The sequence below is a fragment of the Danio aesculapii genome, chromosome 10 (assembly GCF_903798145.1).
Source record: "Danio aesculapii chromosome 10, fDanAes4.1, whole genome shotgun sequence".
In the NCBI taxonomy this organism is placed as follows: Eukaryota; Metazoa; Chordata; class Actinopteri; order Cypriniformes; family Danionidae; genus Danio; species Danio aesculapii.
In genome coordinates this window covers 36440166-36706047 of record NC_079444.1, presented here as the reverse complement: position 1 = coordinate 36706047, position 265882 = coordinate 36440166, and the positions used below count along the sequence as shown (strand labels likewise).

General features: G+C 36.1%; 8 protein-coding genes and 1 long non-coding RNA gene across 11 annotated transcripts in view; 7 read left to right on the top strand and 2 right to left on the bottom strand.

Annotated features, from left to right (window-relative positions):
• Positions 1-11167, top strand: part of myo18aa (myosin XVIIIAa) — a 125379-nt gene extending 114212 nt beyond the window's left edge. Inside the window, 4 exon segments of the mRNA XM_056467204.1 lie at positions 1-78; positions 3162-3284; positions 6024-7450; positions 11080-11167. The exon segment at positions 1-78 is cut by the window's left edge and continues 62 nt beyond it. Of these exon segments, the coding sequence (XP_056323179.1) occupies positions 1-78; positions 3162-3284; positions 6024-7437 (1615 nt within the window). The 3' untranslated portion in view covers positions 7438-7450; positions 11080-11167.
• A 29071-nt stretch (positions 11168-40238) lies between these two features.
• Positions 40239-140841, top strand: sez6a (seizure related 6 homolog a). The gene is made up of 16 exons (XM_056467591.1): positions 40239-40348; positions 98231-98827; positions 100517-100644; positions 108079-108271; positions 117172-117357; positions 117589-117757; positions 121697-121863; positions 123876-124070; positions 124938-125076; positions 131206-131402; positions 134221-134415; positions 136099-136290; positions 138515-138709; positions 140358-140393; positions 140487-140595; positions 140679-140841. The coding sequence occupies exons 1-16, from the start codon at positions 40264-40266 to the stop codon at positions 140839-140841; spliced, it is 2946 nt and encodes a 981-aa protein (XP_056323566.1). The 5' UTR covers positions 40239-40263.
• LOC130236822 (uncharacterized) lies at positions 41692-43720 on the bottom strand. Its single transcript, XR_008838483.1, has 2 exons — positions 43512-43720; positions 41692-42095 (listed from the first exon to the last, which is right to left on the bottom strand). It is a non-coding gene; the product is annotated as an uncharacterized LOC130236822 (long non-coding RNA).
• Positions 140842-149604: 8763 nt separating the features above from the next.
• Positions 149605-163590, top strand: phf12a (PHD finger protein 12a). Its single transcript, XM_056467028.1, has 15 exons — positions 149605-150055; positions 150286-150467; positions 152550-152622; positions 155128-155551; positions 155632-155752; positions 157258-157390; positions 157513-157677; positions 159461-159604; positions 159688-160270; positions 160345-160461; positions 160544-160687; positions 160763-160855; positions 160935-161017; positions 161097-161235; positions 162726-163590. The coding sequence occupies exons 1-15, from the start codon at positions 149990-149992 to the stop codon at positions 163082-163084; spliced, it is 2826 nt and encodes a 941-aa protein (XP_056323003.1). The 5' UTR covers positions 149605-149989; the 3' UTR covers positions 163085-163590.
• A 3572-nt stretch (positions 163591-167162) lies between these two features.
• Positions 167163-179516, top strand: dhrs13a.1 (dehydrogenase/reductase (SDR family) member 13a, tandem duplicate 1). Its single transcript, XM_056466832.1, has 5 exons — positions 167163-167375; positions 167617-167735; positions 171065-171188; positions 172972-173298; positions 179129-179516. The coding sequence occupies exons 1-5, from the start codon at positions 167246-167248 to the stop codon at positions 179386-179388; spliced, it is 960 nt and encodes a 319-aa protein (XP_056322807.1). The 5' UTR covers positions 167163-167245; the 3' UTR covers positions 179389-179516.
• A 1601-nt stretch (positions 179517-181117) lies between these two features.
• On the top strand, positions 181118-188593 carry dhrs13a.2 (dehydrogenase/reductase (SDR family) member 13a, tandem duplicate 2). Its single transcript, XM_056466854.1, has 5 exons — positions 181118-181274; positions 181618-181736; positions 181809-181932; positions 184095-184421; positions 187904-188593. Exons 1-5 carry the CDS (start codon positions 181148-181150, stop codon positions 188161-188163), a joined length of 957 nt encoding a protein of 318 aa, XP_056322829.1. The 5' UTR covers positions 181118-181147; the 3' UTR covers positions 188164-188593.
• Positions 188594-195653: 7060 nt separating this feature from the next.
• On the bottom strand, positions 195654-234018 carry si:ch211-176g13.8 (F-BAR and double SH3 domains protein 2). 2 transcript variants are annotated; one of them, XM_056467337.1, is made up of 20 exons: positions 233826-234018; positions 231710-231807; positions 230899-230944; positions 227331-227407; positions 227099-227243; positions 223091-223224; positions 222863-222917; positions 220416-220544; positions 220065-220187; positions 214981-215076; positions 210064-210180; positions 207211-207309; positions 205044-205196; positions 204422-204544; positions 203992-204075; positions 202332-202524; positions 200405-200628; positions 200181-200325; positions 196137-196198; positions 195654-196051 (listed from the first exon to the last, which is right to left on the bottom strand). In XM_056467337.1, exons 1-20 carry the CDS (start codon positions 233844-233846, stop codon positions 195968-195970), a joined length of 2208 nt encoding a protein of 735 aa, XP_056323312.1. In that variant the 5' UTR covers positions 233847-234018; the 3' UTR covers positions 195654-195967. The 2 variants fall into 2 exon arrangements, with proteins under 2 accessions (XP_056323312.1, XP_056323313.1); XM_056467338.1 differs by having other exon boundaries at positions 200181-200322.
• Positions 234019-236964: 2946 nt separating this feature from the next.
• On the top strand, positions 236965-243808 carry plekhb1 (pleckstrin homology domain containing B1). Of its 2 annotated transcripts, none has more exons than XM_056467283.1 (6): positions 236965-237019; positions 240207-240359; positions 240436-240538; positions 240637-240676; positions 240762-240840; positions 243613-243808. In XM_056467283.1, the coding sequence occupies exons 1-6, from the start codon at positions 236980-236982 to the stop codon at positions 243747-243749; spliced, it is 552 nt and encodes a 183-aa protein (XP_056323258.1). In that variant the 5' UTR covers positions 236965-236979; the 3' UTR covers positions 243750-243808. The 2 variants fall into 2 exon arrangements, with proteins under 2 accessions (XP_056323258.1, XP_056323257.1); XM_056467282.1 differs by having other exon boundaries at positions 236980-237019; positions 240762-240855.
• A 6130-nt stretch (positions 243809-249938) lies between these two features.
• LOC130236846 (aurora kinase B) lies at positions 249939-256092 on the top strand. The gene is made up of 7 exons (XM_056467619.1): positions 249939-250074; positions 252748-252915; positions 252985-253704; positions 254576-254718; positions 254992-255370; positions 255697-255873; positions 255986-256092. Exons 1-7 carry the CDS (start codon positions 249939-249941, stop codon positions 256090-256092), a joined length of 1830 nt encoding a protein of 609 aa, XP_056323594.1.
• The last annotated feature ends 9790 nt before the right edge of the window (positions 256093-265882 follow it).

The following is a 265882-nucleotide window of genomic DNA, read 5'->3' as shown; positions in this document are numbered from 1 at the left end:
CTTTAAGAGGATTGGAGACCTTCAGGCCGCTATGGAAGACGAAATGGAGACGGATGATGATGATGACCTCATCAACAGGTATGAGGTTTAGCATCCTGTCACTGTTCCCATGGCAACAGCTCTCTGAAGTTGATCAAGATGAACACTGCATGCTACTATCGTTTACATAGGATTGTCTTAATTCTTTTGCTTTTCATTGCCACATTTCTGTTTTTTAATCAAATCCGCTGTTTACTCATTTTCTCTTTTCTCCTTTACTTTTGCATTTATTTTATTTTTGGCAGTTTACAAGACATGGTGACGAAGTATCAGAAAAGAAAGAACAAAACGTGAGAACACTGCACGTTGTTGTTGGTTTGAGTTTGTCATTTTGTTCATTGTAAGAGCACGTGAAAATGAACTTGATAATGCAGCAACATTTTTCTGTTGTCATCATAAGGATGTTTCACATCATCATTGTGTGTCGTTCACCTAATTTTCCATTAACACCAGCCATCTTTTCATTAGAAACATTTACACATCCAAAATCATGAAGAACATGAAATATCAGGATTTTTTGTACATATGCTTAATTCTAAAACATTCACTCAGTTAGAAATGACTCTCCGGTGGCTCAGTGGTTAGCACTGTTGCCTCACAGCAAAAAGGATGCTGGTTCGAGTCCCAGCTGGGCCTGTTGGCATTTCTGTGTAGAGTTTGCATGTTCTCCCTGTGTTGGAGTGGGTTTCCTCCGGGTGCTCTGGTAACAATTGGGTAAACAAAATTGCCCGTAGTGTGTGAGAGTGAGAATGTGTATGGATGTACTGGGCTGTGGCTGGAAGGGCGTCCACTGCGTAAAACAAATACCGGAATAGTTGGTGGTTCATTCTGCTGTGGAAACCCCTGATAAATAAGGGAGTAAGCCGAAGGAAAATGAATGAAGTTGATAATGAAAAAGTGTCAGAAAAGTCACTTGTATCCCCTCAAAACAGTTTGAGAATCTTGTGTTGGGAATCTTCTAATCTTGTAGATATATATTATCTAAGCTGTCATAAATACTTTAAAAACAAAAGTGGGAAATGGTGGCTTTCATATACTCTTGTGTCCGTGTAAACAAGGTGAAATGAGTGCATCGATGACCATTCTGGCCAATCACAGGCGTTTCTGTTGAGCGCTAAAACACCATATCCAGTTAAAAAATGATTTGCTTTGTCATCTGCTGTAGCTCGTCACTACATCTGACCCCATGTGAGGTCAAGTCGGCCGACTGATTCAGAATATTTTGCATGCTAGATATAGGATGTTCTTTGTGAGATGTGTTTTTCATAAGTACATAAGCAGAGTGCAAATTACAGGGGGTTTTGGTCCCCCCTAATTGACACTTGATCTCCCAGAAGGACAACAAAACAAGATGTATGGGGAGGGGGGCTCTTTTATTGTTAGGAAATAGTTTCCTCTGATCTGTATCTTAAATAATGTCAATAATTAAAATAATAGATAATTTAAATATACATTTGACCACCCCTATAATGGTTCATACCATTGTGAATGCATATTTGGACCAAAAATATTAATTCAGCAAATCTAGAGCACCAACAGACAGTGTAAGTGTTCACAAAACATGCTTCTTGTAAAAACCTGTGCTGTCTTTCATGGTCATCCATTAATAGGTGCAGGAATCAGAACTGTTTATTTAATATCACAAATGTCATCAAGAACCACTCAATATCCCTCAAAACACTGAAAACATAACAAGTTTGATTAATAAATTAGATGTAATTGAATTAAATATGGCTCAGTGGTTAGCACTGTTGCCTCACAGCAAGAAGGTCGCTGGTACGAGCCTCGGCTGGATCAGCTGGCATTTCTGTGTGGAGTTTGCATGTTCACCTTGTGTTGGCATGGTCCTCCGGTTTCCCCCACAGTCCAAAGACATGCACTATAGTTGAATTGAATAAACTAAATTTGACATAGTGTATGTGTGTGAATGTGTGTTTACAGTATGGATGCTTCCCAGATCTGGGTAGCAGCTGTAAGGCCATCTACTGTGTAAAAAGTATATGCTGCATAAGTTAGCGGTTCATTCCGCTGTGGCGACCCCTGATGAATAAAGGGACTAAGTCGAAGGAAAATTAATGAATTAAATTTATGAATTTGGTTCACTGAGGCAAATTGCTGAACATAATTGAAAAACTTGGTCCCCCCCTGATCGTCAATGTATAATTCGCACCCTGTTCATAAGTAACTTCCAAATCAGGCTCAAAATCTTGTATTGGCGTTAGAGTTCACACTGTCATTTAAAGATATAAAATTGCACAATGCTACAGTATGTGCTGAACACTCTCATTCTATGCGGTTTCAAGGGCTCATGGTGTGCACCAAGTTTCGGATGGCAGCGTTCATCCTTATTTAAATAAACCAGACAACAGTGTAATCACACCAATGTTTGTTTTAATCCAACCAAACCAGCCAACACACCGTGAATCCCATTGGGCGAATTAAATTGTTATTCTGTGTTTTGAAAATCTGAAGGAACAAACTTCCAGAGTGAGTTTTAGTTTTTCAGGCACTCTATGAATGCCTCGTGTGTTTTTCTGCTGTTTAGCACGTTGTTATTTGCTCATCTGTGTTGTTGTGCAAGTGTAAAGTCTTGGACTCAGTAAGGGGGAATTTGCCGCATTTGGTTGATTTGCTGTAATTGGGTGGAACTGCGATATGCAACCAATAGAAGCAGATTGTCACAGTCGATTAGCGTCTGAGTGTGAGCTGTGTGTGTGTGTGTGCTTAATCTTTAAATTGTGTGTTGATAAGTTTAAATTCTCCAGAAACAGCTGAAGCCTAAAACCACTGCACTGATTATGTGCTTGTCCAATTTTTGTAATTCATATTTATACTTGTGTGTATATGTATATACGCACATCTTTAAAGAGAGATAGCAGTAAGAGATGTGACATCAAAATACATGGAGGTTTTTTTTTTCTCTTTCTCTGCCAGTGTCAAAAATAGAGCTATTTGTTCTGGAAATGGAGTGAAATCATTTCAGATTTATTTTTATTGAAACCACTTGTTCTTGTGGCACTAACAACTGACTGAATCATCATAACTCTTGTTTGTCTTGACCGGTCAAAATAAATGACCTTAATGTACGCTGCCGTCTCTGATTGAGCTTCTCTTGTTGGCAGTGGAGATGAATCGGATATGGACTCTGAGGTGGAGGACCGGGTGGATGGGGTGAAGTCATTGCTTTCAAAGAGCAAAGGATCCACCAAGACGCTCTCGGATGAAGGTCCCCAGAAAACCACCAGGTCAGTGTGTAAGCTCATTAGTTTCATTTTAAAGATTTGGATTATTTTATAAGGCCTAGAGAACTACAGACTAGGCATGGGCCGGTATGAGATTCTGACGGTATGATAACCTTGGATAAGAATATCACTGTTTAACAGTATCGTGATTACTGCTCTAAAATATAATCTTTTTAAATGTCTGAGTAAAAAACAAAAGCTTTTTTCCCTTTTGAGAAAACAAAATATTTCATGTTGAAAAACATTCAATATATTTTGGAGCAGTAAACATGTCATGGTAAATAATTTAAATGAATCATTGACTTCTGCTGTCTTCATTTGTTTCAAAAACACAGATTTCTTTACAATTTAAAATGTCATCTTTGGATATCTTTTCTGCTGGAGATACTTTTGTCATAAAAAACAAAAAAAACAAATTAAAAAATCTTACATATACCACAGGAATGGTATAGCAGAACATTTTGGCGGTTTTAAAATCTTGACTTTTCCCAAACAACTTGAAAACGGTTATCGTCCCATGTCTACTACAGACTAGACCAGGGGTGGGCAAACTCGGTCCTGGAGGGCCGGTGTCCTGCACAGTTTAACTCCAACACTAATCAAACACACCTGAACAAGCTAATCAGTATCTGCAAGATCACTTGAAATCTATAAGCAGGTGTGTTTGATTAGAGTTGGAGCTAAACTGTGCAGGACACCGGCCCTCCAGGACCGAGTTTGCCCACCCCTGGACTAGACCATGAAGGATTTTTATTTTTAAAGGGTTAGTTAACCTAAAATGTTGTTTTAATCCCTTGAGACAAGAACACCAGAACACAAGATATTTTAGATGCAATCTGAGAGCTTCTTATCATCAACTGTCCTGAAACGTTCAAGAAAAGTCCAGAAAAAGAACCAAAAACTTTGTTCGCCATTGTTTTCTCTTCTTTGTGAGGTGATCAGGGTGGGTGTTTACTATAGGTCATACGATGTGTTGCCATTAGAGTTAAGAGCGCGTCATGAAAGTGTCGCATCCCGCTTAGTAAACGCATACTCTGATCTGATGTGAAAAACATTACCAAACAATGCAAAAAGGTTAGATAGAGACGTGTAGATACGTGTTTTTGAATCTTTGTAGGATTAGTTGAACTAGGGCTGGGCGATAAAATCGGTATCTATATTTATTGACCGAACAACATTGTTAATAACGATTAAAAAAATTGTTCTGTATGAAGGCTATAGTTTTATTAAAATGTCATTTCCAATGGAGGAGTGCGATGTGCATGACGCTCACATGGTGTGCAAGCGGCGCACATGTGACGCACGCACATTTTCCAGGTACATCTGGTTAAAAAATATCTGAACATTTCTGAATGCTGCAAACGCACCACGATTTATGTAAGTAGAATTTACCAATCTGCGAGATTGATGTGAACCAATACAAGAGATGTCAGAAAATGGTGAAGGAAAGCATGCGCTCACGCTTGTCACTTCAGGTCAGAATAACAACACATGAGAAAATGAATGCCGTATAGCTGCAGTGAGGGGATTGTAAATACAAAAGGATGCAAGGATGTCACCAGAGTGGCTTTTTGGTTTCTTTTCTTGTGCATCTCAGCCACTAGCTCCCCATTTTTTTAGCATAGGGGTTAATGTAGTCATCCAACTTCCCAATTTGTAATGTTCAGCATGTGTTTAAATAAAGATAGTTATTTCCTTTACTTGAAAGCTCAGATTTCATCTAAATATATTAATTTGTGTTTCAAAGGTGAACAAAGGGCACCACGGTGGCTCAGTGGTTAGCACTGACGCCTCACAGGAGTTTGCATGTTCTCCTTATGTTGGTGTAGGTTTCCTCCGGGTGCTTCCCCCCACAGTCCAAAGATATGCACTATAGGTGAACTGAATAAACTAAAATGGCCGTAGTGTATGAGTGTGTGTGTGTGAATGAGTGTGTATGGATGTTTCCCAGTGATGGGTTGCAGCTGAAAGGGCATCCGCTGTGTAAAACTTGTGCTGGATAAGTTGGCGGTTCATTCCGCTGTGGCGAACACTGATAAAGGAACTAAGCCGAGGGAAAATTAATAAATGAATGAAGATGAATGAAGGTCTTATGAGATTGGAACAGCATGTGGGTAAACTAACCTTTAATTTTGTACTTTTTTTAACTTGATCGTTGCATTTTCAGAACATCATGTTATACATGAGATGCAGAAGACAACGGGAAATTAATGCAGAGGGAAAATGAACTGTTCTGTGTGAATTAACATAGAACGTTTTATAAAAAAACTAATTAGCAAACCTTGAGGATTATATATTTTCGTGACAAGAATGATCATACCTTCCTTTGCTGAGATGACTGAAGATGTAGGTTTTGTAGATAAATTTACAGGATTAAAATATTTAGGCACTATTGATGTGGTTTACCAGAGTACCCGCCAAGACTTACATCTCCATGTGGGAGAGCTAATAAGAAGCTGAAGACAGCGTTTGATGACTTTAGATTCACGACTCTCGCACTAAGAGCTGCTGCTACTGTTCTGATCCTCAGTAGTATTAGTATGGAGCTGTTACGTAACTGCCATTAGGGGTTTAATCCCTTTACGTTTATTCCTGGGGTTGGTGTAAAATATGCTCCTAAATTACCTCTCAAATCTCTTGGTTCTTTCAATTCATGTTTATCTCTGTCATGGGTATCATCCTATTTCATTCACAGATCATTTGCAGTTCTGCTGTTTTTAACGTGTTTTCTGTCCATCTTAGACACCCCAATGCTGCTAATGCAGATGTGAAAGATGTAAAAGAAGGGAAGGAGGGAAAGGAGGGGAAAGAGGATATTAAAAAAGACTCAGATGAGAGCCGTTCGGTGTCTGTGATGAGTTCACTTAGCTACAGGAAACGCGCACATCAGAAGGACTGGAACGGAGGTGCAAAAGATGAAACCTCACTCTTCAGTGCCCTACGGGAGCAGCCGGACATGCCTGACCGATTGTCACTGCGCAAAGCTAAAACCAAATCCACCGACAGGCCTGGAGATGATCTGGATGACAGAGGTTCGGTGATCTCCCTGGCTTACTCAGAGGCTGCTATTAGGGCAAGGAAGGGCCTTGATCGTCGGTGGACCAAGAGCAGTCCGGACTTTGACAAGGAGTCCTTGGTGTCCTCTGTGGCCCCTAGCCGAGCGTCTACTCGGCGTGGGATTGACGAAGATGAAGATGCTCGCTCTGGGGTGAGCGGCTTCAGCTTGCGACGTAGTACTTCTTGGATTGATGACAGCCGTAGTGATTATGGGTCAGTGAGCACCAGCCATAGGCAACGCTCTAGAAGCCGCAGTCCCGGAAGCACTAGCGTAGGCTCTCGAATCTCGCTGGCACGCAGCACTAGGCTTAGTGAATTTGGAGTCCGTTTGAATAATGATGATGTTGACGAGGATGATGATGTTGACTCTGTGAGTGTGGCTGCATACAGTCCACGTTCACAAGGACGGAGTCTGTCTACTCCTGCCCAGATACGCTCCTCTGAGAGCCCAATGGATGCCTCTGATATTAAACCTGTAAGTCACCGGAACTATCTGGACCCCGATCTGGAAAAGGCTATCAATGAAGTCCTGAGCTTCAAACCAATTAAATTCAAACGTCGCAGCTTGGAAGACTCAGATGAAGAATTGGAGGGAGGTGGGGGTGCAGAAGAGGATGAAGATAGAAAGGGCACTAAGAGTTTGCTGCAAGATAAGGATGATAAAGATCTGGGCCTTACACGTTCTGCTTTAGATTCTGGACGTTCTGGAAGTTCTATGAGTTCCTTCAGCTCCAAGAGCAGCAGGAGGAAGAACAAGAAGAAGAGCAGGCGCTCTGAATCTGACAGCTCCTCCAATGAAGGTCATTCTAGGAGGCATTCAAAACGGAAAGATAAGAGAGGGTCCAGAAACTCCAGGAAGAAAGAATCCGGATCGTCCAAGTCAGAATCTGAATCCGAATCATCATCTTCAAGCTCTGCATCAACTGTTTCATACCGCAGCTCAAACAGTGTGAAGAGGACACCAAATAAGAAAGCCTCCGATGGGGATCCAGAGAGTCCTGTTGAAGAGCGACCCCCCAGCAAAAAAGAAGTGAAGAAACAGAAGAAGAAGGTGGACAGCTTGGTCATGAAGTATCTCTATAAGCCTGACAGTGATTAAGGATCATTAACAGGTGACCCTTGGATGAGCGAGCCTGAGGAATGATGCTCCCAATAAGCTTCTCTCTAAATGCATGAGGTGTTCTGCTTTGTTAAACCTTAAGTGCACAACAACCTCAGGTGAAATCGAATCGTGTTGTTTAATAGAAAAGCATGTCTTGATATTGTCACCTGAGCATGGTTTGGATTTTAAAACAATGACAATGACAGATTTAAAGTGTGATATACTAAAACCCAAATGCTTATTTTGATTCTCCAAGTAAGACATGTTTCTTGTTGGTTCTAAAACAACATGCAATCATTTAGATGTTTGAAGGGTGTTGTGCTTACACACTCAGCTGCAGCAGCCAAGCAGTCAGTGGGACAGTAGCCATTCAAAAGGTACACTTTTGTTTTCAAAGGGTACATGTTAGTAGCTAAAGGATCCATATTGGGAGCTTAAAGTTATACATTAGGCGACCCTGTATAGTTGCATTATACTCCAGACAGTGAATGTTCCTATTGGAATGACTGGATTTTGGCTGCAAAAGTTCACAGAGCAACGTTACCTGTTACTGAGCTTGAAGGACAGTGTAACCCTATCATTATAAACCATTTAATTTTACTTTTATGCTGTAGGTTGTCATTAGGAACAGACAGCTAAAGGGACTGGGTAATTTTGCTTGTATGATAGGATAGTTAAAGATGAAGGGAAAACGCAGTAAGCCAAAATTACTGTACATACGTAGAGCTTTAGGGATATTTCATGGATATTAAGACATTGAGTTTAACCGGGGAGCAGTTGTGACCTGATCGTTAGGGAGTTTGTAATCATAGGTTGCAGGTTCGATTTCTAGTACCAACAGGAATTGAAGATGGGAGCAATGAATGAACCGCACTCTCTCTAATCTTCGACACCCAGCTGAGGTGCCCTTGCTCTTGTGTGCTCACAGGGTGTGTGTTTGTGTGTGTGCTCTCACTGCTCACTCAAAATGTGTGTGCACGCATTTGGTTGGTTCAAAAGCAGCGGACCAATTTCTTCATTTTAAATAAATAATTCAGCAGGATATGATCACAAACAGTAGCTATGATTCCATACAAAGATGCGTAAAACTGGAATATCTTTAAAAATGTTTGTAAATAAAGCATTGTTTCCATTCAGTTAGTCACAGGGAACTAAATAATCACTTCCTGAAAGAGTGGTGCCACATATCAAAAAGAAAATTGGAATTTGCTGCGGTGGGGTATTTTTTCATTTATAATAAATTACTTGCACCTCAGAAGACGAAGACAAATGCAATGAAACTCTTTGAAAGCACAGATACTCAAGACACTTCTAAGAGGTAATAATATTGAACCACTTTGATGACAGACTTTGGCTAAGGGATTATAGTATGACCAAAACAACATTTTAATTGATACTGTATGCAATGTGGCAGTGTTGGGCAGTAGCGTTGCTACAAATAGTGATGCTACTAGCTTAAGTGCATTTCTCAGTAGCATGGCGGTAGCATCGCTACTTTATAAATCTAATAGCTTTTCAGTAGTAAAGCTATTATTTTGAGCAAGTTGTACAGTAGCGTCCACAGAAGGTACATTTACCGATCGCGGATCATTAAGTGACGGCATGGAGTTGAGCTGTGAAGCCAGTGTCTGGCTGATGAAAGTAAATCCATATGATGGCGAGAATGATGATTTCTTCTTCCTGTTTTTTGGTAGTCGAGAACAAACTTTTTGTTGAGTTACTGCCACCTCACCTCACCAATCAATCACTGGGCTGACACGAGAAACTTGCTTGATGGAAAGATGACTGTGGAGGAATTATTTCTCGACCATACCTCAAGTACTCAAGTTTAATTGGCTTTAAATTTATTCACTGTTTGTTCTGCAAGTGCACTTTCATGAAAAAAAATATAGTAGTTTAATGTAAATACAGTATTTTAAATATTTACATACTATAGTGTTTTTGAACAATAGGAAAGCCATTGAATTAATTTGCTGAAGTACTTTTATAGTTGCAATACAACTATATATATATATATATATATATATATATATATATATATATATATATATATATATATATAAATATATATATACACATACATACAGTTGAAGTCAGAATTATTAGCCCCCCTGTTTATTTTTTTCCCAATTTCTGTTTAACAGAGAGATAATTTGTTCAATACATTTCTAAACAGAATAGTTTTAATGACTCATTTCTAATAATGGATTTATTTGATCTTTGCCATGATGACAGTAAATATTATTTGACTAGATATTTTGCAAGACACTTCTATACAGCCTAAAGTGACATTTAAAGGCTTAACTAGGTTAATTAGGCTGACTAGGTAGGGTAGGGTAATAAAGTAAGTTATTGTATAATGATGGTTTGTTCTGTTGACTATCGAAAAAATATAGCTTAAAGGGGCTAATATTATTGACCTTAAAATTGGTTTAAAAAACTAATAACCGCTTTTATTAATACAAGTAAGACTTTCTCCAGAAGAAAAAATATTAGCAGACATACTGTGAAAATTTCCTTGCTCTGTTAAACACTTGGTAAATAAAAAAAAAATAAAAAAATTCAAAGAGGGGCTAATAATTCTGACTTCAACTGTATATGTGTATATATTCATTGACTGTTTTATTGATCACTACGATAGAACTGACTTGGATTGAAATTGCTTCGATTTAAAAATGAAAAAAAAAAAAAAGCTTCGATGTAGCTAAGCTAATTTTGCCATGTAGCTTTTTAGCTTAGCTTGCTACATTTCTCAGGGGGTAGCTTTCAGTGTAGCTAAGCTACATTTTAAGTAGAGTAACTAATAGCTTAGCTCACTACATTTTCCAAGTAACTTGCCCAACACTGCAATGTGCATCGCGTCCATTTTTGTTTTCACACGATCAGTTAAAACAAAATCACATGACTTTTTTGATGCACAAATTGAAATCTGTCTGGTAAATGTGTTTTTATTGTAGTCTTTGCATTTTTTTCATAAAGAAACTCAGTTTGTTTGTGTGACTAAGTTTTGCGCATATGTTTTTAATGCGCATTTTCAAAATGTATGCGCATATTCCAAAATGGGCAGCGCGGTGGCGCAGTCGGTAGCGCTGTCGCCTAACAGCAAGAAGGTCACTGGTTCGTGCCTCGGCTGGGTCAGTTGGCATTTCTGTGTGGATCTTGCATGTTCTACCCATGCTGGTGTGGGTTTCTTCTGGGTGCTCCAGTTTCCCCCACAAATCCAAGACATGCACTATAGGTGAATTTTACAAAGCTAAATTGGCCGTAGTGTATGTGTGTGAACGAGAGTGTATGGGTGTTTCCCAGTGATGGGTTGAGGCTGGATGGGCATGCGCTACTTAAAAAAAACATAATGAATAAGTTGGTGGTTCATTCCACTGTGGTGACCCCAGATTAATAAAGGGACTAAGCTGAAAAGAAAATGAATGTTTGAAATGAATGATATTCCAAAATGCGCATTAACATAGCTTGATGGAAACATAGCTAGTGACATTTTTGAAACTACTACTTTGTGCATGCCATTTTGCACCTTTGACCCCTCACAATGGACAGGTCTGCGCTGAATGTGTGATTATATCATTCTCTATACCTTCTGCTCAATTGCTGATTCTAAAAAAACTCTTTTGTCTTTGTTTCCAGCCCTCCTCTCTACAGACCACACTCTGTGCAAAATGAAGATGACAACACTGGACCAGGTGAAGACACTACACAAACTGGAAGAACTGTCCTTAAAGGCAGCAATGGTGATAGCCAACCCTCGGAAAGCGCCGCGTAGATCTGATCTGCTGCTCATGTGCACTGAAAAGGGCCTCGGTTCACCTCTTATTTACTCTAGTACTGACTCACACTCACAGCAGACTCGTTCACAGTCTACAATGGTACTGAAGATCAATGTGTTGTGGAATATTTTCTCTGCAGCTTTGTGGAACATGTATTTATTTAGATCTCGATCCATCGACAACTCCTCCATGAAAATGAAGTGATACATTATGAAAGTGAATAAGAGTCTTTATATCTAACGTATGTTTATTTTGTTTGGTTAGACTATGAATCTGCTTTGATGACATATGATTTGCCTTGAATTTGCTTGAGTGAACTGTTTAGCAAAGCTTTACTGTAGTTTACATTGAATGAAATAGGGCGTTTATCTCTCTATTCTTTGTTTCTTAATGAGCTTCTGTTAACTAAATGGTTTTCTGAATGGCAGCATTTTTATCTTAAACACTTTAAGATTCAACAAAGTGTATTTTCAAGTGGGGTGCATTATGTTTGGGCCTTAATGATATTTATACCCCTTAAATTAATATAAATATTTAGCACTAGATAATCTAACTCTGCCAAAATTGATTATAGATGGGAGTCTAAAGCTGCGGTCACACCAGAGTTTGTGTGTGCAAAATTCTGTCGTGCGGCGCTGCGAAAAGGGGCGGGATTAAACAAGATGATTATCTTGATTAACAAGATGACATTTAAAAAAGCCAGGGATTGCTCCATGTTTTAAATTTCTGTCCAGAGAGGTCATGTTTTAATCCTCGATTGGTCTCACGCAGTCAAGTGATGCGATTACGCAGGTCAGAATTCATCAAGCTTGAACTTTGCACCGCAGCAAACTGCGAAACTTAACGCATGACCCTGCGTTTCCAGTCTGACGCATTTGCATGCGTATGAATGGAAGTCTATGGGAGGAAAATCCCAGTGTGACCGCAGCTTAATAATGTATGTGGTGTGTGTTTGGCGTGTGCATGTGTTTTGCGTGTGTCCTCCCTTTTTCTATGCATTAAATAAGACTTTTATTATGGAAAATACCTGCAAAAAGAGTCTGTGCAATGGCTTATGCAGTAAATGCAAATGATATATAAGAGCAATATATATGCAAGAAGGAGTTTTGCATTTGTGTTATTGTAAATAAAAGATGCTGGTGAATTTTCATGCCCGTACTTGATTTCTGACGAATCTATAAAGGGTCAGGTACAGTTTTAGCATTTACACATGAACTAGTATAGAGATTTAAGCTGGCATTTTTGTTGGTGTTGTGACAATTTTAAAATTCCATCTCTGAAAACGAGACACGCATGTCCAATTATATTTAAAGATGATTTTATTCTCTTGCGAGAGTGTCAGACAGTCATACTGAAACACAGTGATGGAATTTTAATATAGGGAATATGCAAAAGGACAGAAGGACTTTTAATTATTTTTAGTAACCTGGGTCAAACGCTTCTGGTGAACTGTTTTCTGTTTTCTTTAAAAATCAACGATCTTCACTGCCTGAGTGATGTACAATATAAAGTGGGTCTCAGAATGCATTAAATTCTGCGCAATGTCTTTAAAATATGAACATTTATTTTTACTCCAGTATTTTCAATGGAGTTTCTGCGCTCGCCTGCTGATCCTGACAGTGCGTGGGTGTAAACAGCTTTTCATCTCGTTTTACTCTTGAACAACTAAATGAATGCTGAAGTCTATTTAACTGATTATATTTTAATTACATTGCAACATCGATGCTGTAAAAGGAACCATATAAAATTGAAAATAGTCACATTAACCGTTCACCGGAAGTTGATCGATATGGGAAGAAACCCTACAGTAGCTGTGTATATAGCCCATGGCCACAACATCTGTCATATGCAACAGACGGTTAATGAATGGACTGTTTGTAGACAAAATAATATTAGGTTTTTTAAAACTGAAAAATAAAACATAAGAAAAGCTTTAGCGAGAGGATCATGCTGGTACTTCTGTACTTAACAACTGTTCTTCAGGTTTTTTTTTGTTATGTAAGTTAATGAAAAGCATAAAGTATCACAGCTTATTTTGTGGAACTTCTTGAAACATGAAAAATGAGATTAGCATCCTAGTTTAAATTGTCTGATTGGAAAGTGAATACAAAGCATACCTGTCAACCCTCCTGATTTTTCCAGGATTCACCCGTAATTCCCAAATTCTATCCCGTTATCATCCCGTAAAGGTATTTTCCCCTATTTCTACTGCATTTGAAATCTTTCTCTAAAGGGTGGTAATAAACATTAAAGAGCCGATCTTCCCTATACGCACCCCATACCGCCAAACCACCAGGGGATGCCCCTTGCTCTTAAATGTAAATCTGTTCTGTGCTTTCATTTCGGTTTGAAAACTCTTTGAAATAAATAGAAAAACGGCAGGATTTACTTCCTTTTCATTACAGATGCCATTGCCCCTCCTATACAATCCTAAAAACAGTCAGTTCATGTAGAGGTGTGTGACTGTCAAACGTGCTTATTATTGATAAATAGATGCTGTTTTCCAAACAGATTCTGTACATGCAATGGGTTTTGGCTGCGAGTTTGAATAGACATGTACACATAATAATAGTAATAATAATGATAATAACAACAACAATAATAATAATATAATAATAATAATAATATCTAAACATGTCGATTTTGCTATGATTTCTTTTAAACAAATTTAAATCCTAAACAAATTTATCTTAAATAAAAACAAATTTATCTTAAATGAGCATAAAAAGTTAGGAAAGCAATCGAATGCTTTCATTATAGATCTGTGTGTTTTTAAAGTGACACCTCTGTGAATGTAATCAGATGAAAAATCTAAATATGAGATTAATTGGGGTATCGCTTATTTTCACATCCCAATCTTGACAGATGTGATATAAAGTGACTTATTTATTTATAATTATGAGAAAAATGTTACATGTACGGTAATACAAGCCGAAAATTATTCATACCCTTGTCAAATTCTGACTTATGTTTGTTCAAATGTTCATGAAAGCTGAGAAAAATCGTCTTATTATCTTTGGGAGAAGCCTGTGTCATTTTCCAGTCAAAGGACAACTTTCTGGTTGAATAAATGTGACTTTAAAATATATAAGTTTGACACTCAGTGGTTGAACTAGGTATTTCACTCCTGGATCAAAACAAACGCAAGCGCAGGATGCCAGATTGACGACACCGACGGGAGTGTGGCTGACTATCGAGCCTAAAGGCTGATTTAAATCCTGTTCTATATAAAACAAAGGCACATGATAGAGAGAATATTTTGTCCTAACCAACACCTGAAATTTGTATTTTAGAAATGGCTTTTATTTCTTGCAGCTGAAAAACTATGACAATGATTACCTCAGGTACACCTCGTGTGCTTTATTCAGTGTTAAATGCTAATAATGCGAGTTTGAAGGCCATTTTACATGACACCTACTGCCATACTACTGAAAGCAGCAGCAGATAGATCACCTCAGGTCTTGAACATAAAAAAAACTGTTTGAAATTAAACTTTAAAACTAAACACATGAGTGATTCAGCATGTATATTTAATAATGTTAAAGAGGTTAAATATGTATTAATTAGATTATAAACCTTACCATTTCGCTAGAGTGCAGTAAGTGCACTATTCTGTGCTTCTAAATGGCTGTATTTAAATTGCTGTGGTGTTTCGTCTGGTGCAAACAGCTAAATTGTTTATCACTGCAAATCTTGTCACATAGCATGTTGTTAGGACGATGCTCACCTAATACTTAAGTTTGTAATATTTATATTATTTGCTAATTAATAACCTCATGTGGAACTCTAATTCTGCGTCTCATTTCGGAGTCTGCTACTGTCCACCGGAGGTCATTTCAGTCACAGATGCACACTTTGAGAGCATTCCTGACTGAATAAATGAAAATGGTTTTCCACCAAGGCAGCCCGGGGTGCTGAATTATAATTTTCAAAGCAGAATATTTGACTTCAGCATTGTTTTTCAGATAAACAAGAATGTTTACTTAGCATGTTTCCTAAATATCTGCAAACAAATTATGGTATTTTTATGCTTTAGAAGAGTCAAAAACGTACATACAGCACCTTTAAGTTAGAACTTGCCAGGGCTATGAATCATTTTAGGCTTCACTGTATGTGTAAAAATTTTATAGAATATTATGGTATAGACATATCTTCTTCCCCTGATGAAAAACAAAGTCAAATTTTTTGATATGCTATTTACTACCATGAAACTGTATTTTATTTTGCAAGGTTTTAAAAGAGCATCCCTCTAGCAGAGTAGATAGAAGGTGTGCAGTCTGCAAACACAAGAATAGCATTAATCCGAGGAGTCTCCAGAGAGCTCTTAGATAAACAGCATTGTGGGAAAGCACTGGAGAGGCATGCTGGGATGTCCCGCTGCTTTGCGTTTGGGCTGATCCACAGTTTCTGTCTCCTCCGTTCTGATGCTCTTGAGTGGGAAAAGCTAAAACAGCAGCAGTACACTATGATTTAAACTCTCCCCTGCTTTGTCTACTGATAAGTATTAAAGTAATTTTCAAGCCTGTTGAGGCTTGTGGTGCTTTGGTTCAATATTTCAGAGTTAGTGTTGGATGTAAATCATTCTAGAGGAGTGCTGATTTCAGTATAGGCCTACAGGACAGTAGCTGGGTTTCCATCGCCCTGTGCACTGAAAAAAGTGTTGCATGCAGAACTGTTGCAAACAATTTATTTGTGTTGAATTTAAACAAACTTAATTTGTTTGTTTAAATTCAGCCCAAATAAATTGTTTACAACCACTTAACGTAAAAAATTGAGTAAATCCAAGAAATCATCTTTGAATATTTTTTTTCAGTGTGTCAAAGGCAAAGTTCACCTCAAATATAAAATGTGCTCACTATTTACTCACCCTCCTCAAGTTTCTTTTTTCCACTGTACACAAAGTAAGATGTTTTGAAGAAAGCTGAAAATAGTCACCATTGACTTCCAAAGTAAAAAAAGGAATAGTACAATGATTACAGGTTTTCAGCATTCTTCAAAATATCTTCTTTTGTATTCAAACCAGGTTTGGAACAAGTGAAGTGTGAGTAAATGATAATGGAGTTTAAATGTTTTGGTAAACTAACCCTTTAATGCCCATTTTGAAGTATCACGTGTGAAACAAGTAGTAGATATTCAAAATTTCCAATAAATATAATTTAATTCGCAAAACATTTTACATTTTTACACTTGTTTAAGATGTTTTTGGACTTTATGAAAATTTATTGTGTATAATGGGACATTAAACCACATTTGAAGAATACATTCTAATGTAGTGAACATTGCACCTACATGACTCTATTTTGCTTGCCTTGTTTACTGTTGGTTACTAGGCTACCAATACTACAGTCGGCCACTCTAACAACTCGATGGAAACACCTTTTTTTTTCCTTTTTTTCCTTTTTTATGCAAACTTTGAAAAGATTCACTTTACATTAAGATGGACACCCAGCTAATGATGTGCTTTGCATGAGTTTTGTTATGACCTGTAGTCATACATGGTTCATTTTGGCTCTTAGAAATGTTGTAGAATAATGTGTAGTTTAAATTGTAATGCACAAAAGTAAAACACATCATCAACAACAACAATTTTTACTCGTTGTAAATTAAGACTATTCACTATTTTTCATGTATCATCCACTATTATATAGGAAAAGCCACCATATCTGCCGCATCTACATTAATCAATAAAGAATACAGAAGTCAACATTTGAAGTACAGTTGAAACCAGAAGTTTACACACACTGTATAAAAAGGCACATAACCATTAAAAAAAAGTCAGATGTTAATGTGACTAAACCTTTTCTCTTTCAGGTAAGTTAGGATTATCAAATTCGTTTCTGTTATGCTTAATAGCAGAATAATGAGAGATATTTAAAAAAAAATTGTTATAACTTTTCTTGAAAATCAAGTTTATTATGCCTCTGAAAAAACTTAGATGATGGTGTCAAGGTTTTGGAAGTTTCTGATTGGCTAAGTGACAACATTTGAGTTAATTGGAGGCACAACTGTAAAATAGCATTTAAGGAAAACCTCAAACACACTGCTTCCTTGTGTGACAACATGGGAATTCAACAAGCCAGAATCAACAAAAAAAGCAAGATTACAATTAGCTAAATTACACAGGGAAACAGACTAATTTTTGTAGACATGTCATGTGGTCTAAGACTGAACTGTTTGGCCATTATGACCAGTGTTACATTTGGAGGACAAAGGGGAAAGCTTACAAGCCTAGGAACACCATCCCAACCGTGAAGTATGGGGGCGGCAGCATCATGTTGTGGGGCTGTTTTGCTGTAGGAGGGACTGGTTCGCTTCACAGCATTGATGGCATCATGAAGAAAGAACATTATGTTGAAATACTGAAGCAACATCTCAAGACATCAGCCAGGAAATTAAAACTTGGCCACAAATGGGTCTTCCAAAGGAAGCATGACCCTAAGCATACTGCCAAATTAGTTAAAATGTGCTTAAGGACAACAGAGTGAATGTTTTGGAGTGGCCATCACAAAGCCCTGAACTCAATCCTATAGAAAATTTGTGGGCAGAGTTGAAAAAGCTTGTGCGAGCAAGACAGTCCACAAAGCTGACTCAGTTACACCAGTTCTGTCAGGAGGAATGGGCCAAAATTCCTGCAAACTATTGTGAGAAGTTTGTGGAAGGATACCAAAACATTTTACCAAAGTAATACAGTTTAAAAGCAAAGCTACAAAAAATACCAAGGAAATGTATGTAAACTTGTCTAGAAATTATTTTTAAAAATCTCATGAGAAAAAAATCTCTCATTATTCTGGCATTTAGCAAATGTAAATGATTTAGGTAATCCTAATGGACCTAAAACTGTAAACGTTTAGTATGATTTAACATCAGATATATATTTTTAAATGGTTATGTTCTTTTTTAGAGTGTATGTAAACTTCTGGTTTTAACTGTACATCAAAACAACAGTTTTTCAAAATTTTCCTAAAACAAAAATAACGGATGAAAGCTTGAAGCAAGTTTGTGATGAATTTAAAATATACTGCGAGATTTTAACTTGCAAGCAGAATTCTGAAAGTAAACGTATGAATTGTAAGATGTAAACTAACATTTGCAGTAAAATCTCAAAACATAAATTGACAGAGGAAGTATATGTTAACATTATATTAAGACATCTCTTTATATTATTCTAAACAACTAGCCGTTGTTAGAGCAGAAAAATATCAATCTGTAAACATTTTAAACACAAAATAAACATGCGTTATGGATGTGACAAAAAAAGTCTGCAAGTTTACAGTATACAACTATGTAGAAATTCTGTCAATTAAACTGCACAACCCAAAAGAAACGATGCTTTTCAGAAGGATAAGAGTCGGCTCACTATAGAACAAACATGATTGATTTGATTTTACATTTTTGCATTTATGAGGAAAAAGTGTCGTTATGGATGTGACATCTCTCTGTTATAGATGTGACGGATGTGAAATTGCCACTTGTGTGACTTTGGTACATCGAATATAATTGTGTGAAAACACAGAGAGAGACATTTTTGAGTATTTTTAAAGCACTGTGAAATACAAGGCTACACAAAAAAAACGCAGAAACACAGTTTTGCTATTTTGGCGAAAACTTTTTTCATGGCAAGGTTGACAACTGCATGGAATCGCTCACAAGCTATTTTAAAATCACCAAAAAAAAAAAAAAACTTGCAGTTTGTTCACATATTTTAGTTTTTTCTTTTCAAATGTTATCTAAAATTGAAACAAACAGAAGTTTTATGGATGTATTTACCTCAGATAGCTAACAACTACGAAAGTTGTTCAACCAATCAGATTAGAGAATGAGAACAAAATCATTGAAAGCCAATCATAATCCGTCTAACTTTAAATTTTGACAGAATGCAAGTGCAGTGGGAGACTAAAATAAATTGGAATTTCTTTTCGGTGTAGATAAATGATGTTACAGTTTTGGCTCATGTTGTGTACAAACCTTAACTGTTATATAATGAGTATTATGTTGTTCCAACAGATGCAGGATTGTTTCAGGGGTGTTAAAAAAAGTTTAATTCCCAAATCTCAGCGAGTTTAAACATCGACAGTGATTTAGCACCAGTCTGCTGCTCCCGAAGCTAATTAACATAGTCCTCTCTGGGTGGACGATGGATTTCTTCTGCTTTAGCTAATGGTCTTTTAATGTGTCCATTGTCAGACAAAAGTCAATATAAATTTGACTTTATTATTCCCCTAATAAATACGCTCTGATCGTCTTGCTGTGTGCTTCCCGTTTGGAGTGTTGGGATTGTGGGTTGTCTGTTGACTGATGTTCCCGTTGAGACGGACGTGGGAACATCAGGAATCATGATACAACGTGGCTAATCGTTTTTTAACAGCTTGCTTTGTTTATAACTGCAGGGATGGGAGACGTCAACTATTTGCAATATATGTGAAGGAATAATTCTTAAGTAAAAACTACTGCATTATATTATTCATGTTTTAATGGTCTCTACAGTGTTGAGATCCCCCCAAAGACGTATGCTTTATAAGTTGAAACTGCTTAAAAGCACAAATTAATTAGCCATTTAATTCCAGAGTTCATTAGCAGAGCAGATGGGATGAATTCTGTAGGGTATATATAGACAAATGATCCATTCATAGATTACCAGGCTGTTTCGGTCTACAGAAATCCTGCACTTGATGCAAACTTTGTTTTCAATGAGTCAGTGAGTTTTTGCTGTGTAAAATTCACAATGTCATTCTGTTTAGTCTGTTTATACTTCAGCAGGGTGCATTCTGATTGTCTATCAGTGTTTAAAAAAATAGACAGATAAATGCAATTCATTTCTTGATATCTGTTTTGTGAAGTCACAGAAAAGCTACTGTATAGTGGATTTCTTTCTTTTGCTATTTGAGCCAATGGAAATGCTAAAATGTAATTGTGAATGAAATATTTTATCTACATTTAGGGGTAAAGCAAAGTTTAAAGTATGCAAGCAGCGGTATATTGCTAGTCAACACCATTAGGAAAATACTGTAAACAGTTACAGATTACATAGGAGTAAAAAAAGCAGGTAAGAAAGTATCTGATGTTTGCAAGAGCTCTGCAAATTGACAAGTTATGTCACGTTTACTTATACAGCACCTCATACAGTAGATTGCTTTAAAGCCGGTTTTTATTTTTAATGTAATGTAATGTGTATTTATTTAGCACATTTATTGTGGATGGTCATACACCTAAAACGCTTCACAATCATGTCTCTCCACACCACCACCAGTGTGCAGCATCCACTTGGATGATGTGACGGCAGCCACAGGACAACAGCGCCAGTGTGCTCGCCACACACCAGCTAAAGGTGGAGTGGAGAGACAGTGATAGAGCCAATTCAGTGGATGGGGATGACCATGATGGGTAAGTGCCGATGAGAGAATTTGGCCAGGACACCGGGGTTACATCGCCCAACCCTTTACGAAAAGTGCCATGAGATTTTTAATGACCACAGAGTCAGAACCTTGGTTTAACATCTCATCTGTAAGACGGTGCTCACTGACAGTACTCTATATCATCCCCTTCAATATACTGGGGAATTAGGGCACACACAGACAGTAGGTTGAGCGCCCCCTGCTTGCCTCACTAACACCACTTCCAACATCCACCTTGTTTTACCATGTGGTCTCCCATCCAGGTACTGACCAAGGGACTGAAGCTAGCCCTGCTTAGCTTCAGTGAGGAGCCGGGTCTTGGGCTGCACGGTGACATGGCTGTGTTATAATTTTAATAACGAATACACTATAATTTCTACTGTAAAGCAGTCCTCCTGTGTTTATGCATGTATAAATCTGAGCCCCAGAACCCTGCCCACTTATTCCGTTACTCATTCTAGAATTGTATTTCAAGCATTTTTGTTAAACATGAATGTTAAACTGAATTCATTATTAATGTAAAATAATGCAAAAACAAAATGACAGGGAGAATTTGATTCTGTTGCTAATTGTTGTTTATGTTATTGTTAAACATTTTAAAATCAATTCCAGAGTTGACAGTAACAGAGTTGACCTTTCCCACCATTTTGTGCTTTAGCTCAACATGCTATCCTCAAAACACACCACATATACCACCTCATGTCTAAAACAAATAATTTCATTGTTTTTAAATAGTGAATGAAATATTCACTGAAATATCACAGTAACAGAGTTGGAAAAAATGAATCTACTATTGGTACTGTATATCCTAAACATTTTATACAATTTATTGAGAGAGGAATGATGACTTGATGCCTTTCAGACTTTCACGCCAGAATAAGTGATATCAGTTTGAGCAAGTCACATACTCTTTACTATCAGTGCTTTAAAGTTAATTGTTAAGCCTGTTTTCATAACCGATGTTGACCAGAACAGGAACAGACAAAATATACAATATGCATTTTTTTATAACTAAAATAACAAACAATACAGAAATGGATGTTTCATCCAAATATTTACCTTAGTAGAGTAAACACACACAAAAAAGATGCAACATGTACCAGCAATTCTAGAATCACTCATGTATTCATCTTTAGATCAATGGCAGTGTGAGGATTTTTACCAGCCAATGCCAGAACTCCTGAAACTAAGCCAAGACAAACATTATTTTGCAACCCAGGCTCATTAGAAATATGTGTTCTTGCAGTTTTTTGTTTTCACAAATCCACTAGAGGGCGCTGTGTACATTTTTGACAATCTGAAATACTTTACTGGGCCATGTTTTCTCATACAAGCCATTTCTCGTAAATCCACCACAGGTCGATGTGTACATTTCTGCCATCTCAACGTCCTTCTTGCATGCATCTATGAGAGAAGCCGGATGGCTTATCATGCATAATATATCAGCTTGATATCCTACACATCTACTCACATCTGCGGCTTCTCCACAATGGATGTCCAGCGTTCTCCAGCCTCTGGCGCCTAGAATGCAGCTCTGCACATGAAGTTTAGCCAGAGGAGAAATGGTCGTGCTCAACTGAGCCTGGTTTCTCTCGAGTTTTTTTTCGTTTCACTTTCATTGGTGAAGTTTGTTCCTCGCAATTGTCACCACTGGCTTGCTTAGTTTGGGACTGCAAACTCCTGCGATGGATCGATGGATTTGCTCCTCAGTGTTTGGACTTTCAGCAGTGAAAATTAAACCACACTGAACTAAACTTCAACTCTGAAAACTGGACTGACACTGTTTCAATTCACTAGAACTTCTATGTTAAGCTGCTTTGACACAATCTACATTGTAAAAGTGCTATAGAAATAAAACTGAATTGAACTGAACTGATATCAACTGACCCACACACCCTCTTCCCTAAACCCAACCAATAGTGTTTTCAAAAGCAAACTAGGAGAGAAAAGCTATGGACGCGGGTGGATGCTTCTACCATGATCTCACACTATTTACTTGGGTTTCATTTTATTTGGTTTCTGGAACTGTCCTTATACGGCCTCGAACCCTGGTCTGGTGTCATTGGTGGTGAGCTACCGAGCAAACCAGTCTCACCAGAGCTGTTCATATGGAAATACATAAGCATTTATAAGCAGCGGTACCGCCCCGTAGAATTTGTTTTACACACAAAATGTAGCCATATATTTCCAGCAAGCCCATATTTCTCAGATATCAGAAATGTAGCCCTGGGCACATTTTCCCAGTGAGCCTGTTGCAGTTATGTTTTGTTAGAAATAATAACATGCCAGTTTGTTCTTCAATTATGCTTAAGAACTGTATGTCAGGCTTTCATTTGAATAAGTTTGATGACTTCCACTTCCTAGGAAAATTAAAGTGTCCAACATCAGGTTGCATTTCAGTTAAGAAGCCTATGTAGGCAGTATCAAAAATGGGACAAAGCCCTTGAGACTGCAGCTGTTTGTGAATTTTTGTAAATGCATTTTTACAAACTAAACTCAACTATTAGAGCTTCGGAAGTGACACAAACTCAGCAACACTGATGCGGTCTTTGCTTAGGTCGCATTTATGTTATTGTAGATCTATGATGTGCAGAGACAATAGAGCTGGGCTCGCTGCAGATTATTCAAACTGCTGACGAAATGTTCCAGGCAGATATTCAGTCTAGCCCTGCAGGCAAGCTGCCAACCCTTTCCCATAAAGATCAGCTAATGAAAATGCAGTTAAGATGGTTCCTATAGACACATTCTGAAATAATAAAACCTGCAGCTTCTCTTCAATTAAACATTTCATAGTCGTTCCCAACAGAACCACCTGGCGATCCTGCAGTGTAATACAGTGGGTGTGTGAGATTTCTGATGGTGTGAAGGTCAGCAGTGGTTTAATAGAGCATAATTTCTCTTGGTAAGTGAATTATCAGTGCTGTGCCATAAATCACTGTAATAAATCAGCCAAGGTCCCTGGAGATTTATTTCACTAATGCATTTATACACTGGAGGACTTCTAACCTTTATAAGGCCTGGTGTTTGTATGATAACTTTATACTGTATCCTTCTAGACTTCCCACATTTTTCTGGTCGTGATTCAAATTTGTCTATAAGAGTGTCATGTAAAAACAATATCATGAAACTATTCTCTATCACTTCCGTCATTTGATACGATTGCATTCATACCAGAAGTGAACCGGACCAGAGTTCACGTGAACCATATCCCTGACCACCTCTTTCAGGCAGACTCATGTGCGGTTTGTGGGTGTGCACCCGAGTTCAGAAGACACGTTCACATTAGCTAAACGTACCATACTTTGACGTCAAACAAACCCGGGTACGGGCCAAAAGTGCTAGTGTGAAAGCACCCTTAAAAACAAAACTTATTTCCATTGGGGTCCTTGATGTAAAGTACAAAAGCGTATTTTGATGTACCGTATGAAAGATGAGGGATGGAAATGCCAAACTTCTAATAAAAATCCCTTCATTTTTGCTAGAGTATCTGAGGCACACGTTATTGAGGCCACATCCTTTTCTGGAAAGGGGGCGGGGAGAAGTAGCTGATTTGCATTTAAAGAATTAGACAAAACTAACATGTTTTCTCAGGTATTTCAACAGGTACTTAAGCATGGTCTTACAAGGAAACGTAACTATTTTACGTTTTGTCAGTTAAGTGGCTAATTCATACAAAAAAAAAAATCTGAAAGTAACAAAATACAAAGTCATTCCAACAGAAGTCATTGGCTGGGTTTCCATCACCCCCCATTATTGCACATTTCCTTTCGTTCTTTCTTGTTACTTAACAAAAAAGCAGTGAATACATTTATTTTGTCAAAAATATATATACAATAACATTTTAAAACAAAACATTTTCCCAATTTGGTTCTTAATGTAAACCCCTTGCTAAATGTGTGCTGTAATCGAGGCACAAGCTGTAAAGGCCACACCCTTTTCTGGGGAGAAGTAGCTGATTTGCATTTATAGAAACACACAAAACTAACACGTTTTTCAGGTATTTCAACAGGTATTTCAGCCGAATCTCCCAAGGAAACGTAGCTATTTTACATTTTGTCAGTTTAGTGGCTAATTCATACAAATTCATAAAATAGCATACAAAAAGATCTGAAAAGTAACAAAATACAATGCCACTTCAAAGTTTTATTAACTGGGTTTCCATCACCCTGTATTAATGTGCATTTTCTTTCTTTCTTTCTCTCTTTCTTTCTTTTCACTTAACTGTAAGGCAGTTAATACACTAAATTTGTCAAGGATATACACAATAAAGTTTTAAAAACAAAACATATTTCCATTGTGGTCCTTAATGTAAAGTACAGAAATGTAGTGTGACGTATCGCATGAAAGACAAGGATGGAAATAGCACATTTCCAATAAAAATCTCTTGCTAAATTTTTGCAGTAATCGAAGCACAAGTTGTAAAGGCCACACCCTTTTCTGGAAAGGGGGCGGGGAGAAGTAGCTGATTTGTATTTAAAGAAACTAACATGTTTTTCAAGTATTTCAACAGGTATTTCAGCCTGATCTCAAGAGGAAACCTAACTATTTTACGTTTTGTCAGTTTAGTGGCTAATTCGTACCAATTTATACCAGTTCAGTCGTATGAAATTTTTAAAAGAAGGCATGGCAACAAAACCCCACCCCTAAACCCAACTGTCATTGGGGGATTAAAAAAAAATTCTACTAAAATTGATTGATATGATTGAGATCACACATATTAATACAAAAGTTCCAAAACGGCGTGAGATGGCTTTCTAGACACATTCTGGAGACATTTCATCTTACTAACTGGAGACCAACTAAATTTACTCTATCAGACTGAGAAAATGAATGTGATGTTCATTTCTAAAGATCTCTAAAGTGCTGCTTAAAGTTTGATTTCAGGGAGTGACCGATTAGAAATGGTTTATCCTGTTGTGTTGTGGGGTTGATCAGATATCTGAACTCTCCACACATCTCTGTACAATAAGGATGACAACTGAGAATGAATAACGCTGGCTCAAACAGCTGAAGGCGATATAATCAGGGAGCTCAAGGATCTTTTGTTACCACTGTGATGTCTGCTGTTGTTTTGCTGTGCAATATTTCAGCAGCTTCCACACAACTGTCACAAAAGATGCTGGGAAATTCATTTTCGCACTCAGGAGTTGTGATGCGAGCTGATGTTGTGGGGATTTATGTGACTTTTTTTCTCTCTCTAACTTGATTTACAGAAATATTGTTTCATTTTTTCCTTTTTAAAATACATTACTGTTTTAACAAATAACATGTTACACTCACCGGCCACTTTATTAGGTACACCTGTCCAACTGCTCGTTAATGCAAATTAGCGTGGGGTATGGGGAAGAAAGGTGATTTGTTGGTGTCAGACAGGCTGGTCTGAGTATTTCAGAAACTGCTGATCTACTGGGATTTTCATGCACAACCATTTCTAGGGTTTACAGAGAATGGTCCGAAAAAGAGAAAATATCCAGTGAGCGGCAGTTCTGTGGGTGCAAACGCCTTGTTGATGCCAGAGGTCAGAGGAGAATGGCCAGACTGGTTCCAGCTTATAGAAAGGCAGCAATAACTAAAATAACCCCTCGTGGTAACACTTTATAATAACTACACACTATGAATAATTTACTAAGCATTAGCATCTAGTGAATTCATTATTTGTTAAGCATTAACTCAACATTAATAAACGTTAATAAGCAGTTTATAACTGCAGCTACAAATGCTGTATTCTTGACTTATAAGCACCTATATAATGTGCTTAATACTTGTATTTTCATACTTAGTTAATGATTTTTTTTTTCATAACTAAATTAAGTATTGCATTATTTACAAACCAGTTGTATTTAAGAGTAGTTGAGGGTTTTAGGATAATTCATAATGAGTTAGTAAATGATTAATAAACTATTGAAATCAACATTTATATATCTTATTATTCAGGAATATACTAATAGTTAACTAATATTTTAATAAATGCTTTATTAACTCAACTTCATGCAATTTTGTGACCTAATCTAAAGTGAGGACTATTTATGCTTTATAAATCCCTTATAAATGACAATTAAAGGCTCAGAATCAAATAAACAATAATCTTTGCAATCTTTTCTAAAAAATAAAATTACTGTAAAGTTTAAACATTGCCAAATAACAGGAGTGTCAAAATACGACATAAAATGGGATAAAACAACAACAACAATATAATAATTTAACAATATAATAAGATGCAATGTTGTACAGTTATTTTATTTTAGATGAGGTTACAGAGATTTATTTTTCATTTGAAGTACAGTTTTATTTGTGTATCTTTAAATGAAAAGGAATGAATAATGTCATTTTTCCTGTTTAGAATTTAACTGAGCCTTTATTTGTCATTTATAAGGGATTTATAAAGCATAAATAGTCCTCACTTTAGATTAGGTCACAAAACTAGATGAAGTTGAGTTAATAAAGCATTTATTAACATACATAGTAACCCTTAATATATGCCTGAATAATAAGACATATAAACGTTGATTTCAATAGCTTATTAATCATTTACTAACTCATTCTGAATGATCCTAAAAACCCTCAACTACGTTTAAATACAACTGGTTTGTAAATAATGCAATACTGAATTTAGTCATGAAAAATAAATCATTAACTAAGTATGAAAATACAATTATTAAGCACATTATAAATATGCTTGTAAGTCAAGAACAGAGCATTTGTAGCTGCAGTTATAAACTGCTTACTAACGCTTATTAATGTAGAGTTAATGCTTAACAGATAATGAATTAACTATTTGCTAATGCTTAATAAATGATTTATAGTGTGTAGTTATTATAAAGTGTTACCCTACTCTTTACAACCGAGGTATGCAGAAGAGCATCTCTAAACGCACAACACGTCCAACCTTGAGGCAGATGGGCTACAGCAGCAGAAGACCACACCGGGTGCCACTTCTGTCAGCTAAGAACAGGAAACTGAGGCTACAATTCACACAGGCTCACCAAAATTGGGCAATAGATGATTGGAAAATGTTGCCTGGTCTGATGAGTCTCGATTGCTGCAGCAACATTCTAACGGTAGGGTCAGAATTTGGTGTCAACAACATGAAGGCATGGATACATCCTGCCCTGTATCAACAGTTCAGGCTGGTGGTGGTGGTGTAATGGCCCATTAGTAACAGTTGAGCATCGTTTCAACACCACAGCCTACCTGAGTACTGTTGCTGACCATGTCCATGCTGACCATGTTGCTGACCATAGTGTAGCCATCTTCTGATGGCTACTTCCAGCAGGATAACACACCATATCATAAAGTGTGAATCATCTCAAACTGGTTTCTTGAACATGACAATGAGCTCACTGCACTTAAAATGGCCTCAACATTCACCAGATCTCAATCCAATAGAGCACCTTTGGGATGTGGTGGAATGGGAGATTCACATCATGGATGTGCAGCTGACAAATCTGCAGGAATTGCGTGATGCTATCATGTCAATATGGACCAAAATCTCTGAGGAATATTTCCAGTACCTTGTTGAATCTATGCCACGAAGGATTAACGCAGTTCTGAAGGTAAAAGTGGATCCAACCCTATACTGTATATATATATATATATATATATATAATATTCAACTCTTGAATCTTTGATTTAAAAAATTTTTTAAAAACCTTTATAAATAATTTATTATGCTTGTGCAAGGCTACATAATTCAAAAATAGTGAAAATCTTTAAAATATTGATATTTATTATTCCAATTATGCTATATTTGCTATATTTTAACAATGTATTCCTGTGATAACATCATTACTCTAGTCTTCAGCAGCACAATACAAATAGAAATCTTTTCTAACATTATAAATGTTTTGACTGTCACTTTAGATCCATTTTATACATCCTTGCTTAATAAAATATGCACTTTCCTATAAACAAATAGCTGACCCCAAATATTATAATGCAGATGCTCTTAAAAACTGCATTTAGAACAGTATATACAACCATGCTTGAAATGTCATGTCAGCCACCTATTTTTCTGCTAAAATGACTTATTAGCAGTCTGAGCTTTAGTCCAGCCTCATGAATATTAATATTAGCACCCGACATGCAAACAGAGTAATGTTTGTTCTTGCCCGATGAATAATTTACTTGCTCTTAAAGTGGTCACAGGTGTGAGCGAATGTTCTTAAATGTAAAAACTTTTTTCAATCAGGATTTAAACCTGAGGGTCAGGCTGTACACGGTTCTCCTGAGCTGATATCTTTTGTGTAAAAGCATAAAACTCTGTTATATAACCTCATGCTGATACAATCTCAGCAGCTGCTCTATAAAAGCAGCCCACCTCTGAACATGATGTATAATGGCAGGAAAGTATAGAAAGTGAGGTCAAGTATGCTTAATCTCAAACGTAGTTGCTTTGGGTTCACATGAGTTATTTTTTATACTCTGAAAGGAATTGAATGAGACTGCGTGGTTTGTGTGGGTCAGGTTTCATATTGTTGAAGGAATGTGGAAGGAGTTTAGCTTTTTGATACTGCACACGGTCAGTAAACACTAGCCCTGATTTGAATTTGAGTAAATATGCGTAAACACAGTAAAAAATATCTGTTAAGTGTTTTCCGTTTATTTAGGGTTGTGAATTGCATTATGAGACCTTGATCTCAGCTCTGTTGAGTTTTGATGATGAAAATGTAACACTACAGTACTACACTACAACAAAGTGACTTTTATTGACATTTTATTGCATAATATAATGTATAAGAAATAATATATAGAGAAAAAAGTCTGTAAAATAACTGAACATGTACTGACAAGGATTTGTATACTTTGTATTCAGATGGATGGTGCAACCATTACTGCATCCAAAATGGTAAAAAGCCTTGGAGTAACGATTGATGACCAACTAAACTTTTGACCACATTTCTAGAACTGCTCGATCTTGCAGATTCGCACTCTATAACATCAGAAAGGTCCGACCCTTCCTATCTGAACATACAGCTCATTGTTCAAGCTCTTGTTCTCTCCAAACTGGATTATTGCAACTCTCTACTAGCCGGGCTTCCAGCTAATTCTATCAAACCTCTTCAGCTGCTTCAGAACGCAGCAGCACGAGTGGTCTTTGATGAACCCAAAAGAGCACATGTCACTCCGCTACTCACCCGTTTTTCCCTTGCTCTTAGTTGCTGCTCGCATCAAATTCAAAGCTCTGATGTTTGCTTACAAAGCGACCTCTGGCTTTCCTCCTCCTTATCTGCTCTCACTTCTGCAGATTTATGTGCCCTCCAGAAACTTGCGTTCTGTGAATGAACGTCGCCTCGTGGTTCCATCCCTAAGATGAAAGAAATCACTTTCCCGAACTCTCGTATTCAATCTGCCCAGTTGGTGGAATGAACTCCCTAACTGCATCAGAACGTCAGAGTCACTTGCTGTCTTCAAGAAACGACTAAAAACTCAACTGTTTAGTCTCCACTTTCCCTCCTAATCTGTAACTCTCTCTCTCTCAAAAAAAAAACAAAAAAAAAATTCTAATGCTTTGCTTCTTAGACTTTACACACCTGAAACTTGCCTACAGCACTTATTCACTGTTGCTCTTATAGTTGTGTAAATTGCTTCCTTGTCCTCATTTGTAAGTCGCTTTGGATAAAAGCGTCTGCTAAATGACTAAAATGTAAATGTACAGTAATATACAAAACCAAGACAATATATCACTTTAAACTATTACAAATGTCAATAAAAGTCCATTTTTCAAACTTTTCAAGGTTAAAAGTTGTTGGAAGATCAAGGTCCCATAATAATGCAAATCAAAAGCAAATATAAACAAAATAACAACAAATAAAATAAATAAATAAAAATATCAGCTTAGTTAAGAATCAGTTCAAGAAAATATAGCAATGCATTTTTTTTAGAATTTTAGTCGATGCAAATTGGTTTCTCAGCTTATTATTATAAAGAATCTCTATTTTAAAAAATATTTCAACTGAATTCTTCGCTTGAATTATTGTTAAACGACTCACTTAAAAGATGTCCCCTGTTTCATTACCGGATGAATCAGCATTTTTGAACACTTCACTTGAAATAATGTTAAATGATTCACTCAAAAACACTACAATAATTTCATTACTAGATGAATCAGCGTTTTTGAACACGTCACTTGAATTAATGTATAAATGTCTCACTAAAAAAGACTTTGTTTCATTAGATGATTTTGCAGTTTTGAACACTTCACTTGAATTAATGTTTAAACGACTCACTCAAAAAAACTTCAATTGTTTCATTACTACAATCAGAATGGATTAACATTTAAATGACTAAATGACTTCAATTGATTCATGACTGGATGAATCAGCATTTTTGAACAAATCTCTTTAATGAATTATTCAACTACAAACACATTTTTTTTAAGTCAAGTATTGCCACTTCCATATGTAATAATGTAAATGACACATTCTTAAAGTGTCGCCCTCCATCCAAACATTAATTTACTCTATAAATATCTGTTTTTATATTCTAACCATAAACATTTATAGAGTTTAGATGCAAAAACCTCTAAATGCCGTCTGAAATTTTCCTCTAAAATGAGCATTTTTATCAGGCTCCTGTGTGTATGTTAAGTAACATCACTTTTATGGCAAAGAATAAGTCCTTTTCCTGGTCTTTAAAGTGAAATCACAACATAAACAAAGGAGGCTGAGAAAAATGTTTATTTTCGATGGAAATTTCAGACGGCACTTAGAGATGTTTACATCTGTACACTGTAAAAAATGGCCGTGATTTCAACGGTAAAAAAAACTGTAAAAATGCTACAGTAAAAATCCGTAACCTGGTTAACGGTATGTTTCCTTAATATATACGGCAAATAACTGTAAATTGACTTTTCCCAGAATTCCCTGCATGGCACATCACTTTTTATGCTTTTTGTTGACATTACTGTGGATCTTTTTAGTTGTTTCTCCATCAGTGATGTACATTAGAGATTTATGTTACATCTAATGTTGATAAACAATGTTTATTTCATGACTTTAATTATATATGTGTTACACTGGTGTTTAGTAGCTGTGTGAATGACACTGAGCACCTTCTATACACTGATAAACTTTTCATTATTGGTTCATTATGTAACTTGCTCATCACCACCTGCATATGGCTGTGTTAACGTGTCTAATTGTGTAACAAAACATGTGTAGATATTGGTGATTCAAAATACAGACATATTACCTTTATAAATTAATGAAATACGGTAGTTTACCGTAAAAATGAGAAATAACTTTTACGGTTTGTAGCGTATTTTTAACGGTAAAGTACTGGCAACCACAGCTGCCATTATTTTACCGTAAATTTTACGGTTTTATTTTTTACAGTGTACTCTTCAGTTATTCCCATACGTTTGTGGTAATCATACTTCTTGTAGTATAGAAAACCTGATGAACTCTGGATTAATCTACTAACAAGTAAGCTGGCTACTATATAAAAGTTCTGCATGAGTAATCATTTAGAAATATCACAATCTCCGTTCAAACACAACGTTTGATTTGAAACTTAACTTGTGACCACACCGTTCATGGAGCTTTTCAATAGTTACAAACAACTCTGGCCTGCAAAAGCAGCTATATTTAAAGCTTCCATTATATGCTCATATTTGTTCAAGGTTAAATTACATAGGGCCACATGCCATTTCCATGCATTATATTAAAAAAAACAAGACAGCATTTGAATGCACAAGCTAATGTCAATGATCGCAAGCAAAAGCTTGGCCTTGTTTTGACACAACTGTAAAATAAACAATGCAAAAATTGCATCATTCATCAAAACGATGCATTATATAACACATCCAGGACGAGGGAGGAATGTGTTCCTTGGCAGCCTTCACATAAACTCATTTTGCATCCTGAAGGGGGAGAAAGATTGCAGAAAGGAGGCCAGGAAAGTGTTCAAAACAGCCATTACTTTTACTCATTTGTCTCAACAGTAGGATCTTTGCTGTGTCATCTGCTTGTGTAAAATAAATGATAAATTCAATGTCAAATAAAATACACCAGAGTGATGTTTGGGAGCAGTAAGCAAACTAATGTTTTCTTTGGGTACTTATATTTATCAAATCAAATAAACTGTGCATATGATCAAAGTATAGCTTGCAATTCCACATCCACAGTGCCATATAATGTCTGTGTTTGTGTTTTAGAGCGAGCTATAGCTAATGTTAGCTGAATTAGATTGCCACTAGCAAAGTGAGTTAAATGTCAATTCATTTAATAGCCTTTGGTACATGAACAGTGTTGATCCTGGATGTTTTCATGTAGCTCTAAACACTCCATTCCTCTTCAATCTGGATCTCCGCCATATTTGTTTTAATGTCTTTAATACAGTGGTGGCCAAAATGATTAGAAATGATGAGATCTGAAAATATTGACCTTTTTGCCTCCATTTTATTTCTTAATGTTCATGAAACAACAAATATTAGATGAAGAGAGTAGTGCTGCTTTTATACACATTCAATTTTAATATTACACTGTTAAGGATTTTTGTCAATTACACAGTGTTTAACTGTAATATGAACTGTATTTTACTGTAGGACATATACTGTATGCAGCATGTTACCGTATTTTACGTTTACATTGTGAAAATTATTGAATATTTTACAGTAAAGATGTACAGTACTGTAGATGCTCTACATATACAGCAAAATAAATGGCGCTGTAAATGATTTACAGTAAGTTACTGGTGAACTGCTGCTGGTAAGTTACTGTAGATTCTACAGGAAATTGTTAAGTGTAGCTTATTTTTTTAATTATTTTTTATTTTTTAATAATAATGACCTAAATCTCCTTTATACTATGTTATTAAAGCATCATGATGACATTGTAAACATTTCATAATTATTTTATGGGTATTAGATGATTATTCAACAAAAAACAGTTGAAACCTCTCTTAAATATGTCACTGTATATCCTTCCATGATATATACACAAGTCGAACTAGAATGCTCCATGATGAGAGGAGGTCCAAAACGTACCAAAAGCAAATTTGGCATAGATTGCTGTCATTGTAAGACTGTTAGCAACTCTCTATGTATGTCAGCAGTTAGCAAGAGTAACTAAATGAGAAGGGGCGGGGCTTACATTTAGGTCAATTGTGTAGCTTCATTGCCATTTACCAATCCTTAGTACTTTTGACTCAACTGTTTTATGAATACCAAATATTTAGAAAGATATTTTTGCTAATATATTATTATATGTACATATTCACACTTTATTAGGTACACCTTACTTGTACCAGGTTGGGCCCAATTTTGCCTTTAGAACTGCCTTAATCTTTTGTGTCATAGATTCAACAAGGTGCTGTAATTATTCCTCATAGATTTTGGTCCATATATTGACATGAAAGCATCACATAGTTGCAGCAGATTTGTTAGCTGCACATCCATGATGCGAATCTCCCGTTGCACCACATCCCAAAAATGCTCTATTGGATTAGGATCTGGTGACTGTGGAGGTCATTTGTGAACTCACAGTGAACTCATTGTCATGTTCAAGAAACCAGTCTGAGGTGATTCGCGCTTTATGATACTTAACTTGCTGGAAGTAGCCATCAGTAGATGGGTAAACTGTGGTTATAAAGGGATGGACATGGTCAGCAACAATACTCAGGTAGGCTGTGGCGTTGACACGATGCTCAGTTGGTACCAATGGGCCCAAAGTGTGCCAAGAAAATATCCCCCACATCAAAGATCCATGCTTTCATGCTGTTGACACCAAATTCTGACCCTACCATCTGAATTTAGCAGCAGAAATCGAGACTCATCAGACCAGGCAACGTTTCTCCAATCTTCTATTGTCTAATTTTGGTGAGCCTGTGCGAATTGTAGCCTCAGTTTCCTGTTCTTAGCTGGCAAGAGAGGCACCCGGTGAGGTCTTATGCTGCTGTAGCCCATCCGCCTCAAGATTGGATGTGTTGTGTGTTCAGAGATGTTCTTCTGCATAACCTGGTTGTAATGTGTGGTTATTTGAGTTACTGTTGCCTATAAGCCCAAACCAGTCTGGCCATTCTCTTCTGGCATCAGCATGGACTGTTAAACTGCAACAGATCATCTTGACCATGTCTACATGCCTAAATACATTGAGTTGCTGCCATGTGATTGGCTGATTAGAAACTTGCGTTAACGAGCAGCTGGACAGTTGTACCTAATAAAGTGTCCGGTTAGTGTATTTTTCATCTTATTCATATTCAGAGACAAGATAGCTCTCAGTCATCATTAACATGTAGATTAGAAGACTAAATTATTAGTCCACGTGTTAATTTTTCTTTTGCTGTTTTTTTAACAGAGAAGATAGTTTTGTGCAGAATATTTGAGTAGATATTTGGCAAAATACAATTGTATTAACAAGTGCAATTTAAAGGCTTTAGTACGTTAATTAGGCAAGTTAGGTTCATTAGGCATGTAACTGCAGAACAATTGTTCAGAATTTTTTATTTTTATTTTATTTACTCGCTCAGATTTTTTGGCTCAGTGGTTAGCACTGTCGCCTCACAGCAAGAAGGTTGTGGGTTCGAGTCCCGGCTGGGTCAGTTGTCGTTTCTGTGTAGAGTTTGCATGTTCTCCTCGTGTTGTTTCTCCAGGTGATCCGGTTTCCCCCACAGTCCAAAGACATGCGCTATAGGTAAACTGGATCCACTTAATTGGCCGTAGTGTGTGTATGTGTGTGAATGAGTGTGTATGGATGTGTCCCAGTACTGGGTTGCAGCTGGAAGGGCATCCGCTGTGTAAAACATATGCTAGATAAGTTGGCGGTTCATTCTGCTGTGGGGACCTCTGTTGAATAAAGGGACTAAGCTGAAGCAAAATGAATGAATGAATTAATCCCTTTAAGGGACTAATAATATTGACCCTCAGCAGTTTTTTTTTTATTATTTTTGTAAATGTATATATTAATTTCAGCTAAACTAAAAGAAATTTAGATGAAATTCTTTCTCCAGAGGAAAAAATATAATAGGAAATACAGCATTTTTGCTGCTTGTTCAAACTACTTATTTAGAATGAGCTGAACGTCCTAAAATGTTTTTCTCATTTCTTCAAAACGTGAAAAACGTCTTTGCTCAGTTAAACATCACTTAGGAAATATTTGAAAAAGACTTAAAATTTGGCCTTCACCTGTATATATGAAGGTCACAGGAATCGTAGGACGTCTGTGAGTGAGTGGAGGAGCCCTGATGCATGTTATATTAGATAAACCTTGAATGGATGTCTATTTATTCTTTATGATCTCATTCCTGCTGTTCGTGCAGCTATTAGAAGAAGAAAGAAGCGGTTTGTGAAAGGTGAGCTGCTATTAAGACGAATGGCAGGTTTTATAGACGCAGATATGACAGACATGGTTTCTGCCGGTGTGGACAGAATGAGTTGATCTGTCCAGTCCTGAGAGGAAATGTTTGGAGGGAGAAAGGCTCATTTAGCAGAACAGAGGGAGGCCGTGACATCAGCAGACTGAGACTAAAATATCTGGCAGCTGTGAAAGGCTTGGTGCCTGAATCACACTTTCCACAGCGCTTTTCTAATCCTCCGGCAGAAACACACACACACACACACACGCGCGCACACACACACACACACACACACACACACACACACACACACACACACACACACACACAATCAAGCAGGTCTGCAATCAAGATGTCAATTTCATCTTTTATAATACAGATTCATTGATGGCAATACTTCAGCAATACACATTGAAGACATAATTCAGAAAATGCCTCAATATTTCATATTAATAATATTAAGAAAAGCTAAATAAATTATTTAATAATTAAAATTATTTTAAAAAGTATTTAAAAAATAATACAATTAAAGTTTAAAAAATGATATATGTATAATTTATAAATACAGGCCTATGTAACTTATTTATATAATAATAATAATAACAATAATATTAATAATAATAATAATAATAATAATGATATATTTGAAATGAGTATTTAATATTCAATTTATTTCTGTGTGTACAGTATTATTAAAATCAAATCATACAATTGTATTATCTAAGAGGAAATATTTATAATTTTCTCTATAGTTTCATAATTTAATGTATAAAAAACTTAGTTAGAATTAAATAAACTAAATCAATGTTTTTTGTTTTTTAATAATATATTTAAATGTATAAATAATATGTAATCTTTATTTAAATGTATATAAAGTAAAATGTAATTAATTTATAATATTTGAATTATTGTGTACAGTATTACTGAAGACAAATGTCATAAATAGGTCTTACAATTGTCTTGTTTTATGTAAATGATTTGATATACTAAAATAACTAAAATGGGCAGCGCGGTGGTGCATGTTCTCCCCGTGTTGGTGTGGGTTTCCTCCGGGTGCTCCGGTTTCCCCCACAAGTCCAAAGACATGCACTATAGCTGAACTGAGTTAGCTAAAATGTTCATAGTCTATGTGTGTGTGAATGGGAGTGTATGGGTGTTTGCCACTGATGGGTTGCAGCTGGAAGGGTAATGAGTTGAGTTGATGGATGAGTTGGCGGTTCATTCCGCTGTAGCGACCCCAGATTAATAAAGGGACTAAGCCGAAGGAAAATGAATGAAAAACATCTAAAATTAAATTAATAAAAATACTTTCTGTTTTTAAAAATATATTTATAATTTAAAAATAGAAGTCTATGCAATTTTATTTAATATTATATAGAATAATATATTTGTAATTAACATATAATATTTCATTTATTTCTGTGTTTACAGTATAACTGAAAACAAATTCCTAGTTTCTGGAAATATTTTGATATGCTAAAATAAGTCAAATTAAAAAAATACTGTCCTTTCAATATATGTTTAATTATTAAAATTCATTCAAATTAAGTTTCAATGAAAAATATAAATTACGAATGCATCTTGATTACAGCCAGACCTGATCTGATTGATACGGACACAGTAAATCTTTCTCCTGATATGGAAGCCCATAGATTAATTTCTCAGTAATAATATCTAATCGGCTGTTTAGTCAGCATCCCATCCGAAATGAATTTAGAGGCCGTGAAGATGATGATGATCGCTTCATTACCTTAGCACATTGGTCAGTCTATTTCACGGCCGTGATTTTCATTAGTGAAGCAGACACACTTTTTTTAACAGCAGCAATGCACAGCTGAAATCTCAGACTGAGGGTGTAAGCAAAGACAGACAAGCATTAAAACCCCTAACCGTCTGCCAGATATACAGTACAGTATGTTCTAGTGTTTTTATAGTACATTAGATGCCGTCCAGAACTCCCAGAACCCTTAAAAGCTCACTTCATTTGAAAGTTTTAATAATTTTCTCTATTTACTGTCTATAACTCTCTATATAGTTTATATTAATTTCATCTTATGGTTTTATGTTAGTTTATTCATATGAATGTAGTAAATGTTGGGTAAATCAAGTTAAGCAAATTGAAAATTATACGCAAATATCAATAATAAATCAAATCTATTTAGTGTAAATAGTTTTTTACTTTCATTTTATTTTGAATGATATTTTATACAGTACTGTGCAAAAGTCCTTATCACTATACCAGCTTTGTTGGCGTTTGCCCAATATCAGTGGTGTGAAGTAACAAATTACAAAAATGCACAATGACCCAGAGTGACCTTTTTATAGACTGCATGTCAGTGATGAGAAAATAAATTATGTCGACTGAATGATGACTGAAATCACTAAACAGCCTTGAACAATCACTATATGGAACAAATGAAGAATGGAAGGAAGGGCCAAATGAAGGAAGGACCAAACAAGGAATGGAAAAGGAAGAACTAAACGAAGGAAGAACCGAACCTATAAAGGAAGGATTCAAGGGAGTACTGAAAAAATGAATGAATGAATGAATGAATGAATGAATGAACAAAGGACCTAATCAAGGAAGGAACAAAAATATGAATGAACGAACAAACAAATGACTGAATGAATGAATGAGCGAACATATGAAAGGAGGAATGAAGGAAGGACAAAATAAATGAAGGAAGAATTCAAGGAAGAACTGAACAAACTAAGAAATGAAGGAATAAACGAATCAAGGAATGATTGAACAAAGGACCTAATGAAGGAACGATTATATGAATGAATGAACGAACGAACAAACGAATGACTAAATTAATGAATGAGCGAACATATGAAGGGAGGAATGAAGGAAAGATTCAAGGAAGAACTGAACAAACTAAGGAAGGAAGGAATGAACGAACAAACGAATGAATGAATGAATGAATGAATGAATGAAGGACCTAATGAATGAATGAATGAATGAATGAAGGACCTAATGAAGGAAGGAACAAAAATATGAAAGAACGAATGAACGAACAAAGGACCTAATGATGGAAGGAACAAAAATATGAATGAATGAACGAATGACTGACATTAACTGGATTCAAGGAAGAACTGAACAAACTAAGCAAGGAAGGAAGGAACGAACAAACGAATGAATGAATAAATGATTGAACTAAGGACCTAATGAAGGAACAAAAATATGAATGAACGAACGAACAACTGACTGAATGAATGAATGAATGAATGAATGAATGAGCAAACAAATGAATGAAGGAAGGATTCAAGGAAGAACTGAACAAACTAAGGAATGAATGAATAAACAAACAAACGAATTAATGAAGTAATGAATGAATGAACGAACAAACGAACAAATGAACGAACGAACAACCGAATGAATGAATTAATAAGCGAACAAATGAGGGGAGGAATGAAGGAAGGACCAAATGAATGAAGGAAGGAAGGATTCAAGGAAGAACTGGACAAACTAAGGAAGGAAGGAAGGAAGGAAGGAATGAACGAACAAACTAATGAATGAATGAATGAATGAATGAATGAATGAATGATAAAACACTGTCACACTTTACAACAAGGTTTCATTAGTTAATGATAGATAATGTACTTACACAAATTAAGTATTAGCAATACTTGTGCAGCATTTATTAATCATAGTACATTGAGGCTACTAGTGCATTATTAAAATCCAAAGTTGTGTTTGTTAACGTTAATGCACTGTGAGTTAACAAGAACTAACAATAAATGACTGTATTTTTTATAACATTGACAAAGATGAATAAACACTGTAATAAATGAATCGTTTTTTCTTGTTAATAAATACATTAACTAGCATTAATGGAACCTAAAGTGCTATCAAACACGCTTTAACCAATAATTAATTAAAAGAATCAGTATAATATTTCTTTAATATTAGGTTATGCTAAAACAAAAAAAGTTTCCTTCATAATAGCTCTGTTATTCGCCCGCTTAAATCCACTAGTACATTGTCCCTCCCCCCAACCATTTTAATGTCTCAATCCCTCAAGGTTTAGTGTGTATTAGAACTTGTTCTTGTTGCATTATAGCGCGATCTGTCCATCCTCGTGTTACATTTAACTCTCCTTTGCCTGTCGGTACACAAAACCAAAAATCCTCTGTAGTCTAAACACTGTCTGCTGCTGTCCGGAGTGTCTGTCGGAACTGTCCGCGGTGCTGAAGCTCCGCAATCCGCTTACAGCAGCCGTGAGTCGGGATAGCGGTTTCTCTGCGCCGAGAGTCGTTTACCAGACCTCACGGACATCTCATCTGACATCCAGTTGCTTTACTCCGGATATTTTAAACACAAGGACAATTTATAGTGTGTTGTGAGGAGTCGTTTCAGTATGTGCGTGAGGATCGATCTCCAAACGGACCGGCTCTTTCTGCTGCTCGTACTGAGTCTTTCAGTGATTTACACGAGCTGTCAAGGTGAGTATTTATGTTTAAGATGCTAAATCTGCTGTGATAGATGTGTAAGATATTCATTCTAGACTCATGATTAACTGGGATTGTAGGCTACATGTTGTCTGGGGCTTTACTGGCAGAGGATTTATTAGTAAGCGCCGCGTAAAGTTCAATTACGAAGAATTTTGGATCTATTTAGAGGTTGATGGATCACGTGTTATACTTTCACACAAATAGCATCGACTGCATGATGAAGGTGAATACATGTGAAATTTAAAGTCAGTTAAGCATACTGAGTTCACATTTAAACTAGTCTAGCTACTCGAAACGACGTTTTTAAAGCTAAAGCTAATGCGACACAACGGACACGGCGTCCGTTTGCGAACTTCAATGGATAATTCACCCAAAAATGATCAACTCACGATTTACTCATCCTCAAGTGGTGCCAAAAGTTTCAGTTTCTTGTTGAATACAATATATTTGGAAGAATGTTGGAAACTAGCCACTTTACGAAATGAAACTTCAATATTCAATCAGTTTTCAACATCCGTCAAAATTTTTGTTTTTCTTTTCCTTTAAAAAGAGAAAAGAAACTCAAACAGGTCTGGAAAAAGGTCAATACCCCAAGAAAGTTAAGGTTGTTCATTTTGTTTATTTATTTATTATTATTATTTATTTATTGAGTTTATTTATTATTTATTTTTAGAACCACAACTGCCGCTCATTAACTAACCATTAACCTTTAACCAAAAACTAGCCTATACTGTTCAGTTAGATTTAATAAACATTTATATCAACGCAATAAAATTCCATATATGAAATATTTCACGTAAATAATAATACATTAACAGTTATAAAATAGTTCATGTTAAAGTTTGTTTCATTTTTGATTTGTTTTTGACTGGGTGTGGTCTATGTTACACTGTAAAAAGTATGACTTAGATCTAACTTATAAAAAGTGAGGCAAGTGGCTGCATCGGACGTTTTAGATTGAATCAACTTCCAGCCTTTTTTAAGTATATTAAACACTAAAACTTTGCTTAAAACAAATGTAACAAAATTAAGTTGAGCCAACTAATATTTCTAAAATTACTCAAATCAGATAAACTTACTTTTTTTGTTAAACCTAACTTATTTATACATTGCTATATGTTGCCTGAACTTATTTTAATTAGGTATTAAGAACTTAATTATCTAAATAAAATTAACCATGCATATGTCATTTAAAATGAATTCAATTGACTTCTGGCTGTAACCTCAGAAAATAAATCTTCATTTTTATATTCTAAGCACACTATACAGTGATTAAGTAAAAACACATAAACAGACTTTATACGGTTAATAACAATTAAATAAGAATGGGAAGATGGATTAAAGACCATAGCATTTATTCAATGTCAACCAATGTCCCTAAAAGTGACTACAAAACAGGTCATTAATGTGGCTGCATATACACAATACATAAATAAAAACATTAATAATGCCAGATCCTATTGAGAAATCATCTAAGACAACTCAGTAAGGAGATCTGCATACTTTGATGAAGATTTAGGATGCATAATGTCCAGTCCCACAAAGAGTCTCTGATATATCTCAAATAATGTATACAGTTTTGATGGAAGTCGAGGACATCAGTAAGTCCAAACAGGAGCCATCATGCACATGACAGGTTTGGTAAACCTCTGACAGTCCTATGATTATCCAAACTGTGTTGGGCTGATGTCAAATTTTTCCCACGGGCAGCCGCATGCACCTCTGATTCCACACAACTCTATTGGTGGAGAGAAAAAAGAAACAGGAGTTCAGGTGTTTGATACTAAATAATATTAAATAGCTGAATACTAAATAGCAAATATCTTACATAAACTACAAGTCAAGTTACAAAAGTGCAGTGAGAATGATACATGGATGAAACACCTTAGTTTATCAGTTAAAATTTACCTTAGTTAAACTTCTGTATTAAAAAAAAGGCTATATAGTTTATTGTGTACTTACATTATTCCAGGTGTTTTTAAGAATCAAATTCTAAAGAAAACTGATTTTATTCAGTGTAACAGTGTATGGCATTTTGGTTGCCTGTCAATCAAGGAATTATTTAAATTTAGGTATTACATTTTCAGTTTATTTTTGCAACTTATAAAGCATAAAAATATGCATGTAACTTACATATTAAACAGTTTGAAAATGGCAAATATAAAATCTATGATTTAACTGTCATCTTCATTTTGCACCAAACTTTGCATAAGTCATAATACAAAATTAAATAAATACACTGCCATTTTACATATTACCTTGAGGTTAACATTACATTTTTGCTGAAGCTACTTTTAATTTACTTTTTTTCCAAATGTAATGTTACTGGCAAATGATAGTTCAGTGAATCAGTGTTTTCAGTTAGCTTTAGTGAAAGACTGACAGATAATAAGAAACTGCATTAGGATATTTTTTACTGTTTGTTCATTGCACACATACAAAAAATCTTCAGATATCAAATGTAATTCTATGGAGCCCACTATTGTTTGCAATTTTACCCGTGTTTTACTTACCTGCAAATAATTATAGCTGTAATCGTATCTAATGTTTTTCTTAACAAAATAATCAAAATCACTTTGGTATCTAAAGACCAAGAAAATGCATTTTAGAATGAGGTGCGTACATTTTAAATGGTTCTGTAAACATAAATGTAATTTAAGTTCAAATAAATTATAAATCTGTAATTTATTCACATTGCAGTATTAACAAAAAACGTATGGACTAAATCTCTTAAACACAAACCTTAAGCTACTTAATGTTACGCTAAACACAAACTACTGTTCCATACGTTTCTGCATTTAATATGCATCCTTAATGTGCTGGTAATAACTTAGGTTAGCTAGCCAAGTTAGCGCTAGCAAACTGCACCCACCCCCCGACCGCCCACCAGAGACCTAGTTAATCCGTTCTGTAACGTTAGTTATACCTACTAAGTGTTTTAAAACTACTTTAAAAAAAATTTTATCAGGGCTATTACTTTTAATCGTTAGCATGAACTAGCGTTGGTTAGCGTTAGCCAACTTAGCTTTCCATGTGAGAGCAGTCTGTTACCTGACGTTACAGTACAATTTACAAGCTAAAACCTCACCTGCCTAGTGAAGTCGGCAGTTTAGCATGACTTTACAATTATCATTCGGCTACATTTGCAACTTACCGTGTTAATCAGATCCGCTGCTGCGAGCAGTAAATGTCGCCCCTTGTAGATGCTGCGTGTGTCTGGAAAGTGGCGGGCAGTGAAAATGGGGTCACGCAGAATTATTAAAATCACGTTTGATGAACAGACCTGCACACATCGACAGCTGCTCTAATAAATTGTCTGTGTCAACTCACTTTTATAACATTTATTCTACACAATAACCACATACAAAAATCTACTCAAATAAATTGCATTAGTTTTATTTAAAATATACTGTTATTTAAAAACTGATCTACTTTAAGTAAACAATAAGCAAATTGATATTTTTTGGTATAAAACAAATATAATTAACTAGATTGCAATTATTTAAAGTATATAAAACCAACTTTGTGAGTGTAGCACTTTTTACAGTGTATCTGGGTCGAATTAAAATAAATTAACAGTAATTTATTAGACTCCACAAACAATATCATTATAAGGGCTGATGAATCCGGCATGGGCCAGCCTTCACAGTCACACTCCTGTCCACTGCAGTCTGCTTATTGAACCCTTTCAAAGGAAAACCCCTTATTTTAGGTTTTAGACACTGAAAAAAATACACATCGGTAAGCCTACTAGCAAAACAACTATTTACAGCTATGCAATGGCTGTAAAAATGGCAATAATAATCATATTAAACATAATCTGATGTCTTGCTTTATTCATATCATGCAGTATACACGTTGTGTACATAATCAGACACTTTACGTTTGTGTGGTTCTTTTTCTTTAAAAAGAGGAAAGAAACCCAAACAGGTCTGGAACAAGGGCTGAGTAAACAATGGCAGCGTTTAAATTTGTGAACTATCCCTTTCAGCACCACAAAGCTAATAGCTACACTGTAAAAATGTACTGATAGCACTTATATGTCTAAAGATGGTAATATTTACCCCCTTAACCACTTTAAAGAACCACTAAAGAACTATTAATGGCTTTTTACAGAACTAAAACTGGCTTTAGTTAAAAACAATAAGCGGTGCTAATTAGATAGCATATCATGCAAGAGGAACCGCTGAAGAACCAATTTGTGTGTGTGCGTAAGTCAAAAGTTGGAATAATCCTTCAAATAACATGTATCTTATCTTTACAACAATTTTAAGCATCAACAAATGTTGTTACACTACTTATTAATATTAGCAGACAGTTCCCGCCCAAACGCCTTCTTTATGGCAGTAAACAAACAGTAGGTATGCCACTTGAGCTTCAATCAAAACAGTATGGGACAAAATGTCAAACAAACCTAAGTATTTTAATGATCTCTTCATCATTTAAAACACACTAGAAACTTTTATTGTTTAGTTTAAAAACTCTTTTCGATGACTGACGCTCGTAGCTAAGTGTTTTGCGTTGCTCCACACATATTGCACCTCAAAATATGACCTATTATGTTGAACCATTTCCCTCAAGTCAGATATGGGCGCAGTGTTACAGCGGGACAGACTGATTGTGTTGTGGGTCCCTGCAGCAGAAGATAATGACACTAATCCCGAAGATCAGATTACCACCGTCCCGAACAGACCTGTTTATGAAAGCAGCAGACTTGTGCTGTTTTTACCAGTTTAATAACAGACTCTATCGCGGCTTATTCAGGTCATTTTAACAGTTACGCATAGGCTGCAGATGGCACGGAGGTTTTTATATTAAAGTAGCTTCATAAGTCAGGGTATTGTTGATGTTTATATTTCATTTAGTGACACAGCATGTTGGGCGGCCATATGTTGTGTTGTGATAATGAGATGCAGTCCTCCTGTACTATCCTGTGGGCTTCTGTTTGCTTTACAAGTACAAATTCTGCTGATTTTGGGGGATTTTTGCAATGAGACTGGTGGAATTGCACAAATGAACATTATAAACGAAGCAATTTTATAAATAATAATGATAATTTATGCAAGCTTTTAAAAAACTTGCTGAATGACAGGATGAAGGACAGTTATAATATTTCAAATTAAAGTGGTTGAAAGACAAAGGATGAAGGACAGTTGAATTTCAAGTATATTGCTGTTTGCACTTTAAAGTGCAGACATATTTACAAATTGCAAAATTAAATCAACAATTTTTTTCAATGGCCAAAAACATCAAGCATCTTTTGTGCATCTCTCTAACTCGCAGTTATGCACAATATACCATATTTTATTGTAAAATAATTATGATTTGTCTTATATGGATTTTCCTATTATATGATTGTTTGTTATCATTACAATGTAGAGAGTGCAGAGTGAACATCTTTATTTCTGGGAGAATTTAAAGGTGCAGTATGTAAGTTTGGCACCCAGTGGTTGAACTAGGTATTGCACACCTGGTTCAAAACACACGCAAGCTCAGGTTGCCAGATTGACAACCCCAACAGCAATGTGCCTGACTATCGAGTCTAAAGGCTGATTTAAAGTCGTGTTCTGAATAAAAGTAACGGCACGCGATAGAAGGAATATTTTCAGATTAAAAAAGTTTTTGTTCTTACCAACATCTGAAATTTACATTTTAGAAACAGCTTCAATTTCTTGCAGCTTAAAAACTATAACAGTGATCACTTCAGGTACACCTCAAGTGCTTTATTCAGTGTAAAATGCTAATAATATGAGTTTGAATGCCATTTTACATGTCATTTATTGCCATATACTGAAAGCAGCAGCAGATAGCTTACCCCAGATATTCAAAATAAAATAAACTGTTTGAAATTGAACTTTAGAACTGTGACTCAGTGCAAGCAAACACATATCAGAGATTTAGCATCTACATTTAATAATGTTAAAGAGGTTAAATTTGTATTAATTTGATTATAAACCTTACCATTTCGTTGAAGTGTAGTAAGTGCACTATTCGGTACTTCCGAATGGCTGTATTTAAATTTCTGTTGTGTTTTGCCAACCAAATTTCTTACCAGTGCAAATCACGACACGTGGCATGTTGTTAGGACACGGGGTTACAATGTAACCTGCTCACCTAATGTTTACATTTGTAATTTTTATATTATTTGCTAATTAATAGCCACCTCATGTGGAACTTTGAATCTGTGTCTTATTTCAGAGGCTGCTATGGTCCACCGAAGGTCATTTCAGTCACAGACGCACACGTTGGGGGCCTTCCTGACTGAATGAAATATTCCACCAAGTTTTCCACCAAGGCGCTGAAATATAATTGGCTAAACTGGCATTGAGTGGGTTAAAAAGAACCAAAACAAAGACAGCGTTCTGGCATGAAACGCACATTTTCAAAGCAAAATATCTGACTTCGACACTGTTATTCATATATACAAAGAAAACAAGAATTATAAAACTACTAGATTAAAGTTAACACTATATTTCATGTTTACAGCAAAATATGCACAAGTATTTTGAGAGTGTAGGGAAAGTGACTGATTATATCCTTCCTAGTGCTTTATGAGAGCAGTGGGTGGAGCTAAAAATCTATTTTAGTGTACTTTGCTTGATTGGTGCATTATTCTGTACTGCATCATGGGTAATGTAGTTTTCAGCACAAGTTCCACTTTTAGACATTGTTTTAAAAAGAAGCCGAATTAATACAAAAAAACAGGTTTAGCAAAAAAAAAAATAAATAAAAAAAAAAAACAATACACAATTAACACAACATTCTGAAAACGTAGCCCTATATACATTTCCGGACATCGCAAATTATGTAGCCAGAGGTACGTATGGCAGCATTTCGTCTTTAAAAGACAGGGTTCAAGTCTGGCAAAGAACAGTTCCAGAAAGCGGGTAAGACAAAAACAGAAGTCAAAAAATACAATAAACAAGTAAATACCAAGGTGAGAATGTGGAAAATCTGAAAATCGTAGTAAAAATCAGGCAAGGGCTTTACTTTTTCTGGATTGCTTTTCAAAACGCTGTCATTTGGGTTTAGGGAAGTAGGTGGGTGGGTCAATCAGTGCTTTTGAAAACACTATTGGTTGGGTTTAGGGAAAGAGGAGGGTGGGTCACTCAATTGGTCAGTCAGTCAGTCAGTCGACAGCAGCCTCTGGTGGATTTACACGAGAACAGCAGATGCAAATTGCACTTGTACAAGAAATTTGAGATCTCAAAAAGCATACACAGCGGCCTCTGCCGGATTTGCGAAAACAAAAACTGCAAAAAAACAGGAGGTCCTGGCATGTATTTGGTGCTCTCCAGAAATGTATATAGGTGTACATATCATCAGAATGAGCCTGGGTTGGATTAACATCCTAGGAGACATTAAAGATAAATTGTTTAAAATCAATATCTGTATGGAAAAATTTGTTATGTTTTCTAAAACTAAACTGTTGTGATGTTGAAAAATTGGGAGCTTTAACAAAATACTTTCATTGCATGGTTACCTACATTGTAGAGCACCTCTAAAGATTCCTCCATCAAGGGTTTTAGTTATTAAATGAAGAGGACGACATTTGAAAGTGCATCTTAAGTGAAGTTAAGAGCGTTAAGATCACTTTATATGATGACTTATTGAGTGTCGAATGAAAGTTTTGTTAGAAGCATTTGAAAGTGAATGACTCATTTATAGGCAGTCAGAGGGAAATGTCTTTCTATGCAGGCATAAGTATGGGAAGTAATTTTAAAGTGTGCTCTGTAGCTAGGTCTATTCGAAGGTCTATTTCTGAATTCATTTTGCCCCAGCTTTCTTATCGAACCCTTTCATGATTCTGCGCAAGATTCATCATCTCATATTCTGGCTATTGAAACAGAGGCATGGCGACAGTCATGAGGGCTTCAATCTCTGCCTTTCATACCACTGATTTCAGGGGAGGGCTTGAAAATGTTCAACACCTGTTTTTTGGATTGCTGGTGATTAGCTTGATCAAGGGCTATTCAGAAGCTGCTAGTTGACATAATTAGTCTGGCGCTTTGTCAGTTTATGGCTTGTAAATGAGACTCATTATGCTCTCTAATATCCTCATGCTGGCCGAGCAGAAATGCTAGCAGTCAGTTTGCCGTTTCTCACATAAAGTATTTCTGATTATCTGATGATGCTTTATGTACTTTGAGCCTTTATAATTTTCACAGAAAAGAGCAGAGATCTACACGCTAGAAATGCGGAAATGCTGTAACTCGTGGGCCAAATATGAACAAACCCAACAAAATTTTTGACTTAATAAAAAGTGGGGCCAAATTTTTTAACTTAAGCATCCATAACTACTACACTACCTGACAAAAGTCTTGTCGTCGATCCCAGTTGTAAAAGCAACAAATAATTACTTGACTTTCAGTTGATCATTTAGAAACGTGTCAGAAGGTCATTTTTCTGATGAATCATCTGTTTCTACGTCCCAATCATCACGAATACTGTAGAAGACCTATTGGAAAGCGCATGGACCCAAGATTCTCACAGAAATCAGTGAAGTTTGGTGAAGGAAAACTCATGGTTTGGGGTTACACTCAATGTTGGGGCGTGCAAGAGATCTGCAGAGTGGATGGCAACATCAACAGCTTGAGGTATCAAGACATTTGTGCTGCCCATTACATTACAAACCACAGGAGAGGGCAAATTCTTCAGCAGGATAGTGCTCCTCATACTTCAGCCTCCACATCAAGGTTCCTGAAAGCAACGAAGGTCAAAGTGCTTCAGGATTGGCCCGCCCAGTCACCAGACATGAACATTATTGAGCATGTCTGGGGTAAGATGAAAGAGGAGGCATTGAAGATGAATCCAAATAATCTTGATGAACTCTGGGAGTCCTGCAAGAACGCTTTCTTTGCCATTCCAGATGACTTTATTAATAAGTGATTTGAGTCATTGCAGAGATGTATGGATGCAGTCCTCCAAGCCCATGGGAGTCATACACAATATTCATTCTGTTTCCACTGCACCATGACTTTATATTCTATACTGGACATTATTTCTCTTAAGTGACAAGACTTTTGTCTAAGCAAAGTCAGACCTTACTGTCCTAATTATATAATTAAAAATCAAGTCATGATCATATTTTATTTTTGTAAAATAAGCGTAATCTAGAGGCCTTTTCTTTTCATATAAGCCACTTCTGACACAAAATGATCAACTAGAAGTCAAGTTATTGAAAACTTGGATAGGCGACAAGACTTTTGTCAGGTAGTGTAAGTACTTGCATCAAAAAACAAATACTATGTACATACTGTGTTTATAATGTATTGCAGAACACTTGTGGTGCTTTTGAGGTCGGATATGGGTATGGGGGTATGGGTTGGTTTAAGGGTGGGTTAAGGTGTAAGGGATGAACAACAGTGTAATTAAAAATGTAATTACAGAAATTAAGTACAGATGTAATTACATGCAGGTATTTAATTAATCTTAAGTACAATGTAAAACATGTATTTACACAATAGGTACACTGTGACATGATTAATTTCAGCTCAAGTTCATATTAGTTAAGTTCACTTAATATAAAGTGCGACCAAAAATGCTATTTAAATTACAATTTTTAACACAACCCTTGATTTGTTTCTCCTATTTGACCTAGTATAGGGTTAATACAACCCAGCATGTTTTAGAGTGTACTAGCAGAGGTTAACTTGATCATCAAAACTAGTCAAACCTTCACTCATATTGTGGTTGATATTACTTCCGGTTCATAAATCAAAAAGACATGAGAGCAGGGCTGGATATTGGCGAGACTGATATGTGCTGTGATATGGGTTATGTGCTGTGAGACATAGCAATACACTGCTAGATTGAAAGGAAGGATGATAGTGTATATTGCAGATTTGTCTATTTTAATTGTTTTTTGTTTGTTTGATTGATTTAGGATGACCAAACTGTAGGGAAAAAAACTGTTATAAAGAACAAATCATCATATGCATAACATACATGAAGTGCAGTAACTACACATTTAGTTAAAATTGAGTTAAAGCCTAGAACAGGCTTTGTGATATCTGTTCTGTATTCTCACAAAGTCTCATGGTTCGATTTTCAGAGAAAGTTCAGAGAAACAAGTGTGTCAAAATATCTGTCACAACGAAATCAAAGCTGGTGTAAAACGTTTAAAGTCATATTGTTCAGTTTCTGTGTCTGATATATATTGGATATAAACTGGTTTGCAGAGCTGGACCAAGGTGAATTTGAAGTCAAAAAGTATATAATAGGTCATTTTATTCTAGAAATGACTGACAGTTTTGCTAAAGAAGCATTATTTGTCAGCTGTGGTTTTGTGGATTTCTATAAAGCTGCCTAAATATTGATTTTGGACTATCAGAGACATCAGGGCCCTTGTAAACTGGTTGTATTGTACTATACACTGTAAAAATATGCATAAATCATCAGTTTTACATATTTTGTGATTGTTTTTATTATAAACTATAAAAGATATAGACGTAGTATCTGTCACGTGACCCATAGGTTTCAGAAAAATGCAAAAGAAGCTACGAGTAGGCGTAGCTAACTGTCGCCATTTTGTTCGTATGTCATCGCACCGACTGCGTGATACCAAACAAGGGCAAAGAGGCGGAGCGTGAGTGCTGCTACAGACACCTGCTAGCATTTTGCTTATACAGGCTTTTCTTTGTGAGAAACGCTTAATACTTTATTACCTGCGACTCATTTGTGTTCTGACAACATGTGCTTGGTTATGTACTATATCAATAAAGTGTTTAGTCTTTTAAAGACACTGTTGTAATACATTGAGCCACTAAGCATTGTTCTTATAGTGTTTTTCTACAGGAGGAAAATGCGAATTACTTCCAAATACTTCAAATACAGTCTGTGTAAGTAAATGCACAGCTATTTATGAAATCCAGCATAACACTGTATTACAATGATTCAGATGACTGTTTTATAGCCCACAGCTAATTAATCTGTCAGATTGCATTACAGTTCTGAAGAGAATTATACATTATAAATGATCTAAAACAAATACATTTATAGAGATGGTATACAAGTATATCATTTCACTCACCTGGGAAATGGAGGCCACGTTAATGCTTTGTGAACACAATTAAGTGCACACAGCATGCCATTTCATCTGATATTTGTAAAAGGCAACTGACTGTGTAAAGCCACATAAAACAAAACAAAAATACGATGTATATGCAGAGTTCAGCAGCTAATCAGCCGGAATAAGCTGAGGTGAAGTGATTGCGACCAACGAGACCACTCGTCACTCAAGTGGCCACGCCCTTAATTATGCAGACTTAATATGACTTAATATAAACTAAAAGGAGTTATTAAAAAAAATAAAATTCACCCCCTCACAGTTGTCATGAAGGGTAATATTAGCTATATGAACCAAAATCGTTCTTTGTACCAGGCAGTAAACACTTTTTTTTCTGCTGTAAAGTTGGTCATTTCAACAGTGAATCTAGAAATCTGCTCTATATGGAGCCAGGACTAGTGGAATTTCAATGATTTTCAGTTTCAGTTACTTCCGTATTTGCTTCATGAGGGAGAGCGGGAGGTTGCCGTTTGGTTTTTATTTTATTTTTTTATTCCCCCCCCAATTTATTTATGCTTTTGAATTGCAATATGGCACCATATCTTTCTTCCAAAAGTTTGTAAAAGTGACTTTTATTAACATTTTTATTAAAGTGATATATTGATTGGGTTGGTGTTGTATATTACGGTTCAAAAACTTTGTAATAAACCTCCAGCACATTTTCTGTTATTTTACAGACTTATTTCTCTACATATTATTTCTTACACATTATATTTTTTCCTACTACAAAATGTCAATAAGTCACTTTGTTAAACTGTAAACTGTAAAATTCTCAACATCAAATGTCAACCGAACAGAAATCAAGGTCCCATAACATAATTCACAACCAAAAATAAACAGAAAATATTTGTGAATCACAAAATACGGAAACTGTGAACAGATTTTTGGTGACGCAGTGGCGCAGTAGGTAGTGCTATCACCTCACAGCAAGAAGGTCGCTGGTTCGAGCATTAGCTGGGTCAGTTAGCATTTCTGTGTGGAGTTTGCATGTTCTCTCTGCATTCCAACTTCGGGTGGGTTTCCTCCGGGTGCTCCGGTTTCCCCCACAGTCCAAAGACATGCCGTACAGGTGAATTGGGTAGGCTAAATTGTCCGTAGTGTATGAGTGTGTATGGATGTTTCCCAGTGATTCCCAGTGATTGCGGGATTGCGGGTTGCGGCTGGAATGGCATCCGCTGCGTAAAACATATACTGGATAAGTTGGCGGTTCATTCCACTGTGGCGACCCTGGATAAATAAAGGGACTAAGCCGAAAAGAAAATGAATGAATGAATAAACTGATTTTTTTACAGTGTACAATCCCAAATCAGAAAAAGTTGGGACAGTATGGTACGCAGTATGGTACATCCATGCATATTTCAACAAGACAATGCAATACCACATTTTGCACACATTAAAAAGTCCTGGCTGCGGTCTAAGAGAATACAGGTACTTGACTGGCCTTCCAGCAGTCCCAACCTGTCTTCAAAAGAGAATGTGTGGCGCATTTTGAAGCACAAATTGTAACAATGAAGACCCAATACTTTTACCCACCTTAAGACTTGTTTGCAGGAACAATAGGACAAAATTACACCTGAAACACTTCATCACTTGATGTCTTCAGTCCCTAACCATCTTTTAAGTGTGGTGGAAAAGAATGGCAACATTACAAAGTGGTAAATGCCTTCCTGCTCCAACTTTTTTTGAAACGTGTTGCAAAAACCAAAATGGGAATACATGTTTATTTAGAAAATAAATAAATAAATAAATCACGAGGAACACATTAAATAATGTTTGTTGTATTGTCTGCAGTGAACTACAAGACAAAGTAAATTTAGAAATCCTTACCTTCTTTATTTGTGTTTTCCATACTGTCCCAACTTTTTGCAGTTTGGTATTGTAGTATATACCTGTATAGCTTTGACCAAAAGTAATGGTTGGCCTACTATACTGTCCTTCATTGCAATGATACAAAAGCAGCAGATTATAAAGGACAGACAGTATAATACAATCATTATTGTAGCATTTTCAGTGAGTGACCATGTAAAACTCTTAAAGTGAACCACCACACACACAAGAGTTCCTTTTGAGCCAAAATGTCATTTGAAACACTTTATTCAATCAGCAGGCTGTGATGGGTCATGTATTGATTCTGAGTGTTTTCATTTCAGCCTAAAGGGCGGCGACATCGACTTTCTAGGCATCAATACTTACTGATCCTATTTTGAAAGCGCAAGGCTGAGGCTCTTTACATGCCAGACACCTGCAGTCACACAAGCATAAAATTGGGATATTTAAGAGGAAGATTACAAGTTGACATTTTGACTTTTAAAATGCCACAAGTCCATTGGCCTCCTAATCCTCCTCTTGTTATGTGTGACATTTCATTATTTAGCATCCTGATGGTTTTTCTTGGCCTCGGAGTCAGAATGCAGAAGAGGGTCTTTGAAATACACTGACACTAAATAAGGATTTGTTTTTGTGAAGGCTACAAATTGTTCTGATTTCACTCTCTTCATGAAAGGAGTTCATTTTTAAACGCTTCGGTTTTTTATTTGAAGGAATTAGTCAGAATAATCTCTTTTGAGTTGCTCTTTAAATGGCATAAACAAATAACTCCAGCTTTTTAGCGATGAAAAGAAGCTGTCGTCATTGTGGCACATGTTGGCATATTTTCAGTCTGGGTAGTCTACGTTGGCATATAGAAATAATCATCAAATCTTTACATGTAAAACATCTCACCAGGTCTCACACTTTAATTTATAGTTAAAGCTACTAAACCTTTTAAAAGCTTTTTAACATTAACGCATAAATCACGAGCAGTGTTGCTTTTACTAAAAGGATTTTTGGAAAAAAAAGGTAAAGATCTTTTTATTTAAAGAATAAAGCATATTGCAAAAATTGCAAAGTACATTTTCTACTTTAAAGGAATAGTTCAACAAAAACATGAATTCTGTCATCATTTACTTACTCTTGAGTTGTTTCAAACCAGTTTGAGTTGTTTTTTTTTCCTACTATGGAAGTCAATGGTTAAAGGTTTCCAACATTCTTCAAAATATCTTTTTTTTGTTAAAAAAGTGAGTAACTGATGACAGAACTTGCTTTTTAAGTGAACAACCCCTTTAATATTTCAAATAATGATCAAAGTTGCTCTTACTAAAGGGATTTTTTGTAAAAAAAAAAAAATTTAATTAATTAATTAAAATTGTAAAGATCTGTTAACATGAGGATCAAAGATGAGATTTTTGTGTTATCAAAGGAAATTGTAACAATTACAAAAAAAAAACATTTTATATTTTGAAGGGATAGTTCACCCCAAAAAAAAAAACATTCTATCATTATTCACTCTTGACTTGTTCCAAAGCAGTTTAAGTTTTTTTCTTCACGCACGCACGCACGCAAGCACACACACTTAAAGATCTATATGAGAGTGAAAGATGAGGTTTTTGTGTCAAAGCAAACTGTAACAATTGAAAAAAAATCATTTTCTACTTTGAAGGGAAAGCTCACCCAAAAATGTAAATTCTGTCATTTTTTACTCTTGACTTGACTTTTTTTTCCTACTATGGATGTCAATAGTTGGGATTCCCAACATTTTAAAACATATCTTCTTTTTGAACAGATTTTATTAAAAAAAAAAAAAAAGAATTGTAAAAATCAATTTTTGTGTCATCAAACCAACTTGTAAAAAATTTAAAAGTATATTTTATACTTTGAAGGGATAGTTCACCCTTCACAAAACAATAATTCTGACATCATTTACTCACTCTTGACTTGTTTCAAACCAGTTTGAGTTGTTTTTCTTCTTACTATGGATGTCAATGGTAACAGGTTTCCAACATTCTTCAAAATTACTTTTTTTCTGTTCAACAGTGTAAAAAAGTGAGTAACTGATGACAGAAATGTCTGAATTGGATGAACAATCCATTTAATGTTTGAAATAATGAGCAATGCTGCTCTTACTAAAAAGATTTTTTTGAAAAAAAATAAAATGGTTGTCAATGGTTACAAGTTTCCAACATTCTTCAAAATATCTTCAAAATATGCAATTCATTGAAATCAAAACAGCACACTAAAATATGATAGTCATTATTTTTTGCTTAAGAATTTGAAATATAAGCAGTACACTTAAGAACTTAAAGCTCTATTAGAGCCATGCCATGCAAATGCCAAGCTTGCCATGAAAAAAAAAGTAGTTTTTACCAAAATAGTGAAATCCTTTAAGTTATTTGTGTAGGCTTGTATTTTACAGCACTGCAAAATACTCCAATTTCTCTCTCAACATTTTTAAACAATTATTGGATTTACCAAAGTCACACAAGTGCCAATTTCACATTTGTCACATTCATAACAAAGAGACGTCAGAACCTTTTTCCTTATAAATGCACAAATGTATGATAAAATAAAGACTTTTTATTCTCTAGAGAGCCAAATCTTATACTTTTGATTAGTATCATTTCTTTTGGGTTGTGCAGTTTAATTTACAGAATGTCTATGTTGTATACAGTAAACTTGCATACTTTTGTGTTTATATCCATAACGCATGTTTACTTCCCTCATTGAAAATATTAAACACATTCACAGACTGATACTTTTGTCATTCCTTAACTCTGTGGTTAGTTGTTTCGGAAAATATAAAAAGATATACTCAATAATTCAATATATATTATGCTGTTTGAAGTTTTTACAGTAAATGTCACATCCATAATGCTGCAATTGCTCATTACATTTGTATTGTTTGATGAAAGCCCCTGCTCATTTATAGTGACCTATAACCATACATTTTATTCTGTTCTCATTTTTCATTTATATGGTTTTGTTTTGATTCGTTTTATGCCTCAAGCTTTGGTGAATGTCTGATCAAGGGCACAAATCAGATTTGCAATTGATGAGAAATTCCAAGCATAATTTAAGAGATTTGAACATTAATAAGGACATGTCTCCAGAATTGCTGTAAGCATTTGAACATTTAATTGCATTTATGCGCATGTTAAAATTCAAAACGGATCGATATCCTGTAAATGAATTATCTCAGGTTTTCCCATCATATCAGATGACTGTGCAATGCCTTTAAATAAAATGACAGGGAAAGCAAAGGTGTTTGTAGATTCCCTGAGCTCATTTGTCAAATAAGAGGCTCTGTGTTTTGGCAGGATCAGAGCAGAGGACACTGGGCTTCTCAAGGGCTGCAGGACAAATTAAGGTTTCCACACTGGGTTTGAAACGCCTTTGCGATTAATGCCTACAAATCTGCATCTGAGATTATCATACATGCATCTGTCCCTATCATACATCCACCACAATATGATGCCGGGCATGATGCATGTGTTTATTTAGCTATTTTCATTTTGGTGCAAGTATCATTTTTATGTTCTGAGCCACACTGGTAAAATAAATTTCGCCTGTTTGTGCGCATATGAACGTGCTGGTCTAAAAGGAAGTCTATTAGGGTCCATTGTTGGTTTGTTGCTATTTTGAGGCAGCTAAAATAAACCACGGCATTGACCAACTAAAAGCTGGTCTGAAGCTCAGGTTTTGTTTTTGTTAATTAAAGACCGCGTTAGTGTATTGCATGGTAATTTAACTCAGTTTTTTTGACCAAACTTTGTTGTGTTCATTAATTTCTTTGCTGGAATTTAGAACTGAATTTAGAAGCTGTTTTGAAACAAATCTTTGCGCTTTTAAATAAAGAAAGCCACATTTGTTTATAAGAATGTTTAATATTTTTTTATTATATTATTGTTACATTTTAATATTGCATTGTAATATTTAATTATTTTAAATTAATAAAAATACATTTATTTATCAAAAATATCTCATAGTATATTTTATCACATTATTGATATATTTTAATATTGCATTAATATATGTAACTGATTATTTTACATAAATAAAAAACATATTTAAAAACATTTCATATTATATTTTATTATATAATTGTTATTTTTTAATGTTGTATTAATATATGTTTTGTATTAATATATAATAGATTTTAAATAAATAAAAATACATATTTATTTATTCAAAATATTTCATTTTATATTTGTATATTATTGTTATATTTTAATTAATTCATTCCTTCATTTTCTTTCCGACTTAGTCCCCAACTTATCCAGCATATGTGTTACGCAGCGCATGCCCTTCCAGCTGCAACCCATCAATGGAAAACATCCATACACACTCATTCACTCACATATACTACTGACAATTTTAGCTTACCCAATTCACCTGTACCACGTTTTTGGACGTGTGGGGGAAACCGGAGCACCCGAAAGAAACTCACACAAACACGGGGAGAACATGCAAACTCCACACAGAAATGCCAACTGACCCAGCCAAGGCTCGAACCAGCAACTTTCTTGCTATGAGACGAAAGCACTATCCACTGCGCCACCATGCTGCCCGTTATATTTAAATAGTATATTATTATCGATATTTTAAATAATGATATTGCTTTAAAATTGATTTAGATTCAGAAATCGTCCATATAAGCCAGCTGGACTGAAAAAAAAACAATGCACCCTTCTAAAGACTAATTAACCTAGCCAATCAATATGGAGAATATTGTTTGTAAAAATGTCTCTGTCTTCAAAAGTAATGACACTATATAAAATAAAAGAGCGTTATTTAACCAGTCTGAAATCTCATGGGATGTTTGAGACGTTAAGTAAATTCTGATTGGGAAAGTAATGGTGGCCATGTAATTCCAGTAATTAGCCCGGTTAATGAGGATGTTGGCTGGAGCGTCTGTGAGCTTGTTTATGTGTTGTGCTGTTTACCTTTGCGCTGATTTGACAGGGTGACAGAGCCGCGGCTGGACTTTAAAGCTCTCGCGTTGCTATGGGAGACGTGTGCTGTCAGAGCCCGTCCTCCCTCATTCCAAACGAAGAAGGAAAAATCTGCGCTTTAAAGGAGAACAAGGAGCTTAGCAGAAACACAGACACTATTTGTGCAGACACAGAAACATTTTTTTGCAACTGAATCAGTTCAATGTCTTATGATAAAACATCAAATAGAGAAGATAAAATCTGTTCAGTGTTGAGTTTTGGATATAATTTTAAAGTGACTCGGACCTGGGGGGAATTTTTGTGTGTTATTAGTGTTTTTATAGTGTTGGATATGAAATGAGAATTCAAATGAGAATTACTAAAATAAAATAAAATAAAATTTAAATAAAATAAAATAAAACATAAATAAATAATTAAATTAAATTAAAAAGTAAATTAAAATTAAATATAAAATATAAAAATCACAAATAAAAATAATAAATAAAATAACCAATAAAAAAATAAAAATAAAAAAGAACAAATAAAATTTTTTATTAACCTAAACTAAATTTAGGTGGTTCATTCCACGGTGGCAGCACCAGATTAATAAAGGGACTGAGCCGCAAAGAAAACGAATGAATAAATTAAATGTAAAAAATAAAATGAAATAAAACAAAAAATATAAAAACAACAAAAAAAATTTAATTCAATCAATTTCATTTATTCATTCATTTTCAGCTTAGTCCCTTTATTATTCAGGGCTCACCACAGCGAAATGAACCTCCAACCTATCCAGCACATGTTTTACACAGCGGATGCCCTTTCAGCTGCAATCCAGTACTGGGAAACATCCATACACACTCATTCACACACATATACTACTAATTCAATTCACCTACAGCGCATGTCTTTGGACTGTGGGGGAAACCGGAGCACCCGGAGGAAACCGACGCTAACACGAGGAGAACATACAGTATAAACTCTAAACAGCGATAATTAGAAAAACTTTGTAGTTATAACACATTACTTTGGGGAAAAGAATTCCCCATGAAGTGACAGAAGGGCCCAAAACCTTGTGAAATTGCCCAATGTTTAAAAGATATCCAAGTTATCACAATCTGCAACTGCTTGTCGCTGGAGAACAACAAATCTGTCATGGAACTGGACTTAAAATCCCACCATGTACCTCACACACACACCAGTTCCAGTTCTCTCTTTGATTACCCAGCTGGTAATTCATCATGGACGGATTATCTGGACTAAATATTCACCTCTCAAACTCACACACGTTGTTGAGTCTTGTTTGTTCACTGTTAGCATTACGAAGTGTTTTCTTGTGTCTAGTCTTTCTGTGTTCCTTGACCCTCGCCTTGTTTCCTGGTTTTCATTGTTTGCCTCCTGTATTGACCTTATTGCCTTTGACCTCAACTACATTTCTGGATTTCCCTGTTTCCCGTTTGCTAGTGGTGGGAAGAGCGAGGCTTCATGAAACACTGAAACAGTCGAAGCAAATGTGTCAAAGCTTCTAAACGTTTTGAAACCCGTCTCTACAGTGACACCTAGGGGTCATTTTTACTTATTGCTCAGGATCAGCTTCAGCAAAGAAACAGTTGAGCAAATTGAGGAATTATACCCCACGTTGTAGAGTCGAGGCTTCAAGTGATTTAGTGAAGGGGTGATAGTTCTAGACTAACATGCAGAGATAATGGGTTCGAAACCAGGGAGATGCAGCTATGGATGTTAGTTTTTAAATGCTCTGTTCTTGTAACGGGTTTTGTTTGGTCTGACATCTAAATGAACACCTTGTGAATAAATAGGTGTTGTTTTGGTCATGAAACGTAACATTATTAAAATACATCAAGTCATAATTGTTGTGTGTTTAATTGTTGTGTGTATAAGTCAGGATTTGAACTCAGGCCATTTGCTAAGCTACATGTGACAAAAAAATTCTGACCCTCACATTCAAACAGTCAGACAAACGTCAGTCACACGCAGATTTGTCAGGTCTCGAAACGCTTCTGTAATGACGATGCTTTGAATCGCTTTAGGCACATGACCTGGTATTTTGAAACACTTATCACATAACCTCAGTCTGATCTCACGAGAAAACGGAAGTATTTTACGTTTTGTCAGTTTAGTGGCTAATTCGTACGAATTTGTACGAGTTCGGTCATACGAAATTGTACTATTTTAAAAGGAGCCGTGGCACCTAACCCCACCCCTAAACCCAACCTTCTTGTACTAAATTGTACAAATCAGATTGTACGAATTCACACAAATTAGCCACTAAATCAAAAGTTACGAACTGCCGTGAGATTGTGTTGGTGACCTGGGTGTTTTGAATCACCTTAGTCATGTGACCTGGGTGTTTCGGATCATGCTTCAGTGTTTCGAAACACTTGCAATTCGGGACATGGTGTCGGAACGTCAGTTTCTCGTCAGCCATCCCTACCTGTGTTTGACGATTGCCTGCCTGAATCATTTAATAAACTGCGTTTGGACCCTCACCTCTGTTGTCCAGCATCTGGCAGTTACACAAGTGAGTAGATATCATTTCTTCAAGCCATAGTTTAGCATTTGTAAGATTAGCATTTTTATAGTTATTCTTAATATTTAACCTTTGAATAATTTGTGCTTTATTGGGAGAAACAGATTTTTATTATTTCATTATTATTTATAATTGCAATAAATACTGTGACGTTCATCTTTCCAGATTTGAAGGGATTTTTTTTCCTAATTATTATTATTATTTGGCTATATTCAGTTTCATTTATCTGTGAGCAGGCCTTAAAGTGACAGTTCACACCCCCCAAAAAAGTAAAATTGAAATAGAAATGGTGATATTAATTATATTTTGATATTTGAAGAATGCTGGAAATCAGTGGCCATCCCATAAATATAATGGCTACTGATTTCCAACATTCTTCGAAACATCATCTTTTTGTGTTTAACAGCAGAAAGGATATTAAATAGGTTTAGTTCTTAAGATATTTTTGGGGTGAACTGTCCCTTTAAACGCAGTAAATCCAGCAGAAATATGGTCAGCGGTGCAGATGACAGTTGTGCGTTGACACAATGCATTTATCCTGTATAAGCGCTGTGTAAAGTGTCACCCGGCCGGCTCGATCAGCAGGTGGATCGGTCATTAGAGGTGGACAGGCTCCTGCTTCTGTTCAGATTTCCTCTGCTCTGATGATTATACACACAAGAGAAGCTGATTAGAGAACAGATTCTGAGTCTGTGCTGACAATCACAGCTGGAGCTGCTCACGGTAGATCTGCTCAAACCTCGCTCTACTCTGTTTTACTGGTATTTTCCAACAGGTGATCTACTGTCATTGTGCAAAATAACAGTGGTTTATTATGTTTGTTTGTTTTTTCAACTTTTAGAATCATTAGTGAGATCTGCAAAGTTTACAAAGATTTACAAAGTTGAATGTCATTGCAGGATTTATTCTCTACATCAGTAAGCACTGTTATTTAATGTTTATATACTATAAAGAATTTAAAAATAATAATAATTGCAAACAGATATACAATTTACAGGTGACAAATAAAAAGTTTAACAAACATATAAGACAGCCAATACGAAAAAAATAAACAAATAGCAAAAAATTTGAATAAAATGTAATCTACAATAAATTATAAATCTAATAGATTATATAATAATAATCATATTAAAATTTCCTTGCTCTGTTACTCATAATTTGGGAAATATTAAAATAATAATAATAAATTCAAAGGAGGCTAATAATTTTGACTTTAACTGTATGTATGTATGTATGTATGTATGTATGTATGTATGTATGTATGTATGTATGTATGTATGTATGCATGTATGTATACACACTACACACATACATACATACATACATACATACATACATACATACATACATACATACATACATACAGTTAAAGTCAAAATTATTAGCCCCCTTTGAATTTATTATTATTATTTTAATATTTCCCAAATTATGAGTAACAGAGCAAGGAAATTTTCACAGTATATCTGATAATATTTTTTTCTCCTGGAGAAAGAGTTATTTCAGCTTGAAAAAAGCAGTTTTAAATTTTTTAAAAACCATTTTCATGTCAAATTTATTAGCCCCTTTAAGCTAGTTATTTTTTCGACAGTCTACAGAGCAAACCATACTTATACAATAACTTGCCTAATTACTCTAACCAGCCTAGTTAACCTAATTAACCTAGTTAAGCCTTTAAATGTTACTTTAAGCAGTATAGAAGTGTCTTGAAAAATATTTAGTAAAATATTATTTACTGTCATCATGGCAAAGATAAAATAAATCAGTTATTAGAAATGAGTTATTAAAACTATTATGATTAGAAATGTGTTGAAAAAAATCTTCTCTTCGTTAAACAGAAATTGGGGAAAAAATATACAGTAGGGCTAATAATTCAGGGGGGCTATTAATTCTGACAATTCTGATATATATATATATATATATATATAATTTTTTTAGACTTCTGTAACTGTGATACTGTAATATATTTTAGGTGCATGCATATGAATTTTATATTTATGAATTTCATATGAATAATCATATTTCAAAAGTTCAATCTAAATTAACCGAAACAGATTAAGGTAATTCATTTTAAATTAATTTATTAAAATATAAAATTATTAAATAATGCGAAAAAGTCAAAAAATGCCATTTAATTACGATTTATGAAAACAAGGATGTAAATTATGCCAAAGCAAGTCAAATATTTATTTAAATTATATATAATTTTATGATTTTATTTTTAAAAAATTATCCCAAAATAAAATAATAATCATTAAATATTCAGTCAGTTAATAAACAGATGCATAAAAAAATACTAATTAAAACTAAAACATAAAACCGCATCAAATATATATATTTTAAAGAATTGTATTTGTTTTTAAAACAGAATAATGTACTCACTGGCCACTTTATTCGGTACACCTCACTAGTACCGTGTTTGTTTGACCCCTTTTTGCCTTCAGAACTGCGTTAATCCTTCGTGGCATAGATTCAACAAGGTACTGGAATTATTCCTCAGAGATTTTGGTCCATATTGACATGATAGCATCACGCAGTTGCTACAAATTTGTGGACTGCACATCCATGATGCACATCTCCCATTCCACCACATCCCAAAGGTGCTCTATTGGATTTAAATCTGGTGACTGTGGAGGTCATTTGAGTACAGTGAGCTCATAGTCATGTTCAAGAAACCAGTCTGAGATGATTTGCACTTTATGACATGGCAAGTTATCCTGCTGGTAGTAGCCATCAGTAGATGGGTACACTGTGGTCATAAAGGGATGGACATGGTCAGCAACAATACTCAGGTAGGCTGTGGCTTTGATACAATGCTCATTTAGTACTAATGGGCCCAAAGTGTGCGAAGCAAATATCCCCCACACTATTACACCACCACCACCAGCCTGAACTGTTGATACAAGGCAGGATGCATCCATGCTTTCATGTTGTTGATGCCAAATTCTGACCCTACCATCCGAATGTCACAGCAGAAATCTAGACTCATCAGACCAGGCAACGTTTTTCCAATCCTCTATTATGCAATTTTGGTGAGCCTGTGCGAACTGTAGCCTCAGTTTCCAGTTCTTAGCTGACAGGAGTGGCACACGGTGTGGTCTTCTGCTGCTGTAGCCCATCTGCCTCAAGGTGGGACGTGTTTGCGTTCAGAGATGCTCTTCTGCAGACCTTGTTTGTAACGCGTGGTTATTCGAGTTACTGTTGCCTTTCTATTAGCTGGAACCAGTCTGGCCATTCTCCTCTGACCTCAACAAGGCATTTGCGCCCACAGAACTGCCACTCACTGGATATTTTCTCTTTTTCTGATCATTCTCTGTAAACCCTACAAATGGTTGTGCTCGAAAATCCCAGTAGATCAGCAGTTTCTGAAATAGATCAGCCTGTCTAACACGAACAACCATGCCACGTTCAAAGTCACTTAAATCCCCTTTCTTCCCCATTCTGATGCTTGGTTTGAACTGCAGCAGATCGTCTTGACCATGTCTACATGCCTAAATGCATTGAGTTGCTGCCATGTGATTGGCTGATAAGAAATTTGCATTAACGAGTAGTTGCACAGGTATACCAAATAAAGTGGGCAGTGAGTGTATAGGTTGATACAGTAAAGATTTCTTAGAAAACAGAATACCAACATGTTTCCAAAGTACTCAGCTTTCCAAAGTACTGTTTTGAAACTAAGCCACAGCAGTACATGATTTCCCATTTGTATCGGTATTTATTTAACAGAAAGCTAAATGTTTTTTCAGAGTAAATACAAGATCCAGATCATCCGAGGCAACAAGGCCAAATCAACTTGCTCACTTGAGTGTTTCTCATTTCCCAAAGCAACTCTATTTCACTCCGGTCCAGCAGACCTTGAAAGAAACAAAGTGTTCTCCATTCTCCAAGTTCAGGGATTGTTGTGAAATGCAGGTTAATTCCAGATATTCTCAGAGATGTTGAAAGGTCTATATTGGATGTTTGCCGTGTTAAGAAGTCAGTTTTATACAGCTCACGTCTGACTGTGTTTTTCCTGCCTCTCTCACCCTGTTACATATTCATACACTTAAGAAAAAAATCCTCTGTGTTGACCCAGACAGACAGACTAGGGGAAAAGGCTGTATATTCATTACTCATCATTCATTGCATAAATTGACAATATCCATAGGGACGTATCTAAAAGTTGTTTCCATGGTAATTTGCTGGAGAAGTGCCCAGCGGGAGCTTCGGATTAAATCCAGCAAAAACTTGAGAAGTTAACAAGACACAATGGGAATATAGTCAACACCATTAGCATCCCGCTTTTCTCTCTTTCTGCCTTTCTCTCTATCAGTCCTTGACTTCTGGCTTTAGATGCTTCTCGTAAATATTCCTTAAGATAAATAAATGAAATTGTTTGTGGATCGATGAAACAAACACGGCTCGCTCAAATTCAAAAAGCATTTTCAGATTTATTTTGATTGCGGACTTCTGAACGCATTTCTAGATCACTTCTGTAATTATTATGTGATTTCTGTGGGCTTTATTATTTATGAGAAAGCATGTTTTGATTGCATTGATTTCAAGGAGAAAGAGTTGATGCATATATTTAACACACACTACACGATATGACAACAACCACAGCCAATAAATGTTTAGGGCAGAGCACCACTATAGACCCTTTTCACATTTCCGTGTCTCTCAGTAGTGGATGCCGTCATAGTAGGGTAAACTTATGCCGAGTTCAGACTGCACGATTTTTAAAGTAGTCACGTCACAGATGTTTTCACACTGTATGACTGTATGTGGGGTAGCATTACATTGCTGCTTTGTTTACACTGCAAGATGGATCGTGACAGGGGGTTTCACACTGCTTCACTTTACAATAGGAGAATCCCAGACAACTTTGTCTTATTCCACAATCTACGTCTCACAACCAAACACACGCGAGAAATGACATGGAAACAACGTGAGATCACTTAGTATATATTTTATTTTTAACTACATAATGTGAAGGAAACCTTTAGTGGGGTAGAAATGTAGTTATTTTGCTCACATGGCCTTTAAAGGGAAATTTACACTAGTTTTTACTCCATTTCTTGGGTCCAAATAGACAGGAAAGAAGCCCTTTTAAATTCTCCCCCAACCTCCCGCTGGCCAGCAGATACCCATACTAGTGGATGCTGCTCTCTGATTGGCTGTAGGTAATCGCTGATGTTATTTTCAATCAGAACACAGTTCACACGGCATGATTTGAATGGCCAACAGGTCAAGATATTGAGCATGCTAAATATCTCACGGGTATCGGCGACTCATCTGCAATTCTCTCAGATCGCATCTTTGATCGCCTCATATGAAAGAGCATTTGTCTGTGACCAAAACAACAACAACAAAAAAAAAAAAAATTGACAATCCCATTTGCTGAAATAATAAAAGAAAAGCGACATGATAGTGTTAGCAAGACGTATAAATATTGTGTGAGACTGATAAAAGCAGCCAGAAGAGAGAACAACGTCAAATTCACTGTCCTGCCCCCAGACGCTGCATTAGAAACACCTTGCACAAGGAGTATCTTGTTTTTTTTTCGTAATTTGATGCAAAGATAATATAATACATACATCAATACATATAATTGTACATACATTTAAAAAAAAAAATCTAAATATTAAAAATTTTCTGATGACCGTTAAACGGGTCATAACAGTCTTCTAAAAAAGTGCCCATTGGCTGATGTGTGATGACATCACTGAAAAACATCATTTGAAATCTCTCTGAAATCTGTCTGTGAGCTCTTTAAATTGCAAACCAGGTTTAACGTCCTGTAGTGTGAACTAGGCATTAAGAACTAATGATATCCATGTCATCCTGTCTTTGTCACACTGCACCCATAGACTTCCATTAACAATTCCTTACATTAATATAGCACTCCTCTGGACAAAGCATTTTACATATTTTTTGGTGGGAATCTCCTCATCCACCACCAATGTGCAGCATCCACCTGATGATGCGATGGCAGCCATATTGTGCCAGGCCGCACAGCACACACCAGCTGATTGGTGGAGAGGAGACAGAGTATATGATATTGTGGGCAAATTTGACCAGGATGCCAGGGTTTTCGAAGTACATCCTGGGATTTTTAATGACCACAGAGAGTCAGGACCTAGGTTTTAATGTCTCATCTGAAAGACGGCGCTCACTGAGCAGTATAGAGTCCTCATCAAGATACTGGGGCGTTGGGACCCACACAGATAGCAAGTTGAGTGTCCCCTGTTGGTCTCACTAACCTAGCCTTCCCATGTGGTCTCCCTTTCAGTTAATGACTGAGCTTAGCTTCAGTGGGCGACCATGTGAGAGTTGCAGAGAGCTAGCTGCCATTCATACGCATGCAAATGTGGCAGACTGGAAATGTAAGCTTGTGCGACAAGTTGTTGAATTGCAAAGTTCAATCTTGGTGAACTTTGACCTGATATATCACATCATGTGATTGCTTGAGACCAATAGAAGATCAAAACATGACCTCTCAGCACAGAAATGTACTAAATGGAGCAATCGCTCACTTTTTTAATGTCTAACCATCTTGTTTAATGCCACTCCTTTTCACAGCACTGTACGACAGAATTTTGCATGCTCAAACTCTCGTGTGACCACAACTTTATTAATTCATTCATTCATTTTCCGTCAGCTTAGAATATTTCAGAGGTCACCACAACAGAATCAACCACCAACTATTCCAGCATATCTTTTACATAGCTTATGACCTTTCAGCTGCAACCCAGTATTGGGGAACCCCCAAACATTCACACACAAACACACACACACTATGGCCAATTTAGTTTATTCAACTCACTTATAGGGCATGTTTGGACTAGGAAACCCACGTCAACATGGGGAGAGCATGCCAACTGGTCCAGCCAGGACTCAAATCAGCAACCTTTTTGCTGTGAGGCGACAGTGCTAACCACTGAACCACTGTGGCGTCCATTGTGGCTTTAGTCAACCTCTATTGACTGGACACGCTCAAAACAGTGGAGATGATAGTGGACTTAGGGATAGGGGAGATAGGGAGAAACCCCCCTGCACTCCCCCCAGTCACCATCATGAACAGCACTGTGGCTGCAGTAGAGGCATTCAGGTTCCTGGACACCACCATCTCTCAGGATCTGAAGTGGGACATTCACATAGACTCTACTGTGAAGAAAGCCAAGCAGAGACTGTACTTCCTTCGTCAGCTGAGGAAGTTCAACCTGCCACAGGAGCTGCTAGTACAGTTTTACTCAGCTGTCATCCAATCCATCCTCTGCACTTCAATCACCGTCTGGTTCGGCTCAGCTGCCAAAACTGACCTTCGTAGACTACAGTGAATAGTCCGGACTGTTGAACGGATCACTGGCACTACCCTTCCTCCATTTCAAGAACTGTACTCTTCCAGTGTGAATAAAAGGGCTCGCAAAATCACTCTGGACACCTCACACCCAGCACACTACCTGTTCGAACTGTTACCGTCTGGTTGGCGCTTCAGAGCACCAAGCACAAAAACAGCCAGACACATGAAAAGTTTCTTTCCTCAGGCGATCTACCTTATGAACAGTTAAATATTCCCCTATTCTGCAATAAATATGTGCAATACTTTCTCATACGCACTTATACACAGTACCTTATATCATTATTGTCACGGTCACCAGCGATCATAACTCCCTAGATCGCTGGTTTGCACATAAGGACTACAAATCCGCCATTCAGGGACTACATATTCATACATGCACTCCGTTCACACACACACATGCTTCCTCATTTCCACTGACTAGACTCCCACAGCTGTTGCCGCTTCTAGACTGATTACAGACACTATTTATACAGCTCACACTCTCACTTCCATTGCAGAGTCTTGTTTTCTGTAAAGTGACATTACAACATGTTTCTCCTAGTCTTGTTTCTCTGTGTTTTGACCTTTGCCCTGTTTACTTAGTTCTCCCTGTCTGCCGCCTGCCTTCCGACCTCTCGCTTGATACATTTGACTACGATTCTGGACTGCCTTTATACATCTGTTTGCACCTGTGTTGACCATTGCCTCCCTGACTTTGAATAAACCTGCATGTGGATCCTAAACCTCAGTTGTCTCTGTCACTCCCCGTGTTACAATATGTATACATGTATACAATGCAATACCTTCTCCATTCGCTTTTGTACACAGCACCGTAAACCTGTATATTTATAACAAATCTGTACACACAATTCAACATGCAGATTTTTTGACTAACTGCATCTCTGTTTAATGTTTATCATCTTTTTTTGTTTATTTTTTCATATTTAATTATTTTGTGTTGTCACTTTATGTACACTGGAAGCTTCTGTAGCCAAAACAAATTCCTTGTGTGTGTGAAGCACATTTGGCAAAACTGATTCTGATTCTGATTCTTGATGACAGAATTAACAGTTCTGTTGACTCTAGCCATACACTTGCATTTATTGAATCACCAAGCACTATTGTTGAATAACGTTTCTTTGGTTTTTTTAAGATTTATTTTTGGCATTTTGCCTTTATTTGACAGGACAGGAAGTTGACAGGAAGTGGGAGAGAGAGGGGGAGTAAGATTGGGAAAGGTCTGAAAGCTGGGATTTGAACTCAGGATGCCCAGAGTGCTTCCACACCATATGTCAGTGAACTAACCATTTGGCTTTTGCATGGACCTGCTTTCATTTTTATATTTTCATTTATATTGTTATTAATTCATCTGAAAAAAATCTGACCCAGAATGTACCGATATGTACCGATATTTTTTAGAAAACTTACATAAACTTTCTGTAGACCTGATTTTATGTAAGGATACCCACCAAGCAACCTTGGGTTTAATAGACATCTAATGGTCATCTAAATTCAGACGGCTTGGCTAATCCAAGGCTAAATTTGGACTGTCAGTGAAAATTCAATAGATGTCTAACAATAGGCCAAAACAATATGCCCTCAAACAGACAGGAATGCACCTGTATTTAATCTTTGTATTTGATGGCTAGTCTATTTCTGGATTGTTACAACAGACGTCAATTGGATTTCTACTAACAGCCAAAATTTAGTCTTGTTTTAGCCAAGACATCTGTGTTTAGATGTCTATTAAACACACAAAAATATTTTCTGGGTTAATAACGAACATTTTTCTATTTTGATTTTGTGTTCTTGAGTTGATGGGAGATGGGCAGATACTGAGCAAGGGCTTGTGGAGTTTTTGGAGCTCATCACAGAGCATCTAATCAGCTGCTTTCTCTCTCTTTCTTAGTTTTTAGCAACCTTGACCTTTCCACTGCAATAACACCGTGCTGTCAATCACAGATGTCTATCAGGACTGTTGTCTCTAAAGAGAGAAGCAGACAGCATAAAACAGAGCAAAACACCAGGAGATCTTATTAAATTGTATTTTGTATCTCCAGAGTTTTCACATAAATTCATCTAGAGGTGAATGAAAATAGGATTGCATTTTATTTAGATTGTCATTTTGTCAGCTACAAACTGATAATACAAATCTCCCATTCCAGCACATCCTAGAGATGGTCTATTGATTGGATTGAGTTCTGGTCTTAAAGAGTTCTTCTTGACCTTATCTCTATGCAATTTATTGAACTTCAACGTATAGGCTCGCGCAAAAGTCAACACTAAATGCCACCTCTCTCTATCTTGCACACTTATCATTAAAACTTGTGGTCCAAAATCATATCTTGCCAGCACTGATGACATCCATGTTGTTCTTGGATGCCCTCTTTTTATGGTACCTTCTACTCTTTCATGCAATGCAATGTAGGCAATCCTGTTATTATCCAAACAAAGTGCATGACCAAGCCACTGGTGCTGTCTTTCACATTTTGCTTGATTGTTGCTGTCTGATTAAGAGCCTTTCTAATATCAAAATTTATCATCTTTATCATGATGCGAACTTCAAGTATTATCCTCAGTGCTGCCAGTTCAAATACAATTTCTTGTTTCTGTTTAGCAATCCTAACTGTCCATGCTTCACAACCATACAAGGCAATCGATACGAGTACTGTTAGACTGCACAGCCTCATTTTGGTCTTATTTCTGATTTGTTTTTCTAAATGTTCTTCAGATCACTTATGGTTTTCAAAACCATGGCTGTTCTTATTCTGATGTCTGTAGTGGAGTTACAGTTTGCAGTCAGTGCCATCTTAAGATACTTAAATCTATTCAAATGTTGCAATTGGCTAGATTTAAGCTTCTTGGGATGACGCTGACTGCAAACTGTAATTTAAAGTGTTAGTTAGGTCAGTTTTTTAGATCAAATTTGAGAGCTTCCTTATCCTCCAGAGACATCAACAATCTTGAGATGTTAACCCAAAGTCCAGAAAGTAAAAAAAAACTCCAATCATACATACTGTAGCTCCAAGGACACTTTTGTGCCAATGCAATGAAATGAAATGAAAATAGGTTTCTAGATTGACACCAACAGGAGCAAGTGTGCCAGACAATCAACCCTTACAATGTAAGCTGCTCAGCTAATGTTTGTAATATATTTGTATCCCTTGTGTATTATTTGCTAACTAAATACCACCTTTTGTGGATATTTATAACTCTGAATATGCATCTCATTTTGGAGGCTGCTACTGTCCTCTAAATACATTGATGGAGTCCTCATGACAAATGAAATATGTTGTTTTCAGCCAATGCAACTTGGAGTGCTTAATTATAATTGGGTAAACTGGCAGTGGGCTGGTTATAGAGAGAATCAGACATAGTATGCACATTTCCAAAGGAGAATAACCAACTTCAGTATTGTTTTTAGACAGACAAGTTCACTTATGGCATGTTTCCTAAATAACATAAATAAATAAGAGTCAAAAATGTACAACAGCACCTTTAAATCAAATTTCTACCCCATTCTGATGCTCCGCTTATACTTCAGCAGACTATAAAGGATTATTATTGAGAAGATATCACGATCAAAAAAGTGACAGCTCATAGACTGAAAGTTAATTTACTTCCAGATATAAAAAAACGATCTAAGCAGAAATAAAAAGTCATATGCGAGTGCACGGATGAACCAAAGTCTGTTTACTTTACCTCTGTTTGTTTGCTTTATGCCTCGTGTTGTTGTCTCTTCTCTTCTGCAGCTTTATTTTTTTTTCTGACAAGCTGTCATTTCCTCACAGGCCTTTGTTCTTTCAAATGGCATGAATTATGCTTTCTCTCCGTCTCTCCCTCGCTCTCTCCTGTCACTCTGATCAAGTGTTTTGAGGAGAGTTTGCTGCAGAATGAAAGTGTCTTACTGCGGCTGCCGCTGAGACTTCACAATCCTCAGAGTATTCGCACATGCGTCTCTGTTACAAAGATAAATAAAGATCTTCCGTGTACTTCTTTCATCTCATGGAAGGAAATCATTGATCAGAAGAAAACTCAGATTCGTTTTACATTTTAAAGTAGAATCTTGTCTTTATACGAGTAGCTATATATATTGCATCAATGGATTAGCTCCTCTGTGTTTGGGCTTTCAGCAGTGACATTTACATTACACTGAACTAAACTCAACTGAACCTTTCATCGCTGAAAACTGGACTGAAGCTGTTTCAATTTACTAGAACCATTTTAATCAGCTTTGACACAATCTAAATTGTAAAAGCGCTATAGAAATAAAGATGAATTGAATATACGAGCTGTTATGTATAGAGTGACTATGTTTTTGTATAGGAAAAGTCCCTTTAAAATAATAATTTTTACACTTACATCAACTGACCAAGTAAAAGTCATATTCTGTAGTGCCTTTTTTAAAAGCATAAGTTCTATATATAGCAAATAATAATAAATCCAAAAGTATTATCATATTGACATTTTACTACACAACATATTTATATTCTATTGGTCACATATGTTTAAAAATTGCATTTAGGACTTCACTAAAATACAAATTCAATTTCACTTGGTATACGGATGGATGGATGGATGGATGGATGGATGGATGAATGAAACTGAATGGGATTGGATGGAATGAGATTTAATTGGATGGATGGATGAAACTGAATGGGATTGGGTGGAATGAGATTGAATTGGATGGAATGGGATTGGATGGATGGATGGATGGATGGATGGATGAAAGAAAAAGGAAGAAAGAAAGAAAGTATGGATGGATGGATGGAAGAAAGGAATGCATGGATGAAATTGAAATGGAATGGGATTGGATGGATGGATGGACGGATGTTCATTTATATGTATACAGAAAGCAAGTGAAAGTAAATTTGTAAAATCTATATATACCAGAGCAGGTTGCCCGATTGACAACACTAACAGAAGCAAGCGTGCCAGACAATCAGCCCTTACAACGTAAACTGCTCGGCTAATGTTAACACTTGTTATATTTGTATACTTTTAATTATTTGCTAATTAAAAACCATCTCATGTGGATTGTTGATTTTTATAATATTATAAATATCACAAATAAAAATTTACACTATTAATAAAAACTACAACACTATTTTGATCACCTGCTTCGAATATTATTCCTCGATTATCAGTAGTTATCAGCTGAGAGATATGGGCCAGTAGGGGCCTTCTGTGCATACTAGTGGGCTGTTCTCATCCATTCACATGGTTAATCAGCTATACTAAAAGACTCCAGATCCAGATCTGTTTTTACATTACTGTGATGGTTGGGTTTGGGGTAGGGGTAGACGTTAATAAAATACAATTCAAGAGTTTACACTTAGCTGATGATTGATTATAAAGCTTGTTTGGCATGCTTAGCCCTGAGCTCATAAGATCCCTGAGCCCGGAAGTTTGAGCTCAGGTAGATCTCGAGATCTCCCCTGCTAGCTAATGAACAGAGATAACTACTTACTAGGTGCATGTCTATGGTGCCGGTTTGGATTAGTCAATTAACTTAAGTTGTGTGTTTTATATGGTGGGAGTTAACCGGGGAACTCGGGGGAAACCCACATGAGCACGTGGAGACATGTAAACTCCGCACAGAAGTGTCGGCTGGCTTGGTAAGGACTAGAACCATTGACGTTCTTGCTGTGAGGCAACAGTGCTAACCACTGGGCCACCGTGCCACCCATCTAGGAAAGGAAGAGGAGTAGGAGTGGAAGGGGGATTGTTCAAAATGAAGATGACTGTTATATGGAACTTAGGGTATTTATAGTGGCTTAGGAATCGTCTGATTGGTGAATTATAAATTGGATAATGCGGGACCAGCCGCAAGCAACCATAAGCTCGTGATCGTCCCAAAATTAGTTTATAAGTAAACTTCACTTAATGCAATATTTCATAAATAATATAAATAATTCTCGTTAACCTCCGGCCGCAGCCGTCAACAACTGATTAGCCATCTGGATAGATGATAACAGCCTTCTAAGCCTACGAGTAGGAGCAAAACGCCCGTACTGGCCCATATCTATCAGGTGATAACTCCTATTCAATCAAGTGATAACATTATTATTATTATTATTATTATTATTATTATTATGTACATTAAATTCATTATATTATAATCACAAATATATTTTATTATAAATGATGAATTAAATTAAATATTACATATCAAAATCCAGAGATGCATTTGTAATACATTAATGCAGTATCAACAACCATTAATGATTAAAAAAATGCATAAAAGTTATAAAACTACTATGTTCACCATTAGTCATTATCACCATAATTCTGCGACTGTCACGATCACCAGTAATCTAACCACCATAGATCACTGAAGAACATTCACACGAACTGCAATCCTGCCTCAAAATGAACTACAGATCCAGTCATGCAACACACACACCTGCTCCATGTCACCATTGATTACACTTCCACAGCTGATGCTGCTCAAACACTGATTAAACACACATATATACAGCTCACTTTGAGACTCTCATTGCTGAGTCTTGCAAACTGATTGTGAACATTACGACGGGTTTTCCCTTGCCTTGCTTTCCGTGTTTAGACCTTGCTTTATTTTGTTTGTTTACATTGTTTGCTGCCTGCTTTCTGACCTATTGCCTGTTATTTCGACTACGACTCTGTATAGCCCATACACTTCTGTTTGTTCCTGTATTGACCACTGCTTGCCTGACCATTCTGTTTAATAAAACCTGTAAAAAGGATCCTCACTCCGTTGTTCAGCGTCCAACTCACATTACAGTGACCATGTTTAATACTGTATATTAGAGCTGCACAATTAATAGAAAAAAGATCGCAATCTTGATTCAACCCCCTAGACGATCTTAATCCAGCATTTCTACGATTTTGCCAATCATATTTTCTAGTTCAGGAGAGAAGAAAAGGCGGCTGCACAAGTTCACATTGTTTTACATGCGTTGTTCAGCTACGTGGACACCAATGGTGTTGAAATGGTGTTGAAAGAGTCACATACTGTATTTATAAGGTATAATTCACCCAAAAAATGCCATTTCTGTCTTCATGTAATGATGTATTCGCAGCCGCGAAATCACATATGACGTGAGCTGCTGACCGTGAGCTGTTACCACAGAGAGGGCGGGCGCACGTCTGTGAAAGAAGTCTACTGTTGTGAACAGAACCTGCATAGGCTGTGAATAACAGGTAATAAAGTTGTAAATAACGTTCAGTTTGTGGAACAGAGTAATTGTTTGAGAGCCGCGCGGGAAGGATGAACCGCACTTAGCAGTGAAAATGAAACCGAAAGCGTGCACAACATTCAAATAATCATATGGCATAGAGTTATGATTAGACTACGACAAGCATTTGATTTGCTTTTTTCTTTCTTAGCGAACACAAAGTTTTGTGCATGAGAATAAACTGTAGACCTACATATCATATTAATGTAGTTTTTTACCATGTTTGAGAAATAACAATAATAATAGCCTACTCATATTAACCTTTATTTTACATCTACAGAATCAAGAGAAAATCGTTATCTTTATTTTAAGCAAAAAAATTTTTAAAAAATCGTGATTCTCATTTTAGTCAGAATCGTGCAGCTCTACTGTATATAATCTTTGCTATTATGTAAAAACATCACTATCATGATCCTTAATGTACACGGTTTTATCACCCACAACGCACTGCTGTGCACAGATTGCACTGTAAAGGAAGAAAACGAGGGCAAAAAGAGAGAAAAGGTAAACAGGGAGAGAGACACAGTAAAGCAGAGGTGAATAACAAATCAAAGCCTTATTTAGAGAGGGCAGACTATTTCTGATCTCCTAACGGTATTTCTCTGGATTCTGGCCGGCCTCAGGAGACGAATGACCAAATAAGATCATTATTATTTCCTCAGGCATGTTCTCTTGCTCATTCTGTGCAAACTGTTATGGTAAAGTCTGAAAAAAAAGCCTCGCTAAACCTACAGGAGTCTGAACACACATCTCTGAGAATTTTCTTTTGATAAGGAACATGCAGGGATGCTGTTTTAATCATAGAAGTGAATCTGAACGGATGCGACGCTTAAGTTCGATGAAATCCAGAGAGAGCAGCGGCGCCTCTGAACGCAGGAAAGGGTTTTGTTGTTTATCTCTTTGATGAAATAACGTGTTTGTCCTCAATAAGCCCCAGAAATTTGTTGTCTGTAGCTTCCCATTCTCAGGATCCCTGTGGAGTTTCACCTCTTGCCTACAGTTGTAGAAGTTCACTTCACATGACAGAATATATACAGGTTTTTTATCTTTTCTGTTTTCAATTTACATCTTAGTACTTATGTTGCATTTTTGTCTTTATTATCTATAAATCTTGTACAAGGTGACACAGTGGCTAAGTGGTTATCACTGTCGTCTAACAGCAATAAGATTGCTGGTTCAAGTCCAGGTCGGGTCAGTTGGCATTTCTGAGTGTAGTTTCTATGTTCTCCCCGTGTTCACATGGGTTTTCCTCCGGGTGCTCTGGTTTTCCCCACAGTCCTAAGACATGTGCTATAGGGGAATTGAATTAACTAAATTGGCAGTAGTGTACTGTATGTGTGTGAATGACTGTGTATGGGTGTTTCCCAGTACTGGGTTGCAGCTGGAAGAGGTCCGCGAGGGACAGATTTTTTTTTTAGTCCCGCTCCCGCCAGGTTTTATTCCACACCCGACCGCTCTCGCTGTATATTCAGTCTTTGTTCACCCGATGCCCGCTTAGAATAATTTTCTACCAGACCCAACCATTCCAGCTAAATTTAGATCTGGTTTCCAAAAACTTACATTTAAATTGAGTACTACCAAAAGAGAGAGAGATAACGGTTTTATTTGCCCCTTTGTGATGAGACATGAATGCCGCCTAAACCCGACGTTCCAGTTATCTCAGCGCCACGCTGCGGCACGCATTTGACAGTTGGAAGTAACATTCGCCTCGCATGTTATTTGAAATGAAACTATATTCAGATAGTGCTCTGTGGCGCGGCAGAAATATGAAGTGTCCTGAGTCGTAGATGGGTGCCATGGATGCCCCTTGACTGCTAAAGGGTAAAATTATCACATCGTGCAAAGGGTAATTTTTTCCCCCATTTGTGTCTATGAAAAGACTATGCAGATGATGCAGATTTTATGTGAATAAAATGCACATGCAGAAAGGACTGGTCAAGCATTCAGCATGTGTAACAGTCGTGAGCACTGGCTGTACCGGTGCTCAATAAGAATGAGGAAATCACAGATATGCCGTTCCGAAATAACATCGGAACTCAGGAGCGCTATATAGTTATATCGCCCGATCCCGATCCCGTTCAAATTACACTAGAGTTACCAATTGCTACCTCATTTTATTCTGAAATTTATCTCCCTTTTGAACTCTGCCCCTCACTGACTCTTTTGACCCCCAATGCACCCCCACTCTCCCCTAACTTATACTCTTCACAATCACTGCACTGTTTAACATTTGCACATATACATTGCATTACATTGCACTGATTCATTTATTTGAACTGTACATGCCCATTGCACATGGACATTTGTAATTATGTACACACCCACTGTATACATTTGTAATTGTTTATCCATCTGCACACTTCTGATTATTAATAGCATCCTGTACATATATGCATTTATTGTAAATCTCTGTTCATAGCTAATACAACCTGTATATAATGTTCATAGTACATCCATCTGTAAATATCACCATAGTTTTTCTATAACTGCACTTTATAACTTATACCTGTATCCTGCACTTGCTGCTATTGCACTGCTGGTTAGACCTAAACTGCATTTCGTTGCCTTGTACTTGTACGTGTACGTGTAATGACAATAGAGTTTAATCTAATCTCTAGCTGGAAGGGCATGCGCTGTGTAAAACTGTGTAAAAGCTGCATAAGTTGGTGGTTCATTCCACTGTGGCAACCCCTGATAATTAAAGGGACTAAGCCAAAGGAAAATTAACGAATGAATGAATTTTTATTTTAAAAAATATTTTAGATTTTTAGCTAAAATCAATGGAAATGAAAAATATTTTCTGGTCAAGTAGCTTAGATAAAACAAGTACAATTATAAACATTTCTGCTAATAAATAGTTGCTAATTATATGTTTAGTTGACTTGTTTTAATTTGGCTTTTCTTTATAAAAATGTCTGCATAAAATAAAATAAAAAATTATTTAACCTTCTATTTTAACTTAATTGTAAATAATTTTAGTTTTAATGTAAATTGAATTAAAATTATAAATATTTCATCTGCAAAAATGTCAAAATAAAATAAGTTAAATATAAATATATATATATACACACATATATATTTTATTTTATTTATTTATTTATTTTTATTTTTATTTTTTTTTACAAAAATAATTTACAGTTTTGTGTTATGGTTTTAGTTTGTTAAAATGTATGCTTGAATATAATATAAAAAATATAATGATAATTATTCATTCATTCATTTTCTTTTCAGCTTAGTCCCTTTATTAATCCGGGGGTAGCCACAGCGGAATGAACCGCCAACTTATCCAGCATATGTTTTACGCAGCGGATGCCCTTCCAGCTGCAACCCATCTCTGGGAAACATCCATAAACACTTACTCACACTCATACACTATAGACAATTTAGCCTTCCTAATTCACCTGTACCGCATGTCTTTGGACTGTGGGGGAAACCGGAGCACCCGGAAGAAACCCACCGAACGCAGGGAGAACATGCAAACTCCACACAGAAACGTCAAATGACCCAGCTGAGGCTTGAACCAGCGACCTTCTTGCTGTGAGGCGACAGCACTACCTACTGCGCCACTGCGTCGCCCTAAAATGATATTATATTATATTATATTATATTATATTATATTATATTATATTATATTATATTATATTATATTATAATAATTTACAGTAAGATTGTATTGGTTATTGTTACTTAATATATTTACTAACATGAACAAACAATGAACAATACATTATGATATTTATTCATCTTTGTTACCATTAGTTAATGAAAATAAAGTTTTTCATTATTAGTTCGTTCACTCACAGTACATTAATGTTAACAAGCATAAATTTGGATTTGGATAATAACACATTAGTAAGTTATTAATGAACTATGATTAATAAATGCTGTACAAGTGTTGTTCATGCTAACTAACATTAGATAATGAAACACTATTGTAAAATGTGGCATATTATATCACACTTTATATGTGTGTTTCTGGTCGGTGGTTTACATGAACAGAAACATAGTTTGATTAATTTCATATGCACAGTATGTGTTTTTTGCATGTAATGTGACTTTTCACCAACAGCTGTCATCTTATGACACGAACATTTTACAGATAGCAGTATTAGCGAGAGGATCCTATTATGCAGAGAAAATGGTGCATTTTTAACAGGTTTCATCAGCACAGAAATGCAGTGACCTCTCCACTATGTGGGTGGAAAGCTGTCTCAACGTCCACACTTTAATATATTCCACAAGCTGCCAACAATTAAATCATGAGCTTTCAGGTATAACGGCACTTTTTCTGCTCAGCTGAGCCGTGTGTCAGAGAAGAGCTGCTAATGTAAATGATACATGCTGTTCAGCAACACCTACACAAATGTGCTTTGCTTTGTTTGTCACTGAGCACAAGTCAATGTTTACTTTCTATCACTGATGGCCAAAAGGATTCATTATAGAATTTAAACTTCTAAAAGTTTTCCACCCAGTGTTATTCAGTTTAAAACACCGTTCTGATGCTCAAGTTGACATACATTTTTGCGATCTAATCATGACCAACTATATATCATTGGAAAGGTCTAAGACTTCTGAATACATAGTTTACCACAGTTTTTTAATAAAGTAGACCTAACATTTTAAAGTAGTATGGGAAGTTTGGTGGTATTTGATTTTAATTTACCCTTTAAAAACATTTTAAAACTGCTAAACATTTTTACATGTGGATTGCTGTAGCAAAGCAGTGTTTTTTACGACTCCGATAAATAAATATCTTGCTCAGTAAAATCTATCAGTCACCAGATATGAAAACTAGACATTTTAAGGTTTTAAATTATATATAGTTTGTCATGATTGCTTTGGGGTGACGCAGTGGTGCAGTGGTGTGGGGGTGCTCCGGTTTCCCCCACAGTCCAAAGACATGCGGTACAGGTGAATTGGGTAGGCTAAATTGTCCCTAGTGTATGAGTGTGAATGAGTGTTTCCTAGAGATGGGTTGCAGCTGGAAGGGAATCCGCCACATAAAACATGTGCTGGATAAGTTGGCGGTTCATTGCACTGTGGCGACCACGGATTAATAAAGAGAATAAGCCGAAAAGAAAATGAATGAATGAATGAATGAATGATTGATTGCTTTGTAGACTATGACATTATAGTTTAAATATGCAACCGTAAATCATCTCACAGGTTGTAGGGTGACAGTAAATGTGTTTTGATCTATTACTCTTCCTATGTAACAAAAAACAATGGTAAAATAGGTATTCAGAAGTCTTAGACCTTTCCAATGATATATAGTTTGTCATGATTAGATTATGATTTAAATATAGGTAAACTTAAGCGTCTCAATGGCGGGACGGTGACAGTTAAGGGGTTTTAAAGAGGTTGAATCTGTATTATATAACAATTTCATTGGGAGTCCAGTGCACTATTCTGATGGCTGGTATTTAAATGTTTTGGTCATGTCACGTCTGGTGTGGACAGATAAATCACTTGTCACTGGAATCTTATCACGTCGCATGTAGTTAGGACATGGTGTTAAATAAGCAACATCTCTTCAACTGCTTGTTAAAGAGTTAGTTCACCCAAAAGTGAAAATGGTTATTAATTACTCACCCACATGCTGTACCAATCCTCTGATACCTTCCTTCATCATCAGAATACAAATTAAGATATTTTAGATGAAATCCAAGAGCTCTCTCATCCTCCATAGAAAGCAATGATACAGAGTAAAGCCAAGAAAGGAACCAGAAATATTGTCCAAACACTCCATGTGACTACTGTGGTTCAGCTGTAATCGTACAAAGCTCCAAGAACACTTTTGTGCACCCAAAAAAAAACAACAACTTGGTTTTCCATGATTGCTCTGGGTGTGCGTTTACTACTAGCACTTTATATTGCCATTAGAGTCAGCAGCGCAACAGTTAAGCACCATATTGTCTATATTAAACACACATCATTATCTGACATGGGAAACATTGGCAAACAAAGTCATTTCAGCTGTTTTTTGGAGAACAAAATTTCTCATGGAGCTTCATATATATTTATTACATAAACATATTCATTACAGTTGAACCACTGAAGTCACATGGAATGTTTTTGGTTCCTTTTCTGGACTTTGAGCATCTGTGGACTGTTCCTGTCTATGGAGAATGAGGGAGCTGTCGGATTTCATCTAAAATATCTTCATTTCTGCTCTGAAGATGAACAGAAGCCTTGGGGGATTGGAACAACATGAGGGTAAGCAATTAATAAGGTTTTTAATTTTTAGGTGAACTAATCTTTTAATGTATCACATGGCAGCCACTCAATGCATTAAGTCATGTAGAAGACAATTTGCTAAAGTACAAACAGAGCATTAGAATTGGAAGGGGGAGGCATTTTCATTCACTTTGAATGTGGTACAGTTGTTGGTTTCAAACAGGCTGGTATTGCAAATACTGCTAATACTGGGATTTTCACTTAAAACCATCATACAGAAAATATTCAGTGGGTGAAAATGCCTTAATGCATGAGTTCAGAGATGAATGACTGGATTGGTTCAGCTGATAGAAAGTCAAAAGAGCTACTAAAAATAACCACTTGCTTCAACTGAGAAGTGACGTATAGTAGATAGGGCATGCACTTTCAGTAGTTTTCTTGATCAGCTAACACTCATTATCCAATCATTAACCCAATAAATATTGATCAATCTTTAGATTAAAAGATAAATTAATTAAATACTTTAATCCATTAAGGGTGTCACGTGGAGCAGTGGGTAGCACAATCGCCTCACAGCAAGAAGGTCGCTGGTTCACGCATCGGATGGGTTAATTGGCATTTCTGTGTGGAGTTTGCATGTTCTCCCTGTGTTCAAACTGGTTTCCTCCGGGTGCTCCGGTTTCCCCCACAAGTCCAAAGACATGCGCTATACTGTAGGTGAATTGGGTAAGCTAAAATGTCCATAGTGAGTATGTGAATGAGTCTGTATGGATGTTTCCCAGTGATGGAATGCAGCTGCAAGGGCATCCGCTGTGTGAAACATATGCTGGATAAGCATATACATTCTCTCTTTTCCTCGTAATAAAGACTCTTGTTAAATAAAAATAAAACATGAAAAGTTTTGATTGTCTTATACTTTTCTGTATGACCTTAAAAAAATTAACCTATTTTTAAATCATGATGAAATCGAAACGTTAATCAAGTCGTTACTATCAAACTTGCTATTTTCGACACTGAAAGCTAGCGCATGTGTCAGATGGGAGTTTCAGACATTGACTACGTCTAAATGGACATCAGTAATCAAAGTATTTGCCTTAATCTGAATAAGACAATAATATGATGGTGTTTAGATGAGTTGCTTTTTGAATGTTCCTTTCATGATTCAGTTTTACATGTTGTAGCACATAATTCGATTAACATCATTGCGTCACCACGCCATCCACATTTCATCTGGAGTTTCATGTAATTTCATTTTTAATTTGTTAAGGTGTCTGTGGTCCTTCACGGACTCGGTAGGTGCAGAGAATAGTGTCAAACAGCTGTGTGTATATAGACTATCCTGTTGCAAAATGCAGCGAAAATCCTACATGATGGCAATAGTTTGATTGCAATGTACTGCATATACTGCACTTCAATAATGCCACTAAAATAGTCATACTCCACGTGTCTTAATCCAATTTCTGTTTAGTTCAATTATGAATTTAGTCAGATTAAGGTCATTAAAAATTGCTGTTTACATGGTAGACTCTTAATCAGAGTATTGTCGTAATCGTATTATTGGTGTCCATGTAAACATACTCAATGTGAACTTTAACTGCTTGAAGAAAGGGACAATATGGACATTTTTAAAGGTGACATTGATCTTTTATTTGATCTTTCACTATCTTTTAGACAGTTTAAATGCTAAACAATTATAATAAAAAGAGTAAAACAAAAAAAGGCATGCTTTCATTGTATTCACATTCACAAATTGTTATGGCAGTAAATCCTTAACACAAAAAACTATAGTAGGCTTTTTTTAAATTACGTAATTCAAGATTGGAAAAAAGGTCGCCTAGTCTGATGACTTGGTATGGTCCAAATTTGGTATTAACAACATGAAAGCATGAATTAATCCTGCCATGCATCAGCAGTTTATGTTCCTGGTGGTTGAATAGTGTGGTGAATGTATTTCTTGGCAGACTTTGGGCCCTTAATCCCAACGGAGTATTGTTTAAAGGATTAGTTCACTTCCAGAGCAAAAATATCCCGACAATTTACTCACTCCCTTCATCCAAGATGTTCTGGAAGTGAACTAATCCTTTAAATACCACAGCCTACCTATGATGGCTACTTCCGACAGGATAACACAGCATGTCAAATATCCTCCACAGTCACCAGAACTCAATCCGGTAGAGTGCAGGTGACAAGTGTGCAGCAACTGTGTGATGCGTTCAAATTAATATGGACCAAAATTTTGGAGTAATCTAGAGATATACGAGTACCTTGTTACACCATCTTGCAATTCTTATTGTACTTCAAGCAGGTGAGTAGACTTGACAAGCCAGCCGTAGTTGACACTCTTTTACTCTCCAAATGCACCAGACACCTTCTTATAGCACTCCATACTTCTTGGGAAACATTGTGCAATTTTGAGTGTGCTCCATATGTGAGTGAGCTTGACAAACCACCTGAAGTTGACACACTCTTTTACTCTCTGTATGCACCAGACACATTTTCATAGCACTACATGCTTTTTGGGAAACATTGTGCAATTCTGAGTGTGCTCCACATGTGAGTGGGCTTGACAAACCACCTGTAGGACACATTCTCTGCTCCCTGTATGCTTAGAGGGGTAAAAAAAAAAAAAAAAACTTGTCATGAAATTTATACATTGACTCTCTGCTCATTTGTGCTTCTTTTATCTTCACTTGTCAGTTGCTTTCGATAAAGCATCTGCAAATGAGTAAACGTAAATGTAAATCGATGCCACAAGAAATTGGACAAGTTTAGATGGATAGCATTGTGGGATTTAGTCATTTGTATTCACCAGTGTCTGTAATTCTGCCCTTCTGAGTTTGAGTGATTGATCTGGTTTAGTCAGTTTAGTGATTTTGTTAACGGTCCACCAGAGAAATAATTACAGCCATTACACATGAGTAGCATTAACTGAGAAACCACTTTCTGTATTTTAGTTAAATGTGTGTTAAGGTTTGCAGATACGGTGGAGATAGGATAAACTGCATGATTTTTCATCTGTAAGGATCCATTTTCGAATCACTGGGTCACTGTCTTCATCCTGGGAGACCAAACATTCGCTATCTTTTTAGGAACCCCAAGCTTCATCCATCAGTGTCAGCTCTAATATTGTGTTTTCCGCTGATGTCCGCTGGGCAGGTAGGGCCTTTGTTTTGTCCGTTTATGTTTTTAGACATGTTGACTCGCAGCACGCTGCACTCTGACACCCGCCTGCCAAAGCAAATGAAAGCTGGACTCTTGCAGGTTGGGTAAAAAAAACAAACATGCTAAATACATTATAGCCTGGAATTTGGATAATGGGACTGACTGACATGCAAAATAATGTATCGTAATTAGATTTTTTAAATGTGGCAATTAGAGGCTGGTTTATCTGAAAACGACCTTGGTGCATATGTCAGCTTCATATACTCAAGTGACTTTTTTGCTTTTTAAATAGGTTTGAACTAACTTTCAAGCAGAATAATGCTAGTGAACAAATTGCTTTTGATAGCAGAACTTACACAGTAAAAAATGCAGGGTTCCACACAGTTCTTTTATATTGTCACAACACAAATCAGTTAAGTTAACTTGATCGTTGTTACAAATTTAAGTGGATTAAAAATAAAACCATTAGGTTTTCTCAAAAACATTTTTTGAATTGTGTCGTTTCCACTAATTTTAAGTAAGTATTTTGTAATAATTTTTTTGAGTAATATGTGCTGCACATTTTTTACCCCATAACACAACATAACAAAAAAAAGGACAGTAGTAGCTGCGTCAAAACCTTCTCCACCAATCATATTGGCACTTTTGTTCACATGCACGGAGCTGCTGAAGTTACAGTAAACAACACTTGGAGGCGCTCAAGCGCAACTATCAATGTGAGCGCACATTGAAGAAGATGCCCAGAGGCGATATGAACGTGACGCTGCTTATTGCACTGGTGAACAATAATCATTTCTTTATCGCTAGAGCTGCTACTTGAACCAGCCATGCTTGTTCGAATCGCCAGTAACTTTAACAACAAGCGTGTCAACCTTCTGTCTTCTATGTTACAAGCGGGGTGTCAGAAACTTAAAGTTGTGTAGCGCCATCTAACATCAAGGAGTGATTTTGCATACTCTTTTCTGCTCAACGGCAGTAAAAAAAAAAAAAAAAAAAAAAAAAAACGCTTGGGTTTGAATCCGGAAAACTCGAAAACTGAATCTCGAAAAACGCTGACGATAAACACAAACGAAAAGCGTCCCGGTGTGTACGAGCCTTAACAATATGAAACACGAAGAAACAATATCAGTGTCTCTTATTTAGAATTTCATCCTAGGCTAGTCAGAAATACATGCCTCAGCCTAAATTTTTGTGAAACGTGAAATATTATATCGGGTACGTTTTGTTGCACGTTTCAGATAACAGATCCACTAAAGGGTGCTGTTTACACTTTTGAGAATCTGAAATTGGCTTATTAGCATATGTTTTTTGAACATTGCAGATGCATGTCCTTCTTGTACACGTCCATGAGAAGGTGGGCTTGTCATACAAATCACATATCGAACCACTGATCTAAACCCTACCAATACTCATTCATTCATTTTCTTCTGCTTTTCCGGGACTGGGTAATGGGGGCAGCAGTCTCAGGAGAGAACCCCAGACTTCCCTCTCCTCAGACACTTCCTCCAGCTCCTCCTGGGGGATCTCGAGACGTTCCCAGGTCAGCAGAGAGACATAGTCCCTCTAGCTTTTTCCTGGGTCTTCCCCGAGGCCTCCTCCCGGTGGGACATGCCTGGACCTTCCTAGGTAGGCGTCCAGAAGGCATCCGAAACAGATGCCTGAGCCACCTCAGCTGACCTCTCTCGATGTGGAGGAGCGGCGTCTCTACTTCGAGTTCCTCCAGAGTGACAGAGCTCCTCACCCTACATATAGGGAGTGCGCCCTGCCACCCGAACTCATTTCCGCCGCTTGTATCCAAGATCTTGTCCTTTCGGTCATGATCCAAAGCTCATGACCATAGGTGAGAGTAGGAACGTAGATTGATTAGTAAATCAATAGCTTTGCCTTTCGGCTCAGCTCCTTCTTTATCACAAAGGACTGGTACATCGACTGCATTACTGCCTGTCAATCTCCTGTTTTATCTTTCCCTCACTCAAACAAAATCCCAAGATACTTGAACTCCACCTGGGGTAAGGACTTTCCTCCAACCTGGAGATGGCAAGCCACCTTTTTCTGGTGAAGCACCATGGCCTTGAAGGTGCTAATTCTCATCCCAGCTGCATCATACTAAGCAGCAAACCACCCCAGTGCATGCTGAAGGTCCATGTCTGATGAAGCCAACAGGACAACATCACCTGCGAATAACAGAGATGAAATCCTGTGGTCCTTGAACCAGACCCCCCTCCAGCCTATAAGGCTGTGCATAGGAATTCTGTCTATAACAACTACTGTCCAACCAATACTGTTTAGCCTAAGTAAAAGGCTGACTCTATATGGGTTGTATTGTGCCCTTTAGAAGTGAAATTTGTTTGCAGAAGTTGCACTGGGATTAGTCTTTCCATATCGCAATCTGTAAAAACCCAGCTGAGTTGCCTCCTTTAGAGATTAATGACTGTCTAGAGCATCTGGTTTTAATCTGACTAGAAGGTCTGACATTGTGTGTTTTTTTTCTGAGCCGCTGTTTATTGCCAATGGAATGATCAGATCACACTTTCATTACAGAAAGTGTCATCTTGATAAATGGGATTCACTCTGGAGTGACATGTGCTCTGTGAGTTCTTAATAGGAGAGAGATTGTGAGGTCAATGCTTGATTTACAGCTATTTAAAGCCTTCAGAGCTGTTTGTTATATCAAGGAAGAGATTTCAGGATCAGGATGAAAGGAAAGGATGCGCTTGTGAGTGGTTGGTCTCTAAAGAATCCAGTTTATGCACACAGATTTATTGTGTGATTAATGATCTTGGAGAAGCAAGAGTGTGTAGCATTTTAATTGCAGAGTCGGCAACGGAGGCGAGTTTCACTGGAATATTTGCTAGAGTTTGATTTACAGAAACAATAGTACAGCTTAAGCAAGCTCATTTTTTTATAGCATTTACATTTTCTTAATATTTAATGCCTTTCAATGCAGCAGACAGAGCTAAAGTTTTAAAAGGTATTTATTTCTGTATTATTTGTATACTATTATAGTTTTTGAAGTAGTGTTGTCACGATACTGGAATTCGATACCAATCGGTACTGAAACTTGTAAAACAGCACTGATTTGCCATTGTATTCACGTGCTCAACAGAAATGACTGTGATTGGCCATGAAGGTCATCAGTTCACTGAACTCACCGCTGTTTACTGAGTGAAACCATTCGGTACTGGAATTTATCAATTGGTACCATTTTCCAGTATCGTGACAACACTAATTTGAAGCTTAAATAATTTTTTTTTCATTTTCATAAACATTTTATTAGTTTTACGTACGTTTTAGTAACTTTTATACTTTTATCGATCGTTATGAAGTCCATAAACTTTTGATAATGTTTTTTTTTTATTAATAAATGGTCCCAGTTCAGTTTGGCTCAACTAGAAGTTCCATACTTCATCTTTAAATGTATGTTTTCCCAGGAGGATTTGGTATTTCCCCAGTTGACCCACTTCTGGCCATTGATAAGCAGGTCAAATGTATCACACAGCTTGTCTATAACACCCGTTGTAATATTAAACCTGATAACCTTGACTCAAGTGTAAATGGAAAGCTGATTTGGATAGTGTAAGTGACAATGATTCCTGGCTGGATCTATGTAGCAATCCTCTTGGTGTGTTCAAATTCTGCTTGGGAAAGACAATTAAAAATGTTTACATAGACTGTTTATTACACCTGAGGTTAGACATAAAATGAATCCAGGTCTGTCTGAGCTGTGTGTGAAATGTAAATCGGACAGTGGATCTTTCTATTATTGTATGTGGAGTTGTCTTCTTATACAGCATTTCTGGGACTTGATTAGACTGCAGCTCAACGCCATGTTTAAATGTACATTTCAATTGGGAGCAAAGATTTGCTGGCTCTCAATGATGACATACCTTAAAGAGACCTTCTACATTGGTTTACTTTCCCCGAAAATGTCTCTTTGTAAAGTGGATTAATGAAGAACCGCCCAGTTTAAATCAATGGCTGCTTACAGTCTGCAACATTACATCTCCACAGCTATGAAGAACAAACATTTTCTATTTTATTGGACTTGGGACCCTTTCTTTGATTATCTAGGAACCTCTAAGTCTCTAAAGCTTAGTTTACACTACAGGATTTTATACATCGGCAGATAGCTGTGCCGTTCACTCTACATGACTTAATTTTGTGTCTTTTAATCGCTGTTGTGTTCACACTATGTGGTACTACGTAAATGATCCAAAAGAGGGGGGGGGTGGTGTCACACACTACACAATCTGACAACAACTCGTTCCCCTATAGCTCACTCAAGCTACCAAACCACAGCCAACATCATTTTGAGGGAGAAACCATCAGAAAAAGCTGAACACTATTGGCTGCTTGTGTGCTGACATCACTGACAGTGTTTCAAGCTTTCAATGGAGCATTTAAAAACATCGTCAATCAGCTGATGCATCAGCGGATTAATCTCTCATCTGCAAGGTTCAAGTGGATAGATACATAAACATAACTTTCTGATAGCAAAAATTTTTATTTACTTCAGATATATCTTTCAAAACAGCATATTCTGTGCAGGGTAATAGCTCCTGTTTGAAAGTGAAAATGAAAGCGAGGCCCAGATCTTTGCGTGTTGTAGTATCTTAACTACACATTTATAGGCTGTATTACCAAAAAAAGCTGATATTTTTAGGGTAATGGTGTCATAAAATATAATGACAGACATTCAATGCTTAATTTTAATATCTCAATAGAACCTTTGAATGTAAATATGACGTGACAATATGAAGTCTTATATGAGAACAGTCAGAATGATCATTATGGTAATTCTAATAGTTACAGAATTCTAGTTTCACTGCCTACTCTCGTGTCCGTGTTAACGCAGCATGAAGCGAGTGAATCGATGCCCATTCTGGCCAATCACAGACGTTTCTGTTGAGCTACTGAGCACACAGGCATTCAGCTCATGGTGATATCGGCCGACTGCTCTGGAATATTCAGCATGCTAGATATTGGATTTCCATCTGAAAGGTGTCGGCGATGCTTCAGCGAGCCTCTTTGATGCATTGTACAATGTAATTTTCTAACATGTTTTTGCACTAAAAATGTTAAATAAAAATATATTCGAAAAAAAAAAAAAACAGTTGAAGTCAGAATTATTAGCCCCCCTGTTTATTTTTTCCTCCAATTTCTGTTTAACAGAGAGAAGATTTTTTCAGCACATTTCTAAACATAATAGTTTTAATAACTCATTTCTAATAACTGATTTATTTTATCTTTGCCATGACGACAGTATTATTTTACTAGATATACTTTAAGACACTTCTACACAGCTTTAAGTGACATTTAAAGGCTTAACTAGGTTAATTAGGTTAACTAGGCAGGTTAGGATAATTAGGCAAATTATTGTATAACAATGGTTTGTTCTGTAGACTATCGAAAAAAATATATTGCTTAAAGGGGCTAATAATATTGACTTTAAAATGGTTCATAAAAAATTAAAACTGCTTTTATTCTAGCCGAAATAAAACAAATGAGACTTTCTCCAGAAGAATAAAATATTATCAGACATGCTGTCAAAATGTCCTTGCTCAGTTAAATATCATTTGGGAAATATTTATAAAAAGAAAAGAAAAAGAAAAAAAGGGGGAGCTAATAATTCTGACTTAAACTATGTTTTCCATTCAGAGGCTTTTGTTTATCAGTATTAAAGCCACTAAAATAGACAGTTCACCCAAAAATGCTAATTCTGCCATCCTTAACTTGACTTGTTCTAAACCTTTTCAATTTCTCACTTTGTAAGTACACAAAGAAATATATACTGAACAATGTTTGGGGGAAAAAAATGAAATTTTTATGGTATTTATTGATGCCAATGGTTGAGAAAGAAATTCATATATGTTTAGAACCACTTGATTGTGAATAAATAGCTTTTGTGTGAACTATCCCTTTATATTGCGTATTCTTTCCCCCTTAGCGCTGCTTTAATTGACCATAGCAATTTGTGATGGCTGAATAAACACCAATAAGACATTGCAAGATTTCAATACGCCCAATGAATATTTCAGGTTCCTCACTTCTTTAGTACCCGACAACTTTTTTCCACCAACAAAACAATTACAATCCACAGCTGATTATCTTAATTCGTCCTTCCACCGGCACTCACTGGCACACCATGCAATACAAGCTGATGACATCCAATAATAAAGCAGAGCCGTAGCTCCCGCTGAGAGTTTGACTGTGCGCTGGTCTCCAAATCTCTGATCCCTTTAGGACTCATTCCTCGTTTCGGTGATGTTCTTTTTTATCTCTCACTGTCTTCATTGTGTTGCCAAACCACATCCTGTTAGAATACACTGTCATCTAGGTCCCTAATTAGGGAGTTAAAAAAAACACTCGAGATCTCATGCTGTTTTTGAATGCTCTTCTGGGGTTTACAATCTTTTTAGGACTTGTGTAGGATGTATCATGAACGTTAAAAACACGTGATTATAATCTTTGGTTGTCACAAAGCACTTTAAAGTAGTAGATTGCCTAAAATAAATAAATTGCTCACAGTCGTGGTCTTTCATATCATATGATTTTCATTTTGTGTGTGTAAAATTAATAGGATTTTGAGACTTGAGAGCTTGGGAACTAAATGTGGGTTATTAAATAATGACAGAAAGTTCCTTTTAAGTGAACTGTACCTTTAAAACTTGCAGTATTTAGAGAAAATACACAAACCAGGGTACTTTGTGTTTGCATTAGGGGTGTAAAAGGACAGTTTGATACTTCAGTTTGGTTTTTAGCATAGCTTTTTAGATTAGATTTTGTTTTTGTTTTTGTTAAACAGTAGTTTGCCTAAAAAAAATGTAGGTTTGAATGTAAATAAATTCAATTATATATTTTTCGCCTTAAGGGTATTACGGTTACTTCATAATAATATTTAAATAACACTAAAAATACTGAAAACTTTCTGAAAGATTGATAAATTAATAAAACATGCAAATTGTGAGTTTATTAACACCTTAATTTAATAAAATAATTGTTCTACTGCAATTTTTTGCTGAAATGTAATCATTTACATGCATGGCTTTCATAGCTTGTTTATATTACATATTTACACTCACTCGCCACTTTATTAGGTACAACTGTCCAACTGCTCGTTAGCGCAAATTTCTAATCAATGACATGGCTGCAACTCAATGCATTTAGGCATGTAAACATGGTCAAGACTTTGGGATGTGGTGGAATAGGAGATTCGCATCATGGATCTGCAGCAACTGTGTGATGCTATCATATCAATACGGACCAAAATCTCGGAGGAATATTTCCAGTACCTTGTTGAATCATGCCTCGAAGTATTAAGGCAGTTCTGAAGGCAAAAGGGGGTCCAACACAGTACTAGTAAGGTGTACCTAATAAAGTGACCGGTGAGTGTATTTCAACATTCATGTTAAATAGTTAAAACCAGGGGCGTTGCTAGACATAAAGCTCTACTGGGGCACAGCACCCCCTCCAAAATAAATAAATAAATAAATAAATAAATATATATATATATATATATATATATATATATATATATATATATATATATATATATATATATATATATATATATATATATATATATATATATATATATATATATATAATTATAAATAAATAGCAGTAATATTGTTGTTATCCAATTATTATTCTAAATACATAACAGAAATTAATCCTAAATGTAACTGGAAAAAATCTAAAGACACAACTGGAGTGATGCTAAGATAATTTAAGAAATCTTTTGCATGAATATTAATTTTATAAGAATGAAATTCTATAGACGATTCAATAAAATACGAAAAAAGATGTTTTATAGAATTATCTGTTGTGTGTTGTCTAAAGGCTGAGAATTAGGTTTATTAAGTCTAACCTCCCTGACTTCATCCCTCCTTTCTGCTTCATACCAAAAAAAAAAAAGGAGCCATGCAGTATAAATAAGATCACCATCATATTATTTAAACTTTGTTTCGTCGACTTGCAAAACTCACTGCATGCCTGTTTTACAACGCATGAGCAGCGCAGCTATTTTTTCGGCGTGCATGTTCACAACCGGACCGGGAGCAGAGCGGCGCGTCAGCGCCATGCAGAAGCGTGTGCATGATGCGCGCGGCGGCGCAGGTTTTTTTTCTGCACACATGCTCAGTTTGTTCTTTGATTAAACTGCATTGCTTTCATCAGAGTTAGTTTGGTTGCACATAGAGAATAACGTCTTTATTCTGGGATTACCACTCTTAATAAATGCACTTGCATATAAAGTAAGTCGTATCTCAAAGCATTTACTGGGGCACTGGCGATTTATACTGGGCCACGTGCCCCAGTAAATGGGGTCTAGCAACGCCCCTGGTTAAAACATTACTAACAGGCTGAGTAGAATTTAATATATAGGCTAATATTGTGCAAATATTAAGAGAATCATTTTCTTAGCAAGCGAATGAGTCGTGGACATGAATCAATTAATATTGATTTGTTAAAGATATAGTCATTTTAAAACCATATTTATGGTATAAGATAAAATATCCTAAACAAAAATATCTGTATGAATAAGTGTACTGTCACTCATAGTTTTTATTAACAAAATCCAGTCTGTGCTTCTGCAGTTGAATTTTTCCAAAGCCAGGCAGTGCTAAAGTCCCAGTGGAGATCTGCTGTATAATCCTGCAGGAATGATTATAAAAAGACGGATGATCTGACAGCAGTTCAATGCAGCGTTTCTCGCACACGTCTCAATAATGGAAGCACTTGCTGACAGAAAAAAAAAAAAACAGCTCCAGATGTTGTTGTCACAGAAGCAGTTCAGTTTTTTGATTGCTAAAGGGAAAACAAAAGGATTTCCTTCACACCTCAGTGAAACTTTACAAATATCTCAATACAGTAAGCAGGAGAGATGCCAACATCTGTACAAATGGTGGAAATATTAGTTAGATTTGATTTTTTTTTATTTTTAACATTCCTATGTATAAACTAACTATGGATATATGACAACTCTCCAATATACAGCTATGGTAAAAACTAAATGAACACTTTTATATGCTCAGTTTCTCTGCATTTATCATTTTAATTATGTGTTTGAGTAAAACGATGTTTGTATTTATTCTGTAAGATTTTAATGAACTTTCTTCTAATTTAAAAAAAAAGGTTGCAAAAATAACAAAAAAGTACCATGTTTTCAACCGTCAATATTTGGTGGAAGAATAATTTTTACAATTTGCTGGTCATTTTCTGTCATTTGCAGGTAATTTTCTAAAAAAAAAATTATTTAAAGAGCCCCTGTAATGGGTTTTTGAAAATGAGCCTCCATGCAGTGTGTAACACAGCTCTAAGTGAATGAAAACATCCAGCGGAGGTTTAAATCTGAAAGTGCACAGTGTTTAACACTAGTGGTTCTTTAAGGAAAGAGTCGACTCAGAGTCTGTGATCGCCAGCGGTGTGTTTCTGTTGGAGATTACCTCCTCATGAACTACAACTCCCAGAGCTCACTGTGCTCATCAACATCTATCAACTTCTAACAGCTGACTATAATCCAGACATTCACACACAGATACAGCTGCTGCTCATTTACACTGATTATTAGGATGATAAATACACCTCACTTTCACTCACGCATTACGAATCGTTTTCTGGGTTTGATTTTCCTGTGTTTTTGATCCTATAGCGTTCCTCGCTTTGATTGATTGCCTACTTGTCTGACCCCTCACCTGTATACTGACCACATGTTTTGGATTTCCCTTGTACCACTGTTTTGCTCCTGTTTATAACATTTGCCTGTATGACCTTGATTCTATTAAACTGCATTTGGATCTGCAAGTCTTTCGTCAGCATCCCCTTTCATAACAGAGTCGAATGAATGATTCATTGTGTTCGGACCAGTAAAATGTGAATGTGCCTTTCCCTTCAAACACTTGCGGAGCATAGGGAATCATGGGATTGCTTATGACGTGAAGATTACGATCGCCGAGAGATGGCCAGATTTGCGGCTATGAGAAATAAAGCGTCAAAGTTCATTTTCACAACAATACCACAGTATACCTTGTGCTGTGTTTGTTCCTGTCATCTTTCTGATGGTTAATATAATAAACTACGCTGCAACGTAGGATTCGGCGGACGTTTGTTATTAAAGGAAAGATCAGCAAAGACATATCGCGTCCAAATCCACATTGAAAACGTAATGCGTGCTTCTTCCTTTCATTTGAGTGCATGATTCCCTGCAGTTTGTAGTTGTTATGGCCACCATCAGCCGTTCCTACTTTCAAAACTTTTGCCCCTGTGTGGATTAATACTGAATGTGTGTCGTTGTTAAGAATAGAGCAATATGCTGGTGTTTAACTGCATTGGGCTCACACATATACTCTGAACTACTTCATAACCATGGTGGACGTTTCCATCAGTCTCAGTCTGAACGCAGTCGACCAATCACAACAGATTGGATCATGGGACCAATCAGGGCAGTTTAGAAAGCAAAGGGGGGGTTTGAAAACAATTGAGTCGCTGAACAAATCATATGGGAGTTGTTGGGATAAGTAAAAGTAAATGCATATTATTAGACAATAAAAGTGTTTTTGACCTTGCATGCATATCAGCCTGTTGGAGACCCCCAAAACCAAAATATGACCTTTTAAAATGGGTAATATGGGCGCTTTGAATAAAATTATTTAAAGTTTGCAAGCTATAATAAAAATCAAAGTATAATAAAACAAATATTAGCATTTTATTAAACCCAGTAAATCAAAGAAAATCTAGTAAATCCAGATAAGCTAAGAAATTTCTATTAGTCTCATAAATTCTTTGGTCACACTTTATTTTGATGGTTCATTTGCGTATTAGTAGACTGTCTGCTTAATTTCTGATCCTTCAACAAACATTTAACTGACTATAAGAAACTTTGCAGGTACATGTCAACTTACACTAACCCTAATCCCAACCCTAACCCCAACCTAACAGTCTACGTATAATCTAAAGAGAATTAGTTGCAATGCAACTTAAAATAAACAACGGACCATCAAAATAATGTGTGACCAAATAAAGGGTTACCAAGAAAACATTTGACATTTTGATAATGACAAACTTTCACATTCCACAGAGCAAAAGATCATTTGAGTTTTGAGCAGTCTCAATTTAGACTCTGTGATCTTCAGAAGCTTTCTGTTTTTGTTTTAGTTTATTCCCCAAATCATACAAACCAATCATCAATGATAAAAAATATTTTGTTTGAAAGTTCATTCAGAATCAAAAATATGAGGTAAGAGATGCAGTTTAAAAGGCATTATGCATTTGAAAAGCCAAAGAATGATCAATGGCATTTTCTGACATTCTCATAATGACTATTTTTGATCAGACAGACCTTCATGTTTTTATTAGACATGCTTTTAAGAATCTTTTTATCTGAATGAATCACTTCCTCTCAACTGTGAAAGTCTGTCTTTCTGATTACAGTTTGTTGATCATAAACATTTGTTAACACTCTCAAGGGCTTCTATCATAAAACATCTCTCTCTTTCTCTTTCTCTCTGAACTCTTTCGAGAGCTCTTCTGCCTAGCGAGGTGTGTTAATCTTCAGATGAAAGACGTTCTGTAATTGCCTCACACTTTCTTTTCCCTGAAAGATGCTGCTGTACTTCAGCACTGAAGATCATAGTAACATTGAACCTCTTGTGTCACTCTTAAACTATAAAATAATTACTTTGCAGGGACTCTGGCAGGCATTACCATAATACACTCTAGAACTGAATATTCAAATTGCTTTACAAAACTTTGTACAATGATTTATTAAGCGTTCTGTCATGCAAGAAATAATAAGTGTAAATCAGAAGCAATATAAAATGAAATCGTTTTTTCATGCGTAAAGCAGTAGGCACTGTATACAGTAGATATAAAGACATGAATGGATCAATGAACGGATTGAACAGGATGAATGATTGGATTGATGAATGGATTGATTGGGATGAATGAATGGGTGAATGAAATGATGAATGGAATGATGAATGAATAAATGAATAAATGGATTGATGGATTGATAAATGGATTGATTGGAATGAATGGATTGATGAATAGATTGATAAATGGATTAACTGGGATGAAGGGGTTGATCAACGGATTGATAAATGGATTGACTGGGATGAATGGATGGATGGATTGATTGGAATGGATGGATCGATCGATTGGAATGGATGGATGGATCGATTGGAATGGATGGATGGATCGATTAATTCGGATGGATGGATGGATCGATTAATTCGGATGGATGGTTGGATGGATGGATTGGTTGGGATAGATGGATTAATTGGGATGGATGGAATGATTGGGATGGATGGATAAATTGGGATGGATTGGTTGGGATTGATGGATTTATGGATAGACTGATTGGAATGGATGGATCAATTGGAATGGATGGATGAATGGATTGATTGGGATGAATGGATGGATTGATGGATGAATTAATTGATTAGGATGAATGGATGGATTGATGGATGAATGAATTGACTGGGATGAATGGATGGATGGATTTATGAATGGATTAATTTGGATGGATGGATGGATTGGTTGGGATGAATGGGTTGGGATGAATGGATTGATTGGGATTGATGAACTGATGAATGTATTAATAAATGGATTAACTTGGATGGATGGATAGATGGATGGAATGAAAGATTGATGGATGGATGATAGATTGGTTGGGATGGATGGATGAATGCATAGATTGATTGGGATGGATAAATGGATTGATGGATGAATGAATTGAATGAATGGATGGATGGATGAATGAATTGATTGGGATGAATGGATGGATGGATTTATGATGGATAAATTGGGATGGATGAATGGATTGGTTGGGATGAATGGATTGATAAATGGATTGATTGGGATCGATGAATTGACTAATGTATTTATAAATGGATTAACTAGGATGGATGGATGGATGGAAGGATGGATTGGGATTGATAGATGATAGATTGGTTGGGATGGATGGATGGATGAATGCATAGATTGATTGGGATGGATGGATGGATGGATGGATTGATGGATGAATGAATTGATTGGGATGAATGGATGGATGGATGAATGAATTGATTGGGATGATTGGATGGATGGATTTATGAATAGATAAATTGGGATGGATGAATGGATTGGTTGGGATGAATGGATTGATAAATGGATTGATTGGGATCGATGAATTGACTAATGTATTTATAAATGGGTTAACTAGGACGGATGGATGGATGGAAGGATGGATTGGGATTGATAGATGATAGATTGGTTGGGATGGATGGATGGATGGATTGAATTGGGATAAATTGATGATTGGATGGATGAATGGATTAATCGGGATGAATGGATTGATGGAATGAATGGATAGATAGATGGATTGGTATGGATGGATAGATGGATGGTTTGGGATGGATGGATTGGGATGAACTGATTGATTAGGATGAATAGGTTAATTAGAATGAATGGGTTGATGAATAGTTTGGTTGGGATAGATAGATTAATTCTTGATTAATAATTGATTGATGAATGGATTGATTGATTGATTGATATGAATGGATGGATGAATAGATAGTTAGTTGTCTTTCTTGGTGTAAACAGGCCTTTATATTGGTCATTTGCCTAATGCAAATTTGAAATATTTTGACTTTCAGAGAATGGAACTGTACAAACCTGGAGAGGAGGAGAATCAGAATTGGAGAGAGAGTATGACCATTTCACCAGCAAACAAGAGCCACCAACTGAAGTTCAGCAGCTTACGACAGATGCAGTACCAATCCTCCCTAACCTAAGATTGCTCAAACTCCACTCGGCTCTGCTGACCAAGAGCTTTGAGGGAGATCAGCATTTCTTTAAAGAGGTACCCCACACCATACCCACAGTCTCTACCTCCATATCCAACACTGAACATTCATATCTGGTGCCTCGGGAGGATGCAGCAGCTTACTCTGACCTTGCAACTACACTGACCATGACTGTGACAACGCCTGTGGAACAGAGACAGTCCGGCAAAAGCCAAAGTAGAGCATCGGAGAAGATGCTATTTACCTCTCAACCTCTCACAAACCCCACCATTCCAACCAGCACTCCCACAAGGACCAGTCAAAAGACAACTCTCACCACAATGACAAGGAGGGCCTATAGCAAAGAAACTACATTGCAACCATTGTTTCTGTCAACATCACCTAAGAAAGAACAACGAAGGCCAGAGGAGAAAACCACGCCAGGATACTTCTCTGAGATAACTCCAGGTACATTTACAGGGCTTGAAATTGCGACCATTTTGGTCGCATATATTGATGGATGATTATGAAGGGATGGATGGAAGGATATGCAGTGATGGATGAACCGATATGTAGGGATTGATGTAGGTATGGATGGATGAATGCATGGATGGATATGTATAGATATATAGGGATGGATGGATAAATGGATATGTAGGGAGAGATAGATGTATGGATATGGATGGATGGAGAGAGGATGAGGAATGGATCGATGGATATGTAGGGATGGATGGATGGATGAAGTGATGGATGATGGATGGATGGAAGGATACATGTATGGATGGAAGAATATTTAGGGATGGATGGATGTATGGATATGTAGGGATGGATGAATGTATGCAAGCATGTATGTATGGACATGTAGGGATGGATGGATGGATATGGATGAGTAGGGATAGATGGATGGATATGGATGGAGAGATATGGATGAGGGGTGGATGGATAGATGGATGTATGGATATGTAGGGATGGATGGATGAATGTATGGATATGTAGGGGTGCATGGGTGAATGTATGGATATGTAGGGATAGACGGATGAATGTGTAGGGGTGCATGGATGGATGTATAGATATGTAGGGATTAATGGATGGATATGGATGGAAGGATGGATGGATGGAGAGATATGGATGAGGGATGGATGGATGGAGGGAAGGATGTGTAGGTATGTGAATGGATAGATGTGATGTGGATGGGTGGATGTGTGGGAATGGATTAATGCATGATAAAGAGATGGATGGATGGATATGGATGGATGGAGAGATATGGATGAGGGGTGGATGGATGGATGTATGGACATGTAGGGATGGATGGATGAATGTATGGATATGTAGGGATAGACGGATGGATGTGTAGGGGTGCATGGATGGCTGTATAGATATGTAGGGATTAATGGATGGATATGGATCAGGGATAGATGGATGGAGGGAAGGATGTGTAGGTATGTGAATGGATGGATGTGATGTGGATGGGTGGATGTGTGGGAATGGATTAATGCATGATAGAGAAATATGGATGGATGGATGGATGGATGGATGGATGATAGAGAGATAAGGATGAATGGATGGCTGGGCATGTAAAGATGGATAGATATGTAGAGATAGATGGATGGAGAGGTGTGGAATGACGGATGCCTGGATGGAGAGATGTGGATGGATGGGTGGGTGGATGAATGAATGTACATGGATGGAGAGGGATGAATAGATGCCTTGATGGAGAGATATGGATGGATGGATGTGAATGGATGGATGGATGTACATCGATGGAGTGGGATGAATAGATGCCTAGAATGAGGGATATGGATAGATGTATAGATATGGATGAATGGATGGATGGATAGATGGATGTGTTGTGAGGGACAGATGGAAAGATGCTTGAATGGAGAGATATAATGATATAACTCGAATGTCAGGAAAACTATTGTTACATACACAATGATTTAAATTAATAGGTTCATATCTACATGAGATACAGCGATAGATATATATAAATGTGAATGAGTGGATACTGTAGACATGGGTAGAAAGCTGGTGAACTCTGACAGTGCACAGACCTCAGCTAATGGAGGGTTAATGCACAGCCACCAAACCTCAGACAGCAGTAAGAAGGGTGACTGTTAAAAATGCTGCCCTTTTTTCTCTGTGTCTTCCTTTTTCCAGCTCAGTGCGATATGAACTACACAGACGCTGAGGGTTATATTGAACTCCCTCCGGATGCCTCATTTGATTCCCACATGCATTGCACCTGCCTGGTTACTGTATATCTGGGTTATGGCATTGAGATTCAGGTCAGTACTTTCTCATCTAACACGTTTATCATATGCAGATAAAAAGAAGCATCCCTCTCGCACATCTTCGTCTCTCAAGGGCACCAAAGTGTCATTACCGTCTCCTCTACACTTAACATTGAAATTTCGTAAGTGTACTAAGAAATGTAAAAGTCTTGCCTGTCTCTTCAGGCTCATATAAACAAGATATTCTTATCTGTTCTTTCTGCATATTTACAGGGTCGTGAGTTAAATGCTCTGCTTTATGTGAATACTAAATTTATATGAACTTCTCAGGCTATTTTTGCTGAGAAAAAAAAGATATGATGTGTACTCATGAAATGAATGCTTATTCTGCACCGCAACAATCACGGTGTCATGCAAAGAAAAAGATTCATTTCAACAATAGTCTCACATAGTCAAATTCACATAGTCTTCTCAATATTTTTGGTAAATCAAACTACCATACCAGTGACATTTAAATTACTTCATATGTTGTTATAGTGCCAATAAATTCTTATCCAAACATATCCATATTGCTACGACCAGATGTTTCTTAATAGCTGCGTGGATGGCGTCTGGATGCTCATTATGGTGTTGCAATAGTGTTTTCAACTGCTTTTTACTTCTAATTACAGAACAAAAAAGAACTAAATTGGAGTATATCGAGGGATTTAATCACATTTGGTGTCTTGGATGCTTCGTGTGCAGTAGTAGGAGCACAAGCAATAAACTGCTGCTGAAGCTCACATAACCACCGCAGTGTTGCTAATAGCAAGGATTTCTGAATTCTGTATATACACATAGGGGATGTTTACATCTGGTCACTTCATATGTTTTTCAGATCATGATATGGCCAAGTGGTAATAAATGCCTTCAGAAATGCATTCGAGACCGATATAAATCCGAACACTCAGACAACTTTAGGAGGTGGTTTCCAGAGGAAAGCGGATAGGTCTAAATGCATCTAGTAGTTGAAGCCACAAATGTACAATTTACTCTTCACAAAAGAAAAAAAAGAAAAACAAACTTTGCATGTTTTGTACTACTTCTACCGCAACTACTACTACTACTACCACCAACACAACGACTACTACTACCACAGCTACTATTGCTGTTACTACAACGACCACAAACTACCACTGCTACTACAACGACTACTACTACCACAACTTCTACTATTACTTTTACTACAACTACCACTACCACAACTACTACTACTACTACTACTACAGCTACTCCCACAACAACAACTACTACTACCACCACAACTTCTACTACTACTACCACCTCAACTAATACTACTACTGTTACTACTACTACTGCTACCACAACAACTACTACTAATACCACAACTACTACTACTATTACTACTAACACAACTACTACTACTTGACTACTGTTACTACTACTACAACTACAACAACAACAACCACAAGAACTACTACTGTTACGGCTATCACTATCACAACAACAAAGACCACAACTACTACTACTGTTACTACAACAACTACTACTACCACACAGCTACTACTACTGCTACCACAACTACTACAGCTACTCCCACAACAACTACTACTACCACCACCACAACTACTACTACTACTACTACAACAACAACAACTACTACTACTACTACAAGCACAACTACTACTATTACTGTTACTATTACTACTATGGCTTAAACAACTACTACTACACTACCACAACTACTACTACTTGATTAGCATGACTACTGTTACTACTACTACAACAACAACAACAACAACAACAACAACTACCACAAGAACTACTACTAGTTTTACAGCAAAATTGTAATTATTAATTTACAGTGCACTAGTACATTTTACAGTATTCCTGGCTAAATTTACAAGCGCACTGTAAATTAGCAATTAGTAGTTTTACAGCCCAATTTTAATAGCAATTTTCAGTGAACTTGTACATTTTACAGTATTACTGGCAGCCAAAGTTGCCAATAATACTGTCAATTTTACAGCAATTTTCCACAGTGTAGATAAACCTCGTCTACTGATGGTGAATATTGCATGAACCTCACCGAAGCGCAGATATTTAGTCCACATCCTGATGAACCATCAACATCTGAAATGTCAGAAAAACCAAGTGTGCATCACATGTATGATTCAGCACAGAACAGAGTTGCCCTCCTTCTGTTCCAACACATCCAGTCTGCTGTAGGGAGTGAATTAGTTTAATTTGACGCAGCAGCTGCGTGGCAGTCAAACACGTTGAAATGCGTCTCTCCTCCTGAAACTCCATGAGGGAAACTTTAACAGCTTCAGACAGGAGGCCTTTACTAATGCCTGAGAGAGAGCAATAGTTGGCAGCATCTGTCTGCGTGCCTCAAAAAAGTTTTACGCGTTATGTTCTGTCTCCTCACAATCAGTTTTTAAATGCGGTTCTCTCTCTTTTGATCAATCCAAAATTAGAGGTCTCAGAAATTGCAGCGCAGTCGATCGAACCGTATCTAAGTTGGACGGCTGACAGGAACGATAACAAGTTCCACCTGATTGCATGAAACACAGAAGAGACTGTGTTTGCAGGCTTCATTTACTCAAAATGAACGCTTTGTTCCCTTTCGGCTTGAGTAATAAAGTAACACATTTTCTAAAATACTCTTTTTTTTTTTACTCTTTTAGAGTAGCACCAAGTTTTCTTGTTTAACCTCTTCCTAATCAAACACACATGAATCAACTCATCAAAACATTAGAAGAGACTCCAAAACCTGTAGTGATTAGGTCAGATAAGGACGACATCCAAAATATGTACTGTTGGTGTGCCTACATGAACAGAGTTGGGAAACACTGGTCTATAGACTGATTTCACGTGGCAAGCGAAATCGAGGCTGCAGTGGGAAGAAACCCAGAAGTATCGTTGGGAGTTACATAGGACATTGTGTAGCTGGCTTATCTTACCAGCGAAGAGAAAGTGACACAAATGTATAATTTCACCGCCTTCCGAGTGACCCCAAGGTTCGTTCTGAATGAATGGTTAAGATAAAAAGGGATATCAGAGCTCATTTTCAGCTAAGTTAAGGGAAATGGCACTAGTTAGCTAATGTTTTCTTTCCCAAACACAAGTTTTAGATGCTATTTATCAAACTTGAGTTAATGAACTGATTCTTTCACTAAATTAGACTTGTCACGATCCTGAATTAAAAGAAAAAAATGTCCATTTCCCGCTAACATTTAAGGCACTGTTGATGGCTTTCTTAAAACAGCGCTGATTTGCCATTGTGTTCACGTGCTCGATAGAAATGCTTGTGATTGGCCGAGAAGGTCATCAGTTTACTTTCCGCTGTTTACCGAGCACAAACACAGACGAGCGATCTGCTTGATGACTCGACTGCTCTTCACGGCTGCTTCGTGAAGAGCAGTAAACTGAGTGCAAACACAGATACACGGAGACTGGAGCGCGAAGCAGCCGTGAAGATCAGTCGAGTCATCCATGCTCAGCGGCGCTTCAATGTTAGCGGGAAATAGACGGTTTTAAAACTTCAGTAAAGGGACAACACTATTACAGACAACACGAGGGCGTGCTGCAGAGGACTGCAGTGTTTTATCGCTCACCAGGTTACCATTGAAGCAGGAAAGCATACCCACGGAGTTTACCTGCTGCCATGAACTGAAGCCTAGGAGGACACTTAAGCGTATTACTCTTACAGAGATTGTAATGTTGTTTGAAATTGCTTTTAATTGTTTAAAACTTACTGAATGATATTAAAGTGATGTTTACACCATTTCTGCATTTTGAAATCATGGCAACAGCTGGAGGTGTGTAGTCCACCGCATGTTACTGCAATGTTTACAGTGGTGGTCCTATAATTCCTGGTTTCTTTCCACCGCAGCCTCGCTTTGGTTCTTTAAAATGGCGGCCGCGTGAAATAAGCGTATAGTGTGTTGTTTGGGATCCAACTCTAGACTTTCACCTCCATTTGAAAAGCCTGTTTTAATGTGTTTTGTGATTCAGTATTTATGGATAATGATTGCTCCATCAATCCATATCTTTTACGAGACCACAGATCTAGCCATTTACTTTGTTAGGAGGACTTTGTGGAAACCGAAGTACATGTGTCATCTTCCCTCGAAATCCATCATTTATATTCATTCATAAAACATCAGTGTAGTTGTGAGCAGTTTGTGATCTAATCAATATTTTGTCTGCTGAGTGTTTAGTTGTGAAAGGTGTGAGTTTTAGCTGACTGTAATTAAAAGTACCTTGTATTCACACTGCTGTCTCTCCTGGGTCCTACTAGACCTTCATTAACGTTCCACAAACTGGTCTGCTGGAGTCCACAAAGGTCCTGTGAAAGGCCACAAATCATTAGGATTCTCAACACTATTTCATTTTAATTGCTTGTCGACCTGTTGACCGTACCGGCGCTCATATTATTCCATACAAACTTCCCCCGCTAACTCTGCCCAACCTCTGGGGTCAGAGAGCATCAACTGAACAATGGCAGACACACTTCCAGACCCGCTTTATGGAAATGAAGGTCTTTGTGCTCATTCGATTGCATTTTGAGTTGAAGAAGCTCACATTATGGCAGAACAAATTGGCTAATATTCACAGAAAGGTGTCGCCTGAACCTGAGGAGAGTTTCAAGGTCCTGATGCCACATCTAAAATGAGTTTTTTTTACTAGAGGTCTCAGTTGAGAGATTGCTGTCAGCTAATATTAATCTCACCTTGGCTTCAATAGGGTGTCATAAAAAAAATAGGCATATGTAAAGCAAAATAGTGTCATGGACGGTTACTCCTCTTGGCGTTTGAGTCCGTTACATCGCAAGGGAAAGGGAAAAGCAAATCCATTAGAAGTTGAAAGCTAAAATTATCATGCATTCAGATCTATGCAGATTTGCTCCAGGTCATTGGCTCCTTCAACCTCTGTCAGATGACTGACTCTTGTAGGTGCAGTTGTACACAAAACAGTATACAGCACTGATCTGAGAACTAAACTAAAGGAAATTAATTGTATCTTTACATTTATAGTTTTTTGTCATTATAGATTTTAGGGCAGTGGCAGCCAGAACATTATGACTTTGTCACTGGAATCAGTGTTACCTGCAATTCACCCTAAATGATAAAGGTTTTCAATTGTGCAATCCTCTGTCAGTATGCATTATTACAACAAAACTTCCAGAATGAAATCAATATGGCTTGCTATTGTACCAGTTTTCCGATGATTCACCAGTAAATCAAAACACCACCATTGCAGCATTTACGCCATGTATGCAGGTATTTTTATAAACTAGGTTTTCCCCGCTTTTGGTTTTTTAAAAAAACTCAATCCACATGAAAACCCAAAAACGTATGTTAAGGTTACGCCAAAGCACCAGCTGGCAATAATAACACTTATGCTGGGTTCACACCAAGCGTGGAATTAAGTATTTGCACGAGTAAATTGCATACAAATCAATGCAAACGTGAGAACAGAGGCGGGTTACCATCCTGCGGGCGAACGACATTGATTATGCAATGTGTTTGCAGCGAACGTTCAGAATTTGCCTCATTTGCATGTTTGGTGTGAACCCAGCCATGTTGGCCAATCAGAAAATTGAAAAAAAAAAGTGTGGAAAAAAAATGTGGTTTTGAAAATACCTGTGTTCGTGTGGACATGGCCTTAATTCAGTACCTGAAGGAATGATTCAAATGAGCCACTTAATTCAGTTAATCAAGGCAACCTGTATTTTATACTCCTAATAAACAATTGACATTAGGGCTGCACAAAAGATTTCAGCCTCGAAAGCGCAATGCGCACACCTGCAGTAGTCACATCGCAAGATATACAATGTTGAGACTGAATTATAGTTGAAAAAGAGCCACAGAATTGTATTTCAATTACTGTATTTATATGGAATTTATACAATTTATGCAAAAAAAAAATTCTAAGAATTTTTCTCTTGTTTCTAGTCCAAATATCTACATTTCAAAGCGAAAACTAGATTTTTTTTTTACTTACTCTACAGGCAGATAATTTTGAATGTTTTAAGGAAAAAAACTCTTAATTTTGATAATATAAAATTGTTTAACAAAACAATATGTTTACTTGATTAAGAATTTTCAGATATTTGTATGAGAAACGAGCCAAAGCAAAGTAAGAAAAGCACCTTTTGCATTGTGATTATTCAATTTCTGTACCTGTATACTATTAGACTCCCAGAAAACCGTAATAGAGCTATTTAAGCTTTCTTTTGAAACTGTATTCATATCGCAATATTTAATCGCAGAAAAATAAAATGACAATCAGATTTTTCCAATATCGTGCAGCCCTAATTAACAGTCTTGACATAAAACAAAAACCCAACAGTTTACTTTAACAAATTATTTAGATGAGATTTTTAGAAAGTAATAACACCGCATGTCAGAGTACTCCAATTGTCAAACAAACACATCTCTTATTGAATTGCGTAATTCTTTTGTGAATCAAATCCAGTGAAACTCGATAACAAAAAAGGTAACATTGTATTTTGATGGTCCAGTTGTTTATTAGTTGACTGTTGATACTGCTCCTTCAACAGACATTTAACTGACTACAACAAACTTTGCAACTACATGTCAACTTACACTAACCCCAACCTAACAGTCTACTTATAATCTTCTGAGAATTAGTTGGCATGTAGATGCAATGTAACAAATTTAACAAACGAACCATCAAAATAAAGCGTGACCCCAAAAAAAAAACTACCCTTATGAGTCAATTTTAAAGGGGATCAAAAACACAGAACGCACCAGCCAATTTGGTAATCTATTTTTTGTTCGTTTTGATAACTAACTACTTTTATTTTTTGTATTTATAATCTGTAAAAGTCTATAAAGGTCATTTGAGACTCTTTTAATATGAATCTGATGTCACTTATATACAGTTGAAGTCAGAATTATTAGCCCCCCTGTTTATTTTTTCCCCCAAATATCTGTTTAACGGAAAGAAGTTTCTTTTCAGCACATTTCTAAACATAATAGTTTTAATAACTCATTTCTAATAACTGCTGCCTTTGGTGAACTCACGAAAAATGCAAATAAACGGAGCTCCTGGGACGCATTTGGCGCTCTCCAGAAATGTATATAGCAGTACGTTTTCAGAATGAGCCTGGGTTGATCATGTCTGTAATGCTACAAGAAAAGTGTTTCACCTGTGCTGCTCTCAGTTTGTCAAGCTATATCAGTGTGTATCGGTATCAGCTCTGATATGACTGGACAGCTCAACACGTCACACCGGCACAGAGCAGCACACACCGCTGGTCAATATGCTTATCTCAGGAACACATGCAACAAAACCGATCAAAGGAACCTCCATCTACACTTTTATATTCCAAACCCACTGAAGTGCCTCTAAAACACGCTTTCAGTTGAGCATTTATCTACAGAGAACAGTCATGTAAATCTGAAATATCAAGGCATACCATTTTATTTATCTGATTCTTCCCTTGTGTTGCAGGTGCTGAACATTAGTTTGGATGATGGGATGGAGGCAGTTCTGGAGGATTTGGGTGGACCAGTGACCTCTATTCTGGCCAACAGCTCAGGGTTATCCAGGGGTCTGGTGCTGCGGAGCTCTAGTAACCAGATCTCAGTACAGTTTAGCAGTGAACGAGCCACTCAGCCCGGGTTATTACTTCTGCGGTACAGAGGTACAATCTAAACGTTGTGATATCATCTTTGTTTTTGTGTTTAGAGTGATAATATTAAAGTGCTAAATAAGCTAAATAACGATAGTGATTGGTTTATTATAGTAATATTTGATAGTAATGTTAATCCTCAGTGTTAAAGTGTTAAGGCTATTTTTTGCAGAGGTGAACGACAGCAGCTCTCTGTTTGGATGTTTGTTTGTGTGTGTGTGTGTGTGTGTGTGTACGTGTGTACGTACATGTGCAAATAAAAATTCTAAAACACACTAGACATTTATTTTGAGGCAGACGACTCTTCCAGAGAGATGGTATTTTTATATGGGCTCTCGTAAACATCACTGTCAGCAGGACATCTTCAATAGAAGCTTGTCACTTGTATTTTTAGATCCTATATGAACATAAAATAAATCTCTGTAAATAATAATTAATCGCTAGATTTGCGATTATGTGATTACAGCACAAACTCTGTAATGTAGAAAAAAATTCCTATGACAAATTCAAAATAATTTCTGTTAATTTCTATGCTGTCAAAGATTATTGATTAGCATCATCACTCCAGTCTTAAGTGTCACGTGATCTTTAAGAGATCATTCTTATTATCTTATAATCATTGTTAAAAATACACTCACCGGCCACTTTATTAGGTACACCTGTCCAACTGCTTTAATCAGCCAATCATATGGCAGCAACTCAATGCATTTAGGCATGTAGACATGGTCAATATCTGCTGCAGATCAAACTGAGCATCAGAATAGGGAAGAAAGGTGATTTAAGTGACTTTGAACGTGGCTTGGTTGTTGGTGCCAGACAGGCTGGTCTGAGTATTTCAGAAACTGCGGATCTACTGGGATTTTCACGCACAACCATCTCTATGGTTTACAGAGAATGGTCTGAAAAAGAGAAAACAATCAGTAAGCGCCAGTTCCTCTTCATAAGGGAACTTCTACGTGCGTCTGTAAGAAACAGACTTTGGGAGACAGTGATTGGTCGTCTAAAGCACTCCCAAAGTCTGTTTATTACAGACACACGTCTCTGTTCCTTATTCGGGGAACGTGGGTTACGTACGTAACCAGGACGTTCTGTGGGCGCTAATGCCTTGTTGAAGCCAGAGGTCAGAGAAGAATGGCCAGACTGGCTGAACTGATAAAGGCAAGGTGTGCAGAAGAGCATGTTTGAACGCATAACACGTCCAACCTTGAGGCGGATGGGCTATAGCAGTAGAAGACTACACTGGGTGCCCCTCCTGACAGCTAAAAACAGGAAACTGGAGCTACAATTTGCACAGGCTCACCAAAATTGGACAATTGAAGACTGGAAAAACGTTGCCTGGTCTGATGAGTCTCGATTTCTGCTGCAACATTCGGATGGCAGGGTCAGAATTTGGTGTCAAAAACATGAAAGCATGGATCCATCCTGCCTTGTGTCAACGGTTCAGGCTGGTTGTGGTGGTATTGTAATGGTGTGCGGGATATTTTTGCCACACTTTGGGCCCATTAGTACCAATTGAGCATCTTGTCAACGCCACAGCTTACCTGAGTATTGTTGCTGACCATGTCCATCCCTTTACGACCACAGTGTACCTATCTTCTGATGGCTACTTCCAGCAGGATAGCGAGCCATGTCAAAGCGCAAATTATCTCAGACTGGTTTCTTGATGAGTTGTACTCGCTGTACTCAAATGGCCTCACCAGATCTCAATCCAATAGAGCACCTTTGGGATGGGATGGAACGGGAGATTTGCATCATGGATGTGCAGCCAACAAATTTATGTCAATATGGACCAAAATCTCTGAGGAATATTTCCAGTACCTTGTTGGATCTATGCCACAAAAGATTAAGGCAGTCCTGAAGGCAAAAGTGGGTCCAACCCAGTACTAATAAGGTATACCTAATAAAGTGGCCGCTGAGTATAGTGCTACTATGTTTTGAAAAATATATTCATTATGAAGAAAATTACATACTGTGCATAATCAAAAAGATATATTTGTTGATTTTGGTCCAAATGGATTGAGTACATCTCTCCAATTCAACCTAATGTCTTTTTGCTATAGAACGGATTTATTTTTACTGTAAGTACTTTTGGTTTAGATTTAAGAGGGATATGTTGTTCTGTTACGGTCATGAAGAAATGTATATTTTCTCCTAATCCTGATTAGGGAATATGAACTGGAAGAGTAACAAATGTCTACTGATGTTGTGATGTAAAACTTCTGCTACATCACATTATTCAGTAGTTAAAAACAATATTTGAAATAATTAGAAATTAAATCATTTGTACCATAATGTATTTTCTGTCACTCTAGATCAATTTAAATACTGAGTAGAACTATTAATTTATTTAAAAAATAAATCATACTAACCCTAAACTTACCCTAGACCAAATAGTCATTTTGACCCCCAAATTAAAAAAAAAATCTCTGTGTTTGGCAGTCATCCACGAATGAAGTTACTGGCCAAAAGCCTGTTGAGTTTAAATGCATTTGAAGCGCACGTGAACTCCGCTCCTGCTGCTAAACAGAGATCAATAGCGTTTCTCCCAGATAAAGATTAAATGAGAGCGAGCTATAATGCATCGCTGTGCTCTATCAATATTTATGCGCCGAGGTTAAATGCGCCGTTCAAACGGTCAAGGGCTCAATGAATGCTATTAAAGGCAGCGAGATGCAGCTCAGAGGCCATAAAGAGCACCAATACACTGACAAAAGCAGTTAAATTAATGAACCATTCAGTATACGATGACCTCCTCGTGATATGATGCTCTTCAGCCAGTATTTTTACTCATAATATCTAGAAGATGAATGAAACAGTTAAGAAGTGGGAGTGAACTCACTGAACAGTAGCACCATTTCAGTGTGGGCTATCCAAGCACATAAACCTAATTAGTGTTGTGTTTATTTAAAACCACAAATCAGAAAAAGTTGAGAATTTTCCACTGCGTGATGGTCCATCCCAGATGCCTCTAAGGCCAGAGAAGTCAACGGTGCATCTGGACACTAATGCCGACTTCATACTGCATGATTTTAGCCCCGATTTTGACTCGCCGACAAATGGTCGTGCCCAACTGAGCCTGGTTTCTCTCTAGGTTTTTTAATTCTTCACTTTCACCAATTGGTGAAGTTTTTTTCTCACCACTGTCATCACTGGCTTGCATGGTTCAGAACCTGTAGAGTTGCGCATCGATGGATTTGCTCTCAGTGTTTAGATTCTCAGTAGTGAATATTAAACCACAATGAACTGAGGTAAACTGAACTGAACTTAAACTCTGAAAACTGAACTGACTCGGTTTCAATTTACTATAATCTTCTATGTGAAGCTGCTTTGACACAATCTACATTGTAAAAGCGCTATAGAAATAAAGGTGAATTGAATTGAATGCCTGAGCTCACAGGAAAATCGGTGCTCGTTAATGTGAGTAACAGTCGCACAGTGTGAACTATTAAAGAGGCGATCAGAGAGAATCGCTGACGAGTCGCAGACACCTGTGAGAGGCATGCTAAATATCTGGACCTGTCTGTGATTCAAATCATGTCGTGTGAAATGTGTTCTGATTGAAAATAACATCAGCGATTACCTACAGCCAATCAGAGAGCAGCATCCACTAGTATGGGTATCTGCAGGCCAGCGTGAGGTTGGGGGAGAAATTAAAAGGGCTTCTTTTTGGTCTGTTGGACCCAAGAAATTGAGAAAAAAACTAGTGTACATTTGGCAGGAGCACCTGTGTCTGTTTGTCATGTCATCTGAGCAATTTACAACCGGGTCAAAATAGAAAAAAAGTTTAAGAGAAATTCCCTTCAACACCCATGTAAGCAAAATAAGTACATTTTCTACCTCAATAAAGGCTTCTTTCTCATTATGTAGTTAATAATAAAATATATAGTACATGACCTTTTGTTTAATGTAATGTAGTTGTTTCCATGTCACTTCATGTGTGTGTTTGGTTGTGGAACGTAGTTTGAGAACCGAGACAAAGTCATCAACGATTCTTCCTGTTGTCATTTAGTGTAAAACCTCAACGTCTATCCATCTCTCAGTGTAAACAGCACTGACAGAATGCTATCCCAGATAGCCATGCCGTGTGAAAAGAGCTGTGACACGACTACTTTGAAATTCGTGCAGTCTGAACTCAACATAAATTAGCATCAAATTGCTCCTGTCCCAACTTTTTTGAAATGTGCTGCAAGAAGCAAAATTGGTATACGTGTTTATTTTGAAATATAAGTCAAAGTAAATTTAGAAATCACTACTTTCTCTATTTATTGGCGTTTTCCATACTGTCACAATTTTTTCTGATTTGGGGTTGTACTTATCTAGTACTACAGTTACTTGCATGATTTTGCGTCATGTATTTTTCAGGGATGCATTGAATATATGGCCACCGAAAATTTTCACAGAAAAAGATTTATCACCGAAACAGTGTGTTGTGATGACGCAAACAGAAACCGCTGCCTGCAAGTGCTTGTCTGAACGGTGCTTGGTGTCTATTCCATCTATACTAATCCTCTGCACTTCATCACAACTGTACTTGATCCATGATATAAAGATCATTACTTGGATGCAGAAATAAAGCAGTGTGCAACCAAAATGATTCAGACCGTGATGGTTACTGAAAACCCACGGAGAGAGGAAGTAGCGCACCGTGCAGGCAAAAGAGAGAGATCAGTGCCTGTTTGCATGAAAGTCCTTCAGTAATTTAACTAAAGGGTGGAAAAAATCCCCGAGGTAAGGGATTTCCTTAAGAGCGTTGCAACAAACTTCTTAACGGTCACTCTTACCTAACCCCTTACAAAAATTAACCATGTTATTACTATAGTAACCAGAGTTAAAATGTGTTTTTTGTAGTAAAACCATAATAACCACAAAATGAACTAAGACATTTTATTTTAAAACTTCAATATTACTTTATGCAATTGCAATGCCTTGATAATAGTAAGGTTATTACACAGTCATAGCCATAAATGGAATGGTGCTAATAATTAGCACCTCTTTTTCAGTTTTTCGGTTTCGGCCAAGAATTTTAATTTCGGTGCATCCCTCAGATTTTTACAGTCCAGACAATCTAGGCAAATGAAATGTGTACACGCGTATGTGTGTGTATGCTTAAGGTGACAGTTTTTCAAGCACATGTAAATTTAATATTTTGGGCTAAAATTTTTGTAAAGTGTTTTATTTTTGTTTAATGTAAAGAAAATCTTACTTTTGAGTGTTTCCTTTGCCGCACTTTATCAATTTTTGTCTGTAGTTTTCAACTGGTGGCTGTCTGTTTCAACTACATTAGATGTATGTTGAAGACTTTTAACCATGGACTTCATCCAGTGTTCACATTTTTGTTTTGTCTTAAAATAAGAAAAATGTATTTAGGATCTTTTTAGATTTCCTTTGCCTACACTTTTCTTTCAAGACAAATTCATATTTTTTCTAAAGTTGAAGTTAGAATTATTCCTCCTGAATTATTAGCCCTCCTGTATAGTTCTTTCCCCAGTTTCTGTTTAACAGGAAGATTTAACACATTTTAAAGCATAATAGTTTTGATATCTCATTTCTAAAACTGATTTATTTTATCTTTGCCATGATGACAGTAAATAATATTTTACTAGATATTTTCCAAGATGCTAGTATTCAGCTTAAAGTGACATTTAAAGACTTTACTAGGTTAATTAGGCAATTGTATAAAAGTGATTTGTTCTGTAGACTATCTATAATGGGGCTGATAAAATCGACCTTAAAATGTCTTTTAAAAACTGCTTTTATTCTAGCCTAAAGAAACCAAATAAGACTTTCTCCAGAAGAAAAAATATTATAGGAAATGCTGTGAAAAATGTCTTGCTCTGTTAAACATCATTTGGAAACTATTTGAAAAAGAAATTTCACAGGAGGGCTATAATTTTGACTTCAACTGTATACTTCTGTACTTATTTCAATTATGATCAATTAAGTTTCTATTTATAGACTCCATTAGACCCAAAGGCTTTTTCCGTGTTACTTTAACTTCCTTTATATTGTAAGAAAGTGTCTGTCAGAGGCTCTATTTGCGCTGATAGACAGATTAAATTAATGTTACATAAAGTTCTGGCATCTGTTGGTCATAACCTCTAAGCAGCGAATCTGCCCTGCTGTGCTTGAACCGAGTCATTATTAGTAATAACTAAACAACTGGGCATTATGGAACATTAATCGCCATGGAAACAGAGACAGCCAGACCGGTTATTCGCAGCTGGGGAAATCGGCTGGACGTTAAATGTTGCTCATGCACATTTACCCATGCAGCACCTCAACGATTTAGCCACAGATTAAGGATATCTGGGTCAGATTTAAGCATTGTCTTCTATCCGTTTGCTCAGCTCTACTGTATCAGTTGCATGTACAATATCAAGATCAAATGTTTAGTTCCTAGTGAGCTCACACAGAGCTGATCGCATGTCGGCCTGGATAAAAATATCATTACATTTAAACTGAAGTAGAAGTCAAAGGACACAGAATTGGTACTCATGACAGCCATGCTTTCCTGTACTTGCCTTTGTGTAAACATTTACAGACAATTACTGTAATTGCTGCTTTAAGGCACAGAATAAGTGTCTAATTTGTATGTCAACAGATTAATATATAATTAATATAAAAGTACCTTTATTTAAAATAAATTTAAATGAGAAATATTTCCATGCCAACAAGCCAAAAAGGTTTAATTTCTTTATGCATTTTATTTCAGTTAACATTTATTTGACCATAATCACCCTGTTATTACATGTTTATGGTTGTTTGCATGTTCGGTCAAGCCCAAAATTATACATACCCCTGCCAAATTCTGACTTAATGGGCTCTATTTTAATGATTAGACGCAAAGTATTAAGTGTGTGTCCGAGTCCACTTTTGCTAATTTAAGGACGGAAAATGCTCCCCGATGCATAGTCTTACAGGGTTGTGCTTATTCTCTTAATGAGTTATGGGTGTGTTTTGAGCATAACGTGCATTAAACCAATCAGAGTCTCATCTCCCATTCCCTTTAAAAGTCAGTTGCATCACGCCATGGTGCATTTGCTATTTACATGGCGGACTTTGTAAGTGGAAAAATGAAACGCTTCACAAGCAAGAAAACAGTTAAACACTTTCTGCAGCGCAAGGATAAAGAATGAGCCTCCTCCATTTGCCTCTTTACTTTCCACCTTTACCTTCGTGGATAAGGAAACGGTGTTGAACACACTCCACTGAAGGCATCCATTAGCCTACATATTTAATTTCGTTAGTTAAATGCCAAGATGTGTTTCAAAACTATTTCTAAATTTAGTTCCAATTTCCTGCAAGTTATAGAGTTATATCCAAACACACCTCCTATTCTTATGCCTCATATGATGATGCAAAAACCCGATCGGTGGACAAATCTAAAATTGTTAATAATAATAATAATAATAATTATTATTATTATTATTATTATTATTATTATTATTATTATTATTATTATAACATTATACAAATGCAAACTGTCAGGAAGTAACGGAAAAAATCCCCACCGACATGAAGACATGGAGACAGTGGTTTTTATATTTATGTAAAAAAATAATATTTATTTTGTAACGTTTTAATCCTTTAATTTTTCATATGTAAAGATATTTGTGCATTGCTGTACATCCTGTGTGTATTTAGCAATGTGTAAGCGTTTGTACCAGCATAGGCGTATAACTAACGCGCTCTGCAATTGGGCAGTCTATTTCAGTTTCTCAAAATAGCAACACGCCAACGATGTGCCTTAACACACCTCCTTTAAAGACCAGCACGCCCATGAGTCCACAAAGTGGTGCAAATGGATTTGTCATTTAAACAACGTGGCACAAAACGTGAAAATTACTGTTGCGCTGGTCTGAAAATAGCAAAAAAAAAAAAAAAAAACATGTCTTACGCCATATGGATGATAGGGCCCACAGTTTTAGTTTAAATGTAAATAAAGCTAAGAAATATTTTTTTTTCCACAATGACACTTCTTGTACAAAGTCTTCTTATCTTTTAGAAGAATCCGGTGTCATTTCAGGTAAAAAAAAAAAAACATTGCTGATTGAATAAAAGTAACCAAGTCAAAATTTGCCAGGGCTATTGTCACAATCACCAGCAATCTAACATTTGCAGAACTACAATTCTGCCACTGAACTACAACTCCCAGAAGTCATTGTTCCAATCACTCCTGCCACAGCTGGCACTCATCTGGACACTAACACACACACACAACTGAAGTTCATCATTGAATGATTAGTTGGACTATTTATACACACCTCACATTCTCACACACATTGCTGAGTCTTGTTCACCTGTCACATTACCAAGAGTTATTCCTGTCTAGCCTTGCTGTGCTTTTTGATCCTTGCCTTGTTTAATTGTTTTTGCTGTTTGCCGCCTGCCCCGACCTCTTTGCTTGTGACCATGACTACGCTTTTGAATTACCCCCATGATTCCGTTTGCTCCTGTTTTGACCATTACCTGATTGACAACTTGTAAAAACTACATTTGGACCCTCAACTCTGTTGTCACCCTGACCACTTGCTACAGATATGAATCATTTCAGGCTTGACTGCATTTATGCATGTATTCAATTCAAGTTTCTTTGCATAGCGTTTTTTTACCTTATTGTTTTAAGGGCAGCCTTACAAAAAGTGCACACTATTGCATTACAATCAGATTGTGAACAGTTAAGAATATTGATTACCATAACTTTATTAGTTACTAATAACTTTAACTAACTAATAGCTTTTAACAGTTAACGTAATAAAGTTGTGTGCATATTAGCATTTAGGATCTTTTCAGTCTCACATATCACATTATTCCTGACTTCTGTACTTATTTCAATCATGACCCATTAAGTTCCTTTTTTTATACTGAAATGGTCACCTGCCATTTACTACAGTCTATTTCTCTTTCTCTAGCCTTTGCCCTGACCTGTGCATCTCCAACTACCCCTGATAATGGTGAAGTGTCAGTCACTGGTCTTCATGTGGGGGGCGTGGCCTATTTCTCATGTCTGATTGGCTATCAGCTCCTGGGCCCTGCCTCCCTGACATGCCGAAATGCCACAACACCATACTGGAGTGGCAGAGAGCCCAGGTGCCAAGGTATGAGGGGACAAACAAATAAGGGGGCATTGCCTCAAAATTGCTCCAAATCAAAAATTACATTTGTGCTTTGGTTTCATTTAAATGCAGACGTTATCCCTTTTCATTAGTCTCATTAGTTGTTGGCAGCCTGTTGGAAATCTGTGTCATGCATAATGAAAATGACGGGTATAGCAAATTCACAGCGGTATCGCTCTTCATTTCTTTCTCTTTTTTGTCTTTCATGGCTAGTTGCTTGTGGGGGGATGATGAGAAATGCCACTCAGGGCCGTGTGATCTCTCCGGGCTTTCCTGGAAACTACAGCAACAATCTGACATGTCACTGGATACTGGAGGCTCCCGGAGGCCATCGGCTACACATTCACTTTGAGAAAGTGGCCCTGGCTGAGGATGATGACAGGCATGTTCTATATGAATTTGTGGATATTTACTAAATGTATTTTTATTAAAAATCTTTTGAGATTTCGGTTTATAAGATTGAGACTTCATGTCAGTTCAGCCAAAAATTAAAAATAAAATGTAGTTTCAAGGTGACAAGGTGGCTCAGTGGTTACCACCGTCTCCTCACAGCAAGAAGTTCGCTGGTTCGATCTTGGCTGGGTCAGATGGCATTTCTGTGTCGAGTTTGCATGTTCTCCTCGTGTTCACATGGGTTTCCTTCAGGTGCTCCGGTTTCCCCCACAGTCCAGAGACATGCGCTACAGGTGAACTGAATAAACTAAATTGGCCGTAGAGTATGAATGTGAATGTGAGAGTGTATGGGTGTTTCCCAGTACTGGGTTGCAGCAGGAAGGGTATCCGCTGTGTAAAACATATGCTGGATAAGTTGGTGGTTCATTTCGCTGTGGAGACCCCTGATAAATATATAAAATAAAGGGATTAAGCCAAAGGAAAATGAATGAAGGAAGTTTCAATTCTCTAAGATCATCTTATTTTAGATTCAATTCAAGTGCTCCTTTATCCTCTATAGACAGCAATGGTCTAGAGATGTTCGAAAACCAGACCCTCCATGTGATTTCAATGGTTCATAAAAGGAAGCTCCAAGAACACATTTGTGTGATAAAAAAGTGAAAATGACTTTGTTTTCCTTTCTCTTTTCTCCTGCGACAGGTCAGAGTGTGGGTTAACTATAGGCAATAAAACATTCCCATGAGTCAGCAGCTCAACACACAAGCATCGTATTGCCAGTAGTAAATGTGCCCCCTAATTTGATGTGAGAGATATAGGATAACAATATAGGTCGTTTGCAGGGTTTTTTGCCACATAAAACTGTTCTTGGAGCTTCATATGATTACAGTTGAACCTAAACATCTTTTTAGTTCCCTTTCTGAACTAGGGCTGCACAATTCCGGCTAAAACGAGAATCATGATTTTTCTTGCTTAAGATCACGATTTTCTCACGATTCTGTAGATGTAAAATGAAGGTTAATATGAGTAGGCTATCATTATTGTTATTTTCAAACATATGTTAAAACAACACTAATATTATTAGGCCTATGTGTAGGTCTACTATTGGTTAAAATGCTAAATTTTGTATAGACTTGGAACAGTGGACTTGAACAGACTTTAAATTTGTTCTGGTAATTAATGCACAGTAAAGTGATGACATCAAAATGCAACTATTCATAATTCTGAAGCTGAATTATTATGTTTGAGACATATGCTTGTAATCTGTCGCTGACACATTACTAGACCATTTTTATTCAGTTGTAAAATCTCCTGAACTTGAAAATATAGTTGGCTGAATTGTAGAGATGCTGGATTAAGCTTGTGTAGGGGGAGGTCGAATTGAAATCGGCATCTTTTATCGATTAATTGTGCAGCCCTACGTTGAACATCTCTAGACCATTTCTGTCTATGGAGGGTCAGAGAGCTAAAAGATTTCATCTAAAATTTCTTGATTTGTGTTCTGAAGATGAACAAATGTCTCAGGGCATCATTGGAATGATATAAGGGTGAGTAATTAATGACAATTTAAATTTTGGGTGAACTGTCCCTTTAATAAAGCATATTTATAGAATAAAACAAATTTACTGCATTGTACAAATGTGATGCATTTTATTTTATTGTAGTAAGCTGACCAACTTTTTATTTCAGGGGTGGCCAAACTTTTTTCTATAAAGGGCCAAAAAGCAAACTTGATTGAGGGTTGTGGGCCAAACATATATACCAAACCGTATATACAGTATTAAATTTGCCATGGGAAACTTCCTAATTTATTGGCTATTTTATAGGAATAACTAGAAAATGTTGCTTTAAATCATATTAACTATAGCAGTATTATGTGTAACACTTAATAATCAACTTCTTACAGTAAAAATATCAACAATCCTATTTATTATTACACAATGTTCAATGCAGAATAGTCAAGCTGCTCCAGCCTTTACCTTGATTTGGTCGCAGATAAGATATAAGACATACATTGTCTTCTATCTGACAGTATTTGCATTTTAAAAGTTTGATTCATTCACAACAATTAAATCATTTAATTTCAGTCTGCTTTTTTTGCAGCTTAGCAATAAAGCAAAAGGTTTCATTAAATTCAAAATGACGATTTGTCAAAGGCATTTGCCCCAACCACCTCCCCATCATTCCTCTCTTTTCAGATGGGATGGTGGGGGAAATCAAAGGTTACTTGGGCCAACTTTTTCGTTCTAGTTCTATATCTTCTCAAAATTTAAATCAAGTGCTCGATTACACTTGATTAGATCCTTTTAAAAGCTTGTTTATATTTTTGTTGAGTCATGATGCCAGTGATCACATAAATGACAAGAAAGCCTAAACAAGCCAGCTTCACTTGATCACATAGAAAGATCCATTTAGAATTATTGAACCGCAACATAAGCCCAATTCACACTGCACACAGACAGATGTCAACAAACAATCACCAGATAACAGCACAGCACTTCTGAGACAGTCTAAAACCCAACAAGTGCCTATTCAGAATGCTCAATTGGCGAAAACAAGCTTTGACTGATGGGGTAACAAAACCCAGCAAACAGTCTGAAGCCACCAGATTTAGTGGCTTTAAATGATCTGATCGTAAACAGAGAAGCAATACTGGGTTATGGGGTGATAATAATGAAAAATGCCTATTGGTACATTTAGGGCTGTGAGTGTGCAATATGACAATATGCAATATATATCTTATGCATGGACAAAATAAAAAGTCTATCATTTCATATGTTCTATCGTTTATTTTGTGGTGTCACAAAATACATTGGTTTATGGTAATTCTTTTTCATAATTTATGAGCACAATATAATATCAACCTGTAATATTTAGTTACAGTTAGCGTGGACCAGTCATCATTAGTGTTTTGATTGTACTAATATTTATTTTACATTTACTCTGAACAGAACAATAGGTAGACATAATGATATGGTAGATAGACAGACACAATGATAGATCAACAGACAGATAGATAGACATAACGATAGGCAGACAGAAAGACAGACAGACAGAACAATAGATAGACAACGATAGGCAGACAGAAAGACAGACAGACAGAACAATAGATAGACAACGATAGGCAGACAGAAAGACAGACAGACAGAACAATAGATAGACATAATGATAGGTAGTTAGACAGACAAACAGAACGGTAGAACAACTATAGACAGACAGATAGACAAAGACAGACAGACAGACAGACAGACAGACAGACAGACAGGCAGACAGAATAGATCAGCAGACAGAGAACGATAGATATAACGATAGGCAGACAGACAGAGACAGAACAATCGATATTCAGAACAATAGATAGACAAAATGATAGGTAGACGGACAGACACAATGATAGATCAACAGACAGATAGATAGATAGACAGACAGACAGACATAGACAGACAGACAGAGAGACAGAACAGAACAATAGAATAAAACTACAGACAGACAGACAGACACAATGATAGATCGACAGACCGATAGATAGACAGACAGATAGACAGAACAATAGATAGACAGAACACAACAGGTAGATAGACATAATAATAAATAATAATTATATTTATTTATTTGTCTAAGGATATAAGAGGACTTATATAGAGATATGAGATTTGTCATATCTCCCAGCCATAGATAAATTCCAAAACTCCCATCTCCAAAGCAGTGTGATTTACTTTAAATGAAAAAATGTTGCTTCAGTAATGTTTTTACATCATTTCAATTCAATTATTTGTATGCATTAACAATTCTGAATTAATCCCGTTAATAGACCTAATATCAAGATTAAAGGGAATAAATGTAACAATATCATCTCTTTGTTTGTCTTAGGATAGAAGAATATAGCATACAGTTTTTAGTGATGCTGATGTTTTGTTGTTGTTGTTGTTTTTAGGCTCCTCATAAAGGACGGCAGTAACATTGACTCTCCTCCACTATATGACTCGTACGCAGTGGAGTATCTGCCTGCTGAAGGAGTCACCAGCACCGGGCAGCATCTGTTTATTGAATTCACCAGTGATGAGATGGGCACGTGCACTGGCGCTGCCATCCGATATGAAGGTACAAGGACTCTTCTGGATTACTGAGCCCTATTCCAGTCATTTAGAACTCATTTAAAAATAATTTTTATAAGGGGTTTAAACACAATTGTGTGCCGACAGTGTGTGAATAAAGCCAGCCTCTAGTGGTAAACATTTATTAATTCTATTTTTTATAACCACAAAAACAGTCTGGAGAAATACTTTGATTGACGTTCTCCCCGCCCATTAGTGATGATCTCTTCCTCATTAGCATAAACAGCCCTAAGTGAGAAGCAGCCGTCTGCCATTAGAGTTTTCTGCCATTAGTAGTCTCCGACTGCATTCTTCTAAGACGCTTCTTTTGACATTTTCAGTTTTTACCGTGATAACGTTTGTCCATTTTTCAATCTGCCACTATGGTGATGCACTGACATTTTTAGCTCTGCCCTCTTTTAAATAGAGCACAATCTCATTTGAATTTAAAGCGACAGTCACCAATACGGCACAATTTGGATCAAAGCCTAAATAGGACAGTTTAAAAGAGTTAAAAATATTTGTGTGGTATTTTGAGCTGAATTCACACACACACACACACACACACACACACACACACACACACACACACACACACACACACACACACACACTAGGGACATCAGAGACTTTAAATCTTGTCTAAAGAGGCCAAATAGGTCCCCTTTAACAAGTTTTTTTCTTTAAAGGTGCAGTAGGTGATCTGCCACAATGCAGCCTGTGAGCATAAATCTCTGAAAATTGTCCCTCCCCTGCTGTCCAAAGCCACACCTCCTGAAAACACGAGCGTGCAGTTGAGCTAAAGCTAAAGCTTGGCCGGCAGTAATATACATTACCAAGCCATACCTCTTTGGCCATTCTTACATGCTATTTCTGACCGAATATTCAGAGTAGCATGGCAAACAATATAGGGAGCGCGTCACAGGTAGTCATTGTTCAAAAATGAACAAAATGAATGTAAATATAAAATCATCTTCTGCTCAGTAAAGCAGGCTAGGCGGAATAACGTTATTTACTGATGATTTGTTGTTAAACTAAATAAAAATGGACATTACTGATGCTGTAAAAGGACCCTTATGAAACTGAAAATAGTCACATTAATCTTTCACTGGAAGAATTCAGTGGCTGAACAACACTTCTGTGCATATAACCCATTCATAACAACCCAATCTACATCAGCTTTGCGTGACTAAAATAGTTTTAAAACAGAACATTACCTGTCTAAAAAAAACTTCAGCCATGGTGTCGTCCTTCCTCCAGCATGCAAAAGTAACTCCGATATCGATTGAAGATTTTAAAAAGTTTCGCTTCAGCATGTTTTTACCACTCGCTCTCTCACGCTCTCTCTCTCGTGAACACGCAGCACGTGTATGCACAAACGGCAGAGCTGCGTACAAACAGGTGCACAATAGCTCAAATCTGCATTTGCTGACAGACAGTTTGAGCTACTTATCAGAATTATAGGAGACGTCGGCCCGACACTATTTTAATTGAGTGAACATTTTTTAGTCTTGTGCCTTACCCAGAATATAAAAATACATAAAAATACATTTAGATCATTTACTTTAATCAGTACTATTGGAATGTGAAGAGACTTTCAACCAGAACAACAAAAAATGTTTGTGAAGACTATCACCTGATGCACCTTTATTTCTAGTTTCGATAAGACCTATAAAAACTGAAGGGCAGAATAGCACAGATATAGCAAACATTACCTAGAGACTACAGATTTCTGGGTATTTATAGTTACAGGTTTGCCATCACCAAGCAATGACATCCCACTGACTGAAATATCAATAAAAGCTCAAATGGTAAAGCATGGTGTGAGCAGTGCTAGGATCATGGATTCAATTCCCAATAAATGTGTTTCTAAATGTAAATTGCTTAGTAGAAACATGTATATATATGATGGCAAATATTTAAAAAGAAATGATGAAATAATCAGATAATATAAATACTATGTTGTAGTGTTGTGTTTTTATATTGTATAATAGTTTAGTATATGTTTGTGCATTACAGCATTTTCTCAGGGCAGCTGTTACGAGCCATTTGTGAAATATGGAAATTTCTCTACAACTGATCCTGCGTTTGGAGTTGGCTCTGTGGTGGAGTTCACCTGTGAGCCGGGATACACGTTGGAGCAGGGCGCTGTGATTTTAGAGTGCGTAAATGAAGAAAATCCACAATGGAATGAGACAGAACCAGCTTGCCGAGGTGACTTTGTGTGTGTGTGATGTTCGGTTTAATCTGTACTTTAGTTTTAATTGATTAATTTCTTGCGATGAAAGTCAGTGGGTTGACATGTTATTTATGTTATGTTAAGCGGACATAAAAAGGTCTTACAGGTTTGGAACAATGCAAGTATAAATGATAAAGGATTTTTGATTTTGGTGAAGTATTACATAGAGCTTTATTGCTTTCATTTTGGTGCATTCAAGACATGTCAGAAAGATTAAACACAAATTTTACCACAAACCTAATGATTATTACAGTTGGTAAATGCTAGCATTAATGTAATCAATTTATGAATTGAACAATCTGTTTGTCAATAAATTATTTTTATTTTTCATTAAAAATATATATAATAAAAATTGTCTGATGATCAAGAGCGAAATGTCCCAATTAAGGTGTCAGCACCAAAATGAGTTTTTTTAGCAGACTATCAAAATATCGCAATGTTAAATTTTTCCAATATCATGCAGCGCTAAATCCAACAAACCGTGAAGTCATTTTGTAGATTTTAAGTTCATAAAATCTTGTTGAATTCTGTGTAGAAAATGTGTATTGTCCTTATGCTAAATAATGACCACATCCTAACTAGTAGACACAAAGAAAAAATTATTATTCATTGGATTTAATAATTGTTTTAAGGTAACTGGTTACAAACAATTGAAATGGGCTGAATTTAAACAAATTTAATTTAGTTAAACTTAATTAGTTTGTTTAAATTCAGCCCATATCAATCATTTGCAACCAGTTACCTTAAAACAATTATTAAATCTAATTAATCCTTTTCTTTTTTTTTTTAAAGTGCATGAACTCACCAGTAGGACTTGTACACTTTATTTGTGTGTTTTACAGCGGTGTGCAGTGGAGAAATAACGGATTCGGCAGGTGTGGTTCTTTCTCCAAACTGGCCTGAAGCATATGACAAAGGTCAGGATTGTATCTGGGGTCTGCATGTGGAAGAGGACAAGAGATTCATGCTGGACGTCCAGGTGTGAGTATTTGAGCCTTTATGTATACGTGGGAAAGATTTGTGTAGTTAAGTATTTCTTCTGCTGCTTTTTTCTCCTCTAATGAGAATGCTTTCACTTCTCTATTAGCATTCGGTACAGTTCACCACCTTCCAATTACAGAGGAACAGTCTGTGTAATGACAGCTGATTAATTGATTTAGCACAGACATGGAGGCGACCCGCAGACTCATTAACACTGAGCGCTAATGGGACGATGCACAGGTGCCAGGCTGAACACCTGGACAGGTGGCTCACCTGCACATACACTTCAAGACAGAGGGGTTTCTTAATATCTTAATGACTGATTAGAGGACATGCAGTCTTTTGTATTGAGTTATGCTTGTGACATGACACTGGCAGATTTTGAGGGTGTTTGTCTTAGCATAGACAGAATGACGAAGCCAATTATGATATGGGAATGGTTAGGAGGGCAAGTTTGGCCAGGACGCCAGGAATACACTCCTACTCTTTTCAAAGGACATCCTAGGATTTTTTTAATGACCAGAGTCAAGACCATAGTTTAACATCTCAGACAGAGATCAGCTTACTGACAGTATAGCATCCCCATCACTATACTGGGGCATTAGGGCCCCATTTTAGTTTTAAAACATATCACTTTTGCTATGGTTACACCTTCTGTGTACACAGTACCCTGGGGTTTTTGACCTGTGAAAACCGAGACTTTTGAAAACGCTGAAGCTATTTCCTTTTGGATACACTGATGCTCTGTGTCAGTGTGTCATTTGAAAAATAGCTGTGGCTGGCGACATTTGCTCCCAGATTGGGTTTTTTGGGTCTTTGCATGTTCTTATTTGTCCAGCCCCTATAACCAGGGTGCGAATTACAGAGGGGTTTGGGGAGGGGAGACAGAAGGGATTTTCCCTTTAGCTTGGAAAAAAGCAAAGGTTATTCCTTTACAGAAAAATTCAGCCCTGAGTTTTAGTAGGGCTAATATCAGACCAATAAGTTTATTGCCAATTCTTAGTAAACTGTTTAAAATGATAGTGTGTCAAGTAAAGCACATACTTCTTATTTATACTTAAAAGTGCATGCCAAGATTGTGTGTATGGTCACACAACATATGTTTTCAGCAGTATAGTGTGGACAGAGATCATTTCAGATATGCTAGATAAAAACTCCATTGTGGATGCTCATGAGAAGGTTTTTTTTTTGTTTTAAAGCGCCATTTTGAAACTAAAATACATAATTGTAAATGGGGGCCTAGGAGCCACACAAACCACATGGTGAGCACCTCAGTAGCACCTTTTCCAGCAGCAACCTAGTTTCCCCATGCGGTCTCCCATCCAGGTATTAACCAGGCACAACCCTGCTTAGCTTCATTGGGCAACCATATATTGGTTTTAAGCGGTATAGGTAGATTTAGAGTGATATGGGTGGGGGGTTTTATTGTGGTATGACTTGGTTAAGATGGTGTGCCATGACTTTGATTGATGTGGTTGGATTTTGTGTTAAAAGAGGGGTTAAGGTGCTATTGATTTGTTTTGAGTGGTATAGGTATTTTTAAATGATATGGGTATAATTGGGGATCGGGTGTAATGAATTAATTTTGCATTTATAGTCATGTTTTGAGTTTTTTGCAGGATTGCTGGATGTTGTTGTGTATGAGTGGTAATTAAAGAGGTTTAAATTTGGGTATTATAGATAAAGTAGATTTAGAGGAACATGGTGGTATGAGCATGCTTAAAGGTGCCCTATAATGAAAATCTGGGTATATCAAGGCATAGTGGAATAATAAAAGATCAGTACATGGAAATGGGCATATTGTGAGCCTCAGACACCAGTTTCCTCGTTCTCATGTAAATTCCACAAGTGTAAAACCCCGGTGGACAATAGGACAATCAGAAGACAAAACAAACCTTGACGAGACTCACAAGCCATGCCCTCCGCATTTGCATGTATGCCTAATTTGGGTCGTTTATCTGGACCTGAGGAGCAGTCATGTCATCCAGCTCTAAGATTATTATTATGTACGCCTCATGCTGCATTTGATTTCTAGTGAGACAACAATGATAATTTTTCTCCCTTAGTTATTTTTAAACTTACATATTTCACTTACTATGCATGTGGGACTTTTATTTTGAAAACGTGAGCGCCTATTTTTTTTACTGTGCGTTACTGGGCAACGACAGCATGTTCAAACTGGCCTCAGGACGCAAAATGCTAGATTTACATATTATACATGTATTCATCTCCACTCTGAAGAGGGATAAGATATGTTTAGTTAGTAGTTAAGTTATTTACATAGTAGTTTAGTTATTGTGAAATTTGATGCATATAGTTCAACAAACACGTGTATACTGCTGAATCGTGTCAAATCACTCAGCTCGACTGTCATCTGTTCATGCAGAGGTTGATATTAATTCCTGGCTGTCTTTTCTTTGACCCTAGCTTCAAAATACAACGCGATACATCTCTATCAGTCTCTTTTGTCAAATTGATTATAATTTAGCCTTTATCCCCAACAGATCTGGTGAGCAAAACAGGTACTCTGATTGGGTTGACAAAATAATTACTATTAACAAAACTCTTAAATCATTACTCTGATTGGGTTGACATTTGTCAGTGTTCAGCATACATCACTTTGTTCATTAATATTCATGACACAAACCATATATGGTCAATCATGGACCTTCTGATTCTATGGGTATTTTATGGAGTAATAAATGAGCTTATAAAACCATTTCTGGAGATTTTTTTAACTTATTGAAGCTATAAACCTACTATGTAGATATCAGTGAACAATTTAACTAATTAAACCAATGCAGTATATGGCACCTTTAATACTGCATAAATTGGTTATGCAACGTAGGTTGGTTTGGAGAGATACAAGTAGGTTTTTTGGTAGTATGACCTCAGTTAAGCTGGTGTAAATCTTTTTTTACTATTTCTTTATTTTATTGCTATAACAAAAGTGATCAGGTGGGTTTTGTAGTGTTTTTGATGGGTTTTATGGTCGTACGACTGGAGACTGTTGTGGCATGAATTAGGATGACTTGTTATGTTATAGAACCTACTGAATTTTATTTATTATTTAAACAAACATATTTTTGCTCCGACATTATTTTTGTACATCCAAAAACACCAATGGTCCACCAGTCATCAAGTCTTTCTGTGGCTTAATGTGACATTATCTCAGCACCCAGAGACTCTTTGCCCAAACAATGTATCATTAGCTCAGCTTTACTGTCTTCTGCACAACAGTATCTGCCAAACTAACAGTCCAAACACAGAGCTGAGAGAATAGTCTGTATCAATTAAAAAAACAACAATCTAAGTCCATCTCATCTGATCATCAGCATATCATTCTTATTTAACTCTGTGGTACAATCGTCGTAGCCCTGTTTATTTGTCAGGCTGTGAATATTAACACAGCTCATCTGTGACCTTCCCAAACAACACAACCCGAAGGGCTGACAGCTGTGTGGAGGCCCTGAGGGTTCTGCCTCTCTGCTTTCCAACATTGCACTAAATAAATCTCAGTTCTTTGTGAAATGTCACTTTGCTGCTGAAGAGGTAAATGCAGCCTCCCGATAGATGAGGGAATCTAAACACTGGCCTTTATTGCCATTTAGCATGACAGAACGGAAAGCATGATTGATTCTCAGCGTGGATACTGTTATGTAGAAAATCTGCCTAGGCCATGTAATTTGTTTTTCCCTTGCATTACTCATGCTTATTCAGAAATGAAGATGAATTGCAAAATGACATCAGCAAACCATCTGGGAAAAAATGTGAGACAGTTTCTAAAGTTAGAATGGTAACATTCCTCTTAATTAAAGAGATAATTTGTCCTCCTTTGGCATTAAAGTGGACCTATTATGCAAAAATCACTTTTATAAGAGCTTGTGTGCCAGCAATATGTGAATATAGCCAGCCTCTAATGGTCAAAATGAATTAATTCTGTTTTTTATAAATCACACCGAATAAAACAGTCTAGAGAAACACTTTGATAGACATGCTGCATTTGTACATGTCAACAGTGTTTTAAAACCCCACCCATTGGTGACGATCTCTTTCTTATTAGCATGAACAGCCCTGAGTGAGAAGCAGCTGTCCTGTCACACCTGCTGCAGTGCCCTCATGTGGACCCTTGAGGGCACTAGCGGTAAAGTCTAGATCGGAGTGGTAAAGTCTAGATGTGGCCGGCCGGAAGTGCGATATGCACATTAATATAGCAGCATTTTTTTATGACACTGTGTAACAATAATGAATATTTTTACAGTACTGTGACGGTTGGTTTAGTGTTGGGGTGGGAGTAGGCGTTTAAAAAATACAACTTATTGGGTAATTTAACAGATAACATAAGTAATACTCTGTACAACTACTGTTTATGTTACTGTGACGGTTGGGTTTAGGGTTAGTGTGGGGGTAGACGTTAATAAAATACAATAAATGGGAAATTTAATAAATAATATAAATAATTCTCATAAACTTCCGGCTACAAAGGTATCTGATCTAGCAACAACCGGCACTAGCTCTTGTTTTGGTTTTTGTTTTCATCTCTTATATCTCTGCTCACATGATCACTTTTTTCCAGCTGCTCCTTGTTGTCTAATTAGTTCTGTCCTTATAAGACCTGTAATGTTGTGTTTAGTTTGCCTTTGGATTTTGCTCTGTCCTGTTTCGCTCTGTCCTGCATTATTTTGCACTCCAGTTCCTCTTGCTCGGTTGGTTTGTTTGTTTGTTCTCTTTGTTTAGTATAGATGTTTAGATTTAGTTTGATTCACCTTATGCTTACAGTTTTTTCACTTGTGTTTTTGTCAGTTTTTGTACCTTGCCTGTTGCCTTATGTTTTTTTGGATCTTCGTTGTTTGTTTATTAAACGATATTTTGGTGCATTTGGATCTATCCCTTGTTTTTGTGATACCCCATTGTGACACATCCACCTTTAGATTTGAATCTGCTACTATGTTGACACATAGACATTTGTAGCTCCGCCCTCTTTTGAAAAAAAAAAAAAAAAAGCACAATCATTTGAACGTAAAGTGAAAGTCCCCAAAATGACACAATTATAGAGTCATAGATATTTACGTTAGATGTCACCTACGATGTTGTTGTCTATTGGCAGGAATGTGTCAATAGAGCCGCCATTTTAGTACAGGCGCTCCTTTGAAATGAATGTGGTACCAAGGTGCAGTGGAGGACTGGGCATCTGGAGTGATAATATATCCACATATATAAATATATCTATCTATGATAGGGAGTTTTCCCGGTCAGAACGGATTTTTTTTAATATTCCAGAAATTATAATTTTACATCACTTTTCTACATCGAAGGATAAGTGACAGCACGGACATTGCCAACAAAGACCATGTGTTTGTGTGCATGGAAATGTATTATCCTCCCTTCCTGTTAAATTTATACTAATCCGGGTCCTGAAACACACCCCCTCTCCTGCTTTCACTTTTAATTCTAAAGGAGGGAGCAATTCGTTTGTGAATGAATGCCCGTTACGAACAACTCGTTCACTTAGCGGACAATAATACAAGTTTCTTGCACTGCAGTGTCTTGTTGTCATATTTCATTAACATTGTTTGCTGATTTTATTAAACAAAACTACCATAAGCCTAGAATTTAGTGTGAGTGGTGCTTCTTTGCCTTGTGGTTAGTGCAGTAAGAGACTGTATTATCATCAATACTTTGGCACAAAAGTGTGTAACATACAAAAACGAAATCTTACCTATGAAATGTTCCACCTTTATGCTTTGTTTTCTTTGTTTGCTCGTTGCTACACCCGTACGCAGCGCAAAAGTCCAGCATCTTCAGATAGAATGACTTTTGTCCTGGGAGCACTGTACAAATGTGGCGGCACTATTGACGCATGCTCAGGGTCCGTATGCGATATCTAGTGTATATATCTATGTTATAGTTATAAAACATTATTTGTGAGGTATTTTGAGCCGATACACTCTTTAGGTTAGATGCACTTTATTTACATATTGTAAAAAGGGAAAAATAGGTTTAAGCTTGCATTTTTTTTTTTTTTTGTGGAAAGCAAAACATTTTTAGCATATTAAGCATCTACCAATAAGATCTTCAAAGCAAGCAGACCTACATTAATGGTGTGCGTTTATGTGTGTTGTGTATTAGTCTTCATCTGGGGAAGAATGACCTGCTAACCTTTTATGATGGTGATGACCTAACAGCCAACATCCTAGGCCAGTACAGCGGTTTCCTCCCTCGGTTCAGACTCTACACCTCCACGGCTGATGTGACCATCCAGTTTCAGTCTGATCCAGCATCCAATGTCTACGGATACAACAACGGCTTTGTAGTTCATTTCTTTGGTAAGAATATTCTATCTGCTGATTATTTTACATTGTTTGTATTTTTAACAACTCATGTTCATGAAAAGTATTAAATACAAATGTTTGAATACCAATGGGTTAAAACATAGTAGCTTTGTGTTGATGTAAGAAAACATGCTAGCAATCTTACAACGCGTATTCATTGTGCTAAATTACACTAAAACAGGCTAACAGCACAAATAGTCTTAGAAACATGTTAGAAACCTGTTTAAATATATTAGTATCCTAATAAAATAATGCTGACAACTTGTTAAAACATGTTAGCAACCTGCTAAAACATGCTGGCTTTTATATGGCTTGGTGCTCTTTTGTCAAACCGTTCAAGAGACTCATGTACGCAGTTGTATTCCTACACCAGATGAGCTACCAAGCAAGTTTACAAGGCTGCAAAAGTCATTCATATGGAGACAGATATGGGATTTGAACATTAAAATATACTCATTTTCAAAACATGCAGTGTGTTGATGTAGGAAAACAGGCTAGCAATCTTACAAAGCACTTTCATTGTGCTAAAATTACGCTTAAACATGTCAACAGCACGAATAGTGTTAGAAATATGTTAACAGCTTGTTTAAAAATGTTAGCATCCTACTAAATAATGTTGATGAATTGTTAAAACATGTTAGCAACCTGCTAAAACATGCTGGCTTTTACATGACTTGGTGCGCTTTTGTCAAACCGTTCAAGAGACTCGTGTACTCAATTGTAATGCTACACCAGATGAGCTACCAAGCAAGTTGACTGCAAAGCCATTCATATGGAGACAGAAATAAGATTTGAACAATAAATTAATCTCATTTTTAAAACATGCAGTGTGTTGATGAGCGAAAGCATGCTAGCAATCTTACAACACGCTGCATTGTGCTAAATTACAACTAAAACATACTAACAGCACGAACAACATTAGAAACATGTTAGCAGCTTGTTTAAATATATTAGCATCCTACTAAAATAATGTTGATGAATTGTTAAAACATGTTAGCAACCTGTTAATACATGCTGGCTGTTACATGGCTTGGTGCTCTTTTGTCAAACCATTCAAGAGACTTGTGTACTCAATTGTAATGCTACACCAGATGAGCTACCAAGCAAGTTTACAAAACTGCAAAGGTCATTCATATGGAGACAGATATAGGATATGAACAATAAATTAATCTCATTTTCAAAACATGCAGTGTGTTGATTTAGGAAAACATGCTAGCAATCTTACAACGCACTTTCATTGTGCTAAATTACGCTAAAACATGCTAACAGCACGAATAGCATTAGAAACATGTTAGCAGATTGTTTAAATATATTAGCATCCTACAAAAATAATGTTGACGACTTCTTAAAACATGTTAGCAACCTGCTAAAACATGCTGGATTTTAAATGGCTTGGTGCTCTTTTGTCAAAACGTTCAGGAGACTCATGTAAGCAATTGTAATACTACACCAGATGAGCTACCAAACAAGTTGACTGCACAAGTCATTCATATGGAGACAGATATGGGATTTGAACAATAAATTATATAGAATTCTGTGTGAAAGCCTAATAGGATTTGATGATGTTGAACTGCATTGATAAATAAGTTGTTGGCTTTTACATGACTTGGTGCTCTTTTGTCAAACCATTCAAGAGACTCATGTACTCAATTGTAATACTACACCAGATGAGCTACCAAGCAAGTTTACAAAACTGCAAAGGTCATTCATATGAAGACAGATATGGGATTTGAACAATAAATTGTACTTTTCAAAACATGCAGTGTGTTGATGTAGGAAAAATGCTAGCAATCTTACAACGCACTTTCATTTTGTTAAATTACGCTAAAACATGCTAACAGCATAAATAGCATTAGAAACATGTTAGCAGCTTGTTTAAATATATTAGCATCCTACTAAATAATGTTGATAAATTGTTAAAACATGTTAGCAACCTGCTAAAACATGCTGGCTTTTATATGTCTTGGTGCTCTTTTGTCAAACCATTTAAGAGACTTGTGTATTCAAGTGTAATGCTAAACCAGATGAGCTACCAAGTAAGTTTACAAAACTGCAAAAGTCATTCATACGAAGACAGAAATGGGATTTGAACATTAAAACATACTCATTTTCAAAACATGCAGTGTTTTTATGTAGGAAAACATGCTAATAATCTTACAACGAACTTTCATTGTAATAAATTACACTAAACATGCTAACAGCACGAATAGCATTAGAAACATGTTAGCAGCTTGTTTAAATATATTAGCATCCTACTAAAATAATGGTGACAACTTCTTAAAACATGTTACCAACAAGCTACAACATGTTGGCTTTTAAATGGCTTGGTGCTCTTTTGTCAAAACGTTCAAGAGACTCATGTAAGCAATTGTAATACTACACCAGATGCTACCAAGAAAGTTGACTGCAAAAGTTATTCATATGGAGACAGATATGGGATTTGAACAATAAATTATATAGAATTCTGTGTGAAAGCCTAATAGGATTTGAGGATGTTGAACTGCATTGATAAATAAGTTGTTGGATTTTTACATAAAGTTGAAAGAGGCAGTTTTTTAATGGCATTTGAGCAAAATGAAACACTCATCAGTTATTGAAACGTCTGCGCTTGTATATTGCTAAATGAATCATCTTAGAAAAGCAACTGTCTGAACAAGCAATAGAGGTGCCATCCTGTTTGGCAGTGTCTGTGTCTGGCAGTATCTCAGATGGCCAACCGTTTCCTCAATGCAGCCTTATTTACAAGCAAAATGTATTAGTAAAAATAGGGAAAACACCAAATCCGTGTGCTTTTGTTTCCTCCAAACACTAGAAGTGGCACGTAACGACACTTGTGCGGAGCTGCCAGAAATCCTGAATGGCTGGAAGAGCACATCTCACCCTGACCTGACCCATGGCACAGTTATTACCTATCAGTGTTACCCAGGCTTCCGGCTGCAGGGTTCAGAGATCCTAATGTGTCAGTGGGATCTGACGTGGAGCGGAGACGTGCCCCTCTGTGAGAAGAGTAAGAGCTAACTGTAGACTTAAAGGTCACACCAGATCATTAAAAGAAAACTTTATTATTATACTCTTAATGAGTGCATATGTTTAGAGGTCAGCTGCCACCTACTGGTGAGTTTTGGTCAATATGTATTAAAAGCTCACTGTGATGATGCAGCATGTAAACTAAGGCAATATATAATTTAGCATTTGCATGTGTTATAAAGGATTTTCATGAGAGTTAAAAACATTTAGGAACAATAACATGCAACATTTGTAAGATTTAAGAAGAATACATTTACTGAATTATTAATACAATGAAGACTATACAGTGTTATTTTATCCTTCATTATTTCAATTTCTGTACCTGAATACTATTGGACTCTCCAGAAAAACCACAAAGCTTTATCTTTTGCTTTTAGTTTTTTTCTTCGCTCTGTAATTCTTCTGCTTAAAAATATGTTTAGAATTTTTATTATACATGATTCACACCCTTATAAAAATCAACGCAATCATTCTAAACTAATGAACCCCCCCCCCCCCCCCCTCAAATAGAGCGATTTAAGCCATCTGGTGAAATTGTATTCATATCGCAACATATATCGCTCAAAAACAAAATATCGCAATCTCAATTTTTTATCATGCAGCCCTAATGTAAACTGATTATCATAAACACTTTTTACAATTTTAAAATATCATTTAGACTTTTATAGTTTACTGCCAAAACATCTGCACATAATATTTAGCCGTTTATACAAATGAAAATAATATGTAGTATTTTATTATATTATTATTCACATTAAATTATTATAAAATTATTATAAACCACAAGTTTTGAAATATAATTTTAACAGTATATTAAAACATTGAATACTTATAAATATTATTTTACTCCTAGTTTTAATGCAGTGCCAAAAATATGTTATTTAATAATAATATTATTATTATTAATAATAATAATAATAATAATAATAATAATAATATTATTATTATTATAAAATACAACATAATTATTATAATTAATATTTGAAAACGTTACTGTTTTAACCACCCTGAAGGTTTTAACATAATTCTGCTTTTATATTATTATTATTATATTATATTATATTATATTATTATTTTTTATATTATTATTTTAATCTTAGTTATATTGTACTGCCAAAAATCTCTTATTTAATAATAATAATAATAATAATAATAATAATAATAATAATAATAAAATACAATTTATTATTATTATTATTATTATTATTATTATTATTATTGTTGTTGTTGTTATTATTATTATTATTAGAAAATGTATTGTTTTAACAACTCTGAAGATTTTGACATACCATTCAGTCTTTTAGATTACATTGTTAAATTAAATATTTATAAACAAATATTTAATAATAATAATAATATAAAAATACAATTTATTATTATTGTTATTATTACTGGAAAAAGTTATTGGTTTAACCACCCTGAAAGTTGACATCATTCTGCATTTTATATGACATTGTTATATTAATATCTTTAATTACGGTGTACTATTATAGGCTGGTGAAAACAACAAAATATTAATTCATTTTAAAATATTTTAAATCATTTTTCTGCTTTGGAAAACATTTCAGTTTCAATATAATGTTTTTTTCTCTCTCTCATCTCTTAGTTCTCCATTTTTCAGTGTCACGTACTTTTTAACAGTGTGCTTATATCCTTTGTCTAGTTATGTCATGTGAGGATCCAGGACTGGTGGAAAACAGCCGCAGAATGGTAACCGACTCTCGCTATGCTGTGGGATCGTCTATCGAGTACATCTGCAACAAAGGATATTCGCTTTCTGGCCCTGGAGTGCTAATCTGCTATGGCAGAGAGACTGCAGTCCCAAAGTGGAGTGAAAAACTGCCCAAATGTGTCCGTACGTTAAGTATATATATCAAGTTTTATATTAAACAAACATCTGTATTACATATCTGTGGAACATTACCATTAGCATTCAGCATAAGAAATACAAGTAACACTTTACAACATTATTTGTATTAGCTAATGCTAGCGAACGCATTTACTAGTAGCATGAACAATACATTTATTACAGTATTTGTTCATGTTAGTTAATAAAAATAAAGTCATTCATTGTTAGTTCATGTTAACTCACGGTGCATTAATGTTAATAAGCCTGATTTTGGATTTTAATAATGCATTAGTATATGTTGAACTAAGGGTTTCTGCTGGTCTCACAAAGTCAAATTTAACATTTTAAGACCTTTTTAAGACCACGAAGAATGAATTTTCAGACTTATATAGGGCTAAACGCTATTTTTTAATGTATATATATACATATATTTGTTGCAACATACCTATTAAACCTAATTAACAACATAAAAACTCTTTAAAAACTAAATGTAAAGTATGCACAACACTTCAGATGTATTTGTGGGTGATTGGATGTGTGTTGGATCAATCAGGTAGCTTTACATTCATTCATTTTCTTTTCGGCTTTGTCCCTTTATTAATCTGTGGCCGCCAAAGTGGAATGAACCACCAACTTATCCAGCACGTTTTACGCAGCGGATGCCCTTCCAGCCACAACCCATCTCTGGGAAACACTACGGACAATTTAGCCTACCCAATTCACCTGTACTGCATGTCTTTGGACTGTGGGGGAAACCGAAGCACCCGGAGGAAACCCACGCGAACGCAGGGAGAACATGCAAACTCCACACAAAAATGCCAACTGACCCAGCCGAGGCTCGAACCAGCGACCTTCTTGCTTTTTACATAAACAAAGAAAAATTAAGATCTGTTCTGAATTATTTTAGACCTACAAGACAAAAGTTTTAGCCATTTTTAAGACCCCACGGATACCCTGGAACTATGACTATGTACTGTGCATTATTAGTTCATGTTAGTAAATATATAAACTAACAATAACTAATGAAACATTTTTTAAAGTGTGACCGAAATGCAAACTAAACTCTGAAGCTATTCTGGCTTCAGTTGTTATGCTCTACTGCCATCTAGTGGATGTTCGGGTTAGCACATATAATAGACTAGAGCAGAGATTCCCAAAGTTGGCCAATTTTATCCCTTGAATTGGTCCACTATCTCATCTGAGGAGAAAGTGTGAAGGATGAAGAGGGTTTGGGCGAATGCCTTTAAAAGAGATCATCATTTCTAATTAGACGTAATTTTTTTTGTTTGTTTTATTGCTGAGCTACAAAAAAATGAAATGTTTTAATTAAATGTTGTAAGTAAATCTGATTTTTAGTCACTCATTCATATTCTTTCGACTTAGTCCCTTTATTAATCAGGAATGAATCAACTTATCCAGCATATGTTTTAAGCAGCAGATGCTCTTCCAGCTGCAACCCATCACTGAGAAACATCCATACACACACATACACAATTTAGTCTACCCAATTCACCTATACCACGTCTTTGGACTTGTCGGGGAAATAGGAGCAGTCAGAGGAAACCCACGCGAACACGGGAAAAACCTGATATTAAAAGAATGTTTTTAGCAGAATTATATATTTCTTTTCTGCGGTAACTAACTCAATAACTCTCTATCAAAATCAGGTGTTATATTGTATCAGTGTAGAACAACTCCAATACAACTTCAAAACTCCCAATCTGAAAAGAGAGTGAGAATGATGGGGATGGTTTAGAGATTGTCAACGTTTGTTTTGTTGTTAAAAGCTATCTGAAAATAAATTTTTCAATTAAATGGTGTAAATTAATAAGATTGTTAAAACGTACACACTGTCAGACAGATTCTGCTTGACTATTCAGCATTGAACGCCACTGTGTTATAAATGTGATTGTTGATTTTTTATTGCTATAAGTTATCATTCCATTCAAGTTATACTACATTAGATAATACAATTTATAGTCGTATTTTCTATTTATTTTGAAATATTATTCAATAAATTAGAAAATGACCAATTGCAACTAATGTGCAATACTGTAGTTTAATATTTAGTTTTTGGCTCTTGAAATGAAAAAGTTTGGGCACTGCTGCTATAGAATGTACTTTTCTAATGGTCCTGTAGTAAATTCAAACTCAAATGCAACGTTAGTACCTACTCAAGTAGTAGACAATTTCGGACGCAGCCTGAGACTTTGTTTGTTTTGTGTTTTAGCTGAGAGATATGAGCCATGCAGTAATCCTGGTGCTCCCTCTACGGCCATCCAGAGTTCAGAGAAAGCCTTCTTCCAGGCAGGAGAGACCCTGAGCTTCACCTGCAGGGCGGGTTATGTGCTTCAGGGTGAAGCTACTGTCCACTGCCTACCTGGTCATCCGTCTGAGTGGAGCGCTGCGCCCCCTATGTGCAGAGGTGGGAACTAAACACTTAAAGTTCTCAGCGAAAATTATTTGTTGTACTAATTCTTTTTATGTTACATGTATATTTTTAAAAAAATTATGTACTTATGATGAAAAAATGTAATACTTCTAGAAAATGTATTTAAAATTTTTTAATATATAAAATAATTACAAGTATTAAGTATATGCTATTACATATAATTATATTATGGATAATTAATTAATTAATTCTTTCATTCATTTTCCTTCGGCTTGGTCCCTTAATTATCAGGGGTCGCCACAGTGGAATGAACCGCCAACTATTCTGGCATATGTTTTCCAGCCATACACACCCGCATTCACACACACTCATGCACTACACCCAATTTTGTAGTTCATCCAATTCACCTATAGCACATGTGTTTGGAATGTGGGGGAAACCGGAGTACCTGGAGGAAACCCACGTGTACACAGAGAGAACATACAAACTCCACACAGAAATGCCAACTGACCCAGCTGGAACTCGAAACTGTTACCTACTTGCTGTAAGGGGACAGTGCTAACCACTGAGCTACTGTGCCACACTATTATTAATAACATTATCAACAATTATCAATAATATTATTGAAAGTCTTTAAATAATTTTTATTTGCTTTTATTTTTTATTGTATAACTTCTTTTTCTCCATAATTTAGATTCTATTGTTGTTATTATTATTTTGTTGTTATTGTTTTTATTTTAAGCTCATGAGTGGTTGTCTAAGCGTTTCACTGCATGTCATACTGTGTATGACTCCATATGTGACCAATAAAATGTGAATTTATTATTCATTTATTTTTATATATTTTTTCTTTTTGAAGTATTTTACCATTTTTAAATTTGTAAGAAAGGAAATTAATTCAATTAAAATCTATTTTCTGCAATTAAATAGAAATATTAATAACATCAATGATGTTTATTACTATTATTATTATTATTATTATTATTATTATTATTATTATTATTATTAAAATATTAAAGCACTATTTTCTTTAGTGTAAAAAAATATATACATGATTTCACATAAGATGATATTGTTTTTCAGCATCCTTAAGCATTAGTCATAATATTATAATATGTTAGTGGTTGTGATATTTATATTATCAGAAAATCCTTGGCATAAATTGTTCAAATCATTCTGTTTACATAAAGTCTTCGGTAAATAAAAGGTCTGAACTGGCAAGCATATTTTAAAATAATTATCTTTAAGTATTTTAAAATGAAATTAACAAATAATGTAGTTTATAATTTAACCTAACTTAAACCATTAGTTTTGAACGTTAATTGAAAGTTAGTTTGGCTGCTTTTAGAACAAACATTAAACAAAACACTTCTATTAAATAAGATTAACAGAGATATTTTTATTATTATACTTAGAGACTCTAATGATTACTCCTTTAGTACAGTATAATAATAATAACAACAACAATAACAAAAATAACAACAACAACAATAACAACAACAACAACAACAACAACAACAACAACAAATTATTGTATATTCCTAGTTTTATAATAATAACAATAGTCAATAATTGATAATAATATTAATATACCCCCTTTAGTGCAGGTGACATCTTGCATGATATTTGAAGAACTGTTTAATGAATCAAGTGTCTAACAGTTGTCATCTGTGCTTTTCAGCTTCCTCAAGAAACACTGAACAACACAGACTGAACGGTGAAACTATTTCTAGCATTATCAAGTCATTTATCACTGAAACTTTAACTTATTTCATCATTAAATGTTTTTTAATTGTCCTGTTTATTATAGCTGCTGATTCAGAGTTTGATGTGGAAGGCGTGAACATTGCCATCGCGGTTCTGATCCCTGTGGCAGTGGTGCTGATGCTGCTCTTGATGGTTTTTCTCTGTATCTCAATGTAAGTTGCAAGGGCAAATAAAAGTGCTTACTGTTTTAAATGTTTTTTGTTAATATAGTTATGGTTTGTGTGTGTCTCTACAGAGCTCAAAGTAAGAGTCTTCAGCTCCCCGGGTCATCTTCTCCACCGTACGACAACATGACTGAAGAATCTGCCTTTGATAACCCTGTGTATGAGACGGGAGTAAGTATGGATGCCATGAACCTGAGAGACGTGGCTTCAAACAACACCATCGTCCTGTCTTGATCAACCCATCCTGCCATTCCACTCATCATCTGTGACCCTAATCTACAGACTTGATACTAGAAACAGGAGATTAAACAGTTAGACAGCTAAACAACAAAGACAAAGGCCAGTAATAATAATGGTAGCATCAAAAGTATCGACTCCGGTACTGAAATTTCCCCGCCTGACATTTGACAGATATTAATGTGATTGGCTCAAATGGCCATAGCTTCCCCTCTCTGCACTACTCTTCTCAAACAGTGTTGGATAAAAAGTCATGCATTACATTGTAAGTACGGTTGCTGCTGCACAATTTATCTACCTAATAACACTACCTAATAAAAGTCCTGTTGTCAATCCCAGCTGTAGAAGCAACAAATAATAACTTGACTTCTAGTTGATCATTTGGAAAAGTGGCAGATTTTTCCAATAAAGCATCTGTTTCTACATCTCAATCATCACAAATACTGCAGAAGACCTATTGGAACCCGGACCCAAGATTTTCATAGAAATCAGTCAGGTTTGGTGAAGGAAAAATCATGGTTTGAGGTTACATTCAGTATGGGGGCGTGTGAGAGATCTGCAGAGTGAATGGCAACATCAACAGCCTGAGGTATCAAGACATTTGTGCTGCCCATTACATTACAAACCACTGGAGAGGACAAATTCTTCAGCAGGATAGCGCTCCTTCTCATACTTCAGCCTCCACATCAAAGTTCCGGAAAGCAAAGAAGGTCAAGGTGCTCCAGGATTGGCCAGTTCAGTCACTAGACATGAACATCATTGAGCATGTCTGGGGTAAGATGGAGGAGGCGGCATTGAAGCTGAATCCAAAGAATCTTGATGAACTCTGGGAGTCCTGCAAGAACGCTTTCTTTGCCATTCCAGATGACTTTTAATAAGACGATTAATAAGTTATTTGAGTCATTGCAGAGATGTATGGATGCAGTCCTCCAAGCTCATGGGAATCATACACAATCTTCATTCTTTTTCCACTGGACCATGACTTTATATTCTATACTGTACATCATTTCTGTTAAGTGACAAGACTTTTGTCTAAGCAAAGTCAGACCTTACTGTCCTAATTAAATAATTTAAAATCAAGGCATGACGAGATTTTATTTCGGTAAAATAAGCGTAATCTAGAGGCCTTTGCCTTTCATATAAGCCACTTCTGATACCAAATAATCAACTAAAAGTCCAGTTATTATTTGTTGTTCGTAAAACTAGGATAGGCAACAAGACTTTTGTCAGACAGTATATAAGCAATACACATATCGAAGACAAGTGATAAATAACATTTATTTATATGTTTGTCTAAAGTTGACCAATCAAATGGGGCCTTACTATTTTTAGCCCCGCCTTCACAGTAGTTGCTGTTCTGCTATTAGCTGAAGTGACCCAAAGGTGAGCCCAGAGCTCAAAATAAAAATGGCAGGAGTCAAGAGGAAAATGACCACAGCCAATCAGAGTCGGAATATCTGCCATGGTTTTCACTCATTCGTAGCGTTTCAAAGACTAAATGCTAGCACCTTGACACAGTTTTTTATGATTTTTTTAATTATCATTTTAAATGAATGATTTAAAAAAAAAGCTAATAAACATAGCATTTTTCTAGGGAAATGTTATATCGTAAGAAATATCGTTATTGCAATACTTAACAACAAATAATTTATATTGCATCTTTTTCCAGTATTTTAAGCCTACCTTAATAAAAAAAAATTATGCCAAAAAAAAAACACGTACTTTCACATTAAAAAGTAACTAAGTAACATATTTAGCTACTTTTTTTTTTTTAAGTTGCTTTAAATTGTAATATACTTTTCCCCCAATACTGTTCATAAAGCGCGAACACAAATACTTGGAGACTGGAGCATTTGAAAGCCGCGTCTATACATCAGCGTGAAACTAAAAGGAGGACCAGATATATAAATGCAATGAGCTTAAGATCATTAAATCTTAATATCATAAATTTTTATGATATTATTTCCAATTTTATGAATATTTATTTTAGTGTCTTTTTTGGTTTACATAGGGGCTATAATGTAAAAAAAAAAAAAGTACTAATTTTTATTGGCAACATATGAACAGCTGCTAAATGAAAACCTTCCCCAGGTTTATAGTTGGTCTATAGCCCTATTTAGATGGTAACATCAGGGATTTACAATATTTACAGGAAGTAGTTGGTGATTTTATTGCCGTCTGAATGTTGAATTTTGCTGGTTTTCTTTCATAACCTGCATAAAAATCCCTAACCAGTTACAGTACGTACAGTTTATTTGACAAATGACAAGTTCACATCTGAATCCATATTTCAGAGTTGCTTAAGTACATTGTCAACTTGTAAATCGTTTTTTCAACATTGAAACGCATTGTATGGTTGCACCTTGTGGTCACTTCCATCAGAAAAGCAGGCTCTTGTGCATTAATAATTATATTATCCAACGTGCTAGAACGTTTGCATCCGTATACAGACCGTTTATCATTGACTAGCCATCAAAAGCCATCTTTCTTGTATTGTTTTGCGTTCCAATATAACTGGCGGTTGTGACTAGGATGATCCCACCAGCGTGTTTGAATCTAGCTTGAGCTTGATCAGGATTAGCGCTAAACTCTGCAGGAAAGTGGATCTCATGAGCCACGTATGAGGATCCCACATATAAATACTAGCATCTGACTAAGCGCGTGAATGATCATGTGAGACACATATTTCTGGGTTTGAAGGATTACAAACTCTTGACATCCACAGCAAAATTATCTTCATCATGCATTTAATCATCGAGGAGATTCTGATTTTACAGACGTCCCGTTCTATAAACTTTTAATGCATTTTTATGTTCACAACAACAGCATTTTGGGGATCTGAAAATGCTAAATATTCTAAGCTAGTTTATAAACTGCACGTCTTTGCATTTTTTTGTTAAGTATAAAACTGCAAAAATGGTATTTCCTGACAATGGTGACAACATGAGCACTTGTATTACAGTATACATGAGGTCTGGACCATAAATCAATAGCAGACCACAGTACTGTCTAGGCATAAACACAGTGTTTCTTTATAGAGTGAGAACTACTGGCCTGTAAACCGAATACAGCACTTTAGTCAGGGATATTTTCACATGTAACCTCAATCTACATGTTCTCACGTTGGACATTCTTACTAATACTGGAGCACCTCATACTGTACAGGTATCTAGGCCTGTCACGATATCTATGTCTCTGTTGTACGATATATTGTACCAAAATATATTGCGATAAACAATATTAATGTAATTTTAAGACCATTTCATGCCACTTATTAAATAATGCCAGAATGACAATACAATATCATCACGATGCAAGTACACTCTTCCATAGAACACATAATATTTCATTTAATTATAGTGATTTTAATAATTAGGCATTGGAATCAGAATGCTAATGTAAATAATAATAAATGTTAACAAAAAGTGCAAGATAAAAAATAAAAGGCTGCGATATCTGCTACCAGATCAACTATACTATAGTATATAATATACTATAATATTATAAGTAGTCTACTATAATATTATAGTAGTATTTATTGTAAACACTATAGTGTTTAACTATACTGACACCTCCAATAGAGGTCGAGATGTTGTGCAATCAGCTAAAATTGGATTTTATGTGTGGGCGATATATATTGCATCACCAAAAAGGATTGAGGTCATGTCCATGTGTTGTTCGATAAGTCATATTGATTATTGTGACAGGCCTACAAGTATCATCTCATTATCATCCAGCATTAAGAATAATGTTCACATTTTTGTGTCGAGGTCTGTCCTAATCCCATATTATTTGTTTGTAATATTACTTTCTCAATATTAGTCTCGCAGGATTTCTTGCTGTTTTTAAGTTTGCATATCTTCCATCACTTTTGTCTTATCTGTTTTGTTCTATATTCTGATTCAAATAATCACAATATATAAATAAACATATCTGAGATTATCATAACTGCACTACTGTTCAAAAGTCAATGCATTTGGATTTATTTATAGGGACAGAAAGACACTGATGTATATTTTTCAGTTTTTAAATAGATGAACTGTCTATGCAAAGAATAAAACAAATGTATCATGATTTCCTCAATAACATGAAGCAAAATAGCTTTTGTTGACACTGATTATATGGCAAGTCCCACTGAAAACTTCATAAAATTCAGCTTTAACAGTAACAAATTATATTTCAAAATATATTATAATTATGGGTGTAATGGATCACGGTCTGCGATTTGTACGGATCACAACCCACGTGACCTGTGGATTAATACTTTTTGTTTTTCTTGTAGATAATGGGTCTCAAACTCGATTCCTGGAGGGCCGCAGCTCTGCACAGTCTTGCTCCAACCCTAAACAAACAAAGCTGATCCAACTAATTAAAGTGTTCAAGACTACTAGACTTTCAAGCAGGGGTGAGTTGGACGTGGTTGGAGCTAAAATCAGCAGAGCTGTGACCCTCCAGGAACTGAGTTTGAGACCACTGTTGTAGATTAATCCTAATTTTGTAACAACTGCAGAAAGATCGCCTCTCGCGTCATTCAAATCACATGTATGAAAGCATTTAGGCTTTCCTATAAAATATAATGATGATGGAAAAAGTTGTGGGGTGTTATTCGGGATGTGGTGGTGGGTTTTTTAGGTTATTAAAGGTGTTTTCTGTCACTACTTGTTTAGCCTGCATTAATGCATTCAGCTGTACAATTAATTATTAAAAGATCGGGATCTCAACACCGACACAACATAAAGTATAAATTATAGTGATTTGCATGTTTATTAATCCTTCGAATCGCTGCATTGAAAATCTGAAAACACAAAAATCAAGAAAGAGATTTAGTCTTTAGTCTTTTGAGTTCGTTATGAAGTTACAAACAGCCAAATAACATTTGGAATAAAATCACCGTAATATGCATTCAACAACGCTCAAAAATGAAAGTTGTAGGCAGCAATTACATTATTTAACCAATAGGTCGCGACAACCAGCCATCAAAAATGCCACTGAATAATTCCTCAAATTATCAAATCGCAATGAAACATTAAGGCCCAATCCCAATTCTAACCTTTAGCTCTTTCCCTTACCCATCGTTTTGCGCATTCACATCAAGGGGTAGAGGTGTCCCTATTCTCTTTAGCTTTAAGGCATGGGGCTAAGGGGTGAATTGCTCTTCGAATGAAGATTTTTCAGCACCACACTCGAAACCAATGGAACCAATGAAAATTTCCCAGAACAGAACCCGGATTTAAGGAGATCCACAAATTTGTATTTTTTGTCATTTTTACAACAAACAAGCACATGTTTTAATATATTCATAACCACGTTCGTGTTTTACCATCATGCTTTTAAAAAAAAAAAAAAAAAAAAAAAAAAAAAGTTACATTTCGCTATCTATAATCCATATTAATAATCCTGTATAGCAGTCCCACAACATTCTGACACTCGAAAACCCTGTCAGAAAAGTCTAGTGGCTGGGAATGAGCTTTTTACAGTGTCTGCTATAATGTTAGTGCTGTTTTCGTGTGTTTACAGAGATGAATATGGCCACTGTGTAAATGCACAGTAGTACGAAATTGCCACATTAGATCGTTATGATAACATAATATATGCCTTCAGTGATTTCCAGAAGATAAATACCAAAAAATAACACGACTGGAATAACTACAGCAGGCGCTATCGTCTGATCTCATATGAAGCATGAGATCGCGATGACATATCATGACGTGTGCAGGTGCTATACAGCTGTGCCAGTACTTAGGAGTAAATTTTAAAGCCCTTCCCCATGGCCCTTAAAACCGAGGGCTAAGGGGAAGGGCTTTAAAATTTACTCCTAAGAATGTTTTTTGGTATTTATCTTCTGGAAATCACTGAAGGCATATATTATGTTATCATAACGATCTAATGTGGCAATAATTTCGTAATACTGTGCATTTACACAGTGGCCATATTCATCTCTGTAAACACACGAAAACAGCACTAAAATAGAATTGGGATTGGGCCTAAGTTTTATGAGTGAATAACTGAATAATTTATTGAAAATGAGACTAAAAATAAATGTGTTTTACAAATTATAATGTTCGATTTCTACATTTAGCGTTATCAGCAACAGTAACAATGAATTTTTCACAGTACTGAATATTTTACAATTTATTTTTATTCAGCTCATCATTTCTTCATATTATTATGTTATTAAGTTATGTTTGTTAAAACCAAAAGTGTCTTACAGTATTGTTTTTGTAATAAATGGAAAACAAATTACGTTTGTCTCCTCTCGTTTATGGCTGATCCGCCAACGGTCCAATCTGTGATCCGAGCTGTGAGATTTGTGATCCGTTACACAACTAATTATAATGATTTGAAATTGTGATAAATTTTCACAGTATTGCAGTTTTAACCTTTTCAAAAACATTCAAACATTTTACTTTCCTCAAACTTTTGAATGGTAGTAGTAATTAAATGTGTGTTATGTTAGAGAGTATTGCTGCTAAAGCTTTGTATATTTCTTATCCACATGCTTTCTACATGTTTTACCATCAGCTGCATTTGACAGGGGTCTGAATAAATCTGAAATCATATTTGTTTATCTTTTCAGGATGCAAGGCAATACGAGGTGTGTATGTAGAATCCATCTGTATTTCTTTTGCCACCTCTCCTGTTTTTCTGCTGGGCTCCTGTAAATGTTTTTTTTTTTCTCTCTACGACCTCTGATAGCACGTTAAAGATGGTGGACAATGGGCTAGTATTTCTGTAGCACATAAAAGCCTGAGGTTTGTGGTTTCTCATTTTTCCCTTGATAAAACCCCAAGGCACACACCTTGAGTCTGGACTTAATCAGAATGCACTGGATTCACTGTTTCACATTGAGGAACAACAGAGGTGGAAGCTGTGTCCTCCCACATGCATCCAAAACATATGAGATTTTCAGTCTTGAGTTGCACTGGTGATGGTGACAAACCATGTATAACACTCTTGCTGTATAGAAGCTTATTTGCAGAAAACTTTGTAAATAAACCGTCTTAAAAAATATGCTGTTGTGTGTTTTTATTATTTAAAACAGTGTAGTTTAATGCAATAAGCCATTTATTGAACAACATTGCCTTTTAACCTTTCTAATATATTAAATGAAATATTTTCTATAAATATGAATATTATAATTAATAAAGTCATTATTGTCAGGGTGTGAATTATACATTGACGATGGGGGGATGGGAGGGTTTCAACTTTTCGGTAGTAGTTTGGTAATGCATGCTTCAGTGAATCAAATTTATGAATGTATTTAAGTTACATCTCATTTATTAACAAAATGCATACATTTAAGTTGTTTGAGAGATATTTAGTGACTATTTTAGAGTTTACTGGCAGTCAAAGTATACAAATTATGTCTAATCTTTCTTTTAAGGCTACAAGCAGATAAACACACCTATTTTACAAGAAGCGTGTTTTGTGAATACTTAAGATGTGCTTTCAGACTGTTGAATCATATTTTTCCAAGCACTGATTAGCACAATTATGCATTCCCAATGGCATGAACCATTATGTGGGGTCAAATGTATATTTATATTATACTTTTTAAATTATTAATATTTAAGATATAAATCAGAGAAAGCTATTTCTTACTATTAATGGGCTGACCACCCAATTCATCCCGGATATCTTTCAGAGGGGGATCAAGCATTACTTTTGGGCGTCTGACATTGGTATTAAATTGATACACGTGACTAATAATAAAATTGCACATCTATAAACAAACTAAACGAATAGGCCTAATAAATTCACCATCATTGTTCACTGCTCGTTGATGTTTTAACAATTCCACTCCACAACCATGTCATAAAAAAATTGCTTCATCGCTTCTCTTTCGCTCATTGGTTCATGTCACGTCGACGACAAAACGGACCAATCAGAGGCCAGAGGTTTCCCTCACAATACAAAGAAGCTTGAACACGTAAACAAACCGGATAATGGCATTTGCTTTCTAAGCATCGATGGCTGATGTATTAAATCAGCGCCTAATGCAGCATAAAGACACATTGGCGATTCCCACAATTACAACGTTGACAGAGAAGTTTTAAAAAGGAGGAAAAGAGCAAGATGGCTCCACTGTTGACGAAAAGCGATGCCTGACCGCGAATGAATCGCTATTTGAACCGGCTCTTTTTTGAAAATTCATTCGAACCGATTCAAACAGTGTTCGCAAATCATTCGGTTGTAAACAATGGACAGTTTAGCAAAAAGTAAACAAATGTCATCGTTTATTTACCATTGTGGTTATATATAACCTAAAATGTTTCTTCTAATGTAAGCAGAATTAAAGTTTGAGTCACAATTCACTTTTAATAAATAGCAAAAAAAGACAACAAATGAAAACTATGGCTGCCGATGCATTCTGTTGCTTTTTGGAGGGTGAATACGTTTCACATGTACTTTGTGTGTGCGTGCGTGCGTGCGTGCGTGTATGTGTGTTAACAGTCCCTTGCAAGATAATACTTCTGTTGTCTATTGGCGTCAAATTGTAAGGTGGTTGACTTGTTGGAACCATAAACAATACAAAACTCGTAAACAACAGTATTTCAAATGTGTATTATAGAAATATTTATTGTAACATTCAGTATTATTTAATTTTAAATATTTATTATTAAATACGTGTGTGATGGTGGCAAATCGGTGATTTGATTCTACTGAGCCGGTTTACTAAAAAGATCCGATTCTCTAAACGAATTGAACTCCCAGCTCTACTGACGGGGCGACGCATGCGCACACGGGTTTGTGCGTCAGTAAGCGCGAGCGTTCCTTCATCACAACAGAGACGCTCCGCCGTTAAGTCGCCTTTCACCGGGAGAAAAACGTTTGTTTACCGCCTCTGCCAGTTCCCTGCATGACCTGGTCTTCAGGGGGGCTTGATGTTAGACGTCTTCGCATCATGGATTTACTGGTAACGTCTGTGTGTTTATTCTTCCTTCTGTTACCGGGCCGGAGTCTCGCAGAGCACCGGGGATAGAGGCCTCCGCGCGCCTGCTCGATTAACGGAGAGCCCGCGCGGAGCCACAACACACAGGGGCGGGAAATCATTCGTGTTTTTGGCAGAGGTCAAAAGCTATTCATCTGACTGGGGTCGAGGTGCAGCGGCTGGCGAATTCGGAACCAGTCGGGACCGGTGTTGATGTGGGGTAAAATGGAGACCCCGACGATCATGTACGATCTGGATACCTCCGGCGGGCTGATGGAGGTAAAACACACTCTCATGCTCCCGTTTATTCCTCTCTCCACTACCCGGTTCCCAATCTCTATGTAGCCGCTAACAGCTCACGAATGTCATCCATAGTATAGGCTGCCTTCACATGGGCGCGCACGCGCGCTCACGGTTACGGCCCAACAATGGCTCGAGTTGCTGTGATGCAAGACGCGTAACGTTACAGATGTTTCACTAATGAGTTTCTGAATTTCCTCCCTCTGTAGAAAATCCAGACCCTGCTGGCTCCACCCAAGTCTGAGGATGGAGAGAAAAAGAACAGGAAGCCGGACAGGAGCACCAGGAGATCTGGAAGGGCCAACAACCATGACACCTGTGACAGCTGCAGGGAAGGAGGAGATCTGCTGTGCTGTGATCACTGTCCTGCTGCTTTCCATCTACAGTGCTGGTGTGTTCCTGAGCTGTTTGAGCAACGACTGTTGGTCAGGTTTAGTTGGGCACAACAGAAAGGTTTTGAGGTGACGGCTAGACATGCTTCAGATTTGGCTGATGTTGAGATGCAACATCATGTTTGCTGCCGGGGTTTATTTATATGCTTGATGATTCTTGAATGAGCTGGGAAAATCTATTGCAGGGAGCTGATACATAATCATGAGCCACAGACATCTGTGACTGCGACAGCACCTACATTATGGAGAGATAGGTTTACATGACAATGTTGTACTGAAAATGGACGTTTTTTTCCCCCTGTTTGTTCATTATGGGCAACATTGTTGACAAAAATTCTGGTTTACACAGAACAATCAAAATGACCAAAAACACTATATTATGCATGCTAGGCCAGAGCAGTTAGCCATGTCACTTTGTAAAGCAACATTACACTTATCCTGTAGTCTGCTATTGTTGTTTTTCTGATCAAGTATTCGTGTATGTGATAAGTAATGCACAGCACCATTTTCACAAATCTGCATTCTGCATTTTCACAACACACGCTAAAACTTGTTTAGGCTACCAAAATGGCACGGTTTTATAAAAGAACAAATATTTTAGTTTTCTAACATTTTGTAAAGGCATGTTTTGTTTGTTATGGATATAACACTTCCCCTGGGGATGGGTTTTTTTTCTCTTATGTTAAAACTGATTTTCAACAATTTAGTACAAACCGTCATGGTAAACTTCATAAGATCATGTTCGCTTTTAAGTACAGCATCTACATGTATCAAAATCCAGTTAACGACCAATATAAATATAAAACCAACCCTCCGTCCACCTTTTCTTTAACAGTAATCCATTATACTAAGATGTGTCACAATATGGCAGCGAACATTTGTTGCTACTTCAGTTTTCGTTGAGACTTTAGGCTGCTTTCACTCTGCCAGTTTAGTCTGAAACAATGTAGTTTGCCACAAAACTGCTCATGTAAATGCTGTTATGTGGACCTGGGCTAGCTAACCAGAACTACATTTAGGAGGTGGTCTAAATTTCATGCAATGTCACTGTGGCTTGATTCGCATGAATGGAAAGCAACTTGGACTTGGGTGTGCACTTGCTCAGGAAGTAAATTTACTTGTGCATGCATTTTAGCCAGTGACAATGTCATAAGTTCAATGCACATATAGGGGATTACCGTTTGATGATTTACCCTGAATATCAGTGAGAGAGCATGCTGACTGAGTGCCATCAGAACTGCATTTTAATGTCTGCAATCAGCCTTCTCCTCCACTACGATGTGTTGTGTTCTCTTTGCTGTTTATAATAACACGAAACTACTTGTGCATCCTCGTTCTGCAATGACGTAATGCACCAGTGTTCATTGAAATCAAAACCAGACCGACATATTCACACTGACTGTAGCAGACATGCCCAGTGCAAAATCCTTTGTGTTGCAGTTGATCAGTTGGAGTGTAGAAGGTTAGAATTCCTGTATTTTCTTGTTGTTTATACTTTGTTTTTGGGGAGCTGAACTGATTCCATGCGAGTTTGAGGAGAAACACATGCAGCTGGTGGCCCATGGGCCCTGAAAATCTGCCATGCTGCCCTTCATTAGTGCTGTAACTTCTAGAGTTTCTGGTATTCATTTCATGGGCTTCAAAAACCAGCAGTTATATATGAAGCTCTTAATGGCTTTTAAGCAGTTTTAGATCAGTCTTGAAGTTATTTAAATGTGGGAAATTATTAAGTTAACACTAAGTTTAGCTGCACCAGTTGATTTAGTACAGAATCGGACAGCCTGGTGCTTTCAAGCTTAATAACACAAAGAAAGTGTTTGGACATCGATATGTTAGCATTTGTGCAGTGAATTAGGTAACAGAGAGTTCTTTCTTATAAACAGAGGTATTAATTTACCTTCTTTTTTGCAGACTGAGTATATATATATAGATGGTTTTTATTCCAAGTCAACTCTTTTAAATGTGTGGCTGTTTTTTTTTATTGTAGTATTGAATTGCTGTTAGTAACAGAGCTGTGCAGGTTTGCGGAGTGTTAGATGAAGCCTGTAGTTTTACCCCGGACTTTGTTTACATTTCCTCAGTAACCCGCCATTGAGCAGAGAAATGCTGCCCCCTGGTGACTGGATGTGTCATCGCTGTACCGTTCGCAGAAAGGTAGGTGTAAAATTAAGGCAGACATGTATAATAGTAATAAACACTAATTATTAAAGGCCTTTTTATATTTCACAGTATTATTTCAATTGATATAATAAATTAATGTCTGATTATTACATATTTACTAAATCTTACACTTTTAAATTTACTTTTTTGTATGTGGTATGTTGTATAGGACCCAGTGAAGTCGTCATTTTTCTAGACTTATTTTATTACATTTTCAATAGTTTTTTTTTTTTTTTGTTAATTAAATCGAGAAAAAATATTATATACATAAAGTATTATTAACCATATTACATAAAGTATTATTACATTACCTATTATTATTATTATTATTATTATTATTGCTGTTGTCGTTACCCTGAGAAGTACATCGTACTATATGGTGTTGATATATTTCTGATAATTTCTTCAAGTTAATCCAAAGTTTTGATGTTGACATTACATAAATTAAATTGCTTTCATTGTCCGCATCACAGAAGTCACAGCAGGGTTTCTGCCAGTTTCACAAAGTTAAATTTTATATACGTTTCTTTATTTAACCAGATAAAAAAACACATTGAGATCAAGATCTCATTTACAAGGGTGACCTGGGCCAGAGGTTCGCAACACACGACTTATGAAAAAAATAATATGAATATTAATCAGGGATGTGATTCTTCATTATAAGTACGGATTTCTGTGTTTTCCGAGCTTAATGGGGAGACCCCTGTTTTTTTATTGGGGGGGTCATTTTATTTCTATAATGTGTGCGTATGATGAAGCTGCTGACAATATGCAAGATTATGAAATCGCTTTGAATGCGTGTACGACTGTGCATACTTTTTCTACTTCTGATATTTACACATCACGACCACGTTCGTGCTGTACATTATAAATAAAGGCAGATTTGTTTTAATCCTCTGTAAGTCATCAGTTCTTATGTCTTCATTCATTCAGTGCTACCTGAAATAGAATACCTGAAAGTTTCATAAGTTTAGATGATATTACAAATTTATAAAAATATATTTTATAATTAAAACTATTAAAAAGCAGGGACTATGCTGAAAGTGATAAACAATGTATAATATTTTGCAGGGTGGCATGTTAAAGTATATTAGGCTGCTCAATTCACCTGGACTAAATATTTTTACAGTTATTGTTAACAGACTAGTAGTTTATCACGTGGAATGAAGAGTCGACTAAATCACTAGAAAAAATATATTCTTTGGCCTAACAGAGTTAGTAGTGCCATCTAGCGGCGGTGTGGATCTTTTTTTTTTTTTTACAGGTACAATTATAAACTTATTAAACATTATTTAGGTGACAGTAAATTGCTAAGCATTTAAACTGATAAAACAAAAAATAAAACTTAAATTTTGTGGTCAATATCAAATATTTATATAAAGAATATTTATTATTTTTTAAATTATTTCTATTATTTATTTTAAAAACACACATTATTTATATATATTTAAATAAAAAAAAAATGAAAGGTTCGCCTCCACATTTCAGTTCGAACCTGGGGAACAGTCAAATGATAAGATTCACTTGAATGTAGGGAATACTGGCTTTTTGACTTATAAAGAAGGGAACTTGGGTAGAAAGGCACCAGAAGCAGAAGAGCCTTGAAGACCAGAGTCTTAAGACCGTTATGAAGGAAATTTTAGACCTATACTGGACAAATGCTAAGGATTTTTCTTGAATATCCTTGTTGGAAAAGATTTTCATGTGCCCTATCAAAAATTATTATTATAATACATTTATAAGATTATAAGATGCAAAACAATGTGTGTTTATGCTTCATTTTATATATATATATATATATATATATATATATATATATATATATATATATAATCAAAGTAAGATATGTACAGCTACTCAGCTAACATGAAAATGACTGTTATATTTTCTAGTTCCTCTAAAAAGCCCGCCCTCAAGAGGCTCTGCTTGGTCAGCTAACATAATGTGCTGTGATTCGCAGATTAGCTCCACATCACCCGCAAGCGTCTCTGTTATAACATTACAGCATCCCTGGCCACGCCCCGTCGCTGCACGGGTTGTACACGCGTAACCTGAAGGGTTTATGATCTCATTAACCCGGATGTTTTTGTAGGCTTTGCTAAGCTATCTCTGTAAAAGCCAATGTCTCCCTTTGCATTGAACTTTGAGCACGCTACATTCAGAGATGTTTATGTTCACACAGCTACATTACACATCAACTAAATTTTCAAATATGATATCGTAGTGGACCACCCCTTTAAGGGATTGTTGGTGATTGTATGGGCGTTATTGGCTAGAATGGGCAGCTATACATAAACAATGAAAAATTAAGACTTGTTAAAATCAGATTTAAGACCTACAACACAATATTTCTGTAGATTTAAAACTTTTTAAGGCCTATAATTTAGCTTTTGAGATTTAAAAGACATCAAGACCCCACAGATTCCCTGCACAGGTTCTTTTTTGTATAGAATTAAACAATGTGCATATAAAATTATTAATTTTGTTTTCTGGTAACAGAAAAGGGAACAGAAGAAAGAGCAAATTAACGGCCTTCTGGAGCGGCAGCTGGGGAAGCAGACTCCTCCTCCAGCTCCTGAGCAGGATTGCGGGACGTTACGGCTGAATCCCTCTGTGGGGACGGGTGGCACAGGGCTACGGACCGCCGTTGCACAGGTGCGACTCTTGGAGAGACGTCCCAGCAGCCGACCTGCGACCCCCAACTCCAACACTTCTTCAGCAGACACCCCCACACCATCCGAGCAGAACGACATGGAAGACCTCCTGGATGTGGAGGATGAGACTCAGGGTTCGGAGCCTGAACTCTCGAATACCACAACCACCCTCAAAAGACCATTTGACCTCCTAATAGCCGCCGCCATGCAGAGAAACCCCACGCAGTTCCAGCTTCCGAATGACCTCACCTGCACAACCGCACTTCCAGGTACAGGACATCTCAATCACACTGTTCAGAAAGTGTACAATTTAGAAACTCTGCTGATGCCGCTGTTCTTTTCTTCTCAGGCACCAGCAAAAGGAGAAGGAAAGACGAGTTATCCAGCAAGAGTGTTAAACGGCCACAACACGAGCTGGACAGTTGTGGACTGGTTCCACTGCCTGTTAAAATGTGCTACACATGCAGCAGGTATGAGGCTTTTTATTATTACACACATTTATAAAATCTACTGGTGGCACGGTGGTTCAGTGTTTAGCACTGTCGCCTCACAGCAAGAAGGTCCCAGCTGGGCCAGTTGGCATTTGTGTGTGGAGTTTGCATGTTTTCCCCAAGTACGTGTGCGTTTCCTCCAGGTGTTCCGGTTTCCCCCACAGTCCAAAGACATGTGGTACAGGTGAATCGGGTAAACAAAATTGGCCATACTGTATGAGTGTGTGTGAATGTGAGTGTATGGGTGTTTTCCAATACTGGGTTGCGGCTGGAAGGGCATCCGCTGTGTAAAACATGCTGGAATAGTTGTCGGTGGCGACCCATGATAAATAAGGAACTAAAACAGAAGGAAAATGAATAAATGAACGAATGAATATAAACTACTAGTCAACGTTTTTTTTTTTGTTTTGTTTATTTATTAAGTGTATTTTGGCCACCAAAATGGTTGTTTATGAAATGTCGGTTTAAAATGTCGGTTTTTAAAATGAGATTCATATTATCAGTATAATTACTCCTTTTATTCTTCTGATCCTTAAAAAAATCTTTATAATTAATATAAAAAAAAAGTTGTGCTGCTTCATTTTGTGGAAATTGTTATTTTGTGTTTTTTTGTAAAAAAAAAAAAAAAAAAAAAAACATTATGACACTGTTTTAAAAATCATTTTAACATTATAAAAGTCTGTAAAAGTTTTTGTAAAATGCATTTATCAATTTCTTAAAAAAATAAAGACTTTTGATAACTAGAGGTACTTTTGTTTTTGTTTTTTTTGTTTTTTTGGGGCGATTACCAATAACTTTAAGCAATATCAGCCAATACTGATCACAGGGTCTAATCGAAACCTTTTATAAGTCATGTTTTTAAAAATGTATATTACAAATAACTCATGTTTTCAAAACCGTTTTGGATGATATGTGTGAACGGCACAAATTACAATTATTAAAATACACTATCTTCCTGTTGAGTACCCCTGCTTTTGGATAGTATGATGCCATGGCAGCTGTTGTGCGAGCTCTTCAAATGGGGCAAATAAAGAATTCATATTTTCCACATATAATATCCACAGGTTACCGCTGAACATGGGGCAAGTCATATTACATTGCATAAGGACAGAGGGCACATTTCACCAAAGTCCCTTTAAGGAAAGTCATTTCACACGACGGCCATCTTTGAAATGCCTCTCGGGCACACACCCTGTTCTTGCACAATGTAAAACAATAAATTAATTTTAAAAAATTGTATCGCGAGTTTTGCATCATCTGATCGGCCTTCATGGAGACCACTGATCAAACTCCCCCAAGCGATTATCAGCTGATAGTGATCGATGACCGTTCAATCGGAGCACACTTATTAATAAAGTATAAATTCCAAATCATAACACTATTTTGGCTTTAGAGACATTAAGTTCAAGAAGTTTTGTTTGAGTTCATGTGTGTCTTCTTTCATTATTATTAATGATGTGGGGTTTATTTTCTCTCTCTCGCAGGAGCTGCCGATTGGCTCCACTGATCCAGTGTGACTTTTGCCCTCTCTTATTTCACATGGACTGTTTGGACCCGCCTCTCACTGCCTTCCCCACGGGCAGGTGGATGTGTCCCAACCACATCCAGAACCTTGTAGTAAGAAAGCTTACTTAAAAATGAATACTAAGACGTGTATATATAACATACATGGTATTTCCATATCCTAAACACCTGAACCAACATGCCAATAATTCATTCTTTTTTCCCTTTCCTCAAAGCTGAACCAGAGATCCTTAACCATCAGCAACCGTTGCCAGTTATTTGACCAGTTTCAGGACTGTATATCCCAGCATGCAGTCAAGCTGGACTTCCTCCAGCGGATACATCGACAACACCCCCCTATACAGCGATCAACTCATGCCCAAAGCAAAAAGACTTTAAAGGTGATCTGATGTCTTTTAAAGTCACTCAGCATTTACATGCATTAATAAAAAAATGTGGATGACAATGCAGACAAGTACGAATACCTTGCTTTTTCATAATACATCACAATATTGATCACATTTAGTCAGTAAGGGAAAAGGAGGTGAACTTGTGTCTGCTTAAACATATTCTACTGTATTATAAAAGGAGTCCAATCAAAATCTTTGTAAGTGGTCAAAAGAGGACAAGCTGAGAATAATTTAGACCCCATTTATACCTGTATTTAGCTGTGTACATCTAATCAGTTTTTTCTTTAACACAAAAGAAGATGTTTTTAAGAAAGCTGGAAATATGTAAGCATTGACTTCCATAGTATGTTTTTCCAATGGTTACAGGTTACCATTAGGGCTGGGCAATATGGCTTTTTAAAAAAAATAAATAAAAGATTTACGATTTAAATCAATTCCCCCTCTAAAAAAAATGCTTGAATTTGAAGGGTATTAACATATGAACACAAAAGTTCAGATGCAAAAACCTCTAAGTGCCATCTGAAATTTCTATTGAAAGTATTTTTCCTCAGCCTGCTTTGTTTATGTTGTGATATTTCACTTTAAAGACCAGGAAAAGAACTTATTATTTGCCATAAAAGGGATGTTACTGAACATACACACAGTAGCCAGATTAAAACGCTCATTTTAGAGGACAATTTAGATGGCATTTAGAGGTTTTTGCACCTGAACTCTTCATATATAATCTATATATATCCTTAGAATTATAATTAATTATAGGATATAAAAATGCTAAAGAAAAAAGCTGTCATTTAAAGATCAAATCTATTTACAAGCTTTATTTATAATTGCATACAAGTCTTTTATATTGTAATAGTAATAATAATAATAAATAATAATATGAAACAGTTTTATACAATTACAGTTAGAGTAAACCATTTAAGATTTATTTTATTAGGTTTTTTTTTTAATGAATGCAATCAGAAGTTTATTCATGTTTATTCTGTGTTATATGTTCATTTAAATACTTACATTAGGCTAGTAGATTGCATTTTATTGCTTTTATTTGCATTGGGTCGCTGCGTCTGGTAGATAAGTCTATAGCACTGAGCGAGTTGTCAGTGTTTATATTTACAGTAGGCTAATGAACGTCTTTGCGGCTGGCTCACGTCATTTATCCGGAAACAGCAGTGTTGGATTCCAATATAAGATTGCTTTCATTCCTTTCATATGCATGTCTGGTCCATTAATTGTCTTATCCATCACAACGTACCGTAAAAAAAATACAAGGTGTGGCATATGAATGTGTGACAAAGCCCTGAATTATGCTGTTTTTTTTTTTGTGGGTGTATTTGTGCACCAGTGCTTTTTTTTTTCCCTCAAAGAATGCAATATTGCAATAGTTCTTCCGTGCTCACTGATGCTGCCACATTGTTTGTGGGTTTCTATGGCTAATGCGGGAGGAACTACGGGAACCCAGAGAGTAGCGTCACGTGTTAGGGTGAAAACTGATTTTCATTCAAACAAATTGATGTAAACTTCCCACTCCAGTTAATCGATAAAAATCAATTTATCGCCCAGCCCCAGTCTCCATATTTCTTCAAATGATCTTCTTTTGTGTTTGACAGAATAAAGAAACTCATAATGGTTTAAAACCACATCAGTGAGAGTAAATTTTCCTTTTTGTGTGTACTATCCCTTTAATACTAGGTGCAAACATAAACCTGTATAACATTATTTATGGCCACTACTGAAGATGCGGAAACTCATTTGAGATAATATTGGGTTTTCACAGGTTCCAGATGCCATAAAGTCACAGTATCAGAATCCACCTACTCTGATGGCATCGGCAGGGGTCCGTGAGGGAGAACTGATCTGTACGGGCCTTCCAGAAGCTTCTGTCCCACAGCACTTAGCCAGTGAAGACGAACAGCGTCAGGTGTGTATGAGCTGCTCGCTGTTTATTTCTGATCTATTATTTACCTGAACCATTCATTTAATTTTGTTTGTGCTTTTGTATAGTGGCTCAAAGACATCATCTCACTGCAGTGCAGCATTATGAGGCATTTAAGGAACAGACAAACATCTCATTGGGATTCAGAGCGCACAGAAAAGACTGATCTGAAACTCAGAGACTCCTGCCAGAATGCAGCCTCGCAGGGCAGCCAGAACTCTTCGCCAAAAGTTCCCTGTAGCTCATGTACTGAGGGACTGTGTCCGAAATGTAAGACCACAAACGGCCCTGTAGACCAATCGGTTCGGTCCAATGGAACACAGGATCCTGTTAGAACCCAAAACAAGAGTGTTGACCGTGAAACGCCCTGTTTACCCACGCCCAGTCCACCCAATCATGCCAATTCTGGAGCCATGATCAAGGCAGAGGATGCCAGTTTAAAGTCTCGTGGTGGCACTGATGTCCCTCCTCCTGCTCGTGTCAAATCTGAGCCCCAAACTCCACAATGTGATCATGCTAAAACTCCACCGGCTTCAGATGCAGCTGTAAAAGTCTCGGACTCCACTGTGTGTACAGGAGCACATGCTGTTAAATCGCAAAAATTTACCTCAGACGCTGGGTCAAATGGACAGAGATCTCCATCTTCTTGTGGTAAATGCCTCTTTGTATAGCATGCATTTGATTAACACTGACCGAAATATTCATAGGCTGCTTTTTCTTCTCAGGTGGAAAGTCCAGCTTGGACTCAGTGATGACAGGAAGTGGGGACATCTCCTCTTGCACAGAACCCAACATGTCAGAGCTGTCCGGGCGGATAAAAGACATCATGCAGGGCAGTGGAGGTGGGTTTGTGTGCGTTTTTAATATAACCCATTTGGAACCCAGCATTAAATACAAAAAATTGTGTAACCGTTCGTTTTGCAGAAGTTGAGCTTAACTCATTGGATGAGAAATTCATCAAGCTTTTGGCCTGGCAGCGGATTCAGCAGCTTTTTGACTCAAAAACATCTCCTGTTCAGAGCAGTTCTCCTTTATCCGTTTCTCCGGCTCATAGGAAACACGGTGAAGGTATCAAACTTCTTTCATTACACTCTTACTGAAGTCTGTGTTTACATCCGTTTATGAATTCTTGTCTATTTACAGCCCAAAACAGGGAGGTGCAGGCGAGAGCTTCGTTCTGTTCAGTCTCAGGAAAGGCTGTCAACATGTGCTACAGGAGTCTGCACATCGGGACAGGTGATTATCATCCTGTGCCTGCAGGAAATGCATCATCCTTCAGTGTTCAGTGAAATGTAAATCTCATTTCTTATTCCAGGTGCTGATATGGACGTGTGCCTTACAAACTACGGGCATTGTAACTATGTTTCAGGGAAACATGCCTGTATATTTTATGATGAGGTATGCCATTTTAAACATTTAAGAGACAAAGATGGTTTAATCTCTTTTGAGTGATTCCAATCATTCTCTCCTCCTTCAGAATACCAAGCAGTATGAATTGCTGAACTACAGTGAACACGGGACAACCGTCGACAACATACTATATTCATGTGACTTTTCGGAGAAAATGAGCCAGAGTCAGTCCAGCAATCTTCTCACCAAAGTGCAGAACATCATCCGTGAGTTCATCTTTATTTACTTAGATTTTTTCTGTTTCAAATCATGAGGAAGCAGAAGCAACAATAGCTCATTTATTCTGTTTTGATATACATTAAAGCAAACTCTCAAATCAGAAGAAATGCATGGCATAGACGTGGGTTTTTTTAGTTGATCGTAGACTGGATGATATTATGATTGTTGACTGGATGATATATTGCTGTTTTAGTGATGTGGGAGCTGACATTGTCAAGAATGTCTCTCACTTTGCAAAAAGCAAGCAAAAATACGTTTCAAGAGTCCAAAAGCAATCACTGATCAATGAGGTTAGAATGACAAAATTATAAAAGCTACATTTATTTTCTTCTACAAATAAGACGACGAATCTTCATTTACAAATAAATCAGTCATTTTGAATGAGCGATTTAATGAATCACTCTTTAAGTCCCAATCCCAATTCTACCCCTTAGCCCTTTCCCCTCGTTACCCACGTGAAGGGGTCGGGGTGTCCCAATTCTCTTTAGCTCGAAGGCATAGGGCTAAGGGGAGGCGCTAGATACCCCTTGGAACGAAGATTTTTTAGGACCACACTCGAAACCGAGGTCGAACATTTCCCAGAATGCACCATCTACAACGGCGACATGGCTGCACACGGAAGGCAGGAGCAGAACAAACAAGCATATGTTTTAATACAGTCATAGCCACGTTTGTGTTTTATTGTCATGCTTTAAAAAATAAATAAATAAAAATCTAAAATTTCTTTATCTATAATCCATAATAATAACTCCTGTATAGCAGTGCCACAACATGCTGACACTGGAATACCCTGTCAGAAATGTCCTAGTGGCTGGGAATGAGCTTTTTACAGCATCTGCTATAATTTTAATGTTGTTGTCGTGTGTTTACATAAATGAATATGGCCAGGGTGTAAATGCACAGTACAGTTATGATCTTATTGCCACATTAGATCATTATGATAACATGATGTTGTTGCATTCAGTGATTTCCTGAAGATTATTACCAAAAATAACACAACTAGAATAACTACAGCAGTCGTGATCGTCTGATCTCAACGTCAAGTTTGCAACATCTAGCACAGGGATGGGCAAACTCGATCCTGGAGGGCCGGTGTCCCTGCATAGTTTTGCTCCAACCCTAATCAAACACACCTGCTTGTAGCTTTCTTGTGATCTTAAAGACACTAATTAGGGTGTTAAAGTGTGTTTGATTAGTGTTGGAGCAAAACTCTGCAGGGACACCGGCCCTCGAGGATCAAGTTTGCCCATGCCTGATCTAGCAGCATAATTAGCTGTGTTTTTATGGCTAAAAATCAACAGAAGTGAATGAGACCAAAAGTCTCAAGCCAATAAGTTTCCAATGGCTGCACTTGAATGTACGTGAAAGCGTCAGGTCAATATAATGAATTTAGAAAACTGATTGAATTTCCATTTCTTTATGACTTGGAAAAACAGACAGTAGCTAAGCAGCAGTATTAACTCAAATGTGTTTGCAGGACGCTGCAGGAAAAAGGAGCAAGAGGAGTCTCCCAATGGTGTTCCCTCAGCAAAAGAAGCCACGCATATGAGCTGCCAGTCCCAGGACGCTCCAGTCACTCCTTGTAACTGTAAAAACAGCGGCTCCCGTATGATCGGAGGCAGTGGTGCAGGATGGGAAGGCACTGCGCTCCTCCATCATGGAAGTCATGTCAAACTGGGCTGCTTGCAGTTTATTTTCAGCATCGCAGAGTTTGCCAACAAGCCACTTAAAGAGGAGCTCAGCGCCTGCAGCCTCGCTCCCACACCTGGCCAACAGGGGGAGCAGCTGAGCAAATCTACACCCAATCCTCCGCCACAACACAACCTTGCAACTTAACCCTGTACAGTTCATACGGTTTGCGAACTATTCTAATGTTCATACTCTTGCATGAGATGACGTTTTTCTAATTCCTTTGGACTTTTTTTTGGCAGATTGCACATTTTTTGTGTCTCAATGCAAGACTTGCATTTTTAAAGGGAAACTTTGGTCATCAGAACCGTTGAGCAGTTTTCACATGTAAAGATCCAAACATCTTCTATTTTGTGCCAGTAACAATAGTTTTTATATAAACAAGCGTCTTCTTTTTCCCTCTCCCATGAAAACGGATGCTTTTATTTATGTCCTCTGGAGCGAAAAGTGAGGAGACTTGTACATATGTTTATGTATATGTGTGAATAGACAAAACCACATGATTCAGCGCACAAAGTGCTCCAGTTTGTACCATTTCTGTCGTGCACCATTTGGTCCTTTATCTGTCTGTTTCATGTGTTCTGTACGTTTTCACAAGTTCTTGTCAAACGATGTAAATACAAACCATATTTTAAAATAACCTGCTTTAGAAATCCACAGCCTGTGTTTGTGTCATGCTTACAGAATGATTAACTTGTCTTCTCTAAGATTAGCTGTTGTTGTTCCTGCTACTACTACAACAACTAGGGATGCTCCGATCGATCCGCATCAGCCGATAATCACATTTCACGACTTGATCGGTACTCAGTGATCTGGCCGATCTCATAAACTGATCACAAGTGTTTGTCTAGGAGTTAATAACTCGGTTTATACATCCACAACGCTACAACACGTGAGCAATGATTATGAATTGCATGGTCAGTAATTTCTTACCATTTTTTTCTGTCTGTTTTATCTATTATTATTTTTGTAAAGCTGCTTCTGACCATTACATGTATGCAACATCATGGATTTATTCTCTTAGATAAGGTGAGATCTCGTACATATAGGGAAAGTGTGCTTATGCAAGGGCAAAGCTATTTAAAAGCTTGGAGCATCAGAATCAGTATTTGGTATTAGCTCATCATAATGACGAGGAATTTGTACTCTGCATCAGCTGCAAAAGTCCTGATCGAAGCATCCATAACAACAACTTCTAATACAAGAGGTTTGAAAAAAATATCCATTTTAAAGAGATAATGTGCCTAAATCGTTTGTGAGACAAATCATATCGTTAGTTTAGAAAAAGTGTTTAGGTTTTTACCTAAACCAGTGAAATTCTCGTCCAACGTATTATAAAACGAGTCAGGATTCTGGTCGATTTTAAATTGAAGGAGGGAACTATAAATATTTTAAGTGCTATGGTTACTCAAATATAGTTATTTTTGTCGGATCCATATACCAGAATTTTAAGAAGGCAGTAACTATATTTTGTAACGTATATAGAACGTGTAAAAGTTAAAAATATATATTCCACTTATTATAGTATTGATTCTATTTATTTGTATACATTTAATTCATTAGATGTTTCTAATCAATAAGTTTAATCATTCAGTTTTATATTGTAAATAACAAATAATAATATATATATATATAAATATTTTTTTATTTATACACAAAAAAAAAGATTACTGTTGTTTGTTCAAACTACCTGATTAGGGGATTTATAGTTTCCAGCATGCTTTTGCATGGGATTGAATTGAGAGGGAAACATTGACAATAAAAGTAATCTTGGGTGTTTAAAGTTAATAGAAAGACTTGTTAGAGTTTAATCTTCACTTTAATTTGAAGATTTAGAAGAGTTTCATGTAATGCTTTGAGTTGAGGTTACCACCTTGCAGAGGCACCCATGCTTTGGCAGCATAATTAGCAAAAATGCAGTTTGTTGCATTGCTCAGTGAGCAAAAACTGTCCTAAAATGAGTTCTGAGATCAGTCTCAATCAACTGTATATGTAACTCATGAAATATGCTTAAAAATGGCTCTTTCAGTTTGTTTACGGTAACTTTGAACCATGTGACGCATAATAGACATGCACGATATTATCAAACCTTTAAGTTTAAATTAAATAAAAATACAAATGCATTTAAAGTTTTATTTGATAAAATCATGTTGGACCAACTCAATTGCATTTAATTGTGCGAGTAGTTTTTTTTTAGTTGGTGCTAAACAAATTTATTGGATGGAAATCCTTCCCTCAATTAAATCATCCAATGAGTTGTGTGTGTGTGGGTGTGTGTGTGTGTGTGTGTGTGTGTGTGTGTGTGTGTGTGTGTGTGTAGTATTGTTTCTATTTATTCAAAAACATTATTTAGTTAATTAGAATTTTTATATTATGCATTTAATAAGTTTAATCATTTAGTTATGATTATTTCATCAAATGTTCACATTTCAAATGTTTGCAGATTACAATTAAACAATAAATTTACATTAGTTTTGTAATTTGTTTTATTACTATATTAAATAGGTATTCAAATCTTACTTTTACTTTTTCGTTTCAGTGTTTATATATTTTCCACAGATCCTCAGCATCTCTCTAAAGGTCCCTGGACATCGATATGAAAACTATGACTTCAATACCACAATATCTTGACACTTTAAAACGTGTTAATCCACGTTTCTCATATTATTGTCTGTTTTAATCATTCAAAACACAGCCCTCATTTAACACAATAAAAGTTGGTTGTTGCTAGATCAGATACGGTTGGGGCTGGAAGTTAATGAAAGTAATTTATATTATTTATGAAGTTTCCTATTAATTGTATTTTATTAGCATCTACTCCTACCCTAAACCCAACCATCACAGTAAAGTAAAAACTGTAGTTGTACCAAGTTTATTAAATTACCCAATAAATTGTATTTAACATCTACCCCTACCCTAACCCTAACCCAGGGGTGCCCAAACTTTTTTGTTTGAAGGGCCAAAAACCAAATATCATTGAGAGCTGTAGGCCGAATGTAAATACACCAAACCACATTACATTAAAGTTGCCATAGATAATCTCCAGCTTTTTTTTTCATAATATTTAAAAATAAATAGAAAATATTACTTTAAATCATATTACCTAATGCAGTTATATTGTTTACATTTACAACTCCTTACAATAACAACAAAACCAATCACATTTATAACAGTGGAATCAACGCTGAATACGCTATAGCAGAATCTGCCTTTGCTTTCACTTGCTCACTGATGTCTCTGCGTTGTCTTATATCAGTTTGTACATTTAAGAAAAAATCTGATTCATTTAAAACATTAAATTGAAACATTTAATTTCAGTTTTTTTGTAGCTTAGCAATAAAACAATCAAAATGCTAAATTAAATTAGAAATGACAGTCTTCTAACCATCCCCATCATTCTCCTTCTCATATGGGATGGTGGGCCAAATTAAAGGTTAACATGGGCCAACTTTGGCTCGCAGGTCCTAGTTTGGGCACATCTGCCCCAAACCCAACAGTCACAGTACTATAAAAATATTAATTATTGTTATTCAAAGTGATGCTATATTGATGTGCACATCTGCAGCTGTATTCTATCTAGGCATGGGCCGGCATAAGATTTTGACTGTATGAAAACCCTGTATCAAAGTATCATGATTGCTTTACACCTTGAAATAAGCATCTTTGGATATCTTTCTCTCTTTTTTTAATATAAAGAAAGCCGCTGTACTGTTCAGGTCAATAACATTTTCAGATGTTTCCTCAATCGTGGACTGACCAGTATATTTCAATGCGGAGGGTCTTTTCTGCTGGAGATACTGTTGCCCCCCCCCCCCCAAAAAAAAAAATATCCAAAAAATAATAATAAATATCACAATTTACATATACCCTAGGAAATTTTTGCAGTTTTAACCTTGACTTTTCCAAACCGCAGTATACCTTGAAACTGGTTATCATCCCATGCCTAATCCTATCTAGACTTTACCATAAAGGTTGGACATGACTTCAAAATCCTAGCAACAGAAGCCTCTCGGCAACTCCATGGCAATGCAGCCATGACATCTGCGCAAATCCTCACTTTTCCCCTCAAAAAACATCACATATCTTTAGATTTCTGCTGTAATTTCAGCCTGAACAGTAGCAACAGTACAGTGGTGTGAGAAATTGAATATAATTGAATATAATAGGAGTCTGTGCGCTGCTTTTATAACCTACTGTAAATGAACTGTGTCCAAGAGGGCGTTATCTTCCTGTTTCAGTCTGGAACAAACCGACCTATTTCACAACTAGACTCAACACTTACTGATCAGATCTGATCGTCTGAATACAATGTTTACCCTTCTCTCGTTAACATGCGGAGGACTGGTCGGGGTTTACCTGCTGCTACGGGTGACGGTGTTGAAAATGCCAAGATGTACAAGTACCGCAAAGCTGGACGGGAAAACGGTGATCGTGACTGGTCAGTGCTCCATTTATAATAGTGTTTGTTCATTCGATACAACCAGTAACTCGTGTCTTAATTTGTATCATCATTCGTAGTTTTTACAGTAAGCTTTTGCAGATTTTTACGATCGTGTTTAACACGCTCCAGGAGTGTTATGCAATGATGACAGCTCGTGCAGTAGCCGTAGCGTTGAATCTGAGGTAAGCAGATACACGGATATGACTGACTGACACTCGAGCTGGTTTATTAATTGCAGGAGCAAACACTGGAATCGGCAAAGCCACTGCGATGGACCTGGCGAGAAGGAGAGCTCGTGTGATTCTCGCCTGCAGGGATGAAGGCAGAGCTCAGGCTGCGGTCACTGACATCCAGCGGGTGGGTGAGACTTACGGATAATGAGCGAGCGCAATGAAATAAAAGTTCCAATAGGGGGCGCGTGTTCAGATGTGTTGCGTCATTATAGCTGTTTGTGGTCAAATATTACGATATTTTTATATATAAAATACTATTCTCTCACGTACATAATACACATACATAGTTAGAATACATAATACACATGGTGTGTATGTATGTATACATGTGTGAGTGTGTATATGTATATATATATATATATATATATATATATATATATATATATATATATATATATATATATATATATATATATATATATATATATATATATATATCTGCTATCGAATGCTCAACATACGAGTACAGCCCTCAAAAATCTCTCATTTAAAAGTAAAATTTTCTATAGGAAGCTTTACATTTTTATGTGTGCATATACATTAGTGTAGTCTAGTTTATCGAACAAATAACATATGATAACGGTCCACAATTAGCATACCCAAATTTATATGTTAGAAAAAAATATTCAAATAAAAAGTTAAATTTAAGACAAATATATAAATTATATTATACAAAATTTTACAATTTTGTTGAAATTTTGTAGTTTGTATTTAAATGTATTTTTTTTTTCTTTTCATAAAGATGTTTGGTGACTAAATTATTTTGACATTTTTATTAGTTTTCAGTTTGTGCACATTGAAATACAACACTTCGCATACTTTTTTTTTACAACAACAACCTTGCTGCATTTATAAATTATACAAAATAAAATAATATGTATGAGTGTGTGTGTGTGTGTGTACACACACATTTTTTTGTTAATGGTAATTATTCAAAAGTGACCATTATAATCATACTGAGTACAAGATACAGCAAATATATATATTGAAGAGTGTATCAATATAAAACTGCAAGACTGCTATAGAACTGCATTGTCCACACAAAATTTATCCATCAAATTCCACATCTTTGATAACTGATAAAAGGACTCCATATGTGTCCAAATACATGCCGTTTAGCTTTTATTATGCAAATTTAAAATATTTACAATAAAAAGGCCGTTTAAAAAAAATAAGTTTTGTTCAAATGCACCAAAAATATATTACATATTCACAGATAAATTTATAAAAACATTTATAGCAACAGCTAACGCTAACCACCCACAAAAATGTAAAAAAAATAAAATAATTTTACATAGATGTCTATCTATCTATCTATCTATCTATCTATCTATCTATATATATGTGTGTGTGTGTGTGTGTGTGTTTATATATATATATATATATATATATATATATATATATATATATATATATATATATATATATATATATATATATATATGTATGTGTGTGGGTGGGTATTTTATGTATATGTATGTGGGTGGGTGGGTATTTTTTTTTATTATTACCCTAAAAACCAATGTGAAATGATCATGTTTTTAAAGGGTGAAATATCTAAAGTCCCCTCTTTAACCAAAACTTCATCCACGCAAACCCTCATTAACGAAGCAATATAAAATGGTTTAACTTACATTTTGTGGAGTTAGCTTCTGTCAGATGACGTCTGGCTGCTTCAACGTTCAACAAACGTTTCTTTGCAAATTCTCCATAACAATGTGCCTCATTCACAAAACAAATCAGTCAAATATTATGAACAAACACCATGAACCATAATTGTCGCTGTCGCTTGAGGCCTTCTGAAGACTGCAGAGACACAAAAAAGCTGTTTATAAAAGCCGTGTCGACGCTAAACTTATTTGATGATGAAGTCTGTGAAGTATTCGGTGTGGTAGACAGTATTAACGATAATAAAAGGTTATAATTGCTTTAGACTCGATATTTGCTTCTGTTTGGACCAGGTTTGGACGCTAGACAGCATGTGTTTATGTGTCAGCCGTTAAAAGTGGGCGGGTCTTCATTACGATAATTGACAACTATATGTCTCTCTGTCGACATGTACAACACAATATCCATTGAAGTTCCTTTTAGATGTTATCATTATATAATAAAAAGACATATATTATATATATTTGTAAGAATAATAATTCATTTTTATAGGCTAATTCCTTTCCCAATAATTAATTTGACTTAATTTTCTTGCAGCAAGGAAACATATCAGAAGATATTTTGACCATTAAACTGATTAAGAACTGCAGTGGAGAGTCTGATTATATCTAGAAACATTTATTAAAATAATTTATAAACATTTAACTTTAGGTTAATTTCAATGTATACATATATAAATGGAATATAAATAGAAGATATAGAAATTAATAAAACAAATCTTAATATTTAAAAGGAGGAGTATGTTTTAATCTATGAAACTTTTAGATGTTTTAAGGATCGTATATATCCAAAGATTAAGAAATAAATTTAAAAAATGCAAATTTACAACTTGCTGAGCACTATAGACATATACTGTATATAATAAATAGAGAGAGAGAGAGAGAGAGAGAGAGATTACGACAGACTAGTTGCTTTTAGTAATGAAGTTGGTATCACGTGACGACATTGTTTTCTAGGTACAGTATATAATGACTAAAACTATTTTTAAGAGGCCTATAAACTATTTTTGTGACCAATCATTATTCACTAACGTTAGTGCCCATCCACTTTCTCAGCAACAGCTAACATTAACCTAAAACAAATATTTAGAACAGTAATTAAAAGGGGGATGATGTTTTAATCTATGAAACGTTTAGATGTATTAAGGATTGTATATATGCAAAGATTAATAAATAAATTAAATAATGCAAATTTACAGCTTCAACAAAAGGACATATCTAATAACATCTCATAGTAACCTCATAGGTTTATGTATCATCAATAAAATGAATATCCTATATCCTAAAGTGAAAAAAAGAATGGGTTTTTTAATATACATAATGAATCTAACCATTAAGATCTGTTTAAATGGGTTTAATAAACTTCAAAAAAAGTTTCTATATATATATATATATATATATATATATATATATATATATATATATATATATATATATATATATATATATATATATATATATATATATATATTTCTATATACATCTATAAAGGTGAAAAATCATGTTAATATATGCTTTATATCCTCCTTAAAATGCTCTACTCATAAACATATAGATGTTGTATCATTTGTAAATGTTATAAAAATGATCATTTATTAAGTAATGAGTCATATCAGAAAATATATTCTAATATGAAGTGACCTATTACTTATTAAATGATAATGAATCATAATAAATGCTCTTTTATTTATCAAATGTAATACTGTTTTATATGAATGAATATTTCATCACCATCATTTTCTGCTGTCTTTGTAGCACAATCATTAATAATTTGATTGAAAAACAGGAAACAGGAAACAAAGAGGTGTTGTACATGCACTTGGATCTGGCCAGTCTGAAGTCTGTAAGATCTTTTGCTGAAAACTTCCTCAAGAAAGAATCCAGATTGGACATTCTTATCAACAACGCAGGTATGCCAATAAAATATACACGCTTTTTAACATTAATTAAAAATTCTACCTCACAAGGTCAATTTTACTGGCGTTTCTATACCTGTGGGGACATTTGTCATCAGGGTCCAGTTTTTCAAAAGTCAGATTTTGGATCACAGTTTGAATCAAATTTTGGAAATGGGTTTTTCAAAAGTAACAGAGGGATTTTGAATTAAGATCAGACCGTGTAATCCAATCTTACATTTGATTTGGATCAAACCTGTCCTTTGGGTTATTCAAAACTTTGAACTCAGATTGGGATCTATTTGATTAAAAAATAAAAGGATTATCCAGATCCCATCAGAAGGGTGAATTCAGTTGTGATTTTTTTTAACCAAAAAAAAGTTTTATTGTTTTAAGTGAATTATTACAAACTTAATGGTTACTGATGATATATAAGTTCCTTCATATTTGAAGCCTGTATGAAGCATGTCACATCTAATGAGATACGGTAAACAACAACAACAAAACAATATCTAAGCAGTATTGTATTAGAACAAACTAAAAAATGTTAAATGTTTGTTGATTGCAGTGGTTCTGCTTCTACAATGGCTGTGGCCACTGGTATTTTCCCTACCTGTTGTCCTTTGCTTAGCCACTAGGCTGCACAGTTGGTTCCAGTTAAGGCTCTGGTAAACAGGATTTGGTAGTCCTGAAATTTGGTATTTGGATCACAGTGATCCTAAGATAGATCAATTAATCCAAATCCAAATAATATTTCCAAATCTGGACCAATTTGATCCAGATTTTTTTTTTTTAAACTGGGCCCTGAAAAGGTGTACACAAACAGACATACAAACATAAATTACACAATTTAAATTATTTTAAAATGTAATATAGTAAAATATTAAGCTCTTGTAGCAGAGATGGGAAAAAAAGCAGAACTAACAACACTTTAGGGTGGCACTGTGGCTCAGTGGTTAACACTGTCACCTCACAGCAAGAAGGTCACTGGTTCGAGTCCCGGCTGGGTCAGTTGGCATTTCTGTGTGGAGTTCGCATGTTCTCTCCGTGTTGGCATGGGTTCCCTCTGGGTGTTCCAGTTTCTCCCACAGTCACGTCACAAGACTGGAATAGACTCACTAAACTGGTCATAATGTATGGGTGTTTCCCAGTAATGGGTTGGCTGAAAGGGCACATGCTGCATAAAAACATATGCTGGAATAGTTGGCGGTTCATGCTGTGGCAACCCCTGATAAATAAGAGACTAAGGCGAAGGAAGATGAATGAATGAACACATCCCAACATAGGCTCATTCTGAAAACGTAGCCCTATATGTTTTTCTGGAGATCACGAATTATGTAGCCAGAAGTACGTATGGCTGCATTTCATCGTTAAAACGAACATCGGCCGGTTGGTCAGTCAGTAAGTCAGTCAGTCGACAGTGACCTCTGGTGGATTTATGCGAGAACAGCAAATGATGCTCGCCAGAGAAATTTGAGATCTGAAAAAGCGTACACAGCAGCCTCTGGTGGATTTGCGAAAACAAAAACTACAAAAAAACGCACTCCTGGGACGTACTTTGCTCTCTCCAGAAATGTATATAGGGGAACGTAATCAGAATGAGCCTGTGTTGACATATTACTTTCCTTAAAAAGTAACTAAGTAATACATTTAGTTCCTTAAAGAAATTAGCTCAAGATTGTAATATATTATTTTAAAAGTAGCTTTAATCCCCAATATATACACACTTTTTACATTAATGGAAAATTCTGCCCCAGATTTGAAAGCTTTACATTGTTTTTTCTGCATCTACATACAGGACTTGTGATTGGTGGCAAGACTGAGGATGGCTTTGGAAGGATGTTTGGTGTAAATCACCTCGGTCACTTCTTGTTGACGAACCTGCTGCTGAAACGGTTAAAGGAGTGTGGTCCCAGCAGAATCGTGACCGTCTCTTCGATGGCCCATGCGTGGGGAAAAATAGATTTCAACTGCATCAATGCTCAAAAAGATTTGGGCAAAGGAGATTCTGCTCTGGGCTTGCTGATGTTGTACAGTCACAGCAAACTCTGCAACGTCCTGTTCACACACGAGCTGGCCAAGAGACTCAAAGGCACAAATGTCACCTGCTACAGTCTGCATCCAGGTCAGTCTGAGAGACGTTATCTTGAAAACACTTGATCAATTAAGGAGCACGGAATTTTACACAGTATTTCCTGTAATATTTTTTCTTCTAGAGAAAGTCTTATTTGTTTTATTTTAGCTTGAATAAAAGCAGTTTTTAATATTTTTAAAACCATTTTAAGGTCAATATTATTGGCCCTCTTTAGCAATATTTCCTTTTCGATTGTCTACAGAACAAACCACTGTTATACAATGACTTGCCTAGTTACTACAACTTGCCAAATAATATAATTAACCCAGTTAAGCCTTTTTAATGTCACTTTAATATAAGTTATAAAACATAACAGTTATAAAATATATAGTATACATTTAAAAAAGGGTGGGAAGGGGGGGATATGTGAAATACAGGGTGTATAAATGGTTCCTACGGTTAATGAAATTTCTGAAATATTATGGGATTTTAAAAGGTGTATTCCAGACATTAATATTAAAGGTCAGAGAATTTCATATATATATAAGTGCAATGTAGGTAAACCTCACTACTATGACTGATCTGCCATGGTCTTTAGCCTCCTTGTTAGAGCAACCGACTCCCATGCAAAGAATCGCAGGTTTGATCCCAGCTCAGACCAGGTTGGATGCAGTAGGACCAGTGGGCTACATATATTTTAGTCCAGGTCATGGAATGTCACGGGGCTTTGTTATTAATGTAAAATTTTACTTTCCATTTATGAAAATGTAATTTTCTATTACTTTTTTATTGTGTTATAATGATTATTTTTTGTAGCCTATATTAGGTGGCATAAATGGTCACTAAGCGAATAAAAAATATATAGCTAATTAGGTTGCGAGCTAATTACTGTTAAGTTTTGAATTTTTTTTGTTTTTTACCATTGCAGCCGGTATTTAGTCACACATTTAAAGTCCTTAATTGTGTTAGAGAATCTTTCTTAAATCTATTAATCGGTGTTGTATGTTATAATCTAATTAGAAAACCCATTGAATTAAATAAAACCATTCAATCTAATTTCTAGTCCAGAGATGCCCAAAATAGGGCTCGCGGGGCAAAGTTGGCCCATTGATTTGGCTCGCCATCCTATCTGAGAAGGGAGGGAGAACAGTGGGGATGGTTTAGACACTGTCATTTCTAATTTAATGTAACCTTGTGTTTGATTGTTTGTTTTATTGCTACAAAATAGTAACTGAAATGAAATGTTTCAATCAAATGCATCTGATTTTTTTTATTTACATACTGTCACGCGACGGATAAAGGACAATGCAGAGACATTAGTGAGCAAATGAAGGCAAAGGCAAATTCTGCTTGACTAGTGTATTCAGCACTGAACTCCACTGTGATATAAACTGTTTATGTTTTTATTGTAATAAGTTATAATTACGTTTTTTATAGTGCATTAGTTAATACGACTTACAGTAATGTTTTCCATTTATTTTTAAATATTATGAAATAAATTAGGAAATTACCCATGACAACTTTAACTTTTAGCCCATGTCTCTCAATGATATTTGGTTTTTGACCTTTCATATGTAAAAGTTTGGGCAGCCCTGCTCTAGTCCATTTTTTTAAGTGTAGCCTTTATCAGGTGGCATAAATGAACTGAAAATATAGCTAGTTAAGTTGAAAGCTAATCACGGTTTAGTTCGAAATTTTCTTCCAACCGGTATATATTCATGCATATAAAGAGCCCCTATTATGCCTTAAAAATGTCATATTTTGGTTTTGGGCCCAACAACAGGCTAATATGTGTGCACAGTTGAAAAAAATGTTCATTGTTTCATAATATGCATTTATTTTTACTTAATTACCTAATTATCTTGATTTATTTGTTCCCAAACTTCTCCTTAGCGTGAAGCTAATCTGCACTGATTGAACCGATGACACAGTTTGTTATGATTGCTCGACTGCGTTCAGCGTGAGACACAGAGAAATGCCCACCACGGCTTATCAACAATTTTGAAGTAGTCAGAGGCAGAGTGTATGTGTGACCCCATTGCAGGAGTACATTAAAGCAATGCAGTTTAACACCCGCATATTGCTCTATTCTTAACCATGACACACATTCCAGTATGAGGCGCCGTGTAGGATTTAAATCAAACTTTGCTTATCAACACACACATAAACACGTGCATATACACCTATAAATTACTCGCATATACACCTATACTTTTAGATGTTCAAAACAACATATATGAAACTTGTCTATATACATATAAACTTGACACACGCATACACTCACACACACACGCACATACATATAAACTCCATTTATGCAAACACTACGACACACGCGCACATACATATATACTCCATCCATGCAAACACACCCACATTAACACACGCACATACATATATATATTCCATCCATGCATACACACCCACACTAACACACGCACATACATATAAACTCCATCTATGCAAACACACCCACACACACGCGCACATACATATAAACTGCATCTATGCAAACACACCCATATATATATAGTGACTTGTGTATATACATATATGCAAGTGATTTCATATGTGAGTGCGCATGAATTTTTCACTTTAAACGGAAGGTATTTCAGTATAACAGGAAGTTATCTCAGTTCATAAAAAAGAAGTCGTTTCAGTGTAAAAGTCACAGCCAAAACGAAATATATAATTATTTATAATTATAAGCCTGTATCGGGTCATTTCAATTAGCCGTGTTGTAGTGAAATCTATCCTATCTTCAAGCTTATGAAATATAAATAATGTGATTAATTGAGGTATTAGGTCTTTTGATTATTGAAAACATGACATGACTGCTCCAGCAAAATGTTTATTAAAAATCCTCAAATAAATGAAAGCAGTAGGTTTAATCAATACACGGTCACACATGAAGTATATAATATTATTTATTATTAGAATAAATATATTGTTGTCTAATATGATTTTCTGTATGGTATCGCAATCCTTAATGGGTTATTTTGGGTCCACACTTCAGTCCAGAAGGTGGCAGGAATGCACATTGTTGGTTTGCCAGCTGCCATTAATCAGAAAATAAGACGAAGTAAGCTATTTTGCCACGTTTCTCCATTTGAATGACCATGATGAACAGTGATAGCGTTACCTTACAGTCGCAATTAACATTTTGCGAAATGTTCTTGCTTCGCCGACTATAATAAGATCCATATCTAATTCAGTGGAGTCAAATGTGTCCCCTTCAGCTGAACTGCAAACAGAATCTGAATTGCGCAATTTGTTTCGCCATCAAGGCCCGCAGTTCAAGACTGCGGTCACGCCATCTGCGGTTCGGAGAGACGGTCACGCTATCTGTGCTTTAAATTGTAGTGCGCGTCTACTCTGTGTTTTGCGGTAGACTAAAGACGCGTGTTTAATGCGCTGCAGTTTTATAATCTTGTTTCACTTTTTCTCGCCTGACTATATCATCTTCATTGCAATTAGCACAAGTAAATAAAGCACCGACAAACGTCACGGCTATCAAGATCACTCTGAAATTCATGTTGATTTTCATGAGAAAAAAAATTACTTAATGCCTTCCGTTCACACTGAAAAGTTAACGCACATCCACATATAAATCACCTGCAAATATGCACAACTTTGTATACGTTGGTGTATCTTGTTTTGGATGTTTGCTCGACTGTTTAACGGGTGTTTATGCATGCTGGGAGTTGTATGTGTGTGTGGGTGTGTTTGCATGGATGGAGTATATATGGATGTGCGTGTGTTAATGTGGGTGTGTTTGCATGGATGGAGTATATATGTATGTGCGCGTGTTTCGTAGTGTTTGCATAGATGGAGTTTATATGTATGTGCGTGTGTTAGTGTGGGTGTGTATGCATGGATGGAATATATATATGTATGTGCGTGTGTTAATGTGGGTGTGTTTGCATGGATGGAGTATATATGTATGTGCGCGTGTGTCGTAGTGTTTGCATAAATGGAGTTTATATGTATGTGCGTGTGTGTGTGAGTGTATGCGTGTGTCAAGTTTATATGTATATACACAAGTTTCATATATGTTGTTTTGAACATCTAAAAGTATAGGTGTATATGCGAGTAATTTATAGGTGTATATGCACGTGTTTATGTGTGTGTTGATAAGCAAAGTTTGATTTAAATCCTACACGGCGCCTCATATTCCAGGGCTCGAAATTGCAACCGTTTTGGTCGCATATGCGCCAGAAATTTTATCTATGTGACCTCAAAATATATTTAGGAGCGTTTGTGCGATTACATAAAATTATTGTCAATGCTTGCTCCGCCTTCGCGCTCTTCTTATTGTTCCACTGCTCTAGAACTGAACGCAAATGGATTGGTTAAAATCAGCTGTCAATCACTCAGTCAACGCCTCCTGCCTTCAGATGACAGGAAGAGCTACAACCACGAAAATGTAACGCACTGAAGATGAGAATGAAAACAACACTGACAGATTTTGTTTTAGAAACCACCTAATATATATATATATATATATATATATATATATATATATATATATATATATATATATATATATATATATTGCTTGTTAGTTTTGATTAGTGTTGTTTTCAAATGCAATAAATCTGTTTATACAAAACTTGTCGTAATGGTGCTCATAATTGGTGGGTGCGACTATATTTTAGCTGGTGTGCCTAAATTTTTAAAGTTAGGAGCCCTGCATTCTGTATTAATCCACACAGCGGCAAAAGCTGAACTATTTTGAAACTTGACCACAGCACATGTGTAAGAACAGCTGATGATGGCCATAGCAACGAGAAACGGCAGTGGATCGCAAACTCACAAATGCATTTAAATCCGTAAACAAAGCGGCACGCGTCGCATTTTCAACGTGGTTTTAGACGCAATATGAGAATATAAAAAGTTAACCAGAATACAGTACAAGTGGTTACAAGTAACAAAACACAATTAAATACATCATTTGCAAGCTAGAGAAATCAAGGAGGCCTTTACTTACACTTGTGAAATGGAGGAAAAAACTGATCCATGAACTGTGTAAAATTCCTGTCAAGCTCTGACAAAGTCCCATACATCAGTAGTCTTTTCTGATCCTTCCTTTAACAAACGGCTGATGAATCCCCCATTTTAAGCAAAAATAAACTTCAACCATTGACTCATCACAGCCTCATCTTTGGGTAAGGAAATAACACTAACTTTCCCTCACACTTGAGAGCACAGCATCTACGTGACTTGATTCAACCGGGATCTGCTACAGTGCTTGTCTTCCTCTTTTTTTTTTTTTTACAGTGTTTGTGGGCGGGGTCAGGGGTTTCAACTTTCCCGGGTCTGCGCACCCACCAAATGGGCATCAAATGGGCTTGATTCTGTAATGACGTCATGCCAACACGACTAAAAACTCGTTACATCGGCGATTCATTTGAACCACTAAAAGTCGACTCTTATTGATGAATCAATAGTTTTAAACACTGTGCACTTTCAGATTTAAGCCTTAAGCTGGATATTTCACTTCACTTAGAGCTGTGTTACACACTACATGGAAGGTAATTTTCAAAAACCCATAATAATAGGGGCTCTTTAAAATATTTTTGTGATTTGTGTAAAAGAATCATTATTAAATGTATAAATAAATGTTGTATTATGTTATTATAATTAAAAATTATTTAAAAGCCCTTTAAGTCACTACTTTCAGTCTAAATTTGTGACAAAACGCAATGACAGATATACTGTATTATGCCTTTTTTCTGCTAAGCGCTCACAGATCATTAAAAAAAAATTTTTTTAGTCAAGGAAAGTCATGGAAAAATCAGGGAATTTCACATTTTGCTAAGAGCTGGAGTCCTAAAAGTATGACAAGTAATTAATACTGTTTTTTTTTTTTTGTTAATAGGGGCCATCAAAACTGAGCTCGGCCGTCACAGCAACTTTTGGTGGCGTTTAATTATGGCACCAATTTTTCTGCTCTTCTTCACGGACGTGGTCTCTGGAGCTCAGACGTCTCTGCACTGTGCACTTCAGGAGGGCATCGAACCTCTGAGCGGACGCTACTTCTCTGGTTGCGCAGTGCAGAATGTTTCTGCTAAAGCCAGAGATGATGCAGCAGCCAAAAAGCTCTGGGAAATCAGTGAGAGGTTTGTTGGTTTAGCGTGAGATCGTTGGTTTAAAGATACATTTGCAGTCTATTTAGTAAAACTTGTGCTGTGTCTGCATTTTATATATTAATAAAAGCCTGTGTCAAACATTGTGCAACAGTACAAATAAAATAGTTTTTAACATTTTCTGTGTGCAAATTTTTTGCATTGAATGAGCAAAGAATGTACCTCTCTGTTTCACTCAATACACTCTTCTGTGTATGTTTGTGATATTACTCATGTTGTTGTGTCATACAAGAGTAAAGACATAACTCGGTAGGTGTGCCCGCGTGGCTGAATCATTAAAATGTTGAATGCGTCACCTCTCCCATTTAGAGTATGCAAGAGTTTTAGTACAGAACAGCACACACAGATCTGTACACTGCATGTCAAAGAAAACTACGTCAAGAGATGCCTACAGTCATAGTGCTATCTATTTTAATATGACTTAAAATAGTTTGACACTAAATTCTGTGGTGATACAGTATATTCCTGTTTAGGAATCGTAAAGGTTGTATACAGTCTGTCTGTCTGTCTGTCTATCTATCTATCTATCTATCTATCTGTATGTCCATCCATCCATCATCCATACATCTATCTGTCATCTCTACATTGGTCTATGTCCGTCCGTCCATCCATCCACCTACCTGTCTGTCTGTCTGTCTGTCTATCTGTCTGTCTATCTTTCCATCCATCTACCCGTCTATATGTCTGTCTATTTATCTATCTATCTATCTATCTATCTGTCTGTCTGTCTGTCTGTCTGTCTGTCTGTCTGTCTGTCTGTCTATCTATCTATCTATCTATCTATCAACACACACAAACACAGACATGTACAACAATCTTTTTAGATGTCCCACAGATGTAATGGTTTTATGCTGTACAAACTGTATATTCTCTCCCGCTACCCCAACATTATCCCTAAACCCAACCCTCACAGGAAACAATCTGTACTTTTACATATTCAGAATACTTCATGTCTAATTTATGAGTGGGATTTCTGTGTGGAGCTTGCATGTTCTCCCCATGTTGCCGTGGGTTGCTCCGGTTTCCCCCAGACATGAATGAATTGAATTGAATAAGCTAAAAATTGGCCATAGTGTATGTGTGTGAATGAGTGTGTATGGGTGAACCCCCATTGACAGTTCATTCCACTGTGGCGGATGAATAAAGAGACTAAGCCGAAGGAAAACTAATGAATGATACAATCTTAAGCCCATGGCAGAGATGAAAATGCAAAAATAACAACACATTACCTAAAAAGTAACACATAACACATAGTTACTCAAAAAAATAACTCAAAATTGTAATATATTACTTTTAAAAATAGCTTTCCCCAATATATGCACATATCTACTATAATTATATTTTTATACTTCACTAATATTGTAGCAAATTATTCTCTTAACCATAACGTTCATATAGTCTAACATGTTCCTAAAACACAAAAAAAGAGCTTTAAACTGTATACAGAAACTTATCTTGCAAAATAAAATACAAAATGTATCACTTTAAATAAATAACGTGACCCAAACGTTACCTGTAGCCTACCACTAGATCATCATTGTTTATTTTTGTAGCTCATTCGTTAACAAAACATGCCAAGGTGTTAGATAAGACGCACGTTTTTGGCCTTGGTCTGTGCATTGTTCATACGAGCAAACCGGTCCGTTGAGGGCTTGGGTGATGGCGAGAAACCCCGGACCGGTTTATCAGGCTCTGGCCCGGGCGGCGTACATAAGAACCGCTCGGAGAACCAGTCCAGCAGAGGCTCAGTCATGATTTACCTGCTGATCACCGCTGCTTTCATCGCAGCTCTTTATGTTGTTTTGGTGGAGACGCTGTTTAAGAAATCCAAATGTAATGGATCGGCTGACATGACCGGGAAGACCGCCATTATTACAGGTAATGTTATAGATTGGGATAACCTTTAACGTTGTTTTTATATTCGCACAATCAGACTTTCACCATCTTAAAATAATTATAGAAAAGTATTGTTTGCAAATTCATAATGGGGAAATCATAATAGACTATCAACTTACTACAATGTTCACAATTAAATAATGCTAATGTTATTTTTGAAGTCACCAACTTTACCTCAATATGTTAAACTCACTGGAAAATGTATAGGGCGCGTACGAAAACGCCACACGTCGTCTTTACCTTGGCTTTTTCTTCAACATGTTGTCTGCAACGTTGTGGAAAGCTGGAGTGTGCTTTAGTTTTAGTGTTTGGTTGGTTGTTTCAGGCGGGAATACGGGTATTGGTAAGGCCACGGCTCTGGATCTTGCTGGCCGTGGAATGAGAGTGATTCTGGCCTGTAGAAACCAGAAGAAAGCCGAAGCAGCTATAAATGACATTAAAAAGGTGAGTATTGTTACTTAAGCTCGATAATTTGAGAGTTTTTGAGTGCTTGATTTACTTGTGTTTGTTGTTCAGGCCACAGGAAGTGATGATGTCTTGTTTATGGAACTGGATCTTGGAAGTCTCAAATCTGTGCGAGCTTTTGTTGAGACTTTCCTCAAATCTGAGTCCAGACTGGATCTGCTTATCAATAATGCAGGTATGTTTGTAACGAAAAATGTAAATATTGAAAAATTTGGAGCTTTCAAATAATCGATTTCTGCTAAACTTTAAATATCCCTTTTAGATTGTATATGTATAATGTTTAAAGGTATAGTTCACTCATAAATGAACTTTTCCACTTGGTTTCACCATTTATTTACTAAATTTAAGTAGAGTTTCTTCTGTCGAATACAAAACAAGATTTTCTGATATAACATTATAGGGGAATGTACTATGTAAGTCAATGGGTGTTTATTTTCCCCAGCATTCATCAGTATATAAATCCAAAATCAAGCGAAAAGTACTTCAAGGGTAGTTAATGTGTCTGTGCTATTTGGGTAAGAGATTCATAAAGATAAACAATGAAATCATAAGTCCAAAGCACATGAAAACTAAGTGAAAAAACTAAAAGGCCTTTCTAAATATGACTATTCCATAAAATAGCAGACTTTTCGAGTGCCTTGGTCTTGGACATTTGATTTCATTTATCAGTATATGTTCCTTGGTGTTCAACACAATAAAGAAACTCAAACAGGTTTGGAGCAGGATGAGTGGAGGATGAGTAAATGATGACAACTTCATTACCCATGCGGCTTTGCTTAAATTACACCAATTATATAGCAAATCTAGCTAAAATCTCTTTAAAAATAATGTAAACATTTTCGTATGCATTTATTTGCCTACTGTGCAATAAACTTGTTTCTGTAGATGCATCCAACAACTATAAATTAATAGTTGTGTGTTGCAAAAATGTCAGACAGTTACAACCGACCAACTCATTCATGTAGTAATGCAACAATAGTAATATAAACAAATTACTCACTGTAGTTTTTTACACATAAGGCATGTTACATTACACCACTAATGACTATAGTAAAATCCGAGGTATTAAAACATTTATGTTTATCGTATTCCAAGTGGGTCGTTGTAGGACTGGTTGGAATACGATAAACATAAATTTTCCTTCAGAGCGGAGATCGAACTGGCAATTCCTTCATGGGAGGTGAATGCTATAAGAAGGAGGCTATCGGAGTGAGGTCTCCATTACACAATATACTACAATATGCAGTGGCCTTCTTTAAAAATAGTTGTAAATAATACACTTTAGTTTGGTCCAAAATCTTTTACTATAAATTACTATTGTATTTTAGTTGAGTTACTGGTGCGTGGGAACAGTGCAGTGCTTTGAAATGTATGTAATCGACACATATACACTTCTCTCGCTATACACTTTACTAACCCACAACTGTGTTTAAACCTTCAAACCAAAATTTGAAGCAGTCGTGTGGGTATACAGTAGGTGAAAATGAAGCTTCGGACGTCACTGATGACGTGATGATTGCAAAACAAATCAAGCTCCGGTATACGGTTTCAATCTGAAATTTCGATGCATGCTTTGAAGCTTCGGTGCACATCACATCTCTATCAAAACCTATTTGACTTTCCTCTGTTGGTTGAAATTAAGCTATGTTGAAGAACACTATAGTTGGCACCAATTGATTCCATAGTAATTATGGAGGTCAATTAGTGCCAGCAACCGGCGTTCTTCAACATCTTTTAAGTGTTCATTAGAAACTCAATGGCTTAAAATTGCACAAGGGAGAATAAATAATAAGGGTTTTTATTATTTGAGTGAACTATTCCTTTAAAGCAACTGTTTAAAGTTGATTAATCTGGAAGTACTGTACTAAGAACCATCATCAGCTCTGATCAGCCATGCTAAACTGGACAATTTGACAGTGTGGAAAATCTATATATGTGACATCAAGGACATTTTGAACACTTCACCTCTCATCTGATACTACGAATGTCAAATTGAATGCAATGTATTTAATTGCTTGGTCTAAACCAGTGTTTCCCAACCCTCTTCCTGGAGGCACACCAACAGTACACATGTCTCCCTTATCTGACCTATTCATTTGAGGTTTTGGAGTCTGTTCTGATGAGTTGATTCAGGTGTGTTTGATTAGAGGCTGAAAATATGTACTGTTGGTGTGCCTTCGGGAACAGGGTTGGGAAACACTGGTCTAAACTAGTTATCCTGTGATTCCTGATGTGTACATAACGGGATGGGGGACATATGTACAGGGTAGTAGTTGTTTTGTGAAATGCTATCCAATATCAATTTTGTAAATAATAAAGTTGATTTGGTCTGTTTAGGTCTTGTGGCGGATGGTCGAACCGAGGATGGATTTGGCATCGAGTTTGGCGTCAACCATCTTGGCCATTTCTTGCTCACATGTCTTCTGCTGGATCGCCTAAAGGAGAGTCCCGCCTCTCGGGTCATCACTCTGTCCTCCATGGCTTATCGCTGGGGCAGGATTGATTTCGATTCTCTTATCACCACCAAAGACCTGGGCTCGGGGAGATACAGCTGGCAGTTTTTCCAGGCCTACTGCAACAGCAAACTCTGCAACGTCCTCTTCACTCACGAATTGGCTAAGAGACTGAAAGGCACAAGCGTCACCTGCTACAGCGTTCATCCAGGTAATGCAAGCCCAAGAGAATCGTTTATCCCGTCAGAGATCTGTCTCTTGTGTTGCTCAATACCTGCACGTCTTCTCGTTTGTTTGTGCATCCTTCAAATTCCAGTTTTATGTATGTGTAGGGTAAAAGTCCCTCAGGTTGGGAATGTCACAAGGTTGATGACGAAATTGTTGTCTCACTATTTATTCACCCTCAAGTATTTCTAAATCTGAGATCTTCTGTTATTTTGAATATTTTATATATTTTGAGGAAAGAAGAAAAGCTGTAATGAAAACTATGCATGTCAATGGTTAAAGGTTTTCAACTTTCAATCTTCAACAGAAGAAAGAACTTTTAGAAAGAAGATTTAGAACCACTTGAAGGTGATTAAGTAGTTAGACAATTAAAAAAGGTTTTTGTCATCAACCTTGTGACCTTGTTTCATTTTTGTTTAAACTATCTATTCAGTTTAGATAGTTTAGACTGTATGTTATGTTTTTGTAAGAACATACAATTCTTTATACTTCATTTGTTTGTTTACCAATTTTACTCGCAATTTCTGACAGAATAATTTTTTTTATTATTCACAAAATTTCCCTGTCACAAAGTCCATTGTATATCATCAATAGCCTAGCATAACTGCAGAAAAGATCACTTTAAATGTTTAGTTCACCCAAAAATTTAAATTCTGCCATTGTTTACTCATCCTCCACTTGACCAAACTCTTTACTCTGTTGAACCCAAGGGAAACTATTCTGAAGAATGGCTAGACAAAAGAGCCATTGACTTCTATAGTATTTTTTCTGTTCCTACTATGGAAGTCAATGGCTGTGTTTCCCAGCCATTCTTTGCAATATCTTTTTTATTATTATTATTATTTTGGGGGTTATCACCTTTATTTTGATAGGATGGTGAAGATTTTACAGACAGGAAAGTTGGGGGAGAAGAGATGAGGGGAAGGAACGGCAAAGGACTTCGAACTGGGAGTCAAACTCGGGTCGCCGTGAGCACCTTGGTGCTATGTCTTGACAAACTAACTTTGGTTAGTTTGGTTAGGTTATTGCTGCCGACATGTTTTATTTTTTGGTTCAACAGAAGGATTAAATTTATTGTTTAGAACAAGGGTGTCCAAACTCGGTCCTTCAACACATCTGCCAGGAAGTTTCTAGTATATCTAGTAAGAGCTTTGATTAGTTGGTTCAGGTGTGTTTGATTAAGATTGGAGCTAAGCTTTGCAGGACACTGACCCGCCAGGAGAGAGTTTGGACACCCCTGGTTTAGAACTACTTGAAGTTAAGGAAATGATGAGGAAATGTTCATTTTTGGGTGAAATATATCTTTAAAATCAAGCAGCTTTCTTTTGGTCAGTGTAGGGAATACGTGGAAAACGTGGTAAACTCTTGCAAAATTCCCACTCATCATAGAATCCTATTAAAGTGAGAGGGATTATCAATGAATATTCACCAAATAGCTGTTAATTCTAGAACACGCACAGAAAAAGTGCATTTGCATGTTGTCTAATTTTGGTTTGAAACCTACTTCACAACCATTGATGTGTATGTTCTGTATAGCATGAATGCAGTTAGTGTGTATCAATGTAGTATGTCACCCAGGCTGATTTATTATTTTTTTTTAATGACAAATGTTATCTGGATGCATTTGACATTGGAAAATCTGTGCCAACTACAGGTATGATTGCGCTCAAATAAGAACATGATCTATTTTAGGTTTCCAAATCCAAGTTGGTGTCATGCAATTCTTGAATAACTTGATAAACTTGCAATTGCGAGGTGAAAAAACAGAACTGGTAGATGAAATTGGCTGTTTATTTATTTCTTTATTCAGTAGAGGAAATGGGTTTCAATACACGTTTTGGATAACATCCAATTTCTAGACTGAAACGTAGAAAAAAGATGAATTTTTAAGCCCTAAATGTTGATGTGCGCATGAAGAACACAAATATTTTATACCTCTGTTCTGTCAATGGTGAACGGTGAACAGTCAATAGTTTTATCTTGAGCTGTTCTAAGAACAGAGGGTGTGGTTGTAAAAACGTCCTAATATGAACCTAGCATGGCTGTGTTATGCTAATTAGCTGCTAGTTTCGAGCCCAAACTTTCATTTTGCTATTCAGTTTGAAATTTTGCTTTATCGTGTGTGTCTGCAAATATGCAAGATACAAAGGGAAACGATCATCGAGTTTGATTCGTAGGTTTGTTGATGTGTGTAAATTTATCTCTAATGCTGATCTAGGCAATCATCTGGAATGTTCAGAGTCATTTCCTGTTTCAACCCTTGTGTATTCTTTACATTTACTACGCTTTTAGTGGCTGTTTTTGCCCCAATGACTTCCATGCCAGCATGTAATCATGCATTCTTAATTGTTGGTGGTTTTCCCTGTTGGGAAGAGGTCAAATTTATTATTTTTACTGTTGATCATCAGCTGGCAGCATTAATCCTTTAGATAAGCCTGTGCAACAAAGTTTCTGGCTTTTATATGGAGTTCTATGCAGTAAAACCAAGCAGATTATAGTGTGTGTGCATCAAATGGACTTGTTAACAAAGGCACACCCCTCTTTGTCTTCTTAACCAATCACCTACTCCCTAAACTTATTTAAGGCAGACCAGCCCTCTAGCACTGTTCTTCTCATTCTTTCGAATCCACCCTCTATTTCCTCCGCTTCCCATTAATAATCCTATAACCTTCTCTTCCCTTGAGGTTGAATCGGGGGGTCCAATCACTCTACCAAAATATTACAGAGACTGTACCCTCACTCTGAGTTTCTGGGCATCATTGTAGGATGCCCGACCAATCTATCTACCTGTTCACTGTTTATCCTCCAACTTCCCTTCCCCTTCTTCCCTCTGTTCCCCTACCATCCCTTCAATAAAGTCTAGCTCAAAGTGTGGCGGGGTCCATGCTGGTGAATACACTTACTATGTTTTTGTTTACTCCATTTATTTCGGAGAGCTGAGGTGCTTATTTTGATTTTCTCATAACAAGATAAGTATGCAAAGGTATCTCTCACACACTATACTCTATATAGAAGCCAGAAACTAAGCTTTTTTGCACTACAACTGATGATCAACAGTAAAGAAAATGCTAATTTGATCTCTTCCCAACAGGGAAAACCAGCAACAATCAAGAATGCGAGATTTATATGCTGGCATGGCTTTGCAATCAAAAAATGTCACTATAATGGCAGTCAATGGGGCAAAAACAGCCACCAACATAATGAAAGGGTAGTCCATTTGCCCATAATTTCAAAACACTTTTCCAAAATGTGTGTCAATATAAGGTTTGTGACCAAAAATCATTCCAATTGCTTAAACACAGAGAAAGTTGTGGTCAAATTAAGCCTCCAAATCACACGAGTGGATGAAAACATCCCCAACAGCACACAATGGTTAATCTTGAGAAAGCTCCATCTTAAATATTCTCAAGTGAAAGCATTGAATCAGCTGTTGGGTTAAACTAACACCTCATATTGTTTTTTTTTCAGGTGTCGTAAAGACCGAACTATCCCGCAATGTGAGTCTCTGGCAGAAAGTGTTCATCGAGCCCGTGGCCCGACTGCTGTTTCTTGACCCCAAAACCGGAGCCCAGACTACGCTACACTGCGCCGTTCAGGAAGGAATCGAGCATTTCAGTGGCCGCTATTTCTCATGCTGTGCTGTGGAGGAAGTCGGCGCCAAGGCCAAAGATGATGCTGTGGCCAGAAAGCTTTGGCAGATCAGCGAGCGACTGAGCGGCCTTTCCTAAAGCCAGAACAACTGATGCATTTCTGGTGTCTGTGAACTTATTTTACCTCTTGAGGAGAAAAAAAAAAACGCAAGGATGAAGTGATGAAACTGATTGTTGTGTGCTTTTTTTGTATATGGACACACAATGTTTACAATGTTGTTGTTTTGTTTTATTTGTATGTTTACATTAAATGCTGTTGTTTTTTTACTATATTAAAGTATGTAACGGAATCAGCAGTTTCTTTGTTTCTTTATGAAAAATGTCATTATATTTGATATGAAGTCAAACGTGAACAATCTGGTAATATTTATGCCAATCGTAAACAGGAGACTGTCACTTCAGTTCTGATTTTGTGCATTTTTTTGATCAGTATTTAATTACCTTCCATTGTTGAATGAAAATGTTCTTCATGGAATGACTGATACCAATAAAGAGCATTTCTTTTTAAGTGTCAACTTCTAATAAAAAATTTTTCCTCCTCTTTTTTTGTAGTCGCAATGGGGTGTACAGCTAGTGTTTCTTCCCATACCGATAAACTTCAGATGGACGGTTTGTGACTTTTCAGTTTTATATGGTTCCTTTTACACCATCGATGTTGTAATGTCATTAAAATATAAATTAAGCAGACTTATTCATTCATTTAAGTGTTTCATTCATTTAAGTTTAAACGCAGGATAAGCAGACTAGTGCAGAAATTCCATTGAAATTACTGGGCTAAAATAAATGTTAATATTTTCAAGACATGGCATGGAAGTTTTTTTATTTAATACAGTGCTTTTTGTACATTCTGAGACCCACTTTATCATATATCAATCAGGCAGTGGAGATCATTGATTTTTTTTTTAAAGGGAACAGACTGGAAACGAGTCAATTTTTGTAATGGCAGTCCATCGTTTGACCCAGGTTACTGAAAATTAAAAGTCCTTCAGCAAATACCATATTTGCATATCAGAAATATGCAAAAAGTCAGCAGATTTGACAAACAGACCTACAAATCTGTCTAATTTTGCTCCAGATCAAAAACTTTAAATTCTAAATAATTATCACTTACAAATAAAATTATTTTTAAAAAATGTAAAGTAAAAATTGTCATTAAAAAAATTGTAATCTAAAACTTTTTTTTTTAATGTGCAATCCCAATATATGCCATTTAAAAAAATTGTGATCAGAAATTGGCGGTTAAAAAATTGGGATTCAAAAAATGCCATTTAAAAAAATTTGGGATCCAAAATTGTCATTTAAAAAAAATTTGCAATCTTCAAAATTGTTATTCAAAATAAATTGCGATTCTAAAATTGGCGTTTAAAAGTTTGTAATCCAAAAATTGTCATTGAAAAAAAAAATTGGGATCCAAAAAATGCCATTTGAAAAAATTTATCAAAAATTGTCATTTAAAAAAATTTGTGATCCAATAAAATGCCATAAAAATTGTGATCAAAAATTGTCATTAAAAAAAGAATTGCATTTCCAAAACGCCATTTTAAAAAAATTGCGATTAAAAATTGTCATTAAAAAATTGGGATCCAAAAAATGCCGTTAAAAAAATTTGGGTTACAAAAATTGTAAAAAATAAAATAAAAATTACAATCCCAAAAATTCCATTTAAATAAATTGCGATTTAAAAAAACTGTCGTTTGAAAAAAGTTTGTAATCCAAAAATTGTTATTTAAAGAAAAATTGTGATCCAAAAAATGCCATTTAAAAAAAAATTGCAATCAAAAATTGTCATAAAAAAATAAAAATAAATCGCAATCCAAAAATGACATTAAAAAAATTGAAATACAAAAATTGTTCTATTTGAAGAAAGAAAAACAAATAATGAGGAAAGCTGAAATATTAAAAGTTTTGAATGTAATATTTCAGCTTCCCTCACTATTTACGTTTTCCTTTCTTCAAATAGAACCTATGAGACCTCTCTGGTTGAGCTAAAACAGAATGACATCTACACACCTCTTTAAGAAGACAGTAGGTCATTTACCTAAGATTACAGCCAAAATCAAAGACAGTGAAGGCAGCTGAAAGTGAACCGTGACTTGTTTGACATCAACTACCATGACTCGTATTTAATAATATTGAAACCAAGTGCAAAATCCTGGCATTGTCTTTGTTATACATCACATGCCAATCAGGTTTGTCTAGGTCTAGTGCGGCTATCTGTACATAACGTCTCCTCGAACAAAACCCACAGGCTGTTTGAACCGCGTTTACCTCAAGTAAAATGTGTCGAAAACGCACGTCCTGTTTGGCCAGGAATGAACAAATGATTTTCTATATGTCGTGAGGGGGGTTTTAGATAGTTTGTGGCTTTAGGCTAGAGGTGAAATATGCCTTTAAATTCTTCTCCCGCTTCACGAAACACACGCATACACAAGGCGTTTCAGAAAACTGTACACGGTGTTACGAAAACTGCGGTAATATTTGTCCAATTTTATTATGTGCGATAAGGTGTGTTGATTTAAAATGTTTCACTTTCTATTTTATTGGCAAGTGAGAGGAGGACAGACGGGAAAAGGGACGTGAATCTGAATATTCACTATAGAAAACCTCTGTCACACTACATAAACAGTATTGTACAAAATAAAAGTCCTGCTGGTTACCACTTCAGCATAAAATACTGAATAGCTACAATCAAGTTTAATACAGGCATGCTAAAGAATTTTGGATAAGAAGTGCAAAAGAATGTGTAAAAATGGCTGAAATTTTCCTTAGTCTTTGCAGGAAGAGAGATTTATTTGAATAAAAAAGGGTTTAGGCTATTAAATATTTGGTTCAGCTTTAATGTTTCTTAGCATCTTTGGAAAAACTTAAATTATAGTTATGGTTTTCTGTCTTTGTATTCTTCGATATTTATATTTAAGATGCACTACCTGACAAAAGTCTTGTCGTCGATCCCAGTTGTACAATTGAATCTACTGTTGAACTACATCCCAATCATCACAAATACTGCAGAAGACCTATTAGATCCTGCATCGACCCAAGATTTTCATAGAAATCAGTCAAGGTTAGTGAAGGAAAAATCATGGTTTGGGGTTACATTCAGTATGGGGGCGTGCGAGAGATCTGCAGAGTGGATGGCATCATAACAGCCTGAGGTATCAAGACATTTATGCTGCCCACTACATTACAAACCACAGGAGAGGGCAAATTCTTCAGCAGGATAGTGCTCCTCATACTTCAGCCTCCACATCAAAGTTCCTAAAAGCGAGGAAGGTTAAGGTGCTCCAAGATTGGCCAGCCCAGTGACTAGACATGAACATTATTGGGGTAAGATGGAGGAGGCATTGAAGATGAATCCAAAGAATCTTGATGAACTCTGGGAGTCCTGCAAGAACGCTTTCTTTGTCATTCCAGATGACTTTATTAATGAGTGATTTGAGTCAGTGCAGAGATGTATAGATGCAGTCCTCCAAGCTCATGGGAGTCATACACAATATTCATTCTGTTTCCACTGCACCATGACTTTATCTTCTATACTGGACATTATTTCTGTTAAGTGACAAGACTTTTGTCTAAGCAGTCAGACCTTACTGTCCTAATTAAATAATTAAAATCAAGGCATGATCATATTTAAGTTCATAATTAAGTTATTATTTGTTGTTCCTAAAATTTGGATAGGCGACAAGACTTTTGCATAAGGATGAATAAATTATGAAAACAAGTTCAATTTTTACTGTAAATTTTGATGCTTGGCAAGTTTTTGCCACCAATTTGCTAAACTATACAAAGGAATGACTGTATAATATAACCTTCAAAAATGTATTACCTATAAAAATTATTATTTATTTTTCCCTTTTTCCTTCTGACTCAATTGAAAATTGAGTAATGTGTAATACTTTTCAATACAATAATGTGTAACACTTTTCACTTTAAACATTTGTATGTTGCATTTAGCACTGTCGCCTCACAGCAAGAAGGTCGCTGCTTCAATTCCCGCCCGGGCCAGTTGGCATTTCTGTGTGGAGTTTGCATGTTCTCCCCAGGTGCTTCGGTTTCCCCCACAGTCAACACAAATGTGCTATGTGTGAATTGGATGAACTAATTTGGCCGTAGTGTTTGAGTGTGAATGTGAGAGTGTATGGATGTTTTGCGGTACTGGATTGCATCTGGAAGGGAATCCGCTGTGTAAAACATATGCTGAAAAACTTGCCGGTTCATTGCGCTGTGGTGACCCCTGATAAATAAAGGGACTAATCTGAAGGAAAATGAATGAATGAACAATAAAAATTTGATCACAAAAAATAAGTTCAATTTTAGAGTTTGATCTCTTTAAATTTGAATGTTCCTTAAACAAGCAAAATCTCACAGCATCTCTCTCATCTCCTTTACAATTATAACGACAGAGAGAAAGAAAATGACTTTCCAAAATACTGTAATGCATTATGAATGAAACCTAAAGTGCTTTAACCTGGAAATCTAAAAAAATATCTCAAATTTCAGTCATACAGTGTCTGTGACACTACAGCCAAGTACAATACTGACAATAAATGTAGCTAAAACTATAATATGCATCTAAAAATGTTCCTTAAAACGGATTAGGGTCAGAATACACAATCAAAGGTGCAAAGTCAAAACTGAAACTCACTTTTTCCTTTAAAGGGGTAGTTCACCCAAACCAGACGGTCTTCATTTACATCATCCATTTACATTCAGTTATAAAGCTTTCTTTTTTGGAAGAGGAAAGAAGATATTTTGAAAAATATTGAAAACCAGCAGACATTTGCAACCATAGTTCAAGACGACAAAGACGAAAATCAAAAATGTTTGAAACCTCATAAAGACCTTTCACACAGAAAAAGTATGGCTGCGTCCTAAATCGCCTACTACTCAAGTAGGTACTACATTTGAATTTGAATTTACTACACGATAGTTAGAAAAGTACACTCTACTGTATATAATATGAATGTGAGTTGCTTCACTTCCATTCATGAATTCTCTCGCGGTGTATCATGGGATAGCGTAGAGTCTATTAGATACGCACTTTAGAATCTCGCCAGAAGTAGTAGGTTATAGTAGATACTTCTCACATACTGTTTTCGAATACTATGAATGCAGACATACTACTATGTAGTGGTTAACACTGTCGCCTCACATCGAAAAGGTCACTGATTTGAGTCCCGGCTGAACCAGTTGTCTTTTCTCTGTGTGGAGTGCTCTGGTTTCCCCCACAGTCCAAAGACATGCGCTATAATTGAATTGGGTAAACAAAATTGTGTGTGTGTGTGTGAATGTGAGAGCGTATGGGTGTTTCTCAGTACTGGGTTGCAGCTGGAAGGGCATCCGCTGCGTAAAACACATGCTGGAATAGTTGGCGGTTCATTCCGCAGTGGCGATCCCTGATAAATAAGAGAATAAGCCGAAGGAAAATGAAATGAACATTAAATGTTGTGAGTTGCTGTTTTTAACTATATTAAAGTATTTACTGGAATCATTGGTTTCTTTATATTTGTATGAAATTTATATTCATGTTTTTTAATTGGAAGTACATCAACATACTGAAATAAACGTCTCAGCAACTTCCGGTTGACGTGGCCTCTGATTAAAATGGCGCTATAAAAGATGTAAGACGTGTGGTTTATTTACAAACTTATTTTGAGAAGATCACGTGCTCGTGATTGAACACAGCTGGTATTGCATCAGCTCCGTATATTGCACCAATCAGATGAATACTGACACAATATAAATAACCAGAGGTTTTCAATCCAGTCATCTTCGCCTTAAAGAAGACGGCGGCCCAGTGGTTAGCACTGTTGGCTCACAGCAAGAACGCCGCTGGTTTGGCCCCTCACCGAGCTGGTCAGTGTTTCTGAAATGAGTTTGCATGTTCTCCCAGTGTTCGCGTGGGTTTTCCCCGGGTTTCCCGATTTCCTCCCACCGTCCAAAGGCATACACCATAAGAAAATGAACTACTCCAAAATAGCATCTTAAGACAACTCGTAGCCAGATATATCTGAGCACGTTCACAAGTGGGGGAGTTCTCGATACCTACCAGAGCTCAAACTCTCCTCTCGCCCTTCAAACCGGAGGGAGCCCCGAACTCGAGGTTATATTGAGCTCAGGTAGGGCTGCTCGATTATGGGAAAAATCATAATCACGGTTATTTTGGTCATAATTGTAATCACGATTATTCAAAACGATTATCAGTTAAAGTCAAAATTATTCGCTCTTCTGTGAATTTTTTTTAAAAGTAAATATTTCCCAAATTATGTTCAACAGAGGAATTTTTCACAGTATTTCCTATAATATTTTTTCTTCTGGAGAAAGTCGTATTTCTTTTATTTCGGCTAGAATAAAAGCAGGTTTAAATATTTTGAGACCTATTTTAATAGCTCAATATTATATATTTTTGATTGTCTGCAGAAGACACTACTGTTATACAATGACTTGCCTAATTACCCTAATTAAGCCTTTGAATGTCACTTTAAGCTGAATACTAGTATCTTGAAAAATATCAAGTCAAATATTATTTACTGTCATCATAGCAAAGATAAAAGAAATCAGTTATTATAAATGAGTTATTAAATCTGTTGTTTAAACTGTGCTTTAAGCATCTTCACTGTAAGAAAAAAACTTTAGCTACAAAAGTCCTTCATTCAAGAGCAGTGAGGGATTTTCTCCTTTTGTTGTTTGATTAATAATAAAAACAGGCGGCAGCAGGAATATTGCGCGCTGTCATTTTAAGAATAGTGCGGCTCTGTTATGGCATCTCTTTCACATGTCTTTTGATTCTCAACTTGTTTGTTTATTACACAAATAAGGGTTAATATGTATAATCACTAATCACAGCGCTCTGACACAAATGTGCATGTATTTGACCATTAAAGCACTAACATTAAGATGGCGTTAGATGTGTGTGTGCTCTGCTCATCTCCGAGCCTGTCCGCACACACACAACAGTGGACAGGCTCGGAAATGAGCAGAGCACACACACAACAGCATGTGCTCTTTTGCGCTTTTAAAAATATAAATGATTCAAACGTACATCAATGAACGATGCGCATCCCGTACTGCAAACAATACATTACAGTACATGCTTTTAGTCATTTTCACATGGAACTGAGCTTTGCAGAGCAACAAATGTTTACAACTGGAAAGGGGGCTGTGTATGATGCAATAATCGTTTATCTCGATTTATGCTTTTTCATAATTGTTAGAAGCCAAAATGGAAATTGAAACCAAATTTTCGATTGATTGCACAGCCCTAAGCTCAGGGCTCTCTCCTGGGACAGCATGCCAAATACGCTTTATTATCAATCATCAGCTAAGTGTGAACTCTTAAAATGAGTGTAATAGTTACGCATGTCTGAAAAGCAGTAAATAGACTTTTAAAGGGATAGTTCACCCAAAACTGAAAATTCTGTCATCGTTTACTCACCATTCACTTGTTCCAAACCGGTTTGACTTTGTTTCTTCTGCTGAACCGAAGTGAAGATATTTTAAAAAAAGCTGAAAACCTGTAACCACTGACTTCCATAGTAGGAAAAACAAATACTATGTAAGTCAATGGCTACAGGTTTTCAGCTTTCTTCGAAATATCTTATTAGGAACAAGTAAAAGCTGAGTAAATGATGATAGAATATTCAGTTATGAGTGAACTATCTCTTTAAGGATAAGTAAATAATGACCAGATTTTTGAGTGAACTGTCCCTTTAAAATCTTTGTTACCTCCACTAAATCTTGCTTTCCATAAACACCTTCTGCCATTCAATTGCACTTATAAACTGAAGAAAATGATCCACTTCAAGTACTGTTCAGCATATCTTCATTCTGAAGTGTTCAGACCTTTTGTCGTATTAAATTCACAGTGTGCATCTAGTAATGATCCTCAGACCAGTGTGATCTCCACCTCTTCTCTCTTCTGCACTTGGCCCTGTGCCTGCTGTTTGGGTGGAGGAGGAGCAGCTCGTACCTGCAGAAGATAAAAACAAACATCAGCTTTGGCACAGACCTGCCCATCATTGGTATGTAAGCAGATTTGAGAGTGCAGATCTCACAGGTCTAAAAGAGCCTGAACCTCCTTCTCCTGGAGATCGGGGTGATGGAGAGTGGACGTGGTCTGTGGAGGAGATTAAAAAAAATACGTCAGAATTATTTTTCAACACATTTCTAATCATAACTAATTTCTAATAACTGATTTCTTTTATATCTGCCATGATGACAGCACATAATATTTGACATTTAACTTTAAATGACATTTAACTTTAACTCGGCTTAACTAGGTTAATTAGGCAGGTTTGGGTAATTAAGCAAATCATTGTATAATGATAGCTTGTTCTGTAGACGATCAAAGGAATTATTGCTTAAGGGGACTAATAATTTTGACCTTAAATTGTTTTAAAAAAATAAGAACTGCTTTTATTCTAGCTAAAATAAAACAAATCAAATCCAAATCAAATCCAAATCAAATCCAAATCACTTTTGCTGAACAAACCACATTGCTGAAAAGCTTAGGTGCTGGCTCCAGACAGTGCAAAATACAGACAGTGCAAAATACAACAACATACAACAGCATAATCCCAAAAAAACAGGACAATGTAAAACTGGCAGTGTTGACAGCAATATGTACAATCAATCTGTGTGGGGTGTTAAGTGTTCATCAGCCTGATAGTCTGAGGGAAGAAACTTTCCTTCAGTCGGCTGGTGCGTGACCGGATGCTGCCGAACCGTCTGCCTGAGGGTAGCAGAGAGAAAAGTCTATGGCTTGGGAGGCTGAAGTAAACCCAAACCCAAAAAAATAAGACTTTTTCCAGAAGAAAAAATATTCTAGGAAATACTGTGAAAAATTCCTTGCTCTGCTAAACATCATTTGGGAGCAGTGTTTTGAATTTGATTGTGCGGGTAAAAACTGGCATAGGCATGTTGACAAAATTTGTGCGGTTTTGAAACGTAACTTTTATATGCAACTTATTTAACAAAATATAACTGTGTGCTCCTACTACATTCATTTAGTACTGACCAGTGCATAGAGCAAACCATGTGCGCCCACCCGCAAGAAGAGGTAAAGGAAAGTTGTATCAAAATCTGACTCCCGGACAAATCTGTCTCCCCTTCGCAGGCACGCACATCACACAGCGCCTGCAGTTAAACTCAGAGACCAAGATTATGTCAGGTTTAAATGTGGACTGGGTGATGTGTGGTGGAATCTTTAGTTGCCTCTCTAGGTCAACTGACATCACCCAGTCTCGGGCCGAGGAGAGCAACCCGGCTGGGGTTGCTCTCAGGGAGAACATGCAAATTCCACCCAGAAAAGCCAACTGACAAAGCTGGGACTGGATTCACTGGAACCAGCGAACTTCTTTTGCTGTGAAGCAATCGTGCTACCCACTGCGCTACCATGACGCCCGAATTTGATTTAAAGTTTTATATTTTGTTTTCTCATTTTGTGGAATAATGTGTTATCTTATATTTGTGTTGAATGCTTTTATTATTTAAATTTGACATTTGTAAATGTTTTAATGTTTCTATTTTTTTACCTTTTTATTGCAGTTTTAGTTTTTGTTATTAAAGTAAATGAAGATGAGAAATGTTGCTTTAGCATATTGCTAAAATTACAGAACAGTTGTAGACACAAAAGATTCATATTAAAATCTGAAAAAAAAAAGTATTAAATTAGATTAAAATTACTGTATTGGTAACAAATCAAAAAAACGCTGTCACCTCACAGCAAGAAGGTCGCTGGTTCGAGCCTCAGCTGGGTCATTTGGCATATCTGTGTGGAGTTTACATGTTCTCCCTGTGTTGGTTTGGGTTTCCTCCGGGTGCTCCGGTTTCCCCCACAGTCCAAAGACAAGAGCTATAGGTGAATTGAATAAACTAAATTGGCAGTAGTGTATGGGTGTGTGTATGGGAGTTTCCCAGTACTGGGTTGCAGCTCGAAGGGCATCCGCTGTGTGAAACATATGCTGGATAAGTTGGTGGTTCATGCCACTGTGGTGACCCCTGATGAATAAAGGGACTAAGCCAAAGGAAAATGATGAATGAATGTTTTTATAATTTTAACGATTAATTTTTTAATGTTTTTTTTTAACAGTTTTATTTCAGTTTATGTTTTGGTATTAAATTAAATATTAATGAGAAATGTTGCTTTAGCATATTTAGCATATAAACAACCGATACAAATAATCAGAATTGCTGAAATTAATAATAGTAATATTTATAAACTATTTGGGCAGGCGACGCAGTGGCGCAATAGGTAGTGCTGAAGAAGGTCGCTGGCTCGAGCCTCAGCTGTGTCAGTTAGCGTTTCTGTGTGGAGTTACCTCCAGGTGCTCCGGTTTCCCCCACAGTCCAAAGACATGCGGTATAGGTGAATTGGGTAAGCTAAATTGTCCGTAGTGTATGAGTGTGAGTGAGTGTGTATGGATGTTTTCCAGAGAAGGGTTGCGGCTGGAAAGGCATCCGCTGCGCAAAACATGTGCTGGATAAGTTGGCGGTTCATTCCGCTGTGGCAACCCAGGATTAATAAAGGGACTAAGCTGAAAAGAAAATGAATGAATTAACTATTTGGGCAGCGCGGTGGCGCAGTGGGTAGCTATGTTGCCACACATCAAGAAGGTCTCTGGTTCAAGCCTTGGCTGGGTCAGTTGGCATTTCTGTGTGGAGTTTGGGTAAGCTAAATTGTCCGTAGTGTATGTGTGTGAATGAGAGTGTATTTCCCAGTGATGGGTTGCAGCTGAAAGGGCATACGCTGCATAAAACATATGCTGGATAAGTTGGCGGTTCATTCCACTGTGGCAACCCCAGATTACATTTTTTTCCAACTGTTACCACACATTTTCAAAACAGCATCTCCTTTTTTTCAAAACTCTACACACAATTCTAAAAACTGAACACACACAAAACGCAAAATCCCTAACATCCCCTTAAAAATGTAACACACGTCAGAATGAAGGATTTGCATCAAATGGCAAACACTTCCTTCATAATATAACACTTTTGGATATAACATGTCAACACGGTTGTTCTAAATCTAAAGCTTTTTGCTCTTTCATAGGCTTATATCTACAGTTCAATAGTGTTCTACAGTGACAGTAATAGGTACACTGTAAACACCAATGGCATGAAGAAATAGAAGATATTTATTTGGCCAAACATTATTGGTTTATACAGCATACAAAAAAACATGAACATACTGTTACTCTATGTAAAAAAAGTAAAAGTATATTCTTTAGAATACAGTAAAGAACACAATTGTGTGTGGGGGTCTAGGTGGGAAAAGCATCCATTGCATGAAGAAGTGTCATGCTATAGGGCTGGCCATCATACACTTTATTGAGTCAGGCTGAGAAGAATTTCTCAGTAATTTCTAAAGGAATTTAGGATTTAGAAAAGGTGAATATGGGGTAGGTACAAAACTACAAATTGTGGATGTTTTTTTTTTTGGACCATAACAGCCTGGTGTCCCATCACTTTTGACCTATTTATATTTATACTTTATTGCCTATAAAGCAGTGATTGGTCAGTGATCAGTTAAGAAGTTAGTGTTTCCACATTTGAGGAGTATGTGTGTGTGTGTGTGCGTGTGTGTGTGACCTGGTGAATAAGTGTCGCATTTTGATTGGTTGTGTTTGGAAAAGGAAAGCAAATAGCTTCCTGTTAGATTTTTGTGTTTTAGGTAGAGCAATGTATGTTGTGTTTTGAGCAATTAAAAACTGAGTTGAAGGCTGAGAAATAGCTTCTGGTTTTGGAGATTTTCTGTGTAGTTTTGTATTTTGAGTGAGAGGTTTCAGTAATTATGTGACATGAAAAGATTTTGTGTGTAAGCAGCTGGAAAAACTGTAATAAATTGACTAAGCTGAAAAGAAAATGAATGAATGAATATTATTACTAATAGTCAATATCTACTACTTGAGACTGGATAACCTACTTACCAACTGAATAAATTTTTAGATTTAATTTATAACAACCTAAATGTATTAAAATAAAACAATGTGTTAATTATTTAACATTTTTAAGACAGTCAAGTCAAGTACTACAGAGTTTGAATGTTTCAGTCATGTGTAAAACTTAGGTGAAGATTATAAAAGTGTTTGTCTTACTGTGGCTGGAGATTCTGGTTGTTTCTGGAGTTTGAAAGCCATTTAATGTGAGTGTGTTGTTCAGAGACGGCAGTGAGACAGCCTCAGGACTGCTACATGATGGAAACACAGCCGCAGCTTCATCCAGTACTGACAGTGACACCTGCTGGTAAGACACTGCAATTACAAAAATACCTCAACCTCAAACACTTAACCTGTGTTTTCCAAAACGTCTGTGTATAAACCTGCACGTTCATGCTCTTGTGTGTTCGTCCTCCTTCGGCTCTGCACAGATCCTCCACTAAAACTGCGGGAAAAACACCGACTGCGCCATTAAACTCGCCTTCCCAGAAACCATCGTCCTCCTGGTTGTGTTTGCTGAGGATGCAAATAACGGCTCCTTCAGGGAAAGACAACTCATCCTCGGTCTGAGCCTCGTAGGCATACAAAGCCCTCGCCAGATTTACAGCTGTACAAAAAGACAAATGTGTTTGTTAAAGTGCTGGCCAGAATATTAAAGGGATCTTTGTGGCTTTATATGTTACTTTCGAAAAACAGGAAAAAGAATGTGTTTGTTTATTGTTAAGTTCACGTTTACAGGTGCAGTATGTAAGTTTGACACCCAGTGGCTGAACTAGGTATTGCACTCCTGGTCAAAACACATTTTCACTTGGCCCCTCCTATGGTAACTCTACGCAAACATAGGTTGCCAAATTGACGACACCAACAGGAGCGTGCCTGACTATTGGTCCTACACCATGTCCTAAAGCAATGACATGCAATAAAAGCAATATTTTCCATATTAAAGGGAGCTTTTGTCCTAACCAACACCTGAAATTTATATTATAGTAACGGCTTCTATTTCCAGCAGCTGAACAACAGGATAAACTTACCATGATCTCCTCAGGTACACCTCATGTGCTTTATTCAGTCTTAAATGCTAATTATGTGACTTTGAATGCCATTTTACATGACATTTATTGCCGTACTACTGAAAGCAGCAGCAGATAGTTCATCTCATACTTGAAAATAAAATAAGCCCTTTGAAATTGAACTTCAGAACTGTGACTCAGTGCATTTCAACACATATCAGTGACTTAGCATCTACATTTAGTAATATTAAAGAGGTTTAATATGTATTAATTAGATTATAAAACGTACAATTTCGTTGGAGTGCAGTAAGTGCACTATTCTGTGCTTCTGAATGGCTCTATTTGAATCTTTCTGTCGTGCTGCGTCTGGTACAGACACACAAATTGCTTATCACTGCAAATCTTGTTACAGTGCATGTTGTTAGGACAGGGGGTTAACAATGTAACCTGCTCACCTAATGTTTACATTTGTAATATTTCTAATATTTGCTATTTAATAACTCCAAATCCACCTCTCATTTCCGAGTCTGCTATTGTCCACCGGAGCTCGCATTTCGGTCGTAGATGCATACTTTGAGAGCCTTCATGACTGATGGAATGAAATATGCTGTTTTCCACTAAGGCAACCCGGGATGCTTAATTATAATTGACTAAACTGGCATTGGGCAGGTTAAAAGAACCAAACAAAGACAGTGTTCTGGCACGTAACCCACATATTTAAAGCAGAAAAGCTGAATTTCAAGAATGACTTCAGCATTGTTTTTCAGATAAACAAGAATGTTAACTTAGCATGTTTCTTAAATATCTGCAAACATATTATGGTATTTTTATGCTTTAAAAGAGTCAAAAACTTACATACAGCACCTTTAAAGGGGACCTATTATGCAAAAATCCCTTCTATAAGTATGGAATAATCAATGGTTTGCTGTATGTTATAGGTATTTAATGCATGACATGGAGGCAGACAACAGTTACAGACATTTTGCTGCAATGTTTCAAAGTGGCAGAGAGTAAATAAATGCCAGACAGGTTTGATGCAGGTTAAAGTATCTCACATCTGTGTGCATGAGCCGTACATGAACGAAAGCATTTTCTGTAAATTTGTTTGTCTGGAGGACAAAAAAAAATTGAAAACGATTGTGTGGACATGAAGCGTTTTTATATAAAAGTGCTGTTCAAATGTATCTGGATTAGTGTAGACGTAGCCTAAAGTGTCTTTGGTTATGTAAATCTAATATGTAAGATTTTGTAGAATAGCATAATAGGGTCACTTTAAGCATTAAACACAATGCTCTCTTACCACTGGCGTGACTGTTGGGGCTGCTCTGGGTGAGCGTCTCTACTTCTGGCTCTTGTTCTGCAGAAGTGCTGGAGGTTTGTGATTGGGAGTCAATGCTGGAAAAAGACTGGATCATCCTCAGGACAGAGCTGGAACTCGGAAGCTGAAGGTATTTCTCCGGCACATATCCCACCTGTCCAGATCTGTTCCTTGCCTGAAAAAAAAAATGACATAATAAATGGCAACATAAGAAACTGCATCTAGTTTAGGGATTTTAAACTAGGAGACCACAAAATTCGAGAGATTTATTTAAATAAGTAAACAAGCTAGTGAGTAAATAAAATAAATAAATACTTTGGAAAGTTTAGAAAATTTGTAACTATTGTAATAAAATTTGTAATATATATATATATATATATATATGTAAAAACATATAGTCTATTTTTTTGTAAATAATTAAATAACATTTAATATATATATTTTTATACATGCGATGTGGGGCAGTAGGTAGTGCTGTCGCCTCACAGCAAGTTCGCGTGGGTTTCCTCCGGGTGCTCCGGTTTACCCCACAGTCCAAAGACATGCGTTATAGGTGAACTGGGTAAGCTAAATTGTCCCAGGCAACGTTTTTACAATATTCTATTGTCTAATTTTGGTGAGCCTGTGTGAATTGTAGCCTCAGTTTCCTGTTCTTAGCTGACAGGAGTGGCACCCGGTGTGGTCTTCTGCTGCTGTGTCCGCCTCAAGGTTGGACGTGTTGTGCGTTCAGAGATGCTCTTCTGCATACCTCAGTTGTAACGAGTGGTTATTTGAGTTACTGTCGCCTTTCTATCAGCTTGAACCAGTCTGGCCATTCTCCTCTGACCTCTGGCATCAACAAGACATTTGCATCCACAGAACTGCCGCTCACTGGATATTTTCTCTTTTTTAGACCATTCTCTGTGAACCCTAGAGATGGTTGTGTGTGAAAATCCCAGTAAATCAGCAGTTTCTGAAATACTCAGACCAGCCTGTCTGGCATCAACAACCATGCCACGTTCAAAGTCACCTAAATCACCTTTCTTCCCCATTCTGATGCTCGGTTTGAACTGCAGCAGATCGTCTTGACCATGTCTACATGCCTAAATGCATTGAGTTGCTGCCATGCGATTGGCTGATTAGAAATTTGCGTTAACAAGCAGTTGGACAGGTGTTCCTAATAAAGTGGTCGGTGAGTGTATATATATATATATATATATATATATATATATATATATATATATATATATATATATATATATATATATATATATATACTACTAAATTTAGGGTTGATGAGATCACAGTTGCAGTTTTTATTTATAAATTATAATTTTTTTATATTTTAATGTTTTAAAATTTTGTTTGTTTCTGTGATTCAGCATAATTAATCAGTCACATAATCAATCAGAATAAAACATTGTTGAACATTTTGTCATCAAACTTGAAAAGGAAATGTTTATTACGTTATTCCTGCCTTTTTTTAATCAATTTATTGTGTTCTTGCTGAATAAGTGTTATTTCTGGTTAAATAAAAAATATATATATTTTTTACATATTATAAGAGAGGTTGAAGCAGGGGGGTCTAGTGGTATTAAACCCTTGTTAAGTGTGTGTGCGTGTGTGTGCGTGTGTGTGTGTGTGTGTGTGTGTGTGTGTGTACCTTCACCCAGTCCTCCATGTCTCCATCATCAATCAGCTCCAGTATTTCCTGTTCCTGGATGGTGAGCTCATCAGGCTGTGAAGCCTGTGGAAAAATACAGGAAAAGTCACAAATTGATAATAGTTGAGAACGGGAGATTGACATAGTGATGCACAAAATTGTTTAAGAAAATCATAAATAATCATTATTACAAAGCATTTTCTGTTAAATTTTTTCAACCAATACATCCACAATTTCTGTGCCAAAACCAAAAATGCTTTGTAATAATTATTTTTTATTTTATTAAATAACATAAATTAATTTTGTAAGATTTAAAAAAAATTACTTAATTACTTAAATTTTACTGGCTCTTTTAGCCGAAAAACTCAAACTTGGTGCATCCCTAATAGATGAACAGTAGACAATGCCAGATGAGAGCATTTACATTTACCTGATAGGAGTAGAGCACAGAGCAGGTGAGAGGGTAGTTTCTGTGAGTGCTGGATGGGCTGGAGCTGCTGTCATCCAACGTCTCTGTGTCTTCGTCATCTTCTCTGTCATAGTCTACAGAGTGCTTTAGGCATGTGTGAAAAAACAGTAGTACAATAGTATGGTTTAAACCACATGCTTGAGTTGCGTAATTAGCTGGCTGGTGCGTTTTAGATCTGCACTCATTTAGATATTTTAAATTATTTTACATTTTTCTAGAAACAAAACCACAATTTTCCTCAACTTCTGTTTAACGTAAAGAAGATTTTAATCAACACATTTTTAAACGTAATAGTTTTAATTAATATCAAAGAACTGATTTCTTTTATCTTTGCCATGATGACAGAACATAATACTGACCTTAAAATTGTTATAAAAAATAAAAACTGCTTTTATTCTAGCCGAAATACAAAACAAATAAGACCTTCTCCAGAAGAAAAAATATTATAGGAAATACTGTGAAAAATTCTCTGCTCTATCAAACATCATTTAGGAAATATTTGAAAAAGGATAAAAATTCACAGGAGGACGAATAATTTTGACTTCATTTTTTAATCATCATAAATAAAGAGATTCAGACTTACAGTGATTGAAGCGTCATGGGTATTGAGGGCCGCCCATCTCTCGTTCTCCAGTTCCTCCATCACCTGGTTGGTGGCGCTCTTTAGCCACACGTCTACAGCCACACCAACATCTCTGAGCAGACTCAGACGTGCCTCGGCCTTCAGTTTCACTGTCTACAGGAAGTGTGAACACATCATCTACCAGCTTCCCGTCTCACTGCATATCGTTTAAACATGTCAACTATTACAGCAGAAATTATGTTGATTCAAGCATTGCAATTACTTGGCCAACCTTTTTATTGAAGGTCTCGTAAAATTAAAATAACGTTTTGATGCTAGTATCAGTGTGTTAGTTTTAATGATATCTATAAGGCTAGTGTACTCCAAAACAGTGACACAATTCACATTTAGAATATATAAACATACAAAGCTTGCAGTTTGTCAAACCCACCTAAATAGATCAACGATTTTTTAATCGTTTAATACTTCAGTTTTTAATCAAATTTTCTGACTAATTAAATGCTCTCTAGTATCTGACATGCCCCGCCCCCTTCAAGATACTTCTGACAGTTTTTGTTTTTTTTCAGGGAATATATTTGTGTTTCAATTGACAATATGAGCAGCTGTTCACTTTGACTTTAGCCTATACAAGTTCTGTTTAGAGCATGATGTTATCTGTTCTGACACACTGTGTGAAAGCGTTTGTAAATTTGACTGTAGCATTACATTGTTTTGGTGTTGGTTGAGCTTGTGTGTAAAAGAAGTTAAAGTATTTGAAATTGGTGTTAACTGGATGCCGTTTGTATGAAAGCAAAACGAAATGTGTTAATTGTATAGCCTACAAAGACGGATGTTGTGCTAACCATGTTAAGAGTTTAGGAAATTTGTTAAATGTATTGAAAAAACTGTCATAGCGATTGTAAAAAAACTGTATTCCATTGCCAATGAGAAACAGCTTATTGCAGTTATGTAAATACATAAATCATAGCTTATTCCCATCTAGAAACCACACTCAGGTGTTGAGGTTTTTTCAATCTCATGATCATATGTTCTAAAAGAGGACTCTTGAAGTTTTTGAAAGGAATACAGAGCGCATCAAAGAACTCTGTCACCAATACGTCCAGGTAAGGTTATGCAATACAGTCATTACTGTACTTTACACAGTGTGTTTTGCAGTAAACTACTCTTGGCCAAATGCAGAAGATTGCGCAGAATAGAAGATTGCTTTGTTGTTGTTTTTGTCTTATAATTGCGGTGCTTTTCCGTTTGTATATCTTAATTGTGTGTTTTAGGTGTGTTGATGAGTTTGAAAATACTGTCATAGCGATTGTAAAAAATTGTAAGATGCACTCTATCTGGCCGAGCTGTTTTTTATAAAGGGGAGGAGCTACTATATGTAGTATGTATGTACAGCGGGGGAAATAAGTATTGAACACGTCATGTCTTTTCCTGGGAATAATATTTTTAAAGGAGCTGTTGACATGGAATTGGTGATGGATGCTTAAAGACGCCTGTCATATCAAGAATGTATATATATCGGATTTAAGTCAGGTGACTGGCCGGGCCATTCTATAGCTTGATTTTCTTTCTCTGAAAGCATTTGCGAGTTTCCTTGGCTGTGTTTTGGATCATTGTCTTGCTGAAATGTCCAGCCTGGTTTCATCCTAATCATCCTGCTAATGTAGATGTTGGACTGAAGCATCTAATATTCATTTACAATGAGGAAGGGCAGAGGGTTGCTGAAGAACTACTGAGAAATTTCAGCTGCTGTCTGGGCTTTCACTGCCTTTTTACACCTCACTTTCTTCATGTGTTCAAAACTTTTTCCCTGCGTCATTTCATTTTATTATACATAACTTAATTTGTAAACTAATTAGATTTGTTTTCTTTGCATATATCTTTGGTTTTTGGATTTCTTTGGTTGATATGAACATCCAGGAAAAATTTCAAGTTAACAGCACCTTTAGAAATATGTTTTTTGAGAAAAAATGGTGATGTGTTTAATACTTATATTTCCTGCTGTATATGCCTCTTTTCACGTTTCGTTTGAGATTACGTAAAATTTTGTATAAAAAAAATACATATTTCAAAGTACTTTTTCAAAAACTCTTAAGTAGTTTGACGAGGAGGAACGAATTTCACACTAGATACACAAACACAAACAAATACATTCATATTTCATTTTTACCTCTGATTTGCGAATGCATTCTTTTGCATCATCCATTTTCAGTTCCAGCTCATTGTTATTCTGGTCCTGTTGATGCAACCCTTCATATTCGGACAGAGTCTAAAATATAAAACACATACAATTAAACACATTTTACAATGTATATTCCTAATTTTAAGCCCCGGCTGGGTCAGTTGACATTTCTGTGTGGAGTTTGCATGTTATCCTCGTGCTTGCGTGGGTTTCCTCCGGGTGCTTCAGTTACAAGTCCAAAGACATGCGCTATAGATGAATTGGGTAAGCTAAATTGTCCGTAGTGTATGAGTGTGAAAAAGAGTATATGGATGTTTCCCAGTGATAGGTTGCGGCTGGAAGGGCATCTGTTGCATTAAACATATGCTGGATAAGTTGGCGGTTCATTCTGCTGTGGTGACCCCAGATTAATAAGAATCGATGTCGAAAAGAAAATGAATGAATGAATATACCTAATTTTATTTTATGGTGATACCTAATTTATCATGTAGTACTTGCCAGTTTATTTGTCATTAAAATGAAACAGACTTTATATTGTTATTGTTGTAATTATATTGAATTTTGATTTCATTACAAGAAAGGTAACTTAAAAGTATTATTATTTAATTAAATTTTGATATATAATATATAACAATACATTATTTTTAAATTAAAATTCAGAATAAATGAATTCGGTTAGCTAAAGTGCACAAGCAAACTTTAAAAAGTTATCTATATTATATAAACATCATAATTTATTCAACTTATTTGTTTTGTTTTTTCATGTTCAGACAATTTTTAGATTTTAATTCATTTTCTTTTCGGCTTAGTCCCTTTATTAATCAGGGGTCGCCACAGCGGAATGAACCGCCAACTTTTCAGCATGTTTTATGCAGAGGATGCCCTTTCAGCTGCAATCTATCACTGGAAAACACCCATACACTCTCATTCACACGCATACACTCCGGATCACCTGAAGGAAACCTACGCCAACATGGGAAGAACAGGCAAACTCCACACAGAAATGCAAACTGACCCAGCCAAGGCCCAAACCAGCGACCTTCTTGCTTTAAAATGTTGTCTATTTTATAATTACATATTAATTTATAGAATTTAGTTTAGTTATTCGATTTTAATTAATTTCATTTTTAAAATATTTCAATATTGTATAGAATTTAATTTGAACGTATTCAAAAAAAAAAAAAAAACTTTTAACTTTTATTTTGATTTAAATATTTGCCAAGGGATGTTTAACAGAGCAAGGACATTTTTCACACTATTTCCTATATTCCTGTGGAGAAAAATCTTATTTTTTTCAGTTTATGCTAAATATTAGTATTTTGCAAAATAACTAGAAACATTTTTATTTATTGTCATCGTGGCAGGCCAAATTAGTTATCAGAAATTTCTTATTTTTTAAAGCTATTATGTTTAGAAATATCTCTCTCTTAAACAGCACTTGCAGGGTTCATACACATTCTTACTACTAAAACTCCATGACTTTTCCAGAACTTTCAAGTACATTTTCATGTGGTAATGTTTCATCTAATGTCTACATATACATGGTAAATAATAAGAAAAACATTGACATTCAAATTTATTACAGCGTATCATAGAACACGCAACAATATTTTTTGTTTAAATGAGTTTTATATGTATGATTTTGATAATGCTTACACAGCACTAACAATGTGAGAGCAAGTTTTTGGCAAAGGACAGAAAATATGTAAAGACAACTAACTTATATTCAAGTTAGGGGTGCACAATATATCGTTTCAGCATCGATATCACGATGTGTGCATCCGCAATAGTCACATCGCAGGATATGCAATATTTGGATTATAGTTTAATATAGAGTTTAATCATAATGGAGTAAAAGTTTATCATCTGATTGCATTTTTAGAGATAGTTCACCCAAAAATTACTTACCATTTTCATTACACCCTTCACTTGTTTCAAACATTTATGAGTTAACTTTTTTTTAATGAACACAAAACGAATATAATTTAATAACTCCTATAGTATTGAAACAAGTGAAGTGTGAGTAAATAGTGAGTACATTTTAATCTTTGAGTAAACTGTCCCTTTAAGGCCCGTGACTGTGTGAACATTTCAATATTTCAAATTTTCAAACATCCAGACACAAGAAACTTTTTGTAACTTTAATAAAGATTAAATAATATATAATGAAGACTATGCAGTGTTGATTATTCAATATCTGTACCTGAATAGTGAAAACCTGAAAACTTTAATTCACTTTTATCTTTACTATATTTTATTTCTCTGTGCTTGTCATTTATTTGTTATTTATTTTTCGAGATTCAGTCCTCTACAAAATCCCCCCAATCAATCCAAATAAACCTGTTAAATCATTGGTGAAATTGTATTCACTTCGCAATATATATCAGAGAAATGCAAAATACCGTAATATCAGATTTTTCAAATATCGCGCATACATTCAAGCAAACAGATATTTGTTAAACTAATTTCCACGACTTTTCCAAAACTTTTTCTGTTTTTGCAAAACTTTTCCAGGCCTGGAAAATGCCATGTCAAAATTCCATGACTTTTCCAGGTTTTCCATGATCGTATGAACCTTGACTTGGGAAATGTTTGAAAAATAATACAAATTTCACAGCAGGGCTAATAATTTTGACCTAAACTGTATGTAATATATACAGTAGTCAACATTTAAAGTGGATCAAAACGTTTCACCAATGTTGCCCTAAAACTATTGAACAATTCTTGTCTTAGCACAGTTTTGATTGACTTTTTTGATCCACTTCAAATATTGACTACTGTATATGAACAAATATTTCAATATTACAACAAATCGTCGTGTCTCAGTGATGCCCGACCCACCCGCTGTGTGAGGATGATGTTTTTGTGCTCTCTGGCTACACGAGTGGCCCATTTACGTGCTTCTTTATTCAGGCTGTGCTCTTCAGCCGTGCCGCTCTCCTTCAGCAGCTCTCTGACCTAAAGAAAAGACCAGAGAAAGACAAACTGTTGACCAAAACACAAAACAGTCCTCCATTTTCTCCACCTTAAAACCGTCTCAGTGAACATGTACAAAAAAGTCACAGCATCACTTAGAGGAACATCAATCTCTCAAAATCAGCTGAACAAATCACTGCTAGACGAGACTCTACAAATATTATGTGTGTAAATATTGGCTGAATAAATCATTAAGTGATGTAAGCTCTTGAAGAATGATCCTTCTTTACAGAACGGCTCCTTGCTCACCACAAACCCAACATATCAAAGAAGGTCTGTTCACTCGGTGGCCATATTTGCTTTGCAGATTTTTCCGGCATTCAAGACCAAGTCCTTTTTACCTGAATGGGGATGTCTACCTTTTTTGAACCATTTTAAGTCACCTAGAGTTAAACAGTTGAGCTTTATCCTTTTTGAATCCATTCAGCCAATCTCAAGGTCTGGCACTTTTAGCTTAGCATAAATCATTGAATCAGATTGTCACAATGATATTACGTAGTGCTTGAAAATAGTCTCCGCAATGAAAGTTTAGTTAGCCATATCGACCTAGAAATTAGCAACTGTGCATTTTCCGTCAGTCACAATGTAACAACAAAAGCGTCGAGCTTTAAATTGGAAAATTATCAGCACTTTTTTTTTTTTTTTTTAATTTATTGAGTGAGATGCTAATGGTCTAATCCGATTCAATGATCTATGCTAAGCTAAGCTAAACTAAAAGTGCGAGATCCAAATAATGGCTGAATGAATTCAAATATTGTCAAACCCAACTGTTTAAAGGTGCAGTAGGTGATTGTCTTCAGAAACATTTTTGTTGTGCTGGTTGAAAATCTCTTCACATTGCAATAGTAATGATTAAAGTAACAGATATAAATGTTTTTATATGTATTTTTATATTCTAGGTAAGGCATAAGACTGAAAAATGTTCATCCAATTAAAATTTGTCAGGCCGATAATTACCATAATTCTGATAAGTAGCACAAACTGTCTGTCAATAAATGGAGATTTGTACATCTGCGTACCTCTCTTCACGCAGATCCGCCGTTTGTGTGCCTGCACACCACGTGTTTATGTGCACACGAGATAATTACAGCGGTAAAACAAATGCTGAATCAAAAATTTTTAAATTCTTTTTTAAAAAACAGTTACGCGCTGGAAGAAGGACGACACCATGGCTGAAGTATTTCTTTTAGACAGGTAATGTTCTGTTTTAAACTATTTTAGTCAGGCAAAGCTGATGTAGATTGTGTTATTTTATGAATAGGTTATATGCACAGAAGTGTTGTTCAGCCACTGAAATCTTCTGGTGAAAGATTGATGTGACTATTTTCAGTTTCATAAGGGACCTTTTACAGCATCAATAATGTAGATTTTGATTTAGTTTAACAACAAAACATAAGTTCTTTATAGTAATTTAAGATTCCCTGTTTGGGCTTCTAATAACTTTTCTTCATTGTCGTAGACCTCTTTCAGCACGGTTTTGAATACCTATTTCTATTTGTCTATTACCATTCTTTTATTTATTTATTTTTAACAGGCTTAATTGTACCCTTATTTAACCTTAAATACAGATTTGGTTTATTGCCTTTTTTTGGTTTGGAAATTTGTTTTATGTATGTGTATTTGTGTGTGTATGTGTATATGCATATTAATTTATTTTTATTTTATTATTTTTATTTGTTTTAATATGTCTTTGTCATTTACTCTTCAGTTTTTTCTTCTTAATACTATTATTTAACAACCTGTATATCGGTTACTACATGTATATCTATGCACATTGCTATATGCTGATTGTCTGCAGCATGTTTTTCTGTGTTCAAAAAATACAAAATAAAAGAAAAATTTGATGGAAAACAAAACATCAGTGAATAGCGCTTTTCCACCTAGCCTGCTTTAATGAGCTGAAGTTGCTTTTATATTCACATTGGTTCCTTTTTTAACCAATGACAACCTGTGACACGCTCCCTATATTGTTTACCATGCTACCATGAAATAGCATGCAAGTATTGCTTAGTAATAAGCGTAATTCCTCAGCAACTTCCAGTTCAATCAGAATGGGCCAATGGGCTATATGCACACAGACCTTTAATTTTCAGTCAGCCAGCCCAAGTGCTTCTGGTGAACTGTCTTTCCATTACAAAATCGCCACGTTTAAGATCTGATTTCTCTAAAAATCAGTGATCTTCACTTCCTGACTGATATACGATATAAAGTGGTTCTTACACCAGACAAGAAGCACTGCATTAAATTGCATTTTTCCCTGCTATGTCTTTAAAATATGAACATTTATTTTACCCCTGTATTTTCAAGAGTTTCTATGCTAGTCTGCTACTACTGACAGTGTTTGCATTTACACAGTCTTTCATCACATTTTACGCTTGAATAACAAAATGAATGCCTAAGTCAATTTAACTGACTGTATTTTTATTAAATTACAGTATCAATGCTGTAAAAGAAACCTTATGAAATTGAAAATAACCATATAAACTTTTTACCAGAAGTGTATCAGTGGTTGAAAAACACTAGCTGTGCATATACTCCATTTAAAAATCAATTTCTATATGGAGAAAACAAAGCGAGTGTCAACTGTTGTTCATCTGTTATCATTGATTGGCTATTTTATGTTTAAGGTGGGACTATATTCTGCTATAATATATATATTGCTATATTATTCATTCATTCATTTATTTTTCTTCAGCTTAGTCCCTTATTCATCAGGGGTCGCCACAGCGGAATGAACCGCCAACTCATTCATTCATTTATTTTCCTTCAGCTTAGTCACTTTATTCATCAGGGGTCGCCACACAGGAATGAACCGCCAAGTTATCCAGCATATGTTTTACACACCGGATGCCCTTCCAGCTGCAGCTCAGCACTGGGAAACACCCATACACACTCATTTACACACTTACAGTATACACTATGGCCAATTTAGTTTATTCAATTCACCTATAATCTTTGGACTGTGGGGGAAACCGGAGAACCTGGAGGAAACCCACGTCAACACAGGGAGAACATGCAAACTCCACACAGAAATGCCAACTGACCCAGCCGGGACTCGAACTAACGACCAAGCACTGTGAGGCGACAGTGCTAACCACTGATCCACCCCTGCAATATTATGCGTTACTCATTTATGAGACTAAAAATAGTTTATAGCATGTATATGTGGATGAAACACTTTTTTATTTTCTCTTATTTATTCTGATTTTGTAGACGAGAGGTGGGGCAGGTTGACTCCTCAATGGCCTCTTTTCACAGGTCGTCCTGCTTCCTGTCTGCACTTTTGGCTGGTCTTTCCGCCCCACCAGCGCTGAGGTTCTGCATCTCTAATGTTTTCTTTAGAAACAGGCTAATGCTTGTTTGACTTGCAAACAAAATGTGTGTTAGCGAACAAACGGGCCACTATGCTGGTGTGGCAAGACACGGGATGATCTGCGGGCAACAGGGGGCGCTAATGCACATCTGAAAAACAGCTGCACACACACTGAAGCACACATTCAGCCTTCAGTACAGCACTGCTCCTCTCGGCCAAGTTGATTCATGGACAGTTTTTAGGGGACATTTAAGAGTATTTGGTTAAAGCTATGTGGTGAACTTCATGTTTAAATAATGTTGCTTATGCACTATCAAATATATCCTTTATAAATATTACAGCACTATATTAAAATGTTTTTTGTTGTTATGGCCGATAAAGAATTATGCCACATTATTTAGATATTATATTATTATGAATTATTAGATAACATAATAAGGTTATTAATGTGTACATTTAAAAACTTAAAATAATGTGGTGAATTTTCATTTTAGTTCACAATAAATGTCAAACATGACTGGTAAAATCAACATGGTAGATGACGGAAAAGAGTTTTGCACCTTTTATTTAATATAATGTTGTTTATGCATTATTAAATATACTCTTTATAAATAATGCATCACTATATCAAAATAATATATTATTTGGTGTTGTGGCCGATAAAAATTATTCAAAGCAATCTCACATCAATATGTAGCTTTTTGATTTAAGTGGCTTTTTATTATTACAAATGTTATAATATTTATATAATAATAAATAATTATTATGAATTAAATGTTATATATATATACACATACATACATACTAGTGAACATAGTATTAATAATGTTTTAATAATAAAATATTAAATATTATAAAATATTATAAATTCAATTTCATATATATTTGTCAATGTCAATTTTATTTATATAGCTACTGTGACCAGCTACTGTGAAAGCACGGTCAACCCTGCATTTCAGCCTCAACTTGGGGATACATAATAATCTCTGGTCAGATGACCGAAGAGACCGACCAGCATATATAGCTCTAGGGTTAGGAAGATAACATCATCCTAATATAAATATTGTTTTATGTGTTTTTTTAAGGTAAATGAAGGTTATATATACAGTGCATTGTGCTCCTCTATTAAAAAAAGAAAGAAACTAAAAAAAAAAGTTCTGAAAGAGATCAAACCTCAGCCAGGTTATAAAAAGTAACTCAAAAGTAACGCAAAAGTTACGTAATGCATTACTTACCATAAAAAGTAACTAAGTAATGCAACTAGTTACTTTTTTGGAGAGTAACTTAATATTGTAATGCATTACTTTCTAAAGTACTTTCCCCAACGCTGCATTTAACAAACTATTATGTGGTGAACTTTCATTTAGGCCACTTTTAACCCACAATAAATGTCAAATATTGCATCTTTTGTTCGTATGATTGTTTATTAGTAATATAAAAATAGATGAAAATATCTAATAGACACCTACCGAATCATTTTCACCGGGCTGATACTGAAAGGGGGCTGCTTTTTGAAACACAGCGTTGTCCTGAATGAAGATCTGTTGGTGTGTCTCCTGTGTCACCTACAAACAGAAAAATGCAAAGTAATAATGTGAAGATGTTCAGAACAGTAGCACAGCCAATAAAATCTCCCCAATAAAACAACAACAGATCAGAGCGGAGAATTCATGAACAGAATATGTGTCTATATGTGTTTGTCTGTGCATCTGGTTTTTCTGACATTGTGGAGACCAAAGGTATTGCAATAAGAAAACATTTTGACCTAGTGGGGACATTTTTTTTGGTCATCATGAGGAAAACAGATCATAAATCATGCAGAATGCAGATATCTTTTGGTTTTAGTGGCAGGGTTGGAGTTGGTGGATAGAACATACAGTTTGTACAGTATAAAAATCCTTACGTCTAAGGGAAGTCCCTGTACAGATCACTGAACGTGAGTGTGTGTGTAACTTGATGCTGGACTGGAGACATTAAACCTGAGCCCCGTAAACTGAATGGAAAAACTGTGTCAATCATCAAATTACAACAACACAAGACTACAAACAGGCCTAATGACACTTAGCGAGAACGGTTACATTGTTAAATAAATATACTTAAATAAATATTGTGTGTTTCTAGGGTGACACAGTGGCTCCGTGGTTAGCACTGTCGCCTCACAGCAAGTTGGTTTGAGGCTCGGATGGGTCAGTTGACATTTCTGTGTGGAATTTGCAATTTCGCGTGGGTTTTCTCCGGGTGCTCCGGTTTCCCCCACAGTCCAAAGACAAGAGCTATAGATGAATTGAATAAATAAAATTGGCCGTAGTGTGTGAATGAGTGTGTATGGATGTTTCCCAGGACTGGGTTGCAGCAGGAAGGGCATCTGCTGTGTAAAACATATGCTGGATAAATTGGTCATTCCACTGTGGCGAAAATGAATGAATGAATGAATGAATGTGTGCTTCTAGTTTTGTCATTTATCTCTACTGCCATCAGATTAAAACTTTAAAGGGATAGTTCACCCAAAAATGGAGATTTACTCACCCCTCACTCTCCCTCAAATTGTTCCAAACCTTTATGAGTTTCACTTTTCCAATGAACACAAAAGTCATTTTGAAAAATGTTAAAAGCATGTAACTATTGACTTCCATAATGTTTGTTTTTCCTACTATCTAAGTCAATGGTTTCAGATTTGCAGCTTCTTACAAAAAAAAAATACACTCAAGCAGGTCTGGAACAATGAAGCTTGAGTAAACGATGACAAAATCTTCAGGGTAACTGTCTCTTTAAGGGAAGACACTGCAGGCAAAAACACTGTTCTGGGGGGAGTTTGTTGGCTTTTATCTGTCAATTTAATGAAAAGAAAGCATCCTCAATGCACTTTTAAGTGTTTCTTTTGTCACACTTTATCTATTTGTGTCTGTATACCCTAGTTACAATACATACTTTTTTCTCAAAGGGTGATTTTTCTACTGCACAAAACCATAAATCTGCACTTACATGCACCAAAACTCAGTTTTATTCATATTTAAAGGTTTTTACAGAGGAATATCTTCATACTGTACATACTTTACCAAATTAAACACAACACTTTATTCTTCAAAAATTGTGAAAATGTATTTTATCTGGGTGTTAGCAGCATTTACAGAATTCAGAAAAGAAATTCACAAATAACAATTTGTATTATTTGACTATAATATAAAATGAAACATAAAACGAATTTTGACTTTTTCCAGTGTTCAGATTTTTGGCTAGAAATATATGCAAATTAGCGTATATTTACTAAAATAGTGCCTTTTTTGCCTATTCATGAATAAGATTTTAGGATAAAAGGCAATGTTATTATGATGTCCAATAACGACATGAAATGGCATTGATATTTGGTTGCTTTTAGGTTGTTTTGGAAAGTGACCAAAATCCAACATCCAAACATCCTAAACCAATGTCATATCGTCATCAAATACTGACATTTATTGGTCAGGTATGGCAACCAAAATCGAACGTCTGATAGACGTCATAGTGATAATGTCTACACAACGTCAAGCTGTAACATCATTAGATGTTGATATTTGGTTGTTTTTTAGGTTGTCGGAAAGTGACCAAAATCCAACATCAAGCCATCAACCTAATCCAGAGGTCACCTAACTTGTTCCTGGAGGGCCGGTGTCCTGCAGATTTTAGCTCCAACCCTAATCAAACACACCTGAACAAGCTAATCAAGGTCTTCCTAGGTATATTTGAAACACCAGGTAAGTGTGTTAAGGCAAGTTGAAGCTAAACACTGCAGGGCACGGGACCTCCAGGAACGAGATTCGTGACCCCTGTCCTAAACCAACGTCATATCGACGTGAAATACTGACATTTATTGGTCAGGTATGGCAACCATAATCCAACGGTTGACAGACGTCACATTGATAACATTCACACAACGTCAAGCTGTAACATCATTAGATGTTGATATTTGGTTGTTTTTAGGTTGTGTTGGACAGTGACCAAAATCCATTTTCAAGCCAACATTTTAAACCAACGTCATATATTGAGGTGAAGTACTGACATTTATTCGTCAGGTATGGCAACCAAAATCCAACTTCTTATAGACATCATATTGGTAATGTCCACACAACGTCAAGCTGTAACATCATTAGATGTTGACATTTGGTTGTTTTTATGTTGTCAGAAAGTGACCAAAATCCAACGTTGAGCCATCATTTTAAACCAATGTCATATTGATGTCAGATATTGACACTTATTCGTGAAGTATGGCAACCAAAATCGAACGTCTGATAGACGTCATATTGGTAATGCTCACACAACGTCAAACTGTAACATCATTAGATGTTGATATTTGGTTGTTTTTTAGGTTGTCGGAAAGTGACCAAATTCCAACGTCGAACCATCATCCTAATCCAGAGGTCACCTAACTTGTTTCTGGAGGGCCGGTGTCCTGCAGATTTTAGCTCCAACCCTAATCAAACACACCTGAACAGGCTAATCAACGTCTTCCTAGGTGTACTTGAAACACCCAGGCAAGTGTGTTGAGGCAAGTTGAAGCTAAACCCTGCAGGACACCGGACCTCCAGGAACGAGATTGGTGACCCCTGTCCTAAACCAATGTCATATCGACGTCAAATACTGACATTTATTGGTCAGGTATGGCAACCATAATCCAACGGTTGATAGACGTCATATTGATAACGTTCACACAACGTCAAGCTGTAACATCATTAGATGTTAATATTTGGTGTGTTTTTAGGTTGTGTTGGACAGTGACCAAAATCCAATTTCGAGCCAACATCTTAAACCAACGTCATATTGATGTGAAGTACTGACATTTATTTGTCAGATATGGCAACCAAAATCCAACGTCTGACAGACATCATATTGGTAATGTCCACACAACGTCAAGCTGTAACATCATTAGATGTTAATATTTGGTTGTTTTTAGGTTGTGTTGGACAGTGACTAAAATCCAATGTTGAGCCAAAATCTTAAACCAACGTCATATTAATGCGAAATACTGACATTTATTTGATAGGTATGGCAACCAAAGTCCAAAGACCTGATAGACGTCATATTGATAACCTCCACACAACATCAAGATGTAACATTATTAGACGTTGATATTTGGTTGTTTTTAGTTTGCGTTGGAAAGTAACCAAAATGCAACATCTGTCTGACATTGGACACTGACATCAGCCTGACGTTGGGTTCTGACATCAACCCGATTTTCATTTCCAAAAAAATGCATTGTCCAATCTGACGTTGTGTTGATGTCCTGTGCCTGCTGGGTTAGTTCATGTTTTAACCCTATTCACCTGCTGTGTCTTCATCTAAAAAAGCCATTCTGTCTTAACATACCATAATAATCTCATTCCTGAAGCACTGCAGACTCTGTAAAGCAGGTAGATTTTCCTCTTTAAGGTCAGTGTTCACTGCTGGAGCTGGGACTCAGTCCATTAACCCTCCAGTGTCAGATCAGGTTTCCTGCTCTACATTCGGCCACTGTGGCTCATGTGTTTTTCCATGGCAGTGCAGACTTAAGTGTGTGTGTGTGTATTTGTGTGTATATTTGTGTATGAGTGTGAATTTGTGTGTATCTTTGTGTTTGTGTGCATGTCTGTGACAGTGTGTGCGCAGGTGTGAGTACGTGTGTATTTGTGTGTATATTTGTGTGAGTGTGTGCAATTGTATGTATATTTGTGAGTGTGTGTGTGTGTGTGCGCGCATGTTTGAGTGTGTGTGTGTATTTGTGTGTATATTTGTGTTTGTGCGTGCACATGTGAGTGTGTGTCTGTTTGTGTGTGTGTGTGTGTCAGTGCATGTGTACATATGTGTGTATCTGTGTGTATAATTGTGTTTGTGTGTGTGAGAGTGTGTGCATGTGTGATTGTGTCTATTTGTGTGTATGTGTGTGTTTGTGTGCATGAATGTGTGAGTGTAGTTGTGTGCAGATTTGTGTTTGTGTATGTGTGTGTTTCTGTGTACATGTATGTGTGTGTATGTGTGTGTGTGTGCATGTGTGAGTGTGTGTGGAGTGTGTATCTGTAAAAGTGTAAAAGTGTGTATCTGTATTTTGTGTGTGTGTGTGTGTGTGTGGAGGGGGGGCATGTGTGAATATGTGTGTATCTTTGTGTATATTCGTGCATGTGTGTGTGTTCTTGTGTGCATGTGCGCATCTGTAAGTATGTGTCTGTGTGTGTGTGTGTGTGTGTGTGTGTGTGTGTGTGTGTGTGTGTGTGTGTGTATTTGTATGTATATTTGTGTTTGTGTGTATGTCTGTGTGCAAGTGTGTGTGTATTTGGTGTATTTTTGTGTGTGTGCATGTGCAAATGTGTGTGTCTGTGTGTGTATGAGAATATGTGTATTTGTATGTATATTTGTGTTTGTGTGTCTGTCTGTGTGCATGTGTGTGTGTGTATTTGTGTGTGTGTATATAGTGTATATTTGTGTGTGTGCATGTGCAAGTGTGTGTGTCTATGTGTGTATGAAAATCTGTGTATTTGCATGTATATTTGTGTGAGTGTGTGTATTTGTGTTTGGGTATGTGTGTATGTGAGTATGTGCAACTCACCGAACTGGACGTTTCCAGCAGGCTCTGGAAAGTGTCTTGAATGCTTTGCGACGTCTCGAGCTCCGTCTGACACAGCCAAATCAGAAAACCCTGTGCATGATCACAGAATCCGCCATCAAGAACCTGCAATGAAGAAAAAAACAGATGCTTATATTTTTTATTCTTTTATTTTTATTTACATTTACTCATTTAGCACTTTTTTTATAAAGTATACATGTACATGCCTCTATATAAACAAATAAGTCATCCAGTCTCTTTATTTGATAAAAAATGCATAAAAACAATAATATTGCGATGTTTTTTATATTAAGAATTAAATGATGACCAGTGTTGAGCACTATCGGTCCTCACCCTGATGCAGCTGATCAGATCCGTCTCATAATAGCGCTCCTGATGAGCATTAGTGGCTGACAGGGCGAGCAGGTAATCATTTCTTGATTGCGTGGCTTTGGACTTCCATTCATTCTTCTTGGCTTTCAACTGAAAACAACAGCAAATGTTTGTACTGAATGTGCACTTGACATTTGGTCAAAGCTGATCTCTTAGAAACACTGCAGTTCAGTAACATCCTAATTAAACAATGATGTCACAAATATATATATATAATGTTGAGGTCAGAATTATTCAGCCTCCTGTTAATTTTCTTTCTCAAATGTTTCCCAAATGATGTTTAACAAAGCAAGGAAATTTTCCCAATATTTCCTATTATATTTTTTATTCTGGAGAAAATCTTATTTGTTTTATTTCGGCTAGAATAAAAGCAGTTTTTATTTTTATCTTTTAAACCATTTTAAGGTCAATATTATTAGCCCTCTTAAGCAATATATTTTTTTCAACTGTCTACAGAACTACACTGTTACTGTCAGGATCACCAGCGATCTGCAACCAGAGATCGCTGGTAAACACACTTACATTCACGTGAACTACAAATCCGCCTAGTTAACCTAGTTAAGCCTTTAAATGTCACTTTAAGCTGAATACTAGTGTCTTGCAAAATATCTAGTAAAATATTATGTACTCTCATTATGGCTTTTTTTTAACCCCATTTTGGAGTTCACATTACGTTAAATGACTGTTTTTTTTTTTTTTTTAATAAAAATGATCCTTTTTGTCTTTAATCAATAAAAGTGAGTGTATTATGTGACATTAAAGAAAAAATTGTCAATCCTAAAGTTCAAACCTATTTAAAACAATACAAAATAATTACAGAAATTATTATTAATGCAAAAACAGGTACTGATTATTTAAAAGTGAATCACAATGTTATTATGTGTAGTGACACATATTATTTTGAGAATAATTTAGTATTACTGCATAACTTTATTTAATTTATTTTAATGTATTTTTGTTTTATAATTTCTGTTTTAAGTTTAATTTAAGTATATTCATTGTGTGCTTTAACAATTGTTTGAAAGCTACATAGTTTTAATACTTTTTTAGTTTGCGATATTTCAGTTTAAATTAACTGAATACAATCATAAATACATTTCCTTGGTAGTTAGCTGGAAAAAACATCAATTTCAAGTAAAAAAAATATAGCATTAGATTTACAGTTCTAACTGTCATTTTACTTAACAATATTAGCCCTAGAGTTAAATGATAACAGTAAAAATGGGAGAAATGGACATGCACTATTATATTTCTATTATTCAGACCCCCTAATTATTTGCGATTCTGCGATCGCTAAATCCAACGCAAAATCAACAAAAAGTCAAAAATTTTTGCGATCCTGCAAAATTCTTAATTTAAATGCAAAATATTCATAAAAAATGCAAATAATCTCCTAAAACATACAATTCCAAACTATATAATCAAATTATATTAATTTCAGTTTGCAATTAATTGTTTTACATGACTTATAAGCATTGCATACGTAGCGCACATGAAATATTAGAGTGTCTCTCGAAAAATGACATCTCACCTGCGCCCTCACAATCCTAGCATTACATGGAAGGGGGGAATGTTTTGCAGGCTGTGCAGTAAGCAGACGCGGATATAATTGTGTTTGCGCGATTGATTTACATGTGAAGTCAATGCAAAGATGGGATTAGACATTCTGTGGTGCGAATTGGGCATTTTGTGCATTTGACGTGCTTCAGACTGCTAAAGAAAGTGTGAGCAAACATCTAACAAACGGAGCAATAGAAAAGACAGAACAGCAAGCAGCTTCAAGGATGACGGCCGCTGGATGTGACCGAATTGAAGGACATTATTTGTGTTTTACATGTATGGCTGGTATTATGATGTGCATCAAACTACAAACGATTTAGCTTAACCCTTTCCCTGCAGTTAACAAGAGAAGACGCTACCCTGCCATTGACGAGTTGTACGGAAATCTGTGTTTTAAGAGTATTACGGTAGGGGAAGCCCTAACGCAGGTCCTATGTGTGAGGTACATGATATCAGATGCTCCGGGAAGTTAAATCTAAGAGAGAAAGTAAGATCATGGGTAAAAATAAGGGTTATACAACGTTCCTTTGACTTAATCCCTACCGTTTTAGATCTTGTCTTGCAAGAAACCAAAATGAAGAAACTTTATTTTTATGATTTGTGTCAATGTGTCAGATTGCACACCTAACATAGTAGGCTACCTAATATGGTAAATAAGATATATAATGTATATATAAATATACATATAATATATATTTAAAATATTTATATTTCTATATTTTTAATTGCAAAATTGCCTGCAAATTACCACCACAAAAATCCATCATTTTTATCATAACAAATTACAAAATAATAGTGAAAAAGTAGGGGATTATTGATCAATAATTAGTGGGGCATCCCTACATTACCTTCACACTCGCCCTCTTCAAACTGGAGCGCGACTGAAACAGACTGAGCCTTGACCTTGTTTTGCAGGAAATAAAGAAAAAAAATCACAGCAAAAGAAAGAAGGATAAGGAAAAACAGCATAAAATGTTGAATCCTCAATTAAAACTGCAACAGCAGATAACCCCCTGCCATGCTCTCCCACAAGGCTGATGTCACTTCCTTCACATGTGACAGGTCAGTGAACGTACTTGGCCTCCATCTCAGCTTTCTCACGGACGCTCTGCGCTGTTTGTTCGGCCTCCTGGTAGGTTTTCCTGCTCTTCTCCAGGTCTCTAATCGTCCCCTGCAGATCGGCTTGAGCTCTGGACAGCTGCTCACAACACTGAGAGAACACACATCCATAAACACCAGGGCCGTGACCAAAAATATAGATTTTTTTAATTAATTGTTTTTAAAAAAGTGGTTGATTCAATATCAATTCTCAAAAGTTAATGTCAAGATAAATGTTTTTTTTGTATTGTACACTGTAAAAAGTGATCAGTTGACTTTACTTAAAAAATGTGAGTAAACCTGTTGCCTTAAAATTATTAAGTAAATTATGTGCGTAAATATGAAAAAATTTCATTCTTAAATTGTCAAATTTAACTGCAGTTTGGCACTTTCACTTTCATTCAGGAACATTTCATGCATGCCCCCTGTGTCAAATGAGATATTGGATGCGAGTATGAACTGCTGGAAAAGTGTAGTTTTAATGGAATTTGATATGCCGTATGGGCAAAAACCTCTGCATTTTGCGATGCAGGTGTCTGTTGAAGGATTCGGATTTCTACCTTAAAATCCGTCTCAGCATTGATCAATGTTTATTCTTTTTTCATCATCCTGTTTCTCATTATTTTTATTCAATTCAATTCAATTCACCTTTATTTGTATAGCGCTTATACAATGTGATTGTGTCAAAGCAGCTTCACATAAAAGGTCATAGTAAATAATAAAAGGTCATAGTAAATAACTATATTTACTATTTAACTTATTTACTATTTAATATTTTTATTAAAGATGAATATTGAAAAACTGAATAAAGTTAACACATTGCTTGATATAAGAATGTTCAGTGCATTTGCCTGTCTCTTTGTAACTATTTTCAGGAGCCACCAGACTAGGTCAGAGGACCCTGAGTGGAACTGAAGGGCTGAGGACTGGAAACAACTGTTTCTATTGTTATTTTCTATGAGTTAATACTATCTAAAATGTCTAAAGTGATTTTGCTATTTTTACGGTTAATTCTTTTAAAGTGATTCTACTTTTTATTCAAGATAGACTTTGTGTAGTAAGGATATAACTACCTGAATGTAGATTATACCGGTTTTTAACCAGTTTTGATAAAGACGGCTGAGAATACACTTAGCCTCGGGTAAGAAACAGATTGTACTTTACGTGTGTGTGTTCTATTTGATTGTGGATCCGTTTCACAGGTCTGGAGTCAGCTCTAAACAGTCTAGTGGATGTCTGACGTTTATATGCTTAAGATTTTGTTCAGAATTGTACGCACGCACCCACATGGAAATTTGTATTTTAACCAATCAGGTTAGAACACCTATACCTGTATGTATGACGCAGTTAATGACGTTATGAGAGAGTATAATTGTTATTGATTTGTGATTGTAAGCAAGAGCGACCAAGGAACTCATTGCAAGTGTTGCAGCTGGCTACTGCTGATGAAACTGCAAACTATATTCAGTAAACTTTATTTATTTGAATCTCTGACTCCGACTCTTCTTCATCTGACAGATTTGTCATTCTTTGGGTTAAAACTGTAAAAAAAAACCTTCACTGTAGTACTCCTACTCTGTAGGTGCAGACAATAGCGTCAAACAGCCGTGTGTGTATAGGCTATCCTTTCATTCTACACAATAGTAATAGTTTGATTAAGGTGTTTACATGTTTACATTCAGAGAGCAGTATTTACAGCAGATCTTTCAGTCCATAATATTGTAGTGATATTAATGTACTGTAAACTTAGCAACTAAATCATTTTGAGTAAGGTATGTCTTTAAAAACTGAAAGAGTACTGCTGATGATACTAACTAAATTTGCCATCTGAATAAACATAAACAAAGAACATTGATCACACACTTACCAAATCCGTAGACACAGGACAATAAACACGAACTGGAATCGTGTCTTTTTTTTTTTTTTAAAGAAGATGAGCAGCAAATCCAGATTTCATCATTTCCAGATGCGAAAAGCTCTCGGTTAAAAAATGTTCCTTACAAACGTATTTTTGTCGCACATAAGCAGACCACTGTAATCCACACTAATGTGAGCTGTGCTCTCATTGGGGAGAAATGGAAACAAAACCTTTGTTTGTGGCACATTTATACATGCAACACTGACAACCCATGTCTCAGAAGAATTATTCAACTACTTGTTTGAATTATGGTTGGCAACACAACGTGGCATCTCTCTGAACTCTGTAACAGGTAAAATGAGCCTTTAAAGCAATATCATGGATATTAATGAAGTTTCATCGTTCACAATAGAGTGCGCTGATTGGTTTGAACCAAGTCTTTCTGTGAATTAATAAACAGATGTGCTGAAAACTCAGTGACGTCACTTTGTACTGGCCAGTACAGACAGCCAATCTCCACCCTGGAGTTTATACAGTTATCTAATCGCCGTGAAGCAGCTTTGAAATTTATTTTTAAACTGGAAGAACGAATTTGCTCTAAACGACAAAAAAATAATACATTTTCACTTTTTTGCTAAATATATGTGTCCTGATAGTGTTTTTAGCAGTGTGGGACATATTCAGTTAGGTCCATAAATATTTGGACATTGACACAATTCTAACATTTTTGGCTCTATACACCAACACAATGGATTTAAAATGAAACAAACAAGATGTGCTTTAACTGCATACTGTCAGCTGTAATTTGAGGGTATTTACATACAAATCAGGGGAACAGTGTAGGAATTACAACAGTTTGCATATGTGCCTCCCACTTGTTAAGGGTCCAAAAGTAATTGCACAATTGGCTTCTAAGCTGTTCCATGGCCAGGTGTGTGTTATTCCCTCATTATCCCAATTACAATGAGCAGACAAAAGGTCCAGAGTTAATTTCAAGTGTGCTATTTGCATTTGGAATCTGTTGAGATCAAGATCAACTTGTACCAGAGTGATGAGAGGAGTATGGAGAAGTAAAGGAACTGCTCATGGTCCTAAGCAGTGAAGCATGGTGGTAGTAGTGACATGGTGTGGCCATGTATGGCTGTCAATGGAACTGGTTCTCTTGTATTTATTGATGATATGACTCCTGACAAAAGCAGCAGGATAAATTCTGAAGTGTTTCAGGCAATATTTTCTGCTCATATTAAGCCAAATGCTTCAGCACTCATTGGACGGAGCTTTACAGTGCAGATGGGGAATGAGCCAAAGCTTATTGCAAAAGCAACCAAAGAGTTTTGAAGGGAAATAAGTGGAATGTTATGCAGTGGCCCAGTCAATCACCTGACCTGAATCCAATTAAGCTTGCATACTTTCAAAATTGAAGGGAAAATGCCCCAAGAACCAGCAGGAACTGAAGACAGTTGCTGTAGAGGCCAGGTAGAGCACAACCAGGAATGAAACCCAGTGTCTGGCTATGTCTATGCATTTCAGAGTTTAGGCTGTAATTGACTGCAAAGGATTTGCAACCAAGTATTAAACAGTGAGTTTAATTTATGATTAATATTCTGTCCAATTACTTTTGGACCCTTAACAAGTGGGAGGCACATACGTATACTCTTGTAATTTTTCAGTGTTCACCTGATTTGGACGTAAATACTCAAATCAACAGTAAATTATCAAATTAAAGCTGATAGTCTGCAGTTAGAGCACATCTTGTTCGTTTAATTTCAAATCCATTGTGTTGGTGTACAGAGCCAAAATTGTTTGAATTGTGTCGATGTCCAAATATTTATAGACCTAACTGTATATGACTGTCAACAAGAAAAAAAAGTGTTTTGGTGTTTCATGACCTTTTAAGTCAACTTAACAGTTCCAAGTTACAACGGGTTCACTCACTTTCTTTTAGTCAACTTGTTGCTTTTAAGGAAACTGGTTTATTCAATTTTTTAAGTAAAGTCAACTTGTCGCTTTTAAGACAATGGGTTTACTCATTTTCTTTAAGTAAAGTCAATTTGTTGTACATCTGAATTGATACAGAACCCTAATAAACACTCCCATAAATAGTCAGAAACGCTGCTAATGAATTTACCCTCTTCAGCTGCAGGTCTTTCTGCACTCTGAATGTCTTCACAGGATCTGAGATCTGGCTCCTGTAGCTTTCGCATCTGTTGATTCGTGACTGGCTCACTTTCATTACACCCTCTAAGTAGGACCGCCATACAGCCCAGACGTTTCTGAACACATGTACACAGAGGATAATGAAGACAAATGGACAAAGCATTTGAAAATTTATCATATTTGCATATATTTTTATATATGACCTGGAGTCTCTGGGCTCCTCTGATGGGGCTCCGGTCCATTCTCGTTTCAAATACTGCGAGGCAAGTTTATGCAGAGCCTATACAGTCAGGTCATACACACACACACAGTTATTTAAAAAAGGACACCCTATAAAAATCCAATGTTCTATATTAAGATTTTTCCTTATATGCTTTTTGGCAGGTCTTGAAAGAATAGTTTACCAGAAAATGAAAATAGATTTATTCACCCATCATTAGTTCCAAACCGGTTTGACTTTTTTCTTCCATTGAAGACAAAAGATATTCTGAAGAAAGCTGGTAACCTGTAACTAATGACTTCTACAAGATTTGTTTCTTCTGATATGGAAGTCAATGGTTACAGGTTTGCGGCACGGTGGCTCAGTGGTTAGCACTGTCGCCTCACAGCAAGAAAGTCACTGGTTCAAGTCCTGGCTGAGACAGTTGGCATTTCTGTGTGGAGTTTGCATGTTCTCTCCAAGTTGGCGTGGGTTTCCTCCGGGTGCTCTGGTTTCTCCCACAGTCTATAGACATGCGCTATAGGTGAATTGGATAAACAAAATTGGCCATAGTGTATAAGTGTGTGTATGAGAGTGTGTATGGGTGTTTCCCAGTGCTGGGTTGCGGCTGGAAGGACATCCACTGTGTAAAACATATGCTGGAATAGTTGGCGGATCATTCCGCTGTGGTGACCCCTCATAAATAAGTGACTAAGCCGAATGAATGAAGGAATGCATGAAAGAGAGACATTGAGAGAGTGAAAGTCCAACTCTTCTGAAATAACCGAAGGGTCCATCTTTCTTATCTGATCTTGAACAGGTTGCCAAGTAATAAAAAAACACATCGATACAGTCTCTTATAGTATATCATATTTATTTTATATCATATTTTGTAAAATGTCCATAATCCATTGCTTAAAGTATGAAGGCGCATATGTTTTTAAAAATGTCTGCTCATCTTGGCATCTTCTATTTTCATTTTTATATAATATTTACAGTGGCCGAGAGAGCTTAACACGCTGTAATTTAAGAAAACACATGCAATTACAAAAATGCCAGCAAATCAAGAAAAAGTCCTCATTGGTTTGACAACAATAAACATATCCCAGCCGGGTCCGTCATTTTTTTGGGTCCACTTGAGGGTGTTTTCTTTTCAATTTATTTGCCTTATAATAAAATGCAGCTTGCTTTTTTTTATTATGTTTGCAGTGTTTTAGGATGTGCAAAACGTTTGCTGTCAAAACAATGAGGATCTTTTCTTAATTTGCTGGTATTTTTAGTAATTGCTTGTGTTTTCATTAGTTGAAGCATGTTAAGCTCTCTCGGCCAAAGTAGATATTTCAATATATGAGCATAAAAATAGGTGGATTGAAACATAGTGACCAACAAGCCCTCAAAAACAGAAAGGATTGTCTTCCTGGCCCTCAGACCACAAGCTGGCACTGTCAAAGCAATGCTCTGAGCTGCCAGCTCTGATGTGTGGACTCAGGAAGAGACCCAAGGAAGAGAAAGACTCCTGTTTTCATGAGCCTATCAGCACGCAGCAGCCCTGCAGGTGCACAGGCTTCAGATCCAACAGCAGAGAGTCTCTCGGTCACACACACTGAGCGTCATTCAGACCGATGGATGCCTTTATTCACACACCGATCACCCACTGATCTTATATTAACGTCAAGAAGACGCTTAGCATGACAAGCAGTAAATATATATTTATTTTCAGTGTGAATCTGTTTATGCATTATACACGTTTTGTTTTGTTTGCACTTTGCATGACCTGATGATGAAGATTTTTGTGGTGCTTTGTACTCTGCATAAATGTGTGCAGATTTAATCCCTTCTGTTTTAAGCAATACACACACACACACACAAAAAAAATCTTATATTAATGTCAGGAAGACATTCAGCATGACAGGCGCTAAATATATAATCACTTTCAGTGTGAATATGCTTATGCAATATACATTATTTTTTACACAATATTATACAATATTTTTGCTGCTTGTTCAAACTTCTTATTTAAAATGAAACGTTCAATAAATTCTTGAGATCTTTTTAAAACCCTTTTATTTTAGGTTCAATTAACTTAAATTTGTTATGTTACAGCGGGTAAAATAAGTACTGGACACGTCATGTTTTTTCCTGGAAGTAATGTTTCTAAAGAAGCTGTTGACGGGGAATTAAACCAGATTTAGGTAAAAATCCAAACAATTCACACATAAAAATAAAACAAAACAAAAAAAATCTGAAGAATTAGTTGTGTAATACCAATGAAAAGCCACAAGGAGAAAGTACTGAATTACTGAAATGTATTTATTACTTTATATAAAAGTCTTTTTGGTGATGGCGGCTTTAGGACGCCTCTCAAATGGAAAATGAAGTCTCATGCTTTGCTCAGGTGTGAGTTTTTCACAGACTTCAACAGAGTGTAAAAATCTTGATAGTTTTGTGGGTCTTGTCTATCAAATCTGATCTTTAATTTGTATTTCCTATTGGATTCAAGTCGGGTGATTGGCTGGGCCATTCTACAGCTTGATTTTCTTTCTCTGAATCTATTTGATTTTCCTTGGCTGTGTTTTAGATCATTGTCTTGCTGAAATGTCCACCCTAGTTTCATCTTCATCCTCCTGCTAATGTAGATGTTGGACTGAAGCAGCTAATATTCACTTACGCTGATGAAGGGCAGAGGGTTGCTGAAGAACTACTGAAAGATTTCAGATGCTGTCTTGGCTTTCACTGCCTTTCTACACCTCCCTTTCTTCATGTGTTCAACACTTTTCCCTGCGTCATTTTATTTTATTACACATAACTTTATTTGTAAATAAATTTGTTTTCTTTCATATATAGATTTCTTTGGTTGTTATCAAGTCAACAGCCCCTTTAGAAATATGTTTTCTGAGCAGTTATTGTCCTAAAGTTAGCTCTGAGATCAGTCTCAATCAACTGTAGGCATTATTAAAGCAGTTGCAGTTTAATCTGCAATAAATAGCAGAAAATCTGGATGTCCAAATTTATTCATTAATTTTCCTTCTGCTTAGTCTCTTTATTTTATCAGGGGTTGCCACAGCGAAATGAACCGCCAACTTATCCAGCATATGTTTTACACAGGGGATGCCCTTCTAGCAGCAACCCAGCACTGGAAAACACCCATACACATTCATTCACACACATATACTACGGACAATTTAGCTTATTCAATTCACCTTTAGCGAATGTCTTTTGACTGTGGGGGAAACCGGAGCACCCGGAGGAAACTCACACGAACAAGGGTAGAATATGCAAACTCCACACAGAAATGCCAACTGACCAAGCTGAGGCTCGAACCAGCGACCTTCTTGCTGTGAGGTGACAGTGCTAACCACTGAGCCACTGTGCCGCCACAATGTCCAAATTAAACAACTGAAATGAATTCACTTCAAGAGTAATCTTTGAAAAACTGTCATAATTGAGAGATTTTGTCACAAGCTGTAATTGCCTTTCATTCAACTGTTAATTTTTTAATCTGGTATGAAAAATTAAGAATGCATCAAAAATTAACACACTGTAGATTATGAAGGTTTGTGGCCACAACTCACCTGTGAGTAATCTTTCTCTATTAGTGCTTTCTTCTGGCTGTACGTCCTGAGAATTTTACACAGTCAAGCAGTTCATTACTAACACAACAACAGACTGACAGAAAACTCATTAATAGCTATTTTAAAAGGGATAGTTTACAGAAAACTGAAAATTCTGTCATCGTTTACTCTCCATTCGCTAGTTCCAAACGTTTGTGTGTCTCTGTTGAACATAAAAGAAGATATTTTGAAGAATGCTGGAAACCTGTAACCACGGACTTCCATAGTATTTGTTTTTCCTTCTATGGAAGTCGATGGTTACAGCTTTTCATTAATTTTCCTTCAGCTTACTCCCTTTATTTATCAGGGGTCGCTACAGCGGAATGAACCGCCAACTATTCCAGCATATGTTTTACGCAGCGGATGCCCTTTCAGCCGCAACCCAGCCACTGGGAAACACCCATACACATTCACATACATACACTACAGCCAATTTAGCTTGTTCAATTCACCTATAGCGCATGTGTTTGGACTGTGGGGAAAACCGGAGCACCCGGAGGAACCCCATGCGAACATGTGGAGAACATGCAAACTCCATACAGAAATGCCAACTGACCCAGCCGGGACTCGAACCAGCGACCTTCTTGCTGTGATGCAACAATGCTAATCACTGAGCCACCGTGCTGCCTACAGCTTTACAGATTTCTTCAAAATATCTTCTTTTGGGTTCAACAAACTCGTGAAGGTTTGGAATCGCTTGGGGGTGAGTAAATAGTGAGTGCATTTTAATTTTGGGGTGAACTGCCCCTTTAAGCATTGAATCAAACCGAACCTCAGATCCTCCAGGAAGTCCAAGTCAGTCTGGTGTTTGAGCTGCAGTCTGTTCAGCTGCTCTGTGTGAGTGTGTTTCACCTCTTGTGTGACTTTCACCTGCAACACACAAAGACAACAACTGACTCTGACCCACATCACACCAACCTGAAAGAGAAGTGTGTGTCTGGCAGACCAGAGTCAATGGAGACACATGCTGGAACTCGGCGTAAACAGAAACATTATTATGAGAAGCAGACTGTGTGTTCTTGTATATATTTATTCTATACCAACGTTGGGTCAAACATGGACAAAGTTGGGTTGGGTTGAGTCCGAGTTGGGTTAATTTTATTTTAAATTAAATTTAAATAGCAATATTTAGACTTGTTTTTTCCATGTTTAATCTGATGTTGGGTTACGATGACCCAGCAATTTTAAGGTTTATAAAGATCTAAAGGCATTTATTCCTAATTTTAAATAAAAAAAATTATATATTTTAATACATATTTTGGGAAAACAGCAACTGGTGGTCAGAATCAGGGTCATTCCTCCTGATATTTAATTCATAAATGTTGTTGTCGTGTTGTCTAAAAATAAATATAAGCATAAAAATATGACATCTTTTGGTTATTTTATACAAAAAAAAAAGTGCATCTGACAAATGTAAACACAAACATTATGTATTATGTGAAGCACACTGTACACACGGTCACACACATATTATTTTAAACGGTCAGGTTTAGGCAAAGTCAACATTGGGTTAATGGTTTCAATGAAATTTAAATCACAATATTCAAGTCAACGATTTGGTTTTTCCATATTTGACTCAATATTGTGTTACAACCCAGCAATTTTAAGGTTTATAAACATCTGAAAGCATTTATTCCCAATTATAAATGTATAAATATATAATTTACGACATATTTCAGGAAAACAACAACTGGTGGTCAGAATCAGGGTCATTCTTTCAGATACTGAATTCTCAATTCAGTTAAACATTGTTGCCCTGTTGTCTAAAAAGAAATATATATATATAATATGACATCTTTTGGTTATTTTTCGCAAAAAAAGTGCATCTGACAAAAGTGAACAGAAATATTATATATTATGTTTAGCGTACTGTGTGTTCATGTATATATTTATATTTATAAATACTCTGATATACCATATTTGACCCAATGTTGTGTTGACAACCAGGATCATTTCACCAAATATTGAATTATCAACTCAATTAAAAGTTGTTGTGTTGTCTTAAAAGAAATCTAAGCATAAAAATATCACATCTTTTGGTTATTTTATGCAAAAGAAAACAAAATCTAAAAATGACAGCATTTTTACTGGAACTTGAAAGAAATGTCACCCATATATTAAAGAGTAAAATAAAAACGTACATTTCTCTCAAATAGCTAACATAAATAAAATAACTATAAAGTACATATAATAATATAATTTTTAAGTATACTATTATTATATTATAAATATAATTTAATTTAGTGTAAGTAAATATATACTTGATACACTCACATAATTATGTATATATGTGTGTGTACGGATAAACGTGTGTGTGTTGAAATTGGTGAAATTACAGTAAAATCATAATAAATATTAGCTGACACCATACATTCATCTATCTATCTATCTATCTATCTATCTATCTATCTATCTATCTATCTATCTATCTATCTATCTATCTATCTATCTGTCTATCTGTCTATCTATCTACATATATATCTACATATCTATCTATCTATCTATCTATCTATGCATCTGTCTGTCTGTTTACATATATATCTACATATCTATCTATCTATCTATCTATCTATCTATCTACATATCTATCTATTTACATATATATCTACATATCTATATATCTATCCATCTATCTACATATCTATCTATGTATCTGTCTGTCTGTTTACATATCTATCTATCTATCTATCTATCTATCTATCTATCTATCTATCTATCTATCTATCTATCTATCTATCTATCTATCTATCTATCTATCTATCTATCTATCTATCTATCTACAATATGTGCGCAAACAAGGAGGTAAGTAAGCGAATATACTGACATGACAACAACAAAGGCCATAATAAATGAGATTTATTATCAATTTAAGACGAAGGTCGACTCACCTTTCTTGGAGGAGGCTGCATGTCTGTCTAGAGCTGAATATACAGGACATAAATAAACTCCTTCAAATTCACTCGCGAAACCCAGACACATCTACGAGACGAAGAAACGCAGAGAAGAATGAGTTATTTAAATGTAAGCATTAAATAAAAAATCGCCAAAATACTTCCAGAGGCTCCGTATATCCGCACACATACAAACTCGACTGAAAAGTGAAGCGAACTTTAGTCAGTGACAGAAATGAAGAACAGCGCCCTCAAGCAACTCAATCAGGTAAACAGTAAACTTTGCGGTGTTTTTATTTTGCTTTTTTTATTCCAATGTAACAAACTAATTAACTTTTGTTTTCAGTAAAGCATAATAAAATAAAATAATAAAAAAAGCCTTCTAGTGGCCTTCATGTAAACAGTGCATTTATAAATCTGCTTGTTTCCGTTGAGACTGTATTAATGAATGTCTAGGCCTACAGACTAGCGTTCAGGATTTGCTTGTGAATTTGGGAAGATGGATTCACGGGTCTACTCTTTGTGGCTTATTCTTTACATAAATGCAGTGGTGATGATGATAAACATATTCTATATATATTTTCACCTTGTTTATTGATACCATCTTCATACAGTAATGAGAGCGGATGAACGAGAAAACAGGCCCTGTGGCATATGTTGTTGTGAGATGAGGCCATCTAGTGGTGTGTGCAAGTAAAGATAAGCGGAGCTCATCAAAAGCTGAGCATAAATATTCATTATTATTCCTATAGTATTATAATAATAATAATAATAATAATACAAATAATAATAATAGAAAATATAATTATAATAAATACTTTTAACTAACAATTATTATTAGCAAAAATAATTATTAAACATTATTTATTATAATTTAAATAACAGTAAATGACCATGCATTAAATAAATACAAATACAAATAATAATTAATTATTAAACTATTATCCATATTAATAAAATGTTATTAATGATAAATTATTATTAATAAATTATCAATAATGGCGATGTGGTGGCGCAGTAGGTAGTGCTGTTGCCTCACAGCAAGAAGGTCGCTGGTTCAAGCCTCGGCTGGGTCAGTTGGCTTTTCTGTGTGGGGTTTGCTTGTTCTCCCCATGTTTGTGTGGGTTTCCTCCGGGTGCTCCGGTTTCCCCCACAAGTCCAAAGACATGCGCTATAGGTGAATTGGGTATGTATGTGTGCTGATGAGTGTGTATGGGTTTCTCCAGTGATGGGTTGCGGCTGGAAGGGCATCCGCTGCGTAAAACATATGCTGGATAAGTTGGCGGTTCATTCCGCTGTGGCGACCACAGATTAATAAAGGGACCAAGCCGAAAAGAAAATGAATGAATGAATAAAATTATCAATAATAATAATAAAAATATAAATAAATAATCATTATTATTCCTGTGGTATTTTAATTTATATGTATAATAATAATAATACAAATAATAATAATAGTAGTAGAAAATATACTACTACTAATAATAATAATAATAATAATTATAAAAAATAGAATAATAATAAATACTATTAACTAACAATTATTACTAGCAAAAATACTTAATAAACATTTATTATAATTTAAATATCAGTATATGACCATGCATTAAATAAATACAATTCTAAATAAAATAATTAACTAATTAATGATAATAATAATAATAATTATTATTATTATTGTTATTATAATTACTATCATTATTATATCTGTTGCTCCAGCTGTAAATATGCATAATAAATAATATTATGCAAAATATTTTTTTATTTATGTATTGGTTTTAGTAACATTAATAATAATTATTATTAGTAGCAGAATAATTTTAAATAATTTTAAATACATTTAAAATGGTCATGTATTGCAATAAATACATTTATAAATGTACAATGGAACTAAATGTATTATTATTATTTTATCATTATTATTATTATAGCTGTTGCTGCTGCTGTACTTCAGTATCATAAATAACATTATATCAAATTAGCATTCATTTATGTATTGATTTTACCAACATTGGTTATTATAAATAATCAATATTAATAGTAGTAGTAGATATTAATATAGCTAAAATACATTTAAAATGACCATGCATTCCAACAAATACATTTCTAAATGTACTATGGTACTAAACGGTGTTATTATTAGTAACTATTATTATTATTACTATTGTTAATAATAATAATAATAAAGTCATTATTATTATTATTATTAACAATAGTAATAATAATAATATTGACATTATTATTATCATAATAGGTAAATATTATATGAGGATTTACATACACTTTTAATGATCAAGCTTAGCAAAAAATACACATTTCTAAAACTATGATACTTAATATATTACTGTAATAATGATACTAAATATATTTTAAACAAAGGTTAACACATTTAGGCCCTCCAACTGTTAAAACCAGTCAAATTAACATGATCTATAGCGTTTACTAAAGATTAAGGGCGATTCCTGAGTTATAAAACTAGTGCCGTAAAGCAGTGATGACAAAGCATGACAGGTTTCAGTGATAAATGTGTTTATAGGTCGGTTACTTCAATGGTTTAAAAATAGCTAGCTTGATATAACTACACCAGTTATTTAACATTAGCTAAATTTAGCCAAATGCGAGATTAAAGATTTGCATGTGACCCTGATTATATACCGACAAACATTTTTTATATCAGCAGAATAACTTTAATAACCTCTTTTGTTAGGACAACCAATGAAATGAGTTCATAAAGGTATTAAATAACAATGAAATGATGTATAAAGTCAATTTATTAGGGTTAAAGTAAGTCTGTTTACCTATAAATAGAGATTAAGTTTAAGTGCGAGAATGCATACTCATCATTTAATGTGTACAAGAAGACTTAATACACACGGACATGAAGTAAAACACACAAAAAGGGAGAGAATATTCCACAGACATCCAGTAGAAACTCAGACTGTGCTTTAATCTGAGATTACTGGTCACTTTGGCCTGTTTAAGGGATTAAAGGAAGAGTCATCAAACTATTCCAGCTCTACAAAAGCCGAGCGACAGCTCAGACGACTTACAGTCATTGCTGAGTTACAAACAAAACACTGTCTTATCAGACCTGCAGCACAACACTGGGGATATCGCTTTTTTTGCTGTGGTGTCTGACTGACCAGGCCTCATGATGGCTCTGCTCAAATCTGGCTGGCTCTGGAGACAGTGTAAGTGGAAGATATGTTTATTAATGCTTATGTGAAGAGTTTCTTAATCTTATAAAGGATGGCAGAGGAATGGTAACACTTTAGTTTAAGTATACAGTAGAAAATGTATTTGGGTTGCCAGTAATCCTGTAAAATTTACAAGCGCACAATAAAGTAACAATTACAATTGTGCTGTAAAACTACACCACAGTTGTAATTGTTTATTTACAGTGCACTTGCAAATTTTACAGTATTACTGGAAACAAAAATTGGCTGTTTATTACTACTTACATGTTAGTGTGATTTCACCAAGTAGGTCATGTTGCTGGATGAACATCTATGTTGATCCTGGGACAACATTTCAATGAGATAATCAGAATTTAGAGATAGGTTTACAGTTTATGTTAAGTTTAGGTTTACAGTTAGCATTGCGTGCTTCTATGATGTTATATATACGATTATTCCCCTCTGATTTTGGGAATAATTTACAGTTATCGTTGGGTTTATGGGCAGGGATTAGGTTAGGGGCAAAAATTATGTTCCAGGATCAACATAGATGTTAATGCAGGATCTCATCCTATTTAGTTTAAGGTTAGGGTTAGACCACCCAATAAAGTACATATTCTGCATGATCATATCTACATCTCTAATCCTACCCAATAGCTACCCAAACCCAACCACTAACTTAATAACTATTAATAAGCAGCAAATTAGAAGTTCATTGAACTAAAAGCCATCGTTAATAGTGAGAATTGTATCTTAAAATAAAGTGTTACCATGGGAGTTTCACTTTAAGGGACACAAATTAAGGAAGAAGCAAGCCTAATGTTTATATTTATATTAAAATATAGATAGCCAAAAGCACAAAGGCTGTTTCAGAAATGTCTGGCTGCAAATTCAGTGAAATTTAAATGGTCTACATTGGAAAGATACTATATATACATACCTAAATACATCAATTAAATAAAGGACGAGCACTGTTCCAGAAGGTCTGTTATGAAACTCCAGGCCTGACACTGTTAGCAATAATCCTCTTACGGTCAGTGTTACAGTGCCCATTAGCTGCTAGCTGAATGTCCAGTTTGTTGTTGTATGTTGTTAAAATAAATGACACACAACTGACCATGGGTGAACATCAAAATATAATTTAAAAATACTAAATAATTTCCACCAAAAAATTATTTGAATATTAATTATAGAATGTTTAGAATCAGTCATAAAACTTAAGAATCAATGAGTTTACAGTCTTAACTCTTAAAATAAAACATGCAGTGTAAAATAGTATGATTATTTGCATAAGCAAAAGGTGACATAAATATATAACCAATAAGTTAAAAGGATCGTTCATCCAAGAATGTGAATTCTGTGTGTGAATTTACTCATCCTCCACTTCAGTTTCTTTTTTTTTGTTGAACCAAAAAGAAGATATTTTGAAGAATGCTGTAACTGGAATCCTCTGACATCCATAATAGGAATAATCTTAAGGCAATTTGTAACTTTTTGATTTAAAGGGCACCTTTAATGAAAATCAACTTTTGTAAGCAGTTTGGACAGAACTTTGTGTAGGTATATTGTGTCTTCAGTCATTTTGGATGTATATTTTACAGTCATATTTTTAAAATTTCCTGGCGTTAAAATAGGACCCAAATGCCAGTGATTTTGAGACCCACCGCAATGTGATGTACTGTACTGAGTGTGGTTTTCCCCGCCCACCGAGTTGATTGACAGGTGCCATGTTTCTATAATTACACATATACGCATGTCCACAGAACATTTTTTGTAAAGAAACTATGATTAAAATACCTGTCCCAACTCTCTGAAATAATGCAGAAGCAGACATGCATGGGGGGAAGCGGTTCATTTGCATTTAAAGCCACAGGCTACAAAAACAGCCATACTGTACTCAGACACCAAATTGAGTATATTCTGGAGGCTATAATATATAATCTGATGGGTGTTTTGAGCTGAAACTTTAGAGAGACATTCAGGAAACATTCAGCTTATCTTTCATCTTGTAAAAAGGGGTTAAATAGGTGTCCTTTAATATTTGATTTGATTTCTTTATTTTTGAACAGAAATATACATAAAATATCATTAACAAAAAATACATTTCAACATGGTCGAAAATAGAGAGGGATGAAGCACGAGCTTAGTCTTTTCCCACCCCATTACCACATATATAATTCGTCTATTACTTCAACTTATTTCTTCTTTTACTTATCTCTTCTTTTTACATGAGACATATTTTATCCTTTTGGCATCTTTGACAAATATGTTTGATTCTATTTGTACCTTTACATTTTGTAGCATAGACCAAAAAACAGCCATTAATTAAAATGTCATCATACCTTTCTCATTTTATCCTTTTTCAATCACCTTCATCGTTATATTCCTTATATAATATATATTTATACAACTTTTTAAACTGATTATTATCCTGACATTGTTTGAGTGTCTTATCTAGACTGTTCCATAATTTCACACCACACACAGACAAAGTTGTCCCTGAAAACAAACAAAGTTGTCCTTGTTTTCAGCCTCCCTAAATTTAGTTCTTCTCTCAGAATATATCGCCCTTGTCTTTCTTCAAAAAACTTTTGTATGCATTTTGTAATTTATTCCTAGCTTTAAACATAAATTGTGCTGTTTTAAATGTAACCAAATCATTGAACTCAAGTATCTTCAATTTAAAAAATAAAGGATTTGTATGCTCCAAATACCCCACATGTTCTATCAGTCTAATATCTCATTCATACATTTTAGTACGATTTGCTCATCCCCAACCATTAAAAAAAGGATTTTTGCTACTTGTTCGAACTACTTATTTAAAATGAGCTGAATCAACACAATTTTTTCGATTTTTTAATAACTTAATTGTTTTATGTTCCACTTAAATTTGTTAGCTTAAAATAGTTAATTGATTTGTGTTGGGACAACGTGAATGAATTGTGTGGAACCTAACATTTGTTTTACAGTGAATGACTATTTGGTTAGAGGTGGGGTTTAGGGACACACCTCCTTTTAAAAGGACACACCTCCTTTAAAAAAATTCATGTTTTCGTATGCATAAAATCATATATGTTTGTATGAATTAGCACTTTTCTGACAATATGCAAAATAGTAATTTTACCACATGAGATCGGCTCGTCTGTCTCACAATTATGGAAATGAGACAGATAATTAATCACTTCATGTTTTTGTTAAACAGCTTCTGTCCTCAAACGCTGGAAACTAAACTGGTGTGACCTGTGGATCGATGGAAGTTTCGTTTTTTACAAAAGCGAATCCAGAAGAGATTACGAGACCAAAGTGAATCTGAAGAGCAGCTGTGTGAATGTGAAGTCTGGACTGGAGTGTGCAGGTAAAGATCGAACATATTTATGTTAATAAACACTTGAATTTAATCATGTTTTACTAAGCAGTGTGTTTATGGGCAGGTGTAGGTCCACCTGAGAGTCACCCGAGGGAGAACCTGCTGGTAGTTTATCTGAGAGACGGCACTATGCTGAGCCTGTGTGCCAACAGTGAAGACGAGGCACTGTAAGTCTGAGCTCTGACATGTTTGATGAACCCCTCCCACAATTCAAGAAGCCCCGCCCACTTTCTGTATGATTTATTTATGTTTGGTCACTTTATAGGGCCTGGAAACTCACACTCATGGAGGCGAAGAGAAATCCTGTGAGTGTTTTTTTGTTCATGTGCAAGATATTTTTCTCACTCATAACATTCTCATTCATATTTTCATTTCTCTGCATCGTCGCAGGTTTTCACATATAATCCCTATGATGATACTTATCAGACTGTTCCGATTGACAGCCATAATGCCGTTTACATCATGCCAGGTACAGGCTGTGGAGGTAAAACACCACTTGTTCTAATGAAAGCTCAGAAATAGAGTTATTTTTTTTGTTTTTACACATATATTATACAGTTGAAGTCAGAATTATTAGCCCTCCTGAATTATTAGCGCCCCAATTTCTATTTAACAGAGCAAAGGTTTTTTTAACACATTTCTATAATAATTATAATCATTATTGTTATTATTATTATTTTTCCTTACATTTATATAGCAGTTTTTCTGGACACTCAAAGTGCTTTACACATTTTTTGGGGGGAATCTCCTCATCCAGCACCAGTGAACTGCATCCACCTGGATGACGCGACGGCAGCCATATTGGGTCAGACCGCAAACCACACACCAGCTGATTGGTGGATAGGAGAGTGATTAAGCCAATAGAGTGGAGGAACTATGATGTCAATTTGTATGCAAAAACCCATAAGCGAGTTATCGTTTTAGCAGTTCCAGTTCCCTCGTCCCAGAGTCAATGGGTTTTTTGAATGGGATTTCAATTTAAATCGCTTAAATAAGGTTCGTGGCTAACACAAACTCAAGATACTTTTACATTTTACTCTATGACATACAACACACCAGTTACATCACACTCTTGATTTTTAAAATCGGTTACGCTTCTTTAAAAAGGCGGTTGCTATCAAGTTGCTAAATGGGACTACAGCCGATGTCTGAGACATTATACGTCATCGAGCTGAACTGGTGTGGAGCACAGCTCGCTTGGTTTGGGCATTTGGATTTGTCTGCTATTTTCATTTATAGTATTTTATAGTTTGTAGTATTTTTCTAATTGGGAATTCATATTGTGTGTAGTAGATAATGCCTTAACTTGTAAAGACCATCAAGAGAGATTAATTTGTTGATCATTTAATTTAATTAAACGATATTATGGAAATACAGCTTACCAGTGCAGCCTGTCTCTTTCTGCTCTCAAAAATGCAAGTGTGTGAATAAATGTGTAAAAATACTTAAATATTAACTGTCATTTTAACGTAATCAAATTAATTTTTATCGTTTTTTTTTCATCTGAACACATTTCATGTCATAATTGCAATATTTACACTCCTCAAAATTTATAGCATAAATATAGCTTTTCACTGTTCTTCGTGACAAAAAAAAATCTTGAATGTTGTTCTCTATCCATGATGGCGTATTTGTATTTGTTTATAATATATAGCGTGGATTATAATAAACAAACCAAGAGAGTATGGACCATATTTCTAAAAATAAGCTTGAAAAGTTGTCTGTAGCAGCGTGGTGCTGACGTAATAAATGAGCACCTCGAAGGCACTGTAGTCCGTTTATAGCCTAATGTTAGCTTTTCAATTCTCGCGTTTGCATTTAAAATCCAAAAGTGTTAAAAGATGTAACAGCGCTCACTGACAATATGGTGTCCTCCTTCATTTTACTAGGGCGTTAGGACCCACGCAGACCACAGGTTGAGCATCCCCTGCTAGTCGCACTAACGCCACTTACGGCAACAACCTAGCTTTCCCATGTGGTCTCACATCCAGGTAGTGACTGGGCACAGCCCTGCTTAGGTTCAGTGAGCGACCATGTGAGATTTGCAGTGAGCTAGCTGCCAGCATTTCTAAGCATAATAGTTTTAATAACTAGTTTCAATAACTTTCTTATTTCTTGAAGATGACAGTACATGATATTTTACTAGATATTTTTCAAGTTACTAGTATTCAGCTTTAAGTGACATTTAAAGGCTTAACTAGGTTAATTAGGCAAGTTAGGGTAATTAGGCACATCATTGTATAACAATGAATAAATCAACTAAGACTTTCTCCAGAAGAAAAATACTGTGAAAAATTCCTTCCTCTGTTTAACATTATTTGGGAAATTTTAAAAACAATTTCAATTTCACATGAGGGTAAAGAATTTTGACTTCAATTGTATATATCTTTCGAATGGTCTCAGACTTTGTCACATTTACAAAAAACAGATAAATTCTGAATTAAAAAATTATCTTAAATATTGCTTAGTAATTTTAGATGTTTGTAATTGTTTTTTACTATTTGTAAATTTTTATTTGATTTTTAAAGTACACTGTTAAAATCCTAATTTGTAAATATAGCTTATATTTCATGTTTTACATGTCTTTCCACTTATTAATGTAACATTAGGTTTTGTTATTTGCTATTGCTTTTTAAATTTGTGAATTTACATGTAAATTGAGAGTAAATCCTACATTTTCTTTTGTCACATTCTCAAAATCAGACAAAATTAGCTTTAGAAATTGAGTTAAATCTTAAACATCTCTTTCTTTCTTTCTTTCTTTCTTTCTTTCTTTCTTTCTTTCTTTCTTTCTTCCTTTTAATTCTTTTTTCTTTTCTTTGTTAATTCTTTTTTCAACTTCCTGTTCGAATTTTCAAGCTAAATCGTATTATAAGTTATAAATATACCTTAAATTAAGTTTTCCCAACCCTGTTCCTGAAGGCACACCAACAGTATTTGGATGTCTCCCTTATCTGACCCATTCATTTCAGGATTTGGAGTCTCTTCTAACGTTCAGATGAGTTGATTCAGTTGTGTTTGATTAGGGAGAGGTTAAAAATGTATACTGTTAGTGTGCCTGCTTTGGGAAACACTGCCTTAAATACATTTTACTAAAGTTATTTTAACCTTTTAACGTAAAAATTTAACACAAACTGACTGTTATTTGTAATTATTTTGGACGATTACTGGCAAATTCTGAGTAAAGTCTTAATCCACTGAGGATGTACTGTACCTCTAAAATGAATGCTTGTCTCTGCAGGGACTCAGCATGTGTGGGTGCACAGAGACTCTTATGAGGACAGTTTTGGAGAGCAGATTGCGCTGGGTCTCCTGGCAGGAATGGCCGCTGGTGCTGCAATGCGTTCACTTCTGTGGATGCCCTTCTGGTTTTGCTAACGTCAAACTGCAGGATCCGAGAACAGACACCCGGAAAGCTCAGCGATAGCAAATGCTCCTTTTCCTGCATATAAATATGTATATATGAGTATAGCCGACGCTGTTTTAAATGAAATGTGTTTATTTGCTGCTTTATTTCATTGTTTACACAGTCCAATTTTAGCTGCTTGGATTAATTGACAGTTGAGATATTTGGTGAAACATCAAGAGATCTTTCTGTAACATGTATAGAAAATAACTGCACATAACAATGATTGTATTTTCTTGCTGCTATGATTCCGTATACTGTGAGAGCCTGTTTCTGTCACAGAAAAAAAGGAAATTTTGACCTTTTCCACACAATTTTCTCATTATTCTGAATTTCTGTCTCACAATTCGACATATTTTTCATGCAATACTTAATTAGGCATGGAACAATAACCGGTTTCAAGGTATACCATGGTTTGGAAAAGTCAAGGTTTTAAAACCGCCAAAATTTTGTGTTATACCGTTCCTAAGGTATATGTAAGATTTTTAATTTACATTTTTTTTGGTTTCTTAGGACAACAGTATCTCCAGAAGAAAAGATACCCAAAGATGCCATTTTAAATGGTAAAGAAATTAGTCTTATTGAAACAAATGAAGACAGCAGAAGTAAACGATTCATTTGGGTTATTTAGCCCGACATGTTTACTGCTCCAAAATATTTTAAATGCTTCTCAAAATAAAATAAATTGTGTTAAAAGGGGAAAAAATGTTGTTTATTACCCAGACATTTAAACAGAATATATTTTAGAGCAGTAATCACAATACTGTGATATTTTTATCCAAGTTTATCATACCGTCAGAATCTTATATCGGCCAATGCCTATACCTAATTTGCATCTCACATCTTTGACTCAATATTACACAGTTTATATCGCAGTTTTTTTTTTACTCTTAAGAACAATGTCATAAATTCAAGAAATAAAGACAGGATTGTGAGATAGAAACTTAGAATTGTGTGGAAAAATAAGAGGAAATTGTCATATTGTACATATAAAATAAATATAGTTTAACTGAATATAATTTTAAATGTAATTTAATATAATTTAAAATACAAATGTACAGTGCTCAGCATAACTGAGTACACTTCCTTTTGAAAAGGAATATTTTTATCAGTGAATATAGGCAATGTATTTTGGTGCATTTGAACAAAACAGGTTTATTAAACAGATATATTTAATAAAATAATATTTTAATACCAAACATATTTAGAAATCGAAAGATAATACTATTAAATTCAAGCTAATTATTGCAAAAACAAATTACAAACTACAAAATTTCCAATAAATTTTTCAATTTTTTTTTATATATGGATGTACATTCAAAACTGTGAGATATCAGAACTGGGCGAAAAAGAAATGTGAAAATTTCCTTTTTTTATTTTTAATTCTGTGTCTGAAAAGGGCTTCGGTGTGCTTTGTTTATGATGTATCCAGTATGTAGAGTTTGCTTCAGATTTTTTTTTTTTTTTTTTGGATGATAAAAATTTCCCTTTTTTTTTTTCTTTATTGCACTTTTATTTGTCAAACTATATCTGATTACCTGTATTTATTATGTTGTGCACCATGAGGTTTGTTAGCACAAGTCAGACCGTTGATTGCTCTTAAACCCTTGTAATGATGCTTTAATTTATTTGTAGTTGCTGCCAAAAGCCAAATATATTTTCATCAAGCAAATCAAGGTTTGTGAAATGCATCTGAAATTAACTGAAACGGCCAGAGCAGCATTTGGAACTGATATTTGCAAATATAAATTCTATATTTTTTGTGAGAAATAAAAAAGCTGCTGCTATACAGAAGCATAAAAGATGCCCTGTTATTTTCTGTTTGCAAAGTACCTGCACATACGCAAACAAAAACCTTTATACAGTTTTTTTTTTTTGTTTCAGACATTCTTGATTGGTGATAAAGTACTCAGTACTGTAATGTTGAGGACAGTACACCCAAAAATGAAAATCTTTTACTCGTCCTTCACTTGATCCAAACCACTTTGAGTTTTTTTTTTTTGTTCAGTTGAACACAAAAGAGGATATCTTTCCAGATTTTTTTCCAGGGGGCGAGAACTATCACTTTATAGAGCCTATATACCCTTTTATAAAAGTACTTAAGATTATTATAATACTATATTAAAGTCATCCTAAAATCTTTCATTTTATTACCCCTACACTATTACCCAACGGTATAATCACCGCAGTTGGTTAACGTTAAAAATAATTCAATGAACCAAAAAATAGCTTAGTCTAAAACAAAAATACATTAATTAAAAACAAGAAGTTTGTTGAAAAATATAAACATGATAAAATCAGACCTCACTATTATTTAGTTATTAGCTAAACATGGTATAAACCGTGGACTGTAAATGATAGATATAAACCTACTGTCCTGTTGATTCGTTTTGAACTAACATACAGTGGTTATGGCTGCTGGCTTGATCTAGATCTTCATGTGCTAAATGACAAGCACGACCAGCAAAAAGAAGAGTTTAAATCAGCATCCACTGTTCAAAATTCATTGGGGGGTTTTCAGCTGTGAGTAAGGTGAAGCTGCAGGCCCGGAGACCCAACTGCACGCACGGACCTGCACTTCCAGACCATTCGTTTTCTCAGACAGTGCCACCTGCTGTTGGGTTGGGTAAAGAGGCAGGTACGAAGACCCAACTGCACGCTCAGATAAGCACTTTCTAGCAAGTAGCAACATCGGACACGCCAGTAAGGTTATTGATTATTAAAGCGATTCCAGAAAATTACCAGGTTTTATGGCATAAGTCAATGTGGTGTAAAATATTACAAATTATATTTGTACAAATTATTATTTGTAACAAATTGTTATATTGTAACAAATTTGTTATATTGTAACAAATTATTATTTCAGTGTTTGATTTGATCAATATTAGTGCCAAAATATAGCATTAGTTTATGAGATTTACAGCTTGCTCTTATTTTTGGTGTTATTGTACCATTCTGGGACAATTTTCTACCAATGTTTCCTGGCAAAATAAAAAACTTTAAAGTAAAAATGGTAAAATATAATGTATATTAAAAAACACAATTATTATTTGAAGGATATTTTAGTGCTATGTAGGTCTACTGTACATATTACTGTATTATCTATCTGAAAGTGCTACCAAACACAATATAACACAATAAGTTTATCAATTATTAATAAGTTCTGTAATGATTACAAATTACAAACTTTTTTTGGAAATCAAAATATCAGTTAATCTGCATAGAATTTACAATATGAGCTCTCTTAGGTTAAAGCAATAATAATTTGCTTGTGATGTGTATTTTTTCCCAGATTGATATTACAATTCAAAAAGGGTGGTCTCTGCCAACACTAATACAGTACACCAAATGCTGCAGACATTTCCACTGTTTTTTGCTCGAGAAATAAAAAATCTCCCCGACAAGAAAGTAAAGCATTTATTTTATTTGATGTTATTTTCTACGTAAACACATTATTATTATTAATCCAATTATTATTTTTTACCATTTTTCTCTGTGTTGTTTACAGCTTGATGATTTGTAGGACCTCATGAAAAAGTATACAAAAATAGGTGGTTGTGAGAAAATTACCCAGAGTACTATAATTTATTGTATGTGAAGAAATTTATTGTATATGAAAATAATATTCATTCCCTCAACTCAATACGAAAGAGTGATAAAACCTTAATGAATAAAAAAAACAGTAAATGTCTGAAAATATTGAAGTAACTGAACAATATCCATTTACAAATACAATTAATAAAAAATACAACAGAATTAATGCATTAAATCAAAATCTAGTATGTTTAATATTTTATTTGACAATGTATTCAATCATAGCGTAATATTTTATAGTAGAAAATAGTTGAAGTTACAATTTATAAGCAGCTGAATTCAGGTTAGTCAATCCATCAAACAGCAGGTGGCACTGGTCTGAGCGTGCGGTTGGGTCTCCGGGCCTGCAACTTCATGTTACATCTCTCCCTCTCCTCCACACTGTCCCATGATGACAATCACGCATACGCATTTTTAGGCATTAAATAAATAATATTTAATACTTGTCTCCTATATAAGTGCATTGTTTTTTTATGACGGTATAACGGTATTGAAACTGACACCGTTGCTATTTTTAGATCCCGTGGTATACCATATTACCGTATTACCGCCAAAGCCTAATATATATATATATATTCTGTCATTCAGACATTTAACAACCAAATTATTGCAGAATCAAGTGAGAATGCGGGGCGACGCAGTGTGTCGCCTCACAACAAGAAGGTCAGTTGGTGTTTCTGTGTGGAGTTTGCATGTTCTCCCTGCGTTTGCGTGGGTTTCCTCCGGGTGCTCCGGTTTCCCCAACAGTCCAAAGATATGCGGTACAGGTGAATTGGGTAGGCTAAATTGTCCATAGTGTATGTATGTGTGCGAAGGAGTGTGTATGCGTTTCCCAGTGATGGGTTGCGGCTGGAAGGGCATCCGCTGCGTAAAACATATGCTGGATAAATTGGCAGTTCAATCCGCTGTGGTGACACCAGATTATTAAAGGGACTAAGCCGAAAAGAAAATGAATTAATGAATATATATGTACTCGCACACGTGCACTTTGCGGTGGGTTAAATTCAGAAATACGACAAAATACGGTTTACAAACTAAAGGTTTACACACTAAATAACTACCAGTATGTATATATCTCACTGAAATTAAATGTAAGATTTTATTATCCCAAAAATGTGGTGAGCATACTCTTTACCTGCTTTAAATGTTAACAGTTTAATAAAATTGTTAGTAATTTTTTGCAATACAGAAGGGGACACACTATACTATGCTGGACACTAAGTTTGTAAACCCATTTTTTAAATGTGAACATCTAAGAACATAATAAAATAAAAATACATGTCTTTAATCCACATCATGGTCCCTGTAATGAATATTCAGAAACAATTCTCAACAAACATGCAATAATCTGCTCTCTACATACTTGGGGCGCTTGGAGGTTTGTCCTTCTCTGTCGCATCACATTCTCCATGTATATTTCCTCTGCATCCTATTAAAAACCAAGAACAGCCATGTTTAATACTATTATAATGATTTACAGACACTCAGACATGTGCAGAGATTAACACTAGTGGTCCTACTCTTACTAGATAAGTGCCTTTTTTGACCAGTTTGAATTCTCATTTCATACATTTTTTCTTACAAATCCAGCATGAGAAAGTGATAGTCCAGGACACTGACTGAATCCAGGACACTGACCGAAACCGTACAGATATAATGTTTACATAATTCAAACACTTTATTAATAGTTATTTTTATAATACTGTTAAAAATACGATTTTAGTCATTCTTCAACAAATAGATGTGAAAAATAAGAGTGTCTGTATTCAATTTTGAACATTAATAAACATTAAACATATATATTTCTTCTCTTTGTTGTCAAATAACAACAAAATCTAATGAACAAGTACTTTATAAAGCCAAACATGAATCAGTAAGACATGCCGCCATTTTATTAATCTCTGCATCACATTATTCTGTATTTGCAGTGTAAATGGAGTTTGATAGGGCAGTTCTGCTGATTTTAATGGATATACACTATAATATCTCGTGTTTCGTGTATACAAGCGCTTATCGCCAATAACATTTGAAGTGCAAAATAAATGCTAAGACAAATCTTACCTGTAAATGTATTTAAATCGACCCTGATTAAAAAACGAATCTCTGGTTCACCAAACGACCAGTAATGATTCACCAAACAGGAAATATTTACGAGTCAAACAAAGATTTCCTGAAAAATCCGTTTTATTTTGCTCCAAAAACAACCGTGAAGGAAATAAATAACCGCTAACGAGTGTATTTTTCAACGGCAGTGAAGCTCCGCCCACCGCACAAAACTGACCAATCACGTATTAGCTGACTGTAGAACGTTGGAACGCACGTTCGAATTCTTAGAAGACACATAACCTCTTACAATCCGAATTTCGCCATTGCTGTTATTTGACAAGTATCTAGTGAGTTGTACAAAGTTTGCTTTGAATAATTTGCTTTTCTTATATTGTCAATTGAAAGCGTACGGTTTATTAAGGCTTACTCTGATAAACGAGCTTTACTTACAGTAAATTTCAGTGTTTATTGTAAGTGTATTTAACATTTCTCATATTTAAGTGTACGGAAGTTAAACCAACATGTTATTTACCGTACTCGGAGTTATTTCTCTCTTCCTGGGAGAAAGAAACATCAATGCCACCGTCTCAGGTCAAGATGAAAGATTGGACCGTCAAGAAGGATTGGTCACAGTACCCACCGTGACCAACAGTGATGGTAAATAATGTTGTGTGTTATAAGAACATGTATCTCATTTTGTATACTGGAGTCTGTGTAGGGCTCTACGCTTGTTTTACCTTACTGTAAAAACTATTTACAAAAACCGAAGTGAATAATAATACAGGCCTAATGAAAACTGCTGCTTTAAACACATGTGGTGTCAAAGATGTCACACAAACGTGTCTAATATGATGCCAGCAACAATATAAAATAATAGCTTTTGTCTTGTTTCTAGTCCAGATATCTCAAAATTCTTAAATCAAGAATCTTTTTTCTAGACAAGCAAAAATATTGTCTGGTTTTCACAAATAATGAGTCAAAATTAAGTAATTTTTTCCCCTTAAAACAAGCAAAATAATCTGCCAACAGAGTAAGCAAAATAATGCTTTGAAATACATTTTACTTCTCCTCTGGCAGATTATTTAGCTTGTTTTAAGGAACAATCTGTTAATTTTTAATGCTTCTTGGTTTAATGTTTTGATATTTGGACTAGAAACAAGACAAAAACTAAGTAAGGTATTTTTGCTTTGCATAAAGTTTTTCAATTATGCATTCGTAATCCTTAAAGTCAAAATAATATTCTCTGCTTCAAGATGGAAGGGTTAGTTCACCCAATAATGCTAAGTCTGTAATTAATTACTCACCCTCATGTCACTCCAAACCCCTGACACCTTCTTCCATCTTCTGAACACAAATGAAGACTTGCTCAAAGTACATAAAAATACCACAAAAACATCCTCAAACAGACCACATACAGTGGTTCAATTGGTATATTATCAAGCTACGAGAATACTTTTGTGTAAACAAATTTATCCAACAGTTTATTCTCTTCAGTATTGGTATATTACATGCATTCACAAGCACATTGCACTGATAAAACCACTGGATGCCTGTGCTTGGCTTCCTCTCTTTTTTGGATGTTTTCGGTACCTTTCTGGCCTCTAAATGAGTCTGGACCCTTGCTATCTATGGAGAATGAAGGAGCTCTAGCATTTCAAAACAGTGGTTCTCAAACTTTTTTTTACTAAGTACCACCTAAGTACCACCAAAAATCGTCTCTCCTTGTACCACCATAATGACCGATATTGAAATACAGTAGCATAGTAGGCCTAATTAGGAAGCTACAGCTCTCCACAGTTCAAAAACAAGGCAGATTAATTACTATTATTATGAATATTTATTATTGTCAGCCACTTTAAACATTATGAATAGTTTGAACATTAACACTGTACTGTGCTTACAGGTAAAAAAATAAAATAAAATGTCGACGTTTAAATTAAAATGTGCTGTTCAAAGTTAATAAAAAATAGCACTGTTCTTAAAAAGTAAAAAGACAACTGCTGTACGTAAATGTAAAGTATTATAAAGTAGCCTATTCATCAAAACCTGGAAATGTTCCTTGGACCTCATAAATATAGGCTATACCTCATCATATTCATGTGTAAACTCTTTTTGAGAAGTTTTGAAATATTTTGCATGAAATAAAGTTGCATGTACAAATGACTTATTTGCATATCTTTGAAATCTAAACATTAACGTGTATTTTAAACACACAAATTGGATTTATATATTTAAATTAGAAATTAAATCTGCTTACTGTGGGTTAGAGCAGGCTTTGTATGTCAGAAAAGCAAATGATTAAACTATACCTATCAACATTGGGATATATAAATACGGGATATGCCCCCAACAACCGTTACAAATATGGGGAGGAAAGTAGCTTTAAATGATAGAATACATTAGAAAATTTAAAATAAAATAAAAGGTTTAGTCTATTAAAATCAATTTACTGATAACATCGGTATTAGCGTAAAGGGTTAAAAGCGTGTTCAAAAATTTTTTTTTATTTTAATTTTCAGCGATTCCTCCAGGTACCACTAGAAGGAAACCTGTGTAGCACTAGTGGTACATGTACCACAGTTTGAGAACCACTGACCTAAAACATCTTAATTTGTGTTATAAAAACTGAACAGAAATATTGTCTACTGCCGTACAAAATTAATAAATAAAATATTAAAACCCTCAATGTGATTTGAGTTCGAAACCTCTTTTAGATCCCTTGTCTCCACTTGTAATTTGCTGTCTTCAACTGGTAGCATCTTAAAACTACTAAATCCTTTAGGAATATGTCCTAAAACACAATGCAGTAGTTTTAATGAACAACAAATGGTGATATTTAATGTTTTAAATGTTTGCCAAGCTTAGGGTTATTTTATTTATTGATATATGATACAAAATATAACAGCTATAAGTTAATATTGACATGTGTTTATACAAAACAAATCATTAATTGCAAAGTGAATCTGATTATAATCAGTAATTTCATCACGTGACATTTTTAATTTAATGACGTAATAGGCCTACCTAAAGGAAGATCTCAATATCTAGACATCTAATATCCAGTATCTAACCATGAACCTAATTTATATATATATATATATATATATATATATATATATACACATTCAGCAACTCAATTAAAATCACTATGCTGGTGACAGTAAAAACTTCCTTGCATGTGCACACTAACCAACAACTAAAAGAAGAAAGAAATGACCCTAAAAGTCACTTCATGATTGACCGCATTTGTTCAAATCAATGTTAAACACTGGATAAATATTATTGAAGTAAAACTAAAATCTTTTTTTTTCATATTATTCCTTCCTTTAGGTCGAGAAATCGGTGACTGGTGTGAAGAATCAACTTTGCATCTGGAAGAACAGATCAATGTTGAGGAACCGTCACTGGAGGAACCTGTTGATGGTCAGAGTGAAGAACAATCACTGGTAGAGCCTGACAGTGTTCACGGTGAAGAACAATCACTGGTAGAGCCTGTCAGTGTTCACGGTGAAGAACAATCACCGGTAGAGCCTGTCAGTGTTCACGGTGAAGATCAATCACTGGTAGAGCCTGACAGTGTTCACGGTGAAGATCAATCACTGGTAGAGCCTGTCAGTGTTCACGGTGAAGATCAATCACTGGTAGAGCCTGACAGTGTTCACGGTGAAGAACAATCACTGGTAGAGCCTGACAGTGTTCACGGTGAAGATCAATCACCGGTAGAGCCTGTCAGTGTTCACGGTGAAGAAGAATCACTGGTAGAGCCTGACGGTGTTCACGGTGAAGAAGAATCACTGGTAGAGCCTGTCAGTGTTCACGGTGAAGAACAATCACTGGTAGAGCCTGACAGTGTTCACGGTGAAGATCAATCACTGGTAGAGCCTGTCAGTGTTCACGGTGAAGATCAATCACTGGTAGAGCCTGACAGTGTTCACAGTGAAGATCAATCACTGGTAGAGCCTGTCGATAGTCACAGTGAGGACTCGGCCAGCTCCTTCTGCATTGATAATGTTCTTCCGAACTTTTTCTACGCTGAGTCCAGCAGTAGTGATGACTGCTCTCAAGAGTTTTACTCAGCCGGATTCAACTGTATTCGTGAGCTCACAGCCAGCTCCTGCAGCAGCTTCTTCTCTGCTGAGTCCAGCTGTAGTTATGACGACCCTCCATATGTGGTCTTTGCTGAGCCTAGCTTTAGAGATGATGTCGCTCAAGGTGCAACCTGTCAGACAGAGGACGCTGTTCCACCTCAACCAGAAGTGCTGAAGGATAGTGACACATACATCATTGGTACATTGGACATTAAAACACATTTTGTTCAGGGATATCTATCTATCTGTCTGTCTGTCTGTCTATCTATCTATCTATGCATCTGTCTGTCTGTTTACATATCTATCTATCTATCTATCTATCTATCTATCTATCTATCTATCTATCTATCTATCTATCTATCTATCTATCTATCTATCTATCTATCTATCTGTCTGTCTGTCTGTCTGTCTGTCTGTCTGTCTGTCTGTCTGTCTATTTACATATCTATCTATCTATCTATCTATCTATCTATCTATCTATCTATCTATCTATCTATCTATCTATCTATTTATCTATCTATCTATCTATCTATCTATCTATCTATCTATCTATCTATCTATCTATCTATCTGTCTGTCTGTCTGTCTGTCTGTCTATCTATCTATCTATCTGTCTGTCTATTTACATATCTATCTATCTATCTATCTATCTATCTATCTATCTATCTATCTATCTATCTATCTATCTATCTATCTATCTATCTATCTATCTATCTATCTATCTGTCTGTCTGTCTGTCTGTCTGTCTATCTATCTATCTGTCTGTCTATTTACATATCTATCTATCTATCTATCTATCTATCTATCTATCTATCTATCTATCTATCTATCTATCTATCTATCTATCTATCTATCTATCTATCTATCTATCTATCTATCTATCTATCTATCTATCTATCATAAAAACCATAATCATATATATAAGAAAGACAAATAAAAAAAAAGGGTTTAGATGATGGGGTTAATTCTGCTGTGGTGACCCCTGATGGAGCAGGTAGTTTTAGATGGAGTTAGCACTGTCACTAATTCACAGATTTTATTAACTTCTCTTCTTTGTCTTTTCACTCACAGAGATCAACTCACATCGTTATGAAATTGGCGATCAGCTGGGCAAAGGAGGCTTTGGAACCGTTTTCGAAGGGACCCGTTTACAAGATGGCCTTCAGGTGGCTGTAAAAGTTGTCGATTTCAAGGAGAAGCGAGTCATCCGTGTTGTAAGTAGTCTGTGCTCTTTGCTCTGATTAACTGTTTCTATTTCAGACATGTCATATTAAAGGTGCTGCATGAAAGTTTTTGACTCTTCTACAGCACAAAATTACCATAATATGTTTGCAGATATTTTAGAAACATGCTAAGTGTCAGTTATTCTCCTTTGAAAATGTGTCTTTGTTTTGCTCTCTATAATCTGCCCACTGGTTTTTATGATAGATGTTTTAACAGGAAATAACTTTTCCATCAAATGATCTGAACAACTGTCTTTCTTCTAGGATGATTTTGACGAGCCACTTCCATCGGAGATCGCTCTGCACTTTCTTGCCAATAAAGGCCCCAAAGTTTATGAACTCGTTCAGCTTCTGGACTGGAAGGTGGAGGCTGATCGCTACATTATGGTCCTAGAGCGGCCCATACCCTGTGTGAGCGTACGTGAATTTTTAAGAGGCCACCACGGCAGTATCCCAGAGGACGTGCTGCAGAAAATCATGTTCCACACAACAGTTGCAGCTGACACATGTAGCACACGCGGAGTGCTTCACCGCGATATCAAGCCTGACAACTTGCTGATGAACCCGCTGACCTTTGAAGTCAAACTGATTGACTTCGGGTGCGGTGACCTCCTCACTGATAACTATTACAGAAACTATTTTGGTATGTAAATCCCTCAAAACTCTAAAGGAGCTCTTGTGATGGGTCAAGGGTCATTCACATGAGACTCTTGAAACATCTGATGTTGTTGATCTATACCAGGGGAGCCAAAGCTCAGTTCTAGAGGGCCGGTGGCCTACAGAGTTTAGCTCCAACTTGCTTCAACACACCTGACAGAAAATGTCTAGAATACTTAGTTAGAGCTTGATTAGATTGTTCAGGTGTGTCTAACTGGGGCTGGAGCTAAACTCTGCAGGACACAGATCCTCCAGGTCCGGGTTTGGCCACCCCTGATCTATACTGTTGTTTACATTTTTACATTCTTTCAGGCACAATGCAGTTCAGCCCTCCTGAGTTTAAAAAGGCTGGCTATTACTTTGGGGAGCCAGCAACAGTGTGGTCACTTGGGATTCTTCAGTATCTCCTAATGTTCAAAACATTTCCAAACAACCATGACCTCCTCAACTTGAAAACAAAAGATTTACAGCAATATGGAAGGTCAAAAGGTGAGATCTTCACTTCAGCTAATGATGGATGTGTAGGACATTTTGAATGGCCATGAAAAGTTTACAATTTAAGGCAATATTTACATGCATCTCTTTCTTTTTTTCAACACAGAATGCAGCGATTTTATCAGAGGTTGTCTGGAGATTAACTTCCCCTTGCGGCCTACGTTGCAAGCACTGCGTGTCCATGACTGGTTTAAGGTAATGAATAGATTTTGAGGATTTTGACTTCAGTCAAATTAATCTGTCATGAGCTGAGTTTCCATCCTGATGTGAAGCACATCTTTTCAAAGTTCACTAAATATATATGTTTTGATTATAAATGCGGATTATGTGCAAATGATTTCCATCAAGTTGGTCGAGCAGCTGAACTGTGGTATTGGTAACCTCTTAATCAACAGTAAACAAGTATAATTGAGAAATGTTTGCTACATCAAAGTTCATTTGACAAATGCATTTCCATCATAAACCCTTTTTCACAAGAGTCCAAAATGACCTCAAGTGAACATAAAAACATTTTGTGAATTAAGGGATTTTGATTGAAACTTGTTTCCATTGTGATACTTAAAAAGGTGCATTAACACAGGCTGATGGAAACCCAGCTAGTGTCAGACGACAATTTTGTGTTCTTAAATTTTCTTTTTTTATTTAATTTCCTTTGTTTTAACAATTTAATTTTAATTATGTTCCAGAGAATTATAAAAAGGATCTAGCATTTGATAAAGGACAGCTTCCAGAATCTCCCAGTGTAGTGCTAAAAACTCCAGCGGCTCCAATGATAATAGAAGAAGCTGAGGATTGTGAGCCACAGCCTGTAAGTATGAGAAAATAACGTGATTTTATGTGAGCATGAGCACACATTGCTTTGCATCGTATAAACACAACCAAGCCGAAAAAACACACTCTGGACAACCCAGTTAATGCATTTTGGCTGTAAATCTGATCACTGTTTTTGTTTCAGACGGAGAACAAGGAAATGAGGAGAGATGTCCTTATTCAATGGGTGGATCTAGCCAGTCCAACCACACCACCATAGTCCTTTAGCTAAACATAACTTGATCCAGAGCTGAACATAATTTGGTTCTCCAGTGTCAGCTCTTTTTTTTTAACATTTACACTGGCTCTAATTAAATTTCATGTAAATTAAAAAAAAATAATTATAAGCACTTAACAGTTTAGACCTTTATATAGTGTACTTACCCCTTTCCACATTTTAATATCAGCTTTTGCTTTAACTCTTGCACTTCCACATGCTAAAATAAAATGTATAATAAAATAATTAATAAAAATATAAATCTCAGTCGTTCCCAGTCCAGGTCCATATATTTTGGGTGTCTCTCTCTAAAAAATGTAATTTGAGCCAGAGGAGAGAGACTCCTGACCAATGATTACTGGGATCAACTGATATATATACAGGGTTTCCCATGAACATTATCACTCACCGGCCAATTTGGCCACAAATAAATTAAAAAATAATTATAAATAAATAATACAAAAAATTATAATAATTAAAAAAAACTAAAAATAAAAAAATACAATTAAAAACATAATTAATTAATAAAACTATAAAAAAAACTGCCTATATTGAAATATAAATCTATAACTGGCCATGTTATTGACCTATCAGAAATTCTTCTAGAAACAAAGAAATTATTAATAAATAAAACATTGAAGAAAAAAAAAGTTACTTATGATATTCATTACTCATCCTCATGTTCATCTTCAGAACTATTTTTATCTTCTTTTAGCTCCCTCATTCAGACTCAAAAACATTCTCAAAACAGATCATATGCCTTCACATAAAACAAAAATTTTTATTCACAGTTTCTTCTCCTCAGTGTGATTATAGGGCACACATTCACAAGCACTGTGCAGTGACATATACCCCACTGGATGCCCGCGCGACTTCCTCTATTATATAATACTTTTTTTTTTTAAATGCACAGGCACATCCAAGGTTATATGTCAGAGGCGCGACATAAACGCGTGCCCTATACTGACACTAAGGGAAGAAATTGTTGAATAAAGTTATTTTTATCATAAAAGTATTCTCATAGTCAGGAATCTTGCTGTCTATGAAGGATTAAGGAGCTCTCAGATTTGACTCAAATATCTTCATTTGTGTTCTGAAGACGTATAAAGTTCTTACCTTTAGTATTTGCTTTAATATTGTCCTCATATACAACCTTCTTTAGTCTAATGTTTTGCTAATGTGGTATATGATTTATGGTTGGAGGACATCATTTATTGACTAGTGATTTTTGTGTGTAGTTGTAGTGAGTAGTGTGGTGAGTGATAATTCCAAACCCTGTATATATAGGTGGCGAGGTCCGTTCCTCCACGTGGTGCCACTGGAAACTGCCCATGTTGAAGGTGGTGCTGAGCTGAACACGGACAAAAACTGACATTAGGCTGGGGCGACAAGCCTCACAACTGATGACAATTATAAATTTTGTACTAAAGTTTGAAATAAAGTCACATATGTCAAAAATAAGTCTTCTATTTATTTAAAGGCTGATTACTGCTGATTACTGTGTTTCAAATGAGATCATTCAGATCATTCAAAATGACAACCTTTGTAGATTTAACAAAGATTAGCTGGGTTTAACGTTACTGAGCTGAATGTGTTTGATGCACAAGCATACATGAATTTTTAGCATCTGAGGACTAATGCACTGTAAAAATGCTTCCCCTCTAGCTGCAACCCAGCACCATGCTGGGAAACACCCATAAGCTCTCTCATGCAAACTCCACACAGAAATGCCAACTGGCCCAGCTAGGACTCGAACCAGCAACCTTCTTGCTGTGAGGTGACATTGCTAACCACTGAGCTCTGATCTGTTTCACCAGCACTTTATCCTACAACAATAGCACTCCCTATTTTATACTTCAACTCTTTAATCTGTTTGTCCTGCTTCTTTTTTTCATTTCAAAATAATAATACAAATACAAGCGACGCAGTGGTGGAGTAGGTAGTGCTGTCGCCTCACAGCAAGAAGGTCGCTGATTCAAGCCTTGGCTAGGTCTGTTGGTGTTTCTGTTTTGGAGTTTGCATGTTCTCCCTGCGTTCGCATGGGTTTCCTCCAGGTGCTCCGGTTTCACCCGCAGTCCAAAGACATGCGGTACAGGTGAATTGGGTAAACTAAATTGTCCATAGTGTTTGTGTGTGAATGAGTGTGTATAGATGTTTCCCAGAGATAGGTTGCAGCTGGAAGGGCATCCGCTGCGTAAAACATATGCTGGATAATCTGACCCTGGATTAATAAAAGGACTAAGTCGAAAATAAAATGAATGAATGAATTCAAATACACACACTGCTAAAATAACTAAAGCCCTGGTCAGAGTCTGGCACGATTTCGGCACGATTTCCTTGAAGTAGGGTGTCGTGACACAATTCAATAATTTCTTCTCGTGTAATGTGGCATAGTTCACGACAGCTGACACCATGCCTGCGACGCCACACAACACCATTGTAGTAAGTCTAGCATGTTTCATTTTTTTCTCATTCTTTACGACGAGTTCCGTCACGTGGGTGACACTGTGCTATAGGAGCACATAATTTCTTATATCAGCGGGTGCTGCCGTTAATGCGCTGGTCAGGTAATCAAAAAGAAAATGCAAAAATCACAAAATTACTGGCAAAATAAATGTATTCAAATTGAATAGTACTGAAGATGGGTTAGATGCATCCTTTAACTACAGGAAAAAAAACAAACAAACATCTTAAGGCTGATTTTTACTTTTGCCTGGTGCTGCATCACGCACCTTCACTGACTGCGCTCACCTTGGACGAGGTTCTTTAAAATGACAGGGGCAGTAAAAAGAAAGCCAGCGTAAAGTCAGACGTATAAACAGAAGTAGGAAGTTTCCAGAACTACGTCATATCATTAATATCGTGCAAGATTTTAAAACTAATTATTTATATTATTTTAATAAATTATTTTAATGATTATAAAGATTTTTCTAACCATCATTTTTTTCAAATCAAAATTTGATTCATCACTTGCTTTTGCTCATATCTCAGACAGTTCTACCTATTAAATATAAATATTAATAACTACAAAACATGGGTTGCTCTACAATTATATTTTTATTATGGAAAGAATAAAAACAAACAAAAAAAGTACCTTCTTTTTTTATTTTGCCCTCTCCACAGTTCACACATTACTGAATGGTCAGTTTCCGTCCTCTACTGATATGCTGAAAAGCCAATAACGTTCCAACATTCCTGACGATTATCCTTAATAAAGCCTAGAAAAAGAGGGCATTAGTGTATTGTAAACCGATAGGTTCAAACATTCTTTTCCAGTTTTCAAAGAAATAATTTGTTCCTTAATTATAGTTTTGTAACAATTAAAATTTTAAAACCTATAAATGGTGGAGAAACATATTCTGTAATTGTGTACCTGGGTCATTTTGCCATGGCCTCTTTTGCTTTTAACAAATGTATCCCCTCAGGATTTTCCAAACTTTTTAACAAAAGCTTTCTTCCTTTTCCACTGCTGTTGCAATCTCTAGCTAAGAATTATTGTTGATCTAGTTTTAGATCATAAAGGTGTATGTACAGTCGTACCTGTGTCAGACAAAATCTTTTCAAAGTGATTCATATTTAACTCAAATGAAACGTGGTGACGCGCGAACTGTTCGCTTGAGTCTCAAAAAATGTAGTGCGCTCCACCAGCTGAAATCATGAAATATTTAAGACCTAGAAAAGCACATTTAAGACTTTAAGGCCTAAAATTTCGATTTTTAAGTGTTAGACTTTAAGACCCCGCGGAAACCCTGATAGAGAATGATCTCAAAGTGGTGGTCTCAAAAATTTAACAAGAATAGACTTGTGCTGCAAACGATGTGCAGATCGGTCTCATTAGGTGAGGTTCATATTAAATTGAATAAATGACTTATAAAAAAATTATATAGTTGTTAGATTACACTTTTTTTGTGTTGTGAATATCATCGTTTATTTAGGCATATTGGTGTGTGTGTGTGTGCGCGCGCCCTTGCATTTAACATTTATTTTTCTAACCATCTCTGAAAAATAGTGGCGGTCGTGAGTCGTTGGCATTATTTTAGTGGCCGTAGGCTGAAAAATTTGGGATCCCCTGAGCTAGTGTGCTCCAAAGAGTGACAATTTACATTTATAAGATATAAAACTGGTAGAAACATTTAACGCTAGCACTTTGTTACTTCCACCGAAATCGTTTATTGACTTTTTTCACATTAACTCATACTGGTTTCTCATCAGATCTTGTCCAATCATATACTCTCTAGAATTACATGTCCCGCCCCCTTTTAAATCACCTCTCATTTGATGCACGTGTGTTCAACCAGCTAAGTAGCAGAAAATCATTCACAAAGTGCAAGATGACTACTTCAAAATGCTTTTTACGTTTACTTTCGTGAGATAGTGATATGGTTTTGCCTGATTATTTGAAATGTAACCTGCACCTAACATCTTCACAAGTCTTGGATGGAAAGTGTATCATGTTATAAAACAAAGAAGACATTATAAATAAGACATTTCTCATTTTTATTTTAATCGATAAAACACTCTGCTAAATGTTTCAAACTGCGCGAGAAGGAAGATGCAATATGCCAGACTCAACAATGCTGAAGGCCACTGTCAGAACAACCCGGGCTCTCATAACACCCGAGCAGTGCCACAGATATACAAGTCTCACTTCTTAAATGGAATTAGTGAAATAGATCAACTTCATGAAGATATTCTAATTATATGACCAGCACCTTTACATAGTATGTATGTTTGACACGCAGTGGTTTAACTAGGTATAGGTTGCAAGATTGACGACATCCCCCACATTAACAGGCGAGACTTTTTGTCTTGACCAACCTGAAATTTCTATTTTAAAACCGCTTCTATTTCTTACAGCAGGGTAAACTATGACAATGATCACCTCAGGTACAGCTCATGTGCTGTACTCACCGTTAAATGCTAATAATGTGAGCTTGAATGTCATTTTACGTGACCGCTCATGTAGAGGCATGATAACGGCTCTACAGATTGCAAAGATATCCCTTCATCTGTCTAGCTGAGGAGCTCGACAGCCCCTCCAGCTCTGTGTTTAAATACGTGTGTTGGTGTATAGAGCCAAAAATGTTAGAATTGTGTCGACATTCGAATATTTATGGACCTAACTGTATATTGGATACATGGACGGGCCCTAATTAATTGCCAATGCAAAATTTTATGATAAATTGCATAATCTCACTTATTTCTTACTGAATTAATCATCAGCCAAATTTCATAATTGTGAGAGCTCTGTGTGTATGTGCACGTACGTTTCACCTGTGCTTCCCCCAGGCCCAGCTCAATGTCCTCCAGGTTCTCCAGCAGCAGTCTGGATTTCTCCTGCGCTCCCGTTTCCGCTGTGCTTTTCCCAGGCCCAGCTTAATGTCCTCCAGGTTCTCCAGCAGCAGTCTATATTTCTCCTGCGCTCCCGTTTCCGCTGTGCTTCTCCCAGGCCCAGCTCAATGTCCTCCAGGTTCTCCAGCAGCAGTCTGGATTTCTCCTGCGCTCCCATTTCCGCTGTACTTCTCCCAGGCCCAGCTCAAAGTCCTCCAGGTCCTCCAGCAGTAGTCTGGATTTCTCTTGCGCTCCCATTTCCGCTGTACTTCTCCCAGGCCCAGCTCAATGTCCTCCAGGTTCTCCAGTAGCAGTCTGGATTTCTCCTGCGCTCCCGTTTCCACTGTGCTTCCTTCAGGCCCAGCTCAATGTCCTCCAAGTTCTCCAGCAGCAGTCTGGATTTCACCTGCACTTCCGTTTCTGCTGTGCTTCTCCCAGGCCCAGCTCAATGTCCTCCAGGTTCTCCAGCAGCAGTCTGGATTTCTCCTGCACTCCCGTTTCTGCTGTACTTCTCCCAGGCCCAGCTCAATGTCCTCCAGGTTCTCCAGCAGCAGTCTGGATTTCTCCTGCACTCCCGTTTCTGCTGTACTTCTCCCAGGCCCAGCTCAATGTCCTCCAGGTTCTTCAGCAGCAGTCTGGATTTCTCCTGCGCTCTGGCTGGTTGACTGCATGACTGCAGTCCAAAATGGTTTTGAGGAGTTGAGCATGTTCCCCTCGCAGCGTCTCCAAACACTATATCACCGCTTTAGTGTTGTAGTCAGCACGATATCATCCTGCATCATCCACTCTAGAGCCTCGTCACGAGGGTCAACCATGGTGGACATCACCCAATGAAACACCCAATGAAACATACCTGCTGAGAAAAAAAAAACACAAACCCATCAACACCATGCCATCTTACAGAGCTCACCATAAATGAACTGAACTACTTTGAGCTCAACATAATAATAAAACTTTAACAAGTTTGAAAAAACTTGGATGAATAAATGATGACTGTATTTTCATTTTGGGGTGAACTGTGCCTTTAACCCTTGTGTACTGCTCAAATTAACTAGCCTTTCATTAGGTTTTTGCCCCATCGACTTCCACTATAACCACGCTTTGTGATTGCAGAGTAGGGCTGCACGATATTAGAAAAATCTGACATTTAGTTTTTGTGCAATAAATATTGATATAGGTTTGCTACAAAACTTGAAAATGACTATTTGGAAAGAATGTATTAAATTAAATTGATTGGGATAATTCTGTAGGGAAGTTAATTATAGTTAAATTGTAATAAACAAATTACAAGCATTGATGTAGAAAAGAGCAAAGATAAGCAAGTGATGGATAAGTGTGATAAAAAGTGTTCTATGGATTTCAGGGCAGTCAAATAGGATTCAGGTACAGGGTTTTTTTAAAATCTAATGTAAAATAATACCACAACCCTGTACGGTATAATTAATTTAGTAAAATACAAGGTTACAAATGGTAAACTTTCTTGTAACTTTCAACTTGAGCAAAAAAAATGCATGTAAGGTGAAAAAGATCCAGCGAGTAAACTAGAGAGTGACATGCTGCTAGGCATTTGGTGTGAATCCAACATTAGACATGTCATCAACACTAATGTGTATTTCAAACTGCAGTGTGTATATGATGTGTCTCCACTGTTGGCTGTAATACTAAAAAGTTCATCTAAATTTGCTGTGTAGTAGGGCTGCACAATATACGGTTGCAGCATCGATATCGCAATGTGCACATCCGCAATAGAGTGGAGGAACTATGACGTCACCTTGTAGGCGATTCGGCTGCTAGCATAAAACTCGTTTCCTTGATAAAATCCCCATAGGATTTTCTCATAGGCTTTCTGAATATTGCAAATAATAAGCTCTGTGTTCAAACACTGATCATTACTCTTACACATTTTGTCTAGCCGGATAATCCTCACACAACAATACAACTTTTAGCACCTTTGGGTCTTAAAGGCAAACGCAAGAACTGAAAAACAAACATTAAGCTATAGACGGACTACAGTGCCTTCAGGGTGCTCGCCTGTGATGTCAGCACCGCCCTGCTATCTACAACTTTACAAGCTTAATTTTAGAAATATGGTCCATGACAGATTTACTCTCTCGGTTTATTATAATATAATCCACGCTATATATTATAAACAAATAAATACGGAAAAACATATCTGTATAGACCTACGTGCCTTTTGGAAAGTATTTTAGGTGGGAAATACATTTTGTGTTGCTTTACGTTTGTTGTAAAACTTTTAAAACTGTATCTATAAATGTGCCTACATAGAATCATCATAAGACATATTTTAAAAAAAGTGTATCACTGACGTGCACACAGCCTGCTCTCCTTAGACGACAGAAACGAGAAGTGAGGGACGAGTCTTTATGCCTGCAAGTTCCATCAAGGATAGAAAATAACATGTTCTTTTTTGTCACAAAGTACAGCGAAAAGCAGCCCATACACTCACATATGCTATACATTTTAAGGAGTGTAAACACTGCAGTTATGACAGAGTTAAATGTGTTCAGATGAAGAAAAAACAGACGAAAAATTTATTGATCACGTTAAAATGACAGTTAATATGTATTTTTACACATTTATTCACAAATTTGCATTACTGGTAAGCTGTCTCCCCTATCGTTTAGTTAAAATAAATGACTAACAAATTAATCTGTTTTGACAGTCTTTACAAGTGAAGGCATTATCTACACACAATATAAATTCCTAATTAGAAAAAAATACTACAAACTATAAAATACTATTCATAAAAATACTTAAATAACAGACAAATCCAAACGCCCAATGCAAGCTGCTAACCATTTAACAACTTTTTAAACCATTAAAAACCATTAACCATTTAACCGATTTTAAAAAATCAAGAGTGTGATGTAACTGATGTGTTTTATGTCGTAGAATAAAACATGAAAGTATCTTAAGTTTGTGCTAGCCACGGACCTTATTTAAGCAATTTAACTGAAATCCCATTGTAAAAACCCATTGACTTTGAGACGAGGGAACCGGAACTGCTAAAATGCTAACTCGCGTCCGGGTTTTTGCATACAAATTGACGTCATAGTTCCTCCACTCTATAGTCACAACGCAGGATCTGCAATGTCAAATCGGCATTACAGTTGAGTAGGAGCTAAAAACATACATGCCTGTGCAGTTATTGCAAAGTTTAATGAGAAAGTTATAAAAAATAAAAATTAAAAATTAAATTAAAAAAAGTATCATTTGTTTTAAGGTCTGTGAGGGTGTACACATTTCAAATCCTAAATACAGGATTATATTTAGGAAAAGTATATGCATTGAATAATAATCAGTGTTATTTATTTTACATTTAATTATTCAATTTGTTTTACCTGAATACTATTAGACTCCCAGAAAAAGCTTTTTTTTTCATTTGTAACTTTGCTTTAATGTATTTATCATGCGATTTGGTTTATTACATTTTATGCAGATTTGCTCCACTACAAAGTCATCCTATTGTCATCAGAAATTTGCCTAAAATTATGAATTTTTTCCAAATAGAGCTTTTCATTTCATCTGTTAAAACTATACTCGCTATATGTATCGCAAAAAAATAAAATGCTGCAACGTCAGTTTTTTTTCAATATCGTGCAGCTCTACACAGTACATTGGAAA

What these genes read in the sequence shown, in the direction of transcription:
- dhrs13a.1 (XM_056466832.1), top strand. Translation starts at nt 167,246, where the DNA reads ATGTTTACCCTTCTCTCGTTAACATGCGGAGGACTGGTCGGGGTTTAC. An exon ending in GAAAACGGTGATCGTGACTG is followed by an intron (nt 167,376 to 167,616) that starts GTCAGTGCTCCA and finishes TATTAATTGCAG; the next exon opens with GAGCAAACACTGGAATCGGC. An exon ending in CATTCTTATCAACAACGCAG is followed by an intron (nt 171,189 to 172,971) that starts GTATGCCAATAA and finishes ATCTACATACAG; the next exon opens with GACTTGTGATTGGTGGCAAG.
- dhrs13a.2 (XM_056466854.1), top strand. Translation starts at nt 181,148, where the DNA reads ATGATTTACCTGCTGATCACCGCTGCTTTCATCGCAGCTCTTTATGTT. An exon ending in CTATAAATGACATTAAAAAG is followed by an intron (nt 181,737 to 181,808) that starts GTGAGTATTGTT and finishes TTTGTTGTTCAG; the next exon opens with GCCACAGGAAGTGATGATGT. An exon ending in CTGCTACAGCGTTCATCCAG is followed by an intron (nt 184,422 to 187,903) that starts GTAATGCAAGCC and finishes TTTTTTTTTCAG; the next exon opens with GTGTCGTAAAGACCGAACTA.
- plekhb1 (XM_056467282.1), top strand. Translation starts at nt 236,980, where the DNA reads ATGATGGCTCTGCTCAAATCTGGCTGGCTCTGGAGACAGT. An exon ending in TGGAGGCGAAGAGAAATCCT is followed by an intron (nt 240,677 to 240,761) that starts GTGAGTGTTTTT and finishes GCATCGTCGCAG; the next exon opens with GTTTTCACATATAATCCCTA. An exon ending in GCCAGGTACAGGCTGTGGAG is followed by an intron (nt 240,856 to 243,612) that starts GTAAAACACCAC and finishes TTGTCTCTGCAG; the next exon opens with GGACTCAGCATGTGTGGGTG.
- si:ch211-176g13.8 (XM_056467337.1), bottom strand. Translation starts at nt 233,846, where the DNA reads ATGCAGCCTCCTCCAAGAAAG. An exon ending in TGCAGCCTCCTCCAAGAAAG is followed by an intron (nt 231,808 to 233,825) that starts GTGAGTCGACCT and finishes TGTGTGTTGCAG; the next exon opens with GTGAAAGTCACACAAGAGGT. An exon ending in AAGACCTGCAGCTGAAGAGG is followed by an intron (nt 223,225 to 227,098) that starts GTAAATTCATTA and finishes GTGTTCTCTCAG; the next exon opens with TGTTGTGAGCAGCTGTCCAG.
- phf12a (XM_056467028.1), top strand. Translation starts at nt 149,990, where the DNA reads ATGTGGGGTAAAATGGAGACCCCGACGATCATGTACGATCTGGATACC. An exon ending in ATGTGCTACACATGCAGCAG is followed by an intron (nt 155,753 to 157,257) that starts GTATGAGGCTTT and finishes TCTCTCTCGCAG; the next exon opens with GAGCTGCCGATTGGCTCCAC. An exon ending in TCATAGGAAACACGGTGAAG is followed by an intron (nt 160,688 to 160,762) that starts GTATCAAACTTC and finishes GTCTATTTACAG; the next exon opens with CCCAAAACAGGGAGGTGCAG.
- sez6a (XM_056467591.1), top strand. Translation starts at nt 40,264, where the DNA reads ATGTGCGTGAGGATCGATCTCCAAACGGACCGGCTCTTTCTGCTGCTC. An exon ending in CGTGCCCCTCTGTGAGAAGA is followed by an intron (nt 134,416 to 136,098) that starts GTAAGAGCTAAC and finishes TCCTTTGTCTAG; the next exon opens with TTATGTCATGTGAGGATCCA. An exon ending in AAAACTGCCCAAATGTGTCC is followed by an intron (nt 136,291 to 138,514) that starts GTACGTTAAGTA and finishes TTTGTGTTTTAG; the next exon opens with CTGAGAGATATGAGCCATGC.
- LOC130236846 (XM_056467619.1), top strand. Translation starts at nt 249,939, where the DNA reads ATGTTATTTACCGTACTCGGAGTTATTTCTCTCTTCCTGGGAGAAAGA. An exon ending in ATCACTGGTAGAGCCTGTCA is followed by an intron (nt 252,916 to 252,984) that starts GTGTTCACGGTG and finishes AATCACTGGTAG; the next exon opens with AGCCTGACAGTGTTCACGGT. An exon ending in GCAATATGGAAGGTCAAAAG is followed by an intron (nt 255,874 to 255,985) that starts GTGAGATCTTCA and finishes TTTTCAACACAG; the next exon opens with AATGCAGCGATTTTATCAGA.